The 243,570-nt window shown below is 40.2% G+C and overlaps 7 protein-coding genes, 3 long non-coding RNA genes and 2 pseudogenes across 12 annotated transcripts; 4 read left to right on the top strand and 8 right to left on the bottom strand.

Annotated features, from left to right (window-relative positions):
• Positions 1-3,443: 3,443 nt before the first annotated feature.
• Positions 3,444-7,240, bottom strand: LOC121400753. The gene is made up of 4 exons (XM_041584708.1): positions 6,622-7,240; positions 5,315-5,421; positions 3,844-4,153; positions 3,444-3,559 (listed from the first exon to the last, which is right to left on the bottom strand). The coding sequence occupies exons 1-4, from the start codon at positions 6,917-6,919 to the stop codon at positions 3,444-3,446; spliced, it is 831 nt and encodes a 276-aa protein (XP_041440642.1). The 5' UTR covers positions 6,920-7,240.
• Positions 7,241-28,524: 21,284 nt separating this feature from the next.
• LOC121400469 lies at positions 28,525-29,957 on the top strand (annotated as a pseudogene).
• A 35,569-nt stretch (positions 29,958-65,526) lies between these two features.
• LOC121400467 (pyruvate dehydrogenase E1 component subunit alpha, mitochondrial-like) lies at positions 65,527-70,393 on the top strand. The gene is made up of 5 exons (XM_041583601.1): positions 65,527-65,710; positions 66,923-66,994; positions 67,082-67,149; positions 67,471-67,579; positions 69,716-70,393. The coding sequence occupies exons 1-5, from the start codon at positions 65,579-65,581 to the stop codon at positions 69,878-69,880; spliced, it is 546 nt and encodes a 181-aa protein (XP_041439535.1). The 5' UTR covers positions 65,527-65,578; the 3' UTR covers positions 69,881-70,393.
• Positions 70,394-73,715: 3,322 nt separating this feature from the next.
• LOC121400752 (mitogen-activated protein kinase kinase kinase 5-like) lies at positions 73,716-82,202 on the bottom strand. Its single transcript, XM_041584707.1, has 6 exons — positions 82,196-82,202; positions 81,119-81,326; positions 80,655-80,767; positions 79,495-79,601; positions 77,363-77,439; positions 73,716-74,081 (listed from the first exon to the last, which is right to left on the bottom strand). The coding sequence occupies exons 1-6, from the start codon at positions 82,200-82,202 to the stop codon at positions 74,003-74,005; spliced, it is 591 nt and encodes a 196-aa protein (XP_041440641.1). The 3' UTR covers positions 73,716-74,002.
• Positions 82,203-82,328: 126 nt separating this feature from the next.
• On the bottom strand, positions 82,329-87,835 carry LOC121400466. Its single transcript, XR_005965757.1, has 3 exons — positions 87,551-87,835; positions 85,993-86,176; positions 82,329-82,428 (listed from the first exon to the last, which is right to left on the bottom strand). It is a non-coding gene; the product is annotated as an uncharacterized LOC121400466 (long non-coding RNA).
• Positions 87,836-91,514: 3,679 nt separating this feature from the next.
• LOC121400751 (putative uncharacterized protein CXorf58) lies at positions 91,515-99,256 on the bottom strand. The gene is made up of 6 exons (XM_041584706.1): positions 99,144-99,256; positions 98,275-98,386; positions 97,076-97,207; positions 95,213-95,442; positions 93,093-93,243; positions 91,515-91,883 (listed from the first exon to the last, which is right to left on the bottom strand). Exons 1-6 carry the CDS (start codon positions 99,254-99,256, stop codon positions 91,707-91,709), a joined length of 915 nt encoding a protein of 304 aa, XP_041440640.1. The 3' UTR covers positions 91,515-91,706.
• Positions 99,257-106,131: 6,875 nt separating this feature from the next.
• LOC121400465 lies at positions 106,132-114,677 on the bottom strand. The gene is made up of 4 exons (XR_005965756.1): positions 114,568-114,677; positions 109,297-109,409; positions 107,473-107,674; positions 106,132-106,196 (listed from the first exon to the last, which is right to left on the bottom strand). It is a non-coding gene; the product is annotated as an uncharacterized LOC121400465 (long non-coding RNA).
• Positions 114,678-116,775: 2,098 nt separating this feature from the next.
• LOC121400464 (pyruvate dehydrogenase E1 component subunit alpha, mitochondrial-like) lies at positions 116,776-136,964 on the top strand. Its single transcript, XM_041583600.1, has 11 exons — positions 116,776-116,796; positions 123,529-123,597; positions 125,019-125,192; positions 126,297-126,423; positions 128,061-128,140; positions 128,297-128,389; positions 131,127-131,282; positions 132,548-132,619; positions 132,707-132,774; positions 133,121-133,229; positions 136,331-136,964. Exons 2-11 carry the CDS (start codon positions 123,541-123,543, stop codon positions 136,493-136,495), a joined length of 1,101 nt encoding a protein of 366 aa, XP_041439534.1. The 5' UTR covers positions 116,776-116,796; positions 123,529-123,540; the 3' UTR covers positions 136,496-136,964.
• A 2,162-nt stretch (positions 136,965-139,126) lies between these two features.
• Positions 139,127-143,255, bottom strand: LOC121400750 (annotated as a pseudogene).
• Positions 143,256-149,963: 6,708 nt separating this feature from the next.
• On the bottom strand, positions 149,964-156,769 carry LOC121400463. Its single transcript, XR_005965755.1, has 4 exons — positions 156,660-156,769; positions 153,126-153,238; positions 151,308-151,509; positions 149,964-150,028 (listed from the first exon to the last, which is right to left on the bottom strand). It is a non-coding gene; the product is annotated as an uncharacterized LOC121400463 (long non-coding RNA).
• Positions 156,770-158,864: 2,095 nt separating this feature from the next.
• On the top strand, positions 158,865-190,205 carry LOC121400462 (pyruvate dehydrogenase E1 component subunit alpha, somatic form, mitochondrial-like). 3 transcript variants are annotated; one of them, XM_041583598.1, is made up of 10 exons: positions 158,865-158,888; positions 167,817-167,885; positions 169,719-169,892; positions 170,992-171,118; positions 172,757-172,836; positions 172,993-173,085; positions 179,805-179,960; positions 181,224-181,450; positions 187,243-187,350; positions 189,524-190,157. In XM_041583598.1, exons 2-9 carry the CDS (start codon positions 167,829-167,831, stop codon positions 187,346-187,348), a joined length of 1,020 nt encoding a protein of 339 aa, XP_041439532.1. In that variant the 5' UTR covers positions 158,865-158,888; positions 167,817-167,828; the 3' UTR covers positions 187,349-187,350; positions 189,524-190,157. The 3 variants fall into 3 exon arrangements, 2 of the variants coding, with proteins under 2 accessions (XP_041439532.1, XP_041439531.1); XM_041583597.1 differs by lacking the exon at positions 158,865-158,888 and adding an exon at positions 158,954-158,980; XR_005965754.1 differs by lacking the exons at positions 158,865-158,888; positions 167,817-167,885; positions 169,719-169,892; ... (3 more) ...; positions 179,805-179,960; positions 181,224-181,450 and adding an exon at positions 185,146-187,160 and having other exon boundaries at positions 189,524-190,205.
• Positions 190,206-217,697: 27,492 nt separating this feature from the next.
• LOC121400336 lies at positions 217,698-220,179 on the bottom strand. Its single transcript, XM_041583256.1, has 2 exons — positions 219,740-220,179; positions 217,698-218,356 (listed from the first exon to the last, which is right to left on the bottom strand). Exons 1-2 carry the CDS (start codon positions 220,035-220,037, stop codon positions 218,046-218,048), a joined length of 609 nt encoding a protein of 202 aa, XP_041439190.1. The 5' UTR covers positions 220,038-220,179; the 3' UTR covers positions 217,698-218,045.
• Between the last annotated feature and the right edge of the window lie 23,391 nt (positions 220,180-243,570).

Below are 243,570 nucleotides of genomic sequence, written 5' to 3'. Positions count from 1 at the left end.
AATGTAATTGTGTTCAGCTGTCCTGTTCGCTACTACGGACTCTTAAAACAATGCAACTGGAATCAAACCTGGAAACTCAGACCTTGCAACATTGCTTAAGGAGTCCGAACCAGCAGTGCAGAAATTGTAAACAGCAAGGCAGATACTGTTGGTAAAACCTTTACAATTAACTTTAAAAAACATTGAACATTTAAAATGAATGTATATTGTTAGAATGATATTTTTCTTTACTATGCAAAAACAGTTTTTTGTATGGAGTCCATAATTATCCTAAATATATCTTCCAGCAAGGCCCGGGATTTCTGGGTGAGCGCCCCTAGGCTAGTGCCCGCCTGCCCTTCCCTCCTCCCCTTGTGCACACACCAGAGTACTGGGGAGCTCTGTGTCCCCAGTGTTCCCCAGAAAGCAGCTGGGTGGCATGCCGCCTAATATTTGGCCACCTTGGTCCGGGCATTTGTGGCTTGAAACAATTGGGCGGATTTCACCCCCATCCTGCAGGTTAACCATGATTCTTGCAGCAAACCAAGTCATGCATTTTCTTGACCCATGATGCTGTGCTGAACAAGGTACAAATGCCATGTTACAAGAACGACAACTTTTCTGCAATGTTTTGAAAAGCGCTAGAATCCAACATTAAAGCTCTGGTACTCTCAGGTGTACTTTACTTCCTGCCAGGATGCTATTATGTAAAAAACTTTTAAAAAAATCAAATAGTATGCTGTTCCCCTTCTACCCCCACTTTCAAGTGAGGAAGCGACAGAGGTGTTGCTTTACAGACAAAGGGAGTGCCCCAAGTGGAACCTACTGTCACCAGTCATACCTCTTAAACTGGAAGGCCTGCTTTATTTGTCAAGGCTTGTTTTGTAAATCTGATAAGTTCCAGTTGGAGCATTTATCTACCTTATGCATAGCAGCAATTGTTATTTATTATTATTATCCAGACTGTTTGTAGAAAACTATGTCAGTTTCTAACATGGCGTTCCATACCACTGACTTCTACATACCTCATTGCAGTGTATAACGGCAATAATTGTGCCTTAACTGTGGTATAGACAACAGAACTTTTATATATATAATGTATGCACATAGGGATCTCTCTCTCCCGTCATTTACCTGATGCACTCATAATATTTTTGTTTCACACTTTTTTGCCATACAAATTAGTCCAAATGAGTCCAATATACAAACACTTATAGATTTTATATAAGTCTTTATTATTTATTATAATAAAGAATTTAATGAAAACCAATTCATGAAAAAAAAAAAGATCATTTGGTAGTTTAGGGAATTTGAAATTGTATTTTTAGTTCACATAATTCCTATTTATTAATATAAAGCTTATCCAGAGGAAGGCGAAAAAACCCTCTGAGGCCGTGTCCATTGTGCCTCAAAAGGGAAAAAATTCCTTCCTGACTCCAATAGGCAGTCGGACAAGTCCCTGGATCACTGAATGTAATGGTGCCTATAGTTCTAATGCTTAGGGCTTAGCTGGATACTATTGAAAAATGCTGCAGTAAAGAGAATTAGTTTGGTGTGTTATAGAATTGTAGTTAAGGGATAACATTTTGGGGCTGGTGGGAAAGGGCTATATGTAAAGGTCCATTAAATGGACCAGTGGTGAAGGCCAGAGAGCGCTGCCAATGTTAAGGCTGCAGTCAGAGGCCGATAGAGTGGGCTATTGTTAAAGTAAAGGTCAATAGAAGGGACAGTGGTTAGGGCCACAGACAATGCCTGATGTTAAGAGCCAATGGCATGGGCTAGAGGTAAAGGCTGATAATGTGGGCCAGTGTTGAGGCCGTGGTGAGGGCCAGAGATAGCAGCCAATGTTAAGGCTAGAGGTAAAGGCCGATGGAATGGGCTAGTGTTGGTGCCGGTGGTGAGGGCCAGAGATAGCAGCCGATGTTAAGGGCTAGAGGTAAAGGCCAATGGAATGGGCTAGTGTTGGGGCGGGGTGAGGGCCAGAGACAGCAGCCGATGTTAAGGGCTAGAGTAAAAGCCAATAGAGTGGCCAGTTTTTGGGCCGGTGGAGTGGGCTAGAGACAATAGCCGATGTTAAGGGCTAGGGTGAAGGCCGATGGAATGGGCCAGTGTTGGGGCCAGTGGAGTGGGCTAGAGACAGTAGCCGGTGTTATGGGCTAGAAGTAAAGGCCGATGGAATGGGCTAGTGTTGGGGCCGGTGGTGAGGGCCAGAGACAGCAGCCGATGTTAAGGGCTAGAGGTGAAGGCCGATGGAATGGGCCAGTGTTTGGGCCGGTGGAGTGGGCTAGAGACAGTAGCCGATGTTATGGGCTAGAAGTAAAGGCCGATGGAATGGGCAAGTGTTGGGGCCGGTGGAGTGGGCTAGAGACAGTAGCCGATGTTATGGGCTAGAGATTAAGGCCGATGGAATGGCCAGTGTTGGGGCCGGTGGTGAGGGCCAGAGACAGCAGCCGATGTTAAGGGCTAGAGGTGAAGGCTGATGGAATGGGCAAGTGTTTGGGCCGTTGGAGTGGGCTAGGGACAGTAGCCGATGTTATGGGCTAGAGATAAAGGCCGATGGAATGGGCCAGTGTTTGGGCCGTTGGAGTGGGCTAGAGACAATAGCCGATGTTAAGGGCTAGGGTGAAGGCCGATGGAATGGGCCAGTGTTGGGGCCAGTGGAGTGGGCTAGAGACAGTAGCCGGTGTTATGGGCTAGAAGTAAAGGCCGATGGAATGGGCTAGTGTTGGGGCCGGTGGTGAGGGCCAGAGACAGCAGCCGATGTTAAGGGCTAGAGGTGAAGGCCGATGGAATGGGCCAGTGTTTGGGCCGGTGGAGTGGGCTAGAGACAGTAGCCGATGTTATGGGCTAGAAGTAAAGACCGATGGAATGGGCAAGTGTTGGGCCGGTGGAGTGGGCTAGAGACAGTAGCCGATGTTATGGGCTAGAGATTAAGGCCGATGGAATGGCCAGTGTTGGGGCCGGTGGTGAGGGCCAGAGACAGCAGCCGATGTTAAGGGCTAGAGGTGAAGGCCGATGGAATGGGCCAGTGTTTGGGCCGTTGGAGTGGGCTAGAGACAGTAGCCGATGTTATGGGCTAGAGATAAAGGCCGATGGAATGGGCCAGTGTTGGGCCGTTGGAGGGGCTAGAGACAGTAGCTGATGTTAAGGGCTAGAAATAAGGCCGATGAATGGGCCAGTGTTGGGGCTGGTGGTGAGGCCAGAGACAGCAGCCGATGTTAAGGGCTAGAGGTAAAGGCCGATGGAATGGGCTAGTGTTTTGGGCCGTTGGAGTGGGCTAGAGGACAGTAGCCGATGTTATGGGGCTAGAAGTAAAGGCAAGTGATGGAAAAGGCGATGTAATGGGCCAGAGACAGTAGCCATTGGAAAAGGCTAGAGGCAGATTGAAAGAACAAGTGTTAGTAACAACGAAGAGTCAAAAATAACGTTAGGGAAAAGTGGACAAAGGCCAGAGACTGAAGATGTTAAAGGCCACTGATAGAGCCCAAAGGACGATGGTTACTGCAGGTGTGATGGAAAAGGCAAGGGGTGTTGACGACATCAAGAGGCAGGTTATGATAAACTGGGACTAAGACTGAAACTGGCGGAGGGGGCCAAGGGGTGTTGATGACATCAAGAGGAAGGTTATGAGAAATTGGGACTATGACTGGAACTGGCGGAGGTCTAATAACAGGACCAAGAAAAGGATGGAGATTATAAGGAACTGATGGAAAAGCCGTTGGTAGAAGCCGACATGAGGCCAATATTGTTAAGGGCCAATTATAGATCCAAAGGACGATGGTTACTGCAGGTGTGATGGAAAAGGCCAAGGGGTGTTGACAACATCAAGAGGCAGGTTATGAGAAATTGGGACTATGACTGGAACTGGCGGAGGTCTAATAACAGGACCAAGGAAAGGATGGAGATTATAAGGAACTGATGGAAAAGGCTGTTGGTAGAAGCCGACATGAGGCCAATATGCAGTGTAAGGCTGGATGGAGAAGCCAAAAGGACCAAATGGAGACGGATGGTATGGAGAGTTGATGGCCATTGGTTGGGCCTGAGAATGGCAGAGATTACTGGATGTCCAACAATGGCTTGGGTGCTCCAACTCGGATGACGGCGTGAGGCATTCTGAAGACTCCAAGAATGACAGCGGCTCTTCAATTGTTTTGTCGAAATCCACCGATGGCACCTGCAGTAAAGCAAAATATTTAGCTTATTTTCAGTCACAATAAAATAACTTCATAATACTGAACATCTGCTGACGTTGCAGTGAAATTAATATTACAGTAACAAATGTAACGTAAACTGGACACCACTAGTAATTACTCTAATACAAAATATTAAAGGACAAGGAAAGGCAAAAAAATAAAATCCCATTTTTACTTTCTTTAATGAAAAAGAAACCTATCTCCAATATACTTTAATTAAAAAATATGTACAGTTTTTATAAGAAACCTGACTGTATGCAGTGAAATTCTCCCTTCATTTACTGCTGTGGATAGGAATTGTCAGACAGTCCCCAACTGCTGAGCATGGAAACAATCATACTTGTGAACAGCAGTTGGAGCCCCCGCCTTACTTCTCAGCCATGCAGAATTCAAGCAGCTTTGTTTATGACGATCCCTAAGCAGCCCAGACCATACTGAGCATGTGCAGGGTCAGGGTTAGACAAAGTTACAAGATGACAGCCCCCTGTAGCCGACTTTAAAAGCATAAATCATTTGTTTGATTAGGCTTTGTGGTGCAGTAAGTTCATGTTTATGTTTAGTATACAAAATACAGCATTTCTAGCCTTCTATTTTAGAATTTCCTTGTCCTTTATATGTCTCAATCAATAAAATCAATAAATACTGCATTTCTTATTATTGGAGCAGGATAACTGAGTTTTTCAAAGGGTCAATTCTAGCCTAGCCTAGCCCTGTCCATATTATCTGCTTGTACAGATCTATAGTATGGAAAGAAGATATTTTTACCCATTTACTAGTTTTAGTTAAAGGTGCACCTCCTTGTGGAATTGTATTATTCCGTAATTGAAATGTTTGGTGTTTCTGGAATTTTTTTTCTCTATTAAAGCTGGGAGATACTAGAAGGACATTTGAGCCTCTAGATAAGAAGTTACTTGAAACCTAAGAGAATTTTGAGAATGCTAGCGGTGATTGTCATTGAGAGGATGCTTTTGAGTGCCCCAGTGAATAAACCAGAGTTGGGAGGGTAATGGCCGAATTACAGGCTTATCTCTGCCACCTGCTGCCTCCCAACATTTCTGGGGCTTTCCTATAATTCCAGGCTTGTTAGGGACAATTGGCCCTAACTGATTCTGACAAACAGTTCCCAGATGTTCATCACTTACTTTGCCACATGAACCAATCCCAAGCAATGCAGGGATCTGACACGTGCAGACTGCAACATGGAGAGGAACTTCTTCTTGGTGGGGCCTCTTCTGCTCACTTCCTGCTTCTAGAGAAAAAGGTAGACATATAAAAAGAATTAAAGTAGTTATTAGAAAACACAGAAAACACGGGGAAAATGTTTCCTTTGTGCATATTGGCATTTATTTAATATGAGATTGTACTTAGCTTTCCACATAAGTACATATTACAAAATCTATACTGGTTAGCTTATGAGAGATAATTTGATAGAAGTATATCATTTATCAGTAAGCATATAAATATAAGTGTGTACGTGTATATAAATCTATATAGAATAGATAATAGATATTTATCTATAATAAATAGATAAAAGAATGGAGCTGCAGGCCAAGTGCTAAACTCCACTAACTCCAAAGTCACTTCTAATATCTTTAAAAATGTTAGTACAGGTATGTAATCCGTTATCCGGAAACCCATTATCCAATTCAGAAGAAAAGATTTATCTGGAACCCCTCAGGTCCCATTCTGGATAACAGGTCCCATACCTGTACAGGGTACATAATACAGGCATGGAATCCATTATTTAGAAACCCATTATCCAGAAAGCTCTAAATTATGGGAAAGCTATCCCTTATAGACTTATAGAAATATATTGATAATGGCTTGAGTCCAGAGGACCTCTTGTATTTGTCTATATGTATTTTGTGGTCACAGCCTCATTGCACCCCTGCTTAATGGATTAAAAATTAGTGGTGAGCACAACTTTCCCTTTTTTGGTAAGAAAGAGCAGTGAAAGGGAGGGCAGTGAAACTATATGACTACAGATATGGGACCTGTTATACAGAACGCTCAGGACCTGGGGTTTTCCAGATAATGGATATTTCTGTAATTAGAAATGGAAAATGTTCAATATATTATTTTATGGTTTGAAGTCTTTTGACTAGAAAAAAGCCACACAGCAACCAAAACAATCTGTTGAGATGGTTCAGTATCCCTGTAAGTAAGTTTTAATACAAACAGAAGTCAGTTGGAAACACTGCAGACAGGCAGCTATAGATACAAACTGACATACATATTGACCAGAGAAACTTGTAGGACCAAAGATTGAAAGACATCTAGTTAGATTGATAGACAGACAGACAATTTAGGCCGATCTATACATTTTCTTTAAATAGGTTTAGCCCCCCCCAGGCTTTCATTAAAATCCATATTACAAACTGTGCTGTTTACCCATAAATACATAATAGCAGCATCCCAGCTTCATTTAAAATGACTTGTTTTTAATTACCCTCTGTTTTGGGTTCCTCATCTTTTCGGGGTCTTTTTCTTCCCTTCTTTTCTTTCTTCTTTTCTTTCTTCATATTATCCTCCTCCTTGATCTCGTCACTGCACTGATGTTTCACCTTTTTCTTCCTTTTTCTCCCACTTTCCTTTTCAGCGCTGATGTCCATCTTTCTCTTCACCGTGATGGTATCCCCCTTCTCCTTTTCCATCTCTGCCTTTGTAGCAGCAAAAAGTTGATGATTTTCCTCACTCCTTATTGGAGGAGTACTCTTCTCCATCGCTGGAGGCAATTTATCTCCCATAATTGGGGAATTCACTTTCCACAAGGAAAAAAAAACGCAAGATGCACGCTGGTCTGAGTCAAACCATGTACTGAGACCAACTGTCACTAACTGTACAAGACTGAGCTGTGACCAACTGTAACAACTATACGGTCACATGTGCAGCCGTGTATCAGGGCAAGTCTGATATAAATCATCAGCATCAACAAGAAATAAAATTATTAATGGCGATTTCTTTCTGTGTTTCGTGTACAGATTGTAGTTAAATATTGCCTTTAGCTGCCATTCAGCCTTTAAAACATATATTAAAACATATATTAATTGGCTGGGGCTTAAAAGTTCCCTGCTTTCTCATTAGAGCTCCTGAGTTAAGGGTAAGTACAACATGGTCTTACTACTCAGCAGGACCGCCATCAGAAATCGCAGGGCCCCATACGACAAAAATTCCTGGGCCCCCTGGGCTGCGCCCACCGCAAGCCCCACCTACAGGTCCGCCCTCCCCACCACACAGTAAAAAAAACAAAAAAACATATTGGTGGCTAGGGTTCCCACATGTTAATAAAAAATAAAAAGATATTGGTGGTCAGGGCCCCCCATAAAAAACATTTGTGGCCAGGCCCCCCCCATTAAAAAATAGATACTATGTAATAATAAAAATTAAATTTTTTCACTAAAGGGAGTGCTGGTTTGGAAACTATTGGTGTATGCAAAAATTACCATGCACCCCTTCCTATTCTATATTGCCTTGGAGTGCGAATACTCTTTGGAGAATTATATATATATATAAATATATATATATATCTATATATATAGCAGGAAGAAAGCTTGCACTCTCAGGTCTTAGCAGAAAAAAAAGTGTTTATTTAGAAAACAAAAATCGACTAACGTTTTGGCAAACACTGAAGCCTTTATCAAAGACCTGAGAGTGCGAGCTTTCTTTCTGCTATACCGAAAATTTGGCTTATTGCACCCAGGCATTTTTTGACTGCTATACGAGTTGTACTTCCAGACTGCTTTATATATATATATATATATATATATATATATATATATATATATATATATATATATATATATATATATATATATATATACACACTGATAAATACACTATAGAGATTTAGTGCCTTTATCAGCCTTTTATACCCAGTGCTGTATTAAGGCACTGGTGGGTGAAGACAGGGGTGCTGCACCAATGAGGCTGGAGTTGAGAAACTCCCCTCAGGCGGCAGCACCCCACTAGTTACCAGGGGCAGCAAAGATGCAGCTCCTGGTAACTTTAAGAGCTTTTACATAGTACACAGTAAAAAGTACCCCCTACTGTAAATAAGCATATTAGAAGTCACTGAGGAGTTCTGTGACCATATAAAGGCACAAGGCTGAGGCTGAGTTATACAGGGAACTCTGAGTATCACTCATGTATTATAAGGGATAATGTACCCCCTACTGTAAATGATAAGGATATTAGAAGTCACTGAGGGGTTGTTCTATGACCATATAAAGGCACAAGGCTGCAGGCTGAGTTATACAGGGAACTCTGAGTATCCCCGGTGTATTATAAGGGATAATGTACCCCTACTGTAAATGATAAGGATATTAGAAGTCACTGATGATTTCTGTGACCATATAAAGGCACAAGGCTGCAGGCTGAGTTATACAGGGAACTCTGAGTATCACTCATGTATTATGAGACAATGTACCCCCTACTGTAAATGATAAGGATATCTATATATACATATATAAAAGATGCGTGTGTATAAGTAAAACAAGAGCACGCATATATGTGTGGGCTGCGTCAATATTTTTGCTGGGGCTGCTATTTAGTTCCTGTCTGGCCCTGGCCAGGGCCCCCCCTCCACACATTATAAGAAAATTGGTGGCCAGGGCCCCTTAAACGTCCATGCCTTCCCGAAGTCAGCAGCTCTCAGAAAGATGGGGGGCACGGCTAATCAAGTAAGTCTGGCGTGGCCGGGGCCCCCTACAACTCTCCCCCTGATGGCTGCCCTGTATATATTCATTCTCATGCTCTTTGCTCCCATATAGTTCAGACCCTTGTAATTAATTACAGGTCCTTTCAGACTTTCAGTTCTCCATAAATATACTGCACTGTACTGTTACTTTATTTCCCCTAGGGGAAAATGCCTCATTGTATAAGGAGAATAGGCGTTACAAGGGTTTCCATGACCATATAAAGCAGGTACAAGCCAAGTATTTTTATTTAAGCAAGGAACTTCCAATTACTTAATATCCTTTGCATTGGGATTCCATTATTTCATATAATATATACTTTTTTTTTTTAAAGTTTTTTATTTAAATTTTAAACATAATACAATTAGAAGAGAAGTAAAGGTATAGTAAAGAATAAAGATGAGAGAGAGGGGGGGCAAGGTACAAAATAACATATCCATTACATTATATAATATATACTTTAAAGAGTTGTGTCTTGATCAGAAAGGAATCTGGAAGTTACCGTTCTTATAATGATAGAATAAAGGGAACGTTGTTTTTTTAACACACTGGGCCAGTTACTGTAATCCTTGTATCCTCTACAGGAAAATACCACATTGTATAATGAGAATAGGGGTTATGAGAGCTTCTATGACCATATAAAGCAGGAGGCTTAAAGGCAAGTACTTTTATTTAGGCCAGGAATGCCCATATAAATTAAGCTGGCCACAAAGATGAAGTCGTACAAAACAAAAGTTCTTCTGAATTCCGGACCGTGTGTGGATCGTCCCGAGATTTTTTCGTACTGTGGAGATTGGTCGTTTAGTCAATCAGTCAGGTTAGAAGCTTTCTGTCAGCTAACGATAAAATGTATTGCGACAGTGGGCGACTGTCACTGCTATTTGTCATCATAACTTTCGTCTGATTGCTGTCACGGCCAGTATATTGTCTGATTTGTACTTTTATTATTTTATTGAATCTGAATCGTTAGTGTAGGTCAGAAGAGTGCGACAATCGATCCTTCATCAGATACAAGACTAAAATCTGCACGTCTTTAACCTTATGCTTAGCATTGGGATTACATTTCATATATACACATCTGTGATAAAAATGAAGTTTATTTCACTGTTCTTATTTACTGAAAAGCAGTTGTTTAGATGAGCCGTAGCAGGCTATTGTTAGGCTAGAGGCTGGATACAGAGAGAGAGCTGATTGAGGCCCTGCTGAAAAGGAAAAGGAGCAGAGCTGATCAGTACAGGGTCGGACTGGGGCACACCGGGCTGCTGTAGCAGGGGCCCCCCCTCCAGGTCCATTGCCGAGCCGTCCCCACCTCCGTTTCCCCTGTCGAGCAGGGCCCCTACACATGCGCACATGTTGTATTTGCTACGACCTGCCCAATAAAGGGAGATCGCGGCATGGAGATCCAACTGGTTGATTCTGCAGGGATTGGATATTGCCCCCCCCCTCCTCTTGTGGGCCCCGCCGGCTCAGTCCGGCCCTGTTGCTATCAGCCGCCCAACACACGACAGCCCTCACCACATTCCTGAAGTTCAGACGTGCGCTACTTAATGCTGCCGGCACATGCGCACGGATGAGATTGCATCACGCCAGGAAGTGGGACAGTTACATGTAGTCGTGTCACGCTGACGCATGACACGCAACAAGATCCGTCCAACCAGCTGTCATTTCCGGTGAGGTGACCGGGTCCCCTCCACTACTGCAGGACCTCCGGTGCCATTTGCCAGGCTGAGTGCAGCGTGAAGGGCAGGTGGGCGGGCTGTCAAGTGGGCGGGCCTGGAGGTAGTGGGGACAGTGGTACAACTCACACAGCGGCTGGCACATGATGCATTGCGCCACCAATGGAATTAGAGGGCCTCCTATGATTGTGTCAGAACAACGTGAAACGCGCAAGGCTTCAGATGATTGTCCAATAAAGTATTTTCTATTTTATTACTTTTGGTCTGACCTGTTAATAAGCAGGCCCGTGGGGACTGAATGTAATGGAAGGACAGGGACATGACAGGGCAAGGAAGTAGGACCCGGATGGTAGGAGCAAGGGTTTGTGGGAAATGTAGTTCAGGGGGAGGAGCACGAGGCATGAAGCAGGGAGCGCAGAGAAGAGTCGGCGCCATTTTAGGAATCAACCGCCGCGGTAGGAGCTGAAGTAGCGATGGCGATGGAGAAAGCGTTGGCGAGCATTAAGGAGGTGCTGTCGGGTCGGAACAGTGACCGGTTCCGGCAGGAGCTGCAGGAGATCCTGACCGGCGCTAGGAGTGGAGCCGCAGCAGCCGGTGGAGGAGCGGAGGAGGGGACGTCGGCTAGACGGACCGCGAGGCGGACACGGCCGCCGGAGAGGCTGAGCCCCAGTTCACCCCGCAATGGACGTCGGAGGAGTCCATCCGCTGAGAGGCAGCGGAGCTCGACAGGGGCGGTGTTGACGGAGGAAGCGCGCCCGGTGAACAGGTCAGGGGCTGTGACAAGGGCTGCGGCTAGGAAGGCTGCATCCGGGCCCTCCAGTCAGGATAGGGTCCCGGGTAGGAGGGAAACACAGGCAGCAGCGGGGGAGCAGTCCGTGGTAGCAGGGGGTGAGACAGACGGGAGCAGGACCCCAGGAGGGGGAGGGGAGGGCGCAGGGGTTGCAGGTCAGCACCAGTTGGAGACGCAACCACCAGGGCCTAGGTTGGACCAAGGCAGGCCCAGGGAGAGCGCCCCAGGCAGGCTGTCACGGGGTTGGGATGATGGAAGGACTCAGCTGGCCAGGTTCGGACGGAGCAGGTCCAGAGGAAGGTCTGGCAGTAGAAGCAGGGACACGAGGAGGGTGGTCCAAGGCCATGGCACCCGGAGGGACAGGGGTAGCCCAAGGAGGCAAGGAAGGCCACAGAATGGCGGCAGGGAGCCCAGGTCCGAGCTCTCTAGGAATGTATGGAGAGATGGAGACAGGAGTAGATCAGAGCATAGAAGGGCAGGGGTGAGCCCACGGAGGACCGTCTCCAGGGAGAGGTTGGGACATGGCAATGCATGCTGCCGTTGTGCTTCTTTATGCAGATCGCAGGAGACGACACGGGCCAGTCGGAACACGCCGAGTGGGGTAATGGTAGCCCATGGCGTTGGGAAGGATCGGTGTGGCCATCCGGAAGAAAGTGGGAATCGGCCATCCAGGACGGTTGACGTGCCGGAGGTAGCAGGACAGCCTCAAGGATCGGGGACTTCATCCACCACGGCCCGGGGGGGGCCAGGACCAGGTACATTGGGATCATTGGGACAAAGTGGGGATTCTCTGTTGGATGGGTTGAAGGGTTTTCTGGCCAGCTGGGAGGATAGCAGGGGGTCACAGCAAGGAGTGGCGAGAGTATGGGGAGGGGATCAGCAGGAAACAGGCACTAGACAGGGGCCAGTAGCCGGTGATGTGTCGGGGCAGGTGGTAGCAGGCGTGGGTACGGCGACGGCGGTTGGGGGCACCCCGGGCAAGTCTGCCGGGGAAGTGGACAGCGGTAACGCGGCAGAGAGGAATAAGGAAAAGGAAGTCATATTGGGGGGCGTAGCCGAGGCGGCACGGCAAAACTCCTACGTCTCATTCGCAGGTCCGGTAGGGGTACACTTGAAATTGGAGATCAAAGAAAAGATATGGAAGGGGGAGTTTGTAGAAATTTTTTCGCTGCTCCCGTTGGAAGAGGCGGTAGAGGTGAAGGAGGATGAAAAAAAGGAGGGAAAGAAGGAGGAGGAGGAAAGGGCGAAAAGATATAGGAAGATTCCCAAGACTTTCGGCAATTGGCTCCGGGCGTTCTGCATATTGGCCGGGGTTATTGGGGAGAAGCATCCCCAGAAGTGTTCGGCACTTTTTTGCTATTTGGACGGGATCTGGGAGGCTTTTCGCATTTACGGTGGCCTAGCGTGGTGGCGCTACGATGAACAGTTTAGGCAACGATTGGCGGCTAACCCGGGGATGCGGTGGGATCAGCTGGACATGACATTATGGATGAGATTGATGTTGGCGCAGAAAGTGTCCCCCTTTCCTCGACCCGCCGGTGGGGAGCAATCCAGTTCTTCATCGGCGGGTCACAAGCTTGGGTTTTGTTGGATGTACAACGACGGGCATTGCAAGTGGGGAGCGTCGTGTAAATTCAAACATGAGTGCTCAGGATGTAGTGGCACCCATCCCTACTGCAGGTGTAATAAGAAAGGGAAATGGGGGGCAAAAGGCGCCGATACTGGAAAAGGGGAGGACCCCAGTGAGACTAGGCGCGATGCTTCCTTGGTTAAAACTGTACGCTAAACAGGATGACGCAGACTTCCTGCGGGAGGGTTTCCGGGTAGGGTTCCGGATACCGTTTCAACCAAGGAAAGGGAGCGAAACGCATACTAATTTGAAATCGGCTTATCAAAACCCTGGGATTGTACAATTAAAGTTGGATAAAGAGGTTGAGTTGGGCCGGATGGCGGGGCCGTTTGAGGCACCCCCATGGGATAACTTGCGGATTTCCCCTCTTGGGATAGTTCCCAAGAGAGAAAAAGGCAAATTCAGGATGATACATCATCTCTCGTTCCCAAAAGGGGGGTCCGTAAATGACGACATCGATCCGGAGCTTTCCTCAGTGTCTTACACGTCCTTTGATAAGGCTTTGGCGAAGGTGCAAGGAGCCGGCAGGGGCGCGTTGATGGCTAAAATAGACATTGAGGCAGCGTTTCGGTTATTACCCATACACCCCGATTGTCATCACTTGTTAGGATGTGCCTTTAACGGGAAGATATACGTTGATTTGTCCTTACCGATGGGTTGCGCGATTTCTTGCGCCTATTTTGAGCGGTTCAGTACCTTCTTAGAATGGGTGGTGCGTCGGAGGACCGGCTCCAGCAGAATAGTGCACTACTTGGATGATTTTTTATGTGTCGGTAGGGCAGGCACAGAGGAGTGCGCTTTTCTGCTGGAGGAGTTGCAGGACGTGGCGGGCGAGTTCGGGGTCCCGTTAGCCCCGGACAAAACAGTGGGCCCGACAACTCGGCTCAGCTTCCTCGGTTTGGAAATTGATTCGGAGGTAAGGCTGACGAGACTACCTGAGGATAAGTTGCTTGATTTATGCCAGGCGGTCAGTGGTCTGCGCGGGAGGAAGAAAGCCACTTTGAAAGAAATACAGTCGCTGTTGGGGAAGCTCAATTTCGCTTGTCGGGTCATCCCAATGGGAAGGATATTTTGCCGTAGACTCGGGTTGGCGATGGCAGGAGTGCAGGAACAATGGCATCACGTCAGGCTGTCCAATGAGGTCCGAAGTGACTTGGTGGTGTGGGAGAAGTTTTTGCAGGATTTCAACGGAACAGTCCTTTTTCAAGGCACTGACACGGCTTGTGAGGACATACAGTTGTTTACGGATGCATCAGGTAGCGGCGGTTTCGGAGCCTACCTGGGTGGGAAATGGTGCGCGGAAAGGTGGCCGGAGGAGTGGGTGAAGTTGGGACTAGTGAGGAATCTATGTTTCTTGGAACTTTTCCCAATCTTGGTGTCAACGTATTTGTGGGGCTCAATTTTGGCGGATAAACGAGTGGTCTTTCGATCTGATAACATGGGTGTTGTGCAGGCAATCAATCGGCAGTCGGCCTCCTCTCCTGAGGTGGTGCGATTATTGAGAGCCTTTGTACTGCGCTGTCTGCAGATTAATTTGAGCTTCAGGGCGATACATGTCCCAGGTAAGTTGAACGTGATTGCTGACGCCCTCTCACGCTTCCAGTGGGAGCGTTTTTGGCAGGTGGCACCGGGAGCAGATCGGGCGGGAACACCTATGCTAGCTGGTCTGTGGCGGCTCGGGACAAGAGACTTGGTGGGCTGGTGAGAACGTCTGTGTCGGAAAGCACGTGGGCGGCTTATCAAAAGGTGTGGGAGGAATGGGACGTCCTGGCGGAGTGGTCAGGTAGTACATTTTCATCAACGGACAGGATGGACGCTTTACTGTGGTGGGTTTTTTGGAAGGTGGAGGCGGGTAAGTCAGTGGCGTGTTTGGAAAAGGGACTAGCGGCTCTAGCGTTCCTCTTCAAGCTCAGAGGGTGGGAGGACATTACTAAGGCTTTCGAACTGAGGCAAGCGCTTAAGGGATTCCGAAAGAAGGGTGTGAGGGTACCCGACTCGAGAAGGCCGGTTTCGTTTGAACTTTTGCAGGGACTGCAGGAGGAACTGAGCGGATTGCTGAAATCCTCTTTTGAAGTACGGCTATTTCAAGCTGCATTTGCTTTGGCATTTTTTGGGGCCTTCAGGATCGGGGAACTGGTCAGCCCTAGTAAAACTAAGCCGGGGGGCCTGGATATTCGGGATGTCGCGCTGGTAGCTCGGGGAGTACGGATTTGGCTGCGGCGGTCAAAAACAGATAAATATGGGAAGGGTAAGCAAATTGAGCTGGGCGAGTTAGATGGGGGCACAGTTTGTCCTCGGGGATGCCTTCAGCGGTATTTGGACGTGAGGCCAGTCGTGACTGGCCCCTTGTTAATGCACGTAGACGGGGTCCCATTATCTAGGTACCAATTTTTGAGGGTTTTTCGATGGGGTGTAACAAAGCTGGGAAAACTACCCCGGGACTACGGTACACATTCTTTTCGTATAGGGGCAGCCACGGAAGCTGCAAGAGCTGGCCTTACAGAAAGTACGATTAAGAAGTTGGGACGGTGGGAGTCCAGGCGGTTTAGAAGTTACATTCGACCCCTGTTACCAGGGCCGCCATCAGAAATCACGGGGCCCCGTACAGCAAAATTTTCTGGGCCCCACCCACCCCAGATCTAGCCCACACCACCGTAAAAAGTCCACACAGACACCAGCGCTAAAAACGGTAAACCCCCTCACTTGCAAGTTATAAAAAGCCATTGCTGGTTAGGGTCCCCTTATAATTTAAAAAAAAAATTGGCGACCAGGGTCCCACATAAAAGTTTTTAAAAAACATTAGCGGTCAGGGCCCCCCTACAAGTTAAAAAAAAATCATTGGTGGTTAGGGCCCATAAATAAAAAATTGTGCCAGGGCACACCATAAAGTTTTTACAAAAACATTGGTGTTCAGGGCCCCCTACAAGTTTAAAAAAATCATTGGTGGTCAGGGGCCCACTTATAAATAAAAAAAATTGTGCCAGGGCCCCACATAAACATTGGTGGTCAGGGCCCCATAGAATATGTTTAAAAATCATTGGTGGCCAGGGGTTCGATAAAAAAAACATTGGTATTCAGTGGAACTTTTACCTTAGGTTCTTCTTCAGCTTCGGTTGTGGGATATAGGTGGTACAGTTGGAGAGGCCTTTTGCTGGAGCCTTGTAAGCCAAAACTGCATGCACATGGTTTCTTATATCATAGGCAGCCCATATGTTATTGTACTGGGGAGAAATAGTTAGGCTTATGATGGTAGCCATAATTATGACATGGGAGCACTTATTGTAGGGGGATCGTACTCTCCTGAAATTAAAAGGAAATTGGTGTATGTAAGTCCCTTGCTGCAATCAAAACCTTGAATTGTGCTGCCATGCTAGTGCCCATTGGCTCCTCCTGCTGCTCAGTGTCACTCAGCAACAAGCGCTCCTTTGCACAGATGGAGGGGGAGGACACTGATTCTGTTAGGGCCCGCCCGCCTCCCGTGATTCTGTTAGGGCCCGCCCGCCTCCCGCCCTGTTCTTATTTTACCAGCCCTCGTGTTTACTGACTTGCGCTGCTGGCATTAGGCACATGCGGCTTTGCAAAAAAGATTCTGTCACTCATTGGTTAGAGCTTCACATGGAGTTGTAACCCGAGCCACTGCCTTAGAGCCCATAACATGCTGATCACAGCTGGACATTGCAAAAGTCTTCAGCGTGGCTTCAAGTCTTCAGCGCCGCATTAACTTTTTCAGCACAGCCGGGCCCCCCTTTAGCCCCGGGCCCGGTACAGCTGTACCCCCTGTGCCCCCCTGATGGCGGCCCTGCCTGTTACTGTAACAGGAGGCCGAAGGGTGGAGTTTGGTGGGCGTGCAAGCTGTATGTTTAAAGATTTGTTATATATTTGTTGCTGGTTGTTTTTCTATCTCTTTGAAGGTTCTAAACGAGTGGTTTGGTTACTGGGTCATTCGTACATTCGAAGGGGAGCACAGAGAGCCGCAGTTCGGAGAGACGGAAAGCAGCTGGGCTTTTTGAAGGAGAGAGTATTGATCAAATGGTTTGGTTTCGGTGGGCTTCTATGGCCGGGAGTGCTGGATAAGGTAATAAGCTTGGCAAGGGTGGAAGGAAAGCCGGATGTTTTAGTACTGCATGCAGGTGGCAACGACATGGGAGCAATGAGTCAACGGGACCTCGTACGTGCCATGAAGCGGGATGTGGACAAGATAAGATCATTTTTTGGCGGAGTGGTGATAGTGTGGTCAGAAATGATCGGTCGGATTACATGGAGATGGGCACGGGATATGGATGCCATGGAAAGGAGCAGGCAGAAACTGAATAAGTTGCTTGGTGCTTTTATTCGGCAATCAGGAGGTATCGTGGTGAGGCATAAGAGTTTGGAGTCTAGACTACCTGGGTATTTTGCGGCAGACAGGGTACATCTCTCAGTGGTAGGGACAGATATTTTCAACCTGAATTTGGCTGATGGGATTGAAAGGGCCTTGATTTTAATGGGTGGGGAGGCATGTAGGGCATAAGGTTCATGCCCAAATGCCCGTGGCGGAAGTTGGGTAGGTCTGAGGCTAGGGGGATGGTGACTGGACACTGTAAAAGCAGAGGGAAAGGACAAGGAATGGCCTCAGGATTTGGACAGGTGCTTGGCAAGTGGATCTCCACAAGAGCAGCCTTCAGCGGCTAATGGGGTCGTGGAGATTCCACTGATTAATTGTTGAAGGTTATTTGGTTAGGAATGTTAGGAGATTTCAAGTTAACTTATATGTTAATAAAATGGCTGCGGCCTTTTCAATCCACAAAGGAAATGTGTGAGTGTGTTTATTGAGGGGTTGTGGGTAAATGGAGGGAGGGTCCTGAAATTGACAATGCCCATGTCAAGCAGGCCCGTGGGGACTGAATGTAATGGAAGGACAGGGACATGACAGGGCAAGGAAGTAGGACCCGGATGGTAGGAGCAAGGGTTTGTGGGAAATGTAGTTCAGGGGGAGGAGCACGAGGCGTGAAGCAGGGAGCGCAGAGAAGAGTCGGCGCCATTTTAGGAATCAACCCCCGCCCACCCGCCCTAGATTGGGATAAGACAGGCCGGGGTCTTTTACAGTCGCAGCTAATGGGAAAAAGGGTTTGAGTCACGTATGGCGGAAGTTGGGTAGGTCTGAGGCTAGGGGGATGGTGACTGGACACTGTAAAAGGAGAGGGAAAGGACAAGGAATGGCCTCAGGATTTGGACAGGTGCTTGGCAAGTGGATCTCCACAAGAGCAGCCTTCAGCGGCTAATGGGGTCGTGGAGATTCCACTGATTAATTGTTGAAGGTTATTTGGTTAGGAATGTTAGGAGATTTCAAGTTAACTTATATGTTAATAAAATGGCTGCGGCCTTTTCAATCCACAAAGGAAATGTGTGAGTGTGTTTATTGAGGGGTTGTGGGTAAATGGAGGGAGGGTCCTGAAATTGACAATGCCCATGTCATGGTTCCCAGTGTGCCATATGCCCTTTATTTTGTGTTGCTAAACGAACAGAGTTAGGAGCCCGGGCCAGAGTTAGAGGAAGAAGAGGTATGTACCTAGGGTCCCAGCACCCCCCACCAGAACCACTGGGTAAATAGTAAAATAATACAACTTGTTTCTAAGAAATATACATTCCTATTGTAAATTAATTATCCCCCACTATAAATATGTGGTTTTACTGTTTATGGCAGGTGAGTGGTAAAGTACAAAGCACACTTGCTGTAGAAAGCAAAGGTCAGTGCTAGTTCTGTGCGTATCTAACAATTATTAGCTAGAGTTAACCGACTAGCAACAAATCATTTCTTGTTACATTATTTTCTAGCTCTAAAGCTGTGCTACCTTGTATTTTAGAGCACCATTGTTAGGTGTGATATTACTGTTTGTTGTGTGTTTTACATACCTTGTTGTTGAGAAATGTGCACAATTTCTGGGTCGGTAAGGCATATTAAAAGTCAAAATACCACTTTCCCCTTTATTCTAAGATGACTAGGGTTCAGATAGCTTTATAGCATTACTATATTTCCGGTATGGAAATTATACTTATAATAACTATTAAAGTATAAAAAGTATTTGGTCAGGACATTAATGTTCAAAAGTACAGATTCATCCAGAAATGTCCATGTGTGGTTTTTTTGCAATATTCACCAAGGTGAATTCAATACATTGACAATATTAAAACATTCTGTTCATTAAACTTTCCATTCATAAAATAATCCTCCATTTGCAGCAATTCCAGCTTTGCAAACTATAGCATTTAATATGGGGAAATTTCATCCTACACCTTCTGTAGCTCTTCCCAAATGTGCAACTGACCTTTTTCTCTGACTTTAGTCGGACACTATGGGGCAAATTCACTAAAGGGCAAAGTGATTAAGCTGGTGAAAAATCGCTAGTGAAGGAGATAGACTCTAACACTACTTCGCACTCTAACGCCAAGTGAATTTTTGCTCTGGCGAATGGATGTAACTACGCAAATTCACTAATATGCGGATTTTACTGAACGTTACTTATTGCGCCAGACTTGCCTTCGCCACCTCAGACCAGGCAAAGTGCAATAGAGTAGATAGGACTGCCTCAAAAAAAAAATTGAAAATGTTTCTAAGTCCCAAAAAACACTGGCGACTTTCAGTTTTTTAGGGTGATAGGCTGCAAAAGAGCATAATTTTTTTAGGGTACCCAGCTTCCTCCCTACATTTCCTAACATATGGCACATAAACTATACACTGGGCTCATGTGTAGGGCAATATAACAACTTTCATTAAGGTTCCCTGGGTTTGTGTAGTGTAATTTATTTCCTGCAACATATATTTAAATATAACTTCCCGCCGTATGCAAATTAGCCAACGATATGCACCTTCGCTTTGCTTCCCGAATTAACGCTAGTGAAAATTTGGCATCGTTCGGCGCCATGGAAGCAACTTCACATTTTAATGAATTAGCGCTGTGCTGGCGAATTTTCGCCTGGCGATGTGAGCCAGCGGAGGTTAACGAATTTGCCCCTATCTCTTGATGGTGTTGTGGTCTGGTGATTGTGCTGGCCAGCCCATCAAATACAGTATCTGGTCTAACTGTTTCTTCCCAAATAGGTTTTGCATAAATAAGAATTGTTGTCCTGTTTCTTGGTGACAAGGGCAGACCATAATATGACATTGTAAAAAAATCCACATTTATGGGTGATTACAAACCTTTAAATGCCAGCACCGAGGGCAGCTAGTGGTCAACCCAGATCTCACCCTAAACTTCAAACTGGACTTTCATGTTTAATAGAGAAAAAGGCATTACCCCCAAATCTCATTTTCAGTATGGGCTCTCATAGACATGCCAGCCTCGCTCTTTGTGAACCACTTATCTAAGAATTACCAAACAAAATACATGTATGGGACCTGTTATCCAGAATGCTTGGGACCTGGGGTTTTCCGGATAAAGGGTCTTTCCTTAATTTGGATCTTCATTTTCATACTAGAAATCATTTAAACATTAAATAACACAATTAGGCTGGTTTTGCTTCCAATAAGGATTAATTAATTATATCGTAGTTTGGAGCAACTGTTTTATTATTACTGAGAAACAGGAAATCATTTTTAAAAATGTGGATTATTTGATTGTAATGGAGCCGTTCCGTAAGTCGGCTCTTTCTGGATAACTGGTTCCCGGATAACAGATCCTATACCTGCACAGAAACCAGTAAATAATTTTCTAGAGAAATTTGCTTTTCTTTTGTGTTCATTCCATTTCTACAGTTTTTAAATACTTATAAAGAAGAAGAGAATATAAAGAACAGATATCTTTTTCTAAGTATAAAATATGTAAACTAGTGTGTTACAAGCTATATTTCTGCTTGCAAAGGATGATTATTACTCTACTATAGAGATAACTCAAGGGGTAGCCATTTCAAATGTCTGAACATGTGTTTGGTTATAAAATAAGGCCTTGCGATAGATAAAGGTGTTGACAGATCATTACCGATATTCAGTAATATTGCAGAAAGATAAACATGATGCACAGTAGTACCAGACCAATCAGATATAGGAATATTGGCAGGATAAGCAGAGAAAAATGCTGCATGGCTTAATAGAATAAAAGAGATGACAGAGCAGGAAGTGTTTTATCTTTCATGTCCTATGGTTTTGTTCCAGGTTTTGTTCCAGTTCCTATGAGTGTATCAGCTCCAAACAGTCCTTCTGCAACTGATTCTACAGTCTATGTACAATGTCCCAATGTTTATTTGCTTAATCTCTCTAAATATTTGCAGCTTTCCCTGTATTTAAATCCTGTGCAAGAAGCCAAATATGTTGAAGACAAACAGACACAGATAGAAGAGGGAGTTTTGTGGCTCAGACAGGCTGTAGCGCCATATAGAAGCTGGTGGCAGGTAATGTCGTACACACTGGGTGCTACACCATAATTGGACTTATTGATGAACTAAACCTTACAATTTGCAGCTTCTACTTTTCTAACCAATAGAACTTTTCTGTGTAACCTCCATGTCCTTTAATTACAACACAGTTGACTTTATGGACTTTTGATCACTGTCATTTACTGGACCAGTGTTCATTTCAGATCAATTCCATTATTCAAGTGCTAACATACACAATTTGCCTGGGTGATTCAATTCTCTGCAGGTGGTAAGTATATGTGTGTATATATATATATATATATATATATATATATATATATATATATATATATATATATATATATATATCTCCACAAAAACCGCACACATAGGACTTGTTAGTACAAAAAAATTGAAAAAATGTTTTATTCCGACGTTTCGGTTCACATACAGGAACCTTCCTCAGGTGGGGTACCAAGTGCTAACATACACAATTTGCCTGGGTGATTCAATTCTCTGCAGGTGGTAAGTATATGTGTATATATATATATATATATATATATATATATATATATATATATATATATATATATATATATATATATATATATATATATATATATATATATATATATCTATATCTATATGTATATATATATGTGTATATAAATATGTATATATATATATATATATGCGGGCGCGTCCAGGGTGATCTCTTTTTCCTGCTCTCCCTGCCGACTTCCAGCTTCCTTTTTTATAGCCGTACGCCCTATGGTTGACCACTACTATCCAAAACTTCTTTAATGCTCCTATTGCCACAGATCTACAAGGGCTGTATATTGATTGTGTGAAATCACATGCATGGGCACTAGCAAAGCTGCCAGCCTAAACCTGGTGAGTTTACTGAATTAGATGGTAATGCTATTAATAATGCCTCACACTGGAAACGGTGCAGTTCCCACTACTATACTGCAAATCGCATGTGATAATACAAAAACTGTCCATATTAGCCACATGCAGCAGAGCTACTAAGTGGGCACCTGTAATGACTTTTGGGGAAAACTCCCTTAAGTCATAAATAAACCTTATATTTGGTACAAGTATGGGATCCGTTATCCGGAAACCAGTTATACAGAAAGTTCAGAATTACGGAAAGGCGTAGACTCCATTATAATCAAACAATCCATATTTTAAAAAATTATTTCCTTTTTCTCTGTAATAATAAAACAGTACCTTGTACTGGATCCCAACTAAGATATAATTAATCCTTATTGGAAGCAAAACCAGCCTATTGGGTTTATTTAATGTTTACATGATTTTATAGTAGTCGCAAGGTGTGAGGATTCAAATTATTATCCCGAGCTTTCTGGATAATAGGTCCCATACATGTACTCTGCTCCCTGGATTTATTTTTAATTTAGAAAGGTATTTCTTATTGATCCCCTAGTTTGCATTTAGCACCATTTTTGTGGGTGCACTTATACTTTGGGATTGGCTGTTTTCAGAAAATACATGTTGTTAATTAACAAAAAACAAATTTCAGGTTTGCTCAGAAACATTGTACACTTGTAGCTGGGACACTAAATCCATCAATTTATTTACTGACTTTGCAACCAAATAGTGGCCTTGTCAGGAAACAGTTTATAGACCACAGGTATGGCAACCAATGGCTCCTAGAATTGTATATTACAGTTCCCAGGAGCTTATATGCACATATGGATAAAATTAGGTCGTGCTTTCACATCGATAAAATCCCATGATTCAGTGAGTTTGTGATTTTCTTTCACATTGGAGTTCGATTAGTTTTTTTTTTCACTTTGGCCATTTGATTTGATATTAGTTGATGTAGTCACCTAAACCTGAATATTTGTAATGTTTAATGAGTAACAGTATTATCTGGGGAAAACAAGTCTATGTAAACATAATGAACAATCTGCAATAGTGAATGTGCCAAACTGAGATCCTATTAACTTACATTAGTAGCATAAGCTTGTCTGTACTGACAGGACCAGTTTTAAGTTAGGGTAAAAAAAAAAAGACATTTTCTGTGGATCCCCATTATCCTAGAGCTCCTTTGTTGAGAAAACATAGCAAAAACTGCAGAAAATAAGTCTTAATAATCAGTATTTTCATGATGATTGCCTAGATGCTGTCCTCATCTGATGGGCTTGTAACAATCTCGTTATCAGGAACCTTGTTCAGCGATAGTACCTTAGTACGTAAGCGAGGTACCAGCAGGGAACTAGAGAAGACGTAGTCAGAGTCAGGCGAAGGATTCAAGGCAGGTGGCAGAAATCGTAGTCAAGGGTCGGGCAGAAGTCAAAACCAGGAATTCAACTGGAACCAGCTTGGGCAATTTCCAGAATGGAGACTGGCCTTTTAAAAGAGATTTGGCACCAATTTTCAAATTCGGCCCCTCTTCGTGACGTCATGAGGCCGGCGTCACAGAGGCCTGAAACCCGGAAGTGCACGCCTGCGCACCAATCTCCGAGAGATGCGCTGGGAGGTAAGAGAAGCCGGCTATCTCCCGGCGCATCTTACAGGGCTACTGCAAGCCCCAGTGTATGATCATCCAAATGTGGCCCATAGGTGACCAAAACAAACCCAGATCGACTCATATGGCAATTTGGCAGTACAGTATATGGCCAGCTTTCATCATTTCATTTTGTGAGGTTTAGATAGCCTTTACTTTATATTTCTTTATAATTTGTAACTGTGCAAATTACTTTTTATATTTCATTATTTCCCTTATTTGAAAACTTATTAGAAAACCCTCATATTAAAGGCCACTCCCAGAGCATATGGGAAAAAGCATAAATGAAAGATACTTGAGGCACAATCAACTTCCCAAATTTCATCATTTAGCTCCAGGGTATCTCCACACCATTTCTGGTTGACTATAGTCAGCAAATTAGAATTGACATAAGTATAGTAATATAAATGTAAGTTAAACTGACATAATCTGCACAGGAACATTAGTAGTTCATTTAATTAGCCTGTGGGGAAATTGGGACTGGACAATACTTTTATAAAGTGCCTGCCTTTCTCCATCTTGTTCTGTCCCTTCTTTACCTCAGAACTGTGAAATCTACAACATATGATGAATTGTGAATTGCTGAACCGCTGTATTGCACTGTTTGTAGGGACATATGAATTTCTGAAGGTTGTTCCTCCAGGTTTCAACCCAAGGCTGGGCTTGATTGGATTTGCTGGAATTGTTGGTCTGTTCCTTGCTAGAGGTTGGTATGGCACAAAGTCTCTGGTGTTTTACAATTTGATTTTATGTGTAAACTAAACTCACAATATGCAGAATTGACACTATTTGTATAAACTTTTGTGATGTTAAATATCAGTATACTGAAATATGTCCTGGCAATAATCAATGAGATCATGCCAAATAATGGGTAAAAATAACTGCATACAAATTTGTAGTTTGAACTTTGCTATAGCAGTTAGTTGTCGGCACAAGGTACAGGTATTGGACCTGTTATCAGAATGCTGGGGACCTGGGGCTTTCTGGATAACAGATCTTTCCTCAATTTGGATCTTCATACCCTAAGGGGCACATTTACTAATGGTCGAATATCGAGGGTTAATTAACCCTCGATATTCGACCGTCAAAGTAAAATCCTTTGACTTCGAATATCGAAGTCGAAGGATTTACCGCATTTCCTATGATTGAACGATCGAAGGAAAAATCGATCGAACGATTAAATCCTTCGAATCGAACGTTTCGAAAGATTTTAATCCATCGATCAAACGATTTTCCTTCGATCAGAAATTTGTTAGAAAGCCTATGGGACCTTTCACCTAGCCTAACATTGATGTTCGGCAGGTTTTAGGTGGCGAAGTAGTTGGTCGAAGTTTTTTTTAAAGAGACCGTACTTCGACTATCGAATGGTCGAATAGTCAAACGATTTTTAGTTCGAATCGAAGTCGTGGTCGAAGTAGCCAAAAAAAACATTTGAAATTCTGAGTATTTTTTCTTCTATTCCTTCACTCGAGCTAAGTAAATGTGCCCCTTAGTCTACTAGAAAATCATGTAAACATGAAATAAACCCAATAGGCTGGTTTTGTTTCCAATAGTATGTCACAAGAAGTGTTTGTAGCAGCCAAGGGGAATTGCTGCAGACATTTAGGTACACATTTACTAAGGGTCGAATTTGAAGTTAAAAAACTTCGAAATTCGACCATCGAATTTGGTACTTCAATAGTCAAAGTATTTTTTCGATCGAAAACGGGCGTTTTCGATCGAAGTAAAAATCGTTCGAATCGAACAATTTTACAAAAAAATACTTTGACTACTCAAAACTTAGCCAAACACTCAGAAAGGTTATAGGAGGTCCCCCCATAGGCTAAACTGTAATGTGGCAGGATAAAGGTGGCGAAGTGTCGAATTCGAAGTTTTTTAAAAACAGTAATTCGATTTTCGAATCGTTGAATTAGTGAAGTATTTTCCATTAGAATTTTGGCCTATTCGAAAATTCACTTCGATCCTTAGTAAATGGGCCCCTTACAGTTATTGGTCCCTGGATGATAACCAGACATATTTTGATTGCAAGGCAGTTTATGTACGTCTCTCAGTAGATAGCATCTCATATACAGACACTGGACTGTTGTGCAAGAATGCCTTTAAGGGTGTTTTGGATTCACAATCTCTTTTTTTTTTACATACCTTTAGTATGTTATAGAATGGCTAATTCTAAGCAACTTTTCGTTTGGTATTAATGTTTTCTTTTTTTATAGTTTTGGAATGATTTGCCTACTTCTTTTGACTTTTTCCAGCTTGGGGGTCGCTGATCCTATGTCAAAAACAAATGTATTGTTATTGCTACTTTTTACTACAAATCTTTCTGTTCTGGCCCTGCTGTCCTATTCATATTCCAGTTTCTTATTCAAATCTGGTTGCTGGGGTAATTTGGACCCTAGCAACCAGATGGCTGAAATTGCAAAATGGAGAACTGCTGAATAAAAAGCTAAATAGCAAAAAATACCGCAATTTATCTCCGAATACCACTTAAAGTTGAATTTAAAGGTGAACTGACCATTTATAAGCAATGAAAAACAGCAGCATTCCAGTAACTTGTAAATCTTCAATCAAGTGACAAATGAAAATAACATTCCTTCCAGGAGCGTCACTAGAAGGGGGCAGGCCCTGTTGCGTGACGCACAGCCGGGCCCCGCCCCCTCTGTACGGCTGCATTAGGCCGGCTTTGTCAGTGGTGCGTGAGCTGCCGGGGGGCCCCGAGGGGGTGCGGGCCCTGGCCCGCTCGCACCCCCTGCTCCCCCGGTAGTTCCGCCACTGATTCCTTCTCTTTCACAAGATACCAGAATGCTGCTGTTTTCCATTGTTCAGAAGTCCCAGTAGTGATTTCAGTTGTTGTAAATATTTCTTTGGGCTTTAGGCGCCACCTTTTTGTATTTTGACGTAGGACTGTCACATTCGTTCCTGTAGCTCCATCATACCTGTGGCTGGTTTCTTTTGGTGCCACCTGAAGCCTCCTTTTTGCAGGGGTTAATTAAAGTAAGGGGATGGAAATGGGACTGAAATTTAAGATTAGTTATGCTCCCTTCCATAGAAACTGATAAAGGTACATTTTTTATTGGTTTTAACAACACAAACAAACAATTACAATACATTATCTGGTAGAATGACAGAATGACATTGGATTGATGTTGGGTCAATGGTAACCTTATACAGACAGGAGAATACAGTCACTTATAGTTGCAGATGTTGGGGCTGGTGGCGTAAGTCAGGTAGCCTCATATTTAGAAGGATAGTTTAGGTATCCAGGGGGTACTGGTCGCACCAGTTCCCCCAAATCTTGCCAAATGTATCATATGTACCTCTTGTCTCATAGGTTAATTTTATTACAGGAACGGCATTGTCTATAAACCTTTTCCAGAAGGCTAGGGTGGGGAGGGTTCTCCTCATCCAGTGCATAACCAATGTTTTCTTAGCATAAAACATGAGCGTACATAACCGGATCCTGGCTGTGTTAGTGGGCAACACCTATCCACCTAATGGTCACTTAGCATAAAGCTTCAGTTTCGCTTTATATCCCTATGCCACTGGACTTGCATTCCCTGTGCAACCCTCCAGCCCTCAGCTTATCGCCATGCCTCTAGGCAAGCAGGGCCCCTTTCTAGAAGGAGGGCTGTACCATTAGTAGGTAAGTGGAGGGGTTGCAAAGGGAGCTGTAAATTCTGTTGCTGGGATTGGCACAGCTGCGTCATGTCAATACAGCTTTGTGTTACTCTGGAAGTTTCTTTATTAGCAAGCAAATAATAAGACACAATCACTTTTCTTGTCCCTTAAGGGGCTGAGGATTTTCCTGCAGCATTTAAACAAAAGATGAAATTCGCCCATCTAATCCAAGACTAGTACAATATTTATATAATGTTCTGTTCTTTCTATTTTTGTCTTCATGCTTGTTAGGGCTGCACTGAATCCAGGATTCGGTTCGGGATTCAACTGAATCCTTCTGCCTGTCTGAACTGAATCCAAATTCTGATTTGCATATGCAAACTAGGGGCAGGGAGGGAAATCGTGTGACTTTTTGTCACAAAACAAGGAATAAGAAATGTTTTCCCCTTCCCACCCTTAATTTGCATTTTTTAAATTAGGATTCGATTCGGTATTAGCCCAAATCTTTCACAAAGGATTCGTGCATCCCTAATGCGTGTCCCAGATGACCAATAAATGCATTTCTTCTATTAAAGGGTTTGTTCACCTTTGAGTTAACTTTTAGTATGATGTGGAGAATGATATTCTGAAACAACTTGCAATTGGTTTTAATTTTTTTATCATTTGTGTTTTTTGAGTTATTTAACTTTTTATTCAGCAGCTCTCCAGTTTGCAGTTTCAGCTGTCTGGTTGCCAGGGTTCAAATTACCCTAGCAATGATGCACTGATTGGAATAAGAGACTAGAATATGAATAGGAGAGGCCTGACTAGAAAGATGAGTAATAAAAATTAGCAATAACAATAAATTTGTAGCCTTACAGAGCATTTGTTTTTAGATGGGTAGATGGGGGTCAATAACCCCCATCTGAAATCTGGAAAGAGTCAGCAAAAGGAGGCAAATAAATAAAAAAAAAAAACTATAGAAAATAAATAATGAAAACCAATTGAAAAGTCACGTAGAATTGGCCATTCCATAACATATAAAATGTTATCTTAAAGGTGAACCACCCCTTTAAAGAAGTTGGACAGGGTTATGTAGTCAATTGGAAAATGTTTATTTCAAGTTTTCCCATCAAATCACCAAATTCATGTTATGAACCTTGTTTTGTCTGTATCTCTCCAGGTGAAAACATCTGAATTCTATCGGTACTCGCGGCAGCTGAGGCATGAGGTGGAGCAAGCTCTAAACTACTTCCATAACGTCAGCGAGCAGCCTCTGATGGAAATGAAATCAAACCATATCCGTTCAGCAAAACCCCAGACTGCAGTATTCCGGGGAATGATTGGGCACAGCATGGTTAATAGCAAGATCCTTCTTCTTCATAAGCCTCGTGTGTGGTGGGAGCTGGAAGGTCCCCTGGTTCCTCTCCGTCCCGATTTCCTTGCCATCGTTAACAATTTTGTCTTCTTGCTGGGGGGAGAGGAACTCGGGCCTGACGGTGAATTTCATGCATCTTCTAAAGTATTCCGATATGATCCACGTCAAAACAGCTGGCTGCGAATGGCAGACATGTCTGTGCCACGGTCAGAATTTGCTGTCTGAGTCATTGGTAGATATGTTTATGCTGTGGCTGGAAGGACACGGGATGAAACCTTTTACTCCACAGAGCGATATGATATCATAGAAAATAAATGGGAGTTTGTCGACCCTTACCCTGTCAACAAATACGGCCATGAAGGGACTGTTCTTAATAATAAATTATTCATCACAGGGGGCATTACCTCCTCTTCAACTTCCAAACAGGTGTGTGTGTTTGACCCAAGCAAAGAGGGGACTGTAGAACAAAGAACCAGAAGAACACAGGTTCTAACAAACTGCTGGGAAAATAAGTGCAAAATGAATTACGCTAGATTTCCACAAGATGATTTCTTACAATGGCAAACTCTATGTCTTTGGTGGAGTCTGCGTTATTTTAAGGGCTTCGTTTGAATCGCAGGGCTGCCCCTCTACAGAAGTTTATGATCCTGATATGGATCAGTGGACTATTTTGGCGTCCATGCCAATAGGTAGGAGTGGTCATGGAGTAGCCGTGCTAGACAATCAAATCATAGTGCTCGGTGGCCTGTGTTACAATGGCCATTATAGTGATTCCATCTTAACCTTTGATCCAGAGGAGAATAAATGGAAAGAGGATGAGTATCCCAGAATGCCCTGCAAGCTGGATGGTTTACAAGTATGCAGCCTGCGTTTTCCAGAATATGTTTTAGAGCATGTGAAACGTTGCACATAAAAATAATCAACTATTGTTTTTAGCAATTTTTTTATAAATGTCTTGAGCTACTCGGATCTTGTTCTAGTCCCATTGCTAAAGGCAGGTTCTCATGGCAGTGACCAGTTGGGTTTCTTTGTTATCTGACAGCATTATATGAATCGGGAGACCCATTGTGAACTTGGCAGACTTGGGGTTTCCGTGCCAGGTCTGACTAAGCTTTGTTTTTTATTTAAATACATTCTGTCTTTTATTCCTCTGCAGCTGAATCCTCTGTTTCTGTTCTCGTATACAGATTACTCATAAGGCATCAAAAAAACATGGAGAAAATAATTGGGAATGCCGTTAGATGAGGGTTTTTTTTCATTGTGAAAAGATGGGAAGACAATATGTAATTTCCCATAAATCCTGACTATCACATGCATGCCCACATTAAAATGACAGAATAGTTGCCGGATCTCACATAATGTAATTCCTACTAATCCCTTCCATCCCATATCTGAGAAAGTATCTAATGCTGCATAACTCTTCTGTTATCTTGTTTTATAAATGTGTTATATCCATTATTTATTACTAATAGTGCTGGTCCTCTGCAAATCTGCCTTTTTTTTTTAACTTTATACCCTTTAAATTATTATGTATTTTATTTTACATGGGCAGTGTTTGTAGTTGCAATATGGCAATGATTCTTGTGTGTCATTTGGGTATTTCTGGTTCACTGTTAAAGGAATTATTTAGTGGAAAAATTAAAACTGGGTAAATCTGCTGTGCAAAAAAATATTTCTAATATAGTTAGTTAGCCAAAAATGTAATGTATAAAGGCTGGAGTGAGTGAATGTCTAACATAACAGAACACTACTTCCTGCTTTTCAACTCTCTAACTCTGAGTTAGTCAGTGACTTGAAAGGGGCCCAGATGGGACATAACTGTTCAGTGAGTTTGCAATTGATCCTCAGCATTCAGCTCAGATTCAAAACCAACAGTTGTGACCCATGTGCCCCCCCCATCAAGTCACTGATTGGTTACTGCCTGGTAACCAATCAGTGGAAAAGCAGGAAGTAGTGTTCTGGCTATTATGTTAGACATCCAGTCACTCCAGCCTTTATACATTACATTTTTGCCTAACTAACTATATTTGAAACATTTTTTTTTTTTATACCCAGTTTTTATTTCTACATTGTTCCTTTAAGTGAACCTTTAGTTTGTTATAGTATGGCCAATTCTAAGCAACTTTTCAATTGGTTTTCATTATTTATTTTTATAGTATTTTTTAATTATTTTCTGTCTTCTTCTTCTTCCTTTTTTCCATATTTCAAATGGGGATCGCTGACCCCATCTAAAAACAAATGCTCTGTAAGGCTACAGATTTATTGTTATTGCAACTTTTTATTAATCACATTGCAATTCAGACCTACTCCAACTTGTATTCCAGTCTCCTATTTGAATCCGCACATGGTTGCTAGATTAATGTGGACCCAGGAAACCAGATTGCTGAAATTGCAAACTGGAGAGCTGCTGAATTAAAAGCTGAATAACTCAGAAACCAAAAATAGAACCATTTACAAGTTGTCTCAGAATATCACTCACTCACATCAAATTGAATGTTAACTCAAAGGTGAACAACCCCTTTAAGATTTAGTATAGTCTAGATAGTGATATTCTGAGACAATTTGGATTTGGTTATTTTTTGGGGGGGGGGGGTTTAAATAATTTAGCAGTTCCCCATGAATTTCAGAAGCAAACTGGCTATTAGAGTCCAATTTACCATATCAACCAGGCAGTCTTTTGAATGAGAGACTGAAATAAGAATAGAAAAATAATTTCACTCAAAACTAACAGTAACCAAACTGTAGTCAATTGTTTTTTGGCTGCCCCATAAATGAAAACAGAAAAGCAAATAATCTAAAACTATATTTAAAAATAATAGGAAAGTTGCAAAAAATATGACTTCCTATAACATATTAAACGTTAAGATAAACTCCCCCTGTGATACAATTAGTTGTGATGTCCCTCTTGCTGTATTTGTGAGGTCACATCATACTTGTTTTGTTTACTTTGCACCACAGGGTAACTGGTCATATCAGAAGACACTTCCCTACCTCTCTTCTTTTTCATTTTAAATAAATGTCTGCAAATTTTCCTAAAGGACAGTGACCTATGTAGGTGCATAAACATTATTTGATCTGCTTTATATATAGATATATTTATATAATAATTTATTTCTGCACAGGCATGCATGGGTCTTCAGAAAGAAATATAACCATCATAGTCTGCCTTTAGGTATAGAACCAACTTGCCAACCCTCAGGCACACGTGTTATTCAATCCATGTATAACCATGTATGTTCTATTGTACATTGATAGGTTGCAGAACTAGAAGTCCCTCTGCTTTCCAAATACGGTAATCTCTTTAGCACCCACTTCACCTCTTCCCAATGGAACAAGCTTAGGTTGTGTTTGAATGACTTTATGGGCCTTAAGGAGTGTGGAAATCGTTCCTACAAGTCATAGGCAGACTATAATGGTTTCCTTTCATCTGTAGAATCACGTGTGTGTGTGTGTGTATGTATATATATATATATATATATATATATATATATATATATATATAATTATATTTGGCAGTGAGATAGTGTTTATGTACCTTTTTTTAAAATATACAAGTTCATGTTTAAAAAGTCAGCCTTTAAAGGTAAAATACAGCATATACATGATTGTTCATTACAATAATTGGGCATATGTTATTCGGAATAGGGAGGCTTATTTGCATATTTGTATATATTGGGATTTGGGAGTTAACATCCTGCACTAAAATCAAATGAAATAGCATCCATAGACTTATATAATGTTTGTTAGCTCAACAATCAATACATATTGAACAAAGCGTGTCTGGGACACAGGCTTGCACTTATAGTAAGGGATGCCTATCACTTATCAGTATCATATCATAATCACCGCCTACATTTTCTATAAACCCATGTCAATGTAGTTCCTGCTGTTTTCATGGCCACCGAGATATCTCATTGGTAGAGGCAAGTTATTGTGTGTAGGCTGCTTTGTCTACTGTACATGTGTCTTTTGGTGAATTTAATGTTAAACCTCTTTATCCACTTTTACATTATTTACCTTCATGTCTTTTCCTCCAAGGCTGAGGTATTTACCCCACGGCAATTCAGTGTATCCAATGACATTATTACAATTTCCTTTAATCCCTCTGTTATGTCCCATCTATAAAAAATGCCTTATCTCCATGATTCTATAGAAGAAATCTCAAAGTGTAACCTTGTGTTTTTTTGTGCCTTGTAGACCTCTGTGGCACTCTGAATCTATAGTGTATGTGTGTGTGTGTGTCATATATATATATATATATATATATATATATATATATATATATATATATATATAATATCAAAACAGGGGGGTTGTGGGAGCACTCTAAAGGCTTTAAAGTATATATATAAGTATAATAAATGCTATTGCATATGTACCCAAAACAGGGGTTATTTTGTTACAAAGTTATGATCATAAAATTGATAAGCCACCATACCACGTCAAGGTAAACCCCGAATGGCGGTCCCTAACTTGTTTTATATTTTATGTGCATTTTAGCATTACCTGTAATCAATGTCCGTTGAACGCTGTTTTTTCACTGAAGCGTTTTCATTTAGCCTTCAGTGAAAAAACAGCGTTCAACGGACATTGATTACAGGTAATGCTAAAATGCACATAAAATATAAAACAAGTTAGGGACCGCCATTCGGGGTTTACCTTGACGTGGTATGGTGGCTTATCAATTTTATGATCATAACTTTGTAACAAAATAACCCCTGTTTTGGGTACATATGCAATAGCATTTATTATACTTATATATATACTTTAAAGCCTTTAGAGTGCTCCCACAACCCCCCTGTTTTGATATTGTATATATATATATATATATATACTATTGTTTTTAGTGGGAATGCCTTTTTTTCTAAAATAATTGTGACTAAACATGAGTGATTTCTTTGTGCGATAAACATGGCAATGTCAAAACCTTCAATATTGATAAATCTGCCCCTTAGGATGTGGACACTTGGGCTAAAGGGCTCCGATGCTCTCAGCCTGCATATTTGCCTGAATTTTGACATTGTGTTAAAGAGATACTGTCATGGGGAAAAAAATTCAAAACACATCAGTTAATAGTGCTGCTCCAGCAGAATTCTGCACTGAAATCCATTTCTCAAAAGAGCAAACAGATTTATTTATATTTAATTTTGAAATCTGACAAGAAGCTAGACATATTGTCAGTTTCCCAATTGCCCCAGTCATGTGACTTGTGCTCTGATAAACTTCAGTCACTCTTTACTCCTGTATTGCAAGTCGGAGTGATATCACCCCCTCCCTTGCCCCCCCCCCAGCAGCCTAACAACAAAACAATGGGAAGGTAACCAGATAGAAGTTGAGAAATAACAACCTTCCAAAAAGCAGTTCCATCCTAAAGAGCTGGCTCTTTCTGAAAGTACATGATCAGGCAAAATGACCTGAGATGGCGCCTACACACCAATATTACAACTAAAAAAAAATACACTTGCTGGTTCAGGAATGAAATTTTATATTGTAGAGTGAATTATTTGCAGTGTAAACAGTGTCATTTATAGATGAAAACTACATCTTAAAAATCATGACCGAATCCCTTTAAATAGTTTTTATCTCAGGGAAGCACCATCTATCCCCTTTTCAAGGTGAACTAAATGATTAACATACACTGATACACATTTGTGATGCATACTATTTAATGGAATTGGCTATTTTACACCAATTCTATAGGAATAATGTACCCCACTGTAAAATGATATGGATATCAGAAGTTACTGAAGAATTCCGGTACCTAATAAAGGCTTTCATATGGGTCAAGGAACTCCAAAGTGACTTTTAATATTTCCTTATTGTACAACAGTGGAGGCATTATTAAAATACATATGTTTCTGTGAATCATGTGACACTAGTGACGTCACAAAGCACTCATTATAACTGATGACATCACTAAGCACTGATTTCTAAGAATATATCTGAAAGGTTATTAATTGCTCTTGTTTGTGACTTCTATACAACTTGTACAATAAGGCATCCAATAATGAAAGCCCCATGGAGCCTCTTTTGCAAAGAAAACCTCACCATAAAAATCTTCAGTTTCTAATAAAATGAATTCAGATTTGTAATCCTTCTACTCTAATTTATTTCAGTGTTCTGTATCTGAATATATTTTTATTACTTTTTGTAAATACCGTTATAAAGAAAGAACCCAGAATAAGCAGAGATACGGTAGCATGCCGCCATCTTTATTAACAATGTTACTTAATAGACCGTCTGTTTATCTCAAATTGGTTGGAAATCAAATATAGGATTGGAAATCAAATGATCCTATAATAATCTGCATGCTGTATTAAGTAAAAGTGTATGCCTGGAATCCATAATGTGCCGTGTAATTTAGATACATATATAAAGGTTGCACATTTTACACAATTATAAGTATATGATATTAAAAGTGCAAACATGGAACAAATGCTTTCTTTTAAAGTGATATATTCTATTATATAAAAGAGGCCGTTTTGTTGCTGCCTCCAATTGTGCTCCATCCGGCCCTTTAAATCTTTTACCTAAAGGTAGACTTACACTGGATGTTATTAGCCCAATTGCTTTATACCAGCCTTATGCCTTACTGGGACCTCCCTGTGCTCATGGGCATCCGCAGGCCACAGACAGACTCGGATTATTTGGGGCAAATGCACAGATGTCGGTAAGTTCACAGTCGTTAAACAAGTGTCAGTCCCAAATCTGCTGTAAATAAGATACATTCACAGAAGGAATCTTAAAGTTTTGTAGATTTGTTGTAATGCTGACAAATTTTGTCAAAAGTGTTAACCGTGTAAACGGTGAAAAATGTCTTTGTAGCAAAAAAAAAGATCTCTATGACAATTTGGCAGAAAAATGACATAAATTCTATACCTTTAATAGACCGGTGAGTTGCACCACAGAACAGGGAGGAGTTCTGCACCAGGAGAGGCGGAGTTTAAGCTTGTGTGAAAATTGGGGCTTTAATCTGATGGCTGTCGGCTGTGAGAAGCAACTGCCAGATGGGCTACTTTAAATTACCACTATTTAGTGGGCTGTTGATTAGCAGTTTTGGCCTCTGTGTATTTAAAATGCCAGGGCCTGTTATTTATTTGTTGTTATTGTTATTATCAATACAATATTTTTGGTGCAAGTATAAGGGACTAACCCTTTATTTACTATTGGGACCAGTTTCTCTTTACAATTCATTTTCCACATCCAGTTGAATTTACCTTGGTTTATTATCCCATTGCCTGCAAGGAGAGGTCGCATGGTGGCAAATCCTGCTCATGAGAGACACCTTTCCCCTAATACCATCTGTTCTACCTCTACAGAATGCATCCATGTTATTTCAGCCTTATTGTATCATCTGCATACCACTCACCCTGGCCTTGCCTGTTGCTCAGCACTCTCTCCTGGCAGCTCTACTGCTACTTACATGCCACATATTTTCCTGCTCTTTTACTGTTTATGCACTGACAGCAGCTTTTCCTATACTTAAGGGCAAGGCCAGACGTGGCGTTTTTACGCTGCACATTTAAAGAAGCTCCGGCAGGTGTGAATACGCATAAACTGCACTACCACTGAAACTAATGGAAAACGCACTATGACAATTCATACAGGGCGCTTGCAAGCCGAAATCCGCTACAGGACGCCAGTATTGGCATTTTTCAGCAGCCAAAACGTCAAGAAACTACCAAATCAATAGACTCTATGGGATCTGTACGTTTGAAACCACACTTTGCGTAAATACACAGCGTATTTTAAATATGGTGTCCAAATTCTCAATGAGAACAATGAGAAGTGCATGTTGGGAAAAGAAACCTACATGCTGAAAAATGCATGAAAAAGCACATGTTGATGGTCGCATGATGTTTCAGTGGCGTATTTACGCCCAGCGTTTTTTTTTTTAAAACGCCACGTCTGGCCTTGCCCTAAGGGTAGATCTCTCCTGGCAGCTCCACTGCTCCTTACATGCCACATATTTGCCCAATCTTTTACCGGTTATGCACTGACAGCAGCTTTTCCTATACTTATGGGTAGATTTATTTAAATGTGAGTCTCTCTCTCTCTCTCTCTCTCTCTCTCTCTCTCTCTCTCTCTCTCTCTCTCTCTCTCTCTTTCATTCCTTTAGGATTTTTAGAAGTGTATTAATCTGCAGGAAGAAAATATTTGTTAAATACAATTCTAAAGATCTCATAGGAATGAATAGAAAGTTGGGGCGATCTCTAATCTTACATTTTGATAAACCTGCCCCCTAGTGTCTCATGTGAAGTCATTTTCTGTCTCCTAAAAGCCCTGCCAGTGGCCAAGATAATAAGCTAATGGGTTGGACAGTTTAAGACCACACAATATATTCAGCACTAATGTAATAATGCTTTAAATCATTCTACACTGTGAGCTGAAGTTCTTATTGTAGTATTGTAAGGAGAAGTGATTTTCCATTTTTACTCTGAATTAGATTGTATAACTATAAGTGACTTCAGTTACTATATATAAATATATAAATATATATATATATATATATATATATATATATATATATATATATATATACTCTTTAGCTGCTGGGCCTGATCATGATCCAGTTTAGCTCCCAGAGCTTCCCACAAACCAAAATGAAGTCCATATTCTGGTTTAGTCTTCCATGTTCCTATATTAGTGCATGCAGCGTGGCACGGGCGACTCTAGCGCAGGAGCTTTGATTTATCAGACTGCACTGGCCCATTTCTATGTGGTATCTGACTGGCTGATCCAAGCAGCGTATGTTGTGAATTTGTGTACTTATCCAAAATGTGTGTGTGGCCAGCTTTACAAATGTAAATAGATATAGAGTAATACTTCCAGAAATTTCGGCACAGGCTACTACAGGTATGGGATCCTTTATCCGGAAACCCGTTATCCAGAAAGCTCCGAATTACGGGAAAGGCTCCCATAGACTCCATTTTATCCAAATTTTAAAGAGTGATTTCCTTTTTCTCTGTAACAATAAAACAGTACCTTGTACTTGATCCCAACTAAGATATAATTAATCCTTATTGGAGGCAAAACCAGCCTATTGGGTTTATATAGGGGCAGATTTACTAAGGGTCGAAGTGAATTTTCGAAGTTAAAAACTCCGAATTTCAAACTATTTTTTGGGTACTGTGACCATCGAATAGGCCTAAATTCGACTTTGATTCGAAGTGAAAATACTTTGACTATTCGACCATTCGATAATCGAAGTACTGTCTTTTTAAAAAACTTTGACTTCGACACTTCGCCACCTTAAACCTACCGAATTGCTATGTTAGCCTATGGGGACCTCCTAGAACATATAGCCAACATTTGGCTAAGTTTTTAGAAGTCGAAGTGAAATCGTTTGATTCGAAGTATTATGTTAAAAATACTTCGACTTCGAATGTCGAAGTAACCTATTTCGAAGTTTTTTGCACTTCGAAATTCTACCCTTGATAAATCTGCCCCATGTTAAGATTCAAGATACAAATTATGGAAAGATCCATTATCCGGAAAACCCCATGTCCCTAGCATTCTGGATAATAGGTTGCGTAACTGTATTAGCATTAGCTACCGAGATTTGCCGTAACGTTTGAACATTCAAATACAAATTTCTTAAATTTGTAAGATGTTAAAGGAGCAATTTTTCTTAACATGGTCTTAGAATGGAGCTGTTTACATCATATGCAAAGTTAATTTTATTTTCTGTAGGGAAGCACTGAATCCAGGATCCGATTCCAGAATCTTTAAATTTTATGCAGGATTAAGGTTCCTCCAAATACTTGGAGGCCTGTTTATCAAAATTTTCATTTGTTTTTTTTTGCTGGAAATTTTTTTACCAAACTCCAAATTTTAAAAAACGCCAACCAAAAATGTGGGAAAAAAATGCAAACACCACAAACTCACAATCTGCTCATCATTTCACAATTTTCACTCAAATTGAAAGAATTGCTTACATTTTGCTTCGGACAACTCCCAGTAACTTACTTCTACATGACAAAAAAGGTTTTTTATTTTTACAGTCAAATTTCAGTCATTCTAATTTGTTTGTGAGTCTTAATCCAAAAAAACTTGAATCACGGGGGGAAAAATCTAATTAAAATTTTGATAAATCGACCCCAAATTCTTCCATCAAACCAAAATCCAACCCTTAAACTCATGATTTTTAACTGATGGAATGTATTCAGAATAAAAGATAGTTTAAAAGACCAATTTCAAATTGCCTTTATATATCTACATCCTATTTAAAGTCAAAGTTCTAAGAAAGTGATGAAAGGTTTTGGAACCCTCATTGGCCCTAGGCTTATAGACCAACTGTCAGGTCTAGATTCAGGCTGCTGCATGAAATGTCACATGGTAAAAGCTGTTGGAAGATGCTGGGATTAGTAATAAACCATCTTGGACATATCTAATCATATTGATGGAGACACATGTTTTTACACTGTAGAGGCAGCTAATGAATGAGCATATCCTACCTGTCATTTTAAGGAGAACTATACTATATGTATGAAGATATTTTGTAGACCTTTCATAGCTGATTATATTGAGGGGTCTGCCATTTCTTGAAGATGCATCTTTCAATGGTGTATTATTGCATTTAATCCATTGGACCAAACCGTTAGTGGGGGGCGCTGCTCTGATATAGTCAGCGGAAATGGTAACAAGCTGTACTCCAATGTACAAAACTATCAATGCAATTTGCACCCTCCATTCAATGTAAATGTATATTCACAGACATTGCAATCAGCTGGTAAAGCTTTACAACAGATCTGATTGGTGCAGAGAACAAGTCGGCAACTCTTCACTTTTGCCAATACGGCAGTAGGAAGTTTGTTTATGAACACACTTTTCTAAAGCATGTTTAGCAATAGCAAATGTACTTGACCCCTATCTACACCGTATGGATGTATTACACTTATATATAATATCCCCAGGGATATGGGTACAACTCCTACAACTCTATCAAGGGAATATGGGGGGGTGTATGGTGAAACTTCAGCCTTTTTGCCTCCAAAACTCAAATTGCTACTCTCTATAGTGAAAATAAAAAAAATTAAGTTTTCCCTCATTTTACATTGTTGTTTTGTGGTCCCACCTATATATTGTGCATAATACATTCGTAAATCTGATTGGATAGGGTGTTCATAGATGCCACAGACTTGCTTATCAATGCAAAATTGATTCAGAAGTATTTTTAAAATGAACTGGCAAAAGCAACAGGAAAAACTGGGTCAAACCAAAGGATTTGAGCAAAAATACTGTAACTAGGAACACTGTTTGTTAGGGATTTTCCTAATCACAGAGGCCTGGACTGTTCTATGATCTATTTATATGGAGGGCCTGCCTGATGTATACACAAGTATTATGCACTAATGATTCTACTGACTGTCACTACTGCAGATCCATATTTACCGCTGCTTCTTTTGCTTCATTGGTTCTCAGGAGTGCTGGGTATTTAATAGGTACTCGTCTGATGAGCTGCAAGAATTCATATACTTTGTACTGTTGAATGCACAGATGCACTATAAAGTGCCTGTGACTGTGAGATTACATTAATGGTGGTGGCACACAGGGAGATTAGTTGCCCAGTGAAAAATCTTCTCTACTGCGCAAACTAATCTCCCCAAATGCCTTCCCGCCAGTAAAAATGCGAATTGCCGACGGGAAGGAAACTTCGGAAAACGAAGCAATACACAACCCGTCGGAGATTCACATTCTTGCCGGCGGGAAGGCAATTGGGTAGATTAGTCGCCCGCAGTAAAGAAGATTTATCGCTTGGCGACTAATCTCCCTGTGTGCCACCACCCTAAAAGGGCAGTTTAACCCCTTGTTTAACATAAGGGCTTGTGCTGGACATACTTTTATCTATTGTTTAATCAAGAAAAATCTATATTTTGGTATTTGTTGAGCTAAATAGGAAAAGTGAAGCTACTTTGTTTGGTTCTTGCAGGGTACCTCTTTGTTGTGAGTGTGACTGTACTAATAGTAGGAGTCCATTATGCAGGGTGAATATCTCTGAATAGTTATCTAATTATCTACCTCACAAGAATCAACCAAGGAGTAACTTCACTTTTCTTCACTGTTCTTTACTCTGAGGAAGGTCACTGTTTGCGATGATGGTTTACTTTTTTTTTTTACACAAATTACACTTTCGCATGACCTAATGCGTGCTATACATATATATATATGTGTGTGTGTGTGTGTGTGTATATATATATATGTGTGTGTGTGTGTATGTATATATATATATATATTCATCGTGTATTTGCACTCACCACTCGTGATAATGAAGGCCGGGTGCTCACCAAAAATCTTACAGTCCAATAACAGAAAGCACTCACGACACAGGTTTGTTGTAAAACAATGTGGACAAAGTTTATTCCAGCTCCATATCTACGCGTTTCGATCCACAAGGGACCTTGTTTATATATATATGTTTGTCCAAAGGCAGCCGCACTCAAATCCGGATTTTATGTGCTAATCAGGTGCTGGATCAAATATCTTTATGTATAAATTATCACATAGATCCGCACTCCATTTTAGTGAATCATATCATTTTATTTGCATGAATCAAATGTCCAACATTTCGGCCCCCCTTGGGGTCTTTTTTTCTTTTCCTACTCCAGTCGTAAATTATTTGATCATAATATGCTCTGGGGCCCATCACCTTGTAGGCGTCAGCTGCAGCCTGACAGATACAGAAAGAAAATACCCCCTCTTGTAAAATATAAGGATATTATAAGTTACCAAGGAGTTTCATGACCATATAAAAACACGAGGCCGAAGGCTAATGTTCTGATGACATCAGAACTCACCGTTTATAACTTATGACATCAGAACTCACTGTTTATAAGGATGTAATTTACAAAATATTCATGGCTTTTGTGTATTTTATATATATATATATGCCTATTGTAAGCAACTCTTTAATTTGTCCTCGTTTGTAATTGCTAATTATTTGCTTTCTATAATGCCTCTTCCTATCAGGGTTACTGATTCCAGCAACCAAAATAATATTGACTGTGAGGTTTTAATTTAATGGTCACTTATTTGTTTTGTTTTTTTGTTTTTTATTTAAGCTTTCCAGCATTTATCTTCTATTCTGTTTCTAGGGTAATAAATTAGAAACCAAAAAACATTTAAAAGAATTCTGACAGATGCACAGCAATATAGATAATTAAAAAAACAACAAAAAAACCCAGTGACATATTGTCCACTGCCTACAACATACTAGAAGTTAATTTTAAGACAAACTACCTCTTTACACTGAGACTAATGTAACTGGCAGCATAAAGCCCCTGATGAAACCTACAGCTACTCTGTAACACTATGAAGACTTAACATTAGACTATGGGCTGTTTGCTGTGTCATTATGTATAGTTATTGAAACTGATGAGATTAAGGAATGCAATAAATTTAAATGACAGAAAGTATAAGGCACCTCACTGGATGGATGAAGAATTCTCTTGCCACATATGTATCGGTTCCCAAAGGCACCTGAGCGGTGGAAGATCTTAAAGGGGAAGTAAAGTCTAAAATAGAATAAGGCTAGAAATGCTGTATTTTGTATAATAAACATAAACATGCACTTACTGCACCACAAGCCTAATCAAACAAATAATTTATGCTTTCAAAGTTGGCTACAGGGGGACACCATCTTGTAACTTTGTTAAACATCTTTGCAAGACTAAGACTGTGCACATGCTCAGTGTGGTCTGGGCTGCTTAGGGATCGTCATAAACAAAGCTGCTTGAGTTCTGCATGGCTGGGAAGTAAGGCGGGGCTCCCCCTGCTGTTCATAAGTATGATTTTTTCCCTGCTCAGCAGTTAGGGACCATCTGACAATTCCTATCCACAGCTGTAAATGAAGGGAGAATTTCACTGCATACAGTCAGGTTTCTTATAAAAAGGGTACATATTTTTTTAAAGTATATTGGAGATAGGTTTCTTTTTCATTACAGAAAGTAAAAATGGGATTTTACTGTTTGGCCTTTACATGCCCTTTAACTTTGGGAAGGCAGGGCAGGAGCACAGGGGGAGGCAGCTTGTGTCCATTAATTTCCTTTATTGGTCAGAGAGTTTAAGTCCCAGTTGAGCTGCTCAGGCATTGGATAGCTGAGGTTTGAACTTCCCCTCCAGCTCATCCAATCACCATGCAGCCGGGACTTGAAATTTTGTGACCAATAGGGGAAGAAAATGCTGTCACTGGAAGAAGATGCAGCCACCTGTGCTCCCCTTCTGTAGTTGGCAGCTCACTGACAGCAGGTGGGCCACACTAATGAAGTAAGTGTAACATGGCAGGCCCCCCTAAAGTTAACCCTTTGTGGTCCTTGTTGTGTGGTGGGGCCCTGGGCACAAATTGTTTTAAACTTCTGGGGGGCAAGTTTTTTTTTTACATGGACGTTTAGGGGTGCCCTGGCCACCAATTTTTTTTTCCATGTGGGGTCCTTAGCCACCAATATTTTTTAATGGGGGTCCTGACCACAAATATTTTTTATGGGGGGCCCTGACCACAAATGTTTTTTTTAATGGGGGGGCCCTGACCACCAATATTTGTTTATTTTTAAATTGACATGTGGGAACCCTAGCCACCAATGTTTTTTTACTGTGGGGTGGGGAGGACAGACCTGTAGGCGGGGATTGCAGTGGGCGCAGCCCAGGGGGCCCAGGAAATTTTGTCGTATGGGGCCTGTGATTTCTGATGGCTGCCCTGTTCTCAAGTGCTGGTCTCTGTAATTTAGTGGTTGGTTTTGTAGCTCTTTTACCATGTTTACCATGTTACCATGTTGTTCATGTTCTTGTGCCTTTTATCTACTTTTTCAGGAGATATACATTTTATCAGCTCCACTGTTGGATGGATGTGATGCTGGGCTTTTTTCTCAGGGCCTCCTTATCATCAGTTTGGTTTTTGCCTTATGTTGGTTATTCCCACCCCTTGTTTTTGGGGCATGGCTTGGTAGATCCCATGTGTACTGACTGTACTATGGCAAAAGTATAACTGTGGTGAGGAGGAAGTCATGTGGTCTTATAGGTCATGATTCATTTTGATTGGCTATGTTATAGGTCCTACCTCCAGGTGGGAGGGGCAATGCCCATGTGTACTGACATGTCGGAACTAGAAGAAAAGGAATTTAGGTCAAGTAGGTAAGTAAAATTCTCTATTTTCCGATGACAGGATCCCTTTAAGGTTGTATCTCTTGCGCATCCCCAGTGTTTCTGAACCAATGTGGGTGTGCCGCCCCCTAAAATCCTGCCGCCCCTAGGCCTAGGCCTTGGTGGCCTTTCCACAAATCCTGGTAACAATTTAAGAAAAGTAAAGATAAGAAACTAATAAGATAAGGAAGTCTCTTGGGAGAACTGAGACTTAAAGGACAATTACTCCTTCAATGGCAAAACTGTTAATACTCATAAACATGTCCCTAAAACTCCCAGAAACGTGTTCATATTTCCAAATTCTGTAAAATGGACATGGTAATTAGGGGGTGTGGCCACAAAACAGGCTGGTTAAAAATGTAGCCCCACTACGTGCGCTTGATGTTTTTGTCCCACTTTACAATATTCAAATTTTGGAAGGTCAATCCGTCAAATTATCGTGAGTTTAGTGGGCACTGAACGATCGCGCATCTAACAATATTTCTTCCAACATCCGTCATAAAATTGATTGTTCATGCTAGAAGATTTTCATTGTTCACAGTGAAATCTATCCATTCCGGGCCACCATCAGAATTCATGAGGCCCCTTACAACAACATTTTCTGCGCCCCTATACAATTAAAAACAAAACATTGGTGGCCAGAGACCCGTAAAAGTAAAAAAAACATTGGTGGCCAGAGACCCGTAAAAGTTAAAAAAAACATTGGTGGCCAGAGACCCCTAAAAGTAAAAAAAAAATTGTGGCCAGAGACCCCTAAAAGTAAAAAAAAAAAACTTTGGTGGCCAGAGACCCGTACAAGTGAAAAAAACTTTGGTGTCCAGGTGCCCCCCCCACAAAGTTAAAAAAAATAATGTTGGCCAGAGCCCCCCCTAAAAGTAAAAAAAAATTTGCCAAACAGGACTAGTCCCTGAATCACTCTCATTGAAAACTTTTAGTTTTTAGTAACTTGCCTTTAATCATCTATATTGTGCCACTGTCCGTAATACAGTCTCACTTTACTGCCTAAATATGTTGCCACCAGAGGGCAGTACAATACCACACATCAAATCAGGACAAGTGTAATATCTGGGGGTTTTTTTTCAGCTGGAAATTTACTGTATTTACAATATTAGGTGCTTCTGAGTACTTAGTCTTATGAATAGAATGTTCTTGGGTTCTTTCACACTTTGGCCACATGGGTCTGGCTTTAGAACGTGCTTGTTTTTTGGAAAACCATGTCCTTCCTAGCCCTGTATTTGGACTCTCATCACTTACCTTTATGAACTGTACAGTAAAACTGCTGTACAGTGTGTGACAGGGCCGCCATCAGAAATCGCAGGGCCCCATACGAAAAAATTTCCTGGCCTTGCGCCCACCACAAGCCCCACCTGCAGGTCCGCCCTCCCCACCCCACAGGTCCACCACATGCTAAAAAAAAAAAACATTGGTGGCTATGGTTCCCACATGTTAATTAGAAAATATTGGTGGTCAGGGCCCCCCATTGAAAAAAACATTTGTGGTCAGGGCCCCCCATTAAAAAATATTGGTGGCTAGGACCCCACATGGGGAAAAAAATTGGTGGCCAGGCCCCCCCACACACACATTATAAGAAAATTGGTGGCCAGGGCCCCCCTTAAACGTCCATGTAAAAAACTTGCACCCCCAGAAGTTTAAAAAAAATTGGTGCCCAGGGCCCCACCACACAACAGGGACCACAAAGGGTTACCAACTACAGAAGGGAGGAGGGGAGCACAGGTGGCTAGATCTTCTTCCAGTGACAACATTTTCTTCCCTTATTGGTCACAGAATTTAAAGTCCTGGTAAAGCTGCATGGTGATTGGATGAGTTGGAGGAGAAGTTCAAACCTCAGCTATCCAATCCCTGAGCAGCTCAACCGGGACTTAAACTCAGTGACCAATAAGGAGGAGACACTATGTGGGTTATTTATTAAAGTCCGAATGCCAAAAACTCGAAAAATTTAAGGTTTTCAAATCCGAATTTTTAGTGGAAATTTTTTATGATTTATTATACCTTGAGGATGAAAGTCATAATAGGAAAACCAGCATCTCAGATCTGTCAAGGTTGCATATAAGTCAATGGGCGACGTCCCAAAGACATCCTGATCTGCGGTGGATTTTGGGCAGAAAATCTGAAAAATTTGTATGATTCGAATTTTCATAATGTTTTCGAGTTTCACAATGTTTCGAGTTTTTTCCCACACTGGAATTTTTCAGGAAAATGTATTGATAAATAAGGATAAATAACCCATGCGGATTTGGTCGGAGTATATTTCAGAAAATAATGAGATAAATTTGGATTTTGATAAATAACCTCCTAAATGTATATATTTCCATATTTTAGGCCATAACTCTTGGGAATCATGTAATTGTAAGTCAGATATCCATTGGGTCATATATGAACACATATGAGGTTATTTACTAAACTCCGAATTGCAAAAACCCAAAAGATTTGTAGTTTTTTTAATATAAAATACAATTTTCTATGAAAAAAAACCCCACAAATTTTTCAGTCTGAATCTGAAAATCTGGTATCTCAGACCTGCCGAGGTTGCATATAAGTCAATGGGAGAAGTCCCAAAGATTTTTTGATCTGTGCTTGGTTTCTGCAATAATCTGAAGATTTCCTGGTTTTCAAGCATAAATCAGAAAAAGAAAACATTTTCGGGTGGAAAATACAAAAATTTGTACGATTCGTATTTATCCCGTTTTTTTCATGCTTACAAAATTTTCAGAAAAGTGTATTAATTAAATAAGGAGAAAAAATCAGTGCGAATTTGATCAGAGTTCTTTTAAAAAAATATTGAGTTAAATTCAGACTTTGATAAATGGGCTATTGCTCTATAATTAGGTTATCGATCGATGAGATATAGTTTGTTACAGTTAATGGGTGATGGCAAGCTTGCTCAATCAGTGATCCCTCTAGAGTGGTAAAATGTGGGGCACATGAAAAAAAAATTTAAATTTGATTATATCGAATATATTTGTTTTTTTATCTGAGCCTCATCCTTCAAAATTTGAAGTGACTTAAGGCCCCAAGTTATGTAATATCTGATATCCTTGCATAGTCCAAATAGTGACCGCACATGCAAAGTGAGCGCAGAGGAGCTCACGGGTGCCATCTTCTTCTCTTCAGTAATCTTTGTGAAGTGAGTGCCGTAATGGCGCATGCGCAGTTGGAACTTCCGGTTCGCGACAACTGCGTATGCGCCGAAAGAGACGGAAATTGACGAAGGGGAGGAAGAAGACACTAAGATTCCCAAAGAGAAGAAGATGGCGGCCGTGAGCTCCGATGTGCTCAATCTGCATGTGTGGTCACTATTTCAAGAGGGGACAGAACTCTGGTGTGCAGGGGGGAGGCCAACAAAGGAGGGCCAGTGGGGACTTTACATTGCTGGGGGTTTTTGTTCTCCTTTAAAGCAGATGTTCTTAGAGGATTAATGGAGGCATTTTCAAAATCAACCCACTGAGTCACACCGAGTGGTAAGTGCCACTGTATCATTTTGGCAAGGCTGAGTGCTCTGTAATAATGATATAATTGCTGAACTTTTAGGCCTCCTTAATATTGTGTGCTATATATAATATCCTTACTAACTCTATGTAGCTTATTCTGCCAGTTAAAGTTGAGGACTTTCTGCTGCAAAATGTCAATATTTCGTCTTTCTACCATTATAGGTAAGGTGCAAAATAAATATAGTAATTTAGGGAGAACTATCATACTCACAGCTGCTATATGGCCGATCCAGGATAGTGTGAGTTTATCCCAGTCAACTAGGATGTGGGACAATTGTTGAAATATCGGTTTATACTTATTCTTATATAGCGTTGCGTATGGTTTAGTAAGTTTAAGTCCCAAGTAACCAACTGTCTCTTTCCTCCAGTGAAAGGGAAAATTGACTTCTAGTAGCTTCACTAGTGGTTCAGGTAAATTTATAGGAAGTGCCTTTGTTTTACTTGAATTTACATTCAAACCTGAGATTTTATGGAATCTATCCAATATCTGAAATAAATTGGGGAGGTTCCTCGGGTTTTGTAATTGTAAGGCAAAGATTGTCTGCATACAATGTGATCTTATTTTCTTGGGTGTCTTTTTTTATACCCAGATACGCCCAGAGAGTTCCGTAAGAAATGAGCCAATGGCTCGATCACTAACGCAAATAATAACAGAGATAACAGGCAACCCTGATGAGTACTCCTACGAATCTAGATTCCTGAACAATGCATACCAGACAAGGAGATCTAGACAATATGGTTTACATATAATACTGTAAGCTGCACGGTCCACAACAGACACTTTCCTTTTTTTAAGGCAGTTTATTCACACCCGGGGTGACCATTTCCATTGCCTACTGAGCTCTACCTTCACACATGAAGAGTGCCCTTACTAAACTGGGCCCCTTGTGGACTACCAGTAAGCAAACACATAAGTAGGGGTCACCCCTGTACTCACAAATGTCCTGGGGGATTGCTCAGCCTTCTGGCTTTTCTCCAATGTCTTACTCAGACCAACTCTCTGTTACTTGGTCTTGTCTCTCTTTCTGCACCTCACAATGACAAGTGGCACCCCAGCCCCTCTCGGAGTTCCTCACATAGGCAGATATCCTTCCTACTCCGTGCCCTTTTCTGAGAGAGATTTCTAACAGCCTCACTAGAACTAAATACCTTTCCATAGGACAGCCTTTCTGTGGAAGGTGAGCGCCAATCCATGAGCTGGACTACTGGATTGGAGTACCTGGCTTGCCTGTTCTTTCCAGAATACTCCAGCTTCCAGGACCTGGCCACCAAAGCCTTTAAACAGAGAATATATTCTCTGCAGTTTCGATACTGCAGTTTCGATAGAACAAGGCATAATATACTGGTACTGTTGTGTGTTGGGGGATTGGTAATTAAACATGTAAGTGGTGCTCTGCTTCCATCTAGACCCTCCCACTAAATGTGCAGTTCACATCTATTTCATTTGAATGTTGCCATTTGGAGTTTTGTAACATATTTGCCACCGGTTGGTAAGTTTGCAATTATCCACCCGTTCTCCCCTTCACAAACTGTTTTGCTGCCTATGACTAAGCCCATCATCCCCCTTGCCACCACATATAGATTCTATTCCCAACCCTGTCCAGTGTTCTGCCAATCGAGAGGGGCAGTGAAGGGAGGGTTTTATGGGTAAAGAACCCTTACATATTTACTGGCACCAGCCCTAGCTGGTGATTTGCTGGCTAGTTAGGTGAATACAGGCCTGGTGGCAACCCTGACTATGTGCCCCTGTTATATAATAGCCATTCCCTCCCCCACAGGCCAGAAACATTCCATACCTCCCAACTGTCCCGTTTTTTTGCAGGACAGTCCTGATTTTGACAGCTCAACCCCCAGTCCTGAATTGTTACCGAAATGTCCCGGACTTTCTCTTTGATCTCCTGCACTGAACAGCCAGAAAAAGATACAAAGATACGTATTTTAATAAGAGGCTTTTCGCTCTGACACTACTTAAAAGGTTTCACATTAGGGATGCACTGAATCCACTATTTTGGATTCGCGGGAACCCGATTACTTCGCAAAAGATTCGGCCAAATACCGAACCAAATTCGAATCCTAATTTGCATATGCAAACTATTGTTTCCCCCAAACCAGGTGCAGGCTCTTTTAGCCCATACCTCTGGTGGATGAAATGATTTTTTGATGATAGGTGTCCTTTAAATCACTTTCTACAATACACATTAGATGGTGTAACAATCTGGTTGTTTATTAGGAGACTGAAGCACGTAAAGGAGAAACGTTGGCTGAACCTTGTTAGGGTTGGACAGACTGTTAAAAACTGAAACAAATACTCCCCAAAGGAACATGCCTACAGTGACCCCTGGGAAGGTTTTTAGAAATAGTCGCTGTGCAGTGCAGTTCTATGCAATCCTGTGAGCTGCACGCATGGGTTTCCTGCTCTTAGGTTTACAGAACAGTCCAAAGCTAAACATAATAAAAAATGTGTTTCTGTTTCTATTGCATTCAGTGTTGATCTCTGTGCCCAGGGTTGGACTGTTCCAGCGGAACACAGGGAAATAACTTGGTGGATCAAGGCAAAAGTGAAGTATAAGGTGCGTACACGGGGGTGCAAAATCGCAGGCGTCACGTCGGATGTGATGGAATCAAGGTAAGTAATGGCAGTGTCGGATCATGTCGCATTGTTGATGCGACGCGACACGACTGTCGGATGCAGATGCAACGTCTGCATCCGACAGTCGTGTCGCATGGCATCAACAATGTGACACGATGCGACAATTGAATTACTTACCTTATTTCTGTCGCATCTGACGTGATGCCTGCGCTTTTACGCAGCGCGTCGGATCACTGCGAAATCGCCCGTGTAGTCCTGCCCTAATACATGGCTTCTTTTTCCAAGTGAATAAATGCACGACTGGGTTTTATATTTTCTGGTGAATTATCTTTTTGTTGCAAACGGCACCAGTACTCTAGTCAACATTTTTTGGAATCATATAGATTGGAATAATCTGAAACATGCTGCATGCGAGTGAGCCTATTTTGTAGTAATGTAACAGCTTAGCAAAATTTTACAAGAGATCCTCCACCCAAATACTGATTTTTACATGATGAAAGAAAATGTAATATAAGAACTTTCCAATATACATTCATTGCACCTTTTCTATTGGTGTTCTTGTAAATGTAATTGTGTTCAGCTGTCCTGTTCGCTACTACGGACTCTTAAAACAATGCAACTGGAATCAGACCTGGAAACTCAGACCTTGCAACATTGCTTAAGGAGTCCGAACCAGCAGTGCAGAAATTGTAAACAGCAAGGCAGATACTGTTGGTAAAACCTTTACAATTAACTTTAAAAAACATTGAACATTTAAAATGAATGTATATTGCTTAGAATGATATTTTTCTTTACTATGCAAAAACAGTTTTTGTATGGAGTCCATAATTATCCTAAATATATTCCAGCAAGGCCCGGATTTCCTGGGTGAGCGCCCCTAGGCCTAGTGCCCGCCTGCCCTTCCCTCCTCCCCTTGTGCACACACCAGAGTACTGGGGAGCTCTGTGTCCCCAGTGTTCCCCAGAAAGCAGCTGGGTGGCATGCCGCCCCTAATATTTGGCCACCTTGGTCCGGGCATTTGTGGCCTTGAAACAAATCTGGGCCGGATTTCACCCCCATCCTGCAGGTTAACCATGATTCTTGCAGCAAACCAAGTCATGCATTTTCTTGACCCCATCATGCTGTGCTGAACACAACTTTTCTGCAATGTTTTGAAAAGCGCTAGAATCCAACCATTAAAGCTCTGGTACTCTCAGGTGTACTTTACTTCCTGCCAGGATGCTATTTGTAAAAAACTTTAAAAAAAGCAAATAGTATGCCGTCTCCCCCTTCTACCCCCCACTTTCAAGTGAGGAAGGGACAGAGGTGTTGCTTTACAGACAAAGGGAGTGCCCCAAGTGGAACTTACCTGTTACCAGTCATACCTCTTAAACTGGAAGGCCTGCTTTATTTGTCAGGCTTGTTTGTAAATCTGATAAGTTCCAGTTGGAGCATTTATCACCCCTTATGCATAGCAGCAATTGTTATTTATTATTATTATCCAGACTGTTTGTAGAAAACTATGTCAGTTTCTAAACATGGACGTTCCTTACCACTGACTTCTACATACCTCATTGCAGTGTATAACGGCAATAATTGTGCCTTAACTGTAGTATAGACACAACAGAACTTTTATATATAAAATGTATGCACATAGGGATCTCTCTCTCCCGTCATTTACCTGATGCACCTCATAAATATTTTGTTTCACACTTTTTTGCCATACAAATTAGTCCAAATGAGTCCAATATACAAACACTTATAGATTTTATATAAGTCTTTATTATTTATTATAAATAAAGAATTTAATGAAAACCAATTCATGAAAAAAAAAGATCATTCTGGTAGTTTAGGGAATTTGAAATTGTATTTTTAGTTCACATAATTCCTATTTATTATAAAGCTTATCCAGAGGAAGGCGAAAAAACCCTCTGAGGCCGTGTCCATTGTGCCTCAAAAGGGGAAAAAATTCCTTCCTGACTCCAATAGGCAGTCGGACAAGTCCCTGGATCACTAATGTAATGGTGCCTATATTCTAATGCTTAGGGCTTAGCTGGATACTATTGAAAATGCTGCAGTAAAGAGAATTTAAGTTTGGTGTGTTATAGATTGTAGTGTAAGGGATACATTTTGGGGCTGGTGGAAAGGGCTATATGTAAAGGTCCATTAAATGGACCAGTGGTGAAGGCCAGAGAGCGCTGCCAATGTTAAGGCTGCAGTCAGAGGCCGATAGAGTGGGCTATTGTTAAAGTAAAGGTCAATAGAAGGGACAGTGGTTAGGGCCACAGACAATGCCTGATGTTAAGAGCCAATGGCATGGGCTAGAGGTAAAGGCTGATAATGTGGGCCAGTGTTGAGGCCGGTGGTGAGGGCCAGAGATAGCAGCCAATGTTAAGGGCTAGAGGTAAAGGCCGATGGAATGGGCTAGTGTTGGTGCCGGTGGTGAGGGCCAGAGATAGCAGCCGATGTTAAGGGCTAGAGGTAAAGGCCAATGGAATGGGCTAGTGTTGGGGCCGGTGGTGAGGGCCAGAGACAGCAGCCGATGTTAAGGGCTAGAGTAAAAGGCCAATAGAGTGGCCAGTGTTTGGGCCGGTGGAGTGGGCTAGAGACAATAGCCGATGTTAAGGGCTAGGGTGAAGGCCGATGGAATGGGCCAGTGTTGGGGCCAGTGGAGTGGGCTAGAGACAGTAGCCGGTGTTATGGGCTAGAAGTAAAGGCCGATGGAATGGGCTAGTGTTGGGGCCGGTGGTGAGGGCCAGAGACAGCAGCCGATGTTAAGGGCTAGAGGTGAAGGCCAATGGAATGGGCCAGTGTTTGGGCCGGTGGAGTGGGCTAGAGACAGTAGCCGATGTTATGGGCTAGAAGTAAAGGCCGATGGAATGGGCAAGTGTTGGGGCCGGTGGAGTGGGCTAGAGACAGTAGCCGATGTTATGGGCTAGAGATTAAGGCCGATGGAATGGCCAGTGTTGGGGCCGGTGGTGAGGGCCAGAGACAGCAGCCGATGTTAAGGGCTAGAGGTGAAGGCTGATGGAATGGGCAAGTGTTTGGGCCGTTGGAGTGGGCTAGGGACAGTAGCCGATGTTATGGGCTAGAGATAAAGGCCGATGGAATGGGCCAGTGTTTGGGCCGTTGGAGTGGGCTAGAGACAATAGCCGATGTTAAGGGCTAGGGTGAAGGCCGATGGAATGGGCCAGTGTTGGGGCCAGTGGAGTGGGCTAGAGACAGTAGCCGGTGTTATGGGCTAGAAGTAAAGGCCGATGGAATGGGCTAGTGTTGGGGCCGGTGGTGAGGGCCAGAGACAGCAGCCGATGTTAAGGGCTAGAGGTGAAGGCCGATGGAATGGGCCAGTGTTTGGGCCGGTGGAGTGGGCTAGAGACAGTAGCCGATGTTATGGGCTAGAAGTAAAGGCCGATGGAATGGGCCAGTGTTGGGGCCAGTGGAGTGGGCTAGAGACAGTAGCCGGTGTTATGGGCTAGAAGTAAAGGCCGATGGAATGGGCTAGTGTTGGGGCCGGTGGTGAGGGCCAGAGACAGCAGCCGATGTTAAGGGCTAGAGGTGAAGGCCAATGGAATGGGCCAGTGTTTGGGCCGGTGGAGTGGGCTAGAGACAGTAGCCGATGTTATGGGCTAGAAGTAAAGGCCGATGGAATGGGCAAGTGTTGGGGCCGGTGGAGTGGGCTAGAGACAGTAGCCGATGTTATGGGCTAGAGATTAAGGCCGATGGAATGGCCAGTGTTGGGGCCGGTGGTGAGGGCCAGAGACAGCAGCCGATGTTAAGGGCTAGAGGTGAAGGCTGATGGAATGGGCAAGTGTTTGGGCCGTTGGAGTGGGCTAGGGACAGTAGCCGATGTTATGGGCTAGAGATAAAGGCCGATGGAATGGGCCAGTGTTTGGGCCGTTGGAGTGGGCTAGAGACAATAGCCGATGTTAAGGGCTAGGGTGAAGGCCGATGGAATGGGCCAGTGTTGGGGCCAGTGGAGTGGGCTAGAGACAGTAGCCGGTGTTATGGGCTAGAAGTAAAGGCCGATGGAATGGGCTAGTGTTGGGGCCGGTGGTGAGGGCCAGAGACAGCAGCCGATGTTAAGGGCTAGAGGTGAAGGCCGATGGAATGGGCCAGTGTTTGGGCCGGTGGAGTGGGCTAGAGACAGTAGCCGATGTTATGGGCTAGAAGTAAAGGCCGATGGAATGGGCAAGTGTTGGGGCCGGTGGAGTGGGCTAGAGACAGTAGCCGATGTTATGGGCTAGAGATTAAGGCCGATGGAATGGCCAGTGTTGGGGCCGGTGGTGAGGGCCAGAGACAGCAGCCGATGTTAAGGGCTAGAGGTGAAGGCCGATGGAATGGGCCAGTGTTTGGGCCGTTGGAGTGGGCTAGAGACAGTAGCCGATGTTATGGGCTAGAGATAAAGGCCGATGGAATGGGCCAGTGTTTGGGCCGTTGGAGTGGGCTAGAGACAGTAGCTGATGTTAAGGGCTAGAAATAAGGGCCGATGGAATGGGCCAGTGTTGGGGCTGGTGGTGAGGGCCAGAGACAGCAGCCGATGTTAAGGGCTAGAGGTAAAGGCCGATGGAATGGGCTAGTGTTTGGGCCGTTGGAGTGGGCTAGAGACAGTAGCCGATGTTATGGGCTAGAAGTAAAGGCAAGTGATGGAAAAGGCCGATGTAATGGGCCAGAGACAGTAGCCATTGGAAAAGGCTAGAGGCAGATTGAAAGAACAAGTGTTAGTAACAACGAAGAGTCAAAAATAAGCGTTAGGGAAAAGTGACAAAGGCCAGAGACTGAAGATGTTAAAGGCCACTGATAGAGCCAAAGGACGATGGTTACTGCAGGTGTGATGGAAAAGGCCAAGGGGTGTTGACGACATCAAGAGGCAGGTTATGATAAACTGGGACTAAGACTGAAACTGGCGGAGGGGGCCAAGGGGTGTTGATGACATCAAGAGGGAGGTTATGAGAAATTGGGACTATGACTGGAACTGGCGGAGGTCTAATAACAGGACCAAGAAAAGGATGGAGATTATAAGGAACTGATGGAAAAGGCCGTTGGTAGAAGCCGACATGAGGCCAATATGTTAAGGGCCAATTATAGATCCAAAGGACGATGGTTACTGCAGGTGTGATGGAAAAGGCCAAGGGGTGTTGACAACATCAAGAGGCAGGTTATGAGAAATTGGGACTATGACTGGAACTGGCGGAGGTCTAATAACAGGACCAAGGAAAGGATGGAGATTATGAGGAACTGATGGAAAAGGCTGTTGGTAGAAGCCGACATGAGGCCAATATGCAGTGTAAGGCTGGACGCAGAAGCCAAAAGGACCAAATGGAGACGGATGGTATGGAGAGTTGATGGCCATTGGTTGGGCCTGAGAATGGCAGAGATTACTGGATGTCCAACAATGGCTTGGGTGCTCCAACTCGGATGACGGGGTGAGGCATTCTGAAGACTCCAAGAATGACAGCGGCTCTTCAATTGTTTGGTCGAAATCCACCGATGGCACCTGCAGTAAAGCAAAATATTTAGCTTATTTTTCAGTCACAATAAAATAACTTCATAATACTGAACATCTGCTGACGTTGCAGTGAAATTAATATTACAGTAACAAATGTAACGTAAACTGGACACCACTAGTAATTACTCTAATACAAAATATTAAAGGACAAGGAAAGGCAAAAAAATAAAATCCCATTTTTACTTTCTTTAATGAAAAAGAAACCTATCTCCAATATACTTTAATTAAAAAATATGTACCGTTTTTATAAGAAACCTGACTGTATGCAGTGAAATTCTCCCTTCATTTAATGCTGTGGATAGGAATTGTCAGACGGTCCCTAACTGCTGAGCAGGGAAACAATCATACTTGTGAACAGCAGTTGGAGCCCCCTGCCTTACTTCTCAGCCATGCAGAATTCAAGCAGCTTTGTTTATGACGATCCCTAAGCAGCCCAGACCATACTGAGCATGTGCAGGGTCAGGGTTAGACAAAGTTACAAGATGACAGCCCCCTGTAGCCGACTTTGAAAGCATAAATCATTTGTTTGATTAGGCTTTGTGGTGCAGTAAGTTCATGTTTATGTTTAGTATACAAAATACAGCATTTCTAGCCTTCTATTTTAGAATTTCCTTGTCCTTTAAATGTCTCAATCAATAAAATCAATAAATACTGCATTTCTTATTATTGGAGCAGGATAACTGAGTTTTTCAAAGGGTCAATTCTAGCCTAGCCTAGCCCTGTCCATATTATCTGCTTGTACAGATCTATAGTATGGAAAGAAGATATTTTTACCCATTTACTAGTTTTAGTTAAAGGTGCACCTCCTTGTGGAATTGTATTATTCCGTAATTGAAATGTTTGGTGTTTCTGGAATTTTTTTTCTCTATTAAAGCTGGGAGATACTAGAAGGACATTTGAGCCTCTAGATAAGAAGTTACTTGAAACCTAAGAGAATGTTGAGAATGCTAGCGGTGATTGTCATTGAGAGGATGCTTTTGAGTGCCCCAGTGAATAAACCAGAGTTGGGAGGGTAATGGCCGAATTACAGGCTTATCTCTGCCACCTGCTGCCTCCCAACATTTCTGGGGCTTTCCTATAATTCCAGGCTTGTTAGGGACAATTGGCCCTAACTGATTCTGACAAACAGTTCCCAGATGTTCATCACTTACTTTGCCAAATGAACCAATCCCAAGCAATGCAGGGATCTGACACGTGCAGACTGCAACATGGAGAGGAACTTCTTCTTGGTGGGGCCTCTTCTGCTCACTTCCTGCTTCTAGAGAAAAAGGCAGACATATAAAAAGAATTAAAGTAGTTATTAGAAAACACAGAAAACACTGGGAAAATGTTTCCTTTGTGCATATTGCCAATTATTTAATATGAGATTGTACTTAGCTTTCCACATAAGTACATATTACAAAATCTATACTGGTTAGCTTATGAGAGATAATTTGATAGAAGTATATCATTTATCAGTAAGCATATAAATATAAGTGTGTACGTGTATAAAAATCTATATAAAATAGATAATAGATATTTATCTATAATAAATAGATAAAAGAATGGAGCTGCAGGCCAAGTGCTAAACTCCACTAACTCCAAAGTCACTTCTAATATCTTTAAAAATGTTAGTACAGGTATGTAATCCGTTATCCGGAAACCCATTATCCAATTCAGAAGAAAAGATTTATCTGGAACCCATCAGGTCCCATTCTGGATAGCAGGTCCCATACCTGTACAGGGTACATAATACAGGCATGGAATCCATTATTTAGAAACCCATTATCCAGAAAGCTCTAAATTATGCGAAAGCTATCCCTTATAGACTCCATTTAAATCAAATAATTCTAAATTTTAAAAATGATTTCCTTTTTCTCTTTAATAACACAATAAAAAGTCATTGATGGCGTAATTGGCCAGCTTAAATATTTTGCAATATATGGACAAACAATTCCTGTTTTGTTTAAAGGTTAAGGCATTTTTTAGTAGCTGAATGCACAATATGGCTCAATGTCTTAAATATATTGATAATGGCTTGAGTCCAGAGGACCTCTTGTATTTGTCTATATGTATTTTGTGGTCACAGCATCATTGCACCCCTGCTTAATGGATTAAAAATTAGTGGTGAGCACAACTTTCCCTTTTTTGGTAAGAAAGAGCAGTGAAAGGGAGGGCAGTGAAACTATATGACTACAGATATGGGACCTGTTATACAGAATGCTCAGGACCTGGGGTTTTCCAGATAATGGATCTTTCTGTAATTAGAAATGGAAAATGTTCAATATATTATTTTATGGTTTGAAGTCTTTTGACTAGAAAAAAGCCACACAGCAACCAAAGCAATGTGTTGAGATGGTTCAGTATCCCTGTAAGTAAGTTTTAATACACACAGAAGTCAGTTGGAAACACTGCAGACAGGCAGCTATAGATACAAACTGACATACATATTGACCAGAGAAACTTGTAGGACCAAAGATTGAAAGACATCTAGTTAGATTGATAGACAGACAGACAAATTAGGCCGATCTATAAATTTTCTTTAAATAGGTTTAGCCCCCCCAGGCTTTCATTAAAATCCACATTACAAACTGTGCTGTTTACCCATAAATACATAATAGCAGCATCCCAGCTTCATTTAAAATGACTTGTTTTTAATTACCCTCTGTATTGCGTTCCTCATCTTTTCGGGGTCTTTTTCTTCCCTTCTTTTCTTTCTTCTTTTCTTTTTTCATATTATCCTCCTCCTTGATGTCGTCACTGCACTGATGTTTCACCTTTTTCTTCCTTTTTCTCCCACTTTCCTTTTCAGCGCTGATGTCCATCTTTCTCTTCACCGTGATGGTATCCCCCTTCTCCTTTTCCATCTCTGCCTTAGTAGCAGCAAAAAGTTGATGATTTTCCTCACTCCTTATTGGAGGAGTACTCTTCTCCATCGCTGGAGGCAATTTATCTCCCATAATTGGGGAATTCACTTTCCAGAAGGAAAAAAAAACGCAAGATGCACGCTGGTCTGAGTCAAACCATGTACTGAGACCAACTGTCACTAACTGTACAAGACTGAGCTGTGACCAACTGTAACAACTATACGGTCACATGTGCAGCCGTGTATCAGGGCAAGTCTGATATAAATCATCAGCATCAACAAGAAATAAAATTATTAATGGCGATTTCTTTCTGTGTTTCGTGTACAGATTGTAGTTAAATATTGCCTTTAGCTGATATTCAGCCTTTAAAACATATATTAAAACATATATTAATTGGCTGGGGCTTAAAAGTTCCCTGCTTTCTCATTAGAGCTCCTGAGTTAAGCGTAAGTACAACATGGTCTTACTACTCAGCAGGACCGCCATCAGAAATCGCAGGGCCCCATACGACAAAAATTCCTGGGCCCCCTGGGCTGCACCCACCGCAAGCCCCACCTACAGGTCCGCCCTCCCCACCACACAGTAAAAAAAACAAAAAAAATATTGGTGGCTAGGGTTCCCACATGTTAATAAAAAATAAAAAGATATTGGTGGTCAGGGCCCCCCATAAAAAACATTTGTGGCCAGGCTCCCCCCCATTAAAAAATAGATACTAAAGGGAGTGCTGGCTTGGAAACTATTGGTGTATGCAAAAATTACCGTGCACCCCTCCCTATTCTATATTGCCTTGGAGTGCGAATACTCATTGGAGAATTATATATATATATATATCTATATATATATATATATATATATATATCTATATATAGATATATAGATATATATATAGATATATCAGGAAGAAAGCTTGCACTCTCAGGTCTTAGCAGAAAAAAAAGTGTTTATTTAGAAAACAAAAATCGACTAACGTTTCGGCAAACACTCAAGCCTTTATCATATATATATTTCTGCTGGGGCTGCTATTTAGTCCCTGTCCGGCCCTTAAACGGCCATGCCTTCCCGAAGTCAGCAGCTCTCAGGAAGATGGGGGGCCCGGCTAATCAAGTAAGTCTGGCGTGGGCGGGCCCCCTACAACTCTCCCCCCTGATGGCTGCCCTGTACATATGTATATATTCATTCTCATGCTCTTTGTTCAGACCCTTGTAATTAATTACAGGTCCTTTCAGACTTTCAGTGCTCCATAAATATACTGCACTGTACTGTTACTTTATTCCCTGTATCCCCTAGGGGAAAATGCCTCATTGTATAAGGAGAATAGGAGTTACAAGGGTTTCCATGACCATATAAAGCAGGTACACGCCAAGTACTTTTATTTAGGAACTTCCAATGACTTAATATCCTTTGCATTGGGATTCCATTATTTCATATAATATATACTTTAAAGAGTTGTGTCTTGATCAGAAAGGAATCTGGAAGTTACCGTTCTTATAATGATAGAATAAAGGGAACGTCGTTTTTTTAACACACTGGGCCAGTTACTGTATTCCTTGTATCCTCTACAGGAAAATACCACATTGTATAATGAGAATAGGGGTTATGAGAGCTTCTATGACCATATAAAGCAGGAGTCTTAAAGGCAAGTACTTTTATTTAGGCCAGGAATGCCCAAATAAATTAAGCTGGCCACAAAGATAAAGTCGTACAAAACAAAAGTTCTTCTGAATTTCGGACCGTGTGTGGATCGTCCCGAGATTTTTTCGTACTGTGGCGATTGGTCGTTTAGTCAATCAGTCAGGGTAGAAGCTGTCTGTCAGCTAACGAGAATATCTCTGCATGTATTGCGACTGTCACTGCTATTTGTCATCATAACTTTCGTCTGATTGCCGTCACGGCCAGTATATTGTCTGATTTGTACTTTTATTATTTTATTGAATCTGAATGGTTATTGTAGGTCAGAAGAGTGCGACAATCGATCCTTCATCGGATACAAGACTAAAATCTGCACGTCTTTAAGCTTATGCTTAGCATTGGGATTACATTTCATATAATACACATCTGTGATAAAAAATTATGTTTATTTCACTGTTCTTATTTACTGAAAAGCAGTTGTGTAGATGAGCAGTAGGCTATTGTTTGGCTAGAGGCAGGCCCGGACTGGCAATCTGTGGGTTCTGGCAAATGCCAGAGGGGCTGCTACAAGGACCCATAGAAAGTCAGTATTTAGTGGGCTGGTGGGGGCTGATTGGGCCTCTGTGCACCTGAAATGCCAGGGCCTATTTTAATTCTCAGTCCGGACCTGGCTAGAGGCTGGATAAAGAGAGAGAGCTGATTGAGGCCCTGCTGAAAAGGAAAAGAGCTGATTAGTACAGGGTCGGACTGGGGCCCACCGGGCTGCTGTAGCAGGGACTACCCCTCCAGGTCCCATGCCGAGCCGGCCCCACATCTCCGTTTCCCCTGTCGAACAGGGCCCCTACACATGCGCACACGTTGTATTTGCCACGACCTGCCCAATAAAGGGAGGTCGCGGCATGGAGATCCAACTGGTTGATTCTGCAGGGATTGGATATTGGCCCGGCCGGCCCAGTCCGACCCTGTTGCTATCAGCCGCTCAACACACGACAGCCCTCACCACAATCCAGAAGTTCAGCCGTGCGCTACTTGCTGCTGCCGGCACATGTGCACGGATGAGATTGCATCACGCCAGGAAGTGGGACAGTTACGTGTAGTCGTGTCACGCTGACGCATGACACGCAGCAAGATCCGTCCAGCCAGCTGCCATTTCCGGTGAGGTGACCGGGTCCCCTCCACTACTGCAGGACCTCCGGTGCCATTTGCCAGGCTGAGTGCAGAGTGAAGGGCAGGTGGGTGGGCTGTCAAGTGGGTGGGCCTGGAGCTAGTGGGGACAGTGGTACAACTCACACAGTGGCTGGCACATGATGCATTGCGCCACCAATGAAATTACAGGGCCTAGGGCCCACCAATGTCGGCTCCTATGATTGTGTCAGATCGACATGAAACGCGCAAGCCTTGAGATTGTCCAATAAAGTATTTTCCATTTTATTACTTTTGGTCTGACCTGGTAATATGGTTCCCAGTGTGCCATATGCCCTTTATTTTGTGTTGCTAAACGAACAGAGTTAAGAGCCCGGGCCAGAGTTAGAGGTAGAAGAGGTATGTACCTAGGGTCCCAGCACCCCCCACCACAACCACTGGGTAAATAGTAAAATAATACAACTTGTTTCTAAGAAATATACATTCCTATTGTAAATTAATTATCCCCCACTATAAATATGTGGTTTTACTGTTTATGGCAGGTGAGTGGTAAAGTACAAAGCACACTTGCTGTAGAAAGAAAAGGTCAGTGCTAGTTCTGTGGGTATCTAACAATTATTAGCTAGAGTTAACCGACTAGCAACAAATCATTTCTTGTTACATTATTTTCTAGCTCTAAAGCTGTGCTACCTTGTGTTTTAGAGCACCATTGTTAGGTGTAATATTACTGCTTGTTGTTGAGAATGTGCACAATTTCTGGGTCGGTAAGGCATCGTAAAAGTCAGAATATCACTTTCCTCTTTATTCTAAGATGACTAGGGTTCAGATAGCTTTATAGCATTACTATATTTCCGGTGTGGAAATTATACTTATAATAACTATTAAAGTATAAAAAGTAATTGGTCAGAACATTAATGTTCAAAAGTACAGATTCATCCAGAAATGTCCATGTGTGTTTTTTTTTGCAATATTCACCAAGGTAGATTCTATCAGATTCAATACATTGACAATATCAAAATATTCTGTTCATTAAACTTTACATTCATAAAATAATCCTCCATTCGCAGCAATTCCAGTTTTGCAAACTATAGCATTTAATATGGGGAAATTTCATCCTACACCTTCTGTAGCTCTTCCCAAATGTGCAACTGACCTTTTTCTCTGACTTTAGTCGGACACTATGGGGCAAATTCACTAAAGGGCAAAGTGATTAAGCTGGTGAAAAATCGCTAGTGAAGGAGATAGACTCTTAACACTACTTCGCACTCTAACGCCAAGCGAATTTTTGCTCTGGCGAATGGACGTAACTACACAAATTCACTAAGATGCAGATAATACTGAACGTTACTTATTGCGCCTGACATGCTTTCGCCACCTCAGACCAGTCAAAGTGCAATAGAGTAGATAGGACTGCCTCAAGAAAAATTTTTAAGTCCCAAAAAACACTGGCGACTTTCAGTTTTTTAGGGTGATAGGCTGCAAAAGAGCGTCATTTTTTTTAGGGTACCCAGCTTCCTCCCTACATTCCCTAACATATGGCACATAAACTATACACTGGCCTCATGTGTAGGGTAATATAACAACTCTATTTTACTTTATTAAGGTTCCCTGGGCTTGTGTAGTGTAATTTATTTCCTGCAACATATATTTAAATTTAAGTTTCCGCCGTATGCAAATTAGCCAACGATATGCACCTTCGCTTTGCTTGCTGAATTAACGCTAGTGAAAATCTACCATCGTTCAGCACCCTGGAAGCAACTTCACATTTTAGTGAATTAGCGCTGTGCTGGTGAATTTTCGCCTGGCGATGTTAGCGAAGCCGTCGCTGGCGAATTTTCGGAGGGTAGCGAATTTGCCCCTATCTCTTGATAGTGTTGTGGTCTGGTGATTGTGCTGGCCAGCCCATCAAATACAGTATCTGGTCTAACTGTTTCTTCCCAAATAGGTTTTGCATAAATAAGAATTGTTGTCCTGTTTCTTGGTGAGAGCAGACCATAATATGACATTGTAAAAAAAATCCACGTGGGAAAACCTGGGGTTTTCCGGATAAAGGGTCTTTCCTTAATTTGGATCTTCATTTTCATACTAGAAAATCATTTAAACATTATATAACACAAATAGGCTGGTTTTGCTTCCAATAAGGATTAATTAATTATATCGTAGTTTGGAGCTAGTACAATTAACTGTTTTATTATTACTGAGAAACAGGAAATCATTTTTAAAAATGTGGATTATTTGATTGTCATGGAGCCTTTCCGTAAATCGGCTCTTTCTGGATAACTGGTTCCCGAATAACGGATCCTATACCTGTACAGAAACCAGTTAATAATTTTCTGGAGAAATTTGCTTTTCTTTTGTGTTCATTCCATTTCTACAGTTTTTAAATACTTATAAAGAAGAAGAGAATATAAAGAACAGATATCTTTTTCTAAGTATAAAATATGTAAACTAGTGTGTTACAAGCTATATTTCTGCTTGCAAAGGATGATTATAACTCTACTATAGAGATAACTCAAGGGGTAGCCATTTCAAATGTCTGAACATGTGTTTGGTTATAAAATAAGGCCTTGCGATAGATAAAGGTGTTGACAGTTCATTACCGATATTCAGTAATATTGCAGAAAGATAAACATTATGCACAGTAGTACCAGACCAATCAGATATACAGTACATTAAGGTTAGATTTCTAGTGGAGGGTACTCCGGAATAGTTATATCTGAATTGTTTTTAAATAGTGTTGTTTTTATGTTTTCTGTCACATTATAGTACATTTTATCTCTAATGTTAGTGATGGGTCCCCGATGGTTCAGCCACAATTTACACATTTTGATAATATCACTTAATATGGCCCTACTGTCTAAATGGGTGAATAGTGTGAAGATGGGCTAATTGGTGGTGTATGGGTTTAATGTGGGACTACACTCGCTATGGGGATGTTTGTTTTATATCATCTATTTGATGCTGAGATGTCAATGGTTGAATTTAACTTGGTCCCTTGCTATTGGGCACATGGAATCAGCAATTTGAATAGCTCTTACTAGTTAGTAGGATAATCAATAATGTTATACTGTTAAATTGATAGAGGGTGCGTGCTACATGGTTTATTGATTGATTTTTTTCTACTAATGATAGATAAGAAATTGGCTGCTTCCTGAGCTAGACGTGGGTCAGATGGGTTTTATAGGTTTAATTGAGGAATTGAATATTAAAGATGTATATCTAACAGTGATATGAATATCTGTATTTCTTAGTATTTCTTAGTATTTCTTAATGTTTAGTATTGATGTATTTTGAGTTATGCTATTGGATGCATTGTGATGATGACAAGGATGACATGTCAGCCAATTAACTTTTCCCACCATCATGGGTATTTAATGCATTTTTCATTGTTTGTTGTTACTTTGAGAAAGGCCTCGGAGAGGCCGAAACGTTAGTTTTTTGTTAATAAAACATTATTTAATTTTTAAGTCCTGAGAGTGCGGACCTTTTTACTGAATATATATATATATATATATATATATATATATATATATATATATTTATATATATATATTTATATATATTTATGTATAGGAGCAGGAGCTGATGTTACCAGCTGTTTCCATTTTTACAAACCCATACGGGATATTCCGTAAATCTTTTTCCATTCTTGATTCTTTATTTTTTTTTTTTTAATCTGTTTGCAGAAGGCATTTCCCTACGGTTGTGCCTAATTGCTGCATTTAAATTTCACTTCTTGTGCGCTATCCTGATGGTGATCCTCTGTGGATCGAAACACGTAGATGTACCTATGAAAAAATAAAGTGTATGTATATATATGTGTATATGTGTATATGTGTATATGTGTATATGTGTATATATATATATATATATATATATATATATATATATATATATATATTGTGCGTTCCACCTTGGACTATATATATATATATATATATATATATATATATATATATATATATATATATATATATATATATATATATATTATATATATATATATATTTAGTTATGTATAGGAGTAGGAGCTGATGTTACCAGCTGTTTCCATTTTTACAAACCCATACAGGATATTCCGTAAATCTTTTTCCATTCTTGATTGTTTCTTTTTTTGAATCTGTTAGCAGAAGGCATTTCCCTACGGTTGTGCCTAATGGCTGCATTTAAATTGCTTTACATGGTTCAGTCACTATTCAGGATAAGGATACCTTGATAGGAAGAAAGGCTTTCCATGGACTCCCATCTGTCATTGTTGTTAAACTCTTTGGATTATGATCGGTGACCATATATAGAATAGCAGTTTATATTATTTCTTTTACCAATTATTTTTTCATATATATTGCTATTCTGTAACTGTAGTAAATTAGTTTGTATATTGCATTTTTTACTGAGATTTTTCCCTATTTCCTTGTATTTCAGGGACAGATATTTGAAACCTACAATATGGCTGCCTTATGGAAGCTGCCCTGTATCTTTATTTGTGAAAATAACAGATACGGCATGGGGACCTCTGTGGAGAGAGCAGCAGCAAGCACAGACTATTACAAACGAGGAGACTACATCCCAGGTCTTCGAGTAAGTACTGATTCTACTTATAATCCCTTTCTTCTTAACTGTAACCCACTGCAAAACTGGGATGCTAGTAGCTATAATACCAGAATCACTCGCTAAACTGATACTAAAGGAAGGGGAGCTGCAGGGGTCTAGTGACTTCTTGTTATGATACTGATCTGATCAGGAGAGCTGTCATGTGGTAAGCTAAGAAACTCAGGCAGCAGCAGCCTACAAGTTACTAGAGACAGCAAAAAGCTGCTTCTGGTAACTTCAAGGGCTGAAATTAAATCAGAATTTCGCCTCTTTTAGTGAAAAAGGCACAACTGAGCAAGTAGGTTGGAATCGGCTGGCCTGTCTCAGGGTGGCACTCTGCAAAGAGTCTTCCCTGGATCTGATGATGCCTGCAAATTGAGTTGGCAGCTTATTGTCCTTGTCCTGTGCTTGGGATCTAAACAACAGTGTCCCTAATACCTGGTTGGTACTTGCTGTCAGACGAGGAATAATTGGGCTGTTCCAGTCTAAACACCACTGCCACTTGATTGGATCAGCCTGATTTATCCTACCAGATTAGTGTTCATAGTTTACTTAGGGCTGTTCATTCATCCACCGGCAGTGTAGTAAATACACTTGAGCCATTTAGGGTCTGGCCACCCGGGCAGATTCGGGGAGATTAGTTGCCAGGCGACAAATCTCCTCTTCTTCTCTGCGACTAATCTCCCCTATCTGCCTTCCGCCGACTAAAATGGAAATCACCTGAGGGCAGGCACTCTGAGCGCTTCGTTTTCCGAAGTTGCCCGAAGTTTCCTCGTGTGGCAATTATGGGCGACTTCGGAAAACAAAGCGATTCGAGTGCCTGCCCCCAGGTGAAGAAGAGGAGACTTGTCATCTGGCGACTAATCTCTATAAATCTGCCTGTGTGGCCAGACCCTTAAAGGGCAGTATATACCCCATGTTTAACATGAATTCAGAGAGTAGTGTTTGTTCTGAACATTTCTTCCTATTGTTTTATTCATAAAAAAAAATAAATTGTGATTTCTTGAGCAGAGAAGTAGGGAAATTGAAGCTGCTCCAATTCAGGCCTGTAAAGTGAGCAGTTACAAACATTTAAAGCACCTAGAATCAGAAAAGCATATTGTCAATGGCAAGAAGAGCTGAGCTCCAATTCCCCAGTAACTAGTGATCCACATTTTATTCTGGGCTATAAAGCGTATCAATAACTAATTCTCTTCATATGTTGATGGTATGGATGTTCTGTGTGTTCGAGAAGCCACTAAGTTTGCAGCTGATCACTGCAGATCTGGAAAGGTGGGAGATTATATCCTGGAATATTTTAACCCAGACCTTCTTTTTTTCTGTGTAGTGGTGTTTGAAACCTAATACTTTATTTTTCAGGGTCCAATTTTAATGGAGCTTCAGACTTACCGTTATCATGGACACAGCATGAGCGATCCTGGTGTAAGGTAAGAAAAATATTATTGTAGCATCTTGAGAATGTCTAGTTTCCCTCGAGTTAATGGAATTTTGCAGTCCGAGAGCATTGAGGCTAATGCTAAAACACTGTTCCCATAGCAAGGGAAGTATTGATGCTGGAATTAACATTTCAAGGCAGAGAAAAAACTAGCCCATCTGTTCTGCCCCTTTAAAACTTATGTTTTGGGTTTTTTCATTTGTATTTTGGGTAAAGTAATGTAAGTAGAAACACTGTGACATTTCTGTTCTTTTAGTCCTAATGCAATCTCTCCAATCTATTTTCCTTTATCATTTTCTCTTCCTAATTCCAGTTATCGTACCAGAGAAGAAATTCAGGAAGTAAGAAGTAAAAGTGATCCGATCACCCTTCTCAAGGACAGAATGTTAAACAACAACCTGTCTAATGTGGAGGAATTAAAGGTACTCCTTAATTGCTCTGTGTGATTGCTTCAGTCCCTTTTGAATACAGGCATGGTAACAATATCATTTCAGTCATATAATAAACTTCACAAATGCTACAATACTCGGTACTCCATAATAAAGAGGTTGTTCACCTTTAAATTACGTTTTATTTAGATGTACAAAGTGATATTCTTAGATAATATACAATTAGTTTTTATTTTTTTTAGCATGTGGTTTTTGAGTTATTTAGCTTTTTATTCAGCAGCTCTCCCGTTTGTAGTTTCCAGAATCTGGTTGTTAGGGTCCAAATTACCCTAGCAACCGTGCATTGATTGGAATAGGAGACTGGAATATGAATAGGCTACTTTGTAGCCTTAGAGACCATTTGTTTTTAGATAAGGTCAGCTTTCAGTTAGAAAGAAATCTGGAAACTGTAAGAGGAAGAAGGCAAATAATTTAAAAAGTAGAAAAATGAAGAAATAGCCATTCTGTAACATACTAAAAGTTAACTGAAAGGTGAACCACCCTTTTAATGCTTATTTTCTTTTTCAAAGTTAAAAATTGCAATATGACGTTATTTCTTGCATTAAATGGGCGCAAGTAGCTCCTGTAAGGGAAGGGAAGAAATTGGGGAGGTGGAATGGGCAGCCCTGAATTGACTGAATTGAAGTTATTTACAGGGCTCACGTGAACCTCACAAACCAAAGGAAGTGCATCAGGCAGATGGTCAACCACATATGCATTAAGTGTGGCAATTTTATGGGTATAATTCCTTTAAGTGCCTAGCCATTCTAAATTTCTTTTCTTGCTTGTGTTCTATAAACACGCCAATGTGGCATGTGCTCAGCATTCCTTTAAAGGGCTGGTCCACCTTTAAGGTAACACTTCGTATGTTATAGAATCGGTAATTCTAAACAACTTTTCAACTGGGTATGATTTTTTCTTTTATATAGTTTTGAATTATTTGCCGCTTTCTTATTTTTCTCCTCCTCCAAATGGGGTGTCCCTGACGCCCATCAGAAAAACAAATGCTCTGTAATGCTACACATTTACTGTTATTGCCATATCTACAGAAATAAGACAAATCAACTGGACTTGCTGTGTTTTTCCTGAAGACGTCCAGTCACCCAAATTCAGAATAACTTGTACATAGGATCTTGCTTCGCTATATATCCTCTGGAATGTTGCTCCAATCAGCATAATCTGTTTATCATTATCCACAATGATGTCATTAAATCTAATGTCTGCCACATATAATGCTGTTTCGGCACCTCTCCCTGGAAGGTTTAATAACACATCAAAGCTCCAATTTTGCTACTACAATCAACACCTAATTAATGACATCATTGTGGATTATGATAAACAGATTATGCTAAAGAGAAAAGCAGGGCCGACCGGCACTTAACGGATCCACTGGTCATGCAGCTCCCTGAAGATGGGGGTCTGAGGCTGGTGCACCCGGACCACTTTCATTACTCGGTGAGTCATTTGCAATTCATTCTGGAGCACCTTGTCCTTTCCTAACTATCAAACAGCTGATTGGAGCAACATTCCAGAGGATATATAGCGAAGCAAGATCCTATGTACAAGTTATTCTGAATTGAGAAAGCCAGTTGGGTGACTGGTGAAAAGTCTTCAGGAAAAAAAAAACACAGCAAGTCCAGTTGATTTGACTTATTTCTATAGATATACCATGACCTGGTTGAATGAGAACTTTCACAAACATAATGTTATTGCTATTCAGGTCGTGTCCTATTCATTTTACAGTTTCTTTTTCAAATCAGTGCATGGTTGTTAGGATCATTTTGACCCTAGCAACCAGATTGCTGAAATTGCTGCTAAATAAATAGCTAAATAAATTAAAAACCACAAATAAAAAAAACCAATTGCAAATTGCCTTTAAATTGCCTTGGTGCATTACAACTGTACTGTACTAGGCACAGTGATTCAAACATTTAATACATTTACTTTGATACAATTCAAGGCAGCATCAAGAATAATCTAGGTCCTATTGGCAAATCACTTTATAGAGTGCATTTTGTGCTGATTCCTAAAGGAATGGAATATATTAATAATAACAACTACAATAAACAAGTAATAACCTGTACCCTCCCCCTCCCCCCCCCCCTCTCTCTCTCTCTTCATATTTTCTAGGAAATTGATGTGGAAGTACGGAAAGAGATTGAGGAAGCTGCTCAGTTTGCTACCACCGACCCTGAACCTCCACTAGAAGAAATTGCCAATCACATTTATCGCAATGATCCCACGTTTGATGTCAGAGGAGCAAATCTCTGGATCAAATACAAATCCGCCAGCTAAATCTCTTCAGTCCTCCTCTGGTCAATGTTACCTGTTACTTTAAGGGCATTTTAATGGGTGCTGGGTTATGTTTGCTCCTCACTGCTGGGTTGAAGACGCACTGCAATTCTTCATGTCCCACCAGTAACATCATCCACTTTAGACTTTGTTTTAATACATAAGGACTTGGCATGTGTTTGGATAAGAAGAAAATGCCTTAATGTTTTCAGACCGAAAGCAGATCTGCATCCATTTTAGTTCAGTGTAATCATTAGAGAGAACTCGTGCTTCAGGAGACCCCCTTTTCTTCCATGGTTTTCTTTCTGATTCTGGCTGGGCAAAGTTCTCTTATAATGTAAGTTAGAAGCTCTGCCTTCTTCAGATGAAATGTTATATATTTATAGGATCCTGAACTTAAAGTCTTGCCATTTATACATGTGCTGAAACATTTATTAGTCCGTTTCATTAAAACTGACCTCAACACAATGATTGCTTTGTATTTTTCTTAGCTCCTAATAAACGTCATCAGCAATACTTTAAGCTCCGTCTCTGATCTAACAAGTACTTGCGCCCAGGGAAAGCAGAGTTCTGTTCAGTATGATGGCTTGAAGATCTGGAACATGGAGCAAAGCACTGGAAGTGAAGGCAAGCCTTGTCCTTGATTCCTCCCATAGATCAGGCCGTAATCACAGGGCCCTGTTGTGGCCCTATAGCAATTTGTACAGAGCATAATATCAATTACAACTTTTATTTGCACTTTGCTCAGTTTTGCTCGTAGTATCATTTCCTTCTTCTTAGTACAGGTACTGTTATTTGAAGCCAGTTATCCAGAAAGTTCGAAATTACTGAAAGGTTGTCCCCCATAGACTCCATTATAGTAAATGAATCCAAATTTTTAAAAATGATTTCCTTTTTCTCTGTAATAATAAAACAGTAGCTTGTACTTGATCCAAACTAAGATATAATTAATCCTTATTGGAGGCAAAACCAGCCTAATGTTTTTGTTTAATGTTTACATGATTTTCCAGTAGATTTAAAGGGATACTGTCATGGGAAAAAAAAACATTTTTCAAAATGAATCAGTTAATAGTGCTACTCCAGCAGAAATCTGCACTGAAATTCATTTCTCAAAAGAGCAAACAGATTTTTTTAACTGATGCATTTTGAAAAAAACATGTTTTCCGATGACAGGATCACTTTAAGGTATGAAGATCCAAATTACGGAAAATCCCTTATCCGGAAAGCCCCAGGTCCCAAGCATTCTGAATAAGGAATAGATAATCCATGAAATATAATTTCTTTTAACTTCTTTATTCCAGATGTACTCTCCTCTCCACCAACAACATACCTAACATAATAGCCAGAACACTACTTCCTGCTTTTCAGCTCTCTCGGTTTCGACTGCTTTACCAGCCAGTAACCAATCAATGACTTGAGGGGGGGCACAACACATAAAACTTACAGTATAGGGTCAAATCGTACATTTGAATTCAGATTTTTATTTTTTTTTTGGTGTCAAAATTCACACGTTCGAATTTTAATACTCTTAGAATTAAATTAGAATGTGAGATTTATAACACCTCGGGCATGGAAACAGTCCTAATCCGAATAGTCGCCACCTAAAACCTGCCGAGTTCATTAACGGAGAAAAACTTGATTCGTACGAGTCGAATACGATTGAAATTTTTGATTCGGAACTATTCGATCGAATATTGGACATTCCAATTTTTTCTTAAATAACCTCCCAGTCTAATTGTGAGTATATTCGAGTTAAAAAAAAAGTTCACATGAATTCGAAATTTGACTTTTGATAAATGGTCCTCTCCTCCCAGATCCCTACAGGAAAGAGTCAGTGGTGGCAAAAACTCTCTAAAATATCATTTGTCTCATGATCTGGTTTTTCATGTGACTCTAGCACTTAAACTGGGACATGCCAATCACTGTATCTTCCGAGTAGAAGTGATGCTACAGGGATTGTGGCCCCTGATCTAAGGCATTCCAATAGATTCAAATACGATTAAAATTAGGGATGCACCGAATCCAGGATTCAGTTCGGGATTCAGCCAGGATTTGGCCTTTTTCAGCAGGATTCAGATTCGACCGGATCCTTCTGCCTGGCAAAACGGAATCCTAATTTGCATATGCAAATTCGGGGTGGGGAGGGAAATTGCATATGCAAATTAGGATTCAGTTCGGTATTCGCCCGAATCTTTCGCAAAGGGTTTCGGCCGAATCCAAAATAGTGGATTTGGTGCATCCCTAATTAAAATACTAAATTGCAAGATAAAACAATAAAAGGCAGATCAAAAATACATGCACTGAACATACACCTACCCTTCCCCACGATGGAGCAGACAGGGGAGCTTTTGGGTTTTGCTGCAGAAGAAGACCTGATGCTGCCTCCCAACACTGAATACCTAGAGCTTGAAGCCTGTGACCATATTTATTGCCTCTGGGCTGCAAAGTGAGATCTTTCTCTTTAGTTTTGGCCTCTAAAACTGGCTACTAGTTATTAGAAGCTTTGTACCCTGTTTTTCTGTACCAGGATTCAATACAAGAGTCTGTGGTTAGATTGTAAATGGACTTCACACAGAGCTGTGGCACTTGGTGTCTGCCGGCAGTTACTCACCCAATGTGACAGTTATTCACTCCTATAGTTCCATGCCAAAACCCTCTGTGTGTGTCTGCACTCAGGCCCATACAGCACCTGTTTCTCAGCCCGATTTTATACACAGACCAAGAAACACATCTGCCACTTCCCTAATTGAATTAGAACATAAATGTCCACAGGACTCAAACCCAGAAGTGCAGTCACTTCATTTGTGCGGCTTGTGAGTCCCAAACCCTTGCGGTCTGGGTCCAGTAAGTGCCGCTCTCTGAGAGATGGTAACTGTTTTAGTGAGGCAGCTATCACCACTTGTATACGGCCAGTGAAACTCCTGCAAGCCAATCTGATTATTCCTTGTGACAGGCAGGGCCGTTCTAGAGAAATGGCCAGATTTCCGTCCGCAGGAAATAGTACAGGAGCACATGAATGGCCACTCAAGCAGCATCTCACCAGAGTGTGATAATGATAAAGACTTCTCACGGTATATTTGTAAAGACTGCATAGGCACAGCCCCTGAACATTTCCTGGCTTGCTGGGTACTTTATCTTGACTAAGAATTACAGTTCCTGGAGGGCCACCAGTTGCCCATCACTGTATTAAACAGTCCCAATATGGTTATAAATTACCGTAACTGCATGAAGTAATGTGGGTGCACAAAGATGGCTGCTGAGCCAGTCGTCTGCAGCATCAGATGAACTCCAGATTTATCTGCCGGAACCTCTGCACATATCGCTGTGGAACAGTATCTGATGAAAATCATTTATTATGGAGAGTTTGAAGACTTTTCTTGCCCCTCCTGGCAGCTTGTTATAAGGGGGTAGTTTTGTCACGGCAGGACACTAAAAGATGCTCATGTAGTTCATTTATTACCATGACCTTGTTATATCGGAAATGTTATGTTGCCTACCAGATGCTGAACCCCCAGTTGAGCTCCCAGAACCCCCATGTACATTTCCCAGAACCCCCAGTTGAGCACACAGAACCCCAGTTCAACACAAACAAGAACCGCAGCATTATGGGTTGCAAGTAACTAATTTCTACTGCATTCAGCTCCCAGAACCCCCAGTTTAGCTATCAGAATCCCCATCCAGCTCCCAGAACCTCCAGTCTAGCTCCCAAAACCCCCAGTTCAGCTCTCAGAACCCCCAGTTCAGCTCCCAGAACCCCCAGTTCAAAGCCTTTAGATAAACACAAAAAGAGCCACAGCATTATGGGTTGCAAGTAACTAATTTATACTGTATTCTTTGCAGTAACAACATATTTATTTTATAGACAGTGGAATTGTAAATAAGCGTTCGTATATGAAATATGAATTATTGTGGAACAGTATATCAGGACTTTGCTCACAGCTGTGCAATACATTCAGGAAAAGAAAACTTTGGCAAAGAGAACTTTCAAATCATCTATACACACAAAGACTTCCACAGAAAAGAGATTCTATACAGGGATATACAAAAGTTAAATAATTTAAAAGTAGGAATGTTTCTTTCGCCGGAAACCTTTCACAGTTGCAGTGCGTGAAATGCGTCGTTTCGTTAATTGTCGACGCCAGCTGGATTGTTATCTTTCCTGTATTTAGTTACAGCTTTCCAGATCCGACAGAGATCTCCTCCCCTGAAGTGCGGAGAACAGAATGGAAGAGGTTAAGAAACGCATCACACAAGGGGGTGTTGTCATTTTTTTTTGCTATAGTATCAAACAGAATATAAAATTGTCTAATAAATATTATTACAGTGCACATCTGTTTATTGGTTTGGGAGGGTTTTGGAAGGACATGGAGCACATTACATTCAATTTCTTCACTTATTTCATTCTATGCTCAAGGTCTATTGTTTTTTTCCCCCGACTTTACTGGGCACAGACTAGTGATGTGCGGCCGGGCCAATAGCTGCAGGAACCGCGGGTCCGGGAGTTCGGGCCGACCCCACACTTTTGGCGAATGGCAGGAGGGCGGGTGCAAGTTGAGCTCTTCTCCTGCCACGTTGCACGGCTTTCGACTTCCGGGTTCTTCTTTTAAAGATGCGCTCGCCTGCTCGTCCCGCCCCTTTTGTGATGTCATCGGCAGGGCAGGTCGGGCGCGGGTCTATAAAAGGAACCCGGAAGTCACACGCTGGCGGGCGTAGGCAGATGTCAGGCGGGGGAAAAACCCGACCCACTCAGTAGTAGCGCAGACACCCTACAAAAGATGCACCTAAATATTATTGGTGACAGTAAAGATACAGATATAGGATCAGTTATCCAGAAAGCTCCGAATTCCGGGAAGGCCATCTCCCATAGACTCCATTTTAATCAAATACAGTAGAACCCCCATTTTACGTTTTTCAGGGGACCAGACAAAAATGGTGTAAAATTCAGGAAAATGTAAAATCAGGGAAATGTGTTATGTATAATATATAGGTGAGATAAAACAACGATGTAAAATGAGGGGAAACTCAAAATCTGGATTTTAAAAGTGAGGTTCTACTGTAAATTCTAATTATTAAATATGATTTCTTTTGAATGAAACAGTATCTTGTATTTGATCCAAAGTAAGCTGCACAAATCCTTATTTGGAGCAAAACAATCCTATTGGGTCTATTTAATGGTTAAATGATTGCAGAAAGATCCCTTATCCGGAATACCCCAGGTCACGAGCATTCTGGATAATATATCCTATACCTGTACAATTCTGCCAGCCATGTATCGGGCAGGGGTAATTATATAAACAGTCTTCTTATACTTCCAACCTTTGTGCATATAATGGATTTCCCATATACAGTATATTTACCAACAGTCACATATTTGAAAAAGTAGTGCCACATTAAAGGACACGTAAACCCCCTCCACAAAAATGTAATCAGTGAACAGCCTCTTTGAAATCTGTAGATAACTGCCATTCTGGTTGTTAAAAGGTTAACAGTAAGGCTGCAGCATCCCCTTAATCACTTAGAAGTCCTTCTCCTCCTCTAACCCACTCGGCCGCCTCCCTCAGGAATTTACTTTGGCTGTTGGCTCATGAGCATGCTCAGTTCTTCTCAGCTCATATTACTAAACACACCCTCCAGTCTAACAGCCAATGAAGAGATAGAATTACTGGTCTCATAGAAACTCTAGTTGTCTGATCCTGACCCTAGCAACCAGATTGCTTAGAATCGCAAACTGGAGGGCTGCTGAATAAAAGGTTAAATAACTCAAAAAACACAAATAACAAAAAATGAAAACCAATTGCAAATTGTCTCAGAATCTCATTCTCTACATCATACTAAAAGTTAACGCAAAGGTGAACAACCCCTTTAATGGGAATTTTAATAATAATCTAAACAGTAATCTCTCCTCTAAGATGCACCAAACAGACACCTCAGAAAGGCTCTGCTCCCCGTAATTGAACTGAAAATCGAGCTGGAGATCAGGGTCGTGGCTTCCATGTTCACTTCATGTCACTGGCTCTCTAACAGCAATTGCCAACTAGGAACCCTTGTACAGGAAAAGATTGGTTTCCAATTGTTTAGTGATGAGAATAGTACAAGCGCAACCAATGACAGGAGTCCTATCAATAAAGTATGTGCTTACTCCTCCTTTAAAGGTATAAAAATAAAAGAAGCAGAATAAGAACATACTATCACATGGAATCTGTAGCAGCACAAAAACGACTGGTATAAGTGCCATTTGGGACGCCACTAGGACTATCCTGAAAAAGAATATTATTTTAATAATAAATGATTACATTTATTACATAGTCACTGGTTTGTGTTGTCCTATGTGATTAGTAAAATGGGTTTCATTTCTGGCTAGAGCACCCTTGTCCCACAGCCTCAAATTAGACTTTTCTTTCAGCCACCGTCTATTGATTTGTGATATTATTAATTATTATTCTCTATGGTTCTCTGAAGAACTTGGGGCAGAGGCAGAAATAGAAGTAACCTGTGCCTGGTTCTGAGATAATCTGCTTATGCTCCTTTTGTTGTACAGGTATGGGATCTGTTATCCGGAAACCCGTTATCCAGAAAGGCCATCTCCCATCGACTCCATTTTATCCAAATACTCCAGATTTCTTAAAATGGTTTCCTTTTTCTCTGTAATAATGAAACAGTACCTTGTACTTGATCCAGACTAAACTATAATTAATCCTTATTGGAGGCAAAACCAGCCTATTGGGTTTATTTAGGGGCTGATTAACTAAGGGTCGAATATCGAGGGTTAATTAAAATTGAAATCCTTCGACTTCGAATATCGAAGTCGAAGGATTTAGCGCAAATATTGCGATCGTACGATCGAAGGATTATTCCTTCGATCGAACGATTAAATCCTTTGAATCGAACGATTAAATCCTTTGAATCGAACGATTAAATCCTTTGAATCGAACGATTCGAAGGATTTAAATCCAACGATCGAAGGATTATCCTTCGATCCAAAAAAGTTAGCCAAGCCTATGGGGACCTTCCCCATAGGCTAACATTGACTTCGGTAGCTTTTAGATGGCGAACTAGGGGGTCGAAGTTTTTTTAAAGAGACAGTACTTCGACTATCGAATGGTCGAATAGTCGAACGATTTTTACTTCGATTCGAAGTCGTAGTCGAAGGTCGAAGTAGCCCATTCGATGGTCGAAGTAGCCTAAAAAAACTTTCGAAATTCGAAGTTATTTTACTTCGAATCCTTCACTCGAAGTTAGTGAATCGGCCCCTTAATGTTTAAATGATTTTCTAGTAGACTTAAGGTATGAAGGTATGAAGATCCAAATTACAGAAAGATCCGTTGTCCGGAAAACCTCAGGTCCCGAGCATTCAGGATAACAGATACCAGTATAATGTTTGCTGTATAATATGTAGAATACAAAGTGAATGTTGCGCAGGACAAAAAGTAACATGACTATATAGTGTTTGCTCTAGAGGAATTCATTTGCCATCATCCTACATACCTGAGTCTCAGTGATTTCAGATCATCTTTGGTGATATCATGCAGTACATCATAGAGGGTGTATTCTTCTTCAACAAACTGGGAACACAATTTAGAATTTGTTAGAGAAGCAATTACATTTTAATTTGATATTACTTAAAGGGGTTGTTCGCCTTCAAATTAACTTTTCGTATGATGTCGAGAGGGATATTCTGAGACAATTGGTTTTCATTTTTTATTATTTGTGGTTTTTGAGTTATTTAGCTTTTTATTCAGCCAGTTTTCCGTTTCAGCAGTCTGGTTGCTAGGGTCTCCACTACCCTAGCAACCATGCACTGATTTGAATAAGAGACTGGAATATGAATAGGAGAGGCCTGAATACCTGACTTTAGAGGAATGGATTGCCAATGTCAGGGATATTTATATTATGGAAGAATTGACATCCTATCTCACGGAGAAAAAGGATAACTTTGTTTCGACCTGGCAGCCCTGGATCTCTTACTTACATGCACATGACAAACTGTAAAACTGTAGTACTATGATACAACGTTAACCTTCAGGCTCTTCCCCCAATCCCCCCCCCCTCTTTCCACCCTTTTCTTTCTTTTCTACTTTCTTTTTCCTGTGATATTACTGGTTCTAGTTAACTTTCCGAACTGTATTCCTGGTGCTGTGTATGCTTACATATCTGATTGTTGACCAGATGTGATTTTTTCATATATGTTTATTGTATGCTTACTTATTCTACATGAATAAAAAAATTTCTTTGAATACAAAAAAAAAAAAAGGAGAGGCCTGAATAAAAAGATGAGTAATAAAAAGTAGCACTAACAATACATTTTAGCCTTACAGAGCATTTGTTTTTTAGATTACACATTTGTAAGCTGGAACTAATCAGAAGAAGAAGGCTAAAATGAAGACCAATTGAAAAGTTGCTTAGAATTGGCCATTCTATAACATACTAATAGTTACCTTAAAGGTGAACCAGCCTTTAAATCCTGTGAGTTACATGCAGTTATCTGCATACATCTTAAAGGGGAAATAAAGTCTAAAATAGAATAAGGCTAGAAATGCTGTATTTTGTATACTAAACATAAACTTTCTTCACCACAAGCCTAATCAAACAAATAATTTATGCTTTCAAAGTTGGCTACAGGGGGTCACCATCTTGTAACTTTGTTAAACATCTTTGCAAGACTAAGACTGTGCACATGCTCAGTGTGGTCTGGGCTGCTTAGGGATCGTCATAAATTATCAAAACAGCACAAGTAAATTAATATCTGCCAGAAGCCGATACAGCAAGACTGATTAATAATCAGAACATACAGACTGCACTGGGTCCTGTGTTGTCATGTGATCTAATGTGGATTTTATATTTTTTGTATTGTTTAATACAAACTTTCTCCAAATCGGCAGAACCAGTGGCTGCAGCAAAATAATCCTCCAAATAGAATCCCAGTTTATCTGTTTAAATCTGGCTCCATGATCTTCGTCCCTGCGGCTAGAAACAGTAAAGGCAAAAATAAAATCCAATACAAATCTCTACACAGTCACCGGCTGCTCTACAGGGAAACAAACAAAGCTGCTTGAGTTCTGCATGGCTGGGAAGTAAGGGCGGGGCTCCCCCTGCTGTTCATAAGTATGATTGTTTCCCTGCTCAGCAGTTAGGGACCGTCTGAGAATTCCTATCCACAGCAGTAAATGAAGGGAGAATTTCACTGCATACAGTCAGGTTTTTTATAAAAATGGTACACATTTTTTAATTTAAGTATATTCATTTTTCATTAAAGAAAGTAAAAATGGGATTTTATTTTTTTGCCTTTACATGCCCTTTAAAGCCATATAAAAACCACGTTTGTAATGTTTCTATTTCAATACATTTTTATTTACGTGTCGTACAAACATCAATGCAAATGTCAATTAACAATTATAATACAATTGAGAAGATTTTGCATGTACAGTATATCATTTAACACACATCTTATTTCTTTTGGTTTGTGTTAGAAACAGTAATCAACAACCGTCTTGTACAATGAAAGAATAAAGAAAATTGTAATGTTTCTATGTGACTAGCCTTAACCAGTTGACTACATTTATTATGCATGGTAACCAGGAATATGAGAGTTGACTGGCAATAAATCCAGAATTTATTACCTGGTTTACTACATCGTCAGCAGCTCCAAGTTCCCTCAGCCAATTAACAAGCTCTTGGTCTGTGGCTTGGTCATGTGACGCATAAGGTACAGTTGTCTGTGGAATATCTTAGGGAAGAATTGCAGAATCGTTAGGCCAGACTTATCCATGAACAGTTAAAAGTGATATTATCTTCCCCTGCAATAAAGTCTAAGAGCAACACAAGCTTGATATTCACAGAATCCATAGTCTGAGCACAACCTTAGTTTTCTCTTAGCGGAGAGTTGTTCTGTATAATAAACCTAATCATGCAGAATATATTATATTTATTTTTCTAAAATCTATGGATGAGGTTTGATTGTTCTGATGAGAAATAATATGGCAGCTGCCTTTAGGCAATAAACATGGATATGCTGATAATGGGAAGTATAACAAATATTAGGATGTTTTACTGACCATTTATAGAAAGCAGAGGTTGTAAGTCCAACATATAAATATTCCTGAAGTCTAGGATCACATGGGTAATTTTTTTAGGTTTATTTTAGCCAGTGAATGAATTGAGGGTCAGCACACATGAGTAAAGGTGGCCATAGACACACAGATAATATCGTACAAAAAGGATTATCGTACGTTATTCGGTGCGTGTATGATGGGAAAAGAGCCGATATCAGCAGAAGACTTGGATATCGGTCGGCTCGTCGATCGGGCTGGACGGAAAATTTGGATCGGGTGCCAAATATCAGCCATTGTTAGTGCTGAATTGTCAGATACAGGCAAAATTTTATTGTTTCTACCTGTATATCGGACGATTCAGCTCTACACGTGTGTATTGAAATGAACAATCTTTCTTGGAAAGATATTTTCCAAGAAAGATCGTAATTGTTACGTCTATGGCCACCTTAAGTGTCAGATGAGCAACTTATGATGAGGCAGTTTGCACCTCAGTGCAATGAATAACATTAAATAAGGTGACATGATGTTCCGCATCCCCTCCTGGTCTGGTAAGAAGAGAACATTAGTTCTATGATGAGCTAAAATAGTGCACCTGCGGGGTAAATATTCTGTTTGCAAGAATCTGCTATTAATAAATTACTTTAAAGTCACAGGATTTTGCAGTAAATCACGTAAAAGCAATATATAACCCGCCCCTTCTAAATTGTATAAAAGGAAAGCATTCTTACCAATTGGACTTGATTTGCTGTGTAGAAGATGTAAGTCATGATTCCTCTGTTCCAAACACTGTTTTAAAACCAGCTGGTATTCCCTTTCCTTTTGCACCAGCTCTTCCAGCAATCTTTAGATAAAAAAAAAGTGATATTGGAAGTAAACAAAACTAAAGCGAGGCCTTTTAATTTTCGACATCTTAAACTAGGAGTGAAGTACTAGGCCCCTGGATGCCTCTGAGTACCTTAGTGCTGGGATGTATCACCTGCTGAGCCAATTGCTAGTCCAGAGCTTCTCACTGTCACAGAATGCCCCTAATAATACTCATACTCACTTCTTCTTCATAATTGGGTTGGGAAAGGTTTAAATGGCCCTTTTGCTGAACATGTACATTTTAACTTCTGTTTCATTTCTGATGGGACTATAACGTTCCTAGTCCATGTGCCATACATAGACACATTTCTGTTTGATGATATTTTACCTGTTAGTTTCTTGCCGCAGTTTGCCCAGCTGCAGGTTGTTTTGTTGGCTCTGGATTTCATGGGAAACTACTGAGCTAAGGGTGCTGACGCCGGATGTTATCACCACTTCCTCTGTGCCATTTTGCACCACTGGTTGGTAATCTTCATCCTCCACTTCTTTGTCCACTCCTTCACTCTCGGAGGCAGGTCCCAAATGAGCTTGAAGCTCTGGAAATAGAAGTCAATGGATTACCTCAAAAGATCTGTTAATGGGGATATGAGCCCTTTTGTGACTCCCCTTATGTCAAACACATGGCCAGTTTGCAATGTGTCACTTGCTCCCCCTACACATTCACATGAATCTAGATGTCTGAAATCATCATGAAAAACCCTGTCTGGGAAACTGGGAGACATTTGCTACAGAAAACCCTGCTCATATTTAACATAGGTTTGTGTTGTTCCTTAAAGGGGTAACTATCTCGAAAATCAATATTTAATATAAGATTCCTCATACTGAAGTAAGAAACTTTCTAATTACAATCCATTAAATATTCTGTACGGTTTCGGAAATAATCTCGTTTATATTCACTATTCCTCTCTCAGCATCTGTTTCTCTACATTTTGTCTTCATGCAGCAGTTGGGTGTCAGATAAATGATCTAATATATCTTATAGGGGGGCTCCCTTTCCTAGCAGATGTATTAGAGCTCACTCAAATAACTGATTCCAGTACAAACAAAATAACTGCCTTTTGCACAAATTCTGCATGTAGAGAGACATGATGTCTGGTGATTTTAATAGCGTGAGCTCTAATAAGTCTTCTAGGCAAAAGGACCCCCCCTATAAGATATATCGGATCATTCATCTGACACCCAACTCCTGAATGAAGACAGAATGAGGAGAAACAGATGCTGAGAAGAGGAATAGTGAAGATAAACTTGATTATTTCAGAAACAGTACAGAATTTTTAATTGATTGTATTTAGAAAGTTATCTATTTCAGTATGCTGAAGCGAAGATTAAATTTTCATTTTCAGGATAGTCCCCCTTTAAATAATCCTCAACCTTGACTAATCTAAATATTCAGAAAATAAAGTACCATACATACCATCAAACAACACCACTGCTATAGCTTCCCCTTAACGATTGAAAATTATTTAGTTTTGCGCCGTGGCCTTAAAAATCAATTATTCCCGTGAGTGCACTGTGGGCCGAAAAGTACTTACCAGGGATAAGGATGGTAACCGCTGCCTGCACTGCACGGCGTATGATATTGTCCATAGTGAACATCCAATGTGGACGAATTAAGTGATTCCGTAATACCTTGTTGATCTACAGGAATAATGTTGTGGTACAGTTAAATAGTTACATCAAATGGTAAATGTTAAAATGACTGTTAGTCCAGAAATTGCATTTCCACACTTTTCACAAGATCTCCAATCGAGTGGATCTTAACTCAGATTTGGCCACTTATGTTCGAATGATTTTTAAACCTAGCCAACTGATGTCTGTCTGACCCTGTCATATAAGCTGACAACTCAGACTAAAGCTGGCCATAGACGCAAAGATCTGATAGTACGAATCGAGGATTCGTACTATTTTCAGACCATGTGTGGAGAGTCCCGACATTTTTCGTCCGGCGGAGATCGTCGTTTGGTCGATCGGACAGGTTAGAAGATTTCTGTCGGCTGCTGATAATATCTCTGCGTGTATTGCCGATCGTATGATTTTCAGTAGGAGACTGTCACTAGCTTTGGTCGGACATAACTTTCGTACGATTGCTGTCAGGGGCAGAAAATCATCTGATCTGTTCTTTTGTACTTAATCTGATCTGAATAGTTAGTGGCAGGTCGGGAGATGGGAAAGTCCGATCGTACGTTAATTCGTACGATCGTATCTTTGCGTCTATGGCCAGCTTAAAGGGGCAGAATGGGCAATTTAAATCTGCCTGTGTATGCCCAATTTAACACTGGTGTTTATTTGTGTCATATATTCGGTCATAAGATACATGTAAAGATCTTTGAATTTATATAAAGGGGAACTCCGGCTCCAACCAAAATTAACAAAGAGGCCCACATAACACAGAAACCCCTAATATACCCATCACAGTTACCTGTTTCTTCAAAAAGAATTAATAAATGCCATTTTCTATGCTGAAATCATTTGAAATCCTGGCAGGGAAGGAGGGACTAAACACTGATGTTACAAATTGTAACAACTTCTCCACAGCTTACATAACCCACAATGCATTGCACTGTGATGTTCATTTCTAAGGAATGCATTTTAGGACATCATCAGGAGAACACACGCTCCTGCATGCGCTTTGTAAAGAAGAAGGCAGACTCGTCTCTTATTCAACTCACTTATCCGAAAAACTGCAGTCACACCTCCATGCTGCCCACATTTTCTGTTGCAAACTCCACCTCTGTGGCTCATTCCTCAGCCCTCCTTCCTCGGTCCTCAGACCTCCCTCTCATCCTCATTACAAAAGCCCTCCGTCCTCAACCCTCCTGCTCAAACCTCAGCTGGTAAGCCAGGCTGATAGCTGAGGAGGGAGGGCTAAGAGCTGAGGAGGGAGGGCTTTTGTAATGAGGGCTGAGGAGGGAGGTCTGAGGACCTAGGAGCGAGGGCTGAGGAATGAGCGACTAGGGAGGAGATTGCAACAGCAAATGTGAGGGCTGATAGCTGAGGAGGGAGGGCTAAGAGCTGAGGAGGGAGGGCTTTTGTAATGAGGGCTGAGGAGGGAGGTCTGAGGACCTAGGAGGGAGGGCTGAGGAATGAGCGACTAGGGAGGAGATTGCAACAGCAAATGTGGGCAGCACAGAGGTGTGAGTGCAGTTTCTTCAGATAAGTAAGTAGAATAAGAGACGAGTTTGCATACTTCTTCTTTACGAGAGCTCATGCAGGAGCGTGTGTTCTCCTTATGATGTCTTAAAGTGCGTTCACGTGTGCAGGGAATTGTGGGGTTTGGAGGTTGCAGGCTAAGCACAGATGGCTGTTGATACAAAGTAAAAGTAGTCAGCTCAGCAAAGTCTTCATACACCAATAGAAATGTTTTCCTTACTGAACTGATGGGGCTCTGGAAACAGTGACAAAAAAACCCTGTTTCTCTTGTGCGTAAAGGCCAATGATCTCAGATTTTCCTGAGAGCAAAATTAAATGAATTCTAATACAGGTATAGGACCTGGGGTTTTCCGGATACGGAATCTTTCTGTAATTTAGATCTTCATACCTAAATTCTACTAGAAAATCATTTAAGCATTAAATAAACACAATAGTCTGGTTTGGCTTCCAATAAGGATTAATTATATCTACAAGCTACTGTTTTATTATTACAGATAAAATTTGGATTGTTTGGATCAAATGGAGTCTATGGAAGACAGCATTTCCATAATTCGGAGCATTCTGAATAATGAGTTTCCGGATAATGGATCCCATACCTGTATAACTAGCTCTATATCAGATTTGGGCTATGACCCATTGCATAAAGTGCAGCTTAAAACTCTTTCCATGCGAGACAGGCTTTAATACACTGGTTTGCATTACCGTTTATTAACACAAGGTATTTCATTATTTTCCGTCGAATAAAACTTGAAACTTCTCCCATATTTCACTTATGGTGCAAGCATATACCATTCTATAACATCTTTCTTTATCACTGCAACATCCTCCCCTGCTATATGATCAGTTCATCTGGCTAGGAAATTTGTAGAGCAGGCATTCTTCCACCAGGCGAATAAGAGCAAGTTGAAAAAGTTTATTATGTCCAAATATAAAGCCTTACGCGTTTCATGTTGCAAACACTTAGTCCATCTGGCTGTCATAGTAGAATCTATATCAGTACATTACAGGAGGTGCCCAAAACACCCATCTGCACCTCTACACCAACAGATTGAGTTAGTAAGAAAGCTCATATCAGTGTACAGCCAAATTCAAATATTTCCCCTCTTAAATCTATGGTTGCTATATTGCCCAATTTCAGCTTAAAGGGCATGTAAAGGCAAAAAAAATAAAATCCCATTTTTATTTTCTTTAATAAAAAGAAACCTATCTCCAGTATACTTTAATATACTTTAATTTAAAAATGTGTACCATTTTTATAAGAAACCTGACCGTATGCAGTGAAATTCTCCCTTCATTTACTGCTGTGGATAGGAATTGTCAGATGGTCCCTAACTGCTGAGCAGGGAAAAAAATCATACTTATGAACAGCAGGGGGAGCCCCCGCCTTACTTCCCAGCCATGCAGAACTCAAGCAACTTTATGACGATCCCTAAGCAGCCCAGACCACCCTGAACATGTGCACAGTCTTAGTCTTGCAAAGATGTTTAACAAAGTTACAAGATGGTGACCCCCCTGTTGCCAACTTTGAAAGCATAAATTATTTGTTTGATTAGGCTTGTGGTGCAGTAAGTTCATGTTTATATTTAGTATACAAAATACAGCATTTCTAGCCTTGTTCTATTTTAGACTTTACATGCCCTTTAAGTAGTAACATTGATTCCCTGTATAATATATGATTTCCTCGTGAGGCAACTTCGGGCGATTTCGGAAAACGAATCGCCGCGTGTGATTAGCGCAGGCGATTTTTCATTTTAGCCAGGCGCAGAGCGAGGGGAGGCATTCGGGGAGAAATGTCGCGGCGATTAGTCGCCAGGCGACTAAATCTCCCCAAATCGCCCAGTGTGTCCCTACCCTAACAATATGAAGCAGTCAATGGATACGTCTCTGTGGATCTGCCCAGTGCCTTTAGTCACAATAGAACTGCAGGTATCTTGGTTTTGTAGGAACATTTGTCTAACCTGCCAATTTTTTTAAAACAAGTTCAGTGCATTTTCTATATCTAACCAGCAGGGGGTGCTGAATTGTAATGACAGGCAGGACAGTGATTCTTACCTGAAGGTTTGAAAGCAATTTTACTCTTCTTGCCCTTATTTGACTGCTTTAGGAAAGAATCTGTAAGTAGATCAGTTACTGTAGCACGTTTCACAGGATCAGGCTCAAAACAGAGCAGGATGAAAGCTTTGGCTTCTGCTGATAGGGATTCGGGGATTTCAGGATGGATTTTAAACATACCGACCTGCAATAATAAAAAGAGGTTTGTGGGTGCCAGGTGGTGTGTGAGAGATTTAAGACTGATAATGGTTCTTGTGCACAGAGTGATCCAACAGTTGATGATTATATAGAATGCATGGTACGTTTTTCTTACAATAACACATCTAGGGAGTGATTTAATATGTGGAAAGAGTGTGCAAGTTACCATACCTCTTTGCCACCCATGGGATAATTTCCAAGTTTGTGTCATTGCCATAGTTACATATCACTACACACTTCTGTTGTTAAGCTTCTCAGTGCAGCAAATAGGGTCAGTGAGTGCAAATCTGGTCTAGAGCCTGTAGACCACCTCTTCCATTTTACTGACTCGTTCTCCATTTAGATATGTATTTTTGTTACCTCTGCCTTATGTTCTCAATTGGCTTTCCGGTCTTCTTCGACACTTCTTCTCATTACTTTTATTCCTGGCATAGCCACACCACTAGCTTTTTTAGCCTGATCTCCATTGTGAGCCACCACCATTCTTCAGGCCCAGCACCTGGATCTTGACTTAATTCAGGCCTTATCACTCATATGCCAGGCCAAACTATATCCTTTCTGACTATGCCTCCTGTCCAGATCACCTTCTGCCCACACCACCTCCATCACACCCTGACAATTGCTTTGGTAATAAGCTCATTTAAAAATCTCAGCTGTCATTCAAATATTGTCTGCCCCTCCTCTATGCCTAGGACGACAGCGGGCCTAGGGTCCCTGCTATGTAAATCCGTCCCTGAGCGTAATGTGCTCACTGTTAGATCCCCAAATGGATGTAAATAACAATATTACAATTCACATCCATGACAGGGTTCTCGTCTAACCAAGAGCACTTCAATCTCTAATCAAAGGACATATTATAACTTTGGACTCATGTTTTAGGTGGTTGTTTTTAATTCAGTGCATCTGAATTCTACATGCTGCATATACCCTCGTATGCTTACTAGCTGCTGTATTTTATGGGTTAGGGTTTAGTTTTAGTGGTCTTTAGTGTTAGCATTAAAAACATATTTTATTTTATTGTTAACAATCATTATGTGGCAACAACCTAGCATTCCAGTATTGCGAGGAATTTGTCTCTTTATGTACATATGGGGCTGTTAAACCAAAAGTTTGGTTCTTCCTGTATCAACATATTGTTCGAGTCAAGTCTGGGTCCATTTATTTAAGAACAGTATTTCTACTTACCTTCAGCAAATACAAATGATATAGTTAGTTTGGGGAAAATGTATGGATTTGCATTTCTTTAGAAGTAGATTGTATCTTAGGATAACATCTGTATGCTGTTCGTTATCTTGATTATATGATCTTCCTGAATTAGTTATACAGTAAGATGTATATTTCCTAAACAATGCCAACTTACCAAACAGGAGGCTTGAGTTTAAAGAGGCGCTCAGATGCTTGGACTGCTTTCCCAATATCACTAGCCAACATGCTGACTATGAAGAACTGACCAACATCCCAGTAATTGTTCATTTTCTACAAGCTTCCTTTCCTTCCCAGCAGGCTATTCAGTCGCACACCTTAAACATATTACAACAACAAATAATACTGACTGAGAGGAGTTTGGCACCATGAACTGCATTCTTCATATTCTTACACTAGTGAAAGACATGGCAATTTGATGAAAAGATGCTCATCTACCAGTGGTGTGAAAAACTATTTGCCCCCTTCCTGATTTCTTATTCTTTTGCATGTTTGTCACACTTAAATGTTTCTGCTCATCAAAAACCGTTAACTATTAGTCAAAGATAACATAATTGAACACAAAATGCAGTTTTTAAATGAAGGTTTACGTTATTAAGGGAGAAAAAAAACTCCAAATCTACATGGGCCTGTGTGAAAAAGTAATTGCCCCCTTGTTAAAAAATAACTTAACTGTGGTTTATCACACCTGAGTTCAATTTCAAAGGTTATAAAGCCATTTCCAAAGCTTTGGGACTCCAGCGAACCACAGTGAGAGCCATTATCCACAAATGGCAAAAACTTGGAACAGTGGTGAACCTTCCCAGGAGTGGCCGGCCGACCAAAATTACCCCAAGAGCGCAGAGACAACTCATCCGAGAGGCCACAAAAGACCCCAGGACAACATCTAAAGAACTGCAGGCCTCACTTGCCTCAATTAAGGTCAGTGTTCACTCCACCATATGAAAGAGACTGGGCAAAAACGGCCTGCATGGCAGATTTCCAAGGCGCAAACCACTTTTAAGCAAAAAGAACATTAAGGCTTGTCTCAATTTTGCTAAAAAACAACTCAATGATTGCCAAGACTTTTGGGAAAATACCTTGTGGACCGTTTAGCAAAAGGGATGTCTAGTCCCCGAATTCATCTCTCCCCAATGGAACAAGCTTAGGTTGTGTTTGAATGACTTTAAAGGAGTGTGAAAATCGTTCCCACAAGTCATAGGCAGACTATAATGGTTTCCTTTTAATCGGTAGAATCACATGCATATATATATATTTATTACAGGGCCCCACAGCAAATAAATTCTAGGGCCCCCTATAATATCCAGAGATTGTCCTTTTTACCAATACATTTTGAAATTGCTCATTATTTAGGGCTTTATGGGGCCCCCATACCTCCTGCCCCCCCCCCGCTTCCTCTATAGTTACACTCCTGTATATTGGGATTTGGGAGTTACCATGCAACATGTTGTGCTAAAATCAAATGAAATAGCATCCATAGACTTATATAATGTTTGTTAGCTCTAGAATCAATACATTTTGAACAACGTGTGTCTGGGACACAGGCTTGCACTCAGTAAGGCTTCCCCAATCCATATCCTGCAAAAACGGCTGATATTTGCCTAAATTTTGACTTTATGTAATGTTAAATAGTTTTTATCTCAGGGAAACACCATCTATCCCCTTTTCAGATCCATATTTACCGCTGCTTCTTTTGCTTCATTGGTTCTCAGGAGTGCTGGGTATTTAATAGGTACTCGTCTGATGAGCTGCAAGAATTCATATACTTTGTACTGTTGAATGCACAGATGCACTATAAAGTGATCTCATGAATACAGTTTGCTGTGTAGTACTTCTACTATTGATCTAAGGTTTTGCTATTGTTTCTTATGCCAAGCCATCTTCTCCTCAATCCCAGGGCTATTGAACACTCTTTACAATATCAAAGGTTGCCTTTTTATGAGTATTGGAAACTTTTTACACTGGTCTCAGTCTTGTTGTCCAATGTCTGAATGCGGAATATTTAGACAAATTTAACTGCTGTTTTTAATGAAACCATGTACATTTGTGTATAAAGACAATTTGTAAATAAAATATTTTTAATCTTTAATGACGCGTTCTGTTTTCTCTGAATTGTGTTATATCAGTGGGTAATACCATGGTGCTTTGAACCTAAACCCCCTATGCTACTAAAAGCTGTGACTGTGAGATTACATTAAAAGGGCAGTATAACCCCTTGTATAACAAGAGGGCTTGTGATGAACATACTTTTGTCTATTGTTTAATTAAGAAAAATCTATATCTTTTGGTATTTGTTGAGCTGAACAGGAAAAGTGAAGCTACTTTATCTTCGGAGGTAACCCCGGAATAATTATCCAGAAAACTCAAGGACCCAAGAATTTAGGATAATAGGTCCCATATCTGTACTTTGTTAATACTAAAGACTATTCTACTTAGTCTTATACTAGAATATATATATATTTACTATACATATACTATATATTACAGGTATGAGACCTATTAACCAGAATGCTCGGGACCTGGCATTTTTCAGATAACGGACCTTTCTGTAATTTGGATCTTCATACCTTAAGCCTACTAGAAAATCCTGTAAACACGAAATAAACCCAATAGGCTTGATTTGCTTCCAATAAGGATTAATTATTTTAATAATATCTTAGTTTGGCTCAAGAACAAGGTACTGTTTTATTACTACAGAGACAAACAAAATAATTTATCTAAAAATTTTTATTTTACACTGAACTGTTCCTTTAAAGGATAACTAAAGCCTAGCCCCCCTCCACTGCCTGCTCCATTGTCCCCATTTCAAGCTCCCTGTCCACAGCATCTATTCCTTTTAAAAGTCTGCCTGTCTTCTGACTTGCTGTAAATCTGTGAAGTTGCGCAGCAGAGTTCAAAGGCGCCATCTTCTGTCTGTCTCTGATCCTCTTTTGTTAGAGCGGTGGCATGGATCTCAGATTCAACTGTGTTTGTTCCATGTCCGGATCTGCTTCTTCTGCACATGCTCCTGCAAGATCTGCATCAGCAACTGACAGGAGGATCAGAAGATAAACAGAGCATGGCATTTTTGATCTCTGCTGATCAACTCTGGTTGCAGTAGAGGGGGGATAGGGTTTATAAAATAATATTATATGAAACTTCAGTGTGAGTGTGGCGAGAGACAAGCCTTCCAATATTGACAGAAGACATGGGGCCTTTAAAGGAGAAGGAAAGTCTTCTTTCACTTGGGGGTGCCAAATGTTAGGCACCCCCAAGTGATTGTATTGACTTACCTGAAACACCAGGCCGGTGCTCCAATCAGCAGAAAACTGCACTGGCCCGGGGTTATACTAGTGAGCACCATGGAGCGATCCTCTTCAGGCTTCTTCTCATGGCTGCGCATGTGCAGTAGAACGAAAAGCCGAATTTTAACTAAAAAGTCGGCTATTTCGTTCAACTGTGCATCAGTTTGCCCCGGGAAATTTGAAGAAAGAAGAAGCCATAAGCTGATCGCTCTGTGGTGCTCACTGGTATAACCCGGGTCGGTGCAGTTTTCTGCTGATAGGAGCACCGGCCTGGGGTTTCAGGTAAGGAAATACAATCACTTGGTGGTGCCTAACATTTGGCACCCCCAAGTGCCTGATGACTTTCCTTCTCCTTTAAAGGCACAAAAACATTGGTCACTGTTACTGGGGTATCGTCAGATAAAGGTAGAATTCTATAGTTTCTTCCTGTATATCAGATGGTTCAGCTCTAACAATGAACGATCTTTCCTGCGATCAATGGTTGGAGGAAAGATTGTAATTGTTCCGTCTATGACCACCTTTAGGCAGCAGTTTCACTGGATGTGCCAGTATCAAACTACTTATTTGCTATTGGCCACACAGACTCCTGATTTATGTCCTCTTATTGAACAGCAAGACCCCCGCCCACAATAGTTACATGTTCATAGTTTTTGAATGCAGAGAAGTGTAGTTATCCCTAAAATTATGCATAACCTACGACAAGAAAGCTACCCTCCAATTATGGCAGAACTACAAGCATAAATAAGGCTCATCCTAAAGGAGTGCAAACAGGTAAGAACAGGAGGCGGTATAGTGCCCGTGATAGTATTTATAGATGAGTGACAGCACTGATGCATGTATAAATACAGCATTTATTCTTCTAGTCTATCTTTAAACAACTCTTCTATCGCTTTAAACAACTCTGACCCCTAAACAACCATTGATGTCAACGGGCAAATAATATTTCTGCATCTCATACTGTTGCCAGTGGGAAGCAATCTGTTCTCCAGGAAATCAAACTAAGTAGCTTGTTGTGCAGTTAAAATAAAGTTAATGGAGTAAAGGTGATGGCATTACACTCTCGTCCAGAGACAGTCCTTGGCTCCATCTATAAAGTTTCTCTGCCTCTTCATCCCAGTCTTCGTCTGAAATATGCACTTCATCCCCAGCATCAACTCTTTCTGAGAACTGGTGCCTGTTCTCTTCTGTAGTGTCGTCCATGGTTTCCTATAATGAAGGAAGAACTGCAATTAGCGTTCATGATATAAATATTGTGCACCAACAGTGGCAGAAGAGTTAGTTTGGTTTCACAAACACTACACCATAAAGAAGAAGTTATACAGTAGCTTTCTAGTTTATAAATGAATAAGATTTTATTTATACATTAAGTTTTTTGCTAACTAACTATATTAGAAACATTTTTTATTTTGCACAGCCTATTTACCCAGTTTTTATTTTTACACTGATGTGCTTATGGATTTAAAAAAATAAATATATATATATATATATATATATATATATATATATATATATATATATATATACAGTATATATACAGGGATTTGATGGACTGTTTTTCTCCTGATGAAGATCCCTGTGGGATATCAGAACGTTGAGTCCAATAAAGATTTTTTGTTTTTGCAACAAGTACCTGTGAGTGCCGCATCCTGCTTCATGTTGGCACCCGGGCAAAAACCTATTCAACGGTGTGCACCTTGAATTCAACGGTTGCACTGTTTGATTCCTGACGAAATCACTGCGGGGGACCAAAACGTTGAGCAAAATAAACCTTTGGAAGATTGATTCAGCAAGTCCTGTGAGCAGGTCCGGACTGAGAATTAAAATAGGCCCTGGCATTTCAGGTAAACAGAGGCCCAAACAGACCCCACCGGCCCACTAAATAGCGACTTTCGATGGGACCTTATAGCAGCCCCACTGGCATTTGCCATAACCCACCGTTCTTCTGCATTGCTTGTGTTATTTCTTAGCTCAGGCACCCAGGTGAAACAACTGTCTATGACTCTATGGTGTGCACCTTATGTATGTGTCTCTCTCTCTCTCTCTCTCTACATATATATGTATTATACCATCGGCGTCCGCACATGCTCTGCAATTAGTCTCCGCTTCCCGGGTGCTGTGTCAAAGTTCACTCCGGTTCGTTTCTTTAAATATTTATTCAGTATAATTGGTGCATAGTTCAAGCATTATATATGTGTATATATATATATATATATATATATATATATATATATATATATATGTGTATATATATATATATATATATATATATATATATATATATATATATATATATATATATATATACATATACATTTTCAACACATTTTTAACAAAGGTGTATTTTGGTACATGATGCTCCTTTAGTTAGCCAAATCTCTCACTTCTGTTTAAGTGTACGTATTTGCTTATACTTACATTGGTTTCATTTCTAATGCTGTATAGTCTCTTCATTTTTACTGCCTTCAGCCGAGCCTTGTGAGAACGTCGTGCTGAGTGCCACAGAAATGATGGACGCTGGGGTGTTTTGTTGGAAGAAGACACTGGTGATGGTGGTGGGACAGGAGATTTGGAACAAAGTGCCACAGAGCATACTTACTACATTAGGACACTGTAATGGATTTCAATGGACTTTAGATATTTTAAGTGACAATATTCATTTATTAAAAATGTTCAGTGTTTTTAAAGTTATTTGTAAATACACTTGTTATTGAAAGCAGCACTTGCTTAACTCTTAGTTGTTACTTTTTAAACAATGTTGCAAAATTCTTAGGGGTAAATTTACTAAAAATTTGTCAGCGTTACGTCATTTTGTCACTTCGCCAATTTACTAACAGGCGTTGGCGTAAATTCCCTAGCAAAGGAGATAAACTTCGCACTCAGGTGAATTTTTCGCTCTGGCGAATGGACGTAACTACGCTCATTCACTAAGATGCGGTTTCCTGAACGTTACCTCTTGCGCCAGACTTGCCTTCACCACCTCAGACCAGGTGAAGTGCAATAGAGTAGATAGGAGTTTGTATAAAAAAAAAAAACCCTCCCCCCCCCTACATTTGATAACATATGGCACCCAAACTATACTGTGGGCTCATGTGTAGGGCATTATAACAACGCTATATAATTTTATTATGGTTCCCTGGCCTTGTGTAGTGTAATGTATTTGCTGCAGCATATAAGTCCATTGTACTTTAACTGCACGCCATATGCAAATTAGCCAATGGTAGCGCAACTTCGAACTGCTTATCGTATTTTCGCTAGCGCAACTTCACTAGCGTTCGGTACCCTGGGCACCACTTCGGATCTTTGTGAATTAGTGTTGTCCAGGCGAATTTACGCCTGGTGAAGTGTTGCGATGTGCGCAAAGCCAGCGCTGGTGAATTTCCACAGGTAAGTACATTTGCCCCTTAGTTCCCCAGCAAAGACAGGTCTGTTAATCAGCTGCCTTGTCTTACATTGTATCAACATTCTGAGCCAGCAGGGCAGAGAACAGAAAGGGACAAACACTGCTTTCAACAGCAACAGATATACAAATAAATTAAAAAACCATAGACAATGTGTAATTAATGGAAATTGCAAAGTTACTAAGATTTATGTTTTTATGTTATTAGGCAAAATTTTATTTTGGGGTTGATTTGCCCTTTAAGAGACAAGTGCTATGGTGTTAACAAAAGAGTACCAGGGATTAAAACTAGCAAATTGTTGAGGAAACACTGAGCAGTTATATCAACTGATGGCCATCCGATACCCAAGCATTGATTACATCACAGCAATTGGTATCAACAACATAGTCACTTTCAAGACTCACATATATATACGGATTGTATTGAGCAATATGTCCAATCTGTACAATTCTAAGCAGACCCAGGTTATTCAAAACTTTACAGATGGGTAGATGTCAACCATTTTAATTAAAAATTGCTCCAATTGGCCGTCATTACCTGCTCATTGTTCCCAACTTGAAGGAAAAACAAACGGGTAACCTAAAAAAAACCATACCCCCTTCCCTTCGTAGACCCCCCTCCCTCCTCCCCCCCAGCCTAGGTGGTAACCGGGGCAAATGCCCCTAACTTTTTACCTACCCCTCAGTGCAGATTCTGTCCCCCGCAGTTCGCGGCAGCCATCTTCTTTTCTTCGTTAAACTTCGGAAGCAGACCTTCGCTTTTGGCGCATGTGCAGTTGTTCTGTTCCAGAACAACTGCGAATGCGCCGAAAGTCACGAAAATTTCTGCATGCACAGTTGTTCAGGACCGGAAAATTACTCCAACTGCACATGCGCCGAAAACGAAGGTCTACTTCCCAAGTTTAACGGAGAAAAGAAGACGGCTGCCGTAAACTGCATCTGCACCGAGGAGTAAATAAAAAGTTAGGGGCATTTGCCTCGGGTACCACCTAGGCTGGGGGGAGGAGGGAGGGGGGTCTACAAAGGGAAGGGGGGTAGGGTTTTTTTATGTTACGGTTTTGTTTCTCCTTTAATGTTTGCTTGATGTTCACTCTTTAAAAAGTATTTTTCACAATCGAAGAAAAGAAAACGCAATAACCTGGACTGTGTGATAGCGCTAAGCTGCCGCATTTGCAGATCTTCAGTACCAGGCACCTGCAAAAGTAATTTCAGTTCTCCTTTCAGTCTCTCTGACAGGGCCCCAGACTCTGCGTATTCCACTATATCATACATAATTGTCGTCCTGGGCATATTTTTCAGCGACGGTCTTCTCCAGCAGTTATCACGGCCTCCGAGATATGCTGGAGTCTCGTCAAGGTGACTTTTGTACTAAAGTGTCAGAAAGACAAAGACATGTAAAGTAGCACAGACTCCAAATTGTGTCCTCTAATTCTTGTTTCTAATGATAGAAATCAGGGTACGCCTTAAATATTTTTATTTCCAATATGTTATTGGTTAACATTCCCATTTTCTGTAATATTTCATTTTAAAGAAATGCTGACACAAATAATCATATTTTCTAAATGATTGTTTTTTCAGATCACTACATTTTCTGGGATATAGCAGCCTGAAGAATATACTTTGCAGAATAATCTATTTTCAAGTGGCTGTAAAAATGAATCAATAAAATGCTACTAAGCAGCATTAAAAATAGGGTACAGTTTGCATTTAAGGAGCACCGTGCCATACACAGAACCAGACATGTTTGGAGGGCTGAATAATGGAATGTGCTGCACAAAAGGATGGGGACCATTTGTCTCCCCAGAAATATCATCTGTATTGGTGCATTGTTTGCAGCCATTCTTGCAATTTGGTGGTAGGCTATGCAGTAAAATTGCAGAGCTTTATACATTGAATGATATGACCCTCAGTCCCAATGCCCACCTTCTGCACTTCTATGATTCTCATCTATGACTCTCTCTTCCGTTTAAAGACATATAGTAATTATGTTTTACACTGGAATTTATACAATAGCTCTGCTCATCATCCTCATACCCAGCCAGACATGCTTCATATTTTGTATACTGGATAGAAGCACCCTTTAATTAGAGTCCTTACAGAGCAATATCCCAACACTGTGTTTTGAGAGGATGGAGCGTGCATAGCTCCTGTGCAAATTCCCATGTTTACCAACTGATCATACCCTTCTCCGCTAAGTGTCGAATAATTGGCCCATTAAAAGGAAAAAATGGTGAGGATGTAAAAATCTGCAGACTAATTTCAAATCTGGCAGATCATTATTGTTGAAATAAACAGATTTAAACCTTTGTACCCCCATTGAAAAGCTGTATCTTAAAACCCAAATTAAATGTATGTAAAGTAAAGATAGCCCTACATTAGTGATCCTTAACCAGTAACATGTTGCTCTCCAACCCCTTGGATGTTGCCCCCAGTGGCCTCAAAGCAGGTGCTTATTTTTGAATTCCAGGCTTTGAGACAAGTTTTAGTTTCATAAAAACTTGGTGCACTGCCAAACAGAGCCTCAATGTAGGTTTACAATCCACATAGGGGCTACTAAATGACCAATCACAGCACTTATTTGGCACCCCAAGAACATTTTTCATGTTAGTGTTGCTCCCCAACTCCTTTTACTTCTGAATGTTGCTCACAGGGTTCAAAAAGTTGGGGATTCCTGCCCTACATAAAGGAAAATGGTCAGATGTTTTGGCCTTAATACCTAATAACTGCAATAGGTATAGGCCATTGCTATGAATATAGGCCATTCTGACAAAGGGGTCCAATAGCCATTGAGCCAGTGTGAGTTTTGAGTTGTAGGGGGCATTCTCTGCAACTGGGCCACATCTTCGACAAATTTTGCGTGACACATGTTCAGTTCATCAATCAAAGAATGGATCAATTCAATGTGGCTATCCACCGTGTGGTTCAATCATTCCATGATGAGCCCTATCTGGTCACCTTCCAGTAGCAAATATTCCTTTTCATTTTACAAGAAATGCCTTACTTTAACATAGTCTTTAACAGTAGCCACGTCCACCATATCTGTGATTTTATGTTTCTGGTACTCCAGTTCATCGTAAATCATTTGATCATAATATGCTCTGGGGCCCATCAACTTGCAGGCGTCAGCTGCAGCCTGACAGATACAGAAAGATAAATACATTATCAGAGGAAAACCCAAGAAAATTCTTGCATTTCATACATTTTCCCAAAACAATAACATTTATTTTAAGCTAACAACTTAATAGGGTAAGTTTGCCTTTGAATAAAAATTTTGTATGCTACACTGGTGTCTAATAAAAGGGCAGCCAAGTTTGGGAGTTTTACTTTAAAATGTATAATGAAGCAATAGAATTCTTAATGAATCAGATGAAAATTAAGCGTAGGACTGGCCAGATATGGGATGACTTTGACGTAGTTGGCCAGCTTAAATATATTGCAATATATGGACAAACAATCCCAGTTTTGGTTAAAGGGTAAGGCATTTTTCAGTAGCAGTATGCACAAAATGTCTCTGTCTTAAATATATTGATAATGGCTTGAGTCCAGAGGACTCTTGTATTTGTCTATGTCTATATATATATATATATATATATATATATATATATATATATATATATATATATATATATATATATATAGACACACATATACATATATAGGGCTATTCCAAACAACTCTTTAATTTGTCCTCATTTGTAATTGCTAATTATTTGCTTTCTATTATGCCTCTTCCTCTCAGGGGTACTGATCCCAGCAACCAAAATAATGTTGACTGTGAGGTTTTAATTTAATGATCACTTATTTGTGTTGGTTTTTTTTCTAATTAAGCTATCCAGCATTTATCTTCTATTCTGTTTCTAGGGTAATGCATTCATGGCAACCATATAGCAGTTACGTCCAAGAAGTCTGATAGATCATATACAGCAATATAGATAATTAAAAAAACAAACAAAAAACCCAGAGGCATATAGTCCACTGCCTACAACATACTAGAAGTTAATTTTAAGGCAAACTACCTCTTTACACTGAGACTAATGTAACTGGCAGCATAAAGCCCCTGATGAAACCTACAGCTACTCTGTAACACTATGAAGACTTAACATTAGACTATGGGCTGTTTGCTGTGTCATTATGTATAGTTATTGAAACTGATGAGATTAAAGAATGCACCAAATTTAAATGACAGAAAGTATAATGTACCTCACTGGATGGATGAAGAATTCGCTTGCCACATATGTATCGGTTCCCAAAGGCACCTGAGCGGTGGAAGATCTTAAAGACAATAAAAGGTGGAAACTCCTGCCCAGCAAATCTGCAATTGAAAATAAGACCATTTGTTTAAAAGATGGGAGATATGTTTAGAGAGCCTGGTGCAAAACTTCAGTTTCTACCTACCCAAAAGCTAAGCTAGTTGTTAGGCCAGCTTTCAGATGAGTTTTTGTTTTTTCGTTTTTTTTTAGAAATGGGTTAATGCCCCTTCTAGAGTTAGGCCACTGGGAGGAGGGTAAAAGTTTTAATTTGATAAACAACTGTAATGGAATAGAGGAATCTCCAGTCCAGTGTATTTTGCTGAGAATTTGAAATCAGCTAAAAGGTTATTTAGCATCTATCTGTATGGCTACATTATATAATACACTATTATATTCTCCTGGGCTGGTCTGAACTTCACTTTTCAGCTATTTATGTAGGAGACAGAATCTTGCATTTTTTTAAAGAAAACTTTTCAACACAAAGTAAGCAAAATATTAACTGTCCCAGTAGTTTCTTTAAAAGTTCAGTTATGTATAAGTAGAAAGCCTTAAGGAAATTCAAAGGAAAAATCCACGTCACTTAATGTTATACTGTGAAACCACAATTTTATATACCCTGATATTAAGTTCTCCCTCAACACCAATTTTTTTGTGCTCCACCCAATATAAAATCCATAATGTATTTTCTTGATTCTACATTTTGCCAGTTTTTACCCCATTCTTTCTGGTCCCCAGAAAATTGTAAAATGGGGGTTCAACTGTAGATTCTGAATAATAGTAGCTGAGATGTCATGAGAAGGGATTTTATTCACATATTACCTGAATCTAACTTTACACTGCATGCCAGGATCTCTTAGCAGCTCTGCTTCCAAGGGACTGATTTTCCTCAAAATACTGTAAGATGCACTTGTTTCCTTCAGAAAGAAATACATATTTATCATATTAATTGCATAATGAACAGCACAGAATATTGTTAACAATCACAGAATACCACCAGGTATTCTGTGATTGTAGATAGTAGGAGTGGGATAATAGTCTCTGGGAAGGGAGTGTGACTGTGGGATAGCAGGTATAGTAGGGAGAGATGGTGTCTATAGTAACAGTGGGATAATAGTCTCTGGGAAGGGAGTGTGACTGTGGGATAGCAGGTATAGTAGGGAGAGATGGTGCCTATAGTAACAGTGGATAATAGTCTCTGGGAAGGGAGTGTGACTGTGGGATAGCAGGTATAGTAGGGAGAGATGGTGCCTATAGTAACAGTGGGATAATAGTCTCTGGGAAGGGACTGTAGCTGTGGGATAGCGGGTATAGTAGGGAGAGATGGTGTCTATAGTAACAGTGGGATAATAGTCTCTGGGAAGGGACTGTAGCTGTGGGATAGCGGGTATAGTAGGGAGAGATGGTGCCTATAGTAACAGTGGGATAATAGTCTCTGGGAAGGGACTGTAGCTGTGGGATAGCAGGTATAGTAGGGAGAGATGGTGCCTATAGTAACAGTGGGATAATAGTCTCTGGGAAGGGACTGTAGCTGTGGGGATAGCGGTATAGTAGGGAGAGATGGTGCCTATAGTAACAGTGGGATAATAGTCTCTGGGAAGGGACTGTAGCTGTGGGATAGCGGGTATAGTAGGGAGAGATGGTGCCTATAGTAACAGTGGGATAATAGTCTCTGGGAAGGGACTGTAGCTGTGGGACAGCAGGTATAGTAGGGAGAGATGGTGCTTATAGTAACAGTGGGATAATAGTCTCTGGGAAGGGATTGTGGCTGTGGGATAGCAGGTATAGTAGGGAGAAATGGTGCCCAGGCCCGGACAGGCAATCTGTGAGTTCTGGAAAATGCCAGAGGGGCTGCTTTAAGGTGCCATAGAAAGATAATATTTAGTGGGCTGGTAGGAGCTGTTTGGGCCTCGGTGTGGGCTGATTGGGCCTCTATGTACATGAAATGCCAGGGCCTATTTTAATTCTCAGTCCGGACCTGATGGTGCCTATAGTAACAGTGGGGATAATAGTCTATGGGAAGGGACTGTGGTTGTGGGATAGCAGGTATAGTAGCGAGAGATGGTGCCTATAGTAGCAATGGGATAATAGTCTCTAGGAAGGGACTGAGGATAGCAAGTATAGAAGGGAGAGATGGTGCCTATAGTAACAGTGGGATAATAGTCTCTAGGAAGGGAGTGTGACTGTGGGATAGCAGGTATAGTAGGGAGAGATGGTGCCTATAGTAGCAGTGGGGATAATAGTCTCTAGGAAGGGATTGAGGCTGTGGGATAGCAGGTATATAGAGTAGGTATGATTCAGTCTCCAATTTCTTCGCTTTATTGCTGTAAGATTCAGTAGGTGTCTGTGTTACACCCCATGTGCATAATTCAAGGAAAATATTGAATCAATACAGCTCCAGACAGTAATTTTCAACTGCAATGTGTTTTATTCAGCAGTGTAGGCACACTACATGTTTCGGGCAGAGCCCTTTATACTTATATATGTTTACACTTGATAAAGGGCTCTGAAAAAAACATGTAGTGTGCCTACACTGCTGAATAAAACACATTGCAGTTGAAAATTACTGTCTGGAGCTGTATTGATTCAATATTTTCCTTGAAGGATAGCATGTATAGTAGGGGAGGATGGTGCCTATAGTAAAAGTGGGATAATAGTCTCTGGGAAGGGACTGTGGGAACTTTTTCTTCAAGTACTGAAAGGATAAAAGCACAGGAGTCTGTTTTGTAGATACAATATTTACACTGCAGCATTAATGTTACACTATGGGGGGCATGTGCAAGGCCTCTCTGTCAGTCACATACACAACCTAAAGCAATAAGTGATTGGTGCAGGACTGTATAAGGGGCAGACTCATTGGAATTGACCATTTACAGGCAGAACCATGGCAAAATATACATCTGCTTAGTATTTTAAACCTCTTTTCCACAAATAAAAACATTGACAGAGGTAAAAAAAAAAACAGTTTTTGGGTACATCGGGACAAATATTGTATGTTAAATTCGGGAAAACATTACTTAAAATCAGGGAAATGCAGCCATTGAAATGCATTGTAAATTGGTGTGATCACAAATAAAAAATGTAAAATGCGGGAAAACTTAAAATCAGGGTTCACTGTATTTCTCGGAGAGTGTGCTTTTTTTGGCGTTTTACAATCTATAGATCAATTGTTCCCCCAAATATGGAAGAATATCACCTAGCCCTTTTCCTGCACAAAGAAGAATTGATGTTTCTGCGAGATACACTGACGTTTCTCATTGAGCACAAATTATATTTATGTTTTAATACATATTAAACTCATGCATATCAAGTTCAAAACCATGAACATTTTATCTATAACAAGACCAAAGTAAACATTTCTATAACTGCCAATAACAGCCTTCAAGCAGCTATGCATGTCCCTTTGTGACATAACATGATGACATCACAATGAGTGAAATATTGTGTATGAAACCTGTTGCAGCCAACTGCTCTTCATTCTTAGACCGACTGAAGGTGAGTACAGACATGCTTCACATTTATGCATTTAAATGCGTTATAAAATGGCATTTTTTTTCTGTAAACTGTTATAAGTAGCGCAGTCTCTTCAGACCAGTTATCTTGTTATGTGTTCAATTGGTTTAATTCTCTCCGACGTACTTTTACAATTCTTTTTACAACAGAAATAATGTAGTATTTTAACTTATGGTTTATAGTTTTCACTTTTGATATTTTAACTTACGGATTATATTTTTCGCTTCTTTCCATCTAGTCCTGAGTGATTCAGAGTCTACAGAATTTTTTGATCTATTGACTATTTTGGAAGTTTTATATCAATCTATATAGAAGAAACATGGACTTTATCACTGTTAATAATATTGTTAAATTGTCCAACAACCAACAATCCCCCAAGAGGAAGAGGAAAACCTCATTTGAAAGTGAAATTGCTAACAAAACCCGAAAACTTGTCCCTGATGAAGTGAAGCAAAATACAGAAAGCAGTCGACAAGAAAATAACCCAGGTGCTCCTTTGAAGTCCCATGCAGAGGACAAAAACAAGGAGAAAGAGTTTTGGATCCCTGAAATGGGTCTTTCATTAAGGCAGAGAGAAAAGTTGCTAAACGGAAGAGGGATGGCCAGAGTATTTGTTGATGCTGTACAAAAACTTCTAAAAAAGCAGTTTAATGCTGAAGGCTTGCAGCCCCTACTGAAGAAACCTTTCATTCCTGTGTCTGGACCATCAGTACAATTTCATGTGGATCTAAAGAAAAGTCACTGCTTTCTAACCTGTTACAGAAAAGATCACGTAGAGATTGTAAACAGCTGTTCGGGGATCCCTTCAGAACGAACCCGGAAGGAGATAAGGAGACTCTACAGAAAAGTGGTTCCTGACCCTTTTAAAACAATCAAATTTGCTCATGCCGATAGACAAGTTGCCGGTTCTAAGAGCTGTGTGATATATTCAACTGCAAATGCTTATGAGATACTGAGCAATGGCAATGTCTGCTGTAAATATGATCATGGAAAAATGAGGGAACATCTCTTCAAGTGTTTAGAAAAAGGAGAAATTACAGAATTCCCCAAAATACTAAAATGAAAGTAAGACAACAGCGGAGGAATGGTACGGCATACACACATGTACAAGCCCTGCATGTTGTGTCAGATTAAAGCACTTAAGGAGAAAATCACTGACAAGCTTTGGAAATCACTGTCCAAATCACTGGACATCACTTTTGGAAATCGCTGTGCAAAGCTTGTGATTGAAATACTGGGAACACAATAAAAAAACCCAGAAAAGACTAGAAAGGAGAAACTTTCCCTTTAACCAGTCTGGCAGCAGCGAGTGAGCTGACAATTCTGTCAATATGACACTTATGAACTGAACTTATGAACTGTGCTGTTGCTTTTTGCTCCTTGCCTGCCTCCGTACCCATCTACATCGAAGAAATGGCGTGACTATTTTCTTACAAGATTTACTCATTGTTTACTGTTTTTTTTTTTATAAACCATTTATGTAAATAAACAATGTATACCAATAAAAACCAGAGTTTCTTGTCATTATTTACATGTTAGCAATATTATTGTTCTATGAATTTTATAAAGAATTTTAAAAGTCAGATTTTTTTTGGTTGGAGTTTTTGGAGAAAAAAAACTCAAATGTTTGGTGATTTATTAAACCCAGATGCTGCTAAAAGTCAGAATAAAAAAGTACTCCATCTCAAACCTGCCGAGGTCATGTAGAATTCAATGGCAAGTGGCTCATTTACAATTGGAAGATATCATGATCTGCGCAGGGTTTTGTTCTAAAGTCTGAATAATTTGTGGTTTTCGAGCGGCGTTTACAGGCGTCAAATGTAAAAGAAAAATTATATCGAGATTTTTTTCTCGACTTTATTGAGTCTTTGCATACACCAGATTTTTTTAGTTAACGTATTGATAAATAGGATAAAAATGTGGATGGGAGTCTTTGGTCAAAGTTGTTTTAAGAAAATAGTGAGAAATTTTCAGATTTTAGTAAATAGCCCCCAAGTGTTGATAAGAATTCTTAAGCTATATCAGATTCAACAGATTTGTTATAGTGACATATAAGGGCTCATTTACAACTACTAATTCAGGAAACAAAGTGCAATTCTGAATGCAATCGCCAGATTTCCAGGGCCATTGTGGGCAGGAACAGTTCCTTAGCACAAATGCTCTACGCCTACCATAATTGTGGGTCATAACTCAAAATGTACCCAAAAATACATGTGATCCATCAGAAACTGAATTAAAGTGCTCCAAATATTTTCTGTCAAGTGGAAGTCTGATTTATGATATGCCAATGTAAACTTCATGGCACGAAATTAAATAGCATAAAAATTGTCCAGCTAACAGTTGTTAGCAGAACATCCCTTTTATACTGTTTTGCATGATAAAAAGAAAGATATAACAAATAAAAAAACGAAATAACTTACAATGGATATAGGTTTTATATAGCCTTTAATATCTCAGTTAATTTAATAACTAAGCAGCTTTAATGCATTAGCATGGTTTTGGCCCTGCTATATAGAGTGAAAGAATAATTATTTGATCAAGTAACCCAGGGATATGGTTAATTAAAAAAAAATTAAGGAAGGAACCCTGCAGTATGGATTGATGTAACTATGCAGGTATAATAGGGATGTAACCCAATACAGATACAATGGCTCGAAATATGTATGGAGTGAGTGGGTGGCATGTATAATATAAATATATGTATAGTATAATTTTTTTTTGGTGTTGTTTGCTGTGATTATTTGCTATAATTAACGCATGAAGTAGGGTGTCGTGCAATCTATTTATTTTTTAAATACAGTTGTTCAAATTAACGTTCAAAAGAGCAACCAAAGAACATTGCACTGCTTTACAGTAAAGTCGTTTCTGACCCTCTGAACGCCCTCTTATTTCTTGATGCATATAAACAATAGCAACCACTAACATGTTTGGCATACTGAGACATGTCAGCTGTAAAGTATGATAATGGCAAAATATAGGAACACTTGTTTATGGGGGTTATTTATCAAAGTTCAATTTTATCTCAACATTTTCTGCTACAAACATCAATCAAATGTGCTCGGGTTTTTTTACGCTTATTTATTATTAAACTTTCCCAAAAATTTGCTTTGCAGGAAAAAAAAACAAAACAGATTTTCACAATTCTTTCGGATTTTTCAACCGAAAACTCAGATTTCTTATCCTTTTTCCCCCGAAAACTCCCAAAACTTTGGGGTATTCATGAAACCCAGCGCACATCAAAAAATCTTTGGGACTTTTCCAATTGACTTATGTACAACCTCCACAAGTCTAAGATGCTGGACTTTCTGATTCAGACTTTTCCATCCTCTGGGTTTAATAAATTCCGAAAAATTTGTGATTTTTTAAAAGTCTGATTTCATAAAAAAAAAAAAAAAAAATATCACAAATTTTTAGGGATTTTTGCATTCTGAGTTTAGTAAATAACCCCCTAAGTGTTTAAAAGAAAACAGAATTACAGGGAATTACAGAGATCCCCAAAAATAACAAACACAAGACAAGGGATATAGAAAAAGCGTTCCACTGTGCTAAACATGGGAATAAGTGGAAATGCTTGCAAGTCGGGATGTCTTCAGAGATGAGCAAAGAAAATTCATGCAAAATAACGAAAATGTAATGAATTTTTGAAAAGCTTAAAAAAAATCTCTCATTTTCTGTACATTATTAAACTGAAATTACAAAAATCTAGAACAAAGCAGAGAAGCAATGTATTGGGCACCGTGCCTCTATATAAGGTAAAACTGATTTAAAACTGATTAACAGCAAGCCCCACCTTTTATATAACGGGACAGTAAAAAAAATTCTAAACCATTTTTGTAAATCGTTTATATCAGTAACAATGCAGAGTAGGTTTTCGTGACATTATTCCGTCAGTCTTACATATATGGGAAGCCTAGAATCTATGTATAAAACGTAAAACAGTCTCCATCCCACAATCTAGGGATCACATTGATGTATGTATGAAAGTGGGTAGAACAGAGTTCAAACTGGCAGTAAATTGTTAAACATTGCACTGGCTAATGTTCTCTTTGCCTTCCCTTTAATAAAAATTCCTAGTCACTTGCAAAACCATTGATTTTAGCTTCAAGATTAAACTAAGTGAATGCAACCAGACAAAACATTTATTGCTGTCATTTTATTTTCCCTTTTCTTTAGTAATGGGCATAAAGATACCCACCTCCTTTAAAGAAAACAGGATTACCTAAATAAAAATGGAACATGAAAACCTACATATGCGATGCATTCTGCAAAAGATAATCCTTTTCTGTCACTGATTCACTAGAGATGGTTGTAGGGAGGCTGATAGACATGGAAGTGCTCAACATCTCAGGCAATGCCATAACCCTGCAAAATAAAGAAGAAATATGTAAGGAGTAGTTCACCTTTATGTAAGGAGTAGTTCACCTTTATGTGAGTAGTAGTTCACCTTTATGTAAGTAGTAGTTCACCTTTAAATTAACTTTTAGTTGATGTCTGATTCTTAGCAGTATTTTAGTTGGCCTTCCTTATTTTAATTATTTGACTTGGCAGTGTGGTTAAAACCAGAGAAACTGCCCAAACAAAGCCAGGCAGGCTTATACAGTTTAGCAGCAATAGTTAGCAACAGATCACTTATGGTAGCAGACAAGCAATGTGCAAAATTTCATGGGGACCCTTCTGTTTCCTAAGCGCAACTGAGATTGGGGAAAGTGCATTGTTTGGGTGCTACCTGTGCCCTTTTCCTACACAAATACAAAATCCCAATTAATACTTTCAATCTTTTCTTTATCACACAGCTCCCCCAGTAGTTTCTTTCAATAACTGCATGTATATAAATATCTTTCACACTTGCAAATGTATATTGTATTCATTTATATAGCAGTGCAAGTGTACATAGTATTTTACAAGGCTTAAATACAAACTAGAGCAATCGATGAGGAAGAATTTTGTGGGACAAAAAAAAAAAAGACATTTTTAAAACAACAGCCAAATAATACAGCCCATGATATATGGCCACTTACTTAAATTAGGGTAATCATTACTTTAAACAGTACACCTTTATTCTCTTACGTCCTTGCCTTTTACAAATCAGTGGTGTGCATTTCCCAAATTATCTAGGTATTTACAGGTACCATAACCTTATAGGAAAAGTAACACTAAAACATTTTTTATTAAAAAATCCATTCTACCCACAGTAATAATAGATCTACCCTGAATAAGGTTTATTAATATTAATGCTTTATTAAAAAAATACTGTTAGAAAACACTGCCTCCAGTCTACTGGAAAACGGTGACTTACTCTGCAGCTCTGCATCTTCCGCCTAACCCGACTTCTGCCAAAACCGCAAGTTATAAGCAATGCAGCTGTGGCATGCCGGTTTCCCAGGTCCTAGAAGAATTGGTCTCTTTTAAAAACTGGTAACTTCCAGTTTCTGACAGTTTCGACCCACAATGGGAGGCACAAATAGCTTGAGGCCGAGCTGCACAGGGAAATCCTGGAGAGTCGCGGAGATCTGCTCCTCTTGCTCACTTCTCTTCTGGGGGGGTCGGGGGATGATGGGATCCCCCCAGGGAGGGCAGAGGAGCTGCTGCCGAGGGATATAATGGGTCGGACAGGGGCTTTAGGCTGCAAGGATCTCACCTATGTAACTGGCCTCCAGTATGTGGGCTCCAGATTCACGAAATTTGTCCACAAGGGAACTTTGCGTAACGGGACGGAGATTGCACTCAAATCTGTGCACAATGAGGGCTACGATGCGACTCGCTGTGTGCGGCACTACAGCGACCCCACTGGCTGCCACAAACTTCACAAGGAGGTCACTCTGCTCCGGACCTTGCGCCACCTGTGCATCATTACAATAAGAGCATATCAGTTATGTAAAGAGACATTAGCAAAGCTGTCACAACAAGAAACTGGACATTACCAAATTTTAAAAGAGACCAATTCTTCTAGGAACTGGGAAACCGGCATGCCACAGCTGCATCGTTTCTAACTTCCAGTTTTGGCAGAAGTTGGGTTAGGGGGAAGATGCAGAGCTGCAGAGTGAGTCGCCCTATCATCGCTTTCCAGTAGACAGGAAGCAGTGTTTTCTAACTGTATTTTTTTAATAAAGCATTGATATTAATAAACGTTATGCAGGGTAGATCTATTATTAGTGTGGGTAGATTGGATTTTCTAATAAAAAATTTGTCAGTGTTACAGTTTCTTTAATGGTAAGTAGAGATACCATGATGGTAACAGTATGTGACATTGGCAAAGCCCATACTACACAGAGATCTGGCATGGGACCTGTTAACCAGAATGCTGAGGACCTGTGGCTCTCTGGATAATGGATCTTTCTGTAATTCTAACGTAAATCTTCATAATTTAAGTCCATTAGAAAATCATGTAAACATGAAAGAAACCAGAGTTTTGCCTCCAAAAATGATTAATAAAATCTTAGTTTGGTTCATAGACAAGGTATGTACTGTTTTATTAATACAAAGAAAATTTTGGATTATTTGGATGCAATTGTATCTATTGGAGATATCCTTTCTGTAATTCAGAACTTGTACATTTATAATTCTTTTCTGTGGCTAAAGTCAACTCTATGTTTACAATTCGAAAACCAATATCTGCTCTGCTTTACCTTTCACAGTTGCTGCTGCTGGTATGTTGTTAGCAACGACATATACAGTTTGTACGGCAGACCAAAGGTGGCCATAGACGTAACAATTACGATCTTTCTTGGAAAAGATCTTTCCAAGAAAGATTGTTTGTTTCAAGACACATGTGTAGAGCTGAATCGTCAGATATACAGGTAGAAACAACAGAATTCTACCTGTATCTAATGATTCAGCACTAACAATCGCTGATGTCTTCTGTACGAAAATTAGTTTCGTACAATATTATATGTGCGTCTATGGCCACCTTAAGGGTAATGGTCCACAAGGAGATTAATCGCCAGTGATAAATCTCCTGTTCTGCGGGCGACTTATCTCCTGTTAAAGCTTTTCCTCTTGAGGCAACTTCAAGTGATTTTGGGAGACTGGACACATGGCTTTTACCCAGTGGGAAAGATTTTACAGGAGATTCGTTCCCTCTCAGAAGCAGTTTTATAGCTGGCAATTTATCTCCTGGTGTGGCATTGCCGTAAAGGATATATGAACTAGAACATAGGCATAGGTTCCCAAACTATGGGACCCCCCATTCAGAGGTCGAAAGCATATAATGAGGGAACCAATCTAAAGGCCAATCAGGTTAAAATTCTGACTTAAAGGGCACGTTTGGCTAAATATAGTATCCCAACCAATCCAGTTGAGGCTGGTAGAACTGGGAGCACCTTTGGTTGGGGATGATATATTTTGTCACCGGGTACCTTTTAAGTGGCTTTGATTTTCCTACAACAGCAGCAAGATAACTCGTTAATCTCGTTATAGGCTTAGTGTTGGACTAAGGCACCTGGGCCGCACAGGAGATCCTGACCTTACGTAGTGATGCACCGAATTCACTATTTTAGGATCCTTTGTGAAAGACTGACAGCTCAGCCAACAGTCCCAGGTTTCTTAATTAAATATCCAGAGTTTCTCTTTGATCTCCTGTGGAAAAAGATACAAATGTTTCTGAAATATAATTACAATAAGAGGCTTTTGGCAGAGAGCCCAGAACACAGAGCAGCTGCACTTCAATACATTTGTAACAATCAGGGCCAGATTTACATAGTGGGTTCCCCCAGACCCACTGCCGTTCATTGCCCCTGTCCCCTCCCCTTTATTCATGCAAATTTTCATCATTGGGACAAGGGCAATTGAGATTGGCCCACAGGAAACTATCGTAACGCCTGCGCAGCCCAAGTGTTTCTAAACCAAAGTGGGTATAGTTGGGTAACATGCCGCCCCCTAAAATCCCTTGGTGGCCTTTAAAGGCCTGGTAACAATTTAAGATAAGTAACTAATAAGATGGTCATGGACATAAGGGATGTGTCCACAAAACAGACGTGGTTAAAAAACTTTGAAACGCTGAGTGCGCCTGATGTTTTTGTCCCACTTTACAATACAGTAGAACCCCCATTTTACATAGCCTGATTTTAAGTTCCCCCATCATTTTACATTGTTGTTTTTGGTCCCACCTATATATTATGCATAATTCATTTCCCTGATTTTACATTTTCCTGGATTTTACACCATTTTTTTCTGGCCCCCTGAAAAACGTAAAATAGGGGGGGTTCTACTGTATTCAAATTTTAGGAGGTATGGTAAAAACAACATGGTAAAAACAACATGAAGGCAACAACACAGAAACATGGCAACTAAAAACAAAAAAAAGTTTTTTCCTAAACGTTAGAACAGCAGAACTCTACAGCCTGCACTGTGCACTCCTAAATGATCCCCCAAACACAATACTACAGAGATCAGCTGACAGTCGCCTGTTCCCAAAAGTTGTAGATCCATAGGCGTTATCTGGAGCAAGACTGCTACGTCCTAGATGCCATGCATAGGCGGATTTTCAATAAGGCTTGGGGAGACCTGCCTGACAAAAAATAAGAAGGGAAACTGCTTTTGCTGATGCAAAGATTCCAGCTGGGCATGCTACATGCAGCCTGTTGTTTCAGACATGCGTACTGGGACTGTTATATCAGTGCCTGGCTCCTATTCTATGACGACAGGTGAAACATTTTCTAAAGTTTAAGTGCTGGTACCTTTAAAGATTAAGTCCCGGTACAGGTTCAGGGCATCTGATTGGCTGGAGGTGAATGGAGACACTCCCTGTAGCCAATCCAGTTTTTGATTCCTTAATTGGGGCTTTGGATCAGTGATGAAGTACAGCAGTACTGTCCTGCCCCCCACATGGTCCCTACACATATGACTGCGGCAGCAGGTCAGTGAGTGAGCAGTGTTAATTTTGTTTTGTGGGAACAGAGAGTAATTGGGAGAAGTAACACCAGAGTAGAGCAGAACAATGAAAAGGGGCAGAAAAAAGTTAAACACAAGTGGAAGAAAATTGGATCAATGACAGTTATAGAGAGTGGGAAAAGAAATTAAAATATGCAGAAAGGCAAAAATGGGTAGCAAGTATATGTTGAGAATGTATAATTGAGGGAAGTGGCTGGATGAAAGGTGGTTGATAGACAAGCAAATGTGAAAAGAGTGGGAAAATAAAAAAAAATATTGAAAAAGTTACTTGGATGTGAAGAAAAAGTAAGAGCAGAAGGGAAAGTAAAGGAAAGCAGCAGAGAAAACATGAAAATAACAGAAAAGCAGAAAGTACTGAAAAATAGACTGCGGTTGGGGTGTCCCATATACTTTGTATATCTATAAATTATATGATTGTGGGCCCTTGATTCGTGTTGATTGATGCCTTGCAGTGCCCATGTTGTTGGCATAGCAGTGTAAACTGTAACTTCATTTTACTCCTTTACTTCATTGACAGGACTGCACTGTGATTGTGTGCTTGGCTACCAGTGCCTCCTGCCAATCGCTGTATGTGTTTGGGGTGCCAGTATCCACTATCGTTCTCTGTATAACATGGTAATGGTGCCAGTATCCATTGCTTCTCCAATATAATCTGCTTGGGATGTCAGCATAAACTGTTTCCACAATTAACATTGCCAAGCCTGAAGTAGCAATCTGGATATTCCACAAGTGACAGAGGGGCTGTTGTAAACCACATATTTTATTTTGGGCTTTGGGGCACTGCCTGGTTCTCAGAGAAAACTGGTCTTTTGTAAATCTCAGATCACATATCGCCAGTGCAAACTGCTTTTTTCATAATATAAAATATAGCATTTACAATTCCAGTGTCCACTGATTCTCAATAAATATTCTAGGCTTGCAGTACCCATTACCGTCAATGCATAATATGATGCTGATGCCATATCCATTCTCTAATGTATATTGTGCTGGATATAACATTGGCACTAAACCACTAAAATTAAAGGGGTGGTTCACCTTTAATTAACTTTTAGTATGTTATAGAATGGCCAATACTAAGCCACTTTTCAATTAGTCTGCATTATTTATATTTTTTATAGTTTTTTTTAGTTATTAGCCTTTTTCTTAGGATTCTTCATAGCTTTCAAATTGGGGTCACTGACCCCATCTAAAAACCAATGCTCTGTAAAGCTACACATTTAGGGGCTGATTCACTAAGGGTCGAATATCCGACTGGGAATTGAAATCCTTCGACTTCGAATATCGAAGGATTTAGCGCAGATAGTTCGATCGAAGGATTATTCCTTCGATCGAACGATTAAATCCTTCGAATCGAACGTTTCGAAGGATTTAAATCCAACGATCGAAGGAACATCCTTCGATCAAAAAAAGTTAGGCAAGCCTATGGAGACCTTCCCCATAGGCTAACATTGACTTCGGTAGCTTTTAGATGGCGAACTAGGGGGTCGAAGTTTTTTTTAAAGAGACAGTACTTCGACTATCGAATGGTCGAATAGTCGAACGATTTTTACTTCGAATCCTTCGATTCGAAGTCGTAGTTGAAGGTCAAAGTAGCCCATTCGATGGTCGAAGTAGCCCAAAAAAAACTTCGAAATTCAAAGTTTTTTTACGTTGAATCCTTCACTTGAAGTTAGTGAATCAGCCCCTTATTGTAATTGCTGCTCTTTATTACTCATCTTTCTATTCAGGTCCTCCTCTATTCATATTCCAGTCAGTTATCCAAATCAGTGCATGGTTGCTGGGGTAATTTGGACCCTAGCAACCCGACTGCTGAAATTGTAAACTGAAGAGCTGCCGAATAAAAAGCTAAAAAACTCAGAAACAACATCTTCTTTCGCGTGGAAGAAGATGTCGTCGGTGAACTCCCTGGACTGGACCTGCGCAGAAGGGTAAGTAACAAGTTAGGGGCATTTGCCCAGCAGGACGGGTAGGCCAGGGGGGAGGAGGGAGGGTGGGCTACAAACGGGAGGGGGGTGGGGGGTTTGCGCCGACTAGGTTTCCTTCCCCTTTAAAGTTCTCAGGTGGCAGACAGATTGCAGGCACCTTTGTCTGGTTTTGATATTTCCCAAAACACCAATTGTGACATTAGCCTTACCCAAGAATAGGGCTCTGATTTTCTTTGCAATTTTTCTGTGGTGTGTAGTTCTACCTTTGGAGCAAAAAATTATGAAACCAATTTTTGTCAAAAAATGTATATACAGTGGTCACATCCCAGAAAACCCCCAGTCTGAGGGTTATTCATCGTTTAGAAGTGTAAATTAAAAAATTAGGAGAGACCTACTGTTTAGTAAAGAAGTGGCCCAAGTAATATTTAAAATTGATTAGCCTAATGCATGTCCTAATAAAGATTTTTTTAATTTTAAATATTACTTGGGCTACTTCTTTACTAAACAGTAGGTCTCTCTCAATTTTTTTGTTTTTGATGTACTCTGATTTTCTTTACTTCCTACTTCTGTGCTCTTCCTTCACATTCTCGACACAGGAAAGGGCTTGGACCTGACTAAACTGGTCAGATGGTTTTACTATTCTTTTGTTGCAGACCTATGTTGAACAAGAAAGAAGAACATTTTGTGTTTTATGCATCGTGTAGAGATGGGACCGCAAAAAAGATGTAAAAATTGAAGTTTGACTGTTTTTCATTTTGGTCCAAGGCCCGTATTTATAGTTGGCACCTCAGTATGCTGAAACCTGACACATGTTAAATGCTTGACAAATGTGCATGTGATTTAAAACATGCTGCAGTCTACACAAGTTTCTGTGCAGTATGATGTGTATTTTAGATGATTATTGGGATTTTTTAAAAAACATTTTCTTAACACCGGATTTCATGCTACTCAAGCGAATTGTGGGTGGTTGTAGTTTATGCTCGTTCATTTCTCCTTTCTCAGCAATCTCTCTCTAAGCATCCTGAGATTTGTGTTTTTTAGACAAGTTAGTCCTCTCCAATAGATGTTAACTATGTAACTATGAATATCGAAGGATTTAGCGCAGATAGTTCGATCGAAGGATTATTCCTTCGATCGAACGATTAAATCCTTCGAATCGAACGTTTCGAAGGATTTAAATCCAACGATCGAAGGAACATCCTTCGATCAAAAAAAGTTAGGCAAGCCTATGGAGACCTTCCCCATAGGCTAACATTGACTTCGGTAGCTTTTAGATGGCGAACTAGGGGGTCGAAGTTTTTTTTAAAGAGACAGTACTTCGACTATCGAATGGTCGAATAGTCGAACGATTTTTACTTCGAATCCTTCGATTCGAAGTCGTAGTTGAAGGTCAAAGTAGCCCATTCGATGGTCGAAGTAGCCCAAAAAAAACTTCGAAATTCAAAGTTTTTTTACGTTGAATCCTTCACTTGAAGTTAGTGAATCAGCCCCTTATTGTAATTGCTGCTCTTTATTACTCATCTTTCTATTCAGGTCCTTCTCTATTCATATTCCAGTCAGTTATCCAAATCAGTGCATGGTTGCTGGGGTAATTTGGACCCTAGCAACCCGACTGCTGAAATTGTAAACTGAAGAGCTGCCGAATAAAAAGCTAAAAAACTCAGAAACAACAACTAATAAAACATGAAAACCAATTGCAACTTGTCTCAGAATATCACTCTCTACATCACAATAAAAGTTAATGTGAAGTTGAACAACCCCTTTAAACAACTAAACTTATTTAGGCTATTTACCTAGGACTCCATGCTTCAAAGTGCCATCACTTTTTCACTCTCTCAGCATTAGAAATTAGCATTAAATCAGTGTGTGTGTGTGTGTGAATTCATTTAGCCAACCCCAAATGCAATTTGTTCCCTTACCGATTTGCTTGGGCGGTACCAATGGGAGCTGCTACAGAACCACAGAAGTTTGCGCCCGATTTGGACCGTTTGGTTATTTACGTAGACTCGCCCATGAGCCCGCTTCTCTCGGTTTCGGTCGCTAGGCAACCAGTGAGGCGCATCCAGAGACTCCGCCTACCCGCATTGAGACTGCTCCGCTGCACGCTTGTCTACGAAGTGACGAAGTTTTTTTTAACTTCGAACTTCGACTTTTGATAAATCTGCCCCTATGTGTCACAGTTTTTCTATTATTGAAGTGAAATGTGTAATTTTTCACCTTCTTAACCAGCTCTGGGAAGGGGGGTCGCCGGAATAAGTACAGTTAAGCTCAAAACATAGGCAGTTGTTCGAGTAACTCACCAAAATAGATCAGTGGCCCAGTTGCTCCTGCCCCAGGCCCTCAGCTCAAGGGGGCGGATAAACCATAAGCAAACAAACAAAGGTTGCTGCAAGGCACTCCAGTACACCACAAATAGATCAGACCGAAAGATAAATAAAAGTTGAAACCTTTATTGTACAAATAGCTTTTGCCTGACGCGTTGCATGTCACTGGGACACTTAGTTATAGGCTAAAAGCTATGGCCTATGACCAAGTGTCCCAGTGACATGAAATGTGTCAGGCAAGAGATGTTTGTACAATAAAGGTTTCAATTTTTATTTATCTTTCGGTCTGATCTATTCGTGGTGTACCGGAGTGCCTTGCACCAACATTTGTTTGTTTGCTTAAGGGGGGTCGCTGACTCTGTAAACTGTTCTAAATTGATACATTTATCTTTGTCCCTGCTGAGCCGAAACCCTGGATTTCATTACAGGCAGCTGTTAGAATTGATACAATAGTTGCTAATACTCCGGAGATGCTGCTGAGAAATGGATCAACTCAACTTCACAACTTAATTTTGGAAAAAAAGTAAATAATAAATAATGGAAAGTAATTGAAAAAATGTAAAAAAGTGTTTGGAAGGTGAACGGTCCCTTTAATATAGTCTATTAGTAGAAAAACACAGTGTATATATTGGTTTTCTCTGAGCCATGATTTTGCATTTTTAGACATCAACCTTCCACAGCAAGATCCTCAAACAGGAATCCTTCTTTAGTTTTGACATAATCTTGGGCAGCAAACAGGTATTGAACTCGTCTAATCCCAACTGGACTTGGAATAATCTATTTTACCAAAAGCAAACACATGCAAACTGCATTTTAGCCTGGCCATCGCATTTACTGCTGTGAGCCCTCTTCACTGGGGGGAGCCCCAGCAGAATATTTAGGGCAGCACTAGCCCATAATCTTACTTTTCTACAGTACAGGTATTGGATCCATTATCCAGAAACCCATTATCCAGAAAGCTCCGAATTACGGAAAGGTTGGCTCTCATAGACTCCATTATAATTAAATAATCCACATTTTTTAAAAAAAAAATCCTTTTTCTCTCTAATAATAAAACAGTAGCTTTTACTTACTTGAAATCATAAGGTGTTAATTCTGTTTTTCTCCTCGGAACTTGGGTGTCTTGTGCTTATTGAACAGGGCTTTAGCCAGTATGTCAAAGTAATAAGTATTTCCTAGCCCAAAAAAAAGATGGTTGTAGAAAATGGGCAATGTAGAGATGAGAGACAGCAAGATATGATGTTGATGAAACTCCAAGGAAGACGCAGCATCAGAGAGAGACGAGAGAGACTGTCTTGAGGGCAGTGAGCAAGATGAAGAACAGGACATTACTTTGTGCTTATTTATTAGAGAAAAGCTTAATGAGGTTACACAGTGCAGCCCCACAGAATGGCAAAAGGCTTGCGGTTAGACCCGGGTGCATACTTTATAACGGGAAGTGATCTGTGACTATTTGTAAAGTTAAGCAGGTCACTATCATTGTTGCAGCAATGTAGCAGTGTACAATGCAATTTTCAGGATTGTCTGAATATCATTGCACTCTTCATTGCAACTTAATTTTTCAGTTGCACAATGTATGAAGGAAAACTAAAACCACATCTAAAAGCCAGAATGGGTGGAATTGTATGTGAGTTTGCATGGGGCACCCCGTATCCTTGCTTGCCTTCTGGATTCTTCTATTGCAAATTACTGAATTTTCCTAACATATGTGCTTGTAATATAGAATTGTATACTTTGTGTGCATTTTGTATTTTTTTTTTCTTATGATCTCTTTCTGTTTTTATTGTCCTGGCTATGCGATGGCTTTAGGGGGCTGCTAATGAGGTAAGGAAAGACCTGTGTTGTTATGAAATCTATTGCACACTGTTTTCAGGAAATCCAAGCTGCCCTCGGTAATTAGGCCAATGCCCAACATGGTATGTCCTGTGCAAGCAGAGACCATGCCAAATCAGGTTGCTTCTGCACATTCCTGCAGTCACCATGCTCATGTGGAAGATGACAGCCATTAAAGGGAAGGAAACCTAGTCGGCACAAACCCAAATTTTGTCTGCTTATGCATCATGTAGCCATTGCTGCAGGCTTGTGCAATTAACAAGGCCATTCTGTGTTTGGCTCATCATTTGGAGCATGCCCATTAGACCTGTGGGTGATTGTACAGAACTGTGTCTGGTTAGACTGCAGAACTCAGGAGCAGAAACAAACAAGAAATAGTTGGATTCTCCTATGTTGGGGTGGCTTGTAGTTGAGCTTATGATTAACTTGAACCTGTCACCCAGCCATAAAAAGCTGTATAATAAATGTCATTTTCAAAATTAAATCCAAATTCTTTTTTTTAGTTAATGTGTTCATAGCTGTTGTAAACTCATTTAAAAATCTCTGCTGTCAATCAAATATTGCCTGCCCCTCTGATAATGCCGTAGGCATAGAGAGGCGTGCAGACAATTACTTTCATTTTCCATTCAGCACTTTCTAGATGTCTCTGCTTTCCCCACATTCCCCCAGTTCTCATAACCACCATTTAATTGTGTAGCCAGTGCATTAGAATGGACATCAGGTCCCCCATTCTGGTGCACAAACAAGATTCTGAGATGATGCAAGGCTTGTCTTAATAACAGTGTCCACAAAATGGCTCCTGCCTGCTTGATATAATTATGAATTCCCAGATTAAAGGAAACAAGATTTAAATAATTTATACAGTGTAGTTAAAGTTAATTTTGCTTAACTTACATGATAATACGATTTGGAATCATTTTTTTGGGGCGTCTGTTGCCCTTTTAAGTGTTTTTATCAGATTTTTTTACCCTCTGTGACATTATACTGATGCCTAGAAATTTGCAACAGAATCTGCTTTTCACAGATGCTCACAAGGGATTCTGTCAGATCATCAGATCATAGATTGGATGTCCAGATAATTAATTCCATCTGCTGACGCACTTATTGTGTGTGGGATTTCAAAGAATATCAGAGCTATGTCCAGAGCCATCATTCCTTAACAGGGAGACCAAAGTAATAGTTTTGTACAATATAACTGCTCACAATTGTTGGTAATGTTGCCTTATCTTGAGCGAACCCCGTGTTTGGTCTTTTTGTCTCTGGCTTTAGCCAAATATTTGAGCTTTTCAGGTAAAGGGAAGTGGGTCTGATTGTGAGGTTTGCAAATCTGCAGTTTTTTAATCTGTGTAAATCAGGGGTGTCCAACCTTTTGGCTTCCCTGGGCCACATTGGAAAAAGATAAATTGTCTGGGGCCGCACATAAAATACACACTTTTGATTTGTAAAATTAAAGAAAATACACAGAAAAGAACTATAATACCAGTTGGATAACCAGATGGAGCTATACACTGGAATATGGGACACCTGGATATTAAATAGACTTATTATTATGTTATTATTACTAACTGGGCAATGGGCAGAGTCCCCCACCTCCCTACTACATAGGTCAGCACATTGTTACAACCTGGCATAGTAAGCCTGTTCCTAACAAGACGACAGACTGAGGTGGTTAATGTGTCTGGACTTAGAGAGCACAAAGTGTTATTTCACTCTCATTTTCTCTGTATTTCCATACATTTATTTCTTCATTTTTTTTTCTCGTTTTTTCCCCTTCTCTTCCTTTTCTCTCTCCTTCTACATACAATGTGAAACAAATGTATGTAATGCATGTTTTTGCAATGCATAAAAAAGGAGTGTTAAGAGCACAAGTCAGACGTGCACAACCAGAGTGCAACAGGAACAAGATGAATTGCCAATGTCGGGTACCAAGTAGTGGCAGGAGGCAGGTCTATTAGGTCTGGGAGGCCATATCCTTTGTGAAATGACCCGACCATTTGCATTCATATCCATACTGGGCCTCATGCAGCCCTCGGGCCGCAGGTTGGACACCCCTGGTGTAAATGCAGATCAGAAAGCAAAGTGACAAAAACAAAAAGCTAAAAAGATTTCAAACCTGTTGTAATTTGTCTTGTCTTGTTCTATTATAGCCAATCAGATCACATTGTAGTTAGTCACAAAGTTTATAACAGCAAGAAGCAGATTTGTATTTTGAATCTTTTTCCCTACTGCCATTGGACCCATATCTCCAAAAGCATAATGTGCAGCTACAGTAATTATTTTATGGGCATATGAATGAAGGACATCTCTCCTCAGCCAGCATTTTTATCTCCAACACAGTACATTTTAATTACAAACTTTCTTTCTTCAAATTACAAAAAGTAGGAACATTTCATATAGTAGCATTACTAAGGAAATAAAAATAAATCTGATCATACAAAAGCAAATGTATTGCTGGTTTGACAATCATAACTCAGCCCCCTTTCTTTTAGTGGTTCTAACTTTAGATATTTTGAAAAACCCTGCATTGCACTGATGAGCCCCAATAAGGACGAAACTGGTCTGCATTTAGATATCTGATCAGCATGCTGCCCTGGCTGTGCTTTAAAGGGGTTGTTCACCTTTGAGTTAACATTTAGTATGATGTAGAGAGTGATGTTCTGAGACAATTTGCAGTTTGTTTTCATTTTTTATTATTTGTGGTTTTTGAGTTATTTAGCTTTTCATACAGCAGCTCTCCAGTTTACAATTTCAGCAATCCAGTTGCTAGGGTCCAAATCACCCTAGCAACAATGCATTGATTTGAATAAGAGACTGGAAAATAAATAAGCGACAGCCTAAATAGAAAGATCAGTAATAAAAAGTAGCCGTAACAATAAATGTGTAGCCTTACAGGGCATATGTTTTTAGATAGGGTCAGTGACTCACTTTTGAAAGCTGGAATGGGTCAAAACAAATATAATTAAAAAACTACATATATAAAAAAAAAAACAATAAAGGCCAATTGAAAAGTTGCTAAGAATTAGACATTCTATAACATACTTAAAGTTAAAACAACGGTGAACCAACCCTTTAACTATAGTCTTAATACAAGGAATAAAACACTAAGACACACTAATAATACAGGACTGTTAACTGGAAGTTATATGTACCATGTTCATGTTTTTCTACAGATATATGGAAATCATTGTTGGAATGAATATTGTAAACCCTGAAAAAATTTATTGAAACAGACAAAATCAGACTTTAAAAAATAACCCCCTATGTTCTGCATTTTGCACAATTCACAGAACGTCGAAATTTAAAAAGTCTAATTTTTTACAACTCTGATGAATTGAATCGACCCGAAAACTTGTGATGTGAGGGTTTTTTTTCTCTGAAATAAACGTGAATGTCAGGAAGGCTGCAAACCACTCCAAATGGATCCCTGGACGTCTCCCGTTGATCTAAACAGAACATTGGTGGGTTTTAGGTGCCGAATAATCAAATTTGAGTTTGCAAAGGGCCAGAGTATGATAAATTTTGAAAATCGAATTTGAATTTTTTTTAAAAAACTCGAATCAAATTTGAATAACTCCCTAGTCGAACTTGACAGTTTTGACCATAAAAAAAACTTGAAAATTTGAATATCGAATTCTCAATTTGACCCTTGAAAAATCTGCCCCTAAGATTGCTAAGTTTGTAAGACTACAGGTGAATAATGACAAGAAACCCTGCTTTTTATTAGCATTCATTGTTTATTTAGGTAAATGGTTTACAAAAAACAGTAAATAAGGAATAAATCTTGAAAGAAAATAGTCACGCCATTCCTTCGATGTCGATGGGTACAGAGGCAGTCAATGAGCAAAAAGCTACAGCATAGTTCATAAGTTCAGTTCATAAGTGTCATATTGAGAGAATGTTTCTTGTCTTTTCTGGGGTTTTTGTGTTCCCAGTATTTCCATCACAAGCTTTGCACAGTGATTTCCAAAAGTGATGTCCAGTGATTTGGACAGTGATTTCCAAAGCTTGTCGGTGATTTTCTCCTGTAGATGGGTACGGAGGCAGGCAAGGAGCAAAAAGCAACAGCACAGTTCATAAGTTCAGTTTATAAGTGCCATATTGACAGAATTGTCAGCTCACTCGCTGCTGCCAGACTGGTTAAAGGGAAAGTTTCTCCTTTCTAGTCTTTTCTGGGGTTTTTTTTTTTGTGTTCCCAGTATTTCAATTCCATCACAAGCTTTGCACAGCGATTTCCAAAAGTGATGTCCAGTGATTTGGACAGTGATTTCCAAAGCTTGTCAGTGATTTTCTCCTTAAGTGCTTTAATCTGACACAACATGCAGGGCTTGTACATGTGTGTATGCCGTACCATTCCTCCGCTGTTATCTTACTTTTTTTTTAGTATTTTGGGGAACTCTGTAATTTTTCCTTTTTCTAAACACTTGAAGAGATGTTCCCTCATTTTTCCTTCATCATATTTACAGCAGACATTGCCATTGCTCAGTATCTCATAAGCATTTGCAGTTGAATATATCACACAGTTCTTAGAAGCGGCATCTTGTCTATCGGCATGAGCAAATTTGATTGTTTTAAAAGGGTCAGGAACCACTTTTCTGTAGAGTTTCCTTATCTCATTCCGGGTTTGTTCTGAAGGGATTCCCAGAGAGCTGTCTACAATCTCTACACGACCCTTTCTGTAACAGGATATAAAGCAGTGAGCGTGCTTTAGATCCACATGAAATTGTACTGATGGTCCAGACACAGGAATGAAATGATCCTTCACTACAGACTGCAAGCCTTCAGCATGAAACTGCTTCTTTAGAAGTGTTTGTACAGCATCAACAAATACTCTGGACATCCCTCTTCCGGTTAGCAACCTTTCTCTCTGCCTTAATGAAAGACCCAATTCAGGGATCCAAAACTCTTCATGCACCTTGTTTTTGTCCTCTGCATGGGAATTCAAAGGAGCACCTGGGTTATTCTCTTGTCGACTGCTTTCTGTTTTTTGCTTCACTTCATCATGGACAAGTTTTCGGGTTTTGTTAGCAATTTCACTTTCAAATGAGATTTTCCTCTTCCTCTTGGGGGATTGTTGGTTGTTGGACAATTTAACAATATTATTAACAGTGATAAAGTTCATGTAATTCTTCTATAGATTGATATAAAACTTCAAAAATAGTCAATAGATCAAAAAATTCTTTAGACTCTGAATCTCGCAGGACTAGAAGGAAAGAAGTGAAAAATATAATCTGTAAGTTAAAATATAAAAAGTGAAAACTATAAACCATAAGTTAAAATACTACATTATTTCTGTTGTAAAAAGAATTGTAAAAGTACATCGGAGAGAATTAAACCAATTGAACACATAACAAGATAACTGGTCTGAAGAGATTGCGCTACTTATAACAGTTTACAGAAAAAAATGCCATTTTATAACACATTTAAATGCATAAATGTGAAGCATGTCTGTACTCACCTTCAGTCGGTCTAAGAATGAAGAGCAGTTGGCTGCAAAAGGTTTCATACACATTACAGTTATTGTGATGTCATCATGTTATGTCACAAAGGGACATGCACAACCGCTTGAAGCCTGTTATTGGCAGTTATAGAAATGTTTACTTTGGTCTTGTTATAGATAAAATGTTCATGGTTTTGAACTTGATGTGTATATATGTTTGATATGTATTAAAGCATAACTATAATTTGTGCACATTGAGAAGTTAAAAATGTCTGTGTATCACGCAGAAGCATTAATTCTTCTTTGTTCACGAAAAGTGCTGCTATTCTTCCAAATTTGTGGGAGCAATTGATCTATAAATTGTAAAACAAAAAAAAAACCCACTCGATCCGAGAAATATTACCACTTTAATAATGGATATTTAAAATTGCACATACAGAGCATTTGTTTTTAAATGGGGTCAGTGACCCACATTTGAAAGCTGGAAAGATTCAGAAGAAGACGGCAAATAATTAATAAACTAATAAACTATACATTTTATTGGGTACCTATTTTCTTCGGAGAACCATAAATGACTCTGAAATGAATCCACTGATTTTAAAGAATCTAAATACCAGACTTTTGTTGTGCTGTAAATCATCATCCAGTGGATTAGACTAGAGGGCAGATTTATTTTGTGTTGTTGAAAAATGGCCGAATAATTCACTTCACATTTCACAAACGGTATAAAAATTGTGTATTTTTACGTGCTTTTTCTCAGATCAACTTCCGCTGGAACTTGCTTACAGAGGTCTGAATAACAGTGGCAAATCTGGTGTTCGCATGGCATAAATAAAACACATCTTGTTAAATTCACTGTTTTTGTTACATAGCTTATAACACTGTTTTTTCATTGAATTCCGTTTACACAGCATAATAAATAGGCCCCTTAAAGTTATAGAGCACTAGGTTAAAGGGAATATTTTATGACAGCCTCCTACAGTATTATGTAGTTATGTATTTGCCGGTCCTCAACAAAACTTATATAGAGCACAGAGCTGGCAAAAACTGTCTTCATTTTAGTTTTTTGTGTGTCGTAAATTGGGAAAAATGGTTAAATTGCCTGTTATAGGCCCTTATTTTAGAAAGAGGGAATGCATTGGTATCCCTGGCTGATTGTAAGATGTAACCTGAACAAAAGAACTACTCTGTTAAAGGGCCACCGCAATCTCGCGCAAATATGAAGAGCTCACTTTCACGCACACAGTTGCAGGTACAGAAAATAATCACTGTCTCTTTCTTTGAAGGCTGTTCGTGTAATGGTGGCGTCCCGTAACTATGCAGATTTTGCATCAGAAGCTACGTTTGACATTAAGGTAGGAACTGAACTGTTGATTTGCTTTTTTTGCATATCGTTTACAGAAAAAATCATGGACGTTTTTCTCGTAGCAGATAATGGTCTTTAGGGAAACAATTGAGTAACAGAAGGTCACTTGTGATCCCTAGAACTGCAGTACTAAGTGCCTAGTGCAACTGGTATTACTGAACTTAAAGGACAAGGAAAGCCCAACAAACATGTTGTCTCATAGGAAAAGCCTTAATAAAATAAGTTATGCAGCACTGCTGAATTGCCTAAGATTGCATCCGTTTTCATGTTGCAGAAGCTTGTTTCCAAAATTAGAGCGAACTAGTTGAAGTGCAATTTCCCATAAAGCAGTGCTCTGTAGCAAGACCGCGATTCTGTGTATACAACGTTCGCAGCGGATCTGGAGCATGCGCAGAACTCAGCTTTCAAATGTACGCGTCAAACCCCCGAATGCCCGCCTTCAAGAGTAATTCAAATCGCATATAGTGTCTGGTGCTATAGCAACGCGAACTGCCTTAATAAGGAAGTATAGAGAATGAGAAAGAAACATGGCCGCTGCAATCACTACTGCAACAAACAACTTTATAAAGTGAAAATCAAGTGAAGGGAGCACAATTTAGACCAAAGAAATTAGTGACTCACTTCATCAAAAGGCACCACATGGGTAAATAGTCAAACCAAGACTTGCTTTGTCCTGTGTACTAACAGCCTGCAGGAGATTCTGTTTAACAGTACACTTGGTTTTTATGCTGGAATTTAAAAATAAGCACCTGCTTTGAGGCCACTGGGAGCAACATCCAAGGGGTTGGTGAGAAACGTTGCTCTTAATGAAGCAAACACACCAGTTCTACCAGTGCAGCACAACATATAATACACTACACTACATTTTCATTGCTTTAAAACACTTTCATTTTTTTTGTGTTGCTGTTCCTTTAAATAAATTAACCAAAACACACATTTCTGGTTTTCTGAATTTTTAAATTGCACAAGTATTCACAGCTAGTAATGTAAATCCATCCATTAACTGACTAAACGTTACCATTGCTTTATTTGCACTACTCCTGCCTGCTTTTCACATGATATTTTACACAGCCCATCGCTCAGCACAACTATCATCAATGCAGTGCATATCTTTTTAACCATTGTATTTAGAAAACATAATTTAATTACATTTTATGCACTAGGTCCCCTTTAAACTGCTACTAAGTTGCTGTCGGATAATGCCCTTGGCAAGCAGGTAACAAATTTACAGCCTCAAAGCAAACTTGCTAAGATAATTTTACACACAATCCTCTACAAAAAGGGAGATTTTGTAAGCCCAGAAGAGGTATTGGATAATTACAAAAATGTATTGTATTTTCATCTCTTGATATGTGTGTGTATCAGTCTGTCTGTCTATTTATTAAAGAATACTTTTTGAAACCTGGTTAGAAATGTGACATTCATCGTTTGGAAGAGGAACCTCCCACTCAGGCTGTTCTAACTCGAGAAGAGGGGCTCCAGTATTACAGAACTATGCAGACAATCCGACGCATGGAGCTGAAATCAGATCAACTGTACAAGCAAAAGATCATCAGAGGATTCTGCCACCTCTATGATGGGCAGGTAAGATCATGCAGTTACTGTAAATACATTGTGTTAGCAGAGAGCACGTAGTCTGTGCTTTACACTAATGAAACGCAGGTATGGTATCTATAATGTAGAAATGCATTACCAAGAAAGCTATGAAGCTATGTGTCATATTTAAAGGAACAAAAGCACCAAAGAATTAGTCTAATGAAAAAATCATGTACTGTTACCCTGCACTGGTACAACTAGTGTGTTTGCTTCAGAAACACGACTATAGTTTATATCAACAAGCTCCTGTGTAGCCATGGGGGCAGCCATTAAAGCTGAAAAAGGAGAAAAGGCACAGGTTACACAGCAGATAACAGATAGGTTCTGAAGAATCCCTAAAGAACTTATCTGTTATCTACTGTGTATCCTGTGCTTGAATGGCTGCCCCCATGGCTACATAGCAGCTTGTTTATATAAACTGTAGTTGTTTTTCTGAAGTAAATACACCAGTTTTACCAGTGCAGGGCAAAAGTACATTTGATCACTGTTCCATTAAAGTACTTTAAATTTTTTCATGTTACTGTTCCTTTACCAAATACAACTTCTAATTACTTTTTTGATATGTTTTTTTCTCTTTTGTAATTATAATTCAGTACCTTGTGCTTGATGTTACAGGGATTGTCACAATAAAAGGCATAATTAATAGAGATGCACCCTATCCACTATATTGGGATTTGGCCTTACCCTATGTGAAAGATTTTGGTGAATAATGAACCAACCCCTAATTTACATATGCAAATTAGGAATAGGAAGGGTTAAAGAGAAGGGCGCAGTCAGACTTTTTTTATTTCCTTGTTTGTAGTATGAAATGTCAAATGATTTTCAGGGTTCAGCCAGACCCCTTGGATTTGGTTGAATCCTGAACCCAATCATTGAATTTAATTGAATTCCTAATAGTTTATGGATAAACTATAAAGATATGATAATATCTGTGTTTTTAAAGAAAGCCCTTCATTGCAGAAATTTGAATAAATCCCTGGATTATATTATCTCTTCTATTGATAAAATCACAATCAAATGTGCTACGTGGCAATGCCTGACAAAAATAGATTTTTTACAGCAGGTTAACATTTTTTTTTTTTTTTTTTTAAGGAAGCATGCTGTGTGGGTCTGGAGTCTGGTATCAATCCCACGGATCACTTAATTACTGCCTATAGAGCACATGGCTATACCTACACACGAGGAGTGTCTGTGAAGGAAATTTTAGCTGAGCTGACTGGTATGCTCCAGTTTTGTATTATTATTATTATTATTATTTTGTAGATAATTCTGTTTTCTTAGCAAAATAATAAGGGTTTGGCATCCTCCATAGAGACTTTCACTACAGAAACTCTTTAGGTTTAGCTCTTGTTTGATTAAAGCTGTGACTTTAAAGGAGAACTAAAGCTTAACTAAAGAAGTAGCTAGAAATGTTGTACATTTTGTTTTGTGCTTCTGTACCAGCCCAAGGCAACCACAAACCTTTAGCTTTAAAGATCTGTGTCTCCAAAGATGCCCCAGTAGCTCCTCATCTTCTTTTCTGCTTATTCACTGCACATGCTCTGTGCTGCTGTCACTTACTGAGCTTAGGAACCCACTCACAATATACAGTAGACACAGAGTAGAAATGTCACAATATAAGGCTGATTAGTAATTAATACAGATAATTATTACATGGCAGCACAGAAACCAGTGCATCTAGCATCAGAATTTAATAATCAGCCCTATAGCATCATCTTAGATTACAGACCAACCTCATTTTCTGATGGATAATTTGTGACGCCCCCTAAGATTAGCTTCTCAACAGCTGCTCAGAGCCCACTGAGCATGTGAGTGTCGCAGACACTTTCCAAGATGGTGACCCCCTGTGACAAGTTTGAAGTCCTGGATCATTGCTGCTATTGACAAGCTGAAACTTTAGGCTGGTGCAATAAATTCAGTTTATAAAATATGGCATTTCTAGTCCTATTAATTTTTAGGGGTTTAGTTCTCCTTTAATGTTTGCCGCTAACAATATATTATAAAGTTTATCAAGTTAAGCATCACCTTTTAAGTTTATTATTTTTTTCAGCTATATGTAGCCACTTCTTCTGAAGCTAATTTTGGTAGAGCAGGTTTTTCTATTATTGGGGAATTCTGGGATAACCCTCTGGTGCACCCTGACATGATTCTGAGCGGGATAGTTATTTGGTTTCTCATAACATATTGTGCCCGTGATCACGTTTCAGTTCTGTTGGGGACTTGGCTGGAGTCTTGCCCTTGATATAATACTTATCTAAAAACAGATGCTCATGGACATACAATAAAACAAGACTAAGTTCCTAAATAAAATCTTTGTTTTAAGGAATTGTGTAAAAATAAAAACTGGGTAAATAGGTAGGCGGTGCAAAATAAAAATGTTTCTAATATAGTTAGGCAAAAATGTAATGTATAAAGGCTGGAGTGACTGGGTGTGTAACATAATAGCCAGAACACTACTTCCTGCTTTTCAACTCTCTTGGTTTCCACTGACTGGTTACCCTGGTTACCAGGCAGTAACCAATTAGTGACTTGAGGTGGGGGGCACATGGGTCATATCTGTTGCTTTTAAATCTGAGCTGAACTATATTGACAACATTTTTTATTTACCCAGTTTTTATTTTCACACTGAACTGTTAATTAAAGCTTTACTGCCTTCCTGTGCACTGTTTGGGATTCACAAGTATGAATTGTGTTGATTACCCAGTGACTGGGGTTTAAGTGTTCTACTTCCTGCAGTAGTCCTTTTACAGTATATCGTCCTATATCGGCATTCTGCAAATTTGTGTTTTATTTTGCAAGGACATTGTGGTGACAAATACCAACATCCACAATCCTAAAAGTATTTCCCAATATTAGGAAGAAGAGGTGGATGTGCCAAAGGAAAGGGAGGCTCCATGCATATGTATGCTAAGAACTTCTATGGTGGGAATGGAATTGTGGGTATGCATTTCTCCTAAATCTCCTAAATTGTTGCTCCGTGCAAGTTAGGCAACTTGCATGTACAATGCGCATAGAATATAGAACATATTCCTTTCCAGAATTTTTTCTAACATAAAACAATATCCGTATGTTTTCCTTTACTTTGCATCCAGGTTCCCCTTGGAGCGGGTGTTGCTCTGGCTTGTAAGTTTTTTGGAAAAAATGAGATCTGTTTGTCCTTGTACGGTGATGGGGCTGCTAACCAGGTAAGCATGATATATATAGTGAATAAAGTACCCCCTCTTGTAAATTATAAGGATATTATAAGTTACCGAGGAGTTTCATGACCATCTTCGGCCGAGTGTTTTTATACAAGTCATGGAACTCCACGGTTACTTCTAATATCCTCATATTTTGCAACAGGGGTACTGTATTTATTATAATACACAAGTTTTAGTGAGACATGTGACAGAAATGACATCACTACCCTCCGTTTATAACTAATGACATCACTAGTCACCTTTTATAAGGATATATTTTACAAGATATTCATGGCTTTGGTGTATTATACATATATATGCATCGAAATATACTTTCTACTGTAGCCAAATTTATTATGATAAACTTGTCATATATACCGGGCTTAGGACGAGTGACTATATTTACATTAGGGTTAGATTTCTATGGGTACTTTCTAGTGTAGGGTACTCCGGAATAGTTATATCTGAATTGTTTTTAAATAGTGTTGTTTTTATGTTTTTTTATGTGTATGTTTTTTATGTTTTATGTCACATTATAGTAAATTTTATCAATAATGTTAGTGATGGGTCCCCGATGGTTCAGCCACAATTTACACATTTTGATAATATCACTTAAAGGGATACTGTCATGGAAAAAAACATTTTTTTCAAAATGAATCAGTTAATAGTGCTGCTCCTGCAGAATTCTTCACTGAAATCCATTTCTCAAAAGAGCAAACATATTTTTTTTATATTCAATTTTGAAATCTGACATGGGGCTAGACATATTGTCAATTTCCCAGCTGCCCCAAGTCATGTGACTTGTGCTCTGATAAACTTCAGTCACTCTTTACTGCTGTACTGCAAGTTAGTGATATCACCCCCCTCCCTTTTTCCCCCCAGCAGCCAAACAAAAGATCAATGGGAAGGTAACCAGATAACAGCTCCCTAACACAAAATAACAGCTGCCTGGTAGATCTAAGAACAACACTCAATAGTAAAAACCCATGTCTCACTGAGACACATTCAGTTACATTGAGAAGGAAAAACAGCAGCCTGCCAGAAAGCATTTCTCTCCTAAAGTGCAGGCACAAGTCACATGACTGGGGGCAGCTGGGAAATTGACAAAATGTCTAGCCCCATGTCAGATTTCAAAATTGAATATAAAAAAAATCTGTTTGCTCTTTTGAGAAATGGATTTCAGTGCAGAATTCTGCTGGAGTAGCACTATTAACTGATGCGTTTTGAAAAATAACATGTTTTCCGATGACAGGATCCCTTTAATATGGCCGTACTGTCTAAATGGGTGAATAGTGTGAAGATGGGCTAATTGGTGGTGTATGGGTTTAATGTGGGACTACACTCGCTAAGAGGATGTTTGTTTTATATCATCTATTTGATGCTGAGATGTTGATGGTTGAGTTTAACTTGGTCCCTTGCTATTGGGCACATGGAATCAGCAATTTGAATAGCTACTAGTTAGTAGGATAATCAATAATGTTATACTGTTAAATTGATAGAGGGTGCGTGCTACATGGTTTATTGATTGATTTTTTTTCTACTAATGATAGATAAGAAATTGGCTGCTTCCTGGGCTAGACGTGTGTCAGACGGGTTTTATAGGTTTAATTGAGGAATTGAATATTTAAGATGTTTTTAAGCTTTTTTACACATTTTAATGATTTTTCAAACTGTCCATCTATAATGGGTTAACACAGGCACACAGCAGTGGATGATGCAATAATTAACTTAGTACACTGATTGGAGGAGTGTTAGATAAACGGGTAGTTCACTTCTTGTGCGCTATCCTGATGGCGATCCTCTGTGGAACGAAACACGTAGATGTAACTATGAAAGAATAAAGTTTTTCTACTATATTGCTTAAACCTGCTGTTGTGCCGTGAGTGCTTTCTCTGATAGAACTATATATATATATATATCTATATATATATATATATATCTATATATATATATCTATATATATATATATATATATATATATATATATATATATATATATATATATATATATATATATATATATATCTTGACAAAGGCTCTGGACACGAGCCGAAACGTTGATTGCTGACTATTTTAATGATGATGAAATAAATTAATTTTTTATCTAAGAAAACCCAGGAGTGCGCTACTACCTTTGTTCGTCTGCATCTACTTTTTCCCAAGAGCAGCACCCGGGTAGATGAAAGCAATTGCCAAGAGGCGTGCGGATCATTAAGATTGTATTATATATATATATATATATATATATAGATATAGATATAGATAGATATAGATATCTATCTATATCTATATATATATATATCTATCTATATATATATATATATATATATATATATATATATATATATATATTATATATATACACCAGCTCCATTTTTACAAACCCATACAGGATATTCCGTAAATCTTTTTCCATTCTTGATTGTTTCTTTTTTTTTTAATCTGTTGGCAGAAGTCATTTCCCTACGATTGTGCCTAATGGCTGCATTTAAATTGCTTTACATGGTTCAGTCACTATTCAGGATAAGGATACCTTGATAGGAAGAAAGGCTTTCCATGGACTCCCATCTGTCATTGTTGTTAAATCTTTGGATTATGATCGGTGACCATATATAGAATAGCAGTTTATATTATTTCTTTTACCAAATATTTTTTCATATATATTGCTATTCTGTAACTGTAGTAAATTAGTTTGTATATTGCATTTTTTACTGAGATTTTTCCCTATTTCCTTGTATTTCAGGGACAGATATTTGAAACCTACAATATGGCTGCCTTATGGAAGCTGCCCTGTATCTTTATTTGTGAAAATAACAGATACGGCATGGGGACCTCTGTGGAGAGAGCAGCAGCAAGCACAGACTATTACAAACGAGGAGACTACATCCCAGGTCTTCGAGTAAGTACTGATTCTACTTATAATCCCTTTCTTCTTAACTGTAACCCACTGCAAAACTGGGATGCTAGTAGCTATAATACCAGAATCACTCGCTAAACTGATACTAAAGGAAGGGGAGCTGCAGGGGTCTAGTGACTTCTTGTTATGATACTGGTCTGATCAGGAGAGCTGTCATGTGGTAAGCTAAGAAACTCAGGCAGCAGCAGCCTACAAGTTACTAGAGACAGCAAAAAGCTGCTTCTGGTAACTTCAAGGGCTGAAATTAAATCAGAATTTCGCCTCTTTTAGTGAAGAAGGCACAACTGAGCAAGTAGGTTGGAATCGGCTGGCCTGTCTCAGGGTGGCACTCTGCAAAGAGTCTTCCCTGGATCTGATGATGCCTGCAAATTGAGTTGGCAGCTTATTGTCCTTGTCCTGTGCTTGGGATCTAAACAACAGCGTCCCTAATACCTGGTTGGTACTTGCTGTCAGACGAGGAATAATTGGGCTGTTCCAGTCTAAACACCACTGCCACTTGATTGGATCAGCCTGATTTATCCTATCAGATTAGTGTTCATAGTTTACTTAGGGCTATTCATTCATCCACCGGCAGTGTAGTAAATACACTTGAGCTATTTAGGGTCTGGCCACACGGGCAGATTCGGGGAGATTAGTCGCCAGGCGACAAATCTCCTCTTCTTCGTGGCGACTAATCTCCCCTATCTGCCTTCCGTCGGCTAAAATGAAAATCACCTAGGAGCAGGCACTCAGAGCGCTTCGTTTTCCGAAGTCGCCCGAAGTTTCCTCGTGAGGCAATTATGGGCGACTTCGGAAAACAAAGCGATTTGAGTGCCTGCCCCCAGGTGATTTTCATTTAGCCAGCAGAAGGCAGATCAGGGAGATTAGTCATCGCGAAGAAGAGGAGACTTGTCGTCTGGCAACTAATCTCCCTAAATCTGCCTGTGTGGCCCCACCCTTAAAGGGTGGTATACCCCATGTTTAACATGAATTCAGAGAGTAGTGTTTGTTCTGAACATTTTTTCCTATTGTTTTATTCATTAAAAATCGATTTTTTTTTGTGATTTCTTGAGCAGGGAAGTAGGGAAATTGAAGCTGCTCCAATTCAGGCCTGTAAAGTGAGCAGTTACAAACATTTACAGCACCTAGAATCAGAAAAGCATATTGTCAATGGCAAGAAGAGCTGAGCTCCAATTCTCCAGTAGCTAGTGATCCACATTTTATTCTGGGCTACAAAGCGTAACAATAACTAATTCTTCTCTTCATAGGTTGATGGTATGGATGTTCTGTGTGTTCGAGAAGCCACTAAGTTTGCAGCTGATCACTGCAGATCTGGAAAGGTGGGAGATTATATCCTGGAATATTTTAACCCAGACCTTCTTTTTTTCTGTGTAGTGGTGTTTGAAACCTCATACTTTATTTTTCAGGGTCCAATTTTAATGGAGCTTCAGACTTACCGTTATCATGGACACAGCATGAGCGATCCTGGTGTAAGGTAAGAAAAATATTATTGTAGCATCTTGAGAATGTCTAGTTTCCCTCGAGTTGTTAATGGAATTTTTCAGTCCGAGAGCATTGAGGCTAATGTAATAGTGAAAATCGGCACCAGCTAAAACACTGTTCCCATAGCAAGGGAAGTATGGATGCTGGAATTAACATTTCAAGGCAGAGAAAAAACTAGCCCATCTGTTCTGCCCCTTTAAAATGTATGTTTTGGGTTTTTTCATTTGTATTTTGGGTAAAGTAATGTAAGTAGAAACACTGTGACATTTCTGTTCTTTTACTCCTAATGCAATCTCTCTAATCTATTTTCCTTTATCATTTTCTCTTCCTAATTCCAGTTATCGTACCAGAGAAGAAATTCAGGAAGTAAGAAGTAAAAGTGATCCGATCACCCTTCTCAAGGACAGAATGTTAAACAACAACCTGTCTAATGTGGAGGAATTAAAGGTACTCCTTAATTGCCCTGTGTGATTGCTTCAGTCCCTTTTGAATACAGGCATGGTAACAATATCATTTCAGTCATATAATAAACTTCCCAAATGCTACAATACTCGGTACTCCATAATAAAGAGGTTGTTCACCTTTAAATTACGTTTTATTTAGATGTACAAAGTGATATTCTTAGATAATATACAATTAGTTTTTATTTTTTTTAGCATGTGGTTTTTGAGTTATTTAGCTTTTTATTCAGCAGCTCTCCCGTTTGTAGTTTCCAGAATCTGGTTGTTAGGGTCCAAATTACCCTAGCAACCGTGCATTGAATGGAATAGGAGACTGGATATGAATAGGAGAGGCCTGAATAGAAAGATGAGTAATAAAAGTAACAGGAATTATCACTTTGTAGCCTTAGAGACCATTTGTTTTTAGATAAGGTCAGCTTTCAGTTAGAAAGAAATCTGGAAACTGTAAGTGGAAGAAGACAAATGATTTAAAAAGTAGAAAAATGAAGAAATAGCCATTCTGTAACATACTAAAAGTTAAACTGAAAGGTGAACCACCCTTTTAATGCTTATTTTCTTTTTCAAAGTTAAAAATTGAAATATGATGTTATTTCTTGCATTAAATGGGTGCAAGAAGCTCCTGTAAGGGAAGGGAAGAAATTGGGGAGGTGGAATGGGCAGCCCTGAATTGACTGAATTGAAGTTATTTACAGGGCTCACATGAACCTCACAAACCAAAGGAAGTGCATCAGGCAGATGGTCAACCACATATGCATTAAGTGTGGCAATTTTATGGGTATAATTCCTTTAAGTGCCTAGCCATTCTAAATTTCTTTTCTTGCTTGTGTTCTATAAATACGCCAATGTGGCATGTGCTCACCATTCCTTTAAAGGGCTGGTTCACCTTTAAGGTAACACTTCGTATGTTATAGAATCGGTAATTCTAAACAACTTTTCAACTGGGTATGATTTTTTCTTTTATATAGTTTTGAATTATTTGCCGCTTTCTTATTTTTTTCCTCCTCCAAATGGGGTGTCACTGACGCCCATCAGAAAAACAAATGCTCTGTAATGCTACACATTTACTGTTATTGCCATATCTACAGAAATAAGACAAATCAACTGGACTTGCTGTGTTTTTCCTGAAGACGTTTCACCAGTCAGCATTCAGCAGCTCTCCCGTTTGTAGTTTCCAGAATCTGGTTGTTAGGGTCCAAATTACCCTAGCAACCGTGCATTGATTGGAATAGGAGACTGGAATATGAATAGGAGAGGCCTGAATAGAAAGATGAGTAATAAAAAGTAACAGGAATTATCACTTTGTAGCCTTAGAGACCATTTGTTTTTAGATAAGGTCAGCTTTCAGTTAGAAAGAAATCTGGAAACTGTAAGTGGAAGAAGACAAATGATTTAAAAAGTAGAAAAATGAAGAAATAGCCATTCTGTAACATACTAAAAGTTAACTCAAAGGTGAACCACCCTTTTAATGCTTATTTTCTTTTTCAAAGTTAAAAATTGAAATATGATGTTATTTCTTGCATTAAATGGGTGCAAGAAGCTCCTGTAAGGGAAGGGAAGAAATTGGGGAGGTGGAATGGGCAGCCCTGAATTGACTGAATTGAAGTTATTTACAGGGCTCACGTGAACCTCACAAACCAAAGGAAGTGCATCAGGCAGATGGTCAACCACATATGCATTAAGTGTGGCAATTTTATGGGTATAATTCCTTTAAGTGCCTAGCCATTCTAAATTTCTTTTCTTGCTTGTGTTCTATAAACACGCCAATGTGGCATGTGCTCACCATTCCTTTAAAGGGCTGGTTCACCTTTAAGGTAACACTTCGTATGTTATAGAATCGGTAATTCTAAACAACTTTTCAACTGGGTATGATTTTTTCTTTTATATAGTTTTGAATTATTTGCCGCTTTCTTATTTTTTTCCTCCTCCAAATGGGGTGTCACTGACGCCCATCAGAAAAACAAATGCTCTGTAATGCTACACATTTACTGTTATTGCCATATCTACAGAAATAAGACAAATCAACTGGACTTGCTGTGTTTTTCCTGAAGACGTTTCACCAGTCACCCAAATTCAGAATAACTTGTACATAGGATCTTGCTTCGCTATATATCCTCTGGAATGTTGCTCCAATCAGCATAATCTGTTTATCATTATCCACAATGATGTCATTAAATCTATTGTCTGCCACATATAATGCTGTTTCGGCACCTCTCCCTGGAAGCTTTAATAACACATCAAAGCTCCAATGCTAATACAATCAACACCTAATTAATGACATCATTGTGGATTATGATAAACAGATTATGCGAAAGAGAAAAGCAGGGCCGACCGGCACTCAGCGGATTCACAGGACCTGGTCATGCAGCTCCCTGAAGATGGGGCTCTGAGGCTGGTGCACCCGGACCACTTTCATTACTTGGTGAGTCATTTGCAATTCATTCTGGAGCACCTTGTCCTTTCCTAACTATCAAACAGCTGATTGGAGCATATAGCGAAGCAAGATCCTATGTACAAGTTATTCTGAATTGAGAAAGCCAGTTGGGTGACTGGTGAAACGTCTTCAGGAAAAAAAAAACACTGCAAGTCCAGTTGATTTGACTTATTTCTATAGATATACCATGACCTGGTTGAATGAGAACTTTCACAAACATAATGTTATTGCTATTCAGGCCGTGTCCTATTCATATTACAGTTTCTTTTTCAAATCAGTGCATGGTTGTTAGGATAATTTGGACCCTAGCAACCAGATTGCTGAAATTGCTACTAAATAAATAGCTAAATAAATTAAAAACCACAAATAAAAAAACCCAATTGCAAATTGCCTTTAAATTGCCTTGGTGCATTACAACTGTACTGTACTAGGCACAGTGATTCAGACATTTAATACATTTACTGTGATACAATTCAAGGCAGCATCAAGAATAATCTAGGTCCTATTGGCAAATCACTTTATAGAGTGCATTTTGTGCTGATTCCTATAAGAATGGAATATATTAATAATAACAACTACAATAAACAAGTAATAACCTGTACCCTCCCCCTCTCTCTCTCTCTCTCTCTCTCTCTCTCTCTCTTCATATTTTCTAGGAAATTGATGTGGAAGTACGGAAAGAGATTGAGGAAGCTGCTCAGTTTGCTACCACCGACCCTGAACCTCCACTAGAAGAAATTGCCAATCACATTTATCGCAATGATCCCACCTTTGATGTCAGAGGAGCAAATCTCTGGATCAAATACAAATCCGCCAGCTAAATCTCTTCAGTCCTCCTCTGGTCAATGTTACCTGTTACTTTAAGGGCATTTTAATGGGTGCTGGGTTATGTTTACTCCTCACTGCTGGGTTGAAGACGCACTGCAATTCTTAATGTCCCACCAGTAACATCATCCACTTTAGACTTTGTTTTAATACATAAGGACTTGGCATGTGTTTGGATAAGAAGAAAATGCCTTAATGTTTTCAGACCGAAAGCAGATCTGCATCCATTTTAGTTCAGTGTAATCATTAGAGAGAACTCGTGCTTCAGGAGACCCCCTTTTCTTCCATGGTTTTCCCTCTGATTCTGGCTGGGCAAAGTTCTCTTATAATGTAAGTTAGAAGCTCCGCCTTCTTCAGATGAAATGTTATATATATATTTATAGGATCCTGAACTTAAAGTCTTGCCATTTATACATGTGCTGAAACATTTATTATTCCGTTTCATTAAAACTGACCTCAACACAATGATTGCTTTGTATTTTTCTTAGCTCCTAATAAACGTCATCAGCAATACTTTAAGCTCCGTCTCTGATCGTTAAGTCTCTTCATTTTTACTGCCTTCAGCGAGCCTTGGTGAGAACGCTCGTGCTGAGTGCCCACAGAAATGATGGACGCTGGGGCTTTTTTGTTTGGAAGAAGACACTGGTGATGTCGGTGGGACAGGAGATTTGGAACAAAGTGCCACCAGGCATACTTCTACATAAGGACACTGTAATGGAAATTTCAATGGAACTTTAGATATTTTAAGTGACAATATTCATTTATTAAAATGTTCAGTGTTTTTTAAAGTTATTTGTAAATACACTTGTATTGAAAGCAGCCACTTGTCTTGTTAACTCTTAGTTGTACGTTTTAACAATGTTGCAAATTCTTAGGGGTAAAATTTACTTAAAAATTTAGTCAGCGTTACGTCATTTTGTTCATCTTCGCCAATTACTAAACAGCGTTGGCGTAAATTCCCTCCTAGCCAAAGGAGATAAACTTCGCACTCAGGTGAATTTTTCGCTCTGCGAATGGACGTAACTACGCCTCATTCACTTAAGATGCCGGTTTCCTGAACGTTACCTGAGTTTCCTGAACGTTACCTCTTTTCGCCAGACTTGCCTTCACCACCTCAGACCAGGGAGTGCAATAGAGTAGGTAGAGTTTGTAAAAAAAAAAACCCTCCCCCCCTACATTTGATAACATATGGCACGCCAAACTACTTACTGTGGGCTCATGGGTAGGCATTATAACAACGCTATATAATTTTATTATTTGGTTCCCTGGCCTGGTGTGTTAGTGTGTAATGTATTGCTGCACATTTTATAAATCCATCTGTACTTTTAACTGCACGCCCATATGCCAAATTAGCCAACGGTAGCGGCAACTTCGAACTTGCTTTATGCTATTTTCGCTAGCGCAAAACTTCCATTAGCGTCGGTACCCTGGGCACCCAACTTCGGATCTTTGTGAATGAGTGTTGTCCAGGCGAATTTCGCCTTGTGAAGTGTTGCGATGTGCCGCAAAGCCAGCCGTTGGTGAATTTACCACACGTAAGTACATTTGCCCTTAGTTTCCCCAGCAAAAGACAGGGTCACGTCTTGTTAATCAGCTTGCCTTGTCTTACATTGTATCAACAATTTACTGAGCCAGCAGGGCAGAGAACAGAAAGGGACAAACCACTGCCCTATTCAACAGCAACAGATATACAAATAAATTAAAAAACCATAGACAATGTGTGTAATTAATGGAAATTGCAAAGTTACTAAGGATTTATGGTTTTATGTTATTAGGCAAAATTTTATTTTGGGGTTGATTTGCCCCTTTAAGAGACAATGCCTTATGTGTTAACAACAAGATACCACGGGATTAAAACTAGCAAATTGTTGAGGAAACACTGAGCAGTTATATCAAGCTGATGGCCATCCGATTACCCAAGCATTGATTACATCACAGCAATTGGTATCAACAACATAGTCACTTTCAAGACTCACATATATATACGGATTGTATTTGAGCAATATGTCCAATCTGTACAATTCTAAGCAGACCCAGGTTATTCAAAACTTTACAGATGGGTAGATGTCAACCATTTTAATTAAAAATTGCTCCAATTGGCCGTCATACCTGCTCATTGTTCCCAACTTGAAGGAAAAACAAACGGGTAACCTAAAAAAAACCATACCCCCTTCCCTTCGTAGGAGCCCCCCTCCCTCCTCCCCCCCAGCCTAGGTGGTAACCGGGGCAATGCCCCTAACTTTTTACCTACCCCTCAGTGCAGATTCTGTCCCCCGCAGTTCGCGGCAGCCATCTTCTTTTCTTCGTTAAACTTCGGAAGCAGACCTTCGCTTTTGGCGCATGTGCAGTTGTTCTGTTCCAGAACAACTGCGAATGCCGCCGAAAGTCACGAAAATTTCTGCCATGCACAGTTGTTCAGGACCGGAAAATTACTCCAACTGCACATGCGCCGAAAACGAAGGTCTACTTCCCAAGTTTAACGGAGAAAAGAAGACGGCTGCCGTAAACTGCATCTGGCACCGGAGGGGTAAATAAAAAGTTAGGGGCATTTGCCTCGGGTACCACCTAGGCTGGGGGGGAGGAGGGAGGGGGGTCTACAAAGGGAAGGGGGGTAGGGTTTTTTTATGTTACGGTTTTGTTTCTCCTTTAATGTTTGCTTGATGTTCACTCTTTAAAAAGTATTTTTCACAATCGAAGAAAAGAAAACGCAATAACCTGGACTGTGTGATTGCGCTAAGCTGCCGCATTTGCAGATCTTCAGTACCAGGCACCTGCAAAAGTAATTTCAGTTCTCCTTTCAGTCTCTCTGACAGGGCCCCAGACTCTGCGTATTCCACTATATCATACATAATTGTCGTCCTGGGCATATTTTTCAGCGACAGTCTTCTCCAGCAGTTATCACGGCCTCCGGAGATATGCTGGAGTCTCGTCAAGGTGACTTTTGTACTAAAGTGTCAGAAAGACAAAGACATGTAAAGTAGCACAGACTCCAAATTGTGTCCTCTAACTCTTGTTTCTAATGATAGAAATCAGGGTACGCCTTAAATATTTTTATTTCCAATATGTTATTGGTTAACATTCCCCATTTTCTGTAATATTTCATTTTAAAGAAATGCTGACACAAATAATCATATTTTCTAAATGATTGTTTTTTCAGATCACTACATTTTCTGGGATATAGCAGCCTGAAGAATATACTTTGCAGAATAATCTATTTTCAAGTGGCTGTAAAAATGAATCAATAAAATGCTACTAAGCCAGCATTAAATATAGGGTACAGTTTGCATTTAAGGAGCACCGTGCCATACACAGAACCAGACATGTTTGGGAGGGCTGAATAATGGAATGTGCTGCACAAAAGGATGGGGACCATTTGTCTCCCCAGAAATATCATCTGTATTGGTGCATTGTTTGCAGCCATTCTTGCAATTTGGTGGTAGGCTATGCAGTAAAATTGCAGAGCTTTATACATTGAATGATATGACCCTCAGTCCCAATGCCCACCTTCTGCACTTCTATGATTCTCATCTATGACTCTCTCTTCCGTTTAAAGACATATAGTAATTATGTTTTACACTGGAATTTATACAATAGCTCTGCTCATCATCCTCATACCAGCCAGACATGCTTCATATTTTGTATACTGGATAGAAGCACCCTTTAATTAGAGTCCTTACAGGAGCAATATCCCAACACTGTGTTTTGAGAGGATGGAGCGTGCATAGCTCCTGTGCAAATTCCCATGTTTACCAACTGATCATACCCTTCTCCGCTAAGTGTCGAATAATTGGCCCATTAAAAGGAAAAAATGGTGAGGATGTAAAAATCTGCAGACTAATTTCAAATCTGGCAGATCATTATTGTTGAAATAAACAGATTTAAACCTTTGTACCCCCATTGAAAAGCTGTATCTTAAAACCCAAATTAAATGTATGTAAAGTAAAGATAGCCCTACATTAGTGATCCTTAACCAGTAACATGTTGCTCTCCAACCCCTTGGATGTTGCCCCCAGTGGCCTCAAAGCAGGTGCTTATTTTTGAATTCCAGGCTTTGAGACAAGTTTTAGTTTCATAAAAACTTGGTGCACTGCCAAACAGAGCCTCAATGTAGGTTTACAATCCACATAGGGGCTACTAAATGACCAATCACAGCACTTATTTGGCACCCCAAGAACATTTTTCATGTTAGTGTTGCTCCCCAACTCCTTTTACTTCTGAATGTTGCTCACAGGGTTCAAAAGTTGGGGATTCCTGCCCTACATAAAGGAAAATGGTCAGATGTTTTGGCCTTAATACCTAATAACTGCAATAGGTATAGGCCATTGCTATGAATATAGGCCATTCTGACAAAGGGGTCCAATAGCCATTGAGCCAGTGTGAGTTTTGAGTTGTAGGGGGCATTCTCTGCAACTGGGGCCACATCTTCGACAAATTTTGCATGACACTTGTTCAGTTCATCAATCAAAGAATGGATCAATTCAATGTGGCTATCCACCATGTGGTTCAATCATTCCATGATGAGCCCTATCTGGTCACCTTCCAGTAGCAAATATTCCTTTTCATTTTACAAGAAATGCCTTACTTTAACATAGTCTTTAACAGTAGCCACGTCCACCATATCTGTGATTTTATGTTTCTGGTACTCCAGTTCATCGTAAATCATTTGATCATAATATGCTCTGGGGCCCATCAACTTGCAGGCGTCAGCTGCAGCCTGACAGATACAGAAAGATAAATACATTATCAGAGGAAAACCCAAGAAAATTCTTGCATTTCAGACATTTTCCCAAAACAATAACATTTATTTTAAGCTAACAATTTAATAGGGTAAGTTTGCCTTTGAATAAAAATTTTGTATGCTACCACTGGTGTCTAATAAAAGGGCAGCCAAGTTTGGGAGTTTTACTTTAAAATGTATAATGAAGCAATAGAATTCTTAATGAATCAGATGAAAATTAAGCGTAGGACTGGCCAGATATGGGAATGACTTTGACGTAGTTGGCCAGCTTAAATATATTGCAATATATGGACAAACAATCCCAGTTTTGGTTAAAGGGTAAGGCATTTTTCAGTAGCAGTATGCACAAAATGTCTCTGTCTTAAATATATTGATAATGGCTTGAGTCCAGAAGACTCTTGTATTTGTCTATGTCTATATATATATATATATATATATATATATATATATATATATATATATATATATATATATAGACACACATATACATATATAGGGCTATTCCAAACAACTCTTAATTTGTCCTCATTTGTAATTGCTAATTATTTGCTTTCTATTATGCCTCTTCCTCTCAGGGGTACTGATCCCAGCAACCAAAATAATGTTGACTGTGAGGTTTTAATTTAATGATCACTTATTTGTGTTGTTTTTTTTCTAATTAAGCTATCCAGCATTTATCTTCTATTCTGTTTCTAGGGTAATGCATTCATGGCAACCATATAGCAGTTACGTCCAAGAAGTCTGATAGATCATATACAGCAATATAGATAATTAAAAAAACAAACAAAAAACCCAGAGGCATATAGTCCACTGCCTACAACATACTAGAAGTTAATTTTAAGGCAAACTACCTCTTTACACTGAGACTAATGTAACTGGCAGCATAAAGCCCCTGATGAAACCTACAGCTACTCTGTAACACTATGAAGACTTAACATTAGACTATGGGCTGTTTGCTGTGTCATTATGTATAGTTATTGAAACTGATGAGATTAAAGAATGCACCAAATTTAAATGACAGAAAGTATAATGTACCTCACTGGATGGATGAAGAATTCGCTTGCCACATATGTATCGGTTCCCAAAGGCACCTGAGCGGTGGAAGATCTTAAAGACAATAAAAGGTGGAAACTCCTGCCCAGCAAATCTGCAATTGAAAATAAGACCATTTGTTTAAAAGATGGGAGATATGTTTAGAGAGCCTGGTGCAAAACTTCAGTTTCTACCTACCCAAAAGCTAAGCTAGTTGTTAGGCCAGCTTTCAGATGAGTTTTTGTTTTTTCGTTTTTTTTTAGAAATGGGTTAATGCCCCTTCTAGAGTTAGGCCACTGGGAGGAGGGTAAAAGTTTTAATTTGATAAACAACTGTACATGGAATAGAGGAATCTCCAGTCCAGTGTCTTTTGCTGAGAATTTGAAATCAGCTAAAAGGTTATTTAGCATCTATCTGTATGGCTACATTATATAATACACTATTATATTCTCCTGGGCTGGTCTGAACTTCACTTTTCAGCTATTTATGTAGGAGACAGAATCTTGCATTTTTTTAAAGAAAACTTTTCAACACAAAGTAAGCAAAATATTAACTGTCCCAGTAGTTTCTTTAAAAGTTCAGTTATGTATAAGTAGAAAGCCTTAAGGAAATTCAAAGGAAAAATCCACGTCACTTAATGTTATACTGTGAAACCACAATTTTATATACCCTGATATTAAGTTCTCCCTCAACACCAATTTTTTTGTGCTCCACCCAATATAAAATCCATAATGTATTTTCTTGATTCTACATTTTGCCAGTTTTTACCTCATTCTTTCTGGTCCCCAGAAAATTGTAAAATGGGGGTTCAACTGTAGATTCTGAATAATAGTAGCTGAGATGTCATGAGAAGGGATTTTATTCACATATTACCTGAATCTAACTTTACACTGCATGCCAGGATCTCTTAGCAGCTCTGCTTCCAAGGGACTGATTTTCCTCAAAATACTGTAAGATGCACTTGTTTCCTTCAGAAAGAAATACATATTTATCATATTAATTGCATAATGAACAGCACAGAATATTGTTAACAATCACAGAATACCACCAGGTATTCTGTGATTGTAGATAGTAGGAGTGGGATAATAGTCTCTGGGAAGGGAGTGTGACTCTGGGATAGCAGGTATAGTAGGGAGAGATGGTGTCTATAGTAACAGTGGGATAATAGTCTCTGGGAAGGGAGTGTGACTCTGGGATAGCAGGTATAGTAGGGAGAGATGGTGCCTATAGTAACAGTGGGATAATAGTCTCTGGGAAGGGAGTGTGACTGTGGGATAGCAGGTATAGTAGGGAGAGATGGTGTCTATAGTAACAGTGGGATAATAGTCTCTGGGAAGGGACTGTAGCTGTGGGATAGCAGATATAGTAGGGAGAGATGGTGCCTATAGTAACAGTGGGATAATAGTCTCTGGGAAGGGACTGTAGCTGTGGGATAGCGGGTATAGTAGGGAGAGATGGTGTCTATAGTAACAGTGGGATAATAGTCTCTGGGAAGGGACTGTAGCTGTGGGATAGCGGGTATAGTAGGGAGAGATGGTGCCTATAGTAACAGTGGGATAATAGTCTCTGGGAAGGGACTGTAGCTATGGGACAGCAGGTATAGTAGGGAGAGATGGTGCTTATAGTAACAGTGGGATAATAGTCTCTGGGAAGGGATTGTGGCTGTGGGATAGCAGGTATAGTAGGGAGAAATGGTGCCCAGGCCCGGACAGGCAATCTGTGAGTTCTGGAAAATGCCAGAGGGACTGCTTTAAGGTGCCATAGAAAGATAATATTTAGTGGGCTGGTAGGAGCTGTTTGGGCCTCGGTGTGGGCTGATTGGGCCTCTATGTACATGAAATGCCAGGGCCTATTTTAATTCTCAGTCCGGACCTGATGGTGCCTATAGTAACAGTGGGGATAATAGTCTATGGGAAGGGACTGTGGTTGTGGGATAGCAGGTATAGTAGCGAGAGATGGTGCCTATAGTAGCAATGGGATAATAGTCTCTAGGAAGGGACTGAGGATAGCAAGTATAGAAGGGAGAGATGGTGCCTATAGTAACAGTGGGATAATAGTCTCTAGGAAGGGAGTGTGACTGTGGGATAGCAGGTATAGTAGGGAGAGATGGTGCCTATAGTAGCAGTGGGGATAATAGTCTCTAGGAAGGGATTGAGGCTGTGGGATAGCAGGTATATAGAGTAGGTATGATTCAGTCTCCAATTTCTTCGCTTTATTGCTGTAAGATTCAGTAGGTGTCTGTGTTACACCCCATGTGCATAATTCAAGGAAAATATTGAATCAATACAGCTCCAGACAGTAATTTTCAACTGCAATGTGTTTTATTCAGCAGTGTAGGCACACTACATGTTTCGGGCAGAGCCCTTTATACTTATATATGTTTACACTTGATAAAGGGCTCTGAAAAAAACATGTAGTGTGCCTACACTGCTGAATAAAACACATTGCAGTTGAAAATTACTGTCTGGAGCTGTATTGATTCAATATTTTCCTTGAAGGATAGCATGTATAGTAGGGGAGGATGGTGCCTATAGTAAAAGTGGGATAATAGTCTCTGGGAAGGGACTGTGGGAACTTTTTCTTCAAGTACTGAAAGGATAAAAGCACAGGAGTCTGTTTTGTAGATACAATATTTACACTGCAGCATTAATGTTACACTATGGGGGGCATGTGCAAGGCCTCTCTGTCAGTCACATACACAACCTAAAGCAATAAGTGATTGGTGCAGGACTGTATAAGGGGCAGACTCATTGGAATTGACCATTTACAGGCAGAACCATGGCAAAATATACATCTGCTTAGTATTTTAAACCTCTTTTCCACAAATAAAAACATTGACAGAGGTAAAAAAAAGCAGTTTTTGGGTACATCGGGACAAATATTGTATGTTAAATTCGGGAAAACATTACTTAAAATCAGGGAAATGCAGCCATTGAAATGCATTGTAAATTGGTGTGATCACAAATAAAAAATTTAAAATGCGGGAAAACTTAAAATCAGGGTTCACTGTATTTCTCGGAGAGTGTGCTTTTTTTGGCGTTTTACAATCTATAGATCAATTGTTCCCCCAAATATGGAAGAATATCACCTAGCCCTTTTCCTGCACAAAGAAGAATTGATGTTTCTGCGAGATACACTGACGTTTCTCATTGAGCACAAATTATATTTATGTTTTAATACATATTAAACTCATGCATATCAAGTTCAAAACCATGAACATTTTATCTATAACAAGACCAAAGTAAACATTTCTATAACTGCCAATAACAGCCTTCAAGCAGCTATGCATGTCCCTTTGTGACATAACATGATGACATCACAATGAGTGAAATATTGTGTATGAAACCTGTTGCAGCCAACTGCTCTTCATTCTTAGACCGACTGAAGGTGAGTACAGACATGCTTCACATTTATGCATTTAAATGCGTTATAAAATGGCATTTTTTTTCTGTAAACTGTTATAAGTAGCGCAGTCTCTTCAGACCAGTTATCTTGTTATGTGTTCAATTGGTTTAATTCTCTCCGACGTACTTTTACAATTCTTTTTACAACAGAAATAATGTAGTATTTTAACTTATGGTTTATAGTTTTCACTTTTGATATTTTAACTTACGGATTATATTTTTCGCTTCTTTCCATCTAGTCCTGAGTGATTCAGAGTCTACAGAATTTTTTGATCTATTGACTATTTTGGAAGTTTTATATCAATCTATATAGAAGAAACATGGACTTTATCACTGTTAATAATATTGTTAAATTGTCCAACAACCAACAATCCCCCAAGAGGAAGAGGAAAACCTCATTTGAAAGTGAAATTGCTAACAAAACCCGAAAACTTGTCCCTGATGAAGTGAAGCAAAATACAGAAAGCAGTCGACAAGAAAATAACCCAGGTGCTCCTTTGAAGTCCCATGCAGAGGACAAAAACAAGGAGAAAGAGTTTTGGATCCCTGAAATGGGTCTTTCATTAAGGCAGAGAGAAAAGTTGCTAAACGGAAGAGGGATGGCCAGAGTATTTGTTGATGCTGTACAAAAACTTCTAAAAAAGCAGTTTAATGCTGAAGGCTTGCAGCCCCTACTGAAGAAACCTTTCATTCCTGTGTCTGGACCATCAGTACAATTTCATGTGGATCTAAAGAAAAGTCACTGCTTTCTAACCTGTTACAGAAAAGATCACGTAGAGATTGTAAACAGCTGTTCGGGGATCCCTTCAGAACGAACCCGGAAGGAGATAAGGAGACTCTACAGAAAAGTGGTTCCTGACCCTTTTAAAACAATCAAATTTGCTCATGCCGATAGACAAGTTGCCGGTTCTAAGAGCTGTGTGATATATTCAACTGCAAATGCTTATGAGATACTGAGCAATGGCAATGTCTGCTGTAAATATGATCATGGAAAAATGAGGGAACATCTCTTCAAGTGTTTAGAAAAAGGAGAAATTACAGAATTCCCCAAAATACTAAAATGAAAGTAAGACAACAGCGGAGGAATGGTACGGCATACACACATGTACAAGCCCTGCATGTTGTGTCAGATTAAAGCACTTAAGGAGAAAATCACTGACAAGCTTTGGAAATCACTGTCCAAATCACTGGACATCACTTTTGGAAATCGCTGTGCAAAGCTTGTGATTGAAATACTGGGAACACAATAAAAAAACCCAGAAAAGACTAGAAAGGAGAAACTTTCCCTTTAACCAGTCTGGCAGCAGCGAGTGAGTTGACAATTCTGTCAATATGACACTTATGAACTGAACTTATGAACTGTGCTGTTGCTTTTTGCTCCTTGCCTGCCTCCGTACCCATCTACATCGAAGAAATGGCGTGACTATTTTCTTACAAGATTTACTCATTGTTTACTGTTTTTTTTTTATAAACCATTTATGTAAATAAACAATGTATACCAATAAAAACCAGAGTTTCTTGTCATTAGTTACATGTTAGCAATATTATTGTTCTATGAATTTTATAAAGAATTTTAAAAGTCAGATTTTTTTTGGTTGGAGTTTTTGGAGAAAAAAAACTCAAATGTTTGGTGATTTATTAAACCCAGATGCTGCTAAAAGTCAGAATAAAAAAGTACTCCATCTCAAACCTGCCGAGGTCATGTAGAATTCAATGGCAAGTGGCTCATTTACAATTGGAAGATATCATGATCTGCGCAGGGTTTTGTTCTAAAGTCTGAATAATTTGTGGTTTTCGAGCGGCGTTTACAGGCGTCAAATGTAAAAAAAAAATTATATCGAGATTTTTTTCTCGACTTTATTGAGTCTTTGCATACACCAGATTTTTTTAGTTAACGTATTGATAAATAGGATAAAAATGTGGATGGGAGTCTTTGGTCAAAGTTGTTTTAAGAAAATAGTGAGAAATTTTCAGATTTTAGTAAATAGCCCCCAAGTGTTGATAAGAATTCTTAAGCTATATCAGATTCAACAGATTTGTTATAGTGACATATAAGGGCTCATTTACAACTACTAATTCAGGAAACAAAGTGCAATTCTGAATGCAATCGCCAGATTTCCAGGGCCATTGTGGGCAGGAACAGTTCCTTAGCACAAATGCTCTACGCCTACCATAATTGTGGGTCATAACTCAAAATGTACCCAAAAATACATGTGATCCATCAGAAACTGAATTAAAGTGCTCCAAATATTTTCTGTCAAGTGGAAGTCTGATTTATGATATGCCAATGTAAACTTCATGGCACGAAATTAAATAGCATAAAAATTGTCCAGCTAACAGTTGTTAGCAGAACATCCCTTTTATACTGTTTTGCATGATAAAAAGAAAGATATAACAAATAAAAAAACGAAATAACTTACAATGGATATAGGTTTTATATAGCCTTTAATATCTCAGTTAATTTAATAACTAAGCAGCTTTAATGCATTAGCATGGTTTTGGCCCTGCTATATAGAGTGAAAGAATAATTATTTGATCAAGTAACCCAGGGATATGGTTAATTAAAAAAAAATTAAGGAAGGAACCCTGCAGTATGGATTGATGTAACTATGCAGGTATAATAGGGATGTAACCCAATACAGATACAATGGCTCGAAATATGTATGGAGTGAGTGGGTGGCATGTATAATATAAATATATGTATAGTATAATTTTTTTTTGGTGTTGTTTGCTGTGATTATTTGCTATAATTAACGCATGAAGTAGGGTGTCGTGCAATCTATTTATTTTTTAAATACAGTTGTTCAAATTAACGTTCAAAAGAGCAACCAAAGAACATTGCACTGCTTTACAGTAAAGTCGTTTCTGACCCTCTGAACGCCCTCTTATTTCTTGATGCATATAAACAATAGCAACCACTAACATGTTTGGCATACTGAGACATGTCAGCTGTAAAGTATGATAATGGCAAAATATAGGAACACTTGTTTATGGGGGTTATTTATCAAAGTTCAATTTTATCTCAACATTTTCTGCTACAAACATCAATCAAATGTGCTCGGGTTTTTTTACGCTTATTTATTATTAAACTTTCCCAAAAATTTGCTTTGCAGGAAAAAAAAACAAAACAGATTTTCACAATTCTTTCGGATTTTTCAACCGAAAACTCAGATTTCTTATCCTTTTTCCCCCGAAAACTCCCAAAACTTTGGGGTATTCATGAAACCCAGCGCACATCAAAAAATCTTTGGGACTTTTCCAATTGACTTATGTACAACCTCCACAAGTCTAAGATGCTGGACTTTCTGATTCAGACTTTTCCATCCTCTGGGTTTAATAAATTCCGAAAAATTAGTGATTTTTTAAAAGTCTGATTTCATAAAAAAAAAAAAATCACAAATTTTTAGGGATTTTTGCATTCTGAGTTTAGTAAATAACCCCCTAAGTGTTTAAAAGAAAACAGAATTACAGGGAATTACAGAGATCCCCAAAAATAACAAACACAAGACAAGGGATATAGAAAAAGCGTTCCACTGTGCTAAACATGGGAATAAGTGGAAATGCTTGCAAGTCGGGATGTCTTCAGAGATGAGCAAAGAAAATTCATGCAAAATAACGAAAATGTAATGAATTTTTGAAAAGCTTAAAAAAAATCTCTCATTTTCTGTACATTATTAAACTGAAATTACAAAAATCTAGAACAAAGCAGAGAAGCAATGTATTGGGCACCGTGCCTCTATATAAGGTAAAACTGATTTAAAACTGATTAACAGCAAGCCCCACCTTTTATATAACGGGACAGTAAAAAAAATTCTAAACCATTTTTGTAAATCGTTTATATCAGTAACAATGCAGAGTAGGTTTTCGTGACATTATTACCTCAGTCTTACATATATGGGAAGCCTAGAATTTATGTATAAAACGTAAAACAGTCTCCATCCCACAATCTAGGGATCACATTGATGTATGTATGAAAGTGGGTAGAACAGAGTTCAAACTGGCAGTAAATTGTTAAACATTGCACTGGCTAATGTTCTCTTTGCCTTCCCTTTAATAAAAATTCCTAGTCACTTGCAAAACCATTTATTTTAGCTTCAAGATTAAACTAAGTGAATGCAACCAGACAAAACATTTATTGCTGTAATTTTATTTTCCCTTTTCTTTAGTAATGGGCATAAAGATACCCACCTCCTTTAAAGAAAACAGGATTACCTAAATAAAAATGGAACATGAAAACCTACATATGCGATGCATTCTGCAAAAGATAATCCTTTTCTGTCACTGATTCTCTAGAGATGGTTGTAGGGAGGCTGATAGACATGGAAGTGCTCAACATCTCAGGCAATGCCATAACCCTGCAAAATAAAGAAGAAATATGTAAGGAGTAGTTCACCTTTATGTAAGGAGTAGTTCACCTTTATGTGAGTAGTAGTTCACCTTTATGTAAGTAGTAGTTCACCTTTAAATTAACTTTTAGTTGATGTCTGATTCTTAGCAGTATTTTAGTTGGCCTTCCTTATTTTAATTATTTGACTTGGCAGTGTGGTTAAAACCAGAGAAACTGCCCAAACAAAGCCAGGCAGGCTTATACAGTTTAGCAGCAATAGTTAGCAACAGATCACTTATGGTAGCAGACAAGCAATGTGCAAAATTTCATGGGGACCCTTCTGTTTCCTAAGCGCAACTGAGATTGGGGAAAGTGCATTGTTTGGGTGCTACCTGTGCCCTTTTCCTACACAAATACAAAATCCCAATTAATACTTTCAATCTTTTCTTTATCACACAGCTCCCCCAGTAGTTTCTTTCAATAACTGCATGTATATAAATATCTTTCACACTTGCAAATGTATATTGTATTCATTTATATAGCAGTGCAAGTGTACATAGTATTTTACAAGGCTTAATTACAAACTAGAGCAATCGATGAGGAAGAATTTTGTGGGACAAAAAAAAAAAAAAAGACATTTTTAAAACAACAGCCAAATAATACAGCCCATGATATATGGCCACTTACTTAAATTAGGGTAATCATTACTTTAAACAGTACACCTTTATTCTCTTACGTCCTTGCCTTTTACAAATCAGTGGTGTGCATTTCCCAAATTATCTAGGTATTTACAGGTACAATAACCTTATAGGAAAAGTAACACTAAAACATTTTTTATTAAAAAATCCATTCTACCCACAGTAATAATAGATCTACCCTGAATAAGGTTTATTAATATTAATGCTTTATTAAAAAAATACTGTTAGAAAACACTGCCTCCAGTCTACTGGAAAACGGTGACTTACTCTGCAGCTCTGCATCTTCCGCCTAACCCGACTTCTGCCAAAACCGCAAGTTATAAGCAATGCAGCTGTGGCATGCCGGTTTCCCAGGTCCTAGAAGAATTGGTCTCTTTTAAAAACTGGTAACTTCCAGTTTCTGACAGTTTCGACCCACAATGGGAGGCACAAATAGCTTGAGGCCGAGCTGCACAGGGAAATCCTGGAGAGTCGCGGAGATCTGCTCCTCTTGCTCACTTCTCTTCTGGGGGGGTCGGGGGATGATGGGATCCCCCCAGGGAGGGCAGAGGAGCTGCTGCCGAGGGATATAATGGGTCGGACAGGGGCTTTAGGCTGCAAGGATCTCACCTATGTAACTGGCCTCCAGTATGTGGGCTCCAGATTCACGAAATTTGTCCACAAGGGAACTTTGCGTAACGGGACGGAGATTGCACTCAAATCTGTGCACAATGAGGGCTACGATGCGACTCGCTGTGTGCGGCACTACAGCGACCCCACTGGCTGCCACAAACTTCACAAGGAGGTCACTCTGCTCCGGACCTTGCGCCACCTGTGCATCATTACAATAAGAGCATATCAGTTATGTAAAGAGACATTAGCAAAGCTGTCACAACAAGAAACTGGACATTACCAAATTTTAAAAGAGACCAATTCTTCTAGGAACTGGGAAACCGGCATGCCACAGCTGCATCGTTTCTAACTTCCAGTTTTGGCAGAAGTCGGGTTAGGGGGAAGATGCAGAGCTGCAGAGTGAGTCGCCCTATCATCGCTTTCCAGTAGACAGGAAGCAGTGTTTTCTAACTGTATTTTTTTAATAAAGCATTGATATTAATAAACGTTATGCAGGGTAGATCTATTATTAGTGTGGGTAGATTGGATTTTCTAATAAAAAATTTGTCAGTGTTACAGTTTCTTTAATGGTAAGTAGAGATACCATGATGGTAACAGTATGTGACATTGGCAAAGCCCATACTACACAGAGATCTGGCATGGGACCTGTTAACCAGAATGCTGAGGACCTGTGGCTCTCTGGATAATGGATCTTTCTGTAATTCTAACGTAAATCTTCATAATTTAAGTCCATTAGAAAATCATGTAAACATGAAAGAAACCAGAGTTTTGCCTCCAAAAATGATTAATAAAATCTTAGTTTGGTTCATAGACAAGGTATGTACTGTTTTATTAATACAAAGAAAATTTTGGATTATTTGGATGCAATTGTATCTATTGGAGATATCCTTTCTGTAATTCAGAACTTGTACATTTATAATTCTTTTCTGTGGCTAAAGTCAACTCTATGGTTACAATTCGAAAACCAATATCTGCTCTGCTCTACCTTTCACAGTTGCTGCTGCTGGTATGTTGTTAGCAACGACATATACAGTTTGTACGGCAGACCAAAGGTGGCCATAGACGTAACAATTACGATCTTTCTTGGAAAAGATCTTTCCAAGAAAGATTGTTTGTTTCAAGACACATGTGTAGAGCTGAATCGTCAGATATACAGGTAGAAACAACAGAATTCTACCTGTATCTAATGATTCAGCACTAACAATCGCTGATGTCTTCTGTACGAAAATTAGTTTCGTACAATATTATATGTGCGTCTATGGCCACCTTAAGGGTAATGGTCCACAAGGAGATTAATCGCCAGTGATAAATCTCCTGTTCTGCGGGCGACTTATCTCCTGTTAAAGCTTTTCCTCTTGAGGCAACTTCAAGTGATTTTGGGAGACTGGACACATGGCTTTTACCCAGTGGGAAAGATTTTACAGGAGATTCGTTCCCTCTCAGAAGCAGTTTTATAGCTGGCAATTTATCTCCTGGTGTGGCATTGCCGTAAAGGATATATGAACTAGAACATAGGTTCCCAAACTATGGGACCCCCCATTCAGAGGTCGAAAGCATATAATGAGGGAACCAATCTAAAGGCCAATCAGGTTAAAATTCTGACTTAAAGGGCACGTTTGGCTAAATATAGTATCCCAACCAATCCAGTTGAGGCTGGTAGAACTGGGAGCACCTTTGGTTGGGGATGATATATTTTGTCACCGGGTACCTTTTAAGTGGCTTTGATTTTCCTACAACAGCAGCAAGATAACTCGTTAATCTCGTTATAGGCTTAGTGTTGGACTAAGGCACCTGGGCCGCACAGGAGATCCTGACCTTACGTAGTGATGCACCGAATTCACTATTTTAGGATCCTTTGTGAAAGACTGACAGCTCAGCCAACAGTCCCAGGTTTCTTAATTAAATATCCAGAGTTTCTCTTTGATCTCCTGTGGAAAAAGATACAAATGTTTCTGAAATATAATTACAATAAGAGGCTTTTGGCAGAGAGCCCAGAACACAGAGCAGCTGCACTTCAATACATTTGTAACAATCAGGGCCAGATTTACATAGTGGGTTCCCCCAGACCCACTGCCGTTCATTGCCCCTGTCCCCTCCCCTTTATTCATGCAAATTTTCATCATTGGGACAAGGGCAATTGAGATTGGCCCACAGGAAACTATCGTAACGCCTGCGCAGCCCAAGTGTTTCTAAACCAAAGTGGGTATAGTTGGGTAACATGCCGCCCCCTAAAATCCCTTGGTGGCCTTTAAAGGCCTGGTAACAATTTAAGATAAGTAACTAATAAGATGGTCATGGACATTAGGGGTGTGTCCACAAAACAGACGTGGTTAAAAAACTTTGAAACGCTGAGTGCGCCTGATGTTTTTGTCCCACTTTAGAATACAGTAGAACCCCCATTTTACATAGCCTGATTTTAAGTTCCCCCATCATTTTACATTGTTGTTTTTGGTCCCACCTATATATTATGCATAATTCATTTCCCTGATTTTACATTTTCCTGGATTTTACACCATTTTTTTCTGGTCCCCCTGAAAAACGTAAAATAGGGGGGGTTCTACTGTATTCAAATTTTAGGAGGTATGGTAAAAACAACATGAAGGCAACAACACAGAAACATGGCAACTAAAAACAAAAAAAAGTTTTTTCCTAAACGTTAGAACAGCAGAACTCTACAGCCTGCACTGTGCACTCCTAAATGATCCCCCAAACACAATACTACAGAGATCAGCTGACAGTCGCCTGTTCCCAAAAGTTGTAGATCCATAGGCGTTATCTGGAGCAAGACTGCTACGTCCTAGATGCCATGCATAGGCGGATTTTCAATAAGGCTTGGGGAGACCTGCCTGACAAAAAATAAGAAGGGAAACTGCTTTTGCTGATGCAAAGATTCCAGCTGGGCATGCTACATGCAGCCTGTTGTTTCAGACATGCGTAGTGGGACTGTTATATCAGTGCCTGGCTCCTATTCTATGATGACAGGTGAAACATTTTCTAAAGTTTAAGTGCTGGTACCTTTAAAGATTAAGTCCCGGTACAGGTTCAGGGCATCTGATTGGCTGGAGGTGAATAGAGACACTCCCTGTAGCCAATCCAGTTTTTGATTCCTTAATTGGGGCTTTGGATCAGTGATGAAGTACAGCAGTACTGTCCTGCCCCCCACATGGTCCCTACACATATGACTGCGGCAGCAGGTCAGTGAGTGAGCAGTGTTAATTTTGTTTTGTGGGAACAGAGAGTAATGGGGAGAAGTAACACGGTAAGCCAGAGTAGAGCAGAACAATGAAAAGGGGCAGAAAAAAGTTAAACACAAGTGGAAGAAAATTGGATCAATGACAGTTATAGAGAGTGGGAAAAGAAATTAAAATATGCAGAAAGGCAGAAATGGGTAGCAAGTATATGTTGAGAATGTATAATTGAGGGAAGTGGCTGGATGAAAGGTGGTTGATAGACAAGCAAATGTGAAAAGAGTGGGAAAATAAAAAAAAATATTGAAAAAGTTACTTGGATGTGAAGAAAAAGTAAGAGCAGAAGGGAAAGTAAAGGAAAGCAGCAGAGAAAACATGAAAATAACAGAAAAGCAGAAAGTACTGAAAAATAGACTGCGGTTGGGGTGTCTCATATACTTTGTATATCTATAAATTATATGATTGTGGGCCTGTGATTCATGTTGATTGATGCCTTGCAGTGCCCATGTTGTTGGCATAGCAGTGTAAACTGTAACTTCATTTTACTCCTTTACTTCATTGACAGGACTGCACTGTGATTGTGTGCTTGGCTACCAGTGCCTCCTGCCAATCGCTGTATGTGTTTGGGGTGCCAGTATCCACTATCGTTCTCTGTATAACATGGTAATGGTGCCAGTATCCATTGCTTCTCCAATATAATCTGTTTGGGATGTCAGCATAAACTGTTTCCACAATTAACATTGCCAAGCCTGAAGTAGCAATCTGGATATTCCACAAGTGACAGAGGGGCTGTTGTAAACCACATATTTTATTTTGGGCTTTGGGGCACTGCCTGGTTCTCAGAGAAAATTGGTCTTTTGTAAATCTCAGATCACATATCGCCAGTGCAAACTGCTTTTTTCATAATATAAAATATAGCATTTACAATTCCAGTGTCCACTGATTCTCAATAAATATGCTAGGCTTGCAGTACCCATTACCGTCAATGCATAATATGATGCTGATGCCATATTATCCATTCTCTAATGTATATTGTGCTGGATATAACATTGGCACTAAACCACTAAAATTAAAGGGGTGGTTCACCTTTAATTAACTTTTAGTATGTTATAGAATGGCCAATACTAAGCCACTTTTCAATTAGTCTGCATTATTTATATTTTTTATAGTTTTTTTTAGTTATTAGCCTTTTTCTTAGGATTCTTCATAGCTTTCAAATTGGGGTCACTGACCCCATCTAAAAACCAATGCTCTGTAAAGCTACACATTTAGGGGCTGATTCACTAAGGGTCGAATATCCGACTGGGAATTGAAATCCTTCGACTTCGAATATCGAAGGATTTAGCGCAGATAGTTCGATCGAAGGATTATTCCTTCGATCGAACGATTAAATCCTTCGAATCGAACGTTTCGAAGGATTTAAATCCAACGATCGAAGGAACATCCTTCGATCAAAAAAAGTTAGGCAAGCCTATGGAGACCTTCCCCATAGGCTAACATTGACTTCGGTAGCTTTTAGATGGCGAACTAGGGGGTCGAAGTTTTTTTTAAAGAGACAGTACTTCGACTATCGAATGGTCGAATAGTCGAACGATTTTTACTTCGAATCCTTCGATTCGAAGTCGTAGTTGAAGGTCAAAGTAGCCCATTCGATGGTCGAAGTAGCCCAAAAAAAACTTCGAAATTCAAAGTTTTTTTACGTTGAATCCTTCACTTGAAGTTAGTGAATCAGCCCTTATTGTAATTGCTGCTCTTTATTACTCATCTTTCTATTCAGGTCCTCCTCTATTCATATTCCAGTCAGTTATCCAAATCAGTGCATGGTTGCTGGGGTAATTTGGACCCTAGCAACCCGACTGCTGAAATTGTAAACTGAAGAGCTGCCGAATAAAAAGCTAAAAAACTCAGAAACAACAACTAATAAAACATGAAAACCAATTGCAACTTGTCTCAGAATATCACTCTCTACATCACAATAAAAGTTAATGTGAAGTTGAACAACCCCATTAAACAACTAAACTTATTTAGGCTATTTACCTAGGACTCCATGCTTCAAAGTGCCATCACTTTTTCACTCTCTCAGCATTAGAAATTAGCATTAAATCAGTGTGTGTGTGTGTGAATTCATTTAGCCAACCCCAAATGCAATTTGTTCCCTTACCGATTTGCTTGGGCGGTACCAATGGGAGCTGCTACAGAACCACAGAAGTTTGCGCCCGATTTGGACCGTTTGGTTATTTACGTAGACTCGCCCATGAGCCCGCTTCTCTCGGTTTCGGTCGCTAGGCAACCAGTGAGGCGCATCCAGAGACTCCGCCTACCCGCATTGAGACTGCTCCGCTGCACGCTTGTCTACGAAGTGACGAAGTTTTTTTTAACTTCGAACTTCGACTTTTGATAAATCTGCCCCTATGTGTCACAGTTTTTCTATTATTGAAGTGAAACGTGTCATTTTTCACCTTCTTAACCAGCTCTGGGAAGGGGGGTCGCCGGAATAAGTACAGTTAAGCTCAAAACATAGGCAGTTGTTCGAGTAACTCACCAAAATAGATCAGTGGCCCAGTTGCTCCTGCCCCAGGCCCTCAGCTCAAGGGGGCGGATAAACCATAAGCAAACAAACAAAGGTTGCTGCAAGGCACTCCAGTACACCACAAATAGATCAGACCGAAAGATAAATAAAAGTTGAAACCTTTATTGTACAAATAGCTTTTGCCTGACGCGTTGCATGTCACTGGGACACTTAGTTATAGGCTAAAAGCTATGGCCTATGACCAAGTGTCCCAGTGACATGAAATGTGTCAGGCAAGAGATGTTTGTACAATAAAGGTTTCAATTTTTATTTATCTTTCGGTCTGATCTATTCGTGGTGTACCGGAGTGCCTTGCACCAACATTTGTTTGTTTGCTTAAGGGGGGTCGCTGACTCTGTAAACTGTTCTAAATTGATACATTTATCTTTGTCCCTGCTGAGCCGAAACCCTGGATTTCATTACAGGCAGCTGTTAGAATTGATACAATAGTTGCTAATACTCCGGAGATGCTGCTGAGAAATGGATCAACTCAACTTCACAACTTAATTTTGGAAAAAAAGTAAATAATAAATAATGGAAAGTAATTGAAGAAATTGAAAAAAGTGTTTGGAAGGTGAACGGTCCCTTTAATATAGTCTATTAGTAGAAAAACAGAGTGTATGTATTGGTTTTCTCTGAGCCATGATTTTGCATTTTTAGACATCAACCTTCCACAGCAAGATCCTCAAACAGGAATCCTTCTTTAGTTTTGACATAATCTTGGGCAGCAAACAGGTATTGAACTCGTCTAATCCCAACTGGACTTGGAATAATCTATTTTACCAAAAGCAAACACATGCAAACTGCATTTTAACCTGGCCATCGCATTTACTGCTGTGAGCCCTCTTCACTGGGGGGAGCCCCAGCAGAATATTTAGGGCAGCACTAGCCCATAATCTTACTTTTCTACAGTACAGGTATTGGATCCATTATCCAGAAACCCATTATCCAGAAAGCTCCGAATTACGGAAAGGTTGGCTCTCATAGACTCCATTATAATTAAATAATCCACATTTTTTAAAAAAAAAATCCTTTTTCTCTCTAATAATAAAACAGTAGCTTTTACTTACTTGAAATCATAAGGTGTTAATTCTGTTTTTCTCCTCGGAACTTGGGTGTCTTGTGCTTATTGAACAGGGCTTTAGCCAGTATGTCAAAGTAATAAGTATTTCCTAGCCCAAAAAAAAGATGGTTGTAGAAAATGGGCAATGTAGAGATGAGAGACAGCAAGATATGATGTTGATGAAACTCCAAGGAAGACGCAGCATCAGAGAGAGACGAGAGAGACTGTCTTGAGGGCAGTGAGCAAGATGAAGAACAGGACATTACTTTGTGCTTATTTATTAGAGAAAAGCTTAATGAGGTTACACAGTGCAGCCCCACAGAATGGCAAAAGGCTTGCGGTTAGACCCGGGTGCATACTTTATAACGGGAAGTGATCTGTGACTATTTGTAAAGTTAAGCAGGTCACTATCATTGTTGCAGCAATGTAGCAGTGTACAATGCAATTTTCGGGATTGTCTGAATATCATTGCACTCTTCATTGCAACTTAATTTTTCAGTTGCACAGTGTATGAAGGAAAACTAAAACCACATCTAAAAGCCAGAATGGGTGGAATTGTATGTGAGTTTGCATGGGGCACCCCGTATCCTTGCTTGCCTTCTGGGTTCTTCTTTCCCAAATTACTGAATTTTCCGAACATATGTGCTTGTAATATAGAATTGTATACTTTGTGTGCATTTTGTATTTTTTTTTTCTTATGATCTCTTTCTGTTTTTATTGTCCTGGCTATGCGATGGCTTTAGGGGGCTGCTAATGAGGTAAGGAAAGACCTGTGTTGTTATGAAATCTATTACACACTGTTTCCAGGAAATCCAAGCTGCCCTCAGTAATTAGGCCAATGCCCAACATGGTATGTCCTGTGCAAGCAGAGACAATGCCAAATCAGGTTGCTTCTGCACATTCCTGCAGTCACCGTGCTCATGTGGAAGATGACAGACATTAAAGGGAAGGAAACCTAGTCGGCACAAACCCCCCACCCCCCCTCCCGTTTGTTGCCCACCCTCCCTCCTCCCCCCTGGCCTACCCGTCCTGCTGGGCAAATCCCCCTAACTTGTTACTTACCCTTCTGCGCAGTTCCAGTCCAGGGAGTTCACCGACGACATCTTCTTCCACGCGATCATCTTCCTGCTGTGAACGGCGTTTTGGCGCATGCGCAGTAGGATCATTTCGCGGGTACGGATCTACTGCGCATGCGCCAAAAGTCACGCGCATGCGCAGTAGATCGTACCGGCGAAATGATCCTACTGCGCATGCGCCGTTCACAGCAGGAAGAAGATCGCGTGGAAGAAGATGTCGTCGGTGAACTCCCTGGACTGGACCTGCGCAGAAGGGTAAGTAACAAGTTAGGGGCATTTGCCCAGCAGGACGGGTAGGCCAGGGGGGAGGAGGGAGGGTGGGCAACAAACGGGAGGGGGGTGGGGGGTTTGCGCCGACTAGGTTTCCTTCCCCTTTAAAGTTCTCAGGTGGCAGACAGATTGCAGGCACCTTTGTCTGGTTTTGATATTTCCCAAAACACCAATTGTGACATTAGCCTTACCCAAGAATAGGGCTCTGATTTTCTTTGCAATTTTTCTGTGGTGTGTAGTTCTACCTTTGGAGCAAAAAATTATGAAACCAATTTTTGTCAAAAAATGTATATACAGTGGTCACATCCCAGAAAACCCCCAGTCTGAGGGTTATTCATCGTTTAGAAGTGTAAATTAAAAAATCAGGAGAGACCTACTGTTTAGTAAAGAAGTGGCCCAAGTAATATTTAAAATTGATTAGCCTAATGCATGTCCTAATAAAGATTTTGTTAATTTTAAATATTACTTGGGCTACTTCTTTACTAAACAGTAGGTCTCTCTCAATTTTTTTGTTTTTGATGTACTCTGATTTTCTTTACTTCCTACTTCTGTGCTCTTCCTTCACATTCTCGACACAGGAAAGGGCTTGGACCTGACTAAACTGGTCAGATGGTTTTACTATTCTTTTGTTGCAGACCTATGTTGAACAAGAAAGAAGAACATTTTGTGTTTTATGCATCGTGTAGAGATGGGACCGCAAAAAACATGTAAAAATTGAAGTTTGACTGTTTTTCATTTTGGTCCAAGGCCCGTATTTATAGTTGGCACCTCAGTATGCTGAAACCTGACACATGTTAAATGCTTGACAAATGTGCATGTGATTTAAAACATGCTGCAGTCTACACAAGTTTCTGTGCAGTATGATGTGTATTTTAGATGATTATTGGGATTTTTTAAAAAACATTTTCTTAACACCGGATTTCATGCTACTCAAGCGAATTGTGGGTGGTTGTAGTTTATGCTCGTTCATTTCTCCTTTTTCAGCAATCTCTCTCTAAGCATCCTGAGATTTGTGTTTTTTAGACAAGTTAGTCCTCTCCAATAGATTAATAAACAAGACCACAGTCCCAGGTATTGCTGACATCTCCATCTTTGTGCTGTCCCATAGATAGCAAAAAGACAAGATTGTTTCTGTAGGACAACTCCACCATCTATATATTTCATTTTCCTAACATTTAAATGAAATGAGCTTGTTGATAATTTATGTTGTGAACTTATCTTGTAATTTTATTAACACAAGTCACTTTAGAATTAAATGTTGGATTTCAATGCAGCATTAATTGATTGGAGTATAGGCACTTTAGACACCTCAATTTAATAAAGGAGGGTACCGTAATTAATTGTACTAATTCATTGTGGATCAATGATTATTATAAGCACTAGCCACTTTACAATTAAGTATTGAAGTCTAAGGGACTGTTTATTTATTTGAGCACTTGCACCTTAAATACCTGAATTTATTGAAGGAGGTTTAATTTATCACACTAATTTATGGTTAATTAATTTTTAATGTTCTTAGTTATTGTTGGGTCATTGGGGGATCACCAAGGAAATTGAAATTTAACCCTAACTAGGGAATGTTAATTTAATATATTTGTTAATAAGGGGTTCTTTCTCTCTATAACTTATAAATCTAATTGGCACTGACACACACAGACCCTGGTTTTAATCAAGAGATTTGGAAGTGGTTATTGCAGGCGGATCTAAACTGCACCAAGTGTAAATCATTAGCCAATTTGTGTGAGATGGCAATTGTAGCCATCTTTCAAATTAAGTTGATCATACAATTTTTGGTATGTATGGTATCCCGACCAATAGTTATATATTATAAATATCTAGCAGTTTATTGGTCAGGCAGGTTTGACAATTTTGTCTGCTTATGCATCATGTAGCCATTGCTGCAGGCTTGTGCAATTAACAAGGCCGTTCTGTGTTTGGCTCATCATTTGGAGCATGCCCATTAGACCTGTGGGTGATTGTACAGAACTGTGTCTGGTTAGACTGCAGAACTCAGGAGCAGAAACAAACAAGAAATAGTTGGATTCTCCTATGTTGGGGTGGCTTGTAGTTGAGCTTATGATTAACTTGAACCTGTCACCCAGCCATAAAAAGCTGTATAATAAATGTCATTTTCAAAATTAAATCCAAATTCTTTTTTTTAATTAATGTGTTCATAGCTGTTGTAAACTCATTTAAAAATCTCTGCTGTAAATCAAATATTGCCTGCCCCTCCTCTATGCCTTAGGCATAGAGAGGCGTGCAGACAATTACTTTCATTTTCCATTCAGCACTTTCTAGATGTCTCTGCTTTCCCCACATTCCCCCAGTTCTCATAACCACCGTTTAATTTTGTAGCCAGTGCATTGGACATCAGGTCCCCCATTCTGGTGCACAAACAAGATTCTGAGATGAAGCAAGGCTTGTCTTAATAACAGTGTCCACAAAATGGCTCCTGCCTGCTTGTTATAATTATGAATTCCCAGATTAAAGGAAACAAGATTCAAATAATTTATACAGTGTAGTTAAAGTTAATTTTGCTTAACTTACATGATAATACGATTTGGAATCATTTTTTTGGGGCGTCTGTTCCCCTTTTAAGTGTTTTTATCAGATTTTTTTACCCTCTGTGACATTATACTGATGCCTAGAAATTTGCAACAGAATCTGCTTTTCACAGATGCTCACAAGGGATTCTGTCAGATCATCAGATCATAGATTGGATGTCCAGATAATTAATTCCATCTGCTGACGCACTTATTGTGTGTGGGATTTCAAAGAATATCAGAGCCATGTCCAGAGCCATCATTCCTTAACAGGGAGACCAAAGTAATAGTTTTGTACAATATAACTGCCCACAATTGTTGGTAATGTTGCCTTATCTTGAGCGAACCCCGTGTTTGGTCTTTTTGTCTCTGGCTTTAGCCAAATATTTGAGCTTTTCAGGTAAAGGGAAGTGGGTCTGATTGTGAGGTTTGCGAATCTGCAGTTTTTTAATCTGTGTAAATCAGGGGTGTCCAACCTTTTGGCTTCCCTGGGCCACATTGGAAAAAGAAAAATTGTCTGGGGCCGCACATAAAATACACACTTTTGATTTGTAAAATTAAAGAAAATGCACAGAAAAGAACTATAATACCAGTTGGATAACCAGATGGAGCTATACACTGGAATATGGGACACCTGGATATTAAATAGACTTATTATTATGTTATTATTACTAACTGGGCAATGGGCAGAGTCCCCCACCTCCATACTACATAGGTCAACACATTGTTACAACCTGGCATAGTAAGCCTGTTCCTAACAAGACGACAGACTGAGGTGGTTAATGTGTCTGGACTTAGAGAGCACAAAGTGTTATTTCACTCTCATTTTCTGAGTATTTCCATACATTTATTTCTTCATTTTTTTTCTCTTTTTTTCCCCCTTCTCTTCCTTTTCTCTCTCCTTCTACATACAATGTGAAACAAATGTATGTAATGCATGTTTTTGCAATGCATAAAAAAGGAGTGTTAAGAGCACAAGTCAGACATGTGCACAACCAGAGTGCAACAGGAACAAGATGAATTGCCAATGTCGGGTACCAAGTAGTGGCAGGAGGCAGGTCTATTAGGTCTGGGAGGCCATATCCTTTGCGAAATGACCCGACCATTTCATGCTGGGCTGCATTCATATCCATACTGGGCCTCATGCGGCCCTCGGGCCGCAGGTTGGACACCCCTGGTGTCTGTTGTAATTTGTCTTGTCTTGTTCTATTGTAGCCAATCAGATCACATTGTAGTTAGTCACAAAGTTTATAACAGCCAGAAGCAGATTTGTATTTTGAATCTTTTTCCCTTCTGCCATTGGACCCATATCTCCAAAAGCATAATGTGCAGCTACGGTAATTATAATGTTTTATGGGCATATGAATGAAGGACATCTCTCCTCAGCCAGCATTTTTATCTCCAACAGTACATTTTAATTACAAACTTTCTTCAAATTACAAAAAGTAGGAACATTTCATATAGGAGCATTACTAAGGAATAAAAAGGTGAAAAACAAAAATAAATCTGATCATACAAAAGCAAATTTATTGCTGGTTTGACAATCATAACTCAGCCCCCTTTCTTTTAGTGGTTCTAACTTTAGATATTTTGAAAAACCCTGCATTGCACTGATGAGCCCCAATAAGGACGAAACTGGTCTGCATTTAGATATCTGATCAGGATGCTGCCCTGGCTGTGCTTTAAAGGGGTTGTTCACCTTTGAGTTAACATTTAGTATGATGTAGAGAGTGATGTTCTGAGACAATTTGCAGTTTGTTTTCATTTTTTATTATTTGTGGTTTTTGAGTTATTTAGCTTTTTATACAGCAGCTCTCCGGTTTACAATTTCAGCAATCCAGTTGCTAGGGTCCAAATCACCCTAGCAACCATGCATTGATTTGAATAAGAGACTGGAAAATAAATAGGCGAGAGCCTAAATAGAAAGATCAGTAATAAAAAGTAGCCGTAACAATAAATGTGTAGCCTTACAGGGCATTTGTTTTTAGATGGGGTCAGTGACTCACTTTTGAAAGCTGGAATGGGTCAAAACAAATATAATTAAAAAACTACATATATAAGAAAAAAACCAATAAAGGCCAATTGAAAAGTTGCTAAGAATTAGACATTCTATAACATACTTAAAGTTAAAACAACGGTGAACCAACCCTTTAACTATAGTCTAACACAAGGAATAAAACACTAAGACACACTAATAATACAGGACTGTTAACTGGAAGTTATATGTACCATGTTCATGTTTTTCTACAGATATATGGAAATCATTGTTGGAATGAATATTGTAAACCCTGAAAAAATTTATTGAAACAGACAAAATCAGACTTTAATAAATAACCCCCTATGTTCTGCATTTTGCACAATTCACAGAACATCGAAATTTAAAAAATCTAATTTTTACAACTCTGATGAATTGAATCGACCCGAAAACTTGTGATGTGAGGTTTTTTTTTCTCTGAAATAAACGTGAATGTCAGGAAGGCTGCAAACCACTCCAAATGGATCCCTGGACGTCTCCCGTTGATCTAAACAGAACATTGGTGGGTTTTAGATGCCGAATAATCAAACTTGAGTTTGCAAAGGGCCAGAGTATGATAAATTTTGAAAATTTAATTTGAATTTTTTTTAAAAAACTCGAATCAAATTTGAATAACTCCCTAGTCGAACTTGACAGTTTTGACCATAAAAAAACTTGAAAATTTGAATATCGAATTCTCAATTTGACTCTTGAAAAATCTGCCCCTAAGATTGCGAAGTTTGTAAGACTACAGGTGAATAATGACAAGAAACCCTGCTTTTTATTAGCATTCATTGTTTATTTAGATAAATGGTTTACAAAAAACAGTAAATAAGGAGTAAATCTTGAAAGAAAATAGTCACGCCATTTCTTCGATGTCGATGGCTACAGAGGCAGTCAATGAGCAAAAAGCTACAGCATAGTTCATAAGTTCAGTTCATAAGTGTCATATTGAGAAAATGTTTCTTGTCTTTTCTGGGGTTTTTGTGTTCCCAGTATTTCCATCACAAGCTTTGCACAGTGATTTCCAAAAGTGATGTCCAGTGATTTGGACAGTGATTTCCAAAGCTTGTCGGTGATTTTCTCCTGTAGATGGGTACGGAGGCAGGCAAGGAGCAAAAAGCAACAGCACAGTTCATAAGTTCAGTTCATAAGTGTCATATTGACAGAATTGTCAACTCACTCGCTGCTGCCAGACTGGTTAAAGGGAAAGTTTCTCCTTTCTAGTCTTTTCTGGGTTTTTTTATTGTGTTCCCAGTATTTCAATCACAAGCTTTGCACAGCGATTTCCAAAAGTGATGTCCAGTGATTTGGACAGTGATTTCCAAAGCTTGTCAGTGATTTTCTCCTTAAGTGCTTTAATCTGACACAACATGCAGAGCTTGTACATGTGTGGATGCCGTACCATTCTTCCGCTGTTATCTTACTTTTTTTTTAGTATTTTGGGGAACTCTGTAATTTTTCCTTTTTCTAAACACTTGAAGAGATGTTCCCTCATTTTTCCTTCATCATATTTACAGCAGACATTGCCATTGCTCAGTATCTCATAAGCATTTGCAGCTGAATATATCACACAGTTCTTAGAAGCGGCATCTTGTCTATCGGCATGAGCAAATTTGATTGTTTTAAAAGGGTCAGAAACCACTTTTCTGTAGAGTTTCTTTATCTCATTCCGGGTTTGTTCTGAAGGGATCCCCAGAGAGCTGTCTACAATCTCTACACGACCCTTTCTGTAACAGGATATAAAGCAGTGAGCGTGCTTTAGATCCACATGAAATTGTACTGATGGTCCAGACACAGGAATGAAACGATCCTTCACTACGGACTGCAAGCCTTCAGCATGAAACTGCTTCTTTAGAAGTGTTTGTACAGCATCAACAAATACTCTGGACATCCCTCTTCCGGTTAGCAACCTTTCTCTCTGCCTTAATGAAAGACCCAATTCAGGGATCCAAAACTCTTCATGCACCTTGTTTTTGTCCTCTGCATGGGACTTCAAAGGAGCACCTGGGTTATTTTCTTGTCGACTGCTTTCTGTATTTTGCTTCACTTCATCATGGACAAGTTTTCGGGTTTTGTTAGCAATTTCACTTTCAAATGAGATTTTCCTCTTCCTCTTGGGGGATTGTTGGTTGTTGGACAATTTAACAATATTATTAACAGTGATAAAGTTCATGTAATTCTTCTATAGATTGATATAAAACTTCCAAAATAGTCAATAGATCAAAAAAATTCTTTAGACTCTGAATCTAGAAGGAAAGAAGTGAAAAATATAATTTGTAAGTTAAAATATAAAAAGTGAAAACTATAAACCATAAGTTAAAATACTACATTATTTCTGTTGTAAAAATAATTGTAAAAGTACGTCGGAGAGAATTAAACCAATTGAACACATAACAAGATAACTGGTCTGAAGAGATTGCGCTACTTCTAACAGTTTACAGAAAAAAATGCCATTTTATAACACATTTAAATGCATAAATGTGAAGCATGTCTGTACTCACCTTCAGTCGGTCTAAGAATGAAGAGCAGTTGGCTGCAACAGGTTTCATACACATTACAGTTATTGTGATGTCATCATGTTATGTCACAAAGGGACATGCACAACCGCTTGAAGGCCTGTTATTGGCAGTTATAGAAATGTTTACTTTGGTCTTGTTATAGATAAAATGTTCATGGTTTTGAACTTGATGTGTATATATGTTTGATATGTATAAAAGCATAACTATAATTTGTGCACATTGAGAAGTTAAAAATGTCCGTGTATCACGCAGAAGCATTAATTCTTCTTTGTTCAGGAAAGGTGCTGCTATTTTTCCAAATTTGTGGGAGCAATTGATCTATAAATTGTAAAACAAAAAAAAAAACCACTCGATCCGAGAAATATTACCACTTTAATAATGGATCTTTAAAATTGCACATACAGAGCATTTGTTTTTAAATGGGGTCAGTGACCCACATTTGAAAGCTGGAAAGATTCAGAAGAAGACGACAAATAATTAATAAACTAATAAACTATACATTTTATTGGGTACCTATTTTCTTCGGAGAACCATAAATGACTCTGAAATGAATCCACTGACCCAGATGATTTTAAAGAATCTAAATACCAGACTTTTGTTGTGCTGTAAATAATCATCCAGTGGATTAGACTAAAGGGCAGATTTATTTTGTGTTGTTGAAAAATGGCCGAATAATTCACTTCACATTTCACAAACGGTATAAAAATGGTGTATTTTTTACGTGCTTTTTCTCAGATCAACTTCCGCTGGAACTTGCTTACAGAGGTCTGAATAACAGTGGCAAATCTGGTGTTCGCATGGCATAAATAAAACACATCTTGTTAAATTCACTGTTTTTGTTACATAGCTTATAACACTGTTTTTTCATTGAATTCCGTTTACACAGCATAATAAATAGGCCCCTTAAAGTTATAGAGCACTAGGTTAAAGGGAATATTTTATGACAGCCTCCTACAGTATTATGTAGTTATGTATTTGCCTGTCCTCAACAAAACTTATATAGAGCACAGAGCTGGCAAAAACTGTCTTTATTTTAGTTTTTTGTGCGTCGTAAATTGGAAAAAATGGTTAAATTGCCTGTTATGGGCCCTTATTATAGAAAGAGGGAATGCATTGGTATCCCTGGCTGATTGTAAGATGTAACCTGAACAAAAGAAGTACTCTGTTAAAGGGCCACCGCAATCTCGTGCAAATATGAAGAGCTCACTTTCCCGCACACAGTTGCAGGTACAGAAAATAATCATTGTCTCTTTCTTTGAAGGCTGTTCGTGTAATGGTGGCGTCCCGTAACTATGCAGATTTTGCATCAGAAGCTACGTTTGACATTAAGGTAGGAACTGAACTGTTGATTTGCTTTTTTTGCATTGCATTTTTCGTTTACAGAAAAAATCATGGACGTTTTTCTCGTAGCAGATAATGGTCTTTAGGGAAACAATTGAGTAACAGAAGGTCACTTGTGATCCCTAGAACTGCAGTACTAAGTGCCTAGTGCAACTGGTATTACTGAACTTAAAGGACAAGGAAAGCCCAACAAACATGTTGTCTCATAGGAAAAGCCTTAATAAAATAAGTTATGCAGCACTGCTGAATTGCCTAAGATTGCATCCGTTTTCATGTTGCAGAAGCTTGTTTCCAAAATTAGAGCGGACTAGTTGAAGTGCAATTTCCCATAAAGCAGTGCTCTGTAGCAAGACCGCGATTCCGTGTATACAACGTTCGCAGCGGATCTGGAGCATGCGCAGAACTCAGCTTTCAAATGTACGCGTCAAACCCCCGAATGCCCGCCTTCAAGAGTAATTCAAATTGCATATAGTGTCTGGTGCTATAGCAATGCGAACTGCCTTAATAAGGAAGTATAGAGAATGAGAAAGAAACATGGCCGCTGCAATCACTACTGCAACAAACAACTTTATAAAGTGAAAATCAAGTGACGGGAGCACAATTTAGACCAAAGAAATTAGTGACTCACTTCATCAAAAGGCACCACATGGGTAAATAGTCAAACCAAGACTTGCTTTGTCCTTTAACACCAAAATTTATGTTCATTTAAGTATTTTAAATGAATGATATTATGAGGTTTCGTTGCCCTGCCCTGGTAAACTGGTGTGATTGCTTCAGAAACACAACTGTAGTTTATATAACAGCTGCTCAGTAACCATGGGGGCAGCCATTCAAGCACAGGATACACAGTAGATAACAGATAAGATCTGAAGAATTCCATTGTATACTACAGAGCTTTATCTGTAATCTGCTGGGTATCCTGTGACTTTTTCCAGCTTCCATGGCTAAACAGCAGCTTGTTTATATAAACCAGGGATCCCCAACCTTTTGCCACATTCAAATGTAAAAAATGCAATAAGCATGTAAAAAGTTCCCAGGGGTGCCGATTTTGAGCTGTGATTGACTATTGCTAGCCCCTATGTGTACTAACAGCCTGCAGGAGATTCTGTTTAACAGTACACTTGGTTTTTATGCTGGAATTTAAAAATAAGCACCTGCTTTGAGGCCACTGGGAGCAACATCCAAGGGGTTGGTGAGAAACGTTGCTCTTACTGAAGCAAACACACCAGTTCTACCAGTGCAGCACAACATATAATACACTACACTACATTTTCATTGCTTTAAAACACTTTTTAATTTTTTTGTGTTGCTGTTCCTTTAAATTAATTAACCAAAACACATTTCTGGTTTTCTGAATTTTTAAATTGCACAAGTATTCACAGCTAGTAATGTAAATCCATCCATTAACTGACTAAACGTTACCATTGCTTTATTTGCACTACTCCTACCTGCTTTTCACATGATATTTTACACAGCCCATCGCTCAGCACAACTATCATCAGTGCAGTGCATATCTTTTTAATCATTGTATTTAGAAAACATAATTTAATTACATTTTATGCACTAGGTCCCCTTTAAACTGCTACTAAGTTGCTGTCGGATAATGCCCTTGGCAAGCAGGTAACAAATTTACAGCCTCAAAGCAAACTTGCTAAGATAATTTTACACACAATCCTCTACAAAAAGGGAGATTTTGTAAGCCCAGACAAGGTATTGGATTGTGCAATAATTAAAAAAATGTATTGTATTTTCATCTCTTGATATGTGTGTGTATCAGTCTGTCTGTCTGTCTATTAAAGAATACTTTTTGAAACCTGGTTAGAAATGTGACATTCATCGTTTGGAAGAGGAACCTCCCACTCAGGCTGTTCTAACTCGAGAAGAGGGGCTCCAGTATTACAGAACTATGCAGACAATCCGACGCATGGAGCTGAAATCAGATCAACTGTACAAGCAAAAGATCATCAGAGGATTCTGCCACCTCTATGATGGGCAGGTAAGATCATGCAGTTACTGTAAATACATTGTGTTAGCAGAGAGCACGTAGTCTGTGCTTTACACTAATGAAACGCAGGTATGGTATCTATAATCTAGAAATGCATTACCAAGAAAGCTATGAAGCTATGTGTCATATTTAAAGGAACAAAAACACCAAAGAATTAGTCTAATGAAAAAATCATGTACTGTTACCCTGCACTGGTACAACTAGTGTGTTTGCTTCAGAAACACGACTATAGTTTATATCAACAAGCTCCTGTGTAGCCATGGGGGCAGCCATTAAAGCTGAAAAAGGAGAAAAGGCACAGGTTACACAGCAGATAACAGATAGGTTCTGAAGAATCCCTAAAGAACTTATCTGTTATCTACTGTGTATCCTGTGCTTGAATGGCTGCCCCCATGGCTACATAGCAGCTTGTTTATATAAACTGTAGTTGTTTTTCTGAAGTAAATACACCAGTTTTACCAGTGCAGGGCAAAAGTACATTTGATCACTGTTCCATTAAAGTACTTTAAATTTTTTCATGTTACTGTTCCTTTACCAAATACAACTTCTAATTACTTTTTTGATATGTTTTTTTCTCTTTTGTAATTATAATTCAGTACCTTGTGCTTGATGTTACAGGGGATTGTCACAATAAAAGGCATAATTAATAGAGATGCACCCTATCCACTATATTGGGATTTGGCCTTACCCTATGTGAAAGATTTTGGTGAATAATGAACCAACCCCTAATTTACATATGCAAATTAGGAATAGGAAGGGTTAAAGAGAAGGGCGCAGTCAGACTTTTTTTACTTCCTTGTTTGTAGTATGAAATGTCAAATGATTTTCAGGGTTCAGCCAGACCCCTTGGATTTGGTTGAATCCTGAACCCAATCATTGAATTTAATTGAATTCCTAATAGTTTATGGATAAACTATAAAGATATGATAATATCTGTGTTTTTAAAGAAAGCCCTTCATTGCAGAAATTTGAATAAATCCCTGGATTATATTATCTCTTCTATTGTTAAAATCACAATCAAATGTGCTACGTGGCAATGCCTGACAAAAATAGATTTTTTACAGCAGGTTAACATTTTTTTTTTTTTAAGGAAGCATGCTGTGTGGGTCTGGAGTCTGGTATCAATCCCACGGATCACTTAATTACTGCCTATCGAGCACATGGCTATACCTACACACGAGGAGTGTCTGTGAAGGAAATTTTAGCTGAGCTGACTGGTATGCTCCAGTTTTGTATTATTATTATTATTATTATTTTGTAGATAATTCTGTTTTCTTAGCAAAATAATAAGGGTTTGGCATCCTCCATAGAGACTTTCACTACAGAAACTCTTTAGGTTTAGCTCTTGTTTGATTAAAGCTGTGACTTTAAAGGAGAACTAAAGCTTAACTAAAGAAGTAGCTAGAAATGTTGTACATTTTGTTTTGTGCTTCTGTACCAGCCCAAGGCAACCACAAACCTTTAGCTTTAAAGATCTGTGTCTCCAAAGATGCCCCAGTAGCTCCTCATCTTCTTTTCTGCTTATTCACTGCACATGCTCTGTGCTGCTGTCACTTACTGAGCTTAGGAACCCACTCACAATATACAGTAGACACAGAGTAGAAATGTCACAATATAAGGCTGATTAGTAATTAATACAGATAATTATTACATGGCAGCACAGAAACCAGTGCATCTAGCATCAGAATTTAATAATCAGCCCTGTAGCATCAGCTTAGATTACAGACCAACCTCATTTTCTGATGGATAATTTGTGACGCCCCCTAAGATTAGCTTCTCAACAGCTGCTCAGAGCCCACTGAGCATGTGAGTGTCGCAGACACTTTCCAAGATGGTGACCCCCTGTGACAAGTTTGAAGTCCTGGATCATTGCTGCTATTGACAAGCTGAAACTTTAGGCTGGTGCAATAAATTCAGTTTATAAAATATGGCATTTCTAGTCCTATTAATTTTTAGGGGTTTAGTTCTCCTTTAATGTTTGCCGCTAACAATATATTATAAAGTTTATCAAGTTAAGCATCACCTTTTAAGTTTATTATTTTTTTCAGCTATATGTAGCCACTTCTTCTGAAGCTAATTTTGGTAGAGCAGGTTTTTCTATTATTGGGGAATTCTGGGATAACCCTCTGGTGCACCCTGACATGATTCTGAGCGGGATAGTTATTTGGTTTCTCATAACATATTGTGCCCGTGATCACGTTTCAGTTCTGTTGGGGACTTGGCTGGAGTCTTGCCCTTGATATAATACTTATCTAAAAACAGATGCTCATGGACATACAATAAAACAAGACTAAGTTCCTAAATAAAATCTTTGTTTTAAGGAATTGTGTAAAAATAAAAACTGGGTAAATAGGTAGGCGGTGCAAAATAAAAAATGTTTCTAATATAGTTAGGCAAAAATGTAATGTATAAAGGCTGGAGTGACTGGGTGTGTAACATAATAGCCAGAACACTACTTCCTGCTTTTCAACTCTCTTGGTTTCCACTGACTGGTTACCCTGGTTACCAGGCAGTAACCAATTAGTGACTTGAGGTGGGGGGCACATGGGTCATATCTGTTGCTTTTAAATCTGAGCTGAACTATATTGACAACATTTTTTATTTACCCAGTTTTTATTTTCACACTGAACTGTTAATTAAAGCTTTACTGCCTTCCTGTGCACTGTTTGGGATTCACAAGTATGAATTGTGTTGATTACCCAGTGACTGGGGTTTAAGTGTTCTACTTCCTGCAGTAGTCCTTTTACAGTATATCGTCCTATATCGGCATTCTGCAAATTTGTGTTTTATTTTGCAAGGACATTGTGGTGACAAATACCATCATCCACAATCCTAAAAGTATTTCCCAATATTAGGAAGAAGAGGTGGATGTGCCAAAGGAAAGGGAGGCTCCATGCATATGTATGCTAAGAACTTCTATGGTGGGAATGGAATTGTGGGTATGCATTTCTCCTAAATCTCCTAAATTGTTGCTCCGTGCAAGTTAGGCAACTTGCATGTACAATGCGCATAGAATATAGAACATATTCCTTTCCAGAATTTTTTCTAACATAAAACAATATCCGTATGTTTTCCTTTACTTTGCATCCAGGTTCCCCTTGGAGCGGGTGTTGCTCTGGCTTGTAAGTTTTTTGGAAAAAATGAGATCTGTTTGTCCTTGTACGGTGATGGGGCTGCTAACCAGGTAAGCATGATATATATAGTGAATAAAGTACCCCCTCTTGTAAATTATAAGGATATTATAAGTTACCGAGGAGTTTCATGACCATCTTCGGCCGAGTGTTTTTATACAAGTCATGGAACTCCACGGTTACTTCTAATATCCTCATATTTTGCAACAGGGGTACTGTATTTATTATAATACACAAGTTTTAGTGAGACATGTGACAGAAATGACATCACTACCCTCCGTTTATAACTAATGACATCACTAGTCACCTTTTATAAGGATATATTTTACAAGATATTCATGGCTTTGGTGTATTATACATATATATGCATCGAAATATACTTTCTACTGTAGCCAAATTTATTATGATAAACTTGTCATATATACTGGGCTTAGGACGAGTGACTATATTTACATTAGGGTTAGATTTCTATGGGTACTTTCTAGTGTAGGGTACTCCGGAATAGTTATATCTGAATTGTTTTTAAATAGTGTTGTTTTTATGTTTTTTATGTGTATGTTTTTATGTTTTATGTCACATTATAGTTAATTTTATCAATAATGTTAGTGATGGGTCCCCGATGGTTCAGCCACAATTTACACATTTTGATAATATCACTTAAAGGGATACTGTCATGGAAAAAAACGTTTTTTTCAAAATGAATCAGTTAATAGTGCTGCTCCTGCAGAATTCTTCACTGAAATCCATTTCTCAAAAGAGCAAACATATTTTTTTTATATTCAATTTTGAAATCTGACATGGGGCTAGACATATTGTCAATTTCCCAGCTGCCCCAAGTCATGTGACTTGTGCTCTGATAAACTTCAGTCACTCTTTACTGCTGTACTGCAAGTTAGTGATATCACCCCCTCCCTTTTTCCCCCCAGCAGCCAAACAAAAGAACAATGGGAAGGTAACCAGATAACAGCTCCCTAACACAAAATAACAGCTGCCTGGTAGATCTAAGAACAACACTCAATAGTAAAAACCCATGTCTCACTGAGACACATTCAGTTACATTGAGAAGGAAAAACAGCAGCCTGCCAGAAAGCATTTCTCTCCTAAAGTGCAGGCACAAGTCACATGACTGGGGGCAGCTGGGAAATTGACAAAATGTCTGGCCCCATGTCAGATTTCAAAATTGAATATAAAAAAATCTGTTTGTTCTTTTGAGAAATGGATTTCAGTGCAGAATTCTGCTGGAGTAGCACTATTAACTGATGCGTTTTGAAAAATAACATGTTTTCCGATGACAGGATCCCTTTAATATGGCCGTACTGTCTAAATGGGTGAATAGTGTGAAGATGGGCTAATTGGTGGTGTATGGGTTTAATGTGGGACTACACTCGCTAAGAGGATGTTTGTTTTATATCATCTATTTGATGCTGAGATGTTGATGGTTGAGTTTAACTTGGTCCCTTGCTATTGGGCACATGGAATCAGCAATTTGAATAGCTACTAGTTAGTAGGATAATCAATAATGTTATCCTGTTAAATTGATAGAGGGTGCGTGCTACATGGTTTATTGATTGATTTTTTTTCTACTAATGATAGATAAGAAATTGGCTGCTTCCTGGGCTAGACGTGGGTCAGACGGGTTTTATAGGTTTAATTGAGGAATTGAATATTTAAGATGTTTTTAAGCTTTTTTACACAGTTTAATGATTTTTCAAACTGTCCATCTATAATGGGTTAACACAGGCACACAGCAGTGGATGATGCAATAATTAACTTAGTACACTGATTGGAGGAATGTTAGATAAACGGGTAGTTCACTTCTTGTGCGCTATCCTGATGGCGATCCTCTGTGGAACGAAACACGTAGATGTAACTATGAAAGAATAAAGTTTTTCTACTATATTGCTTAAACCTGCTGTTGTGCCGTGAGTGCTTTCTCTGATAGAACTATATATATATATATATATATATATATATATATATATATATATATATATATATATATATATATATATATATATATATATATATATATATATCTGGAAACAGGCGAGCACACACAGGTCTTAATTGAAAAACAAAAGGTGTTTATTAAACAAAAAACTGACGTTTCGGCTAGCACTCTAGCCTTTCTCAAAGTACAAATGCACACTAAAAACCAACCTTTTAAACCCCCAGTGGCGGGAAGGGAGGGAAAGTGATGTCATAGGTCAGGAATGTTAAGTGGATAAACAGTATGCAACAAAAGGGGCGTGGGAGTAAGGTGAAGTGAAACCATCAAAGAAAAAAGGGGAGGTTAATAATATATACATATCAAGGCAAGCAGTAATTGCAGAAAAAGTACATGTTAACATTAATATATACAGAGATTAATAAGAGCTCCAACGCTGACTTGACACAAATAGTGAAATTTAGACAATATCGGTAGTTCGTTACTCAAAGTCAATGCAACATAAAAATATATGAGTTCATAATAGAGATACAAGTCCCTTGACAAAGTAGATGTATAAAGCGATACAAAGTTGTATCTACGGCCTTTGTTTGAGACTCAATTACTTCAAATTCGAATTGAGCTATTACCTACAACTTAGCGGCACCAGTATGGGCTCTAACGTGGCACCATCCTTCGCCAATCTGTTCATGGCAAGCTTCGAGGACCAACACATTTTCCCTCAGTATGGACAATTCATATACAGACTTTGGCGCTATATAGACGATCTTTTGATCCTATGGGTTGGCACCGAAGACCAGTTCACAACAATGGTCAGGGAGCTTAATGACCTCCCCACCCCAATTAAATTCACTGCTCAGATCAACTGCAAAGAAATACCCTTTTTGGACATCTTATTATCTAAACAAGAAACCACATTGAGCACGACAATCTACCGCAAGCCGACTGACCGCAACACCCTGTTGCATTATTCTTCCTGCCATCCACCACATTTACTCAAAAGTATCCCATACTCACAGATGGTACGAGTAATACGCAACAACAGCAACCCAATACATCTTGCATCACAGCTGGACGAGCTAACATTACGCTTTCTACAACGTGGTTACTCTGCAGATGAACTGACAGAAAGTCGTAACAGAGCAGCCCAATTGACTCACGCTGACCTCATTTCCACACCAACCCACGCCAAGAAAGCCAATGATGACCGTCTTACTTTTCTTACCACCTACTCGCCCAGTACCAAAACTTTCATGCAAACAATCAAGGATCACTGGACGATTATTCAGAGGGACAAAACTCTTCCACCAATCTTTAAACAGTTACCTAGGTTATCATACAAACGTGGCTCTTCTTTGAGAGATCTGCTGGTCAAGACTGACCCCACACCCTGCTATGACACCTCCAAGACTTCGACCTGGCTGTCAACCCCCAGAGCCGGGTGCTACCGCTGCTCTGACTGCACCACCTGCAGACAACTGATCACAGGCTCCTCGTTCACCCATCCACATTCTGGCAAACACGTTGTGATCCAACATCGGGTCACTTGCACCACCAAGTTTGTCATCTACATCATCAAATGTCCATGCGGACTTTTATATGTGGGCAAGACTATCACCACCTTTCGAGACCGCATGGCCAATCACCGCTCCTCCATACGGACAGCATTACAAAAGGGCTCAGGAGACACCCCGGTCTCTCAACATTTTGTCTCCAATAGACATACCTTAGCGTCCCTTAGGAGCATGATTATTGACCATGTCCCGCCCCTGGCACGAGGGGGCGACCGAGAACGGCGGTTACTACAACTTGAGCTCAAATGGATACACCGTCTGGATACCTTGAACCCCAAAGGACTTAATGAGATGATCTCATATGCTCCATTTTTCTGAACAGTCATAATAATCTTAACCATGCATTTCTGTTGATAGTTTCAATATGTTTACCTGATACACACAACTATATGCTACATCGATTGCTGCCAGACATGATTAATTGCGACCCCACTGGTTTTTCCTTTACCATGCGTTAGTTTCCCTCTACCCCTGTGTTAGTTTCCCCTGTTTGTTACCCACCCCCTGTCTTTCCAATACCCCCCATGCTCTGGCTTCTGGCACATATGAGGCATTCCTTGTGGTCTCTTAGACCCTATTTGCAGCTAGGTGGATGTACCCCCAATGATACACTTCCAGTCGTGCACATTACTCGGGAGGGTCACGTGTCTGAATGCCCCTGCGATCTCAAGGTGGATGACCGGACCCCTTGCCCAGTGCACTTCAGGTTACAGATGCTGGTTCTCTTTGAACATGTCCCCCAGGACCTACCATATTTAAACCTGGCTCTTTCACCATAACCTTTATTAAAAATAATGGTCTAGCCAAATTTAGGTTGAGCCATCTACTTTAACAGCATCACTTGGCATTACCGTTGGCTTGCTTTCTAGCCACTCGGACAGACTCCGCCTCAGCTCAGGAGCACGTATCATCAGCTCAGGAGCACGTACCATTGCCTCGCCACTTTCTGCCACTGCCGATACGTACCCATACCCACCCTTCCTTATGTTCCTTCCTTATGTGTACCTCCCCTCGCAATTATCATGAGCCTGCAGCACGATACACATTCATCTCCCTTTTATTCACAGCAGACTATTCCCCATTCAGTTCCGTACCTAATACCTGTAGATCGCTAGTTGTGATCCTGTTATCTATTACTTTGTGATTATTTTTCTCCTGTTAGAAATAAGTGAACTTTGAACTTTGATCCTTGAACTTGATCTCGTTGCTATCCTTCCAGGCCCTAGCGACGCTCACCTTCACATTGAGTTTACAGCCAGCCTGAACTACACCAGATCTATTGCTGATACCACACCCCTTACTTCATCTCCATAATGACCATTCCCGCGGACTCCACGCCTTGAATACAAGCGAAACCTCTCTGCTGTTTCCCCGACTGATATCCACGGTAGCTCTCAAACAGCCGCAGCACCACTGGATGCTCCACACCGCTGCGCACTCTAAGGCGCATCACGCTACCGATCTCCTGCCTCTGATCTGATGGATCTCACGGCCCACAACAAGGTACACCACGTTCCAGCACTTTTACGGCCGGACCAGTCGACAAATACAGGTAACCGCTGTGGAACCGCCATTACATCTGTCACTACTTGACATTTCCCTCCATGATGACCCACCTGGCGATCAATGCGTTAACTAACAGACATCACACAATGTTTCTTTCCCTCAAGCGTAGATACAACTTTGTATCGCTTTATACATCTACTTTGTCAAGGGACTTGTATCTCTATTATGAACTCATATATTTTTATGTTGCATTGACTTTGAGTAACGAACTACCGATATTGTCTAAATTTCACTATTTGTGTCAAGTCAGCGTTGGAGCTCTTATTAATCTCTGTATATATTAATGTTAACATGTACTTTTTCTGCAATTACTGCTTGCCTTGATATGTATATATTATTAACCTCCCCTTTTTTCTTTGATGGTTTCACTTCACCTTACTCCCACGCCCCTTTTGTTGCATACTGTTTATCCACTTAACATTCCTGACCTATGACATCACTTTCCCTCCCTTCCCGCCACTGGGGGTTTAAAAGGTTGGTTTTTAGTGTGCATTTGTACTTTGAGAAAGGCTAGAGTGCTAGCCGAAACGTCAGTTTTTTGTTTAATAAACACCTTTTGTTTTTCAATTAAGACCTGTGTGTGCTCGCCTGTTTCCAGATATACATTACTATTTTGCTGTTAGCACCCAGGCAACAAGACTTTTTAAACGAGCTGTGCTGGCTTTTTTTGCTCTTTATATATATATATATATATATCTTGACAAAGGCTCTGGACACGAGCCGAAACGTTGATTACTGACTATTTTAATGATGATGAAATAAATTAATTTTTTATCTAAGAAAACCCAGGAGTGCGCTACTACCTTTGTTCGTCTGCATCTACTTTTTCCCAAGAGCAGCACCCGGGTAGATGAAAGCAATTGCCAAGAGGCGTGCGGATCATTAAGATTGTATTATATATATATATAGATAGATAGATATAGATATAGATATAGATATAGAGATAGATAGATAGATAGATAGATAGATATAGATATAGATAGATAGATATAGATAGATAGATATAGATAGATAGATAGATAGATAGATAGATAGATAGATAGATAGATATAGATATCTATATATATAGATATCTATATATATATAGATATAGATATAGATATCTATATATATATAGATATAGATATCTATATATATAGATATAGATATCTATATATATATATCTATATATATATATATATATATATATCTATATATATATATATATATATATATCTATATATATATATATATATATATATATATATATATATATATATATATATATATATATATATATATATATATATATATATATATACACCAGCTCCATTTTTACAAACCCATACAGGATATTCCGTAAATCTTTTTCCATTCTTGATTGTTTCTCTTTTTTTTTTAATCTGTTGGCAGAAGTCATTTCCCTACGATTGTGCCTAATGGCTGCATTTAAATTGCTTTACATGGTTCAGTCACTATTCAGGATAAGGATACCTTGATAGGAAGAAAGGCTTTCCATGGACTCCCATCTGTCATTGTTGTTAAACTCTTTGGATTATGATCGGTGACCATATATAGAATAGCAGTTTATATTATTTCTTTTACCAACTATTTTTTCATATATATTGCTATTCTGTAACTGTAGTAAATTAGTTTGTATATTGCATTTTTTACTGAGATTTTTCCCTATTTCCTTGTATTTCAGGGACAGATATTTGAAACCTACAATATGGCTGCCTTATGGAAGCTGCCCTGTATCTTTATTTGTGAAAATAACAGATACGGCATGGGGACCTCTGTGGAGAGAGCAGCAGCAAGCACAGACTATTACAAACGAGGAGACTACATCCCAGGTCTTCGAGTAAGTACTGATTCTACTTATAATCCCTTTCTTCTTAACTGTAACCCACTGCAAAACTGGGATGCTAGTAGCTATAATACCAGAATCACTCGCTAAACTGATACTAAAGGAAGGGGAGCTGCAGGGGTCTAGTGACTTCTTGTTATGATACTGATCTGATCAGGAGAGCTGTCATGTGGTAAGCTAAGAAACTCAGGCAGCAGCCTACAAGTTACTAGAGACGGCAAAAAGCTGCTTCTGGTAACTTCAAGGGCTGAAATTAAATCAGAATTTCGCCTCTTTTAGTGAAGAAGGCACAACTGAGCAAGTAGGTTGGAATCGGCTGGCCTGTCTCAGGGTGGCACTCTGCAAAGAGTCTTCCCTGGATCTGATGATGCCTGCAAATTGAGTTGGCAGCTTATTGTCCTTGTCCTGTGCTTGGGATCTAAACAACAGTGTCCCTAATACCTGGTTGGTACTTGCTGTCAGACGAGGAATAATTGGGCTGTTCCAGTCTAAACACCACTGCCACTTGATTGGATCAGCCTGATTTATCCTATCAGATTAGTGTTCATAGTTTACTTAGGGCTGTTCATTCATCCACCGGCAGTGTAGTAAATACACTTGAGCTATTTAGGGTCTGGCCACACGGGCAGATTCGGGGAGATTAGTCGCCAGGCGACAAATCTCCTCTTCTTCGTGGCGACTAATCTCCCCTATCTGCCTTCCGTCGGCTAAAATGAAAATCACCTAGGAGCAGGCACTCAGAGCGCTTCGTTTTCCGAAGTCGCCCGAAGTTTCCTCGTGAGGCAATTATGGGCGACTTCGGAAAACAAAGCGATTTGAGTGCCTGCCCCCAGGTGATTTTCATTTTAGCCAGCAGAAGGCAGATCAGGGAGATTAGTCATCGCGAAGAAGAGGAGACTTGTCGTCTGGCAACTAATCTCCCTAAATCTGCCTGTGTGGCCCCACCCTTAAAGGGTGGTATACCCCATGTTTAACATGAATTCAGAGAGTAGTGTTTGTTCTGAACATTTTTTCCTATTGTTTTATTCATTAAAAATCGATTTTTTTTTGTGATTTCTTGAGCAGGGAAGTAGGGAAATTGAAGCTGCTCCAATTCAGGCCTGTAAAGTGAGCAGTTACAAACATTTAAAGCACCTAGAATCAGAAAAGCATATTGTCAATGGCAAGAAGAGCTGAGCTCCAATTCTCCAGTATCTAGTGATCCACATTTTATTCTGGGCTACAAAGCGTAACAATAACTAATTCTTCTCTTCATAGGTTGATGGTATGGATGTTCTGTGTGTTCGAGAAGCCACTAAGTTTGCAGCTGATCACTGCAGATCTGGAAAGGTGGGAGATTATATCCTGGAATATTTTAACCCAGACCTTCTTTTTTTCTGTGTAGTGGTGTTTGAAACCTCATACTTTATTTTTCATGGTCCAATTTTAATGGAGCTTCAGACTTACCATTATCATGGACACAGCATGAGCGATCCTGGTGTAAGGTAAGAAAAATATTATTGTAGCATCTTGAGAATGTCTAGTTTCCCCCGAGTTGTTAATGGAATTTTTCAGTCCGAGAGCATTGAGGCTAATGTAATAGTGAAAATCGGCACCAGCTAAAACACTGTTCCCATAGCAAGGGAAGTATAGATGCTGGAATTAACATTTCAAGGCAGAGAAAAAACTAGCCCATCTGTTCTGCCCCTTTAAAATGTATGTTTTGGGTTTTTTCATTTGTATTTTGGGTAAAGTAATGTAAGTAGAAACACTGTGACATTTCTGTTCTTTCTCTCACGTCTAGGGGGACACAGGGACCGTGGGGTAAAGGGTCCCGCCCATCAGGAGGAGGACACTGATGACATCAGAGCTGACAGCCCTCCCACTCTCCCTTTATCCCCTGTCATGCCCAGAGGGCGCCAGTTTTTCAGTGTCCTCCTCAGGAGGTTGGACCGGCCTTAGGAAGGCCCAACGATAGGACTCATCGGCTGAATGATTAGCATCAGCACCAGAGGTGATGCCGTGTCAGGCTTAGCCTGTTCACTCGTGCTAGCCCCCAACGCAGACCGGTGTCGACGCGAGAAGGCCCCAAGTGGAGGAACCGACTGGCGCACCGGCAACACATTCCCAGGGAGAGCCGAATGCGCAGCATTAGCGCTCTCCCTACCGGACAGGTGAGGCACACGCCCCCCTTATAGTCCCACCTGCCTTCTGCCACTACTTCCCGGCGCGCTCCCCTTCGCGAGCCGTCCCTGCGGGAGGAGCAGTCTAGTCAGCGGGTCGCGCCCTGGTGACGTCACAGCGCGCGCCTTCCCTCTGCTCTACTCTTCGCGCTCTTTCACTCCCGCCTCACAGACAAGGGCCCTGCGTCGCTCGGCAGCTCAGCAGCCTAGACCACACGGACCACAGCCCTTCCTCTCTCCCTCAGCCTCTTAGGCTTCAGGTACCTGGGGAATTCGCGCATATTGCGAACACTCTCACATGGCAGAAGGCAGGGGGGAACTTTTCTCTAGGGGGGGCGTTCTCTCTCAATCAGTCATGTTTTTTGCATGCTCTAAATGCCTCACCAAGTTCCGGGAGGGCCAAGTAGATCCCCTATGCTCTGCTTGTAGCAACCTCCAGGCACAGGCTTCCAATTTTACAGCCTCTGACCTCTCAGCCCCAGCAATCTCAGATCCTGGGCCTTCACATAGAGGGGACCCTACTTCCCTAGGCACCTCTGACGCACCAGGGTGGGCTGTTTCACTCTCTCAGTCCCTCTCCAGCCTGCAATGCATTCCTCATCTGGCCTCTTCTATTGACAAAATGCTGGCACAAATAACTGCCAAACCTGTGACCTCCTCCAAGCGCAAGCGATCACACAACCTGAAGGATGCACTTAGGGGGTCCCCTACACTTCCTTCTTCCGACGAGGAGGCCAGTGAGGGTGAAGTTCTTTCCTCTTCAGATGCGTCTGACTCTGGGGAAGACAAAGCGGCTGAAGCAGCCCCTGCGGTTGACAGCCTCATAAGGGCAGTACTGGAGACACTGCATATCCAGGAAGAGGATACAGCTCAGAAGAAATCGACTCTCTTCAAGAGAAAACACAAGACATCTGTTTGTTTTCCTGCTCACGAACAGCTACAGGCCATAGTCCTAGAAGAGTGGCAAAATCCAGACAGAAAGTTTCAAATTACCAAACACTTCGCCAAACAGTACCCCTTTCCCAAGGAATGTACCGACAAGTGGAGCACACCCCCAGTGGTGGATGCACCTGTCTCGCGCCTTTCCAAGGCCACCACCCTGCCCGTGCCGGATGCATCTGCCTTTAAAGACCCTACCGACAAAAAACTAGAGGGCATACTCAAGGCCAACTTCATTTCGGTGGGTTCGGCACTTCGACCTGTCCTAGCTTCCGCCTGGGTTACCCGAGCGGTTGAGACCTGGTCCAACTCGCTACTACAGATGGCACATGAAGGGGGCCCAAGAGACCAGATTGTTCAACTAGCCTCCTACATCCAGGAGGCCAACCAATTCCTAGCGGACGCTTCTCTTGACGCAGCAAGAGTTCTCGCCAGAGCTTCAGCTCTCTCAGTGGCGGCCCGCAGGGCTCTTTGGCTCAAACTGTGGTCTGCGGACCTTAGTTCCAAAAAGTCACTCATCTCCATTCCCTTTCTAGGCTCCAAACTATTTGGGGATGAGTTGGACAAAATAATTTCTCAGGCTACTGGGGGCAAGAGCACGCTCCTGCCTCAGCAGAGAACCAAGTCAGCATTCTCCTTCAGGAAGGGACAGTTCTTTCGGAACCAAAGTTTTCGCCACCACAAGACCAATCCTTCCGCAAGTTCACACTCCTCCTTCAAGACCCGTTTCCCAACCAAGGGGAAATCGACTTGGCAACATCGTAAACCACAGCCCAAGCCGTCAGGAGACAAGCATTCTTCATCCTGACTATGTTCCCACCAATCCTACAGCTGTAGGAAGACTAGGGGGAAGACTTCAGTTTTTTGCAGATACCTGGGTCCATCTCATCGACGACTCCTGGGTCACTCAGACGGTCTCCTCCGGTTACCGGCTAGAGTTTCATCAACTCCCCCCACGTCATTTCTTCATGTCCAGGGTACCAGTGCAAGACACGAAACGGCGAGCCTTTCTATCCATCATAGACTCACTAACAGAATCCGGGGTCATAGTCCCTGTTCCTCCTCATCAAAGGTTTCAGGGGTTTTATTCAAACATCTTTATTGTGCCAAAGAAAGATGGCTCCTTTCGGCCCATCCTCGACCTCAAACAGCTGAACAAGTGGGTAGTATACCACAAATTCAAGATGGAATCGGTTCGCACCGTCATCAGGGCACTGGAGCATGGGGACTTCCTGGCATCTCTGGACATTCGAGACGCCTATCTGCATGTTCCGATCTTCCCTCAACATCAAAAATTCCTGAGGTTCGCCTTCAGAAACCTTCATTTTCAGTTCGTGGCCCTGCCCTTTGGGCTGTCCTCTGCTCCGCGGATCTTCACGAAGATAATGGCAGCCATGGCTGCCTTCCTCCGAGTGAGGGGAGTGTTCATTATGCCCTACTTGGACGACCTCCTTCTCAAGGCCAGATCCAAGGACATAGCGGAACACAACATTCAATTCACCATACGGAGTCTGCAGAGGTTCGGTTGGACAATCAACTTCGAGAAGTCCTCCCCAACACCTCGCCAGTCCCTGCTCTTTCTGGGTCTGCAACTCGACACAGCCCGGCAACAGATATTTCTGCCTCCCGACAAGCAGACCAAGATCCAGGCAGCTGTCCGGTCCCTGCGGTCCTCCACATTCCCGACAATACAGACGTGCATGAGAGTACTAGGGCTGATGGTTTCCTCGATGGAGGCGGTACCTTTTGCCCAGTTTCGACTCCGGCCACTTCAGACGACTGTCCTACAACGGTGGAACAGGACATCCCTTCGCCAGCGGATAGCCCTCCCGACAACAACGAGGAAATCCCTGAACTGGTGGCTAGCCCCAGGCCGTCTCAACCAGGGGAGGAACTTCCAGGAACCGTCCTGGCAGATAGTCACCACAGATGCAAGCCTCACGGGCTGGGGGGCGACGTTCCAGGGCCTATCCTCTCAGGGTCGCTGGTCCCCAGACGAGTCGAGTCTACCGATCAACATTCTGGAACTACGAGCCATCCTCAAAGCTCTTCTCGTATGGGACCACCTGCTGAGAAATCAAGCTGTCCGGATCCAGTCAGACAACGCCACGGCGGTGGCATACATCAACCGTCAGGGAGGCACCAGAAGCACTCTAGCAAATCAAGAGGTGGCCCTCATCCTGGAATGGGCAGAAAGAACGACAACCCAGATATCCGCAATCCACATTCCAGGAGTGGACAACGTGGAAGCCGATTTCCTCAGCCGTCACCATCTCGACCCCGGCGAATGGGAACTGCACCAGGACTCATTTCAGTTGCTAGTAGCCAAATGGGGATGGCCGCAGATCGACCTCATGGCAACCAGAGAAAATCGGAAGGTGCCCACCTTCTTCGCACGGCGCAGAGACCCTCTGGCGGCGGGCATAGATGCCATGACCATGCCCTGGCACTTTCGACTGGCGTATGTATTCCCTCCACTTCCCATGCTACCTCGAGTGTTAAGAAAAATCGCCAGAGATCCAGTCACAGTGATTCTCGTGGCACCTCTCTGGCCCCGGAGGTCATGGTACTCCGCTCTCCTCGATCTGTCCTTGGAGCCTCCTGTACCACTGCCTCCGTCTCCTCAGCTGTTACGTCAAGGTCCAATTTTTCACCACAACCCTCAGTTCTTTGCCTTAACGGGATGGCTCTTGAGGCGGCAGTACTAAGACAGAAAGGGTTTTCGGAAGACGTCATTCACACCATGATCAAAGCACGAAAACCGGTCACCTCCAAGGTCTACCACAGGGTGTGGGAAACATACCGTTCCTGGTGTAGCGCAGAGGAGGTTCCCTTTGGAGTTTTCAGACTTCCCTGGATTCTGAAGTTTCTTCAAACAGGGCTGGACAAAGGCCTCAGCCTCGGCTCTCTCAAAGCTCAAATATCTGCTCTATCCATCCTTTTCCAGCAGCGGATTGCTCTGGAGGAAGATGTTCGGACCTTTCTTCAGGGCGTCGCCCGTGTGTCACCTCAATTCAGGCAACCCCTGCCTCCATGGGATCTGAATTTAGTTCTGTCGGCTCTTCTCGATCCTCCCTTCGAGCCACTCGCTGATGTGGGGTTGGACGTTCTCACATGGAAGACGGCATTCCTGGTGGCAATCTCCTCGGCCAGGCGAGTGTCAGAGCTCGGGGCACTATCCTGTGTGGAACCATTCCTCGTTTTCCACGAAGATAAGGCTGTTCTTCGTACTGTTCCCGGCTTCCTTCCCAAGGTGGTCTCTGCCTTCCACATCAACGCGGAGATCATTCTACCTTCGTTTTGTAACAAACCGTCCAACGACAAGGAAGCGCGCCTGCATCGCCTGGATGTGGTCAGAGCTCTCAAATCCTACGTCTCCGTCTTCGGAAGACTGACTCTCTCTTCATTGTTCCTTCTGGGCCCCGGAAGGGCCTCCCAGCCTCCAAAACCACCATTGCTCGTTGGATCAAAGAGACAGTGAGACGTTCCTACCTGGCGCGGAAGAGGACGCCTCCCATTAAGCTTCGAGCTCACTCCACCAGAGCCCTCGGCACCTCTTGGGCTTTCAGAAATTCGGCCTCAGCTGAGCAAGTGTGTAGGGCAGCTACTTGGTCCTCCCTGCATACATTCACGAAATTTTATCACTTTAATACCTACATGTCTGCAGAGGCAGCCTTCGGCAGGAAGGTTCTCCAGGCAGTAGTTTCCTGATTTGTCAGAGTTCTCCCTCCCTACTGTGGGGGTGCTTTGGTACGTCCCCACGGTCCCTGTGTCCCCCTAGACGTGAGAGAAAAGAAAATTTATGTACTTACTGTTAAATTCTTTTCTCTCCAGTCGTAAGGGGGACACAGGGCTTCCCCCCCTGAACTCTTGTTCTTCTGTTTTTTCTCCATAGTGAGAGTGTGTTATGCAGTTACGTTCCTGTTTTTAGTTCTTAGTTACAAACTGGCGCCCTCTGGGCATGACAGGGGATAAAGGGAGAGTGGGAGGGCTGTCAGCTCTGATGTCATCAGTGTCCTCCTCCTGATGGGCGGGACCCTTTACCCCACGGTCCCTGTGTCCCCCTTACGACTGGAGAGAAAAGAATTTAACAGTAAGTACATAAATTTTCTTTTTACTCCTAATGCAATCTCTCTAATCTATTTTCCTTTATCATTTTCTCTTCCTAATTCCAGTTATCGTACCAGAGAAGAAATTCAGGAAGTAAGAAGTAAAAGTGATCCGATCACCCTTCTCAAGGACAGAATGTTAAACAACAACCTGTCTAATGTGGAGGATTAAAGGTACTCCTTAATTGCCCTGTGTGATTGCTTCAGTCCCTTTTGAATACAGGCATGGTAACAATATCATTTCAGTCATATAATAAACTTCCCAAATGCTACAATACTCGGTACTCCATAATAAAGAGGTTGTTCACCTTTAAATTACGTTTTATTTAGATGTACAAAGTGATATTCTTAGATAATATACAATTAGTTTTTATTTTTTTTTAGCATGTGGTTTTTGAGTTATTTAGCTTTTTATTCAGCAGCTCTCCCGTTTGTAGTTTCCAGAATCTGGTTGTTAGGGTCCAAATTACCCTAGCAACCGTGCATTGATTGGAATAGGAGACTGGAATATGAATAGGAGAGGCCTGAATAGAAAGATGAGTAATAAAAAGTAACAGGAATTATCACTTTGTAGCCTTAGAGACCATTTGTTTTTAGATAAGGTCAGCTTTCAGTTAGAAAGAAATCTGGAAACTGTAAGTGGAAGAAGACAAATGATTTAAAAAGTAGAAAAATGAAGAAATAGCCATTCTGTAACATACTAAAAGTTAACTGAAAGGTGAACCACCCTTTTAATGCTTATTTTCTTTTTCAAAGTTAAAAATTGAAATATGACGTTATTTCTTGCATTAAATGGGTGCAAGTAGCTCCTGTAAGGGAAGGGAAGAAATTGGGGAGGTGGAATGGGCAGCCCTGAATTGACAGTTGGGTAAAGAAGTTGTTATTTACAGGGCTCACATGAACCTCACAAACCAAAGGAAGTGCATCAGGCAGATGGTCAACCACATATGCATTAAGTGTGGCAATTTTATGGGTATAATTCCTTTAAGTGCCTAGCCATTCTAAATTTCTTTTCTTGCTTGTGTTCTATAAACACGCCAATGTGGCATGTGCTCACCATTCCTTTAAAGGGCTGGTTCACCTTTAAGGTAACACTTCGTATGTTATAGAATCGGTAATTCTAAACAACTTTTCAACTGGGTATGATTTTTTCTTTTATATAGTTTTGAATTATTTGCCGCTTTCTTATTTTTTTCCTCCTCCAAATGGGGTGTCACTGACGCCCATCAGAAAAACAAATGCTCTGTAATGCTACACATTTACTGTTATTGCCATATCTACAGAAATAAGACAAATCAACTGGACTTGCTGTGTTTTTCCTGAAGACGTTTCACCAGTCACCCAAATTCAGAATAACTTGTACATAGGATCTTGCTTCGCTATATATCCTCTGGAATGTTGCTCCAATCAGCATAATCTGTTTATCATTATCCACAGTGATGTCATTAAATCTATTGTCTGCCACATATAATGCTGTTTCGGCACCTCTCCCTGGAAGCTTTAATAACACATCAAAGCTCCAATGCTAATACAATCAACACCTAATTAATGACATCATTGTGGATTATGATAAACAGATTATGCGAAAGAGAAAAGCAGGGCCGACCGGCACTCAGCGGATTCACAGGACCTGGTCATGCAGCTCCCTGAAGATGGGGGTCTGAGGCTGGTGCACCCGGACCACTTTCATTACTTGGTGAGTCATTTGCAGTTTATTCTGGAGCACCTTGTCCTTTCCTAACTATCAAACAGCTGATTGGAGCATATAGCGAAGCAAGATCCTATGTACAAGTTATTCTGAATTGAGAAAGCCTGTTGGGTGACTGGTGAAACGTCTTCAGGAAAAAAAAAACACTGCAAGTCCAGTTGATTTGACTTATTTCTATAGATATACCATGACCTGGTTGAATGAGAACTTTCACAAACATAATGTTATTGCTATTCAGGCCGTGTCCTATTCATATTACAGTTTCTTTTTCAAATCAGTGCATGGTTGTTAGGATCATTTGGACCCTAGCAACCAGATTGCTGAAATTGCTGCTAAATAAATAGCTAAATAAATTAAAAACCACAAATTAAAAAAAAACAATTGCAAATTGCCTTTAAATTGCCTTGGTGCATTACAACTGTACTGTACTAGGCACAGTGATTCAGACATTTAATACATTTACTTTGATACAATTCAAGGCAGTATCAAGAATAATCTAGGTCCTATTGGCAAATCATTTTATAGAGTGCATTTTGTGCTGATTCCTATAAGAATGGAATATATTAATAATAACTACAATAAACAAGTAATAACCTGGGTATATCTCTCTCTCTCTCTCTCTCTCTTCATATTTTCTAGGAAATTGATGTGGAAGTACGGAAAGAGATTGAGGAAGCTGCTCAGTTTGCTACCACCGACCCTGAACCTCCACTAGAAGAAATTGCCAATCACATTTATCGCAATGATCCCACCTTTGATGTCAGAGGAGCAAATCTCTGGATCAAATACAAATCCGCCAGCTAAATCTCTTCAGTCCTCCTCTGGTCAATGTTACCTGTTACTTTAAGGGCATTTTAATGGGTGCTGGGTTATGTTTGCTCCTCACTGCTGGGTTGAAGACGCACTGCAATTCTTAATGTCCCACCAGTAACATCATCCACTTTAGACTTTGTTTTAATACATAAGGACTTGGCATGTGTTTGGATAAGAAGAAAATGCCTTAATGTTTTCAGACCGAAAGCAGATCTGCATCCATTTTAGTTCAGTGTAATCATTAGAGAGAACTCGTGCTTCAGGAGACCCCCTTTTCTTCCATGGTTTTCCCTCTGATTCTGGCTGGGCAAAGTTCTCTTATAATGTAAGTTAGAAGCTCCGCCTTCTTCAGATGAAATGTTATATATATATTTATAGGATCCTGAACTTAAAGTCTTGCCATTTATACATGTGCTGAAACATTTATTATTCCGTTTCATTAAAACTGACCTCAACACAATGATTGCTTTGTATTTTTCTTAGCTCCTAATAAACGTCATCAGCAATACTTTAAGCTCCGTCTCTGATCTAACAAGTACTTGCGCCCAGGGAAAGCAGAGCTCTGTTCAGTATGATGGCTTGAAGATCTGGAACATGGAGCAAAGCACTGGAAGTGAAGGCAAGCCTTGTCCTTGATTCCTCCCATAGATCAGGCCGTAATCACAGGGCCCTGTTGTGGCCCTATAGCAATTTGTACAGAGCGTAATATCAATTACAACTTTTATTTGCACTTTGCTCAGTTTTGCTCGTAGTATCATTTCCTTCTTCTTAGTACAGGTACGGGATCTGTTATTTGGAAGCCAGTTATCCAGAAAGTTCCAAATTACTGAAAGGTTGTGCCCCATAGACTCCATTATAATAAATTAATCCAAATTTTTAAAAATGATTTCCTTTTTCTCTGTAATAATAAAACAGTAGCTTGTACTTGATCCAAACTAAGATATAATTAATCCTTATTGGAGGCAAAACCAGCCTAATGTTTTTGTTTAATGTTTACATGATTTTCCAGTAGATTTAAAGGGATACTGTCATGGGAAAAAAAAACATTTTTCAAAATGAATCAGTTAATAGTGCTACTCCAGCAGAAATCTGCACTGAAATTCATTTCTCAAAAGAGCAAACAGATTTTTTTATATTCAATTTTGAAATTTATTGACATATTGTCAATTTCCCAGCTGCCCCAAGTAATGTGACTTGTGCTCTGATAAACTTCAATCACTCTTTACTGCTGTACTGCAAGTTGGAGTGATATCAACCCCCACCCTTTTTCCCCCCCAGCAGCCAAACAAAAGAACAATGGGAAGGTAACCAGATATCAGCTCCCTAACACAAGATAACAGCTGCCTGGTAGATCTAAGAACAACACTCAATAGTAAAATTCCATGTCTCACTGAGACACATTCAGTTACATTAAGAAGGAAAAACAGCAGCCTGCCAGAAAACATTTCTCTCCTAAAGTGCAGGCACAAGTCACATGACCAGGGGCAGCTGGGAAATTGACAAAATGTCTAGCCCCATGTCAGATTTCAAAATTGAATATAAAAAAAATCTGTTTGCTCTTTTGAGAAATGGATTTCAGTGCAGAATTCTGCTGGAGTAGCACTATCAACTGATTCATTTTTAAAAAAAAAACATGTTTTCCGATGACAGGATCCCTTTAAGGTATGAAGATCCAAATTACGGAAAACTGAAAATCATATCATACTTACCGAGATTTTCATTTCCTGGACTGGAACATGGCAGTGGGCACACAAAGGGTTAATCCCTCCTGCTGTGAGAAAGGCACAGGAAGTGACGAATAAAAGGACTTCCCCCAGCTCTGGCGCCCATTCTTTCTGACTGATTACAATACCCCTGGGAGGGAAGCCCCTGCCCACTGCCATGTTCCAGTCCAGGAAATGAAAATCTCGGTAAGTATGATATGATTTTCAGTTTTCCTGTTCCTTTCACATGGCAGTGGGCACACAAAGGGACTTAACAAGCTAAGCATTTAGGGAGGGACAAAACAAACATAGACCAAGTACTGCAATTATACATTTATTCAGCAGTAGCCGCCTCCAAAATTGAATGCCCAAAACAGGCTAGATCCTTAGAATATGTATTAAATTTGTAATGTTTGGAAAAAGTGCAAAAAGATGACCAAGTGGCCGCTCTACAGATTTCTTCTGCCGATACCTGGGCTCTGAGTGCCCAGGAAGCTGCCATCCCTCTGATGGAGTGTGCTTTAGGTGCTGGTTCAGGTGCTGACTGTAATGAATATGCTGTTACGATGCACTGCTTCAACCATCTTGCAATCGTGCTTTTAGCAGCTCTGTTTCCTGAATTATTACTTCCAATGGTCACCAAAAGGTAATCTGTTTTTCTGAAAGTTGCCACTTTCTTAAGGTAAATCCGTAAGCATCTGACTACATCCAAGTAGTGAAGCTTTTCTTCTTGTTGATTTTGTGGCTCCGGATAGAATGCAGGTAAGATCAGTTCCTGTTGCTGATGAAATCTAGATGGTACTTTGGGTATGAATCTATCTTCCGTTCTGAGTACCACCTTGTCTGGAAGGAAGGATAGCTTAGACGGTTTAATTGATAATGCCTGCAATTCTCCTACCCTTCTGGCAGATGTGATAAGAATACTAACAAGAATACTGTTTTGAGGCACAGATTTTTTAAAGATGCTTCCTCTAATGGTTCAAAAGGGTGTTCCATTAACGCTTTTAAGACCAACGATAGGTCCCAAGGTGGAACTTCTGATCTGATGATAGGGCAAAGTTTTTTCAATCCCTGAAAAAATCTTTTCAATAGGATACCTGAAGCCCAGTGAAAGTCAGTGTGTGCTGAAATCGCCGTCACCTGTCCTTTAAGCGTAGAAATACTTAAATTGCGTTCTATGCCTGCTTGTAGAAATTCTATGATGGTGACTTCAGATATTCTGAGAGGGTCATGACCTCTTGCTTTGCACCAATCAATAAAGACCTCCCAAGTTCTGGCGTACTTTATGTGTGTCGATTTTTTCTTTGAAGCTAATATGGTAGATACTGTGGAGTCTGATAATCCCAACCGATTAAGCTTTATCCTTTCAGTTTCCAGGCTGCTGAGGCCCAACGGCCTGGGTTCGGATGTAACACCATTCCCTGGTGGAGAATAGTTGGAACTATTGGAAGGTGGAATGGCTCTTCCTGTTTGAGCTCCATCAGTGTCGGAAACCAAGCTCTTCTGGGCCACCAAGGTGTCACAATGACCACATTTGCCTTGTCTGTCCTGATTTTCTTGAGGACTTTCGGAATCACAGCTAGAGGTGGAAAGATGTAAGCCATTCGAAATTTCCATGGGAAGTAAAAGGCATCCCAAAATTTCGTTTGACTGTTCTTTCCCAAGAACAAAATGTCGCGATCTTCTTGTTTCTGAGATGTTTCCATCAGGTCTATGGAGAAGGGACCCCACTTGTTGTTGATCAGATTGAAAATTTCTTGACTGAGTTCCCATTCTCCCACTGTCGGGAATTTCCCGCTGAGCTGATCTGCTAGGCAGTTCTGGACTCCCGGTATGTAACAGGCCGACAGACCTATTAGGTTCTCTTCCGCCCACGAAAAAATAGCTATGGTCGTGGTCAATAAGGTTTTTGATTTGGTGCCCCCTTGCTTGTTTATGTAATTGACCACGTTAAGATTGTCTGACTTTATCTGGACTTCTTTTCCTCTGACTATTTTGTGGAATCTTATCAGGCTTAGTAGGACTGCTTTCAATTCTCTCCAGTTGGAGCTCTTTCTGCTGTCTTCCTTGGACCAAATTCCTTGGCACGTTTGTCTCCTGCAATGTGCTCCCCAGCCTTGCACTGGCAGCAGGAATGCATCCTTGTTTACTCAGATTATGCATTACTTTACCCGTGACTTCATCTACCATAGTAGCCATGGATTGCTTGAAGGTGGATTGCATCCAGTCCATCATGTTATTCAGTTGTTCCATGGGAGGATTGCTAGCCTCCATTAGGCATTTTTTGCACAGCCTTTTATCCAGCATGGCTGGTTCACCACATGCTATACACTCCCGTCTGGAACTTTTACATCTTTCTGGCTGATTTTCCTGTTTTGGGCTCCTATAAATAAAAAGGAGTAAAGTTACTTACTTCTTGAAAAGTCTGTCCCAAAAGCTCCTTAGATAATGCTTACCCCCTTGAGCCTGAGTGTGAACGCCTGTGACTCATTACAAACAGCCTGCAAGAGATATGTACACCACAGGTTAATCATTTTACCAAACCTGAGCTCCCAGCGTGATTTAATCCATATCCACAGGTAACTACTTACACCTGGGACCAGCAATGCACTACTTCAAGCACTCTGCTTCTTTTTAACAGCAGTAAGACGCCAGACAAAAAACAGCATAAAATGGTTGAAATGTTTGTCTATACCACGCCTCCCGTCCCTTTAAATCTTACCAGGAAGTGCGCACATGCGCAGTAGTGCTTCCGGGTTAGGCGTGACGTCATAGGGCGCATCAGCGTCTTATTGCACATGCGCCGTCTGAAGATCGGCATTGCGACTTACAGCGCTGCAGGCAACGGATGGCCATAAGCCCGCCGGCTTCTCCTGCGGCTCACATGAGAACCTGTATCTCGGCCAGAGGAGCTTCAAACAGAGGAGAGCGGCTCTGCTGGTACATTGTGGGGGTATTGCATGACAGGAAGAAAAAGAATGGGCGCCAGAGCTGGGGGAAGTCCTTTTATTCATCACTTCCTGTGCCTTTCTCACGGCAGGAGGGACTAACCCTTTGTGTGCCCACTGCCATGTGAAAGGAACAGGAAAATCCCTTATCTGGAAAGCCCCAGGTCCCAAGCATTCTGAATAAGAAATTCCCTACCTGTAGTAGAAAGTACACACACAAGGCACAGAATAGATAATCAATGAAATATGATTTATTTTAACTTCTTTATTCCAGATGTACTCTTCTCTCCACCAACAACATACCTAACATAATAGCCAGAACACTACTTCCTGCTTTTCAGCTCTCTCGGTTTCTACTGCTTTACCAGGCAGTAACCAATCAATGACTTGAGGGGGGGCACATTACATAAAACTTACAGTATAGGGTCGAATCGCACATTTGAATTCAGATTTTTTTTTTTTTTTTTTTGGTGTCAAAATTCACACGTTCGAATTTTAATACTCTTATTCAACTGTAAATTAGAATGTGAGATTTATAACACCTCGGCCATGGAAATAGTCCTAATCCAAATAGTCGCCACCTAAAACCTGCCGAGTTCATTTACGGAGAAAAACTTGATTCGTACGAGTCGAATACGATTAAAATTTTTGATTCGGAACTATTCAATCGAATATTGGACATTCCAATTTTTTCTGAAATAACCTCCCAGTCGAATTGTGAGTATATTCGAGGTAAAAGAAAAGTTTACATGAATTCGAAATTCGACTTTTGATAAATGGTCCTCTCCTCCCAGATCCCTACAGGAAAGAGTCAGTGGTGGCAAAAACTCTCTAAAATATCATTTGTCTCATGGTCTGGTTTTTCATGTGACTCTAGCACTTAAACTGGGACATGCCAATCACTGTATCTTCCGTGTAGAAGTGATGCTACAGGGATTGTGGCCCCTGATCTAAGGCATTCCAATAGATTCAAATACGATTAAAATTAGGGATGCACCGAATCCAGGATTCAGTTCGGGATTCAGCCAGGATTTGGCCTTTTTCAGCAGGATTCAGATTCGACCGGATCCTTCTGCCTGGCAAAACTGAATCCTAATTTGCATATGCAAATTAGGGGTGGGGAGGGAAATTGCATATGCAAATTAGGATTCAGTTCGGTATTCGCCCGAATCTTTCGCAAAGGGTTTCGGCCGAATCCAAAATAGTGGATTTGGTGCATCCCTAATTAAAATACTAAATTGCAAGATAAAACAATAAAAGGCAGATCAAAAATACATGCACTGAACATACACCTACCCTTCCCCACAATGGAGCAGACAGGGGAGCTTTTGGGTTTTGCTGCAGAAGAAGACCTGATGCTGCCTCCCAACACTGAATACCTAGAGCTTGAAGCCTGTGACCAATATTTATTGCCTCTGGGCTGCAAAGTGAGATCTTTCTCTTTAGTTTTGGCCTCTAAAACTGGCTACTAGTTATTAGAAGCTTTGTACCCTGTTTTTCTGTACCAGGATTCAATACAAGAGTCTGTGGTTAGATTGTAAATGGACTTCACACAGAGCTGTGGCACTTGGTGTCTGCCGGCAGTTACTCACCCAATGTGACAGTTATTCACTCCTATAGTTTCATGCCAAAACCCTCTGTGTGTGTCTGCACTCAGGCCCATACAGCACCTGTTTCTCAGCCGGATTTTATACACAGACCAAGAAACACGTCTGCCACTTCTTGAATTAGAACATAAATGTCCACAGGACTCAAACCCAGAAGTGCAGTCACTTCATTTGTGCGGCTTGTGAGTCCCAAACCCTTGCGGTCTGGGTCCAGTAAGTGCCGCTCTTTGAGAGATGGTAACTGTTTTAGTGAGGCAGATATCACCACCTGTATACGGCCAGTGAAACTCCTGCAAGCCAATCCCATTATTCCTTGTGACAGGCAGGGCTGTTCTAGAGAAATGGCCAGATTTCCATCCGCAGGAAATAGTACAGGAGCACATGAATGGCCAGTCAAGCAGCATCTCACCAGAGTGTGATAATGATAAAGACTTCTCACGGTATATTTGTAAAGACTGCATAGGCACAGCCCCTGAACATTTCCTGGCTTGCTGGGTGCTTTATCTTGACTGAGAATTACAGTTCCTGGAGGGCCACCAGTTCCCCATCACTGTATTAGACAGTCCCAATATGGTTATAAATTAACTGCATGAAGTAATATGGGTGCACAAAGATGGCCGCTGAGCCAGCCGTCTGCAGCATCAGATGAACTCCAGATTTATCTGCCGGAACCTCTGCACATATCGCTGTGGAACAGTATCTGATGAAAATCATTTATTATGGAGAGTTTTAAGACTTTTCTTGCCCCTCCTGGTAGCTTGTTATAAGGGGGTAGTTTTGTCACAGCAGGACACTAAAAGATGCTCATGTAGTTCATTTATTACCATGACCTTGTTATTATGAAATGTTATGTTGCCCACCAGCTGCTGAACCCCAGTTGAGCTCCCAGAACCCCCAAGTTAATTTCCCAGAACCCCCAGTTGAGCAAACAGAACCCCAGTTCAACACAAACAAGAACCGCAGCATTATGGGTTGCAAGTAACTAATTTATACTGTTTTCTTTGCATTCAGCTCCAGAACCCCAAGTTGAGCTCCAGAACCCCAGTTTAGCTCCTAGAACCCCCTTCCAGCTCCCAAAACCTCCACCAGTCCAGCTCCCAGATCCCCCAGTTCAGCTCCCAGAACCCCCATCCAGCTCCCAGAACCCTCATTCAGCTCCCCAGAACTGCAGTTTAGCTCCAAGAACCCCCCCGTTCAGCTCCCAGAACCTCCAGTTCAGCCCCCAGAACCCCAGTTCAGCTCCTGGAACCCCCAGTTTAGCTCCCAGAACCCCCAAGTTCAGCTCCCAGAACCCCAAGTTCAGCTCCCAGAACTCCAGTTAAAGCCTTTAGATAACACAAAAAGAGCACAGCATTATGGGTTGCAAGTAACTAATTTATACTGTATTCTTTGCAGTAACAACATATTTATTTTATAGACCGTGGAATTGTAAATAAGCGTTCGTATATGAAATATGAATTATTGTGGAACAGAATATCAGGACTTTGCTCACAGCTGTGCAATACATTCAGGAAAAGAAAACTTTGGCAAAGAGAACTTTCAAATCATCTATACACATAAAGACTTCCACAGAAAAGAGATTCTATACAGGGATATACATAAGTTAAATAATTTTAAAGTTGGAATGTTTCTTTCGCCGGAAACCTTTCACAGTTGCGGTGCGTGAAATGCGTCGTTTCGTTAATTGTCGACGCCAGCTGGATTGTTATCTTTCCTGTATTTAGTTACAGCTTTCCAGATCCGACAGAGATCTCCTCCCCTGAAGTGTGGAGAACAGAATGGAAGGGGTTAAGAAACGCATCACACAAGGGGGTGTTGTCATTTTTTTTTTGCTATAGTATCAAACAGAATATAAAATTGTCTAATAAATATTATTACAGTGCACATCTGTTTATTGGTTTGGGAGGGTTTTGGAAGGACATGGAGCACATTACATTCAATTTCTTCACTTATTTCATTCTATGCTCAAGGTCTATTGTTTTTTTCCCCGACTTTACTGGGCACAGAGTAGTGATGTGCCGGCCGGGCCAATAGCTGGCAGGAACCGCGGGTCCGGGAGTTCGGGCCGACCCCACACTTTTGGCGAATGGCAGGAGGGCGGGTGCAAGTTGAGCTCTTCTCCTGCCACGTTGCACGGCTTTCGACTTCCAGGTTCTTCTTTTAAAGATGCACTCGCCTGCTCGTCCCGCCCCCTTTTTGTGATGTCATCGGCGGGGCAGGTCGGGCGCGGGTCTATAAAAGGAACCCGGAAGTCGCACGCTGGGCGGGCGTAGGCAGATGTCAGGCGGGGGAAAAACCCGACCCACACAGTAGTAGCGCAGACACCCTACAAAAGATGCACCTAAATATTATTGGTGACAGTAAAGATACAGATATAGGATCAGTTATCCAGTAAGCTCCGAATTCCGGGAAAAGCCATCTCCCATAGACTCCATTTTAATCAAATACAGTAGAACCCCATTTTACGTTTTTCAGGGGACCAGACAAAAATGGTGTTAAATTCAGGAAAATGTAAAATCAGGGAAATGTGTTACAGTGGTGTGAAAAACTATTTGCCCCCTTCCTGATTTCTTTGTCACACTTAAATGTTTCTGCTCATCAAAAAACCGTTAACTATATAGTCAAGATAACATAATTGAACACAAAATGCAGTTTTAAATGAAGGTTTACGTTATTAAGGGAGAAAAAAAACTCCAAATCTACATGGGCCTGTGTGAAAAAGTGATTGCCCCCCTTGTTAAAAAAATAACTTAACTGTGGTTTATCACACCTGAGTTAAATTTCAAAGGTTATAAAGCCATTTCTAAAGCTTTGGGACTCCAGCGAACCACAGTGAGAGCCATTATCCACAAATGGCAAAAACATGGAACAGTGGTGAACCTTCCCAGGAGTGGGCCGGCGATCCGACCAAAATTACCCCAAGAGCGCAGAGACAACTCATCCGAGAGGCCACAAAAGACCCCAGGACAACATCTAAAGAACTGCAGGCCTCACTTGCCTCAATTTAAGGTCAGTGTTCACAACTCCACCATAAGAAAGAGACTGGGCAAAAACGGCCTGCATGGCAGATTTCCAAGGCGCAAACCACTTTTAAGCAAAAAGAACATTAAGGCTCGTCTCAATTTTGCTAAAAACACATCTCAATGATTGCCAAGACTTATGGGAAAATACCTTGTGGACCGACGAGACAAAACTTGAACTTTTTGGAAGGTGCGCGTCCCGTTACATCTGGCGTAAAAGTAACACAGCATTTCAGAAAAAGAACATCATACCAACAGTAAAATATGGTGGTGGTAGTGTGATGGTCTGGGGTTGTTTTGCTGCTTCAGGACCTGGAAGACTTGCTGTGATAGATGGAACCATGAATTCTACTGTCTACCAAAAAATCCTGAAGGAGAATGTCCAGCCATCTGTTCCTCATCTAATACTTTTAGGATTGTGGATGTTGGTATTTGTCACCACAATGTCCTTGCAAAACAAAACACAAATTTGCAGAATGCCGATATACAGTAGGACGATATACTGTAAAAGGACTACTGCAGGAAGTAGAACACTTAAACCCCAGTCACTGGGTAATCAACATAATTCATACTTGTGAATCCCAAACAGTGCACAGGAAGGCAGTAAAGCTTTAATTAACAGTTCAGTGTGAAAATAAAAACTGGATAAATAAAAAATGTTGCCATACAGTAGGTGTTTTATCTTTCATGTCCTATGGTTTTTTGTTCCAGGTTTTGTTCCATTGTGTTATTTTTAACTGTTAATATTAGAGAGAGTAAAGATCAGCTCCAAAGACAGTCCTTCTACAACTGATTCTACAGTCTATGTACAATGTCCCAATGTTTATTTGCCTTAATCTCTCTAAATATTTTGCAGCTTTCCCCTGTATCAAATCCTGTGCAAGAAGCCAAATATGTTGAAGACAAACAGACACAGATAGAAGAGGGAGTTTTGTGGCTCAGACAGGCTGTAGCGCCATATAGAAGCTGGTGGCAGGTAATGTCGTACACACTGGGTTGCTACACCATGAAGTTGGACTTATTGATGAACTAAACCTTACAATTTGCAGCTTTACTTTTCTAACCAATAGAACTTTTCTGTGTAACCCTCCATGTCCTTTAATAATTGGACTTTTGATCACTGTCATTTACTGGACCTTATACAGTAATTTGCATGTCAGTGTTCATTTCAGATCAATTCCATTATTCAAGTGCTAACATACACAATTTGCCTGGGTCATTCAATTCTCTGCAGGTGGTAAGTATATGTGTATATATATATATATATATATATATATATATATATATATAATATATATATATATATATATATATATATATATATATAATATATATATATATATATATATATATATAGATATAGATATAGATATATAGATATAGATATAGATATATATATATATATATAGATATATATATATACAGAGTTCAAGAGGACCCGCACACCTTGGTTAGTGAACCAAAAATTTCTTTTGCGGGTCCTCTTGAACTTTATATACGTCTGATTCAGTGTGTGTGTGTGTATGTGTCTATATATATATGCGGGCGCGTCCGGGGTGAACTCTTTTTCCTGCTCTCCCTGCCGACTTCCGGCTTCCTTTTTTATAGCCGCACGCCCTATGGTTGACCACTACTACCCAAAACTTCTTTAATGCTCCTAATGCCACAGATCTACAAGGGCTGTATATTGATTGTGTGAAATCACATGCATGGGCACTAGCAAAGCTGCCAGCCTAAACCTGGTGAGTTTACTGAATTAGATGGTAATGCTATTAATAATGCCTCACACTGGAAACGGTGCAGTTCCCACTACTATACTGCAAATCGCATGTGATAATGCAAAAACTGTCCATATTAGCCACATGCAGCAGAGCTACTAAGTGGGCACCTGTAATGACTTTTGGGGAAAATTCCCTTAAGTCATAAATAAACCTTATATTTGGTACAAGTATGGGATCCGTTATCCGGAAACCAGTTATACAGAAAGTTCAGAATTACGGAAAGTCGTAGACTCCATTATAATCAAACAATCCATATTTTAAAAAATGATTTCCTTTTTCTCTGTAATAATAAAACAGTACCTTGTACTGGATCCCAACTAAGATATAATTAATCCTTATTGGAAGCAAAACCAGCCTATTGGGTTTATTTAATGTTTACATGATTTTATAGTAGTTGCAAGGTATGAGGATTCAAATTATTATCCCGAACTTTCTGGATAATAGGTCCCATACCTGTACTCTGCTCCCTGGATTTATTTTTAATTTAGAAAGGTATTTCTTATTGATCCCCTAGTTTGCATTTAGCACCATTTTTGTGGGTGCACTTATACTTTGGGATTGGCTGTTTTCAGAAAATACATGTTAATTAACAAAAAACAAATTTCAGGTTTGCTCAGAAACATTGTACACTTGTAGCTGGGACACTAAATCCATCAATTTATTTACTGGCTTTGCAACCAAATAGTGGCCTTGTCAGGAAACAGTTTATAGACCACAGGTATGGCAACCAATGGCTCCTAGAATTGTATATTACAGTTCCCAGGAGCTTATATGCACATATGGCTGAAATGAGGTCGTGCTTTCACATCGATAAAATCCCATGATTTCGTGAGTTAGTGATTTTCTTTCACATTGGAGTTCGATTAGTTTTTTTTTTCACTTTGGCCATTTGATTTGATATTAGTTGATGTATAGTCACCTAAACTGAATATTTGTAATGTTTAATGAGTAACAGTATGGATTGCCACAGGACTTGCTTATTCAATGCAAAATTGGATTCAGAAGTATTTAAAATGAACTGGGGCAAAGCAACATGAAAAACTGGGTCAAACCAAGGATTTAGCAAAAATACTGGGTAACTAGGAAACTGTTTGTTAGGGATTTTCCTAAATCACAGAGGCCTGGACTGTTCTATGATCTATTTTATATGGAGGGCCTGCCTGATGTATACACTAGTATTATGCACTAATGATTCTACTAACTTCCCACTACTTTGCAGATCATATTTAACTCTGCTGCTGCTTTTGCTTCATTGGTTTCAGAAGTGCTGGGTATTTAATAGGTACTCACGTCTGTGAGCGCTGGCCAAGAATCATATACTTTGTACTTGATATGAAGCACAGATGCACTATAAAGTGATCTCAATGAATACAGTTTGCTGTGTAGTACTTCTACTTTGATCTAAGTTTTTGCTAATTGTTTCTTATGCGCAAAGCCATCTTCTCCTCAAATCCCAGGGCTATATGACACTCTTACAATAACAAAGGTTGCCTTTTTATGAGTATTGGAAACTTTTTACACTGGTTCTCTCTTGTTGTCCAATGTCTTGAATGCAGAAATTTAGACAATTTAACTTGCTGTTTTTTAATAAACCATGTACATTTTGTTATAAAGAAATTTGTATAATAAAATATTTTTAAATCTTTAATGACGTGTTATGTTTTCTCTGAATAGTGTTATATCAGTGGGTAATACCATGGTGCTTGAACCTAAACCCCTTATGCTACTAAAAGCTGTGACTGTGGAGATTACATTAATGGTGTGGCACACAGGGAGATAGTTGCCCAGTGAAATCTTCTCTACCTGCGCAAACTAATCTCCCCAAAGCCTTCCCGCAGTAAAAATGCGAATTGCCGACGGGAAGGAAAATTCAGAAAAACGAAGCAATACACAACGCCGTCGGAGATTCCACATCTTTTCCGGCGGGAAAGGCATTTGGGAGATTAGTCGCCCGCAGTAGAGAGATTTATATCGCTTTGCGACTCTAATCTCCCTGTGTGCGCACCACCCTAAAAGGGCAGTTTACCCTTGTTTAACCATAAGGGCTTGTGCTGGACCATACTTTGTGTCTATTGTTTAAATCAATGAAAAACATCTATATTTTGGTATTTGTTTGAGCTAAATTAAGGAAAAGTGAAGCTACTTTGTTGGTTTCTTGCGGGTACCTCTTTGTTGTGAGTTGACTGTACTAATATGGGAGTCCATTATGCAGGGTGAATATCTTCTGAAATAGTAATCTAAATTATTCTACCTCACAAGGAATCAACCAAGGAGTAACTCCACTTTTCTTCCCGTTCTTTACTCTGAGGAAGGTCACTGTTTTTGCGATGATGGTTTACTTTTCTTTTTTAAACAACAAATTACACTTTACGCATGACCTAATTGCGTGCTATAATATATTATATGTGGTGTGTGTGTGTGTATATATATTATCTATTCATCGTGTATTTGCACCCAACCACTGCGTGATAATGAAGGCCGGTGGTGCTCACCAAAAATCTTACAGTCCAATAACAGAAACACTCACGACACAGGTTTGTTGTAAACAATAGTGGAAAAGTTTTAATTCCCAGCTCCATACTACGGTTTCGATTCCACAAGGGACCTTGTTTATATATATATGTTTGTCCAAAGGCAGACGCACTCAATCCGGGATTTTTATGTGCTACACAGGTTGCTGGATCAAATATCTTTATGTATAAATTATCACATAGGTCCGCCACTCCATTTTTTAGTGGAATCATATCAGTTTTATTTGCATGAATCAAATGTCCAAACATTTCGGCCCCCTTGAGGTCTTTTTTTCTTTTCTTACTCCAGTCGTAAAATTTACTTTGATCATTAATATGCTCTGGGGCCATAACCTTGTAGCGTCAGCTGCAGCCTGACAGATACAGAAAGAAAATTACCCCTCTTAAAATATAAGGATATTATAAGTTACCAAAAGGAGTTTCAATGACCATATAAAACACGAGCCGAAGCTATGTTCTGATGACATCAGAACTCACCGTTTATAAACTGATGAACATCAGAACTCACGTTTTAATAAGGATATAATTTAACAAAATATTCATGGCTTTTGTGTATTATATATATAATATATTATATTATATATATTATATATATATTATATATATATATATATATAATATATATATAGGCCTTATCTAAGCAACTCTTTAATTTGTCCTCGTTTGTTAATTGCTAATTATTTTGCTTTCTAAATGCCTCTTCTAGCAGGGTTACTGATGTCCAGCAACCAAACTAAATATTGACTGTGAGGTTTTTAATTTAATGGTCACTTATTTGTTATTGTTTTTTTGTTTTTTATTTAATGCTTTCCACATTTATCTTCTATTCTGTTTCTAGTGGTAATAATTAGAAACAAAAAGCTGTTAAAATAATTCTGGACGGATGCACAGCAATATAGATAATTAAAAAAACAACAAAAAACCCAGTGGACATATGTCCACTGCCTACAACATACTAGAAGTTTAATTTAAGGGAAACCTACCTCTTTACACTGAGACTAATGTAACTGGCAGCATAAAGCCCTGATGGAAACCTCAGCACTCTGTAACACTATGAAAGACTTAACATTAGACTATGGACTGTTTGCTGTGTCATTATGTAAATAGTTATTGAAAACTGATGAGATTAAGGAATGCAACAAATTTAAATGACGTAAAGTATAAGGACTCACTCGGGATGGATGAGAATTCTCTTTGCCACATATGTAATCGGCACCTGAGCGGTGGAAGATCTTAAAAGGGGAAGTAAAGTCTAAATAGAATAAGGCTAGAAATGCTGTATTTTGTTAATAAACATAAAACATGAACTTACTGGGCACCAGCAAGCCTAATCAAAACAAATAATTATGCTTTCAAGTTGGGCTACAGGGGGTCACAAAACAGGCTGGTTAAAAAATGTAGCCCCACCTACGTTGCGCTTGATTTTTGTCCACTTTACAATATCAATTTGGAAGGGTCAATCGTCAAATCTATCGTGAGTTTAGTGGGCACTGCGATCGCGCATGCTAACTATATTTCGTCCATCGCATTGGAATACGCGCGCGCAGCGGGATCAGTCGAAGGGATACGCAACGCCGGGACATAGTATACCACTATCGAGAGAGCGAATGGAGAAGCAAGTATCTGTAACCAGAGGTGTGTCAATATCTGTGTCAAATGCCAGAATGATCCGCCATTAAGCGATGGGCGAATTTGGGGCGTTTCGCTGAAAACATTTGGCCGTCTACGTTGTTTGACAGCACGTCGGTTTTCGTGGCGGGAATTCGGCAGCCTGGCAGATAAATTCACCCATCAATATCCCCCAATCGAAATGTATGCAATTTTCTTATCTATTTCTTTCTAAAAATGTATTAATAGTATATTCATTTCTAACATTTCAAAATAAGTGTATTCATTTTTAACATGCAAAATCAATTAAATTTGTTAACTGGACGGTGACTGGATGAAATTTGTTAATACATTGATAAACTTTAATAGTTAATTAAAATGGGGAGGCAAAAAAAACTCATAAGTTCACCAGCTGTTACACTTGTGTTAATAATGGCAACGCACAGGAAAAACAAATGTAGACATGATCATTTATTAATAATAAATAATAATAAATGTTTATTAGATATTTTGTATCAGACACCTTGGAAAATAAACTATAGTATAATCCTAATAATAATAACAACACTAACTTTATAGTGGTCAGGCATAATTTTCTCTTAAAGCACGACTCCAGCAGTTGTCTACTTTATTTTAACAGTGGGGTTGAATTGGAGCTGAGCTTGTAAGCAGGGCGCTGGGGGACAAGGTAATATTCTGATGGGATCTTCCATGTGCCTCACTGCAGCTGCTGCAGAATGTTCATGTCTTCCCGTTGTTGTTTATGGGGTTTTATTTTTTTGTGGGAGGCAGAATTGCATTTGGAACAATTGTTGCTTTAGGCAATTAGGTTAAAGTGCACAGGGTCTGATAAGTGATGGCAGGGACTGGAACGGCAGCAGACCTTTAATTAGACAGAAAGCAGTCCCTTACCCAAAAACTTTCTGTAAAGTTTTCCCTGTCAGCTGCCTATCAAATAAGCACTGATGTGAGAACTACTCGTCCAGCAAGCAACCAATTAATCATGAGCATCTCAAGAAGACAACACCTGGGATATGTGCCAGACTCTAACCGTGTAAGCTACTGTACATTAGAAAACTATACAATTCGATTAAAATTGTTTTAATCCAGAGCGTCTGTCATTAGAGCTGGCATTCACTGTGATAAGTAGCAGCACTGAAAGGATTTTGTTTTGGGCTTTTGAAGCTACTGTTCCATAGTCGACGCCTCCCTTCGGCTAACTGTATTCAGAGACGCTTATCTGCGATATTTTGTTTGACAAAAGAAGACACTTTAATAACATGAGACAACTCTTCTACTGTCCACCCCTTTTCAGTCAAACAAGCAATTATCCGCGGAGGAAGTGGCCGCTTAACAATGAATAACAGATAGGCTTGCTGATTTATGCTTCTTTGGCGTTTACAGTGCAACACATATGGCACAAGGGCTGGCTTCTAATCACCTGGACCAATCGTTTGGCTGTAAATACAGGGATTAAGACTGATGTCTGGTCCTGTAGAGAGTACATGAGTACATTTAGCATAGGCTGTGTTATAGCAAGCTGTATACATTGTATACATTGGCATATATTTAAGATGGCGCAAGCTACGTCAGTCATCCTTGGTCTGACCAGTTTCCTACACTTGACTTTCCATTAAGAACTTATTTTGCTTCATTTAACATTTTTACACAGGGAACTAGGTTTTACCTGCAACGGTACTTGCATGCTTTCAGGTTTAGTAATAGTCGACCCAAAGTTGCCCTCACTGAGGCAACTTCGGACAACTATCAGAAAAACGCATCGCGTGTGTGCATTAGCGCAGGGCGACTTTTGGCAATTGCAACCTATGGGGACCCGGGGGATGGTAAGCTGACCTAATTATAGAGACGACACCTAGTGGACAGTAGAGCCCGCAGCGGTTTCGATGCGAGAGGGGGACGCAGGCGACAAAAGGTAGAGCACGTAAGGAGAGTTCCATAGCAGAGGACCAATATCCGGTCAATAAATTGATTGTTCATCTTAGAAGGATTCATTGTCACAGTGAAATCTATCCATTTATCCGGCAACCATCAAGAATTCGCATGGAAAGGCCCCTACACAACATTTTCTCGACCCTATACAAAAAAAACTTTGTTCCAGGGTGCCCCCCCAAAGGTTGTAAAAAAAATATTGTTGGCCAGAGCCCCCCCTAAAAGTAAAAAAAATTTGCCAAACAGGACTAGTCCCTGAATCACTCACATTGAAAACTTTTAGTTTTTAGTAACTTGCCTTTAATCATCTATATTGTGCCACTGTCCATAATACAGTTTCACTTTACTGCCTAAATATGTTGCCACCAGAGGGCAGTACAATACCACACATCAAATCAGGACAAGTGTAATATCTGGGGGGGGGTTTCAGCTGGAAATTTACTGTATTTACAATATTAGGTGCTTCTTAGTACTTAGTCTTATGAATAGAATGTTCTTGGGTTCTTTCACACTTTGGCCACATGGGTCTGGCTTTAGAACGTGCTTGTTTTTTGGAAAACCATGTCCTCCCTAGCCCTGTATTTGGACTCTCATCACTAACCTTTATGAACTGTACAGTAAAACTGCTGTACAGTGTGTGACTCTGTTTGTGTGTATATATGCAGGGCCGCCATCAGAAATCGCAGGGCCCCATACGAAAAAATTTCCTGGCCTTGTGTCCACCACAAGCCCCACCTGCAGGTCTGCCCTCCCCACCCCACAGGTCCACCACATGCTAAAAAAAAAAAACATTGGTGGCTATGGTTCCCACATGTTCATTAGAAAATATTGGTGGTCAGGGCCCCCCATTGAAAAAAACATTTGTGGTCAAGGCCCCCCATTAAAAAATATTGGTGGCTAGGACACCACATGGGGGAAAAAATTGGTGGCCAGGCCCCCCCCCACACACATTATAAGAAAATTGGTGGCCAGGGCCCCCCTTAAACGTCCATGTAAAAAAACTTGCACCCCCAGAAGTTTAAAAAAAATTGGTGCCCAGGGCCCCACCACACAACAGGGACCACAAAGGGTTACCTTTAGGGGGGACCTGCCATGTTACACTTACTTCATTAGTGTGGCCCACCTGCTGTCAATAAGCTGCCAACTACAGAAGGGAGGAGGGGAGCACAGGTGGCTGGATCTTCTTCCAGTGACAACATTTTCTTCCCTTATTGGTCACAGAATTTAAAGTCCTGGTAAAGCTGCATGGTGATTGGATGAGCTGGAGGAGAAGTTCAAACCTCAGCTATCCAATCCCTGAGCAGCTCAACCGGGACTTAAACTCAGTGACCAATAAGGAGGAGACACTATGTGGGGTTTATTTATTAAAGTCGAATGCCAAAAACTCGAAAAATGTAAGGTTTTCAAATCCGAATTTTTTAGTGGAAGATTTTTTCATGATTTATTATACCTCGAGGATGAAAGTCATAATTGGGAAAACCAGCATCTCAGATCTGTCAAGGTTGCATATAAGTCAATGGGCGACGTCCCAAAGACATCCTGATCTGCGGTGGATTTTGGGCAGAAAATCTGAAAAATTTGTATGATTCGAATTTCATAATGTTTTCGATGTTTCATAATGTTTCGAGTTTTTTCCCACACTGGAATTTTCAGGAAAATGTATTGATAAATAAGGGTAATAACCCATGCGGATTTGGTCGGAGTATATTTCAGAAATAATGAGATAAATTTGTATTGATAAATAACTCCTAAATGTATATATTCCATATTTTAGGCCATAACTCTTGGAATCATGTAATTGTAAGTCAGATCCATTGGGTCATATATGAACACATATGAGGTTATTTACTAAACTCCGAATTGCAAAACCCAAAAGATTTGTAGTTTTTAATATAAAATACAATTTCTATGAAAAAAAAACCCCAACAAATTTTTCAGTCTGAATCTGAAAATCTGTATCTCAGACCTGCCGAGGTTGCATATAAGTCAATGGGAGAAGTCCCAAAGATTTTTTGATCTGTGCTTGGTTTCTGCAATAATCTGAAGATTTCCTGGTTTCAAGCATAAATCAGAAAAAAGAAAACATTTTCGGGTGAAAATACAAAAAATTTGTACGATTCGTATTTATCCCGTTTTTTTCATGCTTACAAAATTTTCAGAAAAGTGTATTAATTAAATAAGGAGAAAAAATCAGTGCGAATTTGATCAGAGTTCTTTTAAAAAAATATTGAGTTAAATTCAGACTTTGATAAATGGGCTATTGCTCTATAATTAGGTTATCGATCGATGAGATATAGTTTGTTACAGTTAATGGTGATGGCAAGCTTGCTCAATCAGTGAGCACTCTAGAGTGGTAAAATGTGGGGCACATGAAAAAAAAAATTTAAATTTGATTATATCGAAATATATTTGTTTTTTTATCTGAGCCTCATCCTTCAAAATTTGAAGTGACTTAAGGCCCCAAGTTATGTAATATCTGATATCCTTGCATAGTCCAAATAGTGACCGCACATGCAAAGTGAGCGCAGAGGAGCTCACGGGTGCCATCTTCTTCTCTTCAGTAATCTTTGTGAAGTGAGTGCCGTAATGGCGCATGCGCAGTTGGAACTTCCGGTTCGCGACAACTGCGTATGCGCCGAAAGAGACGGAAATTGACGAAGGGGAGGAAGAAGACACTAAGATTCCCAAAGAGAAGAAGATGGCGGCCGTGAGCTCCGATGTGCTCAATCTGCATGTGTGGTCACTATTTCAAGAGGGGACAGAACTCTGGTGTGCAGGGGGGAGGCCAACAAAGGAGGGCCAGTGGGGACTTTACATTGCTGGGGGTTTTTGTTCTCCTTTAAAGCAGATGTTCTTAGAGGATTAATGGAGGCATTTTCAAAATCAACCCACTGAGTCACACCGAGTGGTAAGTGCCACTGTATCATTTTGGCAAGGCTGACTGCTCTGTAATAACGATATAATTGCTGAACTTTTAGGCCTCCTTAATATTGTGTGCTATATATAATATCCTTACTAACTCTATGTAGCTTATTCTGCCAGTTAAAGTTGAGGACTTTCTGCTGCAAAATGTCAATATTTCGTCTTTCTACCCATTATAGGTAAGGTGCAAAATAAATATAGTAATTTAGGGAGAACTATCATACTCACAAGCTGCTATATGGCCGATCCAGGATAGTGTGAGTTTATCCCAGTCAACTAGGATGTGGGACAATTGTTGAAATATCGGTTTATACTTATTCTTATATAGCGTTGCGTATGGTTTAGTAAGTTTAAGTCCCAAGTAACCAACTGTCTCTTTCCTCCAGTGAAAGGGAAAATGACTTCTAGTAGCTTCACTAGTGGTTCAGGTAAATTTATAGGAAGTGCCTTTGTTTTACTTGAATTTACATTCAAACCTGAGATTTTATGGAATCTATCCAATATCTGAAATAAATTGGGGAGGTTCTCGGGTTTTGTAATTGTAAGGCAAAGATTGTCTGCATACAATGTGATCTTATTTTCTTGGTGTCTTTTTTTATACCCAGAGAGTTCCGTAAGAAATGAGCCAATGGCTCGATCACTAACGCAAAATAATAACAGAGATAAACAGGCAACCCTGATGAGTACTCCTACGAATCTAGATTCCTGAACAATGCATACCAGACAAGGAGATCTAGACAATATGGTTTACATATAATACTGAAGCTGCACGGTCCACAACAGACACTTTCCTTTTTTTAAGGCAGTTTTATTCACACCCCGGGGTGACCATTTCCATTGCCTACTGAGCTCTACCTTCACACATGAAGAGTGCCCTTACTAAACTGGGCCCCTTGTGGACTACCAGTAAGCAAACACATAAGTAGGGGTCACCCCTGTACTCACAAATGTCCTGGGGGATTGCTCAGCCTTCTGGCTTTTCTCCAATGTCTTACTCAGACCAACTCTCTGTTACTTGGTCTTGTCTCTCTTTCTGCACCTCACAATGACAAGTGGCACCCCCAGCCCCTCTCGGAGTTCCTCACATAGGCAGATATCCTTCCTACTCCGTGCCCTTTTCTGAGAGAGATTTCTAACAGCCTCACTAGAACTAAATACCTTTCCATAGGACAGCCTTTCTGTGGAAGGTGAGCGCCAATCCATGAGCTGGACTACTGGATTGGAGTACCTGGCTTGCCTGTTCTTTCCAGAATACTCCAGCTTCCAGGACCTGGCCACCAAAGCCTTTAAACAGAGAATATATTCTCTGCAGTTTCGATACTGCAGTTTCGATAGAACAAGGCATAATATACTGGTACTGTTGTGTGTTGGGGGATTGGTAATTAAACATGTAAGTGGTGCTCTGCTTCCATCTAGACCCTCCCACTAAATGTGCAGTTCACATCTATTTCATTTGAATGTTGCCATTTGGAGTTTTGTAACAAAGGTGCCATATTTGCCACCGGTTGGTAAGTTTGCAATTATCCACCCGTTCTCCCCTTCACAAACTGTTTTGCTGCCTATGACTAAGCCCATCATCCCCCTTGCCACCACATATAGATTCTATTCCCAACCCTGTCCAGTGTTCTGCCAATCGAGAGGGGCAGTGAAGGGAGGGTTTTATGGGTAAAGAACCCTTACATATTTACTGGCACCAGCCCTAGCTGGTGATTTGCTGGCTAGTTAGGTGAATACAGGCCTGGTGGCAACCCTGACTATGTGCCCCTGTTATATAATAGCCATTCCCTCCCCCACAGGCCAGAAACATTCCATACCTCCCAACTGTCCCGTTTTTTTGCAGGACAGTCCTGATTTTGACAGCTCAACCCCCAGTCCTGAATTGTTACCGAAATGTCCCGGACTTTCTCTTTGATCTCCTGCACTGAACAGCCAGAAAAAGATACAAAGATACGTATTTTAATAAGAGGCCTTTTCGCTCTTACACTACTTAAAAGGTTTCACATTAGGGATGCACTGAATCCACTATTTTGGATTCGCGGGAACCCGATTACTTCGCAAAAGATTCGGCCAAATACCGAACCAAATTCGAATCCTAATTTGCATATGCAAACTATTGTTTCCCCCAAACCAGGTGCAGGCTCTTTTAGCCCATACCTCTGGTGGATGAAATGATTTTTTGATGATAGTTGTCCTTTAAATCACTTTCTACAATACACATTAGATGGTGTAACAATCTGGTTGTTTATTAGGAGACTGAAGCACGTAAAGGAGAAACGTTGGCTGAACCTTGTTAGGGTTGGACAGACTGTTAAAAACTGAAACAAATACTCCCCAAAGGAACATGCCTACAGTGACCCCTGGGAAGGTTTTTAGAAATAGTCGCTGTGCAGTGCAGTTCTATGCAATCCTGTGAGCTGCATGCATGGGTTTCCTGCTCTTAGGTTTCCAGAACAGTCCAAAGCTAAACATAATAAAAAATTTGTCTTGTTTCTGTTTCTATTGCATTCAGTGTTGATCTCTGTGCCCAGGGTTGGACTGTTCCAGCGGAACACAGGGAAATAACTTGGTGGATCAAGGCAAAAGTGAAGTATAAGGTGCGTACACGGGGGTGCAAAATCGCAGGCGTCACGTCGGATGTGATGGAATCAAGGTAAGTAATGGCAGTGTCGGATCATGTCGCATTGTTGATGCGACGCGACACGACTGTCGGATGCAGATGCAACGTCTGCATCCGACAGTCGTGTCGCATGGCATCAACAATGTGACACGATGCGACAATTGAATTACTTACCTTATTTCTGTCGCATCTGACATGATGCCTGCGCTTTTACGCAGCGCGTCGGATCACTGCGAAATCGCCCGTGTAGTCCTGCCCTAATACATGGCTTCTTTTTCCAAGTGAATAAATGCACGACTGGGTTTTATATTTTCTGGTGAATTATCTTTTTGTTGCAAATGGCACCAGTACTCTAGTCAACATTTTTTGGAATCATATAGATTGGAATAATCTGAAACATGCTGCATGCGAGTGAGCCTATTTTGTAGTAATGTAACAGCTTAGCAAAATTTTACAAGAGATCCTCCACCCAAATACTGATTTTTACATGATGAAAGAAAATGTAATATAAGAACTTTCCAATATACATTAATTGCACCTTTTCTATTGGTGTTCTTGTAAATGTAATTGTGTTCAGCTGTCCTGTTCGCTACTACGGACTCTTAAAACAATGCAACTGGAATCAGACCTGGAAACTCAGACCTTGCAACATTGCTTAAGGAGTCCGAACCAGCAGTGCAGAAATTGTAAACAGCAAGGCAGATACTGTTGGTAAAACCTTTACAATTAACTTTAAAAAACATTGAACATTTAAAATGAATGTATATTGCTTAGAATGATATTTTTCTTTACTATGCAAAAACAGTTTTTGTATGGAGTCCATAATTATCCTAAATATATTCCAGCAAGGCCCGGATTTCCTGGGTGAGCGCCCCTAGGCCTAGTGCCCGCCTGCCCTTCCCTCCTCCCCTTGTGCACACACCAGAGTACTGGGGAGCTCTGTGTCCCCAGTGTTCCCCAGAAAGCAGCTGGGTGGCATGCCGCCCCTAATATTTGGCCACCTTGGTCCGGGCATTTGTGGCCTTGAAACAAATCTGGGCCGGATTTCACCCCCATCCTGCAGGTTAACCATGATTCTTGCAGCAAACCAAGTCATGCATTTTCTTGACCCCATCATGCTGTGCTGAACACAACTTTTCTGCAATGTTTTGAAAAGCGCTAGAATCCAACCATTAAAGCTCTGGTACTCTCAGGTGTACTTTACTTCCTGCCAGGATGCTATTTGTAAAAAACTTTAAAAAAAGCAAATAGTATGCCGTCTCCCCCTTCTACCCCCCACTTTCAAGTGAGGAAGGGACAGAGGTGTTGCTTTACAGACAAAGGGAGTGCCCCAAGTGGAACCCACCTGTCACCAGTCATACCTCTTAAACTGGAAGGCCTGCTTTATTTGTCAGGCTTGTTTGTAAATCTGATAAGTTCCAGTTGGAGCATTTATCACCCCTTATGCATAGCAGCAATTGTTATTTATTATTATTATCCAGACTGTTTGTAGAAAACTATGTCAGTTTCTAAACATGGACGTTCCTTACCACTGACTTCTACATACCTCATTGCAGTGTATAACGGCAATAATTGTGCCTTAACTGTAGTATAGACACAACAGAACTTTTATATATAAAATGTATGCACATAGGGATCTCTCTCTCCCGTCATTTACCTGATGCACCTCATAAATATTTTGTTTCACACTTTTTTGCCATACAAATTAGTCCAAATGAGTCCAATATACAAACACTTATAGATTTTATATAGTCTTTATTATTTATTATAAATAAAGAATTTAATGAAAACCAATTCATGAAAAAAAAAAGATCATTCTGGTAGTTTAGGGAATTTGAAATTGTATTTTTAGTTCACATAATTCCTATTTATTATAAAGCTTATCCAGAGGAAGGCGAAAAAACCCTCTGAGGCCGTGTCCATTGTGCCTCAAAAGGGGAAAAAATTCCTTCCTGACTCCAATAGGCAGTCGGACAGTCCCTGGATCACTAATGTAATGGTGCCTATATTCTAATGCTTAGGGCTTAGCTGGATACTATTGAAAATGCTGCAGTAAAGAGAATTTAAGTTTGGTGTGTTATAGATTGTAGTGTAAGGGATACATTTTGGGGCTGGTGGAAAGGGCTATATGTAAAGGTCCATTAAATGGACCAGTGGTGAAGGCCAGAGAGCGCTGCCAATGTTAAGGCTGCAGTCAGAGGCCGATAGAGTGGGCTATTGTTAAAGTAAAGGTCAATAGAAGGGACAGTGGTTAGGGCCACAGACAATGCCTGATGTTAAGAGCCAATGGCATGGGCTAGAGGTAAAGGCTGATAATGTGGGCCAGTGTTGAGGCCGGTGGTGAGGGCCAGAGATAGCAGCCAATGTTAAGGGCTAGAGGTAAAGGCCGATGGAATGGGCTAGTGTTGGTGCCGGTGGTGAGGGCCAGAGATAGCAGCCGATGTTAAGGGCTAGAGGTAAAGGCCAATGGAATGGGCTAGTGTTGGGGCCGGTGGTGAGGGCCAGAGACAGCAGCCGATGTTAAGGGCTAGAGTAAAAGGCCAATAGAGTGGCCAGTGTTTGGGCCGGTGGAGTGGGCTAGAGACAATAGCCGATGTTAAGGGCTAGGGTGAAGGCCGATGGAATGGGCCAGTGTTGGGGCCAGTGGAGTGGGCTAGAGACAGTAGCCGGTGTTATGGGCTAGAAGTAAAGGCCGATGGAATGGGCTAGTGTTGGGGCCGGTGGTGAGGGCCAGAGACAGCAGCCGATGTTAAAGGGCTAGAGGTGAAGGCCAATGGAATGGGCCAGTGTTTGGGCCGGTGGAGTGGGCTAGAGACAGTAGCCGATGTTATGGGCTAGAAGTAAAGGCCGATGGAATGGGCAAGTGTTGGGGCCGGTGGAGTGGGCTAGAGACAGTAGCCGATGTTATGGGCTAGAGATTAAGGCCGATGGAATGGCCAGTGTTGGGGCCGGTGGTGAGGGCCAGAGACAGCAGCCGATGTTAAGGGCTAGAGGTGAAGGCTGATGGAATGGGCAAGTGTTTGGGCCGTTGGAGTGGGCTAGGGACAGTAGCCGATGTTATGGGCTAGAGATAAAGGCCGATGGAATGGGCCAGTGTTTGGGCCGTTGGAGTGGGCTAGAGACAATAGCCGATGTTAAGGGCTAGGGTGAAGGCCGATGGAATGGGCCAGTGTTGGGGCCAGTGGAGTGGGCTAGAGACAGTAGCCGGTGTTATGGGCTAGAAGTAAAGGCCGATGGAATGGGCTAGTGTTGGGGCCGGTGGTGAGGGCCAGAGACAGCAGCCGATGTTAAGGGCTAGAGGTGAAGGCCGATGGAATGGGCCAGTGTTTGGGCCGGTGGAGTGGGCTAGAGACAGTAGCCGATGTTATGGGCTAGAAGTAAAGGCCGATGGAATGGGCAAGTGTTGGGGCCGGTGGAGTGGGCTAGAGACAGTAGCCGATGTTATGGGCTAGAGATTAAGGCCGATGGAATGGCCAGTGTTGGGGCCGGTGGTGAGGGCCAGAGACAGCAGCCGATGTTAAGGGCTAGAGGTGAAGGCCGATGGAATGGGCCAGTGTTTGGGCCGTTGGAGTGGGCTAGAGACAGTAGCCGATGTTATGGGCTAGAGATAAAGGCCGATGGAATGGGCCAGTGTTTGGGCCGTTGGAGTGGGCTAGAGACAGTAGCTGATGTTAAGGGCTAGAAATAAGGGCCGATGGAATGGGCCAGTGTTGGGGCTGGTGGTGAGGGCCAGAGACAGCAGCCGATGTTAAGGGCTAGAGGTAAAGGCCGATGGAATGGGCTAGTGTTTGGGCCGTTGGAGTGGGCTAGAGACAGTAGCCGATGTTATGGGCTAGAAGTAAAGGCAAGTGATGGAAAAGGCCGATGTAATGGGCCAGAGACAGTAGCCATTGGAAAAGGCTAGAGGCAGATTGAAAGAACAAGTGTTAGTAACAACGAAGAGTCAAAAATAAGCGTTAGGGAAAAGTGACAAAGGCCAGAGACTGAAGATGTTAAAGGCCACTGATAGAGCCAAAGGACGATGGTTACTGCAGGTGTGATGGAAAAGGCCAAGGGGTGTTGACGACATCAAGAGGCAGGTTATGATAAACTGGGACTAAGACTGAAACTGGCGGAGGGGGCCAAGGGGTGTTGATGACATCAAGAGGGAGGTTATGAGAAATTGGGACTATGACTGGAACTGGCGGAGGTCTAATAACAGGACCAAGAAAAGGATGGAGATTATAAGGAACTGATGGAAAAGGCCGTTGGTAGAAGCCGACATGAGGCCAATATGTTAAGGGCCAATTATAGATCCAAAGGACGATGGTTACTGCAGGTGTGATGGAAAAGGCCAAGGGGTGTTGACAACATCAAGAGGCAGGTTATGAGAAATTGGGACTATGACTGGAACTGGCGGAGGTCTAATAACAGGACCAAGGAAAGGATGGAGATTATGAGGAACTGATGGAAAAGGCTGTTGGTAGAAGCCGACATGAGGCCAATATGCAGTGTAAGGCTGGACGCAGAAGCCAAAAGGACCAAATGGAGACGGATGGTATGGAGAGTTGATGGCCATTGGTTGGGCCTGAGAATGGCAGAGATTACTGGATGTCCAACAATGGCTTGGGTGCTCCAACTCGGATGACGGCGTGAGGCATTCTGAAGACTCCAAGAATGACAGCGGCTCTTCAATTGTTTGGTCGAAATCCACCGATGGCACCTGCAGTAAAGCAAAATATTTAGCTTATTTTTCAGTCACAATAAAATAACTTCATAATACTGAACATCTGCTGACGTTGCAGTGAAATTAATATTACAGTAACAAATGTAACGTAAACTGGACACCACTAGTAATTACTCTAATACAAAATATTAAAGGACAAGGAAAGGCAAAAAAATAAAATCCCATTTTTACTTTCTTTAATGAAAAAGAAACCTATCTCCAATATACTTTAATTAAAAAATATGTACCGTTTTTATAAGAAACCTGACTGTATGCAGTGAAATTCTCCCTTCATTTACTGCTGTGGATAGGAATTGTCAGACGGTCCCTAACTGCTTAGCAGGGAAACAATCATACTTGTGAACAGCAGTTGGAGCCCCCTGCCTTACTTCTCAGCCATGCAGAATTCAAGCAGCTTTGTTTATGACGATCCCTAAGCAGCCCAGACCATACTGAGCATGTGCAGGGTCAGGGTTAGACAAAGTTACAAGATGACAGCCCCCTGTAGCCGACTTTGAAAGCATAAATCATTTGTTTGATTAGGCTTTGTGGTGCAGTAAGTTCATGTTTATGTTTAGTATACAAAATACAGCATTTCTAGCCTTCTATTTTAGAATTTCCTTGTCCTTTAAATGTCTCAATCAATAAAATCAATAAATACTGCATTTCTTATTATTGGAGCAGGATAACTGAGTTTTTCAAAGGGTCAATTCTAGCCTAGCCTAGCCCTGTCCATATTATCTGCTTGTACAGATCTATAGTATGGAAAGAAGATATTTTTACCCATTTACTAGTTTTAGTTAAAGGTGCACCTCCTTGTGGAATTGTATTATTCCGTAATTGAAATGTTTGGTGTTTCTGGAATTTTTTTTCTCTATTAAAGCTGGGAGATACTAGAAGGACATTTGAGCCTCTAGATAAGAAGTTACTTGAAACCTAAGAGAATGTTGAGAATGCTAGCGGTGATTGTCATTGAGAGGATGCTTTTGAGTGCCCCAGTGAATAAACCAGAGTTGGGAGGGTAATGGCCGAATTACAGGCTTATCTCTGCCACCTGCTGCCTCCCAACATTTCTGGGGCTTTCCTATAATTCCAGGCTTGTTAGGGACAATTGGCCCTAACTGATTCTGACAAACAGTTCCCAGATGTTCATCACTTACTTTGCCAAATGAACCAATCCCAAGCAATGCGGGGATCTGACACGTGCAGACTGCAACATGGAGAGGAACTTCTTCTTGGTGGGGCCTCTTCTGCTCACTTCCTGCTTCTAGAGAAAAAGGCAGACATATAAAAAGAATTAAAGTAGTTATTAGAAAACACAGAAAACACTGGGAAAATGTTTCCTTTGTGCATATTGCAATTATTTAATATGAGATTGTACTTAGCTTTCCACATAAGTACATATTACAAAATCTATACTGGTTAGCTTATGAGAGATAATTTGATAGAAGTATATCATTTATCAGTAAGCATATAAATATAAGTGTGTACGTGTATAAAAATCTATATAAAATAGATAATAGATATTTATCTATAATAAATAGATAAAAGAATGGAGCTGCAGGCCAAGTGCTAAACTCCACTAACTCCAAAGTCACTTCTAATATCTTTAAAAATGTTAGTACAGGTATGTAATCCGTTATCCGGAAACCCATTATCCAATTCAGAAGAAAAGATTTATCTGGAACCCATCAGGTCCCATTCTGGATAGCAGGTCCCATACCTGTACAGGGTACATAATACAGGCATGGAATCCATTATTTAGAAACCCATTATCCATAAAGCTCTAAATTATGCGAAAGCTATCCCTTATAGACTCCATTTAAATCAAATAATTCAAAATTTTAAAAATGATTTCCTTTTTCTCTTTAATAACACAAGAAAAAGTCATTGATGGCGTAATTGGCCAGCTTAAATATTTTGCAATATATGGACAAACAATTCCTGTTTTGTTTAAAGGGTAAGGCATTTTTTAGTAGCTGAATGCACAATATGGCTCAATGTCTTAAATATATTGATAATGGCTTGAGTCCAGAGGACCTCTTGTATTTGTCTATATGTATTTTGTGGTCACAGCATCATTGCACCCCTGCTTAATGGATTAAAAATTAGTGGTGAGCACAACTTTCCCTTTTTTGGTAAGAAAGAGCAGTGAAAGGGAGGGCAGTGAAACTATATGACTACAGATATGGGACCTGTTATACAGAACGCTCAGGACCTGGGGTTTTCCAGATAATGGATCTTTCTGTAATTAGAAATGGAAAATGTTCAATATATTATTTTATGGTTTGAAGTCTTTTGACTAGAAAAAAGCCACACAGCAACCAAAGCAATGTGTTGAGATGGTTCTGTATCCCTGTAAGTAAGTTTTAATACACACAGAAGTCAGTTGGAAACACTGCAGACAGGCAGCTATAGATACAAACTGACATACATATTGACCAGAGAAACTTGTAGGACCAAAGATTGAAAGACATCTAGTTAGATTGATAGACAGACAGACAAATTAGGCCGATCTATAAATTTTCTTTAAATAGGTTTAGCCCCCCCCAGGCTTTCATTAAAATCCACATTACAAACTGTGCTGTTTACCCATAAATACATAATAGCAGCATCCCAGCTTCATTTAAAATGACTTGTTTTTAATTACCCTCTGTTTTGGGTTCCTCATCTTTTCGGGGTCTTTTTCTTCCCTTCTTTTCTTTCTTCTTTTCTTTTTTCGTATTATCCTCCTCCTTGATGTCGTCACTGCACTGATGTTTCACCTTTTTCTTCCTTTTTCTCCCACTTTCCTTTTCAGCGCTGATGTCCATCTTTCTCTTCACCGTGATGGTATCCCCCTTCTCCTTTTCCATCTCTGCCTTAGTAGCAGCAAAAAGTTGATGATTTTCCTCACTCCTTATTGGAGGAGTACTCTTCTCCATCGCTGGAGGCAATTTATCTCCCATAATTGGGGAATTCACTTTCCACAAGGAAAAAAAACGCAAGATGCACGCTGGTCTGAGTCAAACCATGTACTGAGACCAACTGTCACTAACTGTACAAGACTGAGCTGTGACCAACTGTAACAACTATACGGTCACATGTGCAGCCGTGTATCAGGGCACGTCTGATATAAATCATCAGCATCAACAAGAAATAAAATTATTAATGGCGATTTCTTTCTGTGTTTCGTGTACAGATTGTAGTTAAATATTGCCTTTAGCTGCCATTCAGCCTTTAAAACATATATTAATTGGCTGGGGCTTAAAAGTTCCCTGCTTTCTCATTAGAGCTCCTGAGTTAAGGGTAAGTACAACATGGTCTTACTACTCAGCAGGACCGCCATCAGAAATCGCAGGGCCCCATACGACAAAAATTCCTGGGCCCCCTGGGCTGCGCCCACCGCAAGCCCCACCTACAGGTCCGCCCTCCCCACCACACAGTAAAAAAAACAAAAAAACATATTGGTGGCTAGGGTTCCCACATGTTAATAAAAAATAAAAAGATATTGGTGGTCAGGGCCCCCCATAAAAAACATTTGTGGCCAGGCCCCCCCCATTAAAAAATAGATACTATGTAATAATAAAAATTAAATTTTTTCACTATAGGGAGTGCTGGTTTGGAAACTATTGGTGTATGCAAAAATTACCATGCACCCCTTCCTATTCTATATTGCCTTGGAGTGCGAATACTTATTGGAGAATTATATATATATAAATATATATATATATAGCAGGAAGAAAGCTTGCACTCTCAGGTCTTAGCAGAAAAAAAAGTGTTTATTTAGAAAACAAAAATCGACTAACGTTTCGGCAAACACTGAAGCCTTTATCAAAGACCTGAGAGTGCGAGCTTTCTTCCTGCTATACTGAAAATTTGGCTTATTGCACCCAGGCATTTTTTGACTGCTATACGAGTTGTGCCGGCTTCCAGACTGCTTTATATATATATATATATATATATATATATATATATATATATATATATATATATATATATATATATATATATATATATACACATACACACTGATAAATACACTATAGAGATTTAGTGCCTTTATCAGCCTTTTATACCCAGTGCTGTATTAAGGCACTGGTGGGTGAAGACAGGGGTGCTGCACCAATGAGGCTGGAGTTGAGAAACGCCCCTCAGGCGGCAGCACCCCACTAGTTACCAGGGGCAGCAAAGATGCAGCTCCTGGTAACTTTAAGAGCTTTTACATAGTACACAGTAAAAAGTACCCCCTACTGTAAATAAGCATATTAGAAGTCACTGAGGAGTTCTGTGACCATATAAAGGCACAAGGCTGAGGCTGAGTTATACAGGGAACTCTGAGTATCCCCTGTGTATTATAAGGGATAATGTACCCCTACTGTAAATGATAAGGATATTAGAAGTCACTGAGGATTTCTGTGACCATATAAAGGCACAAGGCTGCAGGCTGAGTTATACAGGGAACTCTGAGTATCACTCATGTATTATGAGACAATGTACCCCCTACTGTAAATGATAAGGATATCTATATATACATATATAAAAGATGCGTGTGTATAATTAAAACAAGAGCACGCATATATGTGTGGGCTGCGTCAATATTTTTGCTGGGGCTGCTATTTAGTTCCTGTCTGGCCCTGGCCAGGGCCCCCCCTCCACACATTATAAGAAAATTGGTGGCCAGGGCCCCTTAAACGTCCATGCCTTCCCGAAGTCAGCAGCTCTCAGAAAGATGGGGGGCACGGCTAATCAAGTAAGTCTGGCGTGGCCGGGGCCCCCTACAACTCTCCCCCTGATGGCTGCCCTGTATATATTCATTCTCATGCTCTTTGCTCCCATATAGTTCAGACCCTTGTAATTAATTACAGGTCCTTTCAGACTTTCAGTTCTCCATAAATATACTGCACTGTACTGTTACTTTATTCCCTGTATCCCCTAGGGGAAAATGCCTCATTGTATAAGGAGAATAGGAGTTACAAGGGTTTCCATGACCATATAAAGCAGGTACAAGCCAAGTATTTTTATTTAAGCAAGGAACTTCCAATTACTTAATATCCTTTGCATTGGGATTCCATTATTTCATATAATATATACTTTTTTTTTAAAAAGTTTTTTATTTAAATTTTAAACTTAATACAATTAGAAGAGAAGTAAAGGTATAGTAAAGAATAAAGATGAGAGAGAGGGGGGGGCAAGGTACAAAATGACATATCCATTACATTATATAATATATACTTTAAAGAGTTGTGTCTTGATCAGAAAGGAATCTGGAAGTTACCGTTCTTATAATGATAGAATAAAGGGAACGTTGTTTTTTTAACACACTGGGCCAGTTACTGTAATCCTTGTATCCTCTACAGGAAAATACCACATTGTATAATGAGAATAGGGGTTATGAGAGCTTCTATGACCATATAAAGCAGGAGGCTTAAAGGCAAGTACTTTTATTTAGGCCAGGAATGCCCATATAAATTAAGCTGGCCACAAAGATGAAGTCGTACAAAACAAAAGTTCTTCTGAATTCCGGACCGTGTGTGGATCGTCCCGAGATTTTTTCATACTGTGGAGATTGGTCGTTTAGTCAATCAGTCAGGTTAGAAGCTTTCTGTCAGCTAACGATAAAATGTATTGCGACAGTGGGCGACTGTCTCTGCTATTTGTCATCATAACTTTCGTCTGATTGCCGTCACGGCCAGTATATTGTCTGATTTGTACTTTTATTATTTTATTGAATCTGAATCGTTAGTGTAGGTCGGAAGAGTGCGACAATCGATCCTTCATCAGATACAAGACTAAAATCTGCACGTCTTTAACCTTATGCTTAGCATTGGGATTACATTTCATATAATACACATCTGTGATAAAAATGACGTTTATTTCACTGTTCTTATTTACTGAAAAGCAGTTGTTTAGATGAGCCGTAGCAGGCTATTGTTAGGCTAGAGGCTGGATACAGAGAGAGAGCTGATTGAGGCCCTGCTGAAAAGGAAAAGGAGCAGAGCTGATCAGTACAGGGTCGGACTGGGGCACACCGGGCTGCTGTAGCAGGGGCCCCCCCTCCAGGTCCCATGCCGAGCCGTCCCCACCTCCGTTTCCCCTGTCGAGCAGGGTCCCTACACATGCGCACACGTTGTATTTGCCACGACCTGCCCAATAAAGGGAGGTCGCGGCATGGCGATCCAACTGGTTGATTCTGCAGGGATTGGATATTGCCCCCCCTCCTCTTGTGGGCCCCGCCGGCTCAGTCCGACCCTGTTGCTATCAGCCGCCCAACACACGACAGCCCTCACCACATTCCTGTAGTTCAGACGTGCGCTACTTAATGCTGCCGGCACATGCGCACGGATGAGATTGCATCACGCCAGGAAGTGGGACAGTTACATGTAGTCGTGTTACGCTGACGCATGACACGCAACAAGATCTGTCCAGCCAGCTGTCATTTCCGATGAGGTGACCGGGTCCCCTCCACTACTGCAGGACCTCCGGTGCCATTTGCCAGGCTGAGTTGCAGAGTGAAGGGCAGGTGTGCGGGCTGTTAAACGGGTGGGTGGGCTGTCAAACGGGTGGGTGGGCCTGGAGCTAGTGGGGACAGTGGTACAACTCACACAGCGGCTGGCACATGATGCATTGCGCCACCAATGGAATTAGAGGGCCTCCTATGATTGTGTCAGAACAACATGAAACGCGCAAGGCTTCAGATGATTGTCCAATAAAGTATTTTCCATTTTATTACTTTTGGTCTGACCTGGTAATATGGTTCCCAGTGTGCCATATGCCCTTTATTTTGTGTTGCTAAACGAACAGAGTTAGGAGCCCGGGCCAGAGTTAGAGGTAGAAGAGGTATGTACCTAGGGTCCCAGCACCCCCCACCACAACCACTGGGTAAATAGTAAAATAATACAACTTGTTTCTAAGAAATATACATTCCTATTGTAAATTAATTATCCCCCACTATAAATATGTGGTTTTACTGTTTATGGCAGGTGAGTGGTAAAGTACAAAGCACACTTGCTGTAGAAAGCAAAGGTCAGTGCTAGTTCTGTGCGTATCTAACAATTATTAGCTAGAGTTAACCGACTAGCAACAAATCATTTCTTGTTACATTATTTTCTAGCTCTAAAGCTGTGCTACCTTGTGTTTTAGAGCACCATTGTTAGGTGTAATATTACTGTTTGTTGTGGGTTTTACATACCTTGTTGTTGAGAAATGTGCACAATTTCTGGGTCGGTAAGGCATATTAAAAGTCAAAATACCACTTTCCCCTTTATTCTAAGATGACTAGGGTTCAGATAGCTTTATAGCATTACTATATTTCCGGTATAGAAATTATACTTATAATAACTATTAAAGTATAAAAAGTATTTGGTCAGGACATTAATGTTCAAAAGTACAGATTCATCCAGAAATGTCCATGTGTGGTTTTTTTTGCAATATTCACCAAGGTGAATTCAATACATTGACAATATCAAAACATTCTGTTCATTAAACTTTACATTCATAAAATAATCCTCCATTTGCAGCAATTCCAGCTTTGCAAACTATAGCATTTAATATGGGGAAATTTCATCCTACACCTTCTGTAGCTCTTCCCAAATGTGCAACTGACCTTTTTCTCTGACTTTAGTCGGACACTATGGGGCAAATTCACTAAAGGGCGAAGTGATTAAGCTGGTGAAAAATCGCTAGTGAAGGAGATAGACTCTAACACTACTTCGCACTCTAACGCCAAGCGAATTTTTGCTCTGGCGAATGGACGTAACTATGCAAATTCACTAATATGCGGATTTTACTGAACGTTACTTATTGCGCCAGACTTGCCTTCGCCACCTCAGACCAGGCAAAGTGCAATAGTAGATAGGACTGCCTCAAAAAAAAAATTGAAAATGTTTCTAAGTCCCAAAAAACACTGGCGACTTTCAGTTTTTTAGGGTGATAGGCTGCAAAAGAGCGTAATTTTTTTAGGGTACCCAGCTTCCTCCCTACATTTCCTAACATATGGCACATAAACTATACACTGGGCTCATGTGTAGGGCAATATAACAACTTTCATTAAGGTTCCCTGGGTTTGTGTAGTGTAATTTATTTCCTGCAACATATATTTAAATATAACTTCCCGCCGTATGCAAATTAGCCAACGATATGCACCTTCGCTTTACTTCCCGAATTAACGCTAGTGAAAATTTGGCATCGTTCGGCGCCCTGGAAGCAACTTCACATTTTAATGAATTAGCGCTGTGCTGGCGAATTTTCGCCTGGCGATGTGAGCCAGCGGAGGTTAGCGAATTTGCCCCTATCTCTTGATGGTGTTGTGGTCTGGTGATTGTGCTGGCCAGCCCATCAAATACAGTATCTGGTCTAACTGTTTCTTCCCAAATAGGTTTTGCATAAATAAGAATTGTTGTCCTGTTTCTTGGTGACAAAGGCAGACCATAATATGACATTGTAAAAAAATCCACATTTATGGGTGATTACAAACCTTTAAATGCCAGCACCTAGGGCAGCTAGTGGTCAACCCAGATCTCACCCTAAACTTCAAACTGGACTTTCATGTTTAATAGAGAAAAAGGCATTACCCCCAAATCTCATTTTCAGTATGGGCTCTCATAGACATGCCAGCCTCGCTCTTTGTGAACCACTTATCTAAGAATTACAAAACAAAAAACATTTATGGGACCTGTTATCCAGAATGCTTGGGACCTGGGGTTTTCCGGATAAAGGGTCTTTCCTTAATTTGGATCTTCATTTTCATACTAGAAAATCATTTAAACATTAAATAACACAATTAGGCTGGTTTTGCTTTCAATAAGGATTAATTAATTATATCGTAGTTTGGAGCAACTGTTTTATTATTACTGAGAAAAAGGAACTCATTTTTAAAAATGTGGATTATTTGATTGTAATGGAGCCTTTCCGTAAGTCGGCTCTTTCTGGATAACTGGTTCCCGGATAACAGATCCTATACCTGCACAGAAACCAGTAAATAATTTTCTAGAGAAATTTGCTTTTCTTTTGTGTTCATTCCATTTCTACAGTTTTTAAATACTTATAAAGAAGAAGAGAATATAAAGAACAGATATCTTTTTCTAAGTATAAAATATGTAAACTAGTGTGTTACAAGCTATATTTCTGCTTGCAAAGGATGATTATTACTCTACTATAGAGATAACTCAAGGGGTAGCCATTTCAAATGTCTGAACATGTGTTTGGTTATAAAATAAGGCCTTGCGATAGATAAAGGTGTTGACAGTTCATTACCGATATTCAGTAATATTGCAGAAAGATAAACATGATGCACAGTAGTACCAGACCAATCAGATATAGGAATATTGGCAGGATAAGCAGAGAAAAATGCTGCATGGCTTAATAGAATAAAAGAGATGACAGAGCAGGAAGTGTTTTATCTTTCATGTCCTATGGTTTTGTTCCATTGTGTTATTTTTAACTGTTAATATTAGAAGAGAGTAAAGATCAGCTCCAAACAGTCCTTCTGCAACTGATTCTACAGTCTATGTACAATGTCCCAATGTTTATTTGCTTAATCTCTCTAAATATTTGCAGCTTTCCCTGTATTCAAATCCTGTGCAAAAAGCCAAATATGTTGAAGACAAACAGACACAGATAGAAGAGGGAGTTTTGTGGCTCAGACAGGCTGTAGCGCCATATAGAAGCTGGTGGCAGGTAATGTCGTACACACTGGGTGCTACACCATAATTGGACTTATTGATGAACTGAACCTTACAATTTGCAGCTTCTACTTTTCTAACCAATAGAACGTTTCTGTGTAACCTCCATGTCCTTTAATTACAACACAGTTGACTTTATGGACTTTTGATCACTGTCATTTACTGGACCTTATACAGTAATTTGCGTGTCAGTGTTCATTTCAGATCAATTCCATTATTCAAGTGCTAACATACACAATTTGCCTGGGTGAGCTCTTTTTCCTGCTCTCCCTGCCGACTTCCGGCTTTCTTTTTTTATAGCCGCACGCCCTATGGTTGACCACTACTACCCAAAACTTCTTTAATGCTCCTAATGCCACAGATCTACAAGGGCTGTATATTGATTGTGTGAAATCACATGCATGGGCACTAGCAAAGCTGCCAGCCTAAACCTGGTGAGTTTACTGAATTAGATGGTAATGCTATTAATAATGCCTCACACTGGAAACGGTGCAGTTCCCACTACTATACTGCAAATCGCATGTGATAATACAAAAACTGTCCATATTAGCCACATGCAGCAGAGCTACTAAGTGGGCACCTGTAATGACTTTTGGGAAAACTCCCTTAAGTCATAAATAAACCTTATATTTGGTACAAGTATAGGATCCGTTATCCGGAAACCAGTTATACAGAAAGTTCAGAATTACGGAAAGGCATAGACTCCATTATAATCAAACAATCCATATTTAAAAAATGATTTCCTTTTTCTCTGTAATAATAAAACAGTACCTTGTACTGGATCCCAACTAAGATATAATTAATCCTTATTGGAAGCAAAACCAGCCTATTGGGTTTATTTAATGTTTACATGATTTTATAGTAGTCGCAAGGTATGAGGATTCAAATTATTATCCCGAGCTTTCTGGATAATAGGTCCCATACCTGTACTCTGCTCCCTGGATTTATTTTTAATTTAGAAAGGTATTTCTTATTGATCCCCTAGTTTGCATTTAGCACCATTTTTGTGGGTGCACTTATACTTTGGGATTGGCTGTTTTCAGAAAATACATGTTGTTAATTAACAAAAAACAAATTTCAGGTTTGCTCAGAAACATTGTACACTTGTAGCTGGGACACTAAATCCATCAATTTATTTACTGACTTTGCAACCAAATAGTGGCCTTGTCAGGAAACAGTTTATAGACCACAGGTATGGCAACCAATGGCTCCTAGAATTGTATATTACAGTTCCCAGGAGCTTATATGCACATATGGATAAAATTAGGTCGTGCTTTCACATCGATAAAATCCCATGATTCAGTGAGTTTGTGATTTTCTTTCACATTGGAGTTCGATTAGTTTTTTTTTCACTTTGGCCATTTGATTTGATATTAGTTGATGTATAGTCACCTAAACTGAATATTTGTAATGTTTAATGAGTAACAGTATTATCTGGGGAAAACAAGTCTATGTAAACATAATGAACAATCTGCAATAGTGAATGTGCCAAACTGAGATCCTATTAACTTACATTAGTAGCATAAGCTTGTCTGTACTGACAGGGCCAGTTTTAAGTTTGGGTAAAAAAAAAAGACATTTTCTGTGGATCCCCATTATCCTAGAGCTCCTTTGTTGAGAAAACATAGCAAAAACTGCAGAAAATAAGTCTTAATAATCAGTATTTTCATGATGATTGCCTAGATGCTGTCCTCATCTGATGGGCTTGTAACAATCTCGTTATCAGGAACCTTGTTCAGCGATAGTACCTTAGTACGTAAGCGAGGTACCAGCAGGGAACTAGAGAAGACGTAGTCAGAGTCAGGCGAAGGGTTCAAGGCAGGTGGCAGAAATCGTAGTCAAGGGTCGGGCAGAAGTCAAAACCAGGAATTCAACTGGAACCAGCTTGGGCAATTTCCAGAATGGAGACTGGCCTTTTAAAAGAGATTTGGCACCAATTTTCAAATTCGGCCCCTCTTCGTGACGTCATGAGGCCGGCGTCACAGAGGCCTGGAACCCGGAAGTGCACGCACTGCGCACCAATCTCCGAGAGATGCGCCGGGAGGTAAGAGAAGCCGGCTATCTCCCGGCGCATCTTACAGGGCTACTGCAAGCCCCAGTGTATGATCATCCAAATGTGGCCCATAGGTGACCAAAACAAACCCAGATCGACTCATATGGCAATTTGGCAGTACAGTATATGGCCAGCTTTCATCATTTCATTTTGTGAGGTTTAGATGGCCTTTACTTTATATTTCTTTATAATTTGTAACTGTGCAAATTACTTTTTATATTTCATTATTTCCCTTATTTGAAAACTTATTAGAAAACCCTCATATTAAAGGCCACTCCCAGAGCATATGGGAAAAAGCATAAATGAAAGATACTTGAGGCACAATCAACTTCCCAAATTTCATCATTTAGCTCCAGGGTATCTCCACACCATTTCTGGTTGACTATAGTCAGCAAATTAGAATTGACATAAGTATAGTAATATAAATGTAAGTTAAACTGACATAATCTGCACAGGAACATTAGTAGTTCATTTAATTAGCCTGTGGGGAAATTGGGACTGGACAATCATTTTTAAAAGTGCCTGCCTTTCTCCATCTTGTTCTGTCCCTTCTTTACCTCAGAACTGTGAAATCTACAACATATGATGAATTGTGAATTGCTGAACCGCTGTATTGCACTGTTTGTAGGGACATATGAATTTCTGAAGGTTGTTCCTCCAGGTTTCAACCCAAGGCTGGGCTTGATTGGATTTGCTGGAATTGTTGGTCTGTTCCTTGCTAGAGGTTGGTATGGCACAAAGTCTCTGGTGTTTTACAATTTGATTTTATGTGTAAACTAAACTCACAATATGCAGAATTGACACTATTTGTATAAACTTTTGTGATGTTAAATATCAGTATACTGAAATATGTCCTGGCAATAATCAATGAGATCATGCCAAATAATGGGTAAAAATAACTGCATACAAATTTGTAGTTTGAACTTTGCTATAGCAGTTAGTTGTCGGCACAAGGTACAGGTATTGGACCTGTTATCAGAATGCTGGGGACCTGGGGCTTTCTGGATAACAGATCTTTCCTCAATTTGGATCTTCATACCCTAAGGGGCACATTTACTAATGGTCGAAGTAAAATCCTTTGACTTCTAATACCGAAGTCGAAGGATTTACTGCATTTCCTATGATCGAACAATCCAAGGTAAAAACGATCGAACGATTAAATCCTTCGAACCGAACGTTTCGAAAGATTTTAATCCATCAACCGAACGATTTTCCTTCGATCAGAAATTTGTTAGAAAGCCTATGGGACCTTCCCCATAGCCTAACATTGATGTTCGGTAGGTTGTAGGTGGCAAAGTAGTTGGTCGGAGTTTTTTTTAAAGAGACTGTACTTCGACTATCGAATGGTCGAATAGTCAAACGATTTTTAGTTCGATTCAAAGTCTTGGTCGAAATAGCCAATTCGATGGTCGGAGTAGCCAAAAAAAACATGAAATAAACCCAATAGGCTGGTTTTGTTTCCAATAGTATGTCACAAGAAGTGTTTGTAGCAGCCAAGGGGAATTGCTGCAGACATTTAGGGGCACATTTACTAAGGGTCGAATTTGAAGTTAAAAAACTTTGAAATTCGACCATCGAATTTGGTACTTCAATAGTCAAAGTATTTTTTCGATCGAAAACGGGCGTTTTCGATCGAAGTAAAAATCGTTCGATCTATTAAAATTGTTCGAATCGAACGATTTTACAAAAAAATACTTTTAACTTAGCCAAACACTCAGAAAGGTTATAGGAGGTCCCCCATAGGCTAAACAGCAATGTAACAGGATTAAGGTGGAAAAGTGTCGAATTCAGTAGTCAAGACAGTAATTCGATTTTCGAATGGTTGAATTAGTGAAGTATTTTCCATTCGAATTTTGGCCTATTCGAAAATTCACTTCGATCCTTAGTAAATGGGCCCCTTACAGTTATTGGTCCCTGGATGATAACCAGACATATTTTGATTGCAAGGCAGTTTATGTACGTCTCTCAGTAGAAAGCATGTCATATACAGACACTGGACTGTTGTGCAAGAATGCCTTTAAGGGTGTTTTGGATTCACAATCTCTTTTTTTTTTTACATACCTTTAGTTTGTTATAGAATGGCTAATTCTAAGCAACTTTTCGTTTGGTATTCATGTTTTCTTTTTTTATAGTTTTGGAATGATTTGCCTACTTCTTTTGACTTTTTCCAGCTTGGGGGTCGCTGATCTTATGTCAAAAACAAATGTATTGTTATTGCTACTTTTTACTACAAATCTTTCTGTTCTGGCCCTGCTGTCCTATTCATATTCCAGTTTCTTATTCAAATCTGGTTGCTGGGGTAATTTGGACCCTAGCAACCAGATGGCTGAAATTGCAAAATGGAGAACTGCTGAACAAAAAGCTAAATAACAAAAAATACTGCAATTGCAATTTATCTCCGAATACCACTTAAAGTTGAATTTAAAGGTGAACTGCCCATTTATAAGCAATGAAAAACAGCAGCACTCCTGTAACTTGTAAATCTTCACTCAAGTGACAAAGGAAAATAACATTCCTTCCAGGAGCGTCACTAGAGGGGGCGGCGGGCCCTGGTGCGTGACGAGCAGCCGGGCCCCGCCCCCCTCCGTACGGGCGCATTTGGCCGGCTTTGTCAGTGGCGCGTGAGCTGCCGGGGGGCCCCGAGGGGGTGCGGGCCCTGGCCCGCTCGCACCCCCTGCTCCCCCGGTATTTCCGCCACTGATTCCTTCTCTTTCACAAGATACCAGAATGCTGCTGTTTTCCATTGTTCAGAAGTCAGTGTGCACCCTGAGGCTGCAAATAACCTACTTTCCACTGTGTAACACACTATTTTGTTTGTCTCTTGGTTTTTTGTTTTTTTTAAGCTCTCAGACCAGTCACTACCTCAGAAACACAACAGGCTTTTAGAAGTGGAAAAAAACAGCAAAGAAAAAGCCTCTCCCCACATTCCTTTATTGAGGGAGGTGCATTTTTTCCAGTCTAAGTTGGATACAAACAGGGGGCTATTTAATAAACTCCGAATGGAAAAATAATGAAAAATTCGTGATTTTTCTTTTTTTTATAAAACCAGACTTTTAAAAAAAAAATCACGAATTTTTCAGAATTTATTAAACCCCGAGGATGGAAAAGTCCAAATCTGAAAATTCGGCATCTAAAGCTGGCCATAGATGTAAAGATTTTTAAAAGATCCAATCGTTATCGTGAGACCACGATTATCTCGAAATGATTGTTTAAATGAACGATGTGTCCATCAAGTAAAAAGACCAGTTCAGGCGATATTGCCAGCAAAACTGAAGAGTAGCTGCCTACTTGGCCCTGCAAACATAGATAGATTGTACTGGGACGATAAAGATTTTTTATACCTGGCCGATCAATTTTCTGACAGATGTTGGACGAAAAATCGTAAGATGTACGATCGTTCAAATCCCACTAACCGCACAATGATTTAGAAGGATTGGTCGGACTTCTCTAAAATCGGTCGTTCGGCAAGAAAAATCTTTGCGTCTATGGGGACCATTAGACCTATCGAGGTTGCATATAAGTCAAAGGGAGAAGTCCCAATGATTTTTTGATGTGTGCTGGTTTTTTGGTAATACCCTGAAGTTTTCGAGCAAATTTCTGAGTTTTCGGGTGAAAAATATAAAAAAAACCATGAAATTCGGATGAAAAATCACCCTCAGTGGCCAGGAGGGATCCGTGAGAGACAGAAGAAGGTGGCAATGTGGCTCTCCTTCCATCTTAGAACCGCGGCCCGGTGCAGTATTCATTGAAAAGGAGCACCAGCCCAGGTTATCAGGTAAATAATTATAATTACTAAATTGGTAAGACCCCCCCCATGATGATATTCTTTTGCTTTTCATTTAGTAGTTTGTGTGTTGCCATATTCTATTCTGGAACATCAGGATGTTGTAATTCTCTGGAAACTGATACAAACATAGTTTCATGCAATAAGTCTGATGTAGAAATGTCAGTAAATCAAAATAGTAAAGGAAGGAGAACTCCAGCAGACTCTCTGCAAAACTTTTATTCCAAGTATTCCACAAACAGAAATAAAAGTTTTGCTGAGAGTCTGCTGGAGTTCTCCTTCCTTTACTATTTTGATTTACTGATACAGTGGAGTTGTTGGCACAGAGCAACTTAATTGGAAGCAGAACATTCAATTCCTCATCAGCTGTACAGATCACCATCAACCCTTTAGGGCAGGACTACATGCGCGATTCCGCTGCGATCCGACGTAATGTGCAAAATCGCAGGCGTCGCGGGGGATGCGATGGAAATAAGGTAAGTAATTCAATTGTCGCATCGTGTCGCAGCATTGATGCGACACGACTGTCGGATGCAGACGATGCACTCTGCATCTGCATCAGACAGTCGTGTCGCATCAACAATGCAACACTATCCAACACTGCCATTACTTACCTTGTTTCCGTCGCCTGTGATTTTGCGCAGCACGGCGGATCGCGGTGAAATCGGCCGTGTAGTCCTGCCCTTACTGATGTAGAAATGTCTTGCTATTATGTGACTGATAATAACTTCAGATTTTTAGTATAATATTAATACATGCCCAGGCAGTTTACCCAGTTTGGACCATTCTGTTCAATAATCTGGCCTTGTCCAACACAGTACGGGTTCATTTTAGAGATTATCCACTGACTCCTCAATTTGCACCTAGTCAGTCCAAGATTAATATTTTGTCTGCTAGTATCGCATCTTATGAATGTGAAGTGAAATGAGCAATGTCTCTTTCTCAGTTTTTCCAGATCCACTTGACCGGCTCTTTTATTTGTATAAACTGAATAATAAGTGTTTGTAACTGTAGGAAGTCAGCCAAAGTAACCAGCACGTGGCGCTGTTGCAAAATTGTCTTGGAGAAAAAATATAATGGAAAATTGCAAAAGTACTTAGTAGAGAGCTCACTAAAGGTAATGTCCACTCAAAAAAAACAACTTTTTTTTTTTGCCTAATAAAAGCAAGACATAATTCTGAGCTAATTTGCAATATTCATTCATTACAAATTTTCTCTAGTTATTTGTATATGTATTGCTATTGAAAGCAGTGTTTGTTCCTTTCTGTTCTCTGGTGGCTCAGGCTGTTAAAACAATATAAGACAAGGTAGCTGATTAACAGACCTGTCTTTGCTGGGGGACCAAGACTTTTGCAACATTGTTTAAAAAATAACAAACATGAGTTAAACAGAGGCTGCTGTCAATAGCAATTGTTTTTACAAATAACCTCAAAAGCACTGACCATTATTAATGTAGTTTGGAAAGTTGCTTAGAATTATGTTTTCTTTTATTAGGGAAATTTTTATTTTGGGTTGACTTGCCGTTTACATTTTTCTCCAGCGTTTACATACCCATTAATCGTGGCTATATCTGACTCGTTGGATCTGTTAGATATGCATGCTGTTACATTGCTGCTGGTTGTTTGCAGATGGGAGGAGATTATCATACATCTTGAGTTAGGGGCTGAATTAAGAATACTTGAGCTTTCAGGTTCCTTAACTCTTGTGTGTTTTCTTCATTAAAAAAAAAACAAAAAACACCAGATTTACAGGAAGCTGAGGTATTCGGATGAAGAAACCATGTAAGGTTTTATCACCCCAAGGCTCGTGTATTTAATACTTAAGGAATTCTCAAGAAGTTGGTTACATTGAGCTGTAATATTTTTCTAGATCATCATTCTGACACCTCATGCTCCCTATTCTAATAATGAAATGTGAAAAAGCCGTTAGCAGGTGGATAAATGAAAGGAGAGCAGAAATGTAGACTGCAAATATTGTGCCTGTCAGAATAATTTGTCTTGATTCTTATGTTTCAAAAGGAGTTGCTTTGAAGGTTGTGTCACTGCATCAGTATAAGAAATGATTGTTTGTTTTCCACACTTTGCATTTATCAAAGTTCTTTAACTTTAAATAAATAAATAAATAAATAAAGGAATTATGATTTTTGCATTCAATTTGTGTTTTCATTATTCCATTAGCCATATCATGATTTCCTGGGTGGTTTCAGTAAGTGATCTCACTCAATCTTTAAAGAACTAGTAAGACCAAAATTGAATTTTACATTTGATCTGTCATACTATTTACGTTTAAATGTATCATGTATTTCTTAGAAATTCTACGTTTATGTGAACATCCCTGGTCTTGCTAGTTCTTTACATTACAATCTGTTTATTAACACTTTCAAATAGAATAGAAGTTTTCTTTTTTTTTTTTTCCTTTGCTTTTACCAAGAGGGAGCCCATATAAAGGGCAATGTCTTCCCATTTTTAGCAGATTGTATAGATGGGTGATTAGCTTGTGGGTCATTAGTCCTGCCGCTACTATCCTGCTTATTGTATGTTTGTTATTATTTTTGTTCTAATCCCTACATTTTTGTTGTGTTGCCAACATATGATCCACCCGTTGTAATAACGTGAATTTCTAACCCTATTCCACAGGGCCACATACACTGAACACCTGTATTACATACAAATATATTGACCAATACAAGAAATGGAGAGCCTTTCCCAGTAGTGCTTTCAGTTAAATTTTGATATTTCTTTGGGCTTTAGGCGCCACCTTTTTGTATTTTGACGTAGGACTGCCACATTCTAATTTAAGTTTAATTAGTTATACTCCCTTCCATAGAAACTGAATTTTTTTTTAAAGGTGAATTTTTTTATTGGTTTTAACAACACAAACAAACAATTACAATACATTATCTGGTAGAATGACAGAATGACATTGGATTGGTGTTGGGTCAATGGTAACCTTATACAGACAGGAGAATACAGTCACTTATAGATGCAAAGGTTGGTATAGTGATGTACGAGGCTGGTGGTGTAAGTCAGGTATATATACTTAAATAATTCTCCAAAGGCATGCTTATAAGTAAAACATATAGTTTATTACATCAAAGTATTAAACATTAGAAAAACCCTAACGCGTTTCATGCTTACCTAGCACTTAGTCATAGGCAAAATGCTAGGTAAGCATGAAACGCGTTAGGTGCTCTAAGGGGTTTTTCTAATGTTTTTTAATACTTAGATGTAATAAAACTATATGTTTTACTCATAAGCATGCCTTAGGAGAATTAAGTATATATGGTTGTACCTCTGTTTGGTCACTAGAGGGCTCCGGCATGCTAAAGATTGATGTTTATTGACCTCTACTTCTAGGTTGATTAATATAGTGTAAGTCAGGTAGCCTCATATTTAGAAGGATAGTTTAGGTATCCAGGGGGTCCAGTTCCCCCAAATCTTGCCAAATTTATCTCATAGGTTAATTTTATTACAGGAAGGACATTGTCTATAAACCTTTTCCAGAAGGCTAGGGTGGGGGTGGGGGTTCTCCTCATCCAGTGCATAACCAATGTTTTCTTAGCATAAAACATGAGCGTACATAACCAGATCCTGGCTGTTTAATTGGGCAATACCTCATCTATCACCCCTAACATGCAGACTGTTGGGTCCACTATCTATGGCATGCCCAATTCGTTTGCTAAGGTCTCCATTACTTTAAACCAGAAATCTAGAATGGGGGGGACATATGGAGAAAGTTGGCCCCAGGAGAATTGCACCATGGGCAGAGATCATCTGGTCTCCTTCCAAATGTCTTCAGTTTGAAAGGAGTTATGTATGTTTAGCGGAGGAATTTATACTGTATGAGTCTATCTTTTATTGAGATTAGACTGGTGTAGGCATTGTCTGTGGCTTCCTCCCATTGTTCGTGATCAAGTCCCAGGAACTGAATTATTTAAAATCCAGTTATGCATATTGTGAATAAATATGAAGCTACAAAATCATTTGAAGGGCATGTTGATGTTCTACAGTATATGGTATACCTATAGGCACACAACAGCCCACTACATAAAAGTTTTCATTTTTTCCCCTCCTGTACCCTTAATACTTTACTTTTGATATCATTTTAATGGGTGGCACAGCCAAATACCTGCTCTTGTTTTCATTTGATGGATGGAATGACGGTTAAGGCAAATCTGTCCACCCCCCTCCAACATCAATTGTTTAGAAGTAGACTGTGGGGTCTTTTTGTTTTATTAGTCCAAACTGGTGGTCGTAGGCTTGAAAATCTAGGCCTTTTGTGAATCCGCTATTTATAATAGAGTTTGATCCCATTATTGAAAGAAGGAATGTACAATTCTTGCTTGTGCTGCATCTTAGGCAGTGGCGTAGTATATTAAGTGAGCTCTATCACTGATATGGCAGTTATGCGTTGCGTGGTTCATTGCATTATGTTGCAGAGCAAATCTGTTCTAATACCGGCTGCGTGATTACAATGATTCAAGATGTGCCTAATTATGTGTTCATGGTTTGAGGAAATGCTGTAATTTATTTATTTTAAGATTAGCAGCACTACAGAGGTTTATATGCAAGTTAGCTTGGCAGTGCTATTGCACACATCTGTATCCTGCTGGACAAAATTCTAAGCACATTTGAAGGCATTTCCCATTGAGTGTAGCTAGCACAACACCTATCCACCTAATGGTCATGTAGCATAAAACTTCAGTTTCGCTTTAAATCCCCACTGACTTGCATTCCCTGTGCAACCCTCCAGCCCGTCAGCTTATTGCCATGTCTCTAGGCAAGCAGGACCCCTTTCTAGAAGGAGGGCTGTACCATTAGTAGGTAAGTGGAGGGGTTGCAAAGGGAGCTATAAATTCTGTTGCTGGGATTGGCACAGCTGCGTTATGTCAATATAGTTTTGTGTTACTCTGATAGTTGCTTTATTAGCAAGCAAATAATAAGACACAATCACTTTCTTGTCCCTTAAGGGGTGAGGATTTTCCTGCAGCATTTAAACAAAAGATGAAATTCGCCCATCTAACCCTAGACTAGTACAATATTTATATAATGTTCTGTTCTTTGTATTTTTGTCTTCATGCTTGTTAGGGATGCACCGAATCCTGGTTCGGGATTTGGCCGTTTTCAGCAGGATTCGGATTCAACCAAATCCTTCTGCCTGTCTGAACTGAATCCAAATCCTAATTTGCATAATGCAAATTAGGGCAGGAGGGTAATCGTGTGACTTTTTGTCACATAAACAAGGAATAAACATTTTTCCCCTTCCCACCCCTAATTTGCAAATGCCAAAAGTTGAGGTTCAGGTTGGCCGTATTCGTCCGAATCTTTCTGCCATTCGGGGGGTTAGGCCACCTCCAAAATATGGATTCGTGCATCCCTAATGCGTGTCCCAGATGCCCAATAAATGCATTTCTTCTATTAAATTGTTGTTCACCTATTGTAGTTAACTTCTAGTATGATGTAGAGGTGATATTCTGAGGACACATTTGGCAATTAGTTTTGCATTTTTTATCATTTGTGGGGTTTTTGAGTTATTAGCCTTTTATTCAGCAGCCTCTCCCAGTTTGCAGTTTGCAGTTTCAGTTGTCTGGTTGCCAGGTTCAAATTATCTAGCAATGATGCACTGATTTGAATAAGAGACTAGAATATGAATCAGGAGAGTAATAAAAAGTTAGCAATACAATACATTTGTAGCCTTACAGAGAGCATTTGTTTTTGGATGTGTCAATAACCCCCATCTGAAATCTGGAAAGAGGTCAGTAGTTAAATGTAAAAAAACCTATAGAAAAATAATAGATGAAGACCAATTGAAAATTCACTTAAAGAATTGGCCATGTCTATAACATTATAAACAGTTTATCTTAATGGTGAACCACCCCCTTTAAAGAAGTTTGGACAGGGTTATGTAGTCAATTGATAATGTATTATTTTCAAGCTTTTCCCGTCTAATCACCAAATTCCCTGTTGATGAACCTTGTTTTCTGTCTTATATCTGCAGTGAAAATATCTGAATCTATCGGTACTCCGCGGCAGCTGAGGCATGAGATGGAGCAAGCTCTAAACTACTTCCAAACGTCACGAGCAGCCTCTGATGGAAATGAAATCAAACCTTATCCGTTCAGCAAAACCCCAGACTTGCAGTATTCCGGAATATGGGCACAGCATGCGTTGATAGCAAAGATCCTTCTTCTTCATAAGCCTCGTGTGTGGTGGGAGCTGGAAGGTTCCCTGGATTCCTCTCCGTCTCCGATTGCCCTTGCATCGTTAACAATTTTGTCTTTTGCTGGGGGGAGAAGAACTCGGGCCTGACGGTTTGAATTTCATGCATCCTTCTAAGATTCCGATATGAATCCACGTCAAAACAGCTGGCTTGCGAAATGGCAGACATGTCTGTGCCTACGGGTCAGAATTTGCATGTCACACATAGTCATTGGTAGATATGTTTATGCTGTTGGCTGGAAGGACACGCTGATGAAACCTTTACTCCACAGAGCGATATGATATCATTAGAAAATAATGGGAGCTTATGTCGACCCTTACCCTGTCCACAAATACGGCCAGAAGGGACCTGTACCAACAGATTGAGTTAGTAAGAAAGCTCATATCAGTGTACAGCCAAATTCAAATATTTCCCTCTTAAATCTATGGTTGCTATATTGCCCAATTTCAGCTTAAAGGGCATGTAAAGGCAAAAAAAATAAAATCCCATTTTATTTTCTTTAATAAAAGAAACCTATCTCCAGTATATTTAATATACTTTAATTTAAAAATGTGTACCATTTTTATAAGAAACCTGACCGTATGCAGTGAAATTCTCCCTTCATTTACTGCTGTGGATAGGAATTGTCAGATGGTCCCTAACTGCTGAGCAAGGAAAAAAAATCATACTTATGAACAGCAGGGGGAGCCCCCGCCTTACTTCCCAGCCATGCAGAACTCAAGCAACTTTATGACGATCCCTAAGCAGCCCAGACCACCCTGAACATGTGCACAGTCTTAGTCTTGCAAAGATGTTTAACAAAGTTACAAGATGGTGACCCCCCTGTTGCCAACTTTGAAAGCATAAATTATTTGTTTGATTAGGCTTGTGGTGCAGTAAGTTCATGTTATATTTAGTATACAAAATACAGCATTTCTAGCCTTGTTCTATTTTAGACTTTACATGCCCTTTAAGTAGTAACATTGATTCCTGTATAATATATGATTCCTCGTGAGGCAACTTCGGGCGATTCGGAAAACGAATCGCCGCGTGTGATTAGCGCAGGCGATTTTTTCATTTTTAGCCAGGCGCAGAGCGAGGGGAGGCATTCGGGGAGAAATGTCGCGGCGATTAGTCGCCAGGCGACTAAATCTCCCCAAATCGCCCAGTGTGTCCCTACCCTAACAATATGAAGCAGTCCAATGGATACGTCTCTGTGATCTGCCCAGTGCCTTTAGTCCACAATAGAACTGCAGGTATCTTGTTTTGTAGGAACATTTGTCTAACCTGCCAACTTTTTTTAAAACAAGTTCAGTGCATTTTCTATATCTAACCAGCAGGGGGCTGAATTGTAATGACAGGCAGGACAGTGATTCTTACCTGAAGGTTTGAAAGCAATTTTACTCTTCTTGCCCTTATTTGACTGCTTTAGGAAGGAATCTGTAAGTAGATCAGTTACCTGTAGCACGTTTCACAGGATCAGGCTCAAAACAGAGCAGGATGAAAGCTTTGGCTTCTGCTGATAGGGATTCGGGGATTTCAGGATGGATTTTAAACATACCGACCTGCAATAATAAAAAGAGGTTTGTGGGTGCCAGGTGGTGTGTGAGAGATTTAAGACTGATAATGGTTTCTTTGCACAGAGTGATCCAACAGTTGATGATTATATAGAATGCATGGTACGTTTTTTCTTACAATAACACATCTAGGGAGTGATTTAATATGTGGAAAGAGTGTGCAAGTTACCTCTTTGCCACCCATGGGATAATTTCCAAGTTTGTGTCATTGCCATAGTTACATATCACTACACACTTCTGTTGTTAAGCTTCTCAGTGCAGCAAAATAGGGTCAGTGAGTGCAAATCTGGTCTAGAGCCTGTAGACCACCTCTTCCATTTTACTGACTCGTTCTCCATTTAGATATGTATTTTTGTTACCTCTGCCTTATGTTCTCAATTGGCTTTCCGGTCTTCTTCGACACTTCTTCTCATACTTTTATTCCTGGCATAGCCACACCACTAGCTTTTTTAGCCTGATCTCCATTGTGAGCCACCACCCATTCTTCAGGCCCAGCACCTGGATCTTGACTTAATTCAGGCCTTATCACTCATATGCCAGGCCAAACTATATCCTTTCTGACTATGCCTCCTGTCCAGATCACCTTCTGCCCACACCACCTCCATCACACCCTGACAATTGCTTTGGTAATAAGCTCATTTAAAAATCTCAGCTGTCATTCAATATTGTCTGCCCCTCCTCTATGCCTAGGACGACAGCGGCCTAGGGTCCCTGCTATGTAAATCCGTCCCTGAGCGTAATGTGCTCACTGTTAGATCCCCAAATGGATGTAAATAACAATATTACAATTCACATCCATGACAGGGTTCTCGTCTAACCAAGAGCACTTCAATCTCTAATCAAAGGACATATTATAACTTTGGACTCATGTTTTAGGTGGTTGTTTTTAATTCAGTGCATCTGAATTCTACATGCTGCATATACCCTCGTATGCTTACTAGCTGCTGTATTTTATGGGTTAGGGTTTAGTTTTAGTGGTCTTTAGTGTTAGCATTAAAAACATATTTTATTTTATTGTTAACAATCATTATGTGGCAACAACCTAGCATTCCAGTATTGCGAGGAATTTGTCTCTTTATGTACATATGGGGCTGTTAAACCAAAAGTTTGGTTCTTCCTGTATCAACATATTGTTCGAGTCAAGTCTGGGTCCATTTATTTAAGAACAGTATTTCTACTTACCTTCAGCAAATACAAATGATATAGTTAGTTTGGGGAAAATGTATGGATTTGCATTTCTTTAGAAGTAGATTGTATCTTAGGATAACATCTGTATGCTGTTCGTTATCTTTGATTATATGATCTTCCTGAATTAGTTATACAGTAAGATGTATATTTCCTAAACAATGCCAACTTACCAAACAGGAGGCTTGAGTTTAAAGAGGCGCTCAGATGCTTGGACTGCTTTCCCAATATCACTAGCCAACATGCTGACTATGAAGAACTGACCAAACATCCCAGTAATTGTTCATTTTCTCCAAGCTTCCTTTCCTTCCCAGCAGGCTATTCAGTCGCACACCTTAAACATATTTACAACAACAAATAATACTGACTGAGAGGAGTTTGGCACCATGAACTGCATTCTTCATATTCTTACACTAGTGAAAGACATGGCAATTGATGAAAAGATGCTCATCTACCAGTGGTGTGAAAACTATTTGCCCCCTTCCTGATTTCTTATTCTTTTGCATGTTTGTCACACTTAAATGTTTCTGCTCATCAAAAACCGTTAACTATTAGTCAAAGATAACATAATTGAACACAAAATGCAGTTTTTAAATGAAGGTTTACGTTATTAAGGGAGAAAAAAAACTCCAAATCTACATGGGCCTGGTGTGAAAAAGTAATTGCCCCCTTGTTAAAAAATAACTTAACTGTGGTTTATCACACCTGAGTTCAATTTCAAAGGTTATAAAGCCATTTCCAAAGCTTTGGGACTCCAGCGAACCACAGTGAGAGCCATTATCCACAAATGGCAAAAACTTGGAACAGTGGTGAACCTTCCCAGGAGTGGCCGGCCGACCAAAATTACCCCAAGAGCGCAGAGACAACTCATCCAAGAGGCCACAAAAGACCCCAGGACAACATCTAAAGAACTGCAGGCCTCACTTGCCTCAATTAAGGTCAGTGTTCACTCCACCATATGAAAGAGACTGGGCAAAAACGGCCTGCATGGCAGATTTCCAAGGCGCAAACCACTTTTAAGCAAAAAGAACATTAAGGCTCGTCTCAATTTTGCTAAAAAACAACTCAATGATTGCCAAGACTTTTGGGAAAAATACCTTGTGGACCGTTTAGCAAAAGGGATGTCTAGTCCCCGAATCATCTCTCCCCAATGGAACAAGCTTAGGTTTGTGTTTGAATGACTTTAAAGGAGTGTGAAAATCGTTCCCACAAGTCATAGGCAGACTATAATGGTTTCCTTTTAATCGGTAGAATCACATGCATATATTTATATATATTTATTACAGGGCCCCACAGCAAATAAATTCTAGGGCCCCCTATAATATCCAGAGATTGTCCTTTTTACCAATACATTTTGAAATTGCTCATTATTTAGGGCTTTATGGGGCCCCCATACCTCCTGCCCCCCCCCCCCCGCTTCCTCTATAGTTACACTCCTGTATATTGGGATTTGGGAGTTACCATGCAACATGTTGTGCTAAAATCAAATGAAATAGCATCCATAGACTTATATAATGTTTGTTAGCTCTAGAATCAATACATTTTGAACAACGTGTGTCTGGGACACAGGCTTGCACTCAGTAAGGCTTCCCCAATCCATATCCTGCAAAAACGGCTGATATTTGCCTAAATTTTGACTTTATGTAATGTTAAATAGTTTTTATCTCAGGGAAACACCATCTATCCCCTTTTCAGATCCATATTTACCGCTGCTTCTTTTGCTTCATTGGTTCTCAGGAGTGCTGGGTATTTAATAGGTACTCGTCTGATGAGCTGCAAGAATTCATATACTTTGTACTGTTGAATGCACAGATGCACTATAAAGTGATCTCATGAATACAGTTTGCTGTGTAGTACTTCTACTATTGATCTAAGGTTTTGCTATTGTTTCTTATGCCAAGCCATCTTCTCCTCAATCCCAGGGCTATTGAACACTCTTTACAATAACAAAGGTTGCCTTTTTATGAGTATTGGAAACTTTTTACACTGGTCTCAGTCTTGTTGTCCAATGTCTGAATGCAG

Source organism: Xenopus laevis, chromosome 2S, assembly GCF_017654675.1.
Source record: "Xenopus laevis strain J_2021 chromosome 2S, Xenopus_laevis_v10.1, whole genome shotgun sequence".
NCBI classification, from domain to species: domain Eukaryota; kingdom Metazoa; phylum Chordata; class Amphibia; order Anura; family Pipidae; genus Xenopus; species Xenopus laevis.
Note: the sequence above shows the minus strand (reverse complement) of the source record. Positions and strands in the feature narration are given on the sequence as shown.

What these genes read in the sequence shown, in the direction of transcription:
- LOC121400753 (XM_041584708.1), bottom strand. Translation starts at nt 6,919, where the DNA reads ATGGGAGATAAATTGCCTCCAGCGATGGAGAAGAGTACTCCTCCAATA. An exon ending in TGAGGAACCCAAAACAGAGG is followed by an intron (nt 5,422 to 6,621) that starts GTAATTAAAAAC and finishes CTTTTTCTCTAG; the next exon opens with AAGCAGGAAGTGAGCAGAAG. An exon ending in TGTTATTAGACCTCCGCCAG is followed by an intron (nt 3,560 to 3,843) that starts TTCCAGTCATAG and finishes CCCCTCCGCCAG; the next exon opens with TTTCAGTCTTAGTCCCAGTT.
- LOC121400464 (XM_041583600.1), top strand. Translation starts at nt 123,541, where the DNA reads ATGGTGGCGTCCCGTAACTATGCAGATTTTGCATCAGAAGCTACGTTT. An exon ending in AAGCTACGTTTGACATTAAG is followed by an intron (nt 123,598 to 125,018) that starts GTAGGAACTGAA and finishes AAACCTGGTTAG; the next exon opens with AAATGTGACATTCATCGTTT. An exon ending in TCTATGGTGGGAATGGAATT is followed by an intron (nt 128,141 to 128,296) that starts GTGGGTATGCAT and finishes CTTTGCATCCAG; the next exon opens with GTTCCCCTTGGAGCGGGTGT.
- LOC121400462 (XM_041583597.1), top strand. An exon ending in GCCACCTCTATGATGGGCAG is followed by an intron (nt 169,893 to 170,991) that starts GTAAGATCATGC and finishes TTTTTTTTTAAG; the next exon opens with GAAGCATGCTGTGTGGGTCT. An exon ending in TCTATGGTGGGAATGGAATT is followed by an intron (nt 172,837 to 172,992) that starts GTGGGTATGCAT and finishes CTTTGCATCCAG; the next exon opens with GTTCCCCTTGGAGCGGGTGT.
- LOC121400751 (XM_041584706.1), bottom strand. Translation starts at nt 99,256, where the DNA reads ATGTATTTCTTTCTGAAGGAAACAAGTGCATCTTACAGTATTTTGAGG. An exon ending in CAGTGTAAAGTTAGATTCAG is followed by an intron (nt 98,387 to 99,143) that starts GTAATATGTGAA and finishes TTTCAATTGCAG; the next exon opens with ATTTGCTGGGCAGGAGTTTC. An exon ending in TTCTTCATCCATCCAGTGAG is followed by an intron (nt 97,208 to 98,274) that starts GTACATTATACT and finishes TGTATCTGTCAG; the next exon opens with GCTGCAGCTGACGCCTGCAA.
- LOC121400752 (XM_041584707.1), bottom strand. An exon ending in CTGCGGCAAGAAACTAACAG is followed by an intron (nt 80,768 to 81,118) that starts GTAAAATATCAT and finishes TTTTATCTAAAG; the next exon opens with ATTGCTGGAAGAGCTGGTGC. An exon ending in CTGAAATCACTGAGACTCAG is followed by an intron (nt 74,082 to 77,362) that starts GTATGTAGGATG and finishes TCCGCACTTCAG; the next exon opens with GGGAGGAGATCTCTGTCGGA.
- LOC121400467 (XM_041583601.1), top strand. Translation starts at nt 65,579, where the DNA reads ATGGCTGCCTTATGGAAGCTGCCCTGTATCTTTATTTGTGAAAATAAC. An exon ending in ACTACATCCCAGGTCTTCGA is followed by an intron (nt 65,711 to 66,922) that starts GTAAGTACTGAT and finishes TTCTCTTCATAT; the next exon opens with GTTGATGGTATGGATGTTCT. An exon ending in ATCACTGCAGATCTGGAAAG is followed by an intron (nt 66,995 to 67,081) that starts GTGGGAGATTAT and finishes TTTATTTTTCAG; the next exon opens with GGTCCAATTTTAATGGAGCT.
- LOC121400336 (XM_041583256.1), bottom strand. Translation starts at nt 220,037, where the DNA reads ATGGGAGATAAATTGCCTCCAGCGATGGAGAAGAGTACTCCTCCAATA. An exon ending in TGAGGAACCCAAAACAGAGG is followed by an intron (nt 218,357 to 219,739) that starts GTAATTAAAAAC and finishes CTTTTTCTCTAG; the next exon opens with AAGCAGGAAGTGAGCAGAAG.